Raw genomic sequence first — 216,462 nt, 5'->3', positions numbered from 1 at the left:
GTCCATATAATCAAAGCTATGATTTTTCCAGTAGTCACGTATGGATGCGAGAGTTGGACCATAAAGAAGGCTGGGCACCAAAGAGTTGATGTTTTTGAACTATGGTGTTGGAGAACACTCTTGAGAGTCCCTTGGACTGCAAAGAGATCAAACTAGTCAATCCTAAAGGAAATCAACCCTGAATATTCATTGGAAGGACTGATGCTGAAGCTGAAGCTCTAATCCTTTAGCCACCTGATATGAAGAGCCAACTCATGGGAAAAGACCCTCATGCTGGGGAAGATAGAAGGCAGGAGGAGAAGGAGACGACAGAGGGCAAGATGGTTGGATGGCGTCACCAACTCAATGGACATGAGTTTGGGCAAGCTCCTGAAGATGGTGAAGGGCAGGGAAGCCTGGCGTGCTGCAGTCCATGGGGTTGCAAAGATTTGGACACAATTGAGCAACTGAACAACAATAGACCTGCTGTACTCTGGAAAGACTTTTTGTGAGGGCAGTGGCATTATCAAAAGTTGTGGGGAGTTGTGGGGCATTTGGAAAAGCTCTAAATATCCTAAAATGGAACCTATGAGTGAAGCCACATGACTTTGCTTCAAGCTCTTAAGTTGCTTGATGTTTGCTCTACAAGTTCCTACTAATTTAAACCAAGATGAACTAAAATGCTTACAACTGTTTAGGTGGGGAAATGTATCCCAGTGAATGATCAGGTGAGTTTAGAGTCTGCGATGCTGAAAGAGTTAAAATCTGTTTGGAATTGAAAGAGTGAAAATTAACTTGGACTGAAAAGAGGAGAAAAAAAAAGCCCTGCCACTAATCAGGCTGGGAGGACAGACACAGATGAAGACAGCTGCAACGTTAATAGAAAACACTGTTTCTGCCAAGGTCATGCAGCAGTTAGAAATTACAATAATGACCCTCTCTTTAGGTGGTTACTGACCAGTGATGCCCCAGACCACGTGCTCTTTTCATTTCTTACTAGGGATACCCAATTGCTCAGTCTTCTTGACACCTTCACTTGCTAACAACACCCAATTCCTAGTAAGTTCCTTCTTTTTCAAATCACACCTCAGAAGAGCAACCAGTGGGAAGCTGATCCCTGCTTCCCTCAGACCATCTTCAGAGTCCTTCAGTAAAAGCCCAGTTCACAAAGATGCTTGCTTCCTCCCACCAGCCTAGTGGCAGGCACTCCTCTGATGCGTCCTCCCTTTTCCCAAGGCAATAAATCTGCTTTTGTTATGCTACAGACTTGTTCCTGGTAGTCCTGGGCTGAGTAAGTTTTAAGAGCCCGTTTGATAATGAAAGCCAGATGTTGCCAGGACTCAACAATCACGATTCTTCAGGAAAGAGGTCTCCCTTTTTGTGTCAAAGGCACAGCAAAATACTGCAATCCTCAGCAGGGAGACTCAGCAGTTTCCCACATGGATTCTTCCAACATGGGAGGAAGTGATGCTTTGGGCAGAGCCTGCCCTGAGCCTTTGGAGAAACATGGATTGAAGTAGAAGGCTTTTTATTGCTTTGAAAAACTATTTTTGTGGGTGGTATTTCAGAAAACAGCTTATTCTAAGTAAACAGGATTAACAGAGTTCCAAGACAGAAATAAAATGGGCCTAGAAAGACAATGGCAAGTTCTGCTCTGATTCAATGCAAAGAACATATTAAAAATAGGGCAATTTTGATGATGCTGACCTCTTTGCATGATGGAGAAAGAATTGAGTGAGATGTTCTTTGAGAGATGTTATTATAAATAAAATAGCAAAAAGAGATGGAGATAACTGACAAGACCATAAAAACAGAGATGCAGAATACAAGTCAGAATTGGAAACTTGAACAAAGTGAAGGGCAGGAGCACCAGGAGAATCAAGAGTCCAAATAGGAGGGCTATCTTTACTAGAAAAGAAACAGTTGCTTAATTCTCAGTCAGAAGCAAAGAAAAGCCAAAGGATGAGCAAGCGGGAAATTTTGAAGGGGACAGGAGGAAAACTAAGGGTTAAAACTGAATGGCTTCCATCTTTGTGTAGAAACAGGAACAGGAGGTGCTGAAAGTGAAGTCACTTAGTTGTGTCCATCTCTTTGTGATCCCATGGACTATACAGTCCGTGGAATTCTCCAGGCCAGAACACTGAAGTGGGTAGCCTTTCCCTTCTCCAGGGGATCTTCCCAGCCCAGGTCTCCCGGATTGCAGGCGGATTCTTTACCAGCTGAACCACAAGGGAAGCCCAGGAGATGCTGGGCTCTCTGAAAGGAAGAGAAAACATGAGACTGTTTAGCACCAGGAAAGGTGATGAGGAGACTGAAAGGGACAGCCCATGTGGCTCATGTGGAGGTAATGTTGACGAGGACAAGAACCAGAGAAGGCAATGGCACGCCACTCCAGTACTCTTGCCTGGAGAATCCCATGGACGGAGGAGCCTGGTAGGCTACAGTCCAAGGGGTCGCTAAGAGTCGGACACGACTGAGTGACTTCACTTTCACTTTTCACTTTCATGCATTGGAGAAGGAAATGGCAACCCACTGCAGTGTTCTTGCCTGGAGAATCCTAGGGACAGAGAAGCCTGTTGGACTGCCGTCGATTGGGTCGCACAGAGTCAGACACGACTGACGTGACTTAGCAGCAGCAGGAGAAGAACATCGTTTCTGAGTCCTTCAAAGAAAACCTAGGTGCCAGAGGTAATGAAAATAGTACTTTCAGCTGTTGTGCATAATCATATTTATGGCTGTAAAACACTTTAGAGACTTAACTTTTGTTGGTTTCCGAGCCTACTAACTCAACAGACCTGCTTCGGGTTCGTGGAATCTACATCTAATAGATAAAAAAAAAAAGAGAGAATGCCTGATATTTCACCTTTTGACACTTGCAGTGCCACAGCAGGGAGTCACAGCCTTCAGTGGTAAAAATATAGTTGCCATGGGTGGAATAGTAGAGATGCCCGGGAAAATTCCATAGGCAATGCAGGTTTAGAGTGTTACAGTGGAGATGAGCATGAAGCAAGCAAATGCATAATTGAGGAATTCAGTGCAAGCGATGGTGAAAGATTAATGAACAGCTAGAATACACTGACCACATCTTCAGTTTATTAAATACCTGTGCTGCTTTGGATAGCAATGCCTGCCAGACTGATAGACGTGCATACGAGATACACACACGTCTTTGTTCTTTGCTCTCTTAATCAAGCAGTAACTTTCACTGTGGGCTTCCCTGGTGGCCCAGTGGTAAAGGATCTGCCCGTCAATGGAGATGAGGATTCGATCCCTGGGTCAGGAAGATCCCCTGGAGAAGGAAATGGCAGCCCACTCTGGTATTCTTGCCTGGAAAATTCCATGGGCACAGGAGCCTGGCAGGCTACAGTCCACAGGGTCGCAAAAGAGTCAAACACAACTTAGCAACTAAACAGCAACAAGAAAAAAAAATACTTTCGCTGTAACTGCATCATAAAAACAAAAAGTCTGCCCTAAGTTCATACCTATTCTAGCAAGCGACCCCCTTGTTCCCTTCACCTTTTCCCAGTCCACATCCACTGTCTGGGGAGAACCTAGAGATACGACCCTATAGAACCATGTAGGCAACAATGAAATGGGTCAGCCTTAGGTTTAGAAAGTCCTGCACCCAGATTCATGCTGTGGTCTGGATCTGTGAATACCAGCATTCTGAGAGACTCCTTCCTGAAGCAATCTGATCACCGTTGTGCTATCATTCATTAACTACCACGGAAATCGCCAGCTGTCATCATTGAAGTCTTTTACGGGCATGCCGTAGATATTAAAGGAGCATGTTAATATTACATCATGTGCAGCAACAGCTGACGCTATTTTATGGAGGCAATATTAGAGAGTGTGCAGAAGTATCAAACTCCAACTCCCACCATCTCTGTTTCTCACGGCTCTCCTGAAGCCTGACGCGGGGCCGCAGTGTCAAGCAGCTTTAATCACAGCAAAGATTCATTCAACTGATCATTTCAACGGAAGCCGATCTTATCCCTTAAACTAGGTATGTATTTAATGATTATAGAAGCCTTTCTCTACACTCATCACCCAACTTCTACTGTAGACATGAAGACAGGAGGATTTTCTTTGAAGTTTCCCAGGGCCAGAGAGATCATTTCTCCTTCCTTCTAGTTCAAGCCAGTATGTGGGAGTGTACCCTAGGAGTTGTATGACTGTCTGGCTTCTCTTAGGCCTTGTGTCAAGTGGAATGGGCCTTCTGGCCAGCTGGGACATTACGTTTATATGTGCTCAGTTGTATCTGACCTTTTGCAACCCCATGGACTGTAGCTTACCAGGCTCCTCTGACCATGGAATTTTCCAGGCAAGAATACTGGAGTGGGTTGCCATTTCCTACTCCAGGGGATCGATGTCCTGATTTGTGAAATCTACTCAGAGCAAACTCAAGACTTATTGGGGCTGTCTCATAAGTCCTGCTTGCTCCCCTGAGATCTCCTCCATGAGCCTATCATAAAGTCTGAAATTTCCAGCTCTCTACTTGAGAGAGAGCAAGATCCAGATGGTGACTGTTAAACTGCAAATAACTTGATGACATTTTGGAAATGTTGTTAATTTTCTTAGGGGTGATAATGATATTATTATCCTTAATTGCATAGGAAAATAACCTCATTTTTGGGTGATGCGTATTGGAGAATTAAGGGTGAAATGGCATGATATCTGCAATTTACTCTTGAATGGGCCTACAGTATAAAAATATGTAGTGAACACACATATACACACATTCACACAAATGGAAAGATAAGTCAATATGGCAAACATAACAGTCACTTCAGTTGAAGTGGAGGCTATGGAAGTCTTCTGGGATCTAATTTTTTTCAACTATTTTGTATGTTTGAAAAATCTTCATGATAAAGAAGTGGAAAAAATTTAGATGCCAGAACATATCTCAAACCCAGTGAATCAGATGCCTTGGGTGTGAAACCAAAAAAGCCTTACTTGTGAGCACCTGAAGTAAGTTTGAGGCATGCTAAAATATGAGAGTTAACGAATTATAGAGCTAAATGCTAATAGAGGGGTACATGTAATAGGTGTATAAAAAAAAGAGGTAATGATTTGGGGGAGAAAAAAAAATTCAGTTGAACACCTCTATTTCCTCTGGGCAAAAACTGCAGTTTAGTTAACTGAGCAAGGGAACTGGTATTCATAAGCTGCCTGAAAATGAAATTTGAGGAACTTAGAAGAGAGTTTTGGTGAACAACAGGAGGATCAAGAAGGACCGAGAGAACAGCATGATGTTCTAATTCAAGAAGAAACCTGAGCCAGTGTTCAGAATTCCTGTGACCTGATTCTGCAGTAGCTCCCACCCACTCATCATCTGCCCTGGTGGAAAGATCACCAGCAGAGCTTTAAAAATACATTGGCAATTGTCTGATGTCCCCAACACCTACCTCTAATTATTGGAACAGAACTTCTGTATTTTAAATGCTCATGGACCATTCTAACACACAGCCAAGGTGAAGGAGTAGTTACCTGTATAGGAAATCTGAACTCTCCAGTTGGTAAATTCTGTATCCTCAAGGGCAGGAAGCTGTCATAGCCATCTTGGTACCTCAGTGGGTCAGCTCAGTGCCTGACGTTTAATCCATTCTGAATAGATGTTAACTGGATGAACTACATAGATGAATGCACATGAATTAGGAGCCCTGGGCAACTGTAGACAATTTGAATATCCTAGAATCAAGGTGAGAGAGGGAAGGGAGCTCAAGGGTGAAGCAGAAAGGAGGAAAAGTAGACACCAAAGAAAATTCCACCTGCTTTGAACTATTTTCCTTAGAGCTATGCCTGGACTCATAGTCACCTTTGCAGAGGGCCAGGGGAATTAGGGGGCTTCCCAGGTGGCACTGTTGCTAAAGGACTCGCCTGCCAGTGTAGGAAACATAAGAGACATGGGTTCAATCCCTGGGTCAGGAAGATCCCCCTATGGAGAGCATGGTAACCCACTCCAGTACTCTTGCCTGGAGAATCCCATGGACAGAGGAGCCTGGCGGGCTACAGTCCATGGGTTTGCACAGAGTTGGACATGACTGAAGTGACTCAGCACAGCCATGGCCATAGCACAGGGGGATGAGGGGCGTAAAGCCTCTTTTTTCAATCTCTGCACATGGAGGAGGCCCCTTCAATGATAGTTTCACCCTGTGTTCTCATGGTCCCAAGAAGCTCCAGGACATTATTTTTTTAAATGTTCAAAGATTACTAAATCCCATGGATCCCAGGGACCTTGATGGAGGCATCCTTTTAGTGTTTTATGTGAACAGCCATAAGAGGTAAAATCTGTGCATCCATTTAAATTTTTACCTATTTCTTGTCTGGGGTTTAGGCAGGATGCAGGTTCCCCTCATTACTGGAACTGTGACATAAAGAGGCATGTACTGGAAACTCTTATTCCTGGGATATTGAACATAAATAGGCGTGTTTCCCTCGGCTGGTAGACAAGAGGAAATTGTGACCATTTCCTTGAGAAACATTAACCCAAGTCCACACCCAGAGATGGGTCACTGGTTGTTTCTTTTGGACGAAAGGACGAGGAATGAAACAAACAGGAGGGAGCACGGCGATAAAATGAGAATCTGAGCTCTCTCCCGGAAACGCGGGTGGATGACTAGGGCCTGGCTTTGGAAAACTCGTATTACGGGAAAGTCCATTCCTTTGCTTAAGGTATGATTACTCACCCGTTTCACCATTGCCAACTCCTGAAAGTGAACATTAAACAAGGCGAAGAGGACCCACTGATGTATACTTAAAACTCCTTCTCTGTTCTTGAAATGGAAACTTGACTTTCTTGAGATTAGCTCGGAAGAGGTTTGTGAACATGATTTCCAAGTTTTCTTCCAGCTCTTCTGGCCTCCATGCTTTCTCTCCATTCCAACTGACCAGCTCCACTGTTAAAATGTTTGGCTCATGAAAATCTTGTAGAAGCTCAGGAAAATTCTAGATGATCTCCCCTGAAGTGTGACCATAACCACAACAATTATGCACATTTTGGGGGGGGGGGAGTCATGAGGCCCTCTGAATCTACTGTGTAAATCCATACCATCTAATCTGCTCAGAAATCTTCAAAAACTCTCCACAGTCTATCAAATACATTTTTAAGCCTGTTGGCTGCCATTCCAAGTTCCCCACCCTATGTACCCCACAGACCTTTTCAAGAGTAGTTCCCAAAATTCATTCATTTACCTTTACAAATATTGAGTTTTTATTCCTTACAAAATATTAAAATTATACATTGTAGGCATATATGTATGTTTCTGAATATATGCAAATATATAAAAATATCAAAATATGTAAATAATAATACTATTATATAAGAAATAAAAAGAAATATATCTAATAATATATTATATGTAATATATAAATGTAATGTAAATATATAAAACTTTAGAAATGGGAGACTATATATATAGTAGTAATATATAAATGTAATATATATATTGTAATATATAATATAATATATAAAACTTTAGAAATGGGAGACTAACAAAGATGTATAATATACAGGACTTGCTCACTATTATTGCTTTATAATTTGCATATATTATCTCTGATATTATATTATAAGCTACAGGGTGGGAGGAAATGTGTTTTATCTATGTTTGCTTATCTGAGGGTCCTCAGAATAATGTCATGTATAGCATAAATAATCAGTGAAAATTCAGAGAATACATAACATTCTTAATTAAGAATTAAACTGACAGGTTAAGGAGACTATACACACCAAAAAAATAAATTATCAAAGCTAAGTTAACCACTCCCTGTAAGGAATACTTCATGCTATACTTTCTAATAGAGATAAAATAGTATAGAAAAAACACCTCTAAAAACTGTTGTAAAAACAAGCTGGAATCCTGTATGGAGAAAAGAGTAACCATGGAGCAATTTATATAGAATATCATGTTTGTAGTAATTTAAAACTCAGCTTTATTGTCACATTTTCACAGATTATTCAGTCTAACATAATTAACCTCTGGCACACTTGTCTATTTTATTTTTTATCATTTATAGCCATCTGATATTTTTCCTTTTCAGGTGATTGATTGATGAATTGATTGATTTTCAAGTTGGTTGTCTCCCTGCACTAGAATATGAACTCTGTAGGACCAGGGACCTTGTCTGACTTGTTTCCTTGCTGTGGACACAGCTATAGACCTACAGCTCTGTCTTGCACAGAACTGGTGGACAAATAAATACTTGCTGAGTAAAGGAACATATACACAAAAATAGTATGCATTACTTATGGATGTGTATGTACCTTTACAAAAATATAAAAGGTATTGGAAGTGTAAACAAGACTGGGGGGTGGTAAGTATTGCGTGCTCAGGGACTTGGGGGATAGATCAGCATGGTAGTTAGAGAAGACATATATGTGAAGCGGTTCATACTTTTAAGAAAATAGATAAGAAGCACAAGATGACAAAACGTTAACTATGGAAATTAAGGGTCTGTTGTATTGCTTTTTGCACTTTTCTATGTCCTTTAAATGTCTCAAAACAATTTTTTTTTAAAAGTCTGAATAGAGAAGAGTGAATTTATCCTAGCTTTATAGGATCTAAAGCTCTCTAATGTGCTGTTACCTAAACCTGATCATCACAGTAATTCTGAAGTAATTATTACCAGCCTTATTTTATACAGGAGGAAAATGAGACCAAAATTGAGGAAGGGAGCTTGCCATGACCACCTCTTAAGTCAAGCCAATGCTTGGCTGAGAACTTGACCTAGGGATGACCTATCTTTCAAGAGATAATATCACTGTCCTTCAAACATGAGGGCTAGACCAGAGGTAAAAAATAAATTAGCCTTGAGAGCTATAGGCAAGAGACCTAGAGGAGTTAAATCTAAATTGACAAACAGCAAATCGGCAAACATTTTAATACAAGTAGAAAATATGCTTCACATGATCTTAGTCAAGTTGCATAAAATTTTTAGGCTTATTTTCCTCTCCTCCAAAATAGGGTATTTACATACCTCATGTGATTCTTGTTAGTATTGTACTATTTCTGTATTTACACATGACTTAAATTATACAATTTATTTAAGAGACTCAGGACAGTATCTGCACTTAATAGATTGTTCAACATTTGTGTGTTTCCTCTGTTTCTTATGCTGCCATGTATTATGTCAAACAGTTAGACACTGCCTTTTTTGTAAATAAAACTCATCGAATGTGGGCAATTTCGTGAGTTTCATGCTGCTGCTCTTTGAATGTGACCTCCGCTACAACCATCAGCTATCTCATCTCAAATTCACACATGAACAAGGGCAGAGCAGAATTTGAATAAAATTGATGATTGTTTGGGGCTTGGGCTGGAGAGTCTATTTGCAAGGATAGATAAAAGGGATTTGCAAGTGTGTGAGGAGGAGAAAGATAGTCAATTGGCAGAGATAGGTTTACATAATCAGGGTGAGGAAATTGCAAACTAGACAGCTGCTCAATAGCTTTTGGCACCAAAATATATTGACCAGCTGGGATATCATTAATGCTTAACAGTTTTATCCTTATGACCATATCTTGGCCAATTAGGTTGTCTTTGACCACAGAAGGGTATAATATATTCTAATATAAATGTTGCATGTATATCTCTGTAGCACATATTCTATTGCACTGATGTGTTGTAGAGTATACACTAAATATAAATGCATTTGTTTCTTTAGAACACCAGGTTAGATGGTGTGACTAAAGAGGAACAGAATTAAAATAGACATTAATTTCTTTAAAAAAAATTATTGTTCCAGGATACACATTCTTGGGTACACTGAAAGTAAAGAGGTTCAAATAAAATCATTTTTAAGATGAATTTTTAAAGAATGATTTTAGAAAAAGAAATGTGGCTAAGGAAAGTTAGTTCTGCACGCTTTTCATACAAATAAATACACACAGGAGAAATGACTGACGGACAGTGATTGAAGGACCTTAACAGAAAGCGGTTTGCAGTGTTAAAAGAAACACTTGGGCCAGTGTCATTAGCCTATGAAACCATCTCAGAAATACTCTTACTAGATAATCTCCCAATAGTGCCTTTAAATTAATGGAGAGGTAAAACAAATAAGGGCAAAATATAAGACAAATGAATGCTATAACATTTCCCAGAATGCATCATATGTGAAAATTTAATACATTAAAATATTTGGAATCTTTTCAGAATTTGCAACTGTGGCATTTACAGAATAAAACTTGTAACAGAGTATTTATGAAGTAACACAAACACAGTCATACAAACACAGAACCATTACTAAACTACCTAAACCAAAATGCATGAGAAAACGGATTCCACCTGTAAATTGCTTTTTAAATTTTAAATCATTTGCAGTTTACTTAATTTGACTTCTACAGGAATTCCTTGGTTATTTGCATCAACATCTCTGGATTAACCTTTAAACCTGATACTGATCATATATTTTCCTTCCCCATAATTTAGGTACTGGTTTGTTTACCAATGATTGATTGTTCCTTCTGCCCATGTAAACCACTAAAAGTAACATCTGTGTTCCTTCTTCAAAGCTAGAGACCTGACATTAAGAATTTTATATGGGAAGTATAAAAAGTAATGAGGCAACCAAACACCAAACTCTTTCCACTTATGGACCTACTTAATCATCTGATAGAAGTCAAATAAAACATGGCCTGAGAGCAAAGACAGCTACAAGGATCAGGAATCCTCTCTACAAACACCACATAGATATGTATACATACATGCATACATATATTGCTCAGTCGCCCAGTCGTGTCCAACTCTTTGTGACCCCATGGACTGCAGCCTCCCTGTCCCTCACCATCTGCTGGAGTCTGCCCAAGTTCATGCCCATTGCATCAGTGATGCCATCCAGCCATCTCATCCTCTGATGCCCTTTTCTCCTTCTGCCCTCAATCTTCTCCAGCTTTCCCAAGGCTAACTGAATTCTGCCAAGAGAAAGCCTCTGGTCATAGCAAATACCCCTTTTCAACAACACAAGAGATGACTTTGCACATGGACATCACCAAATGGTCAATACCCAAATCAAATTGATTACATTCTTTGTAGCTGAAGATGAAGAAGCTGTAAACAATCAGCAAAAACAAGACCTGGAGCTGACTGTGGCTCAGATGTATACGTATATATATGTATATATAAATACATATGTATATTTGCTAATGCTTTGACAAGCTATTAAAGAAACCCATTTTATGGTCTAGTTTATTTCTTTTCCATCTTCAGATGGAGGGTTCTTACCAAAACTTGTAGACAATAAATCATGTAATAATAGTAGCAGAAAGGACCTTAGCAATTGTCTAGTTCAAGTCCCTCCTTTATAGATGAAAAACTTCAGGAAAAAGCTGCTGCAGCTCATTAACGTGCTATACCCAGTTAGTGTCAGAGTCGAGACTAGATCCCAAATGTGCACTGATAAATGGATGAATAAATATCATGACCTCTAACTCATTTTCACAACTATTTTGTAAACCATCTTTCTCTTAAAATATTACATACCCATTTAACATTTCAGACTGAGTAACCAGTAATTTTGCTGATAATGGTAAGATAGCTTTTCTTTTTTTTTTTTTTATGTTGAAAATCCTGGGATAAAGGGATCTTGGACATGAAATTCTGCCCGAAAGCCAGCCTGTTCGGGGTAGCCATGCTGATGCTCTGTCTTCCCCATGCACTGACATTCCTCCACCAGCATCACCACCTTGACCACCATAGCCAGGCCGGTGCAGTTGAGCTGTAAGTGCCTCGTGGTGAACTTGGCAGGCAGGCAGTGGGAGCAGAATGTGTGGGGATGCTGCGCAGCTTCAGGAAAAGGCAGGGACCCGCATTTTCCAAAGCAGAGGTTGTTCTGTACAACCACTTCCTCACAGTCTTCATGGGTGATAGTCTAAAAGGCAAACACATCTCCATTAAATTATCTTGAATCATTTCTTTAACATACATGATGCAGAAGCTCTAGACTATTAAGTCTGAGGATGTTAGTTGCTCAGTCATGTCCAACTCTTTGCATCCCCATGGACTGTAGCCCACCAGTCTCCTCTGTCCATGGAATTCTCCAGGCAAAAATTCTGGAGTGGGTTGCCATTCCTTTCTCCAGGAGATCTTCCCAATCCAGGGATTGAACCCAGTTCTCCTCTATTACAGGCAGATTCTTTACCATCTGAGCCACCATGGAGGCCTTTCCAAGCCTGAGGATAACTTAGACTAAAATTTAAAAATCTTTCCAATGTTGGATACATTTTGCAAATATCCAAGTGATGGTATCTTAAGAGCATAGAGCTACCTCAAATAAATTTCTTTTATTGGGTAAATTAATAAATTAACCTGTAGGAAATACCTAAGGTAATATGAAAACGTTTACACTTGAATGCCAAACTCTAAGTTTGATGTTACTGGTCTGAAAAATTCTAATGGCTTGCTTCTTGTCAATAATGTGTCTCACCCTTCTACTCTTCACGGTGCATTGTACATAATAAATTCTCATTACATATTTGTTCAATAGCTCACAGAATAGATCAGAACATCAAGAGTTTAATTCTGTCCTATTTTGCAGTGTTTATAGTACATTCAAATTTATTAAAGTTGCATGGAGCAAAGTTGCAGCACCTACACCTCTAAATCATTTTGTGTGACATCATCTCTGCCTCTCCTGTAACCCCAGACACCTAGCTTTATGTGCCCTTCAAAATATATGAGCCAAACACCTTACTCTTAATTTGATTAGCAATAGAATTCAAAATAAGAGTTCAAAGGAAACTTGATTGCCCAGTTCTTAGGAGCAATTTTCTAATTATACATTGGCCAACAAAGCAGTCATTATTATTTGATCATTGCCTCGTCACTGTACGTATCCTTGCCTTTTCAGAATACTTAACTGCCTTGCACAGTCAATTACCTTATAATACTGCCTGCTTAATTGGGTAGCTTTACTGGACTGTAAAATTTTATTCTACCCTGCATTGCTTTTGGTTCACTATCTCTGTGTTTAAGGACCTGATGCAATTTCTCAATTTTAATCTAACATTTGGAGCATGGGCTTTGCCAGACTGACTGGAGGAAGTAGATAGTAGAATGCTCCCTGGTCTTAATAGTGTGGAATCAATCATCCTAACCACAAATCAGCCAACACCACATGAATTGGGAGACAGGCTTTTCTAAGGGGAGGAAATGTGATTTCATATCAAGATTACTTTTTGAAAGCTTATGAGAAAATCTGCTGTATTAAATCATTTTTGCTATGTAATGCTAGAAATAATCTGGCAACTTTTGCCTGACAACCTGGACATAGGTGATAGACCTATGAAGTAGCTGGGTGTGAAATACAGAGATTAAGACCATCATACATGCATGTTTGGGGAGGAGTCCAGCATATCCCACTTATCTGCAGATGGAACCCACCTGCTCATCCATGTCTAATGGAGTGTAGAGATGCAGCTAGGGAGAAGTTCCAGTGATCACTCTAAGTTCCCAATTTCGTAACTGGGGGTACAATCAATTACTTCTCCAGATAGACCACACCAGTGTAAAAACAAATAAATAACCCCTCCCCAAAAAAAACCACAAAGCTCTGTGTGATCAATATGAATGATTACTAACATTAGCACTACCCTCATACCATCTTTGCAGCATTTCCAAGGTTAGAAACAAATTTAGGGAATATGAGCATACTTTGCCAAATCTCATGATGAAGGTCCAAGGACCAAATCTGGAAATTAGGAGACTCAGACTCCTGGCACATTCATCCCTGCTTTTCACCCACCCCAGCTGTCTACTCCCTCCTGAAAATCTGGATCCCCGCCCCCACCCAGAACAAATACCTGGCTGAAGGGCACTGTCCTACAGGTCTCCTGATGTACTTCATGGCTTTTGATAGGCAGGATGATCCCCTGAGAAGCTGGACTCATTCTGAACATGAAGTGGTGCCAGAATTTCTTGGCTTCTTCCCGGAGAGGAGACTTCTCCATCGGCATCCTATCCTTGGGCTGAGTGAGGCCCCAAGTCCCAGGGAATAACTGCTCACTGACTAAGCCCTGGGATGGGTGCAGCTCTCTCTCCGGCTTCTTCCAGAATCTCCCAAACCTGGACAGCATCTTTTCTCTCTGCCTCTGGCCCTCCTCTGCAGGGCTGGCACCTATCAGATGTGGCATGGCCACAAACAGATCTGGCTTCTCCTCTGCTTCCTCCTGAGTGCCCATGGAGAGCTCTCTGCGATTCCTTTCTAGGAGCACAAGAGAGACAGAACTCTGCCTCTGGCGACCATCCCCGTGCTGCACAGCCTCCCCTAGAGGCAGGAGCACCAGCAGCTGAAGGAAGAGAAGATGCATGCTGTCGGGGCCCGCTTCTTGCAGATTCACAGACTGTGAGGCCCAGAAAGAGGTTCACTCCTTGCAGGAATGTGACCAGGGAGATGCTATATATGGATACCTGCCTTGTGGGATGGGAAGGCAGGTGGTCAGTAGCCAGGCAGAGTAAACACATCTCTTGTTTGCTTGAATTATGGAGTGCTAATAGTGTTCTGCCTTCATTTTGGTTTTGTGTATTTTAGAAGGCTCCAGTGAAAGCCAGGGACCCAGGGGGTAATTAGCTGACACTTTATCGTCTGAGATTTAAGGAGCAGTATTAGTGAAAACAACACTTCTTTGCCTGGATTTCCCATCACTGTTATTAGGGCCAGAGTAAGCTAACATCTGTGGTGCATCTGCTTTGTGCTGAGATCGAACTGACATGTTTTTAAGAGAGAGTTTAGTCTCTCAGTCGTGTCCAACTCTTTGTGACCCCATGGACTGAAGCACGCCAGGCTTCCCTTTCCATCAACCAAACTCCCGAAGCTTGCTCAAACTCATGTCCATCAAGTCAGTGATGCCATCCAGCCATCTCATCCTCTGTTGTCCCCTTCTCCTCCTTCTCCTCTTTAAGAGAGAAGTGTATCAGGTAAAAATTAATGTATACGTTTAACCAAAGTTCAGGCCATTAGGCTCTACACACACACACAGGAACAGCCAAAGAAATATATAAAAGTTGTAAGAAAGAGAAAGGAATAGAGGGATGTTACATTCATTGAGAAGGGGATGCTCCTACTACTGAGATGTGGTTGGGGTTGTTGATTTTTGCGTGGTAACAGTAACGGGAGTATAGTCTCCTTTTCCACACATGGAAACTCACAATTCCCAAATAATCCCCTCACCTTAAGAATCAAATACTGGTGCTAAATTTCACAACTGATTAATCATCAGATAAACTTTTTCAATTGTTCACACAAATCTCTCAACAGGATTCTAAGTAATAGACTGACAGCTCATTAGCCCTCGGTGAGGAGGGGGAAATGTCTTTCCCTCAAGCCACCCTACTGACATTTTTTTTTCTCAAAACAAAGAGCCAGACTTGAAAACGTGGATTCTACAAACCAGGTTTGATAGCTCTGGGGCATGAAGCTGGCTGGCCCACATCATTTTCTTTATTCTGCAATAATTGATGACCAGGTTAAATAAAGATGGAGGCAAACATGAGTATTCAGGGATCAAAGGAAAATTTGTTAGATGACTATCATTTTTAAAACATTATAAATCAGACAAAGGTGTAAGAAAGAAACATTTTCACAAAAATGAATCTCAGAATTCAGTTCCATCAACCCTCTACAATATTTGAATAGTATTTCCATTGGGAATCAGCCTAACACCTGCTTGCCTTTCTCCCCTTTTAATTCAATCATCATATTTCTTGCTTTCAGTAACACACATAATCCTGGAACATAACCCCTTTTTTCAGTAATGATTAATCTTTTTTTCTAAGAAGTGACCCACTGGAATATTTTTTCCAGAACCACTGTTCTTCTTAATAGTTATGCCTGATTTCTAAGAGCTCAGTTCAGTTTAGTTCAGTTGCTCAGTTGTGTCTGACTCTTTGCGACCCCATGAACCGCAGCACGCCAGGCCTCCCTGTCCATCACCAACTCCTGGAGTCTACCCAAACCCATGTCCATTGAGTCGGTGATGCCATCCAACCATCTCATCCTCTGTCATCCCCTTCTCCTCCTGCTCTCAATCTTTCCCAGCATCAGGGTCTTTTCAAATGAGTCAGCTCTTCGCATGAGGTAGCCAAAGTGTTGGAGTTTCAGCTTCAACATCAGTCCTTCCAGTGAACACCCAGGACTGATCTCCTTCAGGATGGACTGGTTGGATCTCCTTGCAGTCCAAGGGACTCTCAAGAGTCTTCTCCAACACCATAGTTCAAAAGCATCAATTCTTCAGCGTTCAGCTTTCTTTATAGTCCAGCTCTCACATCCATACATGACCACTGGAAAAACCATAGCCTTGACTAGACGGACCTTTCTTGGCAAAGTAATGTCTCTGCTTTTTAATACGCTATCTAGGTTGGTCATACCTTTCCTTCCAAGGAGTAAGCATCTTTTAATTTCATGGCTACAGTCACCATCTGCTGTGATTTTGGAGCCCCCAAAAATAAAGTCAGTCACTGTTTCCACTATCTCCCCATCTATTTGCCATGAAGTGATGGGACCGGATGCCATGATCTTAGTTTTCTGAATGTTGAGCTTTAAGCCAACTTTTTCACTCTCCTCTTTCACTTTCATCAAGAGACTCTTTAGTAATTCTTCATTTTCTGCCATAAGTGTGGTGTCATCTGCATATCTGAGGTTATTTATATTTCTCCCGGCAATCTTGATTCCAGCTTGTACTTCCTCCAGCCCAGCGTTTCTCATGATGTACTCTGCATATAAGTTAAATAAGCAGGGTGAAAATATACAGCCTTGACGCACTTTTTTTCCTATTTGGAACCAGTCTGTTGTTCCATGTTCAGTTCTAACTGTTGCTTCCTGACCTGCATACAGGTTTCTCAAGAGGCAGGTCAGGTGCTCTGGTATTCCCATCTCCTTCAGAATTTTCCACAGTTTTCTAAGATACAAAGCCTCAAATAAGTCCTTTTACCTACAATAATGATTTTTTTAAAATGAACCATCATTTTTCCAGAAATCTAATCAGAAGAGATGTATTTTACTTGTACCAAATACCCAGAGAACCGGTGCTAGTATTAATTAAGGTACAGTTGATCCCTACTAAATAAATGTTAGTATTTGTCATTTTTAAGAGTATATTTTAAAAATTGCCTGCTGTTTGAATTTCTTAATTTCCCTCAGCCATACAATGCAATAGACCTCTCAGAACTGGCCACTCTAATTGCATAATTTATATTAACTGGCCACTTAATTATAAATATGGTATGGGAGCTAACTATGATATGTTCCTGGTTCCTTTTATTTTTTTATTTTCAGTTTTTTAAAAAATCTTTATTATTAGAGTATAATTGCTTTACAATGTTGCATTAGCTTCTGTTGTACAAAAAAGTGAATTGGCTACATGTATACATATATTCCCTGCCTTGCCCTTAAGCATCCTTCCCACCCCTCTAGGTTCCTAATTCCTTTTAGACTTTACTCTTCAGTGCCTAAAGTTCCACTGCCATCAATCACAGTGTCCAGCATTTTCCCAGACTGAAGTCTATTCCAGAAATTCTCCTTGGAGTCTCAGGTTGCCTGTCTCTGAACATAGGATACAGTTAAAATAATTTCTTTTGAGTTTAAATTTACAGAAGGGTCACTTGGTGGGCCAGGCATCATATTAGACACTAGAAGATGATTTTTAAAAAATGATGAAAACTTAGTTTCTGCCCTCAAGTAGTCTAATGGTGTCACACATTTTATAACTTTATTATACTAGCTGTAGGAATGTCAGTTATCCATATTTAACCTTTATTTAGTCCTAACTCCTCTTCTTCTGATATTAATTTTGGTATTTATAAATGTCACTTAAAAACTGCTCAGGGAGGATTTGCTTTTGCCGTTCTGTTATTCCTGTTGAGAAATGTGTAAATATCTTGAAGGCAAACCTAGCAAAGTAAAGCCTTCTGTGATGAGTACGATAGTATGGACGTTTGTCTTCAACCCCTGGCTTTTGCAGCTAAGGGCAGGAGACATTCACCGTTCACCTCTGTGTCCTTCCCTCAGTGCTAAAGCTGTGTATGTGATACATTACAGTTTATTCTCCAAAACAGAAACACTGTGGGGTTTTTCAGCAAAAAAATGTGTTGCCTCTGTGGGTCTTTGGTAATATAAGCGTATAGTGATCTCCAATTCGGATGAAACCAAATGGAGGTAGGTGTGGAGGGGGTCTCCAGACACAGCAGGGAGCTGTGGTGTGGAGGCAACACCACAAATTGCTGATGTCCTTGGTAGCAAATGCCAAAGCAGATAATAGTGCTTTGTACTATTATCTTTGCACTAAATAGTGCACTAATAGTGCACTTTGCACTAAACAATGCAACTGTACTATTCTCAATTGACAACTTGTACTAGGCACGACCTGAACTCCGAGTTTAACTTGACCTGTGTGTGTGGGCGCTAGGCTGTCTTCAGGAGCTCCCAGGGTGTCTGTGAGAGAACAGTAACAGACAGGTTTTCTGTCCCTCTTCCAGACTCTCAGAAAGAAGCTAAAAGCAGTATAGTGCTCTCCAAGGGAAAACAGACAGTTCTCTTCTAAAAATCCCAGACCTAAATCAACAAAAGGTGAGAGGCAGTATTGGGGCAGGAGGTAGGCACTAGAGCTAAACAGAGAGACAGAAAGGGGAATCTGGGTGGATGCATTTGTGGAAGAAATCTGTTTAGAGCACATGCCATTGCTTCACAACTATCTCTTTTCAAAATATAGAGTAGCAACAGGATCGTCAGAATTTAGATTATTTAAAAAGAACTCAGAAGAAGGCAGAATCTTTCCTTTACCAAAGGACAAGGAAGGCAGCAAATTTAAGGTTTAAGAGTAAGTGATGTCCCCTTAAACCCTTTATCATCATGATTTAGTTTAGTAAAGTATTTAAAACATAGAATTCTCCCCCTGCACTCTCCTCCCTGCTACTTTCTATAGAAAGAAAACATTAGGAAGTCCTTCTTCTCCAAAGGAGGGACTTTCACTTATTGGACTCATGGATACACTCATTCACACAGAATATATCTGAGTGCCAACTCTGTGCTAGGTCCTGGGGATAAATTAGCGACAGTGTCCTTGTCCAGGCCTAGTGAAATTTGCGATCTAGAGGGAGTTTATTCAAAATGAGTAACACAAGGAAAACCAAGGCAGACACCATTCCTAGTACTGATGGGGGACTTTCAAGTGGATACTAATTAGAAAGGCACAGTGGACTGTGTTTCTGCTCATTTTATTTGATAAATATTTGCAAATAAAAACTGCACAATGTAGTATAGTACATATATGCAAATATTTTATTTTATTTTTAATTAGGTAATACATAGGTATAGTAACAAGATTGAGATCATAAAAAAAATTGTATGATAAAAGGTAAACCTTCCTCTGACCTCCCAGGCTTGCTGTCCTGCCATGTGGCCATCACTGTTGTCAACTTGTTTATAGTCAGTCTTTTAAAATAAAACAAATAAACAAAATTTTAAATTAAAATACTTTAATGTGAAAGAGCCACTGAGGGATGTCAGGGAGAGTGGAAATTTAAGTCAAATTTTAATTAAAAACCTTTGCATAAATGAAAAAAAATTAAGTTATAAAAAAAAAATGTTACCTGTGTCCCCCCTGCTCCATATTCATATGTTGAAGTCATAACCCCCAGTACCTCAGATGTAACTGTTTTTGAAAACAGGGCCTTTAAAGAGGTAATTAAAGTGAGGCCACTATGGTGGGTCCTAAACCGGTAAGATTGATGTCTTCATAAAAAAAAAAGAGAGAGAGAGAGATTGGGACAAAGACACACGGAAGAAAGACCAAAGACAAAAGAAGACGGCTGTCTACATGCCAAGGAAAGAAGGAAACAATCTTAACAAACACAATGACTTCAGACTTCCTGCCTCTAAAACTGTGAAAAAACAAATCTGTACCATTTAAGCCGCCAGGCCTGTGGTACTTTGTGATGGCAGTGATGGCAAACTAATACACCACTTGAAGAAAAAAAATGTAGCCAATAGCAAAGGACAAATATCACATGGTGTACCACATTATAAAACTTCTCTATTTCCATATTTAGGTACGGATTCCAGTATTACCTTTTAAGGTCAGATTATTCAGTTTCAGCGAACTTACTGTTCTATGTCCAAATCACTCCCATACCTTGAGGAAGCATTTTATTTTTTCTGCTGGAGCTATATCTATTACCATGCACAAGTCATGGACAATACCTAAATTTGACAAATAAGCTACCTACCAAGGTAGCAGAGAGGGCTCCTATAAATCTGAAAAGTAGGCCAAGGCAGCCGAGGCAACTTCACCCTGTGCCCCACCCTCCACCATCCATCCATCCCTCACCACCCACAGCCTCTAGTTAGTCAGTCCAAGATGTCTTCACTGATCCTAAACCTCTGTCATCACCTTCTTGCTATTTCTTAAAATTTACCCTGATCAACTTTCACTGCAGAAAGCTGAGAGAGAGTAATATAAGTGGAAGTGGCTTCAGATTTGAAGCCAGAAAAGCTTTATCTGATTCCTGGCTCTGCCTTTACAGTTTATAAGCAACATGATCTCAGGGACTTGACTTCATGTCCCTAAACCTTGCCAGAAACAATACTACCTGCCCTGCCTTCCTCATCTGGCTCATTGCCTTTCTCTTCACCCCAAATCCTACTGTTAGCCTGGGTAACTTCAGGATGAACTTCAGGATCCTGGGTCAATTCAGGACAGGTCTGAACAAATAACCTGCCGTCAGTGTTACATGATGTCCTGTTCAATACCCTGGCTGCAGCCTGGCAACTTCCACTTAACAGGCCGCTCCATCCCCTTTACATTCTGACCCCTGTTATCCCCAGGAATTGTTCCACCTCTAGACTGTGAATGTCACATTCCACTTTCTCAGTGCAACTTTCTGTGGCTTCTATTCTCTCAACTGTCTCCACAGCATTTGTTTTCTGCTTCATCCTTATAATGGTTCCACCAGAATTGCAGTTAAATAATTACTTGTGTGAACATTTAATATTTGTCTCCACTTCGGGGTTTGAAGTCCATGAAAGCAGGGGTTCTGCCTTTCTTAGTCACCATCTCAGGTCTTTTCTTATAGTAGATGTTCAAAAATACTTGTTTAAAATGAATGAATGAATATCTATAATTCTCTGGTCTTCATTTTCTTCCCTATCCAGCTTGGAATGGCCCGTCATTTCAAATTTTTACAGTATTCCCAACTTCCTCGCTCCCCTTTTTCTTGCATGACCTAGTAGAATTCCAAACCTGGAAACACCCCGCTCCCTCTTCCCTGGGCTACTTTGACATAGAATACTGACAGAGATAATGACAAAATGGTGAAAATTGACTCTATATAAATTATCTCCCATTTTAACTGAACTGTCAATTCCACCAGCAATCTTTCTTATTTCTCTAGTCAGCTCTCTCTTCATTTTCCAGGTAGATCATTTAAAAGTCTTCTCTAATAATCTCACAGCTCTGACTTCTCTGCCTTTCATTTTCATTTCTCCTCGACATTTTCAGCAAATGATCTCACCCCCGTCTTCCACAGAGAAAGACAGAAGCAATCAGATGGGAGCATTTTCTTTACTGGACTGTCAGACCACAACAATTCTTTTCTCCTTTCCACTCTGTTCTTGGAATCCATCCTTTCCCACCTCCCTTATTAATAGTCTCTCCCACCCTGTATCATTCAATTCCCTTCACTCCACCGGTTGCCTCCCATCAGCATTTATATAATGTGTGCTTGTTTTGAAGCTTTTAAAATTGCCTCTTTGATTTCACAGCAGTTTCCAGATTCTATTCTTCAGCGGTGTCTTCTGCCTTCCCAGACAAATATTGGGAAAAAATTGTCCAAGCCCAAACTCCACTTTCTCACTTCCACTGACATATCAACCCACTGAAGTCTAGCTTTTTGCTCCAGTACTCCTTTAAATCTTTCTTCCGAGGATCACCCATGACTCTGTGTAGCTACTAGAATGCTCTGCAACATTAAACTCATTTCTTAGGAATTTGATCCTAAATAAAATGGAGAAAGAATGGGAGATCAGAGTGGGCAAAAGAGCTATGAGAAACCTGAAATCTTAACCTCCAGGAGCCAACCTATCATCCAACCAGCTTCCTGGGGAATAGAAGTTTTACAAGGAATCACCTCACCCATAGAGTTTCCCTGGTGCCTCAGACAGAAAAGAATTTGCCTGCAGTGCAGGAGACTCAGGTTTGGTCCCTGGATTGGAAAGATCCCCTGGAAAAGGGAATGGCAATTCACTCCAGTATTTTCACCTAGAGAATCCCATGGACAGAGGAGACTAGTGGACCACAGTCCATGGGGTGGCAAAGAGTGGGACATGACTGAGCAACTAACAAACACTTTCACTTCACTTTCACCTTACCCAGAACACCAGGATTTATTTGCAGCTCCTTCTTTACCCTGCCATTTAGTGACTCCTCAGCGTTGGCTCCATTTGAACGCATGTGTGTCTTCCTAACCAGGAGGAGACTCTCCTCAGAGGCGAGGTCTATGTTTGCTGGAGACCGCACAGTCAGCAACTTGGAGAACAGGAATTTTGCTGAATGCATTTTTCTGCTTCTTTCCCCTTCCTGGCGCCTCACTCTATGCTTAGGTTAATGAATGTTGGCTTCAACACATCAGATCCAGGAAAAATTTTGGATAGCAACTTCTGCCATGGGTCCTTGTCATGCTTTCCTTTCTAAGAGATATCACTTTGTCCTGGAGAACTTATCCTTAATTCTCTGTGTTTAGACTCTATTTTAAAATCAAATTTCCATTAGATCTGGGAAGACTCAAAATAAAACTTTATTTTCCAACCTGGCCATAGTCTCAGAGTAGGTCTTTGAACTTTGTCATACCAGCCGCAGGCCCCAGGCAAATCTCTTCTGAAAGATGATTATACTCCCAGAAAAGGCAACTCAGGCCAGCAAACTCTTGTGTTAGGGAACTTTACACAGCTCATAAATTGCTTTCCTCTAGTTGGAAGATGGGGATGGTGTATCACCAACAGAAATGAGTGTAGGGGGCATCTGTCTGAAAACTGTTCCCCCACTGGCCACCCTGCCAGTTTCTGCTTTTACAATGCAGGCAGATTGAGAGAACCATATTGTCCCTATAAGCTCATAACACATGGACAAATGATTAAAAACACATGGAAAACAGTTCCACGGCTAAGCTAAAATTCAGATGGGATCGGAAAATCAACTTGCAAAGCTTTCAACTGTCTCGAGGCCAAATGTAGGACAGAATGTAAAGAAGAGTTGCCAAAAGGGAGGGAAGTTTGGGGGAAAAAAACGCAAGCCATGGATAGGAAACCTAAAACAATGGCACCTTGTGTTGACAACGCTTCTCTAAACCTCTCCAAGAGTAGGCACCAAAATCAACTCTGGAAATATTAAGACCTTCCTTTCACGAAAGATTTTAGACAGATTTATATTTTCTACCCTCTATAAATAAAGGTTGGCTTTGCCATCTTGGCAACACCTATGCAGAAGCATAATGTTAAGTATCTATAACATAAATATTAAAATATTACACATTTTTCCCTCCAAGGTGTGGGAATTAAGTAATAAGGTGGCATGAGACAAACTGTGAAAAATCATGAGAATAAAGCGCTAAAGCAAAGCAGAACTTTCCAGGAAGGCTTGCCTTCTGTTGTGTCCCTGACCCTGGGCCTGAGTTTGCTATAAAGTTGGGCGGGCCTGAGTTTGCTATAAAGTTGGGCAGGCCTTCGTCACATTTGCAAAAGTGCAACTCTTAATTCAAACTGAAACTCTTAGAGGCCTGCTATTCATGGCTAGTCACCACCATGACCTAAGGATTCTGCTTGGTGGGAAATTTTAGGCAAGAAGGTGATTTACTGGATGTCAGTCTCAGCCGAACTTCTCTGTCCTTCAGCTTCTAGGCGAATCTTTCTTGACTCCCGTACACTTCAAACCACCATCGTCTCCCTTTAGTGGGACATTCCCTGGTGGCTCAGACGGTAAAGAATCCATCTGCCAATGCAGGAGACACGGGTTTGATCCCTGGGCTGGGAAGATCTCCAGAAGGAGGGCATAGCAACACACTCCAGTGTTCTTGCCTGAAGAATCCCCGTGGACAGAGGAGCCTGGTAGGTAGGCAAAGAGTCGGACACGACCGAGTGAGTAAGCACACATGCACGAACAACCCACACACACGTTCTCTCGGGCCCTGATGAATCCTCAATCTATGTAGTGAGTGTATCACTTACTGAATATAAAAGGGAATTTTGAGGACACGGCCTCACTGGGGAACCATTCTTAGAAAATAACTCTCATCCAAGTCCTTACCAGTAAACAATCTTTTAGCAAAACAAACAATCCTTTCTGTGAGTGGAAAAGCTATTTCCTAACTTTTCTTTCTTTATAATAAGATTTGGGTATAACAGATCTGCATTTGTAGAGATGTGGGTGGACGAGGAGGCCGGACACCATCGGGGAAAGTGAAGGGTGGGATGAATTGGAGATCAGGTTTGACATCAATACACTACTGTGTGTACAATAAATAGCAAATGGGAAGCTGCCCTATAGCACAGAGAACTCAGCTTGGGGCTCTGTGATGACCTGGAGGGGTAGGGTTGGGGAGTGGAGGGAGGTCCAGGAGGGAGGGGATATATGTATACATACGGTGATTCACTTCATTGTACAGCAGAAACTAGCAGAACACTGCAAAGCAATTATATTCCAATTTTTTAAAAAAGATCATGCATGAAAGCAAGGCATCCTGGAGTTTTAAAAAGAAAGAAGTCAGTCTTCTAGGTTCTTCCAACAGCTGGAAACACCTCTATGTTCGACCAAATGTCCTAATACATGGGAATGTTCTCACTGGTAATATGAAACTTCAAAACCCCAGCTGTCCCACTCCTGCTCCTCCTCCCCTGTTTACTGGTCAGGACAATACTGTTTGAAATTTTCACCCACTTCCAGGTACTGTACATCACACACACACACACACACACACACATTCTTATAGCTCTTCAACCTTTACAAAGATGTGTTTTATTGAATGCCTACTATGATCCAGGCATATTCTTCATAGTTTCACACTTAATTCATTTAACAATTTCTTTAGAAAGTTATTATTACCTCCACTTTCTAGATGAGAAACCTAAGTTTAGAATACACAGCTAGGCAGAGGTGGGATTGAGATGTAAAACTATATCAAGCTTTTCTCCCTTGTCAGTTTGCCTATTGCAATACGGCTATTAAATTTGTGCACACAGTATTTTTTTTTTTAATTTTTTTATTAGTTGGAGGCTAATTACTTCACAACATTTCAGTGGGTTTTGTCATACATTGATATGAATCAGCCATAGATTTACACTTATTCCCCATCCCGATCCCCCCTCCCACCTCCCTCTCCACCCGATTCCTCTGGGTCTTCCCAGTGTACCAGGCCCGAGCACTTGTCTCATGCATCCCACCTGGGCTGGTGATCTGTTTCACCATAGATAGTATACATGCTGTTCTTTTGAAACATCCCACCCTCACCTTCTCCCACAGAGTTCAAAAGTCTGTTCTGTATTTCTGTGTCTCTTGTTCTGTTTTGCATATAGGGTTATCGTTACCATCTTTCTAAATTCCATATATATGTGTTAGTATGCTGTAATGTTCTTTATCTTTCTGGCTTACTTCACTCTGTATAAGGGGCTCCAGTTTCATCCATCTCATTAGGACTGGTTCAAATGAATTCTTTTTGACGGCTGAGTAATATTCCATGGTGTATATGTACCACAGCTTCCTTATCCATTCATCTGCTGATGGGCATCTAGGTTGCTTCCATGTCCTGGCTATTATAAACAGTGCTGCGATGAACATTGGGGTGCACGTGTCTCTTTCAGATCTGGTTTCCTCAGTAAATTTGTGCACACAGTATTTTAAATTCTGCTATTTAAAATTAACTTTGTACAATAGAATTATCATTTTAAAGGAGGCAACAGAATATTCCATTAAGCATTCTTCTGTTGTTGGACATTTAAGTCATATAAATTTGTTCCAATTTTTATTGCCCTGAAATAGATATCTTTGGGAGATAGTGAAGGACAGGGGAAGCCTGGCATGCTGCAGTTCATGGGGTCACAAAGAGTTGGACACAACTTTGCAACTGAACAACAATTCATATAGCCTTCCTTTTCTTTTGAAACTTTTCCATGATGTTGTAGACATTATTTCATTGTTTTACTTCTCTAAACAGCTTTATTGAAGGATAAATGAGATACAATAAACAAGATATACTTAAAGTGTATGGTTGGACAGATTTAGACACATACACACATAAAAGTGTGGATGCACGTGTGCTAAGTCACTTCAATTGTGTCCAACTCTGTGTGACCCCATGTCACACAGACAAAGGAGTCTACCAGGCTCCTTTGTCCATGGGATTCTCCAGGCAAGAATACTGGAGTGGGTTGCCATTCCCTCTTCCAAGGCATCTTCCTGACCTATGGATCGAACTTGTGTCTCTTATATCTCCTGAATTGGCAGGCTGGATATGTATATATGCGTGTATCTCTGAAACTATCACTACAATCAAAATAGTGTGCACATCCATCCCCTGCTAAACTTTCTTTGTGCCCCTTGGCAATCCTTTCCTCTGTCCTTTCCTGTCCTCCTCGGTCATTTCCAGATAACATCTCACTTACTTTTTGTCAACATAGATTATGTTGCATGTTCCAGAATTTTCTGTTAGTGGAGTACACATACACTGTGTATTTTCTTGTTGTCAGGCTTCTTTCACTCAGCATAAATATTCTAACAATTATCCATGTTGTAGAAAGTTTTCATTTGCTCTACTCCTGCATAGTATTTCATTATAGGGATATGTTATAATTTATTTATCCATTCACATGATAACAGATGGTTGTTGACAATTCTGGCTGTTACAAATAAAGCTACTATGAACATTTATGTACAAGTCTTTCAATGGAGATATGCATTTTTCTCTCTTGGGTAAATACCTAGGAGTGGATTGGTTGGATCATATACATGTTTAACTTTTGAATAAATCACCAAATTTCTTTCCAGTGTTGTTGGGCTACTTTATATTTCCACCAGCAATGTATGAGAGCCCCAGTTCCTTCAACATATAGTACGGTCAGCCTCTTTAATTTTCGCTATTCTAGTAGAGAGTAGTACTATCTTATTGTGACTTTAGTTTATAATTCCTTCAGTCAGTTCAGTTCAGTTCAGTCGCTCAGTTGCTCAGTCGCTCAGACCCTTTGCGACCCCATGAATCGCAGCACGCCAGGCCTCCCTGTCCATCACAAACTCCCGGAGTTTACTCAAACTCATGCCCATCGAGTCGGTGATGCCCTCCAGCCATCTCATTCTCTGTCGTCCCCTTCTCCTCCTGCCCCCAATCCCTCCCAGCATCAGGGTCTTTTTCAGTGAGTCAACTCTTCGCATGAGGTGGTCAAGGTATTGGAGTTTCAGCTTCAGCATCAGTCCTTCCAATGAACACCCAGGACTGATCTCCCCTAGGATGGACTGGTTGGACCTCCTTGCAGTCCAAGGGACTCTCAAGAGCCTTCTCCAACACCACAGTTCAAAAGTATCAATTTTTCGGTGCTCAGCTTTCTTCATAGTCCAACTCTCACATCCATACATGACCACTGGAAAAACCATAGCCTTGACTAGACGGACCTTTGTTGGCAAAGTAATATCTCACTTTTTAATATGCTATCTAGGTTGGTCACACCTTTCCTTCCAAGGAATAAGCGTCTTTTAATTTCATGGCTGCAGTCACCATCTGCAGTGATTTTGGAGCCCCCAAAAATAAAGTCTGACACTGTTTCCCCATCTATTTCCCATGAAGTGACAGAACCAGATGCCATGATCTTAAGTTTTCTGAATGTTGAGCTTTAAGCCAACTTTTTCACTCTCCTCTTTCACTTTCATCAAGAGGCTTTTTAGTTCCTCTTCACTTTCTGCCATGAGAGTGGTGTCATCTGCATATCTGAGGTTATTTATATTTCTCCCAGCCATCTTGATTCCAGCTTGTGCTTCTTCCAGCCCAGTGTTTCTCATGATGTACTCTGCATATAAGTTAAATAAGCTTGGTGACAATATACAGCCTTGACGTACCCCTTTTCCTATTTGGAACCAGTCTGTTGTTCCATTTCCAGTTAATATATGAAAACATATTTTCATGTAATCTTTCATCCATATATTCTCTTTGGTAAAGTATCTGTTCAAATATTCTACCTCTTTAAAAAATTTATTATTGACTTCTTAATAATATGATATAATATATTCTTTTTTTATAATATATTCTTATATTCTATATGCTGGAGTTTAAAAAATAGTTTGCACACAAGTCTTTATCAGATATATGCATAGTAAATATTTTCTCCCAGTCCATAGCCTATCATTTTTTTTAAACAGTGTTTTGGATAGGATGTATTATCCTTTTATAAGTATTGTTGGATTTTAAGTGGCAAATTTTGGGAGAATTTTTCCATCTATATTCATGAGGGATATTGATCTGTAGTTTTCTTTTCTTATAATATTGTTGCATGGTTTACTTGTCACAGTAACACTGGCCTTAGAGAAGGAGTCAGAAAATATTCTTCCCTCTGCAATTTTCTGACTTTTGTAGACTTGGAACTATTTCTTTCTTAAATATTTGTAGAATTCAATAGTAAAGCTATCTGAGCCTGGAATTTTCTTTGTAAGAAACTACAAATTCAGCTTCTGCAATAGTTTTAGAGTTTTCTCAAGTTACCTATTTTTGCTGGATTGAGATTTGAGAGTTTGTGTCTTTCATGGAATTTGACCATTCAAGTTGTCTTTTGATACAAGTTGTTCATGACAGTCCCTTATTTTTCTTTTAGCAGCTACAAAATACGTAGTGTTGTCACCTGATGTTACTTCTCATTCCTGATATTAGCCATCTGTGTCCTCTTCTCATCTTTTTCCTCATCAGTCTGGTTAGAGATTTACCAACTTTATCAATACTCTCAAAAAAGTAGCTTTCGGTTTCACTGATTTTCCCCTACTGATTTTTGTTTTCTATTTCACTGGCTTCTGTTCTGATATTTTTCACTTCCTTACTTATGTCTTCTATCTTCTTGAAGTGGAAGCTGAGGCTAATTCTTTCTTTCTTTCTAATATAGGCATTTAGTGCTATAAAATTCCCCATAAGTACTGCTTTAATAGTATCCTACAAACTTTAATGTGTTTCCATTTTCATTCAGTTTACCATACTTTTTAATTTCCTCTTTGATTTCTTCTTTACTTCCTGCACTAAAGAAGTCTATAATTTAGTTTCCAAACACTTAAGGGTTTTCCAGAGATATTTCTGTTATTGATTTCTCGTTTAATTCCATTGTTGCCAGTGAACATACTTTGTATGACTTGAATTCTTTAAATTTATTTTTTATTGAAGGATAATTGCTTTACAGAATTTTGCTGTTGACTTGAATTTTTTAAAATTTATTGAGACTCATTTTATGTCCCAGAATATGTCCTGCCCTGGTACATGTTCCCTGAGAACGTGAAAAGAACATATATTCTGCTGTTTTGGGGTGGAGTGTTCGATAAATGTCTATGAGGTTAATTTGGTTAACAGTGTCCGTAGTTTTATAACCTTACTGATTTCCTGCCTACTTGTTCTATCGATCCTTGAGAGAGGGGTATTAACATTACTGGCTAGAATTAGAGATTTTGTCTATTCCTCCTTACAGTTCTCTCAGTTTTTGCTTCATGTACTTTTAAACTTAGTTATTAGATGCATAAATGTCTTCTTGATTTATCAACTCCTTCAAATGTTAAGTTTTTATCCTTGATAATATACTTTGCTCTAAAATTTACTCTGATAACATAGCCACTCCAGCTTTCCTTTGACTAGTTTTAGGACAATGTATCTTTTTTCCATTTTTCTTTTGTAGGGTAAGTTGGGATTGATTGCCTTTGGGAAACAAAAATACAGATGGGAATAGAAGTAAAAGGTGAACTCATATACTTCATTGCTCGGAAAAAGGATTGCAGGTTACCATAAGGCCTTTAATGGAAGTGTCAGTTGATTTTTGTTCCTTTCTGTCTTAAGATAAACTAAATTTTATTGCCTAGCAGAATATATAAGACCCATAAAAACTACTCAAAATGAACAGTTATATGTGTAAGTTATGAGGACAGTATATTCATTTCCTGCACGATCCTGTTCTAAAGACTTATAAAATTAATTTTAAGAAAATCAAGGCATTCTGGATATTACAGGCGTCCAGACACATGCCGCCATCAATAACCGTTCTCCCATGATTAATGGGGGGAAAGAGGAGGAAGATCAATAAAGCAGCACTGTAAATTTAAAACTCTGTCACATCAGCATTTTCTTTCCCTTAACCAACTGTATTAACAAATAAACAGAAACCTGAGAGAGACCTGGGGCAAAGACTGGAAAAAGTATCTTGGATGAATTGCATAAACATACAGCTAATACATCAACCCATTTATAGTTTTCTAAAATACATCTTTACATGGTGATTTTTAATAGCATTTTTTATTGAGATATACTTCCTATAACATACAATTCACCATTTTAAAGTGTGCACTTCAGTGGTTTTTAGCATTTTCACTGTGTTGTGCAACCATTGCCACCATCTAATTCCAGAGCACTTCCATTCCCTCAGAAAGAACCCTGTTCCCAAAGCAGTTAGGTCCAATTTCCCCTTCCGCCGATCCTCTGCCTAAACATTTCACATAAAGGCAATCACTCAATATGTGGCCTTTTGTGTCCATCTCCTTTGACTTAGAATAATGTTTTTAGGTATATGGTGAACCTCATAATACTGGAATATAATAAACCATTTGCTCAGAGTGGTAATAAACATATGGAATAATTAGAAGAGACCCAGCCTACAGTTTGGAAGACTGTAGCTCTCTGGCGCTGATTTCTTCTCACTTTAACTTCTGAGGACTTCGGTCCTTTCTGCCGTATGATGTTAGAGGAGATGACATCAAAGATCTCTCTTCCTTATTCCTGTTACTCCAGGGATCTCAAAGACACAGAGACACACACTGCTTGTCTCTTTGGAAAAAATAATTGTTGCAAAATTAATTAGCCAGATTTGAAGTCTTTCATTCCTAACCTGATCTGGAGACAGGAAATTTGAAACAGCTGTTATCAATAACACCTTGACCTGATTATAAATTCAGGAAGTTCACACCAATTTCTTAATCAGTTGAGAAATAAAACAAAAGACAGTCTGAGCTCTTTGTATCAGCGTGGCTTTCCCTTCGATTCTGAAAAGGGATAATGTAATCAATCACTTCTACTGTGACTTTCTCCCTGATATATATATTACAAAAAAAAAAACAGCTCCATGCTTAGAAACAACTATTAGAAATTTACATATACGTACCATGCTTTTATACTTTAACTTCCTATCTCATCCACCACATATATTCAGTATCTACAACAGTATCAGGCACTTCACAGTCAATATTTGTTGAATGGATGGTGGATGGATGACTGGATAGATAGATAAATGGATGGAAGCTGTAAAATGAAAGGCTGATCTAAATAGTAAGGATGAAAAATACATGTTCAATTTTTCTCTCCATTTCTTCTTAAAAGGGTAAAATAAATACAAAATGTTAAACACTAAAGGAATAGTAATTCAGAACTAGAAATAGCTTATTTTATTAATTTTTGTACAACACTAGGTACAGTACAATTAATATGCTGCTTTGTCACAGAAATTAATCAGTACTAGTATATGGTTTAGATTATACAGAACCATAGTATTAAATATGTGCATATTCTTTTTGGCTGTCTTAAAAATAAACCAAAAAAAAAGGTAAATAAACATCACCTAGTTCATTTTTACCACCCCTTGGAAGAAGATGGAATAATTGTCATGTGTTTTTTGAGTTTATATTTAGCAGATATATACTACACATATGTATGTCTTGTTAAACACCAACAGTCACAAGATTCTGAAAGCTACACATTATTGAGCTGGGTTAATGCCCTTGGATTATATGGGACTTTTCCTGAGTCAGTATTCAAGTCTGGAGAGAAGAGCTGGGTGGCATTCAAGTCCTTCTTTCTGATGCTCTCTTTCTTAGCTACCAATCAACTCCCATCTCTTCCTATTCAATCCTTCTCTCCACTCTCCCCTTATCTATAATCTCCCTTTCCCATCTATCAATACCATTACTCCATTTCCTTCCTTCCCACTCCCGCCATAACCTAAAGGATGACAATAACCAATCAAGGTGGAAAGAAACATGATGATCATTTACTACTACTCCCCCATCAGTCAAAGACCAGTCATGAGAAGGAGATGAAGGTCATGCACCCACATATTGCTTAGCATCCACACTTGCTTGAATTTTTATTTGTACCTTCTTCCAATTAGTTGGATTTTACCACTTGATTAATGTTTTCATGACCAGGAATATTTTAAACATTCTTCTAGATTTCTTTCAGTTGCTATAAAAAGCAAAGCATTCTCTCCTTGTGCTAACATTTGCATTACATTTTAATATCACTGACATGGCAGAAATGTATAATAAAACCTACCACACTGACTAGGTTTACGCAATTGCCATGGTTCTGGATTTCCAGTCAATGTAGATCTAGGAATTCCTCATTCCTTGACCATTTACTTTCCATCCTAGGATACAATCCTTCAAGTAAACAACTCCTCATTTCTTTATTCAGCATCCCATCTTTCAACATTGCAGAGGCCCATGGATCAGAAGGGACATCAACTGATACAGAGAATGGGTTTACCCCTTCTGATTCAACACCAGAAGCTGCTTGTGTCATATGGAAGACCTCTATATCAGAGCAATTCAGATTCTACTTGTGATATCTAAGGTAAGGAGCCTCCTGACTCCACACTGATGTTGGAATTTAATAAGAGGTAGAATGTCTAAATCTCATTCCAATCTGTCTTTGTATATATTTCTATTAACCAAAATCTTGATAAACAAGTGCGAATAAAACAAGCTTGTTGTTTCTTACATCCAAAAAATGAGACTGAATTTCTTCAGTCACTTTTAGTTTCTCGCAAGGTATTATTATAATAAAACCTGCACCAAAACTTTGATCTTTGGTAACTGTTTTGATTCTGAAGTGACTCTGGTACTCATAATAGCAAGCTACATGGGGCACAACCATATTTTTCAGGGATTATGAAAAGGAAAATTGTGAGTAAATGTTTCAGAAATAAATTTCTAATTTCCTGTAATTAAGCTTTGATTTCAGAAGGGAGTTCTTGTAAGGCTGCAACATGCTTTACTGCTACAAAAATGTTTCACTCAGCTGCCATTATAAATTAATAAGGTACCTTTTCATTAGAGGATCAGGTTAACATGGCAATTCTACACATATTAAATATTTAAGGGCTCACAATTATATCAAAATCCTTTCTGAGAATATAGGCTTTCAAGGACTCTGTTTTCAGTACTCCTTTTCTTTGTTCATTTGCATAGTTCATTGGGACACTTTTGAAGAAGCCATATTTTTCTTCCATGTGTTAACCATCATCCATATATACTTTTTATTCCAAGTGTCCTTGAGAAACACTACTCAGTGCTACAAGCACGAATGAACAGAGAAGCTCATTGTTGCTTCAAATGTCTCCTGACTCTGTAAAGCCGGGGAAACCCAATTATTTGCTTTAGAATGGCACAACCGTCTTACTGGAAAAGGAACTCTGTTGCGGGAAGTGACGGGTAGACTTCTGAAGGACAGGTAACCCCTGAATTCTTACCTGAACTACAGCTTTGCAGATGACCTTCCATCTGCCAGATTCTTCCACATAAAGCCTTCCTTTTTCACCACAGAGAATTCTCCTTTTTATCCACAGCCTCTCAGCTTTCACATTTGAAAGGACTCCAAAGGGACAAAGCAACCCTTTGCAGTTCAACCTTGATTTAATGAACTGGCAGGGTAAGCCTCATTCAGATGGAAGTGGTGGAAGCACCTGCAATATAGATTTCAGAATGTACTCATTTAAAGTATTGGGGGGAAAAATCTGAGGACCATGAAATTACTGTTGACTGAAATACAAAGTCTCCAGAATAATCAAATTTTGTACCACGTAATACCTTGAGGATTTATTTCAAAATGTACTGAGTTGCAAAAAATTTATCTTTTCCTCTAAGAAACATTCATTTATCGATCTTCCTGGAACTATTGTTTTTCTTTCCTAGATAGAATCCTTCAAACACTTTGATAGAAGAAATGTACCACATCAGTCACGACCCTTTGCTTTCTTTTGAGTAATATGCACAAATCCTGGAAATAAATAGATAAAAACATCCCAAGTGGACACTTGTAGGGCCAGTTAGAGTTTCCTAGAGCACACATAATTGTGAGATTTTCCCTTTCTACAGTCCTTTGTGTGCCATTTTCCTGGCCTTTGAACCAAAACACAGTCTTTGCCACGCTTTGAACGTTGCGGGGGCCCTCTCCTCCAGTTGGTGAAGGTCACAGGTTCGCCGCCAATCCACTCCCAGTGGCCAGCACGCACTTGGTCATTCAAACCTAACATGAATCAAAGAAGGGCGCCAAATGATCGTTACTACATTTACAACTTGATGTCATATCAACCCACTGTTCTAAGCTCAGTAATCACATGCAATTGTGAGCCTACATTCTAAAGCATGCACTAGGATCTGGGAATCCTGTAAGATACCCTGAGACTATGAGGCTTTGGTGTAAGGCCAGGTAGGAATCCAAATCCTAGCTTCACCGCTTGCTAGGTGAACATACCTGGGCAGGTTATTTAACCTCTCTGGGTTCTCCGAGTGTTAGTTTTCTCATCTCAGAAATGTGTATCTAAGAAGAACTAGCTCTATGTTGAAGATTAAATAAGATAAGGCACATAAAGCTCATGACATAGAAGTGTTAATAAATGGCACTTATTACTCATACTTCCTACAGGCAGAGTACCCATCACAGGGAAACAGATACATTCCTGTCTATTTATCTTCCTTGTGATTCTTGGGTATCATATTTGAAAGTAGCTTATTAAGTATTATTTTTAGTCTGGAGCTTAAGATTTTTTTAATCTGCTACAGTTTTAATAAAAAGCAGCTTTTCTCAATTTGCTTCTCTACTCCCACTGGCAATTTTTTTTTTTTTTTTTTTAGTTACACCTCAGTGTTACAAAGCTCTTAAAATTTTTCTTAAGGAAGCATTCCTGGGATGGGTTGAGAGAGTAGCATTCGATGTATATATACTGTGTTGTGTTCTGTGCTGTGCTTAATTGCTCAGTCGTGTCCAACTCTTTGAGACCCTATGGGACTGTAGCCTGCCAGTCTCCTCTGGCTATGGAATTCTCCAGGCAAGAGTACTGGAGTGGGTTGCCATGCCCTCTTCCAGGGGATCGTCCCAACCCAGGGATCGAACCTAGGTCTCCTGCATTACAGGTAAATTCTTTACCACTGAGCTATTAGGGAAGCCCCCATATATATACTACCATGTATAAAATAGCTAGCTAGTATATTTTTGAGATTAATCCTTTGTCTGTTTCTTCATTTGCTATTATTTTCTCCCAATCTGACGGCTGTCTTTTCACCTTACTTATAGTTTCCTTTGTAGTGCAAAAGCTTTTAAGTTTCATTAGATCCCATTTGTTTAGTTTTGCTTTTATTTCCAATATTCTGGGAGGTGGGTCATAGAGGATCTTGCTGTGATTTATGTCGGAGAGTGTTTTGCCTATGTTCTCCTCTAGGAGTTTACAAGCAACTCCTGCAGCTCAATTCCAGAAAAATAAATGACCCAATCAAAAAATGGGCCAGAGAACTAAACAGACATTTCTCCAAAGAAGACATACAGATGGCTAACAAACACATGAAAAGGTGCTCAACATCACTCATTATTAGAGAAATGCAAATCAAAACCACAATGAGGTACCATTACACACCAGTCAGGATGGCTGCTATCCAAAAGTCTACAAGCAATAAATGCTGGAGAGGGTGTGGAGAAAAGGGAACCCTCTTACACTGTTGGTGGGAATGCAAACTAGTACAGCCACTATGGAAAACAGTGTGGAGATTCCTTAAAAAACTGGAAATAGAACTGCCATATGACCCAGCAATACCACTTCTGGGCATACACACGGAGGAAACCAGATCTGAAAGAGACACGTGCACCCCAATGTTCATTGCAGCACTGTTTATAATAGCCAAGACATGGAAGCAACCTAGATGCCCATCAGCAGATGAATGGATAAGGAAGCTGTGGTACATATACACCATGGAATATTACTCAGCTGTCAAAAAGAATTCATTTGAACCAGTCCTAATGAGATGGATGAAACTGGAGCCCCTTATACAGAGTGAAGTAAGCCAGAAAGATAAAGAACATTACAGCATACTAACACATATATATGGAATTTAGAAAGATGGTAACGATAACCCTATATGCAAAACAGAAAAAGAGACACAGAAATACAGAACAGACTTTTGAACTCTGTGGGAGAAGGTGAGGGTGGGATGTTTCAAAAGAACAGCATGTATACTATCTATGGTGAAACAGATCACCAGCCCAGGTGGGATGCATGAGACAAGTGCTCGGGCCTGGTACACTGGGAAGACCCAGAGGAATCGAGAGGAGAGGGAGGTGGGAGGGGGGATCGGGATGGGGAATAAGTGTAAATCTATGGCTGATTCATATCAATGTATGACAAAACCCACTGAAGTGTTGTGAAGTAATTAGCCTCCAACTAATAAAAAAATTAAAAAAAAAAAATAGCTAGCTAGTAGGGAGCTTCTGTAATACTGGGAGTTCAGACCAATGCTCTTGTGATGATCTAGATGGGTGAAATGGGGCGGGGGGGGGCGCCTCAAGAGGGAGGGGATGTATACATACAACTGATTCATGTTGTTGTACAACAGAAACTTACACAAAATTGTAAAACAATTACACTCCAATTTAAAAATACTAAAAAAAAAAAAAAAAACTTTAAAGAATTTCCCCTCCTCACTCTCTTTTAGAATAGAGATAAAAATAAAAGAATAAAAAAAAGAATCTTGTGCAATAGGATTACCTGGCAGCTCACAAACCAAATGTGACTGTGAAAATGGTCTTTGTTATGCAGCATGTAACCTTCTCCCCATTGGTTCTCATTGGATATTTTGGGGGAGAATAAAATGAAGTCCTCTTGGTTGGGAATGACTTGTCTCCTGGATTGTTTCTGTGAATTATTGATCAGGTGATGCTACGTCCCAAAACTTTGTGGAATTAGAAACTTGACATTAGTCATTGTGGACACAGGGAAAATTTATCTTCCAGGCTTCACTTAATACTCTCAGATGGCTTCAGAATTACACACTCACTGAGTATCTCAGAGATTTTTTTTTTTCTCAGAGATTTTTAAGAAGCTGAGTGGGTTTATTATTATTTCCTTAAATACAGTATCTTGAAGAGATGGTGAGAATATTTACTTTAGTATATCCTGAGAACTCTAATTCTAAAGTGGCTTGAAAAGATTTGTGATTACTGTTAAAATTGTAGAAAATATTAAAACTTTAGAAAAAAAGGACACAATTAGGATTAGCTATAATTTTAACTAGAGATAAAAAGTATTTCTCTTTGGCTCATTTCTTTTTATGTCAATACATATAGGTATATATTACATGTGTATACATCACTTGTATATATGCTTTTTTATTCTAAATTATTTCATGCTTCATATGGCTGTAGACTGTTTTTCACTTAGCACCTTGCCACCAATGCAGTACATTACATATTTTATATATAATATGCATCCATTATTGAATGAATCGATAAACATAAGGCAGTCATATCTTTAATATTCTTTCATATGGCTATATTATAATTTATTAAACCATTCCCTATTTACATCTTAAATTCTTTGCCTTTAGAAATAACATTTAAAAAGTTATCTTGCTTTTAAATTGAACCACATTACTTCTTTGAGATAGATGCCTATAAATGAAAGTATTATGTAATTAAAATGAGTTTTAAAAGATAGACTGTCCAACCATCTAACCACTGCTTATTATTGTAGACCACATGTATTTGACCCATGGAAGGGAGACATTCTCTTTATGGTCTTGCCCTCCTCCTCAGGGTAACACCGATACTTGCCTATCCAAAAGGGCTTTCTTCCGCTGATGTCCCAAAGCCATCGCATGTGCTGCCTGGAGATGACAGTTACAAGGCTGCCCTGGTGACTACGTGCAAACAGAAAAATCAGAGCGTCAGTGACGGGGAGTTCAGCATTTCTGCTGATGTGAGATGCAAAACGGAAATCAAAGCTAGTTCAAACTAGAAAACTGGCATATATGTAGAAAGAACTTTCCAAGATTTTAATACTCCATTTTTTTATATTAATGAGTATCTGTGGGGGAGGGGGCGCTTGCATCCGTGCTAGGTCACAGGGTGGGGTAGGTAACAGCAAAGAAGTGATACTGTATTATAATATCTGGGCTTTAAAGCACAAATTCTTTTCAGAAAATCAGCAGCTGTTTCCTTATATAGATTAATTACTTAGTGTCAAAAAATGACCTCTCTCATGGGAAGTTTATCTCTAAATTGCATAAATTTGGCAATTACCTGGTTAATTTGATTAGTAAGGTAACCCAAACTACCAGATAAAATTACTGGAAGCCAACATTTTGAGCTTGATGTGTTTAGTCAAATGCCCAAATATATGTGACTCTTTTTCATTCTACTCAGGGAAAGGAGCTCAGCCTCACCATCAAACCTTTGTATGTTATGACGAAATTAAAGCACCTGTTCTTACGAATACATATAAACATCTTCTCCAAAATATAATTGTATTTTTTATATGTTTAAAGTTTACAGCGTAGTGCCTTGACTTACATAAACTGTGAAATTTGATTACCACAGTAAGTTTAGTTAGTACCTATTACATATAGTCACCAAAAAAAAGAAAAAACGTTTTTTCCTTATGATGAGAATTCTTAGAATTTACTCTTAACACCTTTCACAACTACCACACAATAATCATGTTACACATCACAGCCACATTCTTTATCTTGTAACTGGCAGTTTGTATCTTTTGATTACCTTCATCCAACTCTCCCACCCCAAATTCCTCACTTCTTATAACCACAAATTTGATTCATCTGTTGATGGACACTTACATTGTTTCCATGTCTTCACTTTGTAAAAAAAATAAATGCTGTTATAAACATGGGGGTGCAGATACCTTTTCACCTTTTCAACCTAGTACTTTCATTTACTTTAGACATATTCCCAGAAGTAGAATTGCCAGATCATATCCATATTTCTATTTTTAACTTTTGAGGGGCCTCAGTACTCTTCCATGGTGGCTGTACCATTTTACAATTCTACCAACAGTGCATAAGGGTTTCCTTCTCTCCACATCCTTGCCAGCATTTGTTACATCTTGTCTTTTTTGTGACAGACACTAACAGGGAATTCTTTATGAATTATTTTTGCAGCTAGCTAAGTTATTCCTATAAGTAATGTTTGATCCCAGTTCCCCAATAGTGTTCATTTAAAACTCTTTAAAATGCTCTAAGTAAAAAGCCAATAGATAATTCTTTTTTCTTTTCTTCTTTTTCTGATAAAGTTTCAACAGCAAAAAAGGGTAAAAAATCACCACGATCTTCTTGCCTAGTTAATATCTATTGATGTTTTAAAAATCAAGAAACATAATTAGTAATACATACTTGCCACAAGTTTATGTTGCTGAACTGAATTTTTTTTTTTCATTTTACCTACAACTATCCAAGCTTTAGATTCATTTCTCTGCTTTTCCAGATCATGTATGGTAAACATAATCTAATCTATCTCTTAATGATATTTTTCCTACTAATACAGTACTTTAGTGTGATATAATGCAGTGATGACTCCTAGGCCTCCTGAGATATGTAGGCACTTTTCTACTTCTCTGAATGTCCTCACGGTGCCAGATTCAGGTCGTGTGACTTGGTTCTGACATTTCTATTTACTGTCAGCTTCTGTCTGACAGTTGCAACAGACTTGATAGCCAATTCTCTTCCCTCTCCCTCAGATCCAATATGGCAATTCTGTGTTTAAAACACAGAATATGAAATGTGTATTAAAAATAGCCCAAGGGAGGGTTTGAGGGGCTGCTTCAATTAATGTGACATATTAGAGGGTGGGAGACCTGGGTTCCACTTCCTGCTCGGTCCCCAATTTCCTTATGGATGTAACTTCAGCCTCAGAGTCTTTATCAGGAAGGAATAGATTTTATTCAAGGATATTTAACACCTCCTTCTGCTTTAAGATCCTTGAAACTATCTTTAAAATAAGACTTTGCAAAATCCATTTTAGCTGCTCAAGTACAAGTTTGACTTCTTTATTGATGCTCTGAGAAGAGCAAGAGCAAGAGGAGAAAATAGCTGTGTTTAGAATAGGTAAAATGTTCGGCCACTGTTATTTACAAAAATAAATATTTAGGAATTTTCATTTTATAAAAATGCCAATCATTTCCTTTTATTCCCATATACAAATAAAAGAGAGAATATTAACCATATAGATACATATATACTATAGAGATATAAAAATAAAATATAGAGAAACATACAAATAAAAATCTTTTGACATTTCTGAAATTTGAAGGCATTCAAAGTGTAGAATTAAAAACATAAATCTGAATTTTTCCAGTTATAGAAATAAACATCTACTTCGTTAGAACTTTTTGATTAAATATAGATATATTTTAGACTAACTCTTTAAGGATAGGTCAGCAGGGGTTCCAGACACTCCTGTGGGAAACCAAAATGGTTTCAGAGATAATGATTTATAATAATAGAATTACCAAATGTACAGTGACTGCCTAAGGAAATGAGCAGATGAGATTATGATATGTAAATTCAAGAAATACTTAATCTCGGAGTCTGGTTCCTCTGGGCTAGAAAAATAATAAAACACCAATGGGGAGGAAAGGAGAAAGGAGATAAAGATTGAGTTGAGTTAGCAATCTGATTAGGGGCAACAGATAAAGTAAAATTTGCTGTGTTTCTTAAAATATACATGCTGTAAATGACCATCTGTAAAAGACCATCAGGTAGCAAGGGAGCCTGAGGAAATATAAATCAGAATTGAAAAATGGTCCCTGAGATCTAAAAAACACACTAGATGTGTATTAATTCTAATTATAGACTCTAAAACCATCTCCTAAAATGTATTCATGAGAAAGTAAATAGCCAAGTTATAAAATGTTGCAACTATTAATTTTACATCATAGAAAGAATTGATAATTCCCAGGGGAATATTCATTGTTCAAGGCAAAGAGGTTAGAGAAGAAGAGGTCTAGATGAACCTGAAAAGTAATGGGTGAGGGAAAGCAGAGGCCCATAGAATGAATGAAAACATGTTGAATGACAGAGGAGGTCTTGGGGCTCAGAGGAAAATTATACTGAGGAGGTGGCCTTACCATTCAAAAATGTTCCTTTTAAAGTGACTGATCCAAATCTTTTAGTTTGTTTTTAATCTGCTGCTAGATATTTTCTGAAATGCCTCTAACTATTTTTAAATGTTCTTGGGATAATCACTCTTTGTGTCCTTTTGAAATAAAATGCATATTGAAGATTCATACAAAAGTCAGCAGGTCAAATATTTATACCCATTCTTCACTTAAAATTAGAAAATTTGAAGTATTTTTGTGATATTTAAAAAATCTTATAGCAAATATTTTTTCTTTACCTCTTATACACCTTGGAATACCATCAGAAATGGTATTTGATAGACACCTTAATTTCTGGAGTAATATGGTACATACATAACATACACTTCAAAATACTTTATATTACTGATAGATACATAATGAGTCACTTTCTAAAATATGATGGAAAATCTCCAGTTGCCCCCTAAAAACTTTCTCTTGTTCTGAAAATTTTTTCAGTTTTACATCTAAAAAAATGTCTCAGTACAATAGTTTAAAGCAATTCCCTGAAACCAGTTTACAAGATTAATTTCACAAAGATATGAAAAAATTAATTCTGAAACTGCTTATTACATAATGTTTGATTTGCTGTATATGGTCACCAATCCCTTTAAATTAATAGGGGAAACAGAAAATTTCCATCACTCTTATACTAGATTTTATGTATGTATTTCTTAATATCATTATTCTGAGATTATGATCTTCCAGATTTTGGTGTCAAAAAACATTTGTTATGAAACCATGGCAATTTAAGGTAATCTTATTGATGTCATCATTTTGCTAACCCTGCATTAGTATCCTAATATATTTTTTATTTTATTGATCCACTTAATTGCCCAAATCTGTTATAGTTCTGTACACTAACAACAAAATATCAGAAAGAGAATTTGAGGCAATAATCTCATTTACTATTGCATCAGAAAGAATAAAATACCTAGGGATACTTAATGAAGCAAAAGACCGGTACTTAGAAAACTATAAGGTGTTGATGAAAGAAACTGAAGATGACAAACAGGTAGAAACATATACTGTGTTCTTAGGTTGGAAGAATCAATATTGTTAAAATGACCATACTACCCAAGGCAATCTACAGATTCAGAGCAACCTCTATCAAATTACCAGTGGCATCTTTCATAGAACTGGAACCAAAAAAATTTAAATATGTATGGAGACACAAAAGACTCCAAATAGCGAAAACAAAGAAGAATGAAGTTTGAGGAATGGTACACCCTAACTTCAGACTATAATTTAAAGCTACAGAAATCAAAAGAGTATGGTACTGGCACAAAGACAGATACATAGACAGATGCAACAGGAAATACCCAGAAATAAACCCACACACTTCTGGTCAATTAATCTATGACAAATGAGACAAGAATATACAATGGAGAAAAGATAGTCTCTTCAATAAGTGGTGCTGGGAAAACAGAAAGCTACATGTAAAAGAATGAAAATAGAACATTCTCTAATATCATATACAAAAATAAACTCAAAATGGATTAAAGATCTAAATTTAAGAAGAGATACTATTAAACTCCTGGAGGAAAACATAAGCAGAATACTCTTTGAAATAAATCTCAGCAATATATATTTTTTTAATCTGTATCCTAGAGTAACGGAAACAAAAGCAAAAATAAACAAATGGGACCTAGTTAAATTTAAAAGCCTTTGCACGGCAAAGGAAACCATAAACAAAATGAAAAGACAACCTACAGAATGGGAGAAAATATTTGCAAACAATGCTACTGACAGTGGATTAATTTCCAAAATACATAAACAGCTTATATTGCTCAATATAAAAAACAAGCAACCCAATCAAAAATGAGCAGAAGACCTAAATAGACAATTCTCCAAAGAAGACACACAAATAGCCAACAAGCACATGGAAAGGTACTCAGTGTTGCTATGTGAATGTTACTCAATGAGGTATCACCTCACATGGGTTAGAATGACCAACATCAAAAAGCTTATATTTAATAAATGCTGGAGAGGGTGGGGAGAAAAAGGAACCCCCTTATACTGTTAGTGGGAATGTAAATTGGTGCAGCCACTAGGGAGAACAGTACAGAGGTTTGTTAAAAATTTTAAATTATAGTTACCATGTGACCCAGCAATCCTACTCCTAGGCATATCTGGAAAAGAAGAAAATTCTAATTTGAAAAGATTTTCATACGCCCCAATGTTCATAGCAGCACTATTTACAAAGACAAAGACATGGAAGCAACCTAAATGTACATCAGCTGATGAATCTAAAAAATAAAACAAATGAACTTATTTATAAAACAGAAATAGAGTCACAGACACAGAAAACTCATGGTTATCAAAGCAGCAAAGGGTGAGGGATAAATCAGCAATTTTGGAGTAGCATTAGCATCTATTAAAATCATAATAAAACATCACCTACACCCACTAGAATGGCTAAAATCACAGAGACTGACTATGTTGTAGAGTAAATGGATAAATTTTGTCAATATTTGACCACAAGTCATCTTTCATTGAGTGTTCTGTTATCTAATTACACTTTGTCCAACCTGTCTGGTTTCATAACCATCAATGCCTCTTATATTGTTCTAGGCCTGGTGCTATGAGATCTTCCATTGCTATATATTTCCAAATCAGTGGGCTGGGATTCCTATTTAATCAATAAATGATAGACTCTGCCATGCTGCTGACTCCGAGAATCTTCTGACTTTCTTCAAAAGTTGGAGAGGCTAAAAAAGAAAACTGTGACATTGGCAGAGTTTATCATAAAAGAGCTATGATATATCAGTAAGGTCAGCCCAAATCTGTTCTGAACTACAGAACTCCCTCCAAGCTCCTAAAACAAAGCCAGGTAGATGTTAGACACTCAACACTTGAATGAATGAAGAAACACTAGAGTTCCATGAGAAAACAGAAACATTAACAAAGAAACATCAACCAAATGAGAAATGGGGTTTCTTACTGTTCCCTGCAAGCTTGGGCAGCTGTAGTCCACGTGCCTTTCTGCTCTGTGATCAAGGAGTGGCAATAGCCTGAATGACGGTGCCACCCAGCTGGACAGGATTTATCTTCCACTGCCTGAAAAATAGTTGTCCATGCTCACATCACAATGGTCTTTACAATCTAGAGTCTGTTCTCAACATAGAGAATCCTGTGAGTCCTCTAATGAAAATAATTTTGTCACTAGCAAGAGGTCAGCCCCGATCCCAATTCTCCACTTTGAGAACTGCAATGGCTTCTTATGGGACACACTGGTAAAGTCAGCCATGTTTTAATTTTACACCTTTAACATTAAATAATTGAATAAAATAAGTAAGCCTCTTTTTAAATTGTAGTGCTTAACTACTGTGTTTTGTGATTTTTAAAACATCAACTGGCCATCTTTTCCTCTTCACCTTCAAAGCATAACAGGGCAGGCAGAGGAAACAGTAGTGGACAGGGCACCTCCTCTCCCTCTCTCGGGTTATGATGGGACTTGACTGCTTGGCCTGTCCCACCTTGGTGTGGGGGCTCCAGGATCTCCAGGCAATTCCATCGCACTTGTACAGTTTTTGGAGGCTTTCTTCAAAGTGGAAGAGTCCCTTTAATTCCAGTGTGCAGTTCTTTGGGAATGAAGGCAATGGGTCCTATGGGAAGGAAAGGTAATTTAGATTTGACACCCTGTAAATTGATCACACTGTTACCTCTTTTAGGTCATCATTTGCTGAATAGTGTTTGAATTGAGTAAACTATTCCCAAACTTGAAGGCTGTTTTCGGCTCAGGAAACAGCTTGTTGTAAGGTGAGTAGGAAGTGAAGAGATTTTCATACCTGTCTGGGGAAGTGTGAGCCGGTTGTGGATTCCTCCTTATCGGCTCGAGGCGGTTCTGTCACTTTGGTTGCCTTTTGGGGCTCACTAATAATGGATACGCTGGCCTTCCGTCTGTGAGTTGGGGAGCTGTCATCCTCCAGTTTCAGGGAAATCATCCCATGATACTTGAGGAAATCAGCAAACAACAATGAAGACAAAACAAAACAAGACAGCAAAAACATTTGTTGTGAAAACAGGCAATCCAAAAACTGGATCAAAATAAAGAGATAAAAGGATTTTTTCCTGACCACCGAAGCCTCTAAACAAAATTCAAACAGGATTTTAAGGAAAATATATAAATATAAAAGTTACGAAAGGTAGTTTAGCTAGATATTTTGCATCCATAAATACAAAAAAATTTAGCAATTCTCTCAGACTGGCAGGCCTGGAGGTTGCAAAGAATTGGACATGACTGAGTGACTGAGAACACACATTGCTTACACACATATGCTTACGTTATAGATGCTGTCTGTTCTATTTCTATAAACAGAGGATGGAGGCACCTGAAATCAAGACAGGAAATAAATAGGAACAAAATTGGCTTGAATAATAATTAAGTATAGGGCAAAACCCTTCCAATGAGATTTTTTAGTAACTAAAAATTTCTAAACATATTTTTAAAAGAATTTCCAGGCCCAAATAATTGGAATTTTTAAAAAGTCACTGGACTAACCACAACTTATCAGTGTTGACTCATCTATTCTTAGTCCCAGTTAGAAAAGACATCCTTATTTTTTTTGGTACATCTATAGTGCACAGAGGTCCAAGAAACACACACACACACAAACACACACTTACTCATGAGTATGCCTAGTGAGAATGCTATGCTAGTAAGTTCAAAGCCATGGTTTCCACACCCAAATAATCTCATTCTTTTTCAGGACCACGAGTCATTCCCTATCTGTCTTGACCACAAAAGGAACCAAAGCAGAAATCATATGGATGAGTCAGGTTATCTATCACTTCAGTCAGTACAATTAATGAACTATGTTGATGTTTGTATGTAAAAGCCACTTCGTGATGGGACAAGGAACCATGAGAATCTCTATGGCCCCCATTCACTGTGAGAACCAAAACAGCCTCCTCAGCTGTTTCAGTAATTTCAGATTACTTATTAAGATCCTTTGATCCTTTTCATATGCACTCCACACATCAAAACCCAGGAGGTCCCCATCCTTACTGTTTTGCCATCCCCTTGGGTCCTAAGCTTTGCTGGAGAAAGATCTTCAGAACCAAAGTCCTGCAGGGCATCACCCCTGGTGACTGCTAGCTGCTTAGAAGCTGGAAGGGGTCTTCTTTCCAGATGAAAGGAACCAGAAGTGGTGGGTGAGGAAGCCCCTGGGGAGAGCAGGTGCCAAATGCCCTTCTCCCATGCACGGGGCATGTTTGGATTGAAGGCATATGAAGGATGGCACTGCCCTGGTAGCACACAAAATGGTAGGTCAGTTCATTTTACACAAACAGATAAGTGATCACATCAACGCAGCTTGTCATTAAATTCAGATGGATGATTTTCCCACCAGATGTTGTCTTGCTGCCATTTGCCAGAAACCCCTTTACTCTTCATCAGTTTCCACACAGGAAAGCTATGCCCTTCTGCACATCTACAGGTGATTATGAGTCATGATACTGACTTCACAAACCACAGATGAAAACCATTGTGGTGATTTTATAATCATCCCATCTACTTGGAAAATAGACTGCCTTCATTTCATATCAACAGAACGCCTCCATATTATTGGGTTTATTCCCTGATCAAGTATCATTCCACAGACACTTTTACTTGTTCACCCTCTCCCCAGTCTCCATAGGTAGAAACTGGAATTGTTGGAAGATGTTAGTGAAATCAGATAACAGTTATTCAGATGAGCATTCAACTGTTAGAACAAAGATTCAGTCAATCCTAATGGCTCTCGTTTGAAAAGAAATATTGCCAATTAGTATGAAAAAAGTCTAAACCCAGAAGGCACATTTGGATACCTTATACTTCATGTGTCAAACGTGTACTTCATCTGTTTACGTACTTAATGTGACCAGAAAAGTCTACTGGAAATAAAAAGAATTTGGTGAGGCAAGGTGTTGCGAAGAGATGTGGAAATATGAGTATGGTAAAGGAAAGAGGTAAGTGTCTATATTTATTATAGAATGAGAAAGAGAAGTGGAGATAATTAAGCGAAGAAAAATATATGGCCCATAGGGCATGACTGGTGTAAAAATTGGAGCGTAAGACTAAGCATTGTAACTGGACACTTGTCAAATGCTAAAAAGATGAATAAGTAGAGGTTATTTGGCAGAAAAAAGTCAGTGTACCAAGGACTTTGGCTGATCTTTATTTAGTTCACAGGTTGTTCTTTAGCATATACCATCCAGGACCTGTTTGGCTCTGCAACCCAAGGTTATTCATTAATATTCTCCAGCTGCTCCTGAATCCCCACGCCAGCTGCACCTTTCACATCTATTTTCCTCCCTCAGAATTTTCGTGGTCACACTACAGTGAGGGCTCAGATTTTAGGCATTAAGAGCTCTCTTCCACAGAGGAAGATAATTACAGCCCTACAAACTCGGGGCGGGGAAATAATTGTCGATAGATTCTCACCAACATTGTTTCCCCCTTGGTGAGAACAACAAACGGGTAGGGAAAAAAAACAATGAGGCACTGACTTGTTGCTTTTCTCCAACGATCGTTCTTAGCAGGAGGAAAGCCACATGAAGCAGAAACCAGAATAAAGGGCCTACATCATGACTGAGGTTGCTTTCTTGACAAGAAATTAAGCATTTTGATTTGAAAGCGTTATCCAGCACACTGGCTGTTGAAAGCAAGCAGCTACAGTGCCAAGACTGCTCGTGATTTCAAGATGAGGATCAAAAGAATACCTCCTTTTGAGTCCAAAATTTTCACTGCAGTTTTTGTCTTTGTGCCAAGAACCGCATTCACAGGGGAGTTCAGAATTACTTCAAAGACCTCATCATCTTCCTCTAATCCGTCATAGGTAATTGCTATATTCCACATCTTAGTTGACATTCCTACAAGAAGTAAACATTTTAATTACTCTTTAATTGCTATTTCAATCAACTAGGTGTCAGCGAAATATATTAATTAACATGTCTGCAGCCAGACTGCAGTAGCCTGAGTGAGCCATTGTACTGCAACCAACTTGCTGAAGTCGTGCTGTTCTCCCAAATAATATTAAAAGACCACATTTGTTCCTGGACAATGATGATTCCGTTTAAATGCAAACACTGTAGCAAAAAAAAAGCAAGCTGCATTAGGGAAGGGATGAACAAAAAATGGTGAGCTGTTGAGACCCCAAGACTTAATTTTTTCCTGACCTGCCCCTTCTTATTTTAAGAATAAACAAGTACTGCAATCTTAAAATCTTAATAGTTTGGAAAATCTTAAGATGTTGATGCAGTCAGAAGTGATTATTGGATGGTACTCCACGCTATTCATGGAACCCTTGAAATGATTGATTTCTAACGACAGCTGCTTCCATCGGCTGCCCTATTTCCTGCGATCCTTGTAGCCCGCAACCGCTTTTTCTGATGATGTAATACTCCAGAGTTTGATATCCTCCTATGGAGAATTTATAGGCTGGGGGTGTTCTAGAAATAGACGGAGCCAATTTTTTCTTTTTTCTCACTTTCTGTCTGCCTCTGTTCACGGAGTTACAATCAAGCTTGGATCACAGTAACTTTGCGAACTTAATACAAAACAGTTTTGATGTTACAAGTGTATCTCCAGCCATCCTGTCACCACTCAGATGGGATGCAAAGCAACCCCGGAAGCACAAAATGTTAATGTTGGAAGAAACTTCAGAGATTGTCGAATCCTGACTATTTTCCATGACATGTATAGCAGGACATCCGCCCCAAGGGTTTATTTAGAAGAAAAAGAGTTGGCGGGAGGAAAAGAAAGTATTGTTTAGTGGAGAAAGATGGCTCAATTTTAAGGGGAAAAAATAAACTTATGGTGTAAGATTCAAGAACTAGGTTTTGAAACTTTATTCTGGGTCATTTACTCATCGGCTATTCAAGTGCTTTTATTTCTATGTGCTAAGTTGCTGCAGTTGTGTCTGATTCTTTGCAAACCCCTGGACTGTAGCCCGCCAGGCTCCTTTTTCCATGGGATTCTCTAGGCAAGAATACAGAATTGGGTTGTCATGCCCTCCTCCAGGGGATCTTCCTGACCCAAGGATCAAACCAGCATCTCCTGCATTGGCAGGCAGATTCTTTACCACTCCCATGAACTCATTTATATAAATAGTTAAACATTTTTTTTCCAGCCTTTTCATCTAAAAATCTGAATTCTTTTCTCACTGTTCTCATCTGCCAACAGATACAGAACAGACAGTAAATACTACATGTATGTGGGCTCCAGAGTTGGAAAGACCAGGAGGGAGGAATGGGAAAACAACATGAGCAAAGTCAGAGAGCAAAGCAGAGGCCTTAATCAGGAGGGCTGAGCAGAATAGCTGGCTGGAGTAGAAGGGTCTTGCCAGGGAAGACAGGTATAAGGCAGCAATGACATCTTGTAGCCAGACTGCAGAGAGCCCTGGACCCTAGGTGGTCAGATTCAGGCTTTAAACCCCAGGCAACAAGGAAGGCTCTTGAAAATGGGTGTCTTAGAAAACTGAAACTGAAAAGTATTATGTGGGAAGATTTAGGGGCCCAAGCAGACAAGCAACGAAGCTAGAAGTTGGGAGTCCACATAGGTAGCTGTTGTAATAAAATGGCATGAAGAGAAAAGACTTGACAATGAAGAAAGCATATGAATACTAGAGCTTTTAATAATTAGAGAGCTCTTTTGACTCTCAAAGCCCGTAAAGTTAAGCAGCGGTCAAATAAAAATCCAATACAAAAAATTTTTTTCCAAGTCTCAACCATTTGCCCTCTTAAGGATTTTTTTTTTTTTTAATTATAGTAACTCCATCCTCCCACCTTTAAAGAAAACCCCTTAAAGTTTTTCAAAACCTTATGGAGTAGAACCATATAATTAGAGAAAATCTATTCCAAGTTTCACTGAAGTACTTTTGATTTGTTTGCCTGCATTTCAACTCTGCTTCTATGTTTACCAGGTGTGCACATAAGACCCACTTTTTTTTGGTTAATGGGGTTAGAAATAAGAATTTTCTTAGTCTTTCTTTTTCCTTCCTCTCCCACCTTCAAGGTGCAAAGTATTTGTGAAGTCACAGTGATTATAAACAATTTCAGAAGGCTTGAACTGGCCCCCTGTTCCCATAAACAAAAGGTGCTGAAGAGGAAAGAGAAGTGTCAGGCTATGCAGACAGAGCCCACTTTACAGAGTGAGTTAATTCCTGGATATTTCCCTGCAAAACAGATTTCACTATTGAAAGACATTTTCTCAATGTTTTTTTTGTTTGTTTTTTGTTTTTTTTTTGCAAATGCCACATGAGAGAGCTGTTCCTTTAGAAAACATTTTGACTCTTAGGCATGGTGAAGTCTCAATTAAGAATGTAGCAAAGCCTTCAAGAACACCTATTTTAAAGGAAAACAATCATTTTCTTAAGAATATTTGCACTTTGACTCAAGATTAGACACAATCGCAGGTTGCCAAGTAGTCAGGGTTTGTTTTCGATTTGGCACAAAACTGCCAGGCGAGTACAGATCCCTAGAGCAGAAAGTCCCTCAGTTTCTCTTCAGCTTCTTCCAAGAGCCCTCAAACCTTAAAATATTCTCTCTGGTTTCTCACTCTCTGTTCTTCCCCAATCATGGAAACCGCTGCTTTTAAAGAAACGAGCAGATTACTTTGGGTAAAAGGGGTGGGAATGGGGATGAAGACATCAGATCTAAAAGAGGTAAGGATTAACAAGATGGGAGTAAGTAAGTATTTGCAGGATCAGTGGACAGGGGGAAATGTAACAATTTCCAAAGGAAGATAACAGTTTATGAAAGTTTCTGGCTAATGAGTTCCAAAACAATGACCAACCAAATGCTGTTTCTTTTTCATTTATAAACTATGTTTTCTTATTTTCTTCAAATGTTTAAATAATCTATAAACTCTTAACTTGCATCTGGTCCCATCACTTCATGGAAAATAGGTGGGGAGACAGTGGAAACAGTGTCAGACTTTATTTTTGGGGCTCCAAAATCACTGCAGATGGTGATTGCAGCCATGAAATTAAAATATGCTTACTCCTTGGAAGGAAAGTTATGACCAACCTAGACAGCATATTAAAAAGCAGAGACATTACTTTGCCAACAAAGGTCCATCTGGTCAAGGCTATGGTTTTTCCAGTGGTCATGTATGGATGTGAGAGTTGGACTGTGAGGAAAGCTGAACACCAAAAAATTGATGCTTTTGAACTGTGGTGTTGGAGAAGACTCTTGAGAGTCCCTTGGACTGCAAGGAGATCCAACCAGTTCATCCTAAAAGAGATCAGTCCTGGGTGTTCATTGGAAGGACTGATGCTGAAGCTGAAACTCCAATACTTTGGCCACCTCATGCAAAGAGTTGACTCATTGGAAAAGACCCTGATGCTGGGAGGGACTGGGGGCAGGAGGAGAAGGGGACAACAGAGGATGAGATGGCTGGATGGTAAAACTGACTCAATGGGTATGAGTTTGAGTAAACTCCGGGAGTTGGTAATGGACAGGGAGGTCTGGCGTGCTGCCATTCATGGGGTCGCAAAGAGTCAGACACAACTGAGCGACTGAACTGAACTGAACTGACACTCTTAACTCTTTACAGCCTCCAGAGGTCTTTAATATCTACTCAAAACAGCATGCAAACTCTTCCAGAAAAATAGGCATTTCTCTCACCCAGAGAAACCTGCAAGGGGACTGCTCAAAATCCACCCAAAGCCCAACTCACTCCTGATCTTGTCACAAACAGACCTCAAGTAATAAAGACAATAGACAACAAAGACTCTTGCCTCTCAAAAAGTGTAAAGACCAAACCTGCCTTAATCTGAAGTACATACAGTGCAAGTGCATCAAGTCCTTTCACCTTGAGGTTGATCAGAACCAGTGCCTGTGGCAACCCAAAGGTAAACTTCAATACGTAATAGGAATAGTTCTTCTCACCAAGGGCGGTCAGGCTGAGGAACAAGCTGAGGCAAGTCAGAAACTTAAGCATCATAGGAAGGAGGCCAGTAGCAATATTGGGGTTGCTGTTGTTCAGTCACCCCGTTGTGTCTGACCCTTTGTGACCCCATGGACTGCAGCCCACCAGGCCTCCCTGTCCCACACCTTCTCCCGGAGTTTGCCCAAGTTCATGTCCATTGTATCAGTGATGCCATCCAGCTGTCTCATTCTCTGACACCTTTTTCTCCTTCTACCCTCAATCCTTCCCAGCATCAGCGATTGTGGCATATCAAATGTGAGGCTCTTTTTTATAGGTTGTGTCACTCAGAAATCCCTACGGTGGAGTCCTAAACTTATTTGAAAATAAGGGCATTACAGATGCAATTCACATGAAGTCATAGTAGAGTAGAGTGGACCCCTAATCTATTATGACTAGTGTTGTTATAAAAAGCTGGAATCTGGACACAGACACACACAAGAATGCCTGACTCAGACAAAGGCAGAGATTGGGTGATACAGCAGAAGCCAAGGAAGCCCAAGGATTCCAGCAGAGCATCAAATCACGGAAACGAGGATGGAGCAGATTCCCTCTCAGCCCTCAGAAGGAATCAACCCTGCCCACATTATGATCTTGAATTTCTAGCCTCCAGAACTGTAAGAAAACAAATTCCTGTTTTAAAGCTGCCAGGTTTGTGATACTTTGTTAGGACAGCCCCAGCAAGCAAATACAGTCACCAAACATCATACAACTTGCAGCCACGTCCAACTCTGTGACCCCATGGATTGTAGCCCACCAGGCCCCTCCTTCCATGGAATTCTCCAGGCAAGAATACTGGAGGGGGTGGCCATACCCTTCTCCAGGGAATCTTCCCAACCCCAGAATCAAACCCAGTTCTTCCGCACTGCAGGCAGACTCTTTACTGACTGAGCTACCAGGGAAGCCTGAGCTGCAGAAAGGCATCCTTTTCTATAATAGTAAATTATCAGTTTTGAAGTGGTGATGGTATTCAGGCAATTTTGTTTTGCCTTTGCCAAAACGTCATGGGTCAGTGGCAGACAATGGCCAAAGTTTTGATCAGGTGGCCGGTTCTTAGAGTACAGAACGTGTCCTCTGCAGGAGAGCACAAAGATACAAGCCCTGGCTGCCTCTCAGAGCTTTTCCATTCATCCCTGGGCAGGTGATCGAGGTCTCTCCCACACAGAGGGAAAGAGAGAGAGCCATGCAGTACAGTGAGGGGGAGCTACCAGCCCCCATCTATAGCAGCCAGAGAAAGAGGGGGAAGGGGGCATGGCTTCTGCCTTGGTGCCCCTGCCAGGCACAGCTGCCAAAAGTATGTCTGTCTTTCAGGCTAACTCCCCTTCTGCTGCTGCTATCTCCTCTAGGATGTCTTCCAGGATTTTTCTCAGCCAGCACAGTGGCGAATCCTTGGGGTCCCGATGCACTCTATCAATGAGTTGTTCTCATGTCTGTATTTCCCAAAGGATAGAACATCTGTGGGGTAGTTCCCTAGTAGTTCAGCTGATAAAGAATCCATCTGCTATGCAGGAGTCCCCAGTTCGATTCCCGGGTAGGGAAGTTCCCCTGCTACCCACTCCAGTATTCTCAGGCTTCCCTGGTGGCTCAGATGGTAAAGAATCCACCTGCAATGCAGGAGACATGGATTTAATCCCTGGGTTAGGAAGATCCCCTGAAGAAGGGAATGGCTACCCACTCCAGTATTCTTGCCTGGACAATCTCCATGGACAGAGGAGCTTGGCGGGTTACAGTCCATGGGGTCGCAAACAGTCGGAAGTGAGTGAGCGACAAAACAGCACAGCACAGAACATCTACGAGAGTGGGCCCCATGCTTTTATATTCACTTTTGCACCTAGCAAGTTTTTTTCCAAAGGCCTAAAACAAAATAGGTGTTATCTAATTAAATAATGATTTTCCCTGAAAGCTGCTCATATCAAGCTATTCCAAGACAGATAATTTAGAAATGCCCTTTAGGAATTGGAATCTACGTGACTATAACATTCTGAAGTTTTCCATCAAAATATGAGACAATTACATTATTTCAGCTTTGTGTCAGACCTTTAAATCATTTTCTAAAATGGCATTTCTTCTGGATTTTTGGATGTTTGCTTTAATATTTTATATATTTTATTTGTTATGATCTTTCATCTCATTTAAAATAAAATATCCACTAGTAATAAAATAAAATATGAGGTACAAAACCTCAAGGCCAAACTGATCTCTCTGGAAGCGAGGTGATACTGTTCCCTGAGGAGTTCTAGTTGGCTGAAGTTGCATCAGTCTGTCTTTTCCACAATCTCTAGACTGTCTTACAAAAACATGAAACAAAGTCTAGACACACAGTGTACCTGGGTCAAACTGAACCAGCTTCGATGGAGTCATGGTGAAATCCTTTCCAAGTGTAGCTGACACTTGGTTGACCTTAAGAGGGAAAAAAAAAAGAGAAGACATTCTTTTAACAAAAATATGCTGTGATAGAGAAATACTGAGTCTAATCTCATACTAGACTAACTCATGTTCTTAAATCTGTTTCTAACATAAACTTATGTTTTATTATAATACATCATTTTGGGTCCATTTTCCTTAACGTTAACTTTTTCCCTAGACTAATATCAATGGAAGTAAACATAAAACTTTTTATTTTTTGGCTTCTCCTTTATAAATAATTCAGTTGTTGGAGAGAGTAATGTGAATTTTAAACAATATTTTTCTCTTTGCTACAGATATCATTTTATTCCAGGGCCTTTCCTCTATCCCAACATGGTCCTAAAATCACGCCCTGGAGGAAAGGAAGGGAACAGAGGAGAGAAGGAAAGTGGGCTCTCCTGACAGAGTGCTGCTCTGTCAGCCAGTTGGAGGGATCCCACGAGCTCAGAGTGCAGCCTTCAGACCAGATGAATGAACACAAGTCCGGTCCATTCTCCTGTCTGGATGAAGCCATTCCCCTTCACAGGCAGGAAGGAGGGCTCTGTGGGGATGACGGACCTGGGGAACAGCCACACAGAGGCCACCCACACCCAGAACTCAAGGCTTTAGAAGTTCCTTCAAGTAAGTTGTAAAAAAAAAAAATTTCTCTAGTCTAAAGAGACTACTGGCTGCTCCCCTGTTCCCCTTTCCTGGGGCTGAAGGACAGAGATGATTTAAGGACTCTGACATCGTGCCCTTAACTTCCCCCGAGGAGCCTAAATATATGTGAGGAACCCATATTTAGTTTGAAACATGGTTGAAAAAGAGTTTGAAAAAGAGGCTTCAGCTGGTTTGAAAAAGAGGTCATTGAATGAGATGTTTGGGAAAGTGGGTTACTCATTTGTTCACTTTCTTACAAGGGACGAAGGGCACAATTCAAAATGCACAGATTCCTATTTCTTTGGTCTCAGACATGATCTCCATTTCTACCAAATACCCTAATATCTGCCAGTGGTCGGCAGTAGAAATGCTTTGCTCAAGAAGAGTCCAGCCAGGTGAATAAAGCTACACACATAGAGAACCAATATGTGGACGCAGTGGGCGGAGGAGAGGGTGGGACGAATTGGGAGAGTAGCATTGACCTATATACACTACCAGTGCAAAACAGCTATATATATTGATACATCGACATATATACACCAACATGTGTAAAATAGGTAGCTACCGCGTGGGAAACAGACAGCTGCTGTATAGATAGGGTGCTCAACTTGCTGCCGCGATGACCTAGATGAGTGGGCTGCAGGTGGGAGGGAGGAGATTTAAGAGGGAGGGGATACATGTATACACAGAGTTTATTCACTTTGTTATACAGAAGAAACTAACGCAACATTGTAAAACATTTACACTCCAATAAAAAAAAAAAAAAAGAAGAGTACTGCCTTCTAAGCCCCTATTTGCTCTTTCTCTACGATGCCAAGGCTCCTCCCAAACAACCTTTCCCTGTGGAAAGGCAGCCCATTCTACACCTGTACCCACCATATGCTGGGAGTTACACTTCCCCGTGTGGTTCTTGCACGTGCAATTACCTAGTATTTACCACCACTGAGTTTACAGAATCCTATGTGGGAAAAGAAATGGGCTAGAGTGAGGTCAGTCCAGCTCAGGTTGGTGATTCAAACCAAGGCAACACAGAAGGTAGAAGCGCTTTCTTAAGCAGCCAATCAGCTCCGGTCTAAAGTGGCAGGCTGTGCTGTGGGCAGGGTGGTCCCTGAAAGACTCGGGCTATTTGAGAAAGGCCTGCAGAAACAACCGGCAGCTTGACTGTGCATGCTCAGCTTCAGCAGACAAAAGATTCCCTGCCACACCAGGACTGTTCTTCCTGCCTGGCAAGGTGAACAGTTCTGTGGCCCAAAACTCCAGACTAGAGCATATGGTGCTTTCTCTGGAGGCCCAGAAGATTATTAGGAAACCATCCACGCAGAGTCTTTCTTTTTCCATAACCAATGTACTGGGAAGTTATAGGGGACACCAAGTTTTCTGATCCTTTAACAATCATAAAGCACCCGTAGATCAGGGAAACAGAACCTGTGCCCACTGGAAAGATAAATGCTGAGTCTGGTATATAGTATAATCTATGTGCACAAGGTTCTGAAGGTGATTTGAACTTATTATTGTAATTGAGACTTCACTGAGATGGCATTTCCCCCCAGGACCTAATATCACTGCTTTTTTTTCCCCTTTAGATTAAGGAGGAAGTCTTTACCAGCATTAGTATGTACAGGCTTTTCATGCTCTCATTCTCCCAATGTGCAGTTTTTCTAGTGACTCCTTAAAAACGCTTCCATTTGCTCCATGTTCCACGTCAGCAGAAAGAAATATCAGGTGACTAGTCCAAAATTAATTATTGAAAATTTCTTATATTTCAGGGTGTCTCTATTGCTACATAGCCTCTTAACTTTGCATGACTTGGCTGATGCTTAAGACAGTGTAATCCCTGACTTTTATCATCCACTGAGACCATAGGAAGTGATCTTGGTGCATGCTAAAAGGAAGCCATACAGGGACTGAAATTTGCAGACAACTTTCCTTTCCAAAGTAGAGTTTGGCCCAAGTTCACTAAGTTGGGTAGATCTTATGAAATCAAACTTCAAGAGTTAAAGATCAGATTTAAAAACTAAAGATGGGTTAGAAATAGCATATGTAGGAGCTAATGGACCTTGATAAATGATGGAGGGACAAAGAGGTTTTGTCCTTAGACTCTCCGGAACAGAGTAACACTTCTGCAGTTTGAAGTTTCCTTAGTTACTCTGAATTTCTCTAAGGAAATAGTCAAAGGCACCAACCAGCAACCTAGGCTTTAGCTTGAAAGATGATAGTTCAGAGTTGTTACCTGTACACTCACAAAGGCTGAGTCCATGGAATATCCCCTTCTGGTGATTTCCAAGGGCAACATGCCCATATTCTCACAGACCTCATATTCAGTCCTCGACCATTCAATATGAGACCACTTCAGTTCCAAACTATGTGTGTAAGAAAAGAAAAAAGAAAATCATGAGACATGCAAAGTGGAAGCCTGTGGGGCTCCTCTGCTGGGTATAAAGCAACCACTGGTTCAAACTGGGAGAAAAAAGTGGTTCATCAACCTACACCAGTGCTACAAACTCCTTGCATATGTCTGGTACCTTTTAGTTCACAAAGAACATCTACCAGCATTATCTCATTTGTTACTCTCAATACTGCTATGAGGTAGACAGAGGATGTATTAGAATTCTATTTTATAAATGCAGAAATAAGATTAAAAGCCTATCCAAGCTCCGCAGTTATCAATGATAAAGAAAGGGACTCAAACTTGACAGTGTTTGGAAGGGAAAGGAGCAGGTGGTTAAGTTCAAGGAGACATTCATTTTCAGAAAGGACATAGATATGAAACTTCTCTCCTATATTTTGGCCTCCTTCAGGGGTACAAGATCATTTCTAGGCACAGATCTCCTCTAAACTCAGGTTCAGTTTAATAACAAGATGTCTTTGAGGAGTGTCTAGGAATTAGAATGTGCATGTATGTTACAAGTTTATCCATCTCTCCTCTGTGCATGTGAAAGGAGTGTACTAACATATAGCTTTATTGCAGCTTATACAACTGAATCAACCTAATAAAGAGAGAGAGGTCTTTTTTTCCACTCTGTGTTTAGTGAGTCCAACACTGGATAGACTTTAATCCTCGTAATACAAAGAGGTACTTTTTATTGTCTTTTTCCTTTTCTTCAGAAAAGAACACTGAGCTTAGAGAGGTTAAATAACTAGCTCAAAGGCAAAATGCTATGACCAAGCTAATAGACAGCGGAGATAGAATCCTTAGCATAAACCTGAAACCAAATGTCTTGTTCCTTCTCTACCATTCTTCTTCCCAACTAAAGTTCTTCATGACTCTTGTGGTCTGAGCTCAAGCAGTGGACTACAATTTTATCTTTATCCTGAAATATTTCCCTTTTTGAGGTGAGAAAACTTGAAATGGTTCACCTGAACAGTTCTCTTCAAAGGTTTTCTTCCATTTTTTACCCCCATAACCTTCAGCAACATAAAGACATGAACAATCTTCACTATGATCATTTAAGTCACTTCCATTGTTTTGGTTTTATTCATTTTCCTTTGACTCTCCATTCATAAAACCCTCAGGAGTTTGCCTTACTGTATTCCCAAATGTCCACTTAGATTCAGGTCTTTCCTCTAGACTTTTAAATTTGCTTCTTACAGTGTTTTTCCTTGCAGAGTTAGAAATTCTGGGTGCTACCAAGTAGAGTGTGGAGTTCACAATTTCAAAGAACACGCCACACTTTCCTGGAGATCATTCCTAATAGAGAGTAATACCAGTCAGTCATATGTTACAGTCACATCCTATATATTAAGTTCACTAGCAAAACAAACTCAACAGCACTGTGTTCTCTTCTACCAACCAGCAGCCAGTGAGACAAAGGTAGTGTGGAAACATGGAATTATTCCAGAGGTTCAAGAATTTTTATTAATATATATGTTTATTCAATCAATAGACATGACATTTATTGTTATTGGCATGCTGGGCTTCACAAAACTTTGACATGAAAATAGGTTACTTTTATTAAACAATATTGGGAACCTCATGGGCCTTGAAATTGATTTCAAATCTGACAGGAGACAGATCAAGAAAGAAAGAAATGACAATGCTTAAAGAATCACAAGATAACAAGCAACACGGATGTTATAAACGCCAATAGAAATAACATGTTGCAAAGAATTCCTAAAGGATCCAGCCACATAAGAAAGGGAAACAAAATCAACAAGAATGATTGGAAGAGAAAACAGGAAGATAAAACAGGAAGGAAAAGGGAGCAGTGGGAACCAGTGAAATAGATACACAGGGATGGATTTCAACTAAGTCTGTGTAAGATTCAAATGAGTTTCAAGGTTCAATCTTCTAAGAATCTATGCATTGCTAATGCTAAGCACGACCAGCAAAAATTCATCAATGTCACTCTGCAGGTCCAGATGACCTTGAGGTCTAAAGTGAAGTGTGATTTGATTGCTGATCTAGATCCATAAGTGGATCATGCAGAGTGACATTCAGTTTCAAAGCATTAAGGGTTTTGGTGCTCGGGAACGTGAACACATCACCTGATATATCTTTGGAATGCTGCACAATGCTTAGAGGTTAAGGTTGTAATTACACAATGTTCTATTTTACTTGCTTAAAACTATTCCCTGCAAATAATAAATACTTATTTAAAAGCTACGAAATTTAAACCAGGCTATATATTTTTCAGAAAAATATATAAATCATGAGGCACTTGCATACCTAGAGGATATGTGTGACACATGCTTTGAAAGTGTTTTTTGTTTTCTGCATACTGTATTTAAGAAGGTCTTTCTACACTGAGCCTATAGTTGCTTAAACTCTACACAAACACTTGAAAGAAAAGTAAGAGATGTAGTCAGTCAGCTGGGAATTCTCCCTGCAAGAAGCCACACAGAAGTATGTTTGGTATCATGTAGATAAGCAGGTGCAGAAGCCCATGAGAGAGCTGTGGAAAGCTCTGGACTGGGAGGTGTCAGGCAGACAGGGGTTGGTTCACATCTTCACATTTTAATGACTCCCCTCTTCTCTTCTCATAAAGTTAAGCTTGTTCTGATGTCAGAAATGAAGTTTACAGACACACTTTCTGTGAAACCCACATAGCAATCATTGTAAGTCAGCAGGACACAAGAACTCCTCAAGCCCCGAGGTCAGGATTTCTTGGCCTTGGAACTACTGACATTTGGGACCAGGTCATTCTTTGTGGTGGGAGGCTGTCCTATGCACTGTAGGATGTGTCCCACAGGGGACCTCCTCACTGATCTAGTGGTTAAGACTCTGCCTTCCAATGCAGGGGGCACAGGTTCTATCTCTGGTCAGGGAATCAAGAATCCACATGCTGTGGGGTGCAGGCAAAAAAAAAAAAAAAAAAGTTTAGTAACATCCCTGGTTTCTACTCACTAGATCCATTAGATGCAGCCATGCCATTCCATTCCAGTTACAATAGTCAAAACTGTTTCCGGACATTTCCAAATGTCCCTCATGGGGAAAGTCATCCTCAGGTGAGAAACCTTCCTGAAGTGATTTCACAGACTCATCACAACAGAAAATTCTATTTAATCTATAAGCCAAGTTGTGGTTCTCAACAACTATCATGAATGAAAGACATAGTCTGTGGGGTCTGCCCAGACTATTTAATTTCTATTCCTCTATCCTATGTCTTTCACGATGTAGGGCTGAAACCATCACAATATTGTAAAGTAATTATCCTCTAATTAAAATAAAAATTAAAAACAGTACCTAGCATATGTAATAAAAAGATATAATATCTCACATGAAAAAGAAATTAAATGGGATGAGACTTCCAGTTCTTCTTTCAGTCAAAGACAAGACAAACTGTTTAATTACCCAATTTAGCAATCTACCTCCACAGTCCAACATATGTAATCCCCCTTAATCTGATTAACTCATTTTCCAAAGTACATATAACATACTATTTAATTCACTTAGGTACTAAGGTAGTTAGCTAAGTAAACAGGGGTCTTTAGTTCATTGATGTATCACCAAGTGCCTTGTAGGGTGACTGGGACATAGTAAGTGCTCAATAAATATTTGCTCAAGGAAAAAAATAAAAATAAAAAAAATTAAAAATATTTGCTCAAGGAAATAATGAACTTTGTTTAACCTACTGTTTGAAAAGCTAAATTAACCACTGAAACTTTTTTTCTTCCCAGTCTTATTCACATATTTCACACAGCTTGAAAAGAAAAATTCTAGGCCAGATGACCCTCACATGTTTTTTCTAGCCCTGACTTATTCTGGATTCTTTAGGTCATATTGAATTGTATTAGCTTGAGAGAAAGATGAGATTGGTAAATGAGCATTCTATCATAAAACATGATGTCTTATTTTCTAAGGCACAGGCGTGCTTCTCAACATTTGACAGCATCTAGAAACAGCTTTATTTTTCATAATGGGAGGAAAGTGATACTGGTATTGAGTGAGTGGAGTCCAGGGATATTGCTAAATATCCTTCAATGTACAGGACACCCAATTCACCCTCCACCCAAGCCCCATGACAAAGAATTGTCTGGACCAAATAGTCAAGAGTGTTGAAGCAGAGTCAAAAATATATACTTCCTTATATTCTATTCTGTGGCTGTTGCTGCTCAGTCACTAAGTCATACCTGACTCTTTGTGACGCCATGGACTGCAACACGCCAGCCTCTCCCATCCTTCACCATCTTCCAGAGTTTGCTCAGACTCATGTCCATCGAGTCGGTGATGCTATCTAACCATTTTGTGGCTACTTGGTTCATTTATATGAAGGAACAATGAACCAAAAGAACCATTTGGAATTAAACTCTATTTTGGGATTTGGGACATTAATCTAGGTTAACAAGCAAATGTAAAAAAGGTACTTGGCTGCTCTCTGCCTCAGTTTCCTCACTTCCCCAAGTACAATAATAATGAGTCTGTACTTCAAAGAGCTTGAATGAGCCTTAATGAACACTCGTTAAGTACTCTGAGCGTCTCAGTGAAAGGTTTTATAGTAGCTAAAACTGTGATTAAATTATTCTTATAACTAGATCTTCAGTTATAATCAAGTAGCATATGACTTAAGAAAATCAAAATGTTAAAAAATATTTTCTAAGGATTCAATCCAAGACTTATCAATTCAAAGAGGATGCTATTAAGCTCCATAAAAATGCTATGAACACCTGTGTTTTCCTTTCTGTCTTTCTCTCATGATAATGGAGAAACGGTGTTTAGTTAGGAAGCAGCATAGTGAGTACCCCAAACAAATGCTTTGGAGTAAGATACATCTCATAACCACTTATTAGCGTGTGATTATGGTCAGCTACTCAGTCTCTCTGGACCACAATTTTCATCATCTGTAAAATGAGGGAAATTACATTCATGTCAAATGATGCAAATTAAAATTTGCTAATATGTATAAAGCACCTGTACACAGTGGGTGCTTAATAAGGGCTATTTCCCTTTCCTTCCTCTGTGGTTTCTTAGATCTAATCTAGAGACAAATACTTTAACTTCTGGCTTGCAGATAACATGAAAGCTTTACCTAACCAAGAGTTTCAACCTCTTCCCCTACAATGTGTTTCATAAAAGTTGTTAAAGCATCACTAAATTCGCTTGCTAGGGAGGAGAAGGAGCGAGGTGCTTGGAATCATGGAGCAGCTGGAGAAGCAGTCGCTGAGTTATGAAGAACTTCAGCAGGGGTCAACTTTCGTTCTGAAGTTCACCTTTTCTGCAGTGGGTGCAAGAAAGGTCAACACTGAACGCATGTTAAGAAACTGCCTTGGTCAGACGTCAGCTACATTCTGTGGTCTGCGAAGGTGTTTTTGATGAATGATGAGGTCCTATGTGACAGAGTTTGGGTGGGATGCAGACCATCTTGAGATTCACACTGGATGTGAGAACGGCATGCTAAGGCATGTGCCGAGAAGATGAGCACTCACATTGAGGTCAGGAGGTCATGGTGCACTGTGGGCTCTGCCATTTATTCACTTAGTGGCTGCAGGCCAATTACTTAAATGCTTTGAGCCTGATTTCCTTATCACCCTCAGAGAACTTTTTTGCAGATTAAAATGGAAAACATATGTGAAAGCATCTAGCACAGTGCCTGAAATTTAGGCACTCAACCAAATCTAAATTTTGATGCAAATTCCTGTGGATTTCAATGTTCTATAGTAACTTCTAATTACAAATGTCTCCTAAACATATCACATGAAAAGCTTGTGCCATGAGCTATTCTGGGGCAGGGTGGTCTTGGTTTTATAATCAAATCATATAGAGGTATGTTGCATACTATATCCCTCTCTTGAAGATTCCCGATGCACACATGCATCTTTGTGACTTTGGCAATGTGATGCATTACGCAGCACTCAAGCTAATTAGTGAGTCATAATAACTTGATCACATCAAGATTTCCTAACACTATTTCTAATGGAAAGTCTATTGACCCTTCAGGACTGATGCACAATAGAAATGCTGCCATAGCAAAAACTTATTAGCAATCAAAACTCCGGGACAATTCTCACTGAACATGAGTCCTTCTTATTCTATGAAGAGCCTCCTTTCTGCTCCTGATTGCATCCACCAGTCCCTTTAGCTTCATTGCAGAATGTTTTCACCCCTTGAAATATACAGAATATCAATCTATTAATCCTAAACCAAACAAGAACACAAAGTTCACCACATTTAGATTATTAACAAGAATATGGATTGTTCACTTTGTTAACATCTCAGAGTCCATTTCTAACCCATGATGGACCTTAGCTGGCCACCAAAGGCCTCTGAGATACTTCTTCAGTCAGTCATTGTCCCCTGCATGAATGCACAACAATAGTAATCACCACCACAGGTCCTGTTTGTCAAGGACTTTAAATAGATGCTCCCACATGTTTTACCTCATTTGTTCCTCTAAATAAATTGTAATACTGCCTCCAAATTACAGATGAGATAACTAAGATAACTAAGCACTTGACCTAGGTCAATGGCAAAGTCAAAGCCCAAACCCTGTTTTTGGCTCTGAGTCCAGTGGTTTACTGTATATTATCTATCCCATTACCCCCAGTTTATTATCCATGGAGTACACACTCATATTGAGACCTGTAATTTACACTCAAGCTCCTTGAGGAGTAAGTCTTCTTCCTTTCTTGTTGCTTTTATGGCCAAAGATTGGAGAAAACTCTGGAGCTGAGTCTATGGCTTCTTTCCCCTTAGGCCAGTTGAGCACACACATTAAGAGTAGGCAAGAAGTCCTTTAGTGCAGTGAGGAAAACCACAGATTTGAGAGTCATAATTTCTGTACCAAAATCTCAGCTCCTTCTCTGATGAGCTGTATGAGCTTGGAAAAGTCACTTCCTATCTCCTTGCCTCAGTCTCCTCACCTGTAAATTCTGGATTATGATGGCACCTAACTTAACGGTTGTTGTGATGATTAAATGAAGAGCAATAAAGTGGGAGCAGAAAGCTATAGCATAAATGACTATGATTTATTCTATATAGGCAGCTACGTTCCTGCTAGCTCTGGGAAGACAGATCATTATTCATAACATTGTTTTCTACTGGAAAAATAAAGTTCTTCTTGTTCCAAAAAGTATCTACTTACAACGAGTTTAGAGACAACTATATCCTTCAAAACCTATAAAGATAAGTGCTTAGTAACTTCTATCTGCTTTCCCCTCCACCCACTCTAGAGAAAACCACTTAATATATGTCAGATCAATTCAAAGTTATTTGGGGATTAACTCTCAGTGGACATATTTTGCATTATGTTCCACTGACTCCAATCATCACAAGCTGAATTAGAAACATCTTCAGCATAGGTACCTGAAAATAGGTATCTAGTAGAAGTAGGAGTCTATTTTAAAAGTCTCAAGTAAAGTTCTAAATTCTGAGGTTCTGCAATAAACTTGAAGATTATTCAAAATCATAAATCATCTTCAAAAGCAGTGTCCTTGGTTACAGTGAGGAATTGGGGGTGCAGGGGACAGTATGTAGAAACTTCCCTGGTGATCCAGTGGTTAAATGCTGTGCTCCCAATGCAGGGGGCATAGGTTTGACCCCTGGTTGGGGAACTAAGATTCTACATACTGCAAGATGTGGCCAAGGGTAAAAAGAGGTTTGTGGGTGAAGCAATATCAGTCTAGCTCTATTTCTGTGTTCCCATGTGGAAGACCAATGGTCAGCATTAGATCAGGAGCAAGTCTGATCAATATTTTTATGTTTATATGTTGAACTATTAAAAAGCAAGTGAAATCAAGTTATTAATATTTTTGAGTAGGATTTTTTAAAAAATTCTTGGGAATTGAATACATTTGTCTGAAATTGCAAGTAGGTAACATATTTTCTATAAAGATTATAATCCCAAGGAGCCATTTTTCTGAGGCAAGAGCATTTTAATGGGAAGTGGGCATCTCTTCTAATTTTAAAGTGTCATGATAGAATTTTCATGTCAGGGTCCAGTTCTTCCTTGCCCACACTATTTCCCAGATGCTTATACTGTGCATCTGGCCTATAGTAGCCACTCAATAAAAACCTGGACCAGATTTTCTTTTAATACTACTGGCAATAGAGGTGCAATTCTGAGAGCAGGTTTTGTTCAAGATGCATTTTTCTAACAATGACTACAGAGACCTCTGCTGGCAGATACTGGAACTACAATTCAGGATCAGAAAGAAAAAGCAAAAATGAAGAGATCAGAGGTGAATTTCTCAATTTTCTTGTCTTTCTTTGTCCATACTCTGTCATAAAAGCCCCATAAGAAGCTGTCCTCATTATGGTGTGTGGTTTGATAGAGTCAATACTAAAACTAGAAAAAATGAACAACTTTTCTCTGAGGTGAGTGGGAAGGGTATCAAACTTCGAAAGAAAGAAAACCCACTGTATGTGGAGAACTGGATTGTGATTTCTGGGACCATTTGATAGCTGTTATTCAAGGTGTACCTTAAAAAAAAAATCTAGACTTAGTGACCTGGTAAGTGAAATTACTATGGTCTGTTAATATGGTTAGTTTTGAGGATTTGATACTCTGGATTTTCTGAGGGTCCTATATTTGACATAACTTCAAAGTATTACTTAATACCTCCCCCAAGTCTGTTTTCCTCTTTTACACTGTCTTCACCTTACCCATGTTAGGTTTATTAACTTACAAAAGGAGTCGCTAGTAATTGCTTGGGTTTTGGGGGAAGAGAAGTTGTTTTGCTAAACTTTCCTGACTCCCTCATTCTCTAGATATTTTAGAAATTTAGATTTAGGAAACTGTGGGTCCTAACACAGTCCTAGAGTGACCTCTTGCTGCATGATATGTACATGAGCCTACAAGCCCAGTCCTGGATACCAGTGAATCATCAAGACAGAAACCTCTGTGGGTGTGAAAGGATATACATTTGTAAATGCATGCATAAAATGAATGACCCAGCCCCAAACAACTAAACTTTTTAACACTCCCATATTCTGTGATCATCAAGCAGCAACAGAAGTTTGAACTTCCCCGGTGGCTCAGTGGTAGAGAATCTGCCTGCCAAAGCAGGAGACACAGGTTTGATCCCTGATCCAGGAAGATCCCCTGGAAGAGAAAATGGAAATCCACTCCAGTATTCTTGCCTGGAAATTCCACCGACAAAGGCGCCAGGAGGACTACAGTCCATGGGGAAGCAAAAGAGTCAGACACAACTTAGTGACTAAACAGCAACAATAGAAGTTTCTCTTTCCAAAATAAATTCTATGAGCTTGGGAAGTCACCTATCAATTTGTCCTCTTAGATTCTGTTTAAAAAAGAACATTTTACTTTCCTCATCAGACACATTCTGGACATTATATGCAGGACTATTTAATAAGCAAAAGAATCTACCTTTGGGGAGTGGCAGAGTTCCCTGTGGGATCCATGACTTGAAATTCCATGGTATCTGAATTTACTTCCAAAGATGGGTTTATGATGTAAAGAATGGTCTTACTATTTAAGTCCTTTTGGCTAAATTTCTCATGGATAAATTCACCTACAAAAAAGAAGTAAATGATTTTCATCAGTAATCAAACAAAATATTAGATAAGAGCTGATACAATATTTATGGCTGTTTTATTTTTAAACTCCTCTTTTAAAATATTTAAAGTAAATCTTTTAAAGAAATTAATAAAATGTAACCATCTTAAAACTCAAAGTCAATGAACTTAAATTAGGCTTCAAAATTACTTTGTTTCAAACATTGTACCTTAAATATGAAAACAGAGAGTGAATAGGAAAATCTAGCAATAAAATCTAAAATTCTGTGCCATCCTGTGATCACTATCTTCATAAAGTAGAAATAACATACAATTCAGAGAAAACTTACATCAAAAAACTGTTTTTAATGAACTTACACTGCTCAGAAATTCATGATATAAGAAAATGAGTCACGAATATGAATTTGGTCCTGACAATGTATTCCAATGAATACCTTACAATCTAGCTGTTGAAAAAAAAGTTATACATAAGAAACAGCTGTGTATCAGTATCTAGTTCTCCCTCTCAAGATGAATTTAGGAAAACTCAGCTTTAAATCCTCTTTAGCATGGATACTGACTTATAAACTGCATCTATCAGTAAGGCTTGGGGAGTATTTACCAAATGGGCCTGAACTCAATTACAAATTACCCTCTAGATTGCCAACCACTGAGTATTTTAAAATGAGCAAGGATTAAGGAAGGGAGTACCTGTCATTGAGTTCTCCAGATGCCCATGTTGGGGGCCTCGTAAAATCTTAAAGATGATCTGATTGTCATCAGTGTCAGGGTCTGATGCCTTCAACACGCGGGAAGTGATGTAAATCCCGTAACAACCATTTTTCAGGAGCCCTACTTGAGAAGGGGAATGCAAGTGTGTGATGCGGGGGGCCGCTTTGTCCAACTGGTCCACCTGAATGATCAATAATCACACACAACGTTAAGCAAAGGCTTCTCATTCCCAAGCAACACGGGGGCTTAAATGGTTCAACAATGACAAACTCTCCTGAATTTCAGATTCCTTATCCTCCTCATTGGTTAACCCTTGTTAAAAGCTACCTCATTCACAATATCTTCAACAAATATCATAGTGCCCAGAAGAGAGGTTAACTTCCTGTTATAAGCTTTGACTCAGCTTTCTTTACTTGCCCACTGTCTGACTCCCCCATTAGACCTAAGCTCCCTGAGGGCAGGCACTGTGTCTTTTTTCCCCCTCAACTATTCCCTGCACCTGGCACAATGCCCAACCATTACAGAAGCTCAGGAAATGCTTGTTGGATGAATATATCAAAACTGACCCAGGAACTGTATTGCAAACTTAATATTAGTTCTACAAAAGCATTTCCCCCTTCTCCCAGTGCTTGGTAATTTACAGAAACGATGCTATAAAGGTCTACAAATACACTGAAATTTTCTTTGTCATGTCTTGGTTTAAATAGCAAAAATATTGAGTAGCAATAAAAATACTTCAGTAAAAAAAGTGGAAGGTGCTTAGCTATGGGTGTTGAGTATTTGTTTTATTGATAGAACCAGGTAACCGAACAGGTAGACTCAATTTGTAAAGGCTGTGATGGGCAATTACTCATGAGTGGAAGAGGTACATAAGTCAGACACTACCAAGGACCTCACTTGCATATGGTATGGAATCATCAGAAATAGAAATGACTCTTATCGGTTACAGAGAGAACATTTTTGGAAGAGTTAGCATAATTCATCACTGATACCACAACGAGATACAAGAACACAATCTTTGCTCCCTTCATTTCTAATCACGCAAATCTTAACTTTATCCCCAAATGAAACTATTGTAATTCTAGCAAAGTAAACAATGAGTGTCCACAATAAGACCATATATTTTTTGAGTGCTTATATAATAAACTGTCAGTCAGCTATTGATAAGAAAAAGAGATAGGATAAACTAGTAACAAAAAAAGTCCCACAATTCAGTGTTAACCAATAAAAAATAAAAACCAGAAAGTATCAGAATAGGAGACAACTACCATTTTTGTTCCAAACAAATACATAAATATGTTCACACAGACATAGACAAAATTTTGGGAGCATGTGTACAAACATGTTCATTTGTCTTCAGATGGGAAAAATAACTTCTTTGATTATTTCTATATGGAATTTTTTAACGGTGAAATATTTTTCTGTTAAGTTGGCAATCTGCTTTTTTAAATAAAAAAGTAATCACACCTCACCTTGTTAAATGTTTGAAGAAATAGACATTTTTATATTTTGTTGGAAGGAAAGCAAATTAGTGAAAACCTTTTGGAGATAAATTTGACATATATGTATATTAATAATATGCATATACTGTGATTCAAAATTTCTACTTTTTCAGTATACCCTACAGAAATAGATATGTAGACAAAGAATATATATATGAATATTAATTAAAATATAATTTGTAATAGCAATTAATAAAAAATTCCATAAAACTTGGAAGTCCTACAGGGGAATTGTAAACTATCTCTGCCTGAGATTGAGTGCCATGCAGCCTTTATCAATTATGTTATCAAGGAAGATTTAATGACGTGTGGAAATTTTTATGAGTGGAAACAAGTAATATGCTTAATAGTACATAGAATATCATCTCTTTTTTATTTCAGTAAAAGACTGCAAGCAAGCCACTGATGACAGTGGGATAAGGAAGAATTATTTTCTAGACCTTTTCTGTAGTTTATGAATTTTTTAACAACAGTTATTTTGTAAGCTGAAATAGCAACACACAGTTCCAAAGGTTACAGTCATTCTCCTTTCCTAAAAAAGTGAGGATGGCACCCTCAGAGCTGTGAGGTGGGGAGGCAGTTATCATGGCCTTTTGGGGAAGAAGCTCCAGGGTGACTAGTAGGAAGTACAGTCAATGGCAAGAGAAGAAAAAAAAGATATTTTAAGACATGTGAGTAATCCTCAAAGTTGGTAAATACTTGAATGTCTGGGTTTTTTTTTTAAATTATATTTTCCTTAAAAAATAGAAGTATTATAAAAGGAATAAATGCCTGCTGTGATCCTTTGCTTTTAAAAAGGTTAATATCTACACTTTGGTCTTTGGGCGCCCTGCTGTGTCTTTGGTCCTACTCTGTGTTAAAATCCATCCTAAATTTCTAGTTTCTTCTTCAAAAGCAGGTCTTTTGACTCAGGATATTAGAAGCATTTTAAAATATTAGAGTACAGACATTTTTTTTAAAAAGGCTACATCCTTACAACCATTTGTGTTGGATTTACTAAAACTTATGTCACACTTGCCTAAACCATAGGAAGCAGCGACACTGGTCCTCTGTCCCTCACCCCCACCCCCATCTCCTTCTAAGAAAGATTACAGAAATCATTGCACCAAGACTGCAGAATCTTGGTCAGCAACACAGGAAAACCATAACTCAAAAAGATACATGTGCCCCATGTTCATAGCAGCAGTATTCAAAATAGCCAAGACACGGAAGCAACCTAAATGTCCATTGATAGATAAATGGATAAAGAAGATGTGGTACACAATGGAATATTACTCAGTCATAAAAATGAATGAAATAATGACATTTGCGGCAACATGGGTGGACCTGGAAATCATACTAAGTGAAGTAAGTTAGAAAGAGAAAGACAAATATCATGTACATGTATCATTCTGTGTGGTATCTAAAGATCACACAAATGAACCTATCTATGGAACAGAAACAGAATCACAGACATAGAGAATGGACTGGTGGAGAAGGGGTTGGGGGAGGGATGCAGTGGGAGGTTGGGATTAGCACATGTAAGCTCTAATATATATTAATAGAATGGATAAACAGCAAAGACCTACTATATAGTATAGAGAACTATATTCAACATCCTACAATAAATCGTAACGGGAAAGAATACCTTAAGAAAGAAGGAATGTAAATATATGTACAGCTGAATCATTTTACTGTACAACAGTAAGTAACACATTGTAAATATTCAATTAAAACACAGATGCAGAATCTTAGACAGACAGACGGGATTTCCTACAAAATGAATGTCAGATTGGTGCCTGTTGGTGTCAATAAAAGACAACTGTGTTTTGTGTTTAAGTCCTGTAGCTTTGCCCTAAGTTACTCAGTTTGGGAACATAAGTGGTACACCTATGTTTAGGAGATTCAGTTCAGTTCAGTCGTTCAGTCGTGTCTGACTCTTTGCAACCCCATGGAATGCAGCACGCCAGGTCTTCCTGTCCATCACCAACTCCCGGAGCCTACTCAAACTCATGTCCATTGAGTCGGTGATGCCATCCAACCATCTCATCCTCTGTTGTCCCCTTCTCCTCACGCCTTCAATCTTTCCCAAAATCGGGGTCTTTTCCAATGAGTTAGTTCTTCACATCAGGTGGCCAAAATATCAGAGTTTCAGCTTCAGCATCAGTCCTTTGAATGAACACACAGGACTGATCTCCTTTAGGATGGACTGGTTGGATCTCCTTGCAATCCAAGGGACTCTCAAGAGTCTTCTCCAACACCACAGTTCAAAAGCATCAATTCTTCGGTGCTCAGCTTTCTTTATGGTCCAACTCTCACATCCATACATGACTACTGGAAGAACCACAGCTTTGATTAGCAGACATTTGTTGGCAAAGTAGTGTCTCTCCTTTTTAATATCCTGTCTAGGTTAATAGCTATTCTTTCAAGGAGCAAGCGTCTTCTAATTTCATGGCTACAGTCGCCATCTGCAGTGATTTTGGAGCCCCCCCCCCCCAAAAAAAAAGTCTCTCACTGCTTCCATTGTTTCCCCACCTATTTGCCATGAAGTGATGGGACCAGATGCCATGATCTTAGTTTTCTAAATGCTGAGTTTTAAGCCAACTTTTTCATTCTCCTCTTTCACTTTCATCAGGAGGCTCTTTAGTTCTTCTTCACTTTCTGCCATAAGGGTGGTGTCATCTGCATATCTGAGGTTATTGATATTTCTCCTGACAATCTTGATTCCAGCTTGTGCTTCCTCCAGCCCAGCATTTCTCATGATATACTCTGCATGTAAGTTAAATAAGCAGGGTGACAATATACAGCCTTGATGTACTCATTTCCCAATTTGGAACTAGTTTGTTTTTCCATGTCCAGTTCTAACTGTTGCTTCCTGATCTGCATAAAGATTTCTCAGGAGGCAGGTCAGGTGGTCTGGTATTCCCATCTCTTTCACACAGTTTATTGTGATCTACACAGTCAAAGGCTTTGGTATAGTCAATAAAGCAGAAGTAGATGTTTTTCTGAAACTCTCTTGCTTTTTTGATGATCCAGAGGATGTTGGCAATTTGATCTCCAGTTCCTCTGCCTTTTCTAAATCCAGTTTGAACATCTGGAAGTTCACAGTTCACGTACTGTTGAAGCCTGGCTTGGAGAATTTTGAGCATTACTTTACTAGCGTGTGAGATGAGTGCAACTGTGTGGTAGTTTGAGCATTCTTTGGCATTGCCTTTCTTTGGGATTGGAATGAAATCTGACCTTTTCCAGTCCTGTGGCCACTGCTGAGTTTTCCAAATTTGCTGACATATTGAGTGCAGTACTTTCACAGCATCAGCTTTCAGCATGTGAAATCGCTCAACTGGAATTCCATCACCTCCACTAGCTTTGTTCGTAGTGATGCTTTCTAAGGCCCACTTGACTTCACATTCCAGGATGTCTGGATCCAGGTGAGTGATCACACCACCCTGATTATCTGGGTCATGATGATCTTTTTTGTATAGTTCTGTGTATTCTTGCCACCTCTTCTTAATATCTTCTGCTTCTGTTAGGTCCATACCATTTCTGTCCTTTATTGTGCCCATCTTTGCATGAAATGTTCCCTTGGTATCTCTAATTTTCTTGAAGAGATCTCTAGTCTTTCCCATTCTATTTTTTTCCTTTATTTCTTTGCATTGATCACTGAGGAAGGCTTTCTTACCTCTCCTTGCTATTCTTTGGAACTCTGCATTCAAATGGGTGTATCTTTCCTTTTCTCCTTTGCCTTTTGTGTCTTTTCTGTTCTCAGCTATTTATAAGGCCTCCTCAGATAACAATTTTGCCTTTTTGCATTTGTTTATCTTGGGGATGGTCTTGATCACTGCTTCCTATACAATGTCACAAACCTCCTTCCATAGTTCTTCAGGCACTCTATCAGATCTAGTCCCTTGAATCTATTTGTCACTTCCACTGTATAATCATAAGGGATTTGATTTAGGTTATAACTAAATCAAACGGTCTAGTGGTTTTCCCTACTTTCTTCAATTTAAGTCTGAATTTAGCAATAAGGAGTGCATGATCTGAGCCACAGTCAGCTCCCAGTCTTGTTTTTTCTGACTGTATAGAGTTTCTCCAACTTTGGCTGCAAAGAATATAATCAATCTGATTTCGGTATTGACCATTTTGCCTAACTCATCACTCAGTGGTGGTCAATGTCATATTTTCTTGCCAGAAAGAGCTCTTAAAAGCAAGAGACTGAGGAGATCACCTCTTCTGCATTACAGATGGGTCAGTCAATTCCTGAATTATTTGACTTCTCTGCTCAGAGACATCAGGAAGTTCAGGGGAGTTATGGGAGAAAGTTTGAGGCTTTCCTTCTGAGGTTTTTTTGTTTGTTTTGTTTACACTAAAGGCAAGGAAAACCTTGTACTTTTGATGAAAAACTTTTGCAACATGTATTCAACATTTCCCTATCAGTTAACTCTACAACTTCAAGAGATAAGGCTCTTGCGATAACTACACTCTAAAAGATACTTTTGCTATTAGAAGAAACCTGTTTGAAGTTCTAGTACTCTCTTCAAACTCTAACCCCTTTTCCCTCCCTGTTCTGGAGTGTAGATAGGAACTCTTACACTGGCATCCAGAATTGATAATTTCTACAAAGTTGTAACCAAATAGAAGTGAAGTGAAGTGAAGTGAAGCCACTCAGTCGTGTCCGATTTTTTGCAACCCCATGGACTGTAGCCTACCAGACTCCTCCGTTCATGGGATTTTCCAGGCAAGAGTACTGGAGTGGGTTGCTATTTCCTTCTCCAGATAGACTGGAACATTATTTCAGATTGGGCAGTACTATGACATTTCTCTACATAGCATGGGGGTAGGGGTAGTCAGGAGTCAAGAAAAATATTAACTGACTGAAGACTGGGAGGGAATTAACAACAATTAAGACATGTAATAAAAAAAAATTAACTTTACTATGCACAAGGTATTTCTTACATACTCTACCAATAATATCAACACTTTCTCTCTTCTCCCAGTATATCATAATCTCATTCCACTTTCTGGACCTCCTCATAGTCAAAGATTCATCTTATATCCACTCCATGTTATTATAACTCCCCACTTTCATCCTCAGATCTCACCTTAGATAGAGACTGTGATGGTTATTTCTACATGCCAATTTAGCCAGGATGTTTGGTCAAGCTAGATGTTCCTGTGAAGGTATTTTTTTAGATGTGATGAGTATTTCAATCAATAGACTTTGAGTAAAGCAGATTACCCTCCATAATGTGGGTGGGCCTCATCCATTCATTTAAAGGCCTTAAAAAAAAGACTGAAGTCTCTTGAAGAGGAAGGAATTCTGCCTCCAGACTGCCTTTGGACTCAAGACTGTAATATCAACTCCTTCCGAAATCTTCAGGCTGCTGGCCTGCCTTGTCAGTTTTGGAATGTGTCAGACCCCACAATCGCAAGAGCCAATTCCTAAACAGAAATCAATCTTTCTCTCTTCCTCTCTCTCTTATCATTTATATGCATACAAATTATATAATCCTATTGATTGTTTCTCTGGAGATCCCTAAGACAGAGATGAAAGAGCAAGGGGAAATTATTATTATTTTACATAATCAGAATGTATTCTGCATTAAGACAGATTTACATCTTTTATGTTGTTGGTGGAAGTGTGTAGAACAGGGTGAACTGTATCCAAGGAGAGTGGATTCAAGGCTTTGAGAGCCAGAATATACTTGATGTGTTTTGACTAAAAAAAGAAAAACACGTTATCCCCTCCAAGAATCATCGTAACAGTCATCGTAACTGTGGCAGCGCAGTACCACAGGAAGGACACAGCACTGGGGATGAGGAAGACTGGAGCTCTTTCTGTGTGTTTGACCAAATTGTTTAATTTTTGGACTTCTGAACATCTATAAAATGGAGACAATAAAACTTAGTTCATTGGATTTTTATGAAAATTAAATGAGATTTATATAAAGCAGGTCTGACCTACAGTTAACACTTTAAAATTGAAGCTTCTATAATTATTTTTCTCATCAATACATGGCTAGTACTGATGCAGCTCCATAAGTTTTTGGGTGTTTAATTGAAAACCATTAAAATTACAGTTAACCATTAAGATGCTCTTGGACTGCAAGGAGATCAAACCATTCAATCCTAAAGGAAATCAACCCTGATTATTCACTGGAAGGACAGATGCTGAAGCTGAAGCTCTATACTTTGGTCACCTGATGCAAAGAGCCAACTCATTGGAAAAGACCCTGATGCCGTGAAAGACTGAGGGCAGAAGGAGACGGGGAAGGCAGAAGATGAGATGGTTAGATAACATCATTGACTCAATGGACATGAATTTGAGCAAACTTTGGGAGACAGCGGAGGACAGAGGAGCCTGGCGTGCTGCAATCCATGGGGTCACAAAGAGTCGGACAAGACTTAGCAATTGAACAACAATGTCAGTAGATAACATAGGCCAATAAGCATCATTATAACAGTATAGTTAGATACTATAAAAGCAATTATGAGACTGAATACCTAACATATTTCAGGCAACATGTTAGTACCTTGGATACCTTATCTTATTTAATTCTTACCACAATGCTGTCAGGCATGTTTTTTAAGAAGAAAACCATAGAATTAGAAGAGTCAAAGAACTCTTTTAAGTTCACACAGCTTTGAAAATACTGAAAGCAGAAATTCCAACCTAGGTGTCTGTCTCCAAATGTATTTTGGTCCTTTGTGCATTACCACTGACTCCAAAGGTCAGTCATCACCTTGTACACAGGCAGCACATCTGTTTTGTATTCATATTAACGTGCCTGGCGCCTTGCTTAGTGCCTGGCATGCTATAGACACACATTATACATTTGAATGAAAGAAGGAAGGCAATAGGAAACAGTTCTCCTGGAAGTCGTGTTCTCCTATCTCTGGTCATGAACTGTGTATTTGTTATACTTGCCTGGATGGTGAATGATACAGGTTCTTGCCACACTCTCCCATCCACAAGAAAGCCATTGTTTGTCCCATCTGAGGCCATAAAAGTGAAGCGGTCAGCCCGAGAATCCCCTCCCAAGTGCCGATAGGCCACATGCCCGCTGTCCACGTCCAGCTGAGTGAAATTGTGTGGGATCAGCGCCATCCCCCGCAGGTAGAGCTGGCCATGCCGTGGGAGCTGGACCAGAAGAAAGGTGAGCTTCTCGGCTGGAGTGTCAGGGTCGGTCAGCTGCAGGAGGTCAGGGGAGAGCAGGCCCGTGGCCCCTTCAACCAGTCTCAACCCCTTGTTCCTGGTCACCACAGGTAAGGCAGTGTCCACAGTCTCCAGTGTGATCTCAAAAACCCCAGGCTTGGTCTGAAGTCCATTGCTGACGATGAATCTGGCAAAGAGAGGCAAGGCAGCCTTCAACATGGATTCTTGTGTCACCATCTATTGGAATGAAATGATAACAACACACACCTTTACTCAAGGACATGTTGTGTTGGGATGTGAAGGAAAGCTCAAGAGCAGATCTTTCAAGAGGACACCATTCTGTCCATTAAACCAGTCACTAGACAATGTGTCCACGGACCATTCTAACCCCCCAAGTATTGCTCAGCAGCATGGATGGTGGACTCCTGGGATGGGGCAGGTTAACTGTGCCAATGATCTTTCTCAGGCTTGTCAATACTTAGTGTCATTTCTCGCCCCAAACAGGAATTTCATACACCAGACTCTTTTGCAATTGCATTTTCTTTGTGATATTTTAATAGATTCAGTTCTTAAGGCTGATCATTGGAAGCCCATCCAATAAAGTACTGAGGAGGCTGAATTTGGCTAATTCACTCAATTCATATATTTTTCTGTTTGTTTTTACATTTGCCCATGACAAGATATGGGGGAATTATGTTAGACAAAGATTATTCCCCTGCTTTAAAGAAAAGAAAACTAGAGTGGAAAGATTCAGAAACATGGCAGATCATAAGGCAGGGAGGAGACAGAACTGGGATGGACACCCGGGTCCTCTGACGCCACACCTTCTGTTCTTGCAGTTTTAGTGATTGCTGGTTTAACAGTCCACTAAGAAAGGGTTGTGGTGCCTAAGTGTCACTGCAGACCTAGAAGAGAAAACTGAAATGATACAAATCCAAGCTGAGCAAGATGTTTCTTACACTTGAAGCTCTGTGATACCATGGCAAGCTTCTGATTACATTGATCTCTAAATCACATTCCACCCACACCAACAATCTCAAAGTTAAACTAACCAAAATCATCCTTAGAACATTTCAATGTGTAATTTCTATACAAAGGACAGTGGAGACTATGATGAAATTAAGCCAACAAAATCTGCTCTTGAAACTCCAACAAGTTAGGAAATCACTAACCTCAAATGGAATTGACACATTCACCACTGGCCAAAGAAACGTACTTCAAAACAATCATGGAATTGTGTCTATTTGTTTTTTTCCACGTACCAGTTCTGAAATAGTCATGGAGGATAGAAACACGCTTATGTTCCATGGATGTAAAAATCTCCTAAAACACTGCAGTGCATATAACACTGAATGATAAAAGAATTTTCTTTGGAGGTTCTTTTTTAAAATTAGAGAAGATATGGGGTTTATATTTATTTTATTAATTTGACAAATGTGACTACCAAGTTTTTTATTCTCTACAAAAGCTATCTTATCTTTCAGGGATAGAAGGTTGATGCTTTGCTGTTGAACATGAAGGAATATGAAACCAGGTTGTGTGGGCGTGATGAGTCTGCCAGCCTGCCTGAGGCAAAGGACTCAGGGACAAGAGCAGCTGGACCAGAAGTTACAGGGAGATGAGTTTGGCAGATACAGATTTTGCTTTGAAGGCTAGGCTAACATTTTTGAGCTTTCTAATTATCAAGCTGGTAAGACTGCCTACCAGGAAAATAGGATGCGATGCATGGAAAAGGAATCCTTGTCCAAAAAGTTAAAACTGCTAAGTGAAATACTCCAAATAAAACACATTTTTGGACATTTCACATACCTTGACTTGTAAAGAATACAACCTGTTTTTTTTCCTCCCACAGCTCAAACAAGAATATGGAATCAACTTTAGAATTGTAGATGGAACAAAATCATAGTTTCCTTAAAACAAAACAATATGTTTGGATAAATATACTCTAAGCAAATAGGTAATTTCATTGCTGGATCATGGAGTGTTTGCAAAATCCATTATTTTTTAAAAAGAAAAAAAATCACACCTGAGGAAAAATATTTGTGTATGCTCTTCACCTTTTAAGTTATTAGACACCTTGACAATGTCAAAGATCAGGTGATACACATTTTTAGGTCCAAAAATCATGATCTGTTTTCAGGGGATGCTTTTCATGGACTTATGCCCATATTCCATTGTTTTCTGGTTAACTTTCTTATGTTTCCTCCCTGGAGTCTGTCTGAGCAGAGGTAAAAATTGGAGACTGGGCATCCTCTCAGGGCCTCCATTTTCATGTAACTTCTCCAGAAACACACTTCATGCCTTCAACTTTGCCCTCTTTCACAATAAAGTGGCTATCTATGTAAAAACATGCTCTTTGGAGAGTTTTAAATTAGCAATTTATAGTTGAGCACAGCCTTAAGCCAGAGAACATGTAGGCATGTCAAATACTGGTGGAGAAGGAAGAAAAAGAAAATGGGAGAGAAGGGGAGAGACAGCCATCAGGAGCAAGGAGGCGAAGCAGGAGTCCCAGGGCTGCATCAGAAGTGGCCACTTTTGAGTGTCTGATTCTGACTTTCTCCTCTGGAGACTGAATTCCAAAAAATGCCCCACTGGGTGCCCCAAGTTCAGTCTCAAGGTGGCTGCATTAGCCACATACATGTGACCTGTGTGAGGCCACTCAAGTTTCCTCATGATCCAGGCAGTCCATCTCAGACTCCTCTCTGCCTCTGATGGGCATCTGACCACAGTGAAAATCAGCAGTCTGCCCTCAGTCAGAAGGGAATGAGGGTGAGTGGGTTAGGGACCATTTAAGATAAGAAACATGTTTCCTGAGGCCAGTGTTCCCAGCTGGGATGCTCCGGCAGCTGTCTGCACTGACAGAAAGCTATCAAGCCAGTGGCTAAAAGGATGCAATATCCCAACATGACTGGATCAAGTACATCGCTCCACATTCACAAGTCACAGTGCAAACTATTCACAAGTGGAGAACATTATCAGAGAGAGTGAGAGAAGGGGTGAATTGGTCATGGTTGGCTTCCCAGTCAAAAGAAAAAAAAGCCTAGCAGAACCAGTGTGACAAGGTCAATGCTCTGTGCCTGCAAAAGTTGACCAGATGATCTTGCAAATGGCCCACACCATCCCCCTCAGAAGAAACCTTCCAATTAGATTTTCAAGTTTTAAAACAACAGTGCCATTGCTATTGTGGCATCCAATCAAGCTTACGAAGCCAGTGGTATTGAGGTGGAAGCTCCTTGTGTGGGTCCATTTTGTTTAATTCCCTTTATTATGCCCCCCCCCCCCGAGAAGAAACGCAGCCAAGATGACCACTGTCTCATGAAATTTGGGGAATGACTCTCAGATCTGTGTGGGGTGCCTGCCCAGCCTGATTTCACCATTACCATGGTTCTTTCAAGCTTTCTGCATTTCCTGGCAATAGAGTTGGCTGAAGAATCTGCCATCTGTCATGGCATTTAAAAGATAAAAATGGAATCATAAATAGAGCCAGTTCTTCAGGAAAAAAAAAAAAAAAAAGTCCAACCAGCATGTCAAAATGGAGGACATTAGCATGTTCTTTTAGAACCCGGCTGCCAGCAGCTGAAGTCAGCTTGCTAATCACTTGGTGTCAGCTGTCCCAGAATGTGCTGCCAAATCCTTCTTCCAGGCCAGCAGCACCAAACAATACAGGAGAAATTTATGATTCACAAAATATTTTTGCAGAAGGTAAAATCTGACCATTAAACTCCCCCGTTTAATTAATGCTGCCATAGCTTACATTAAAAGTGAAGGGAGGAGGGAAGCTCTCTGCCACAAATTTATCGCTTCTCCCCAGCCAAATTCCTTGCCAGATTTAACAGCAAGCAACATAAATTTAGGTGATTAGATTGGTTGCATATATTTAATTTTTAAAAAGCACCATGATCACACTTTCATTAAAACAGCCTTTCAGCTTTGGTTGAACGCCACCTGACAACAACACAACGGTTGGGTTAGTGAAATGACAAGATTAAAACAAGAGTCTTCAGCAGATGTGAGGCTCTTGCATTATAAATATGTAAAACTGCTGGCCAAACATCAGAAAGACACACACGGAGAAGGGTCCTTCCCACAAGTAAAGATTCTCCACAAGGTTTTTGGTACAGTCAGGGATAATGGAAAGACCTCTCCACAATGAGCTCTCAGCCCACATTTATCTCTGATACTCAGCTATGTCAGTTTAGGTGACTTTTTGCCTCTTCAAGGCTCACTTTTCTCACCCATAAAATGGGAACAAGACATCTCTCTTAAGGTGGTGGTGTAAGGCTTAAGAGCAATGATACTTGTATAAAAAGGGTCTGGTACACTGCTAGATGGGGCTTCACAGGTGGCACTAGTGGTAAAAAAAAAAACAAAAAAAAACCCACCTGCCAAGGCAGGAGACATAAGAGACAAGGGTTCGATCCCTGAGTAGGGAAGATCCCCTGGAGGAAGGCATGGCAACCCAGTCCAGTATTCTTGCCTGGAGAACCCCATGGACAGAGGAGCCTGGCAGGCTACAGTCCATAGGGTCGCACAGAGTCAGATATGAGTGTAGCGACTTAGCATGCACACACACACTGCTTGATCCATTACAAGTGTATCAAGACTAGCTTTCTTACGCATAAATGAAGGGACTGGATTAAATCAGTGTTTTCCTACCCTTGCTGTTCATTGTCTCGATGAACCTGTTTCCTAATCTTGAGTCATTCAAACACCATCTTCACAATTTTTGCCATTTTCTGGTACTACTTGTACTCTTATTACCTACTATTTTGCTTTATATCAACTCATTGTTCTTCTTAAATAAATGTACTTGAGAAGAAACCTTTTAACGACTAAAAGATCAAAGTTTTCACTCATAAAAACGAAATCACCATAAACACGACAAAAATAAATACAAGAAACCAACTGTCTTTCATTCGCGCTAGACGTTGTTGGCCGATGGCTTGGAGCCTGAGGCCTGTACTCTGTTTGCTAAAAAGGGAAAAACAGTCCATGCTGGAGAGCTGTTAAGGACATATGAGCACAGGCCGCCTGTGACTTCCTTCTAGAAACAGAAGGATTGAGAATATTAAAAAGGAGTTTCTCACTCTTGAATCTCTATGACTTAATGTCTCCTTTCTGGAGACAGCCAGAAAACATCATTTTGCATCTTTGTAGCATTGGTGGTACTAATCACTCATTTTATAAAATTGAGTCACAGAGTTTCTGCTAAATGAAAACCTTGCCCAGAAGCTCTCTGTGCAAAACAAACTAAAAATCAAACCACCAACAAACTAAACAAAACAGAATTATCTCAGTAACTCGAGATGTGAGCTGCAGAACACCAATTCTGCCCCTTCATGTGCTGTCTGGGAGAGGACCTCAGAGACTCCTGTAAATTTTCAGACACCTCAGAACACACTGGGAACAATGGATTGGACCAGACTGGACATGGCTAGCCCCAACGGCATTGGAATCACCTGGAGAGCTTTTAAAAATACAGATTCCTAGGCCTGAAACTGGACTTACTAAGGTTGTCTCTTTGCAGTGAGGCCCAAGAATTTAAATTTTGTAAATCTCTCAGTTAACTCTCTTGAGAATCTAGAAACTTAGAAATTCCTGGGATGAATGATTTTATAAACACCCTCTAGTATGGTTTTTCCAGTAGTCATGTATGGATGTGAGAGTTGGACTGTGAAGAAAGCTGAGCGCCAAAGAATTGATGCTTTTGAACTATGGTGTTGGAGAAGACTCTTGAGAGTCCCTTGGACTGCAAGAAGATCCAACCAGTCCCTCCTAAAGATCAGTCCTGGGTGTTCAATGGAAGGACTGATGCTGAAGCTGAAACTCCAATACTTTGGCCACCTCATGCGAAGAGTTGACTCGTTGGAAAAGACCCTGATGCTGGGAGGGATTGGGGGCAGGAGGAGAAGGGGAAGACAGAGGATGAGATGGCTGGATGGCATCACTGACTCGATGGGCATGACTTTGAGTAAACTCCAGGAGTTTGTGATGGACAGGGAGGCCTGGCGTGCTGAGATTCATGGGTCGCAAAGAGTCAGACACGACTGAGCGACTGAACTGAACTGAACTGAGAAACACTCAAGCACTGAATTGGTAATAAGATAGTGAGCAACAAAATGATTATCTGCTTGTTAAAAACATTTGTCTAAAGAAAAAAGGAGGTATTAGTCTAAACTTCCCTGGATTTTTTTTACCTAACCATACAACTCATCTTTTCAAATCATCATTCCAAATAGCAAAAAGGCAAGCAAAATAATCTTTACTGACATTTAAACATTGTTTATCATAGCAGACATACTGAATTAGATAAGATATATGATAGAGGAGAGTGGCATTTGGACATGGGTTTATCCATGTACCTGATAGTTTATGGGAGCCTGTCAAATAACATAGGAGTCTGCTACAGTTGTGTTATTTTATAGCATTCTTTTGAGGATGTATTCTGACATGATAAAAATCATAGTGGAGGACAGAAGCCTTGTGTGTATGGAAGATGAATCAATGCTCTCAGAGCCTCTTTCTTAATGGGAAAATTCAGGGTTAGATGTGCACCAAGGCCCCCCAAAGGCTAGTCCAGGATTTCTGGGTTCTCAACCCAGCCCTGGGAATCTGTATTTCTATCAAGAACCCCAGGTTCAGCCAGTTTTGATAACTGCTAAATGATAGACCCTCTAGAGTTTTTCTTGCTTTATGTGACTGGAAACAGATTTCAGTATTTTAAATGAATGTAGACTTTCATTAATGTTGTATCTTTGCCTTTTCAACAGATTGTTATTCCTCCCAGTGATTTATTTGATACAGAATCCTTGAACAGGTGCACAGCCCCCATTATAACACTGTTTCTATGGGGAAATATGATCCACTTTATGACAACATGATTTATGATATAGTTACCCGAACACATTGTGTCAAAAGGCACTGTCTGCTTATGCCAAATGTTTACTAGCAAATTTCTTTTCCTTGGATAGAAAAACAGACTCAAATAAAGAGGTAAATTACTTTGCCACATCTCTCATTAGTGGAGATCCTCAGGTCTTCACATGTCTCTTCACTGAACAGCTTGCATGGAGATTTGCTTAGGTGTTTATTTTTAAAAAAACAAGCCCTAATTTCTTGCCTGGCTACTACTGTCAATTTAATTGTGCACCCTTCTCTCTCATCCATCGAGGCAGTGGATGAAGAGCAGATTTATCCCGGAGCTGGAAAAGGACATATTTCCCCCTGCCTTTGTCTTTCTAAGCATTCATTCTGAAAAGTTCCCTCAGGGCTCACCTGAACATGTCTCTGTGGACAGGTGTCGTGCTCTTATCTACATAGCAGACTGTCTGTCCTGCTACATCCATTTGGCTGAAGCTTGTAATGGGGACCCCAGGATAACGGACGTACTCAACCTGGCCAAATTGCGGTGGGGAGGTGATGACGTAGAGAAGTTCCTCAGGCTTGTCTGTTCCATCCACAGCAAGGAGAGTGGTGGTCGTCAGGAAACCTCTGTCACCCTTAGACACCACAAGAGGTTTTGCCAGGATGACAATATCACCTGTGTGGCAGAAGAGATGGTGGTCAACATTTGAAAAATAAAACATCCATGGTGAAGGTAAAAAGCAAAGGCCAAACTGTGCAGAAATCAAAATCTCAACTCTAGGATAAGCATAGAGACACAGATGTAGAGAACGGATGTATTGACATGAGGGGCAGCAGAGACAGGGATGAACTGGCAGATTAGGTTTGCCATACAAACATGCATATGCATGAGTGCTCAGGTGCTCCGCAGTGTCTGACTTTCTGCAACCCCACGGACTGTAGCCTGCCAGGCTCCGCTGTCTATGGGATTCTCCAGGCAAGAATACTGGAGTGGGTTGCCATTTCCTCCTCCAGGGGATCTTCCCAACCCAAGGATTGAACCTGCATCTCCTGTGTCTCCTGCATTGGCAGGTGGATTCTTTACCACTGAGCTACCTGGGAAGCCCATACACTACCATGCGTAAACATAGCTAGTGGGGAAGCTGTTGTATGGCACAGGGCACTTAGCTCGGGGCTCTGTGATGACCTAGATGGGTGGGATGGGGGGTGCTGTTGCTGGGAAGGAGGTCCAAGAGGGACAGGATGTATGAACACATGTACACATAGAGGGGTTCACACTGTTGTATGGCAGAAACTAACACAACATTGAAAAGCAATTATACGCCAATGAAAAAAATATTTAAGAAGCGACAAAAAAAATGCTAATATGATATAGCAAGGTTTCTATGACTGGGATTAATCAAAGAATTTGGCCAAAGATGTGGGCAGATATCACAGAGAAGGGGCAATACATAAGGCCAATAAAGATGCAAGATATGCTCAATCTCAGGAAGAGTCAGGGAACTACAGATCAAGATCACAATAAATTGCCATCTCACATCGCTCTGATAGGCCAAGATGTGGAAGGCTGAAGACAGCAAGTGTGGAAGGGGATGTAGAATCTTGCATACAGTTCTAGTTAGAGTGTAAACTGGTACACAACCTAGAATTATTTTGCAAAGTGTTGGATACTCACATCTGCCTTGACCCAGTGATGCCACTACAGTGGTGTGCTGGAAACATGTGCACTTGTACCCAGGAGGCCTCATCTAGAAAGGTCATGGCAGCGCTGTTTGTAACTGAAAACACTGGAGACAACCCAGATGCCTTTTCAGAAGGTGAATGTATAAACAAGCTGTGGCCTATTCATACAGTTGAATTTTGCAGAGTAGCAAAATGAATGCACTAGAGCTACAGGCAGTCACACAGAGGTAGCTTATTAACATGTATTAGTTGAGCGAGCAAGTCCCAGAGAACTATAAACAAAAGCAAGAAACTTAACACAAAATTCAGGAGGTGGCTTTCTCTGGAGGATGGAACGGGTAGATAGGTAGATTCTGATACTGCAATATTCCAGTTCTTGTATGTATGGTGGCTGCACAGGTGCTATTATATGTATTTAAAAGACTCTATGAGTGAATGTCTGAACGAGTAAAGAAGTTGATCACACACAGACAAAGGATACAGAGCTTCATAAATTAAAGGTTATAGCAAAGTTTGCTCACCTGAGGTTCATCAAAAAATGATCATAATTAAAATACCCTTGAGCTTCAACTTTGTGCTAGGTAAGGGATAAAGACTCTTAAAACTTTACACTAACACTGTGATAGGCCATTGCCAAGTGTCTAGGCTATAAATGAGGAAACTAAGGTATACAAATGTTACCACCGTGGTAATGATTATACAGTTAGGAAACATAGAGTTAAAATTTATACCCAAGCCATCTGACCCAAGAGCACACACTCAAACATGTCACTATTTTGCTTATGCTCTTTAATACTGGAAAAGACCCTGATTCTGGGAAAGATTGAAGGCAGGAGAAGGGGACGACAGAGGATGAGATGGTTGGGTGGCATCACTGACTCGAAAGACATGAGTTTGTGCAAGCCCTGGAAGTTGTTGATGGACAGGGAAGCCTGGCAGGCTGCAGTCCATGGGATCACAAAGAGGTGGACACAACTGAGCAACTGAACTGACTCTTTAATATATATAAGGAATTCTTATAAACCAAAACTAAAAGGACAAATATCCCAAAGGAAATATGTGTGAAATAAATGTCAGGTCATTTCTAATTTAAATATACAGTCAATAAGATTTTGAAAAGATATTTAGTCCTATAAAGAAATACAAAATGAAAAGAAAACATCAAGGAGGTATAATTTTGCTCCAGGAGTTCTCAATGAGGGACAATTTTGCCTCCTCTCCAGGGGACATTTACCAATGTCTGGAGACATTTTGTTTATGCTATCTGAGGGGAACTACTGGCTTCTATAGGTCCATAAAGTCAAAGTTATGGTTTTTCCAGTAGTCATGTACGGACGTGAGAGCTGCACCATAAAGAAGGCTGCTGCTGCTGCTAATAAGTCACTTCAGTCATGTCTGACTCTGTGCAACCCCATAGATGGAAGCCCACCAGGCTCCCCCATCCCTGGGATTCTCCAGGCAAGAGTACTGGAGTTGGGTGTCATTACCTTCTCTGAAAGAAGGCTGAGTGCTGAAGAATTGATGCTTTTGAACTGTGGTTCTGGAGGAGACTCTTGAGAGTCCCTTGGACTGCAAGGAGATCAAACCAGTCAATCTTAAAGGAAATCAGTCCTGAATACTCATTGGAAGGACTGGTGTTAAAGCTAAAGTTCCAACACTTTGACCACCTGATGCAAACAGCCAATCCATGCCTAGCATCCAGACCCTGATGCTGGGAAACATTGAAGGCAGAAGGAGAAGAGGGTGACAGAGGATGAAATGGTTGGATGGCATCACCAACTCAAAGGACATGAACTTGGGCAAATTCTGCGAGATGGCAAGGGACAGGGAAGCCTGGCATGTTGCAGTCCGTGGGGTCACAAAGAGTCAGACACGATTTGGAAACTGAACAATGACTAACATCTAATAGGTAAAGACCAGTTCAGTTCAGTTCAGTCACTCAGTCGTGTCCAATTCTTTGTGACCCCATGGACTGCAGCACTCCAGGCTTCCCTGTCCATCACCAACTCCTGGAGCTTACTCAAACTCATGTCCATTGAGTCGGTGATGCTATCCAACCATCTCATCCTCTGTCATCCCCTTCTCCTCCCGCATTCAATCTTTCCCAGAATCAGGGTCTTTTCCAATGAGTCAGTTCTTCGTGTCATTGGCCAAAGTATTAGAGTTTCAGCTTCAGCATCAATCCTTCCAATGAATATTCAAGACTGATTTCCTTTAGGATGGACTGGTTGGATTTCCTGTAGTCCAAGGGATTCTCAAGAGTCTTCTCCAACACCACAGTTCAAAAGCATCAATTCTTCGGTGCTCAGCTTTCTTCATAGTCCAACTCTCGCATCCATACATGACTACTGGAAAAACCATAGCTTCGATTAGGACTTTTGTTGGCAAACTAATGTCTCTGCTTTTTGATATGCTGTCTAGGTTAGTCATAGTTTTTCTTCCAAGGAGCAAGCATCTTCTAATTTCATGGCTACAGTCACCATCTGCAGTGATTCTGGAGCCCCAAAAAATAAAGTCGGTCACTGTTTCCATTGTTTCCCCATCTATTTGCCATGAAGTGATGGGACCGGATGCCATGATCTTAGTTTTCTGAATGTTGAGTTTTAAGCCAACTTTTTCACTCTCCTCTTTCACTTCCATCAAGAAACTCTAGTTCTTCTTCATTTTCTGCTGCTAAAAATTATATAGTGCATAACAAAGACTTACATATCCCAAAATATTGATATTGCCATGACTGGGAAACCCTGTTTTAGATGATCAAATTAGTCTTTTTCATATATTATGCTTTTTAACTCAAAATGCAACTTAAGTTTAATGTAGAATCAGCAGTCAACCTAATGTTGCACCAAAACCTGAGCTGCAGACGCTTCAGAGGGAGTTAAGATGAATACATCAAAGAATAAAGAAGAATGAACAAAGCCGGGAAACAAAATTCACCCACAAGATGAAGGGCAGAAGATAGAGCTGAGGGGAGGAAAAATATCTAGATATTGCCTGAACCCAGTTTTTCAGCACTGTTTTTCACATTAGTCAGAGTATGGATGAGGGTCAACTATAGGCAATGTCCTTCTAAACTTCTCTCAAAGATGTCCAAGTCATTTTTGCCACCGTGCAAATCAGAAGTCATGGCACTATGGGAAAGCATAAAGTTATTTATAATGGCTCCCAAAAAGTTTTCAAATATGCTAATGTTAGGGTCTAATTTAGTCTAACAATTCAGTATAATTTTATTTAGACATGAACAATTCTGATTATAAAGTTACACTGCAACCTGAGAAAATTTCCACCAAAAGAAGGAAGGAAGGAAAAAAAATCAAAGCTGTGAAGGAGGAGGAGGAAAGAAGGAAGGATAGAATTCTGTACAGAGATAAAAAATACCACCAAATTAAAAAAAAAACTTCTGAACTACTGAAAGTTTCAACAGGTTACTGTGTCTACTTGATTAAGTTTTCACAAATCCTTTTAGAAAATAATCACATGCCTGTTGTAGCAGAGACTAGGGAGGACCTCACCAGCCTCAGTACTTTTTCTTCTGGATGTACTGTTCCAGTTTCCACCGCCCAGCCTCCTTAAGGATTCAGCCACTGGGATGTATAGAGGACAAGTACCCTACTTCCAAGCCTAGCCCATGAAATTCTCCCATTTTCCTCCACATGCCCATGTGTTCATGCACAGCCGTGTACGACTCTTTGCAAGCCCATGGACTGTAGCCCGCCAGGCTCCACTGTCCATGGGATTCTCCAAGCAAGAATACTGGAGTGGGTTGCCATTTCTTCCTCCAAGGGATCTTTCTGATCCAGGGGCCAAACCCATGTCTCCTGTGTTTCCTGCACTGACAGGAGGATTCTTTACAACTGCACCACGTGGGAAGTCCATTGTCATCCACATCTCACTCCCAAAGTGACTCCGAGGCCCAAAGTGACTCCAGGGAATGCACCATGCTAAGAATGACAGGGTAGTCTGCTACCCTAATACATATGTTGTCTGCCCAGATACTTCACTAGTATTGCATTTTGCCTGGACAAGTATTTATGAAGAATGTAGTCTTACTTTTGCAAAGAGAAATAAATGTGTACAGTAACATGAACTTATTATGAATCTTCAAGGAAATAAGCAAATAAAATATATAGTCTTCCCTCTCAAAAAAAAATCAAAATCAATCAATCTGGCATAAAATTTGTTTAAAAAAATTCAGAACAGCTGTAATTTTACCATAAACATGAAGTAAAACTTTTACTGTACCTAAGCATCCAATTTAATTTAGCTCTGAGCTTTCTGGCAGCCAAGGCAAAAAAAAAAGAGCATTCTGTTAATCTGTCAGTCAAACATGTACTAAGGATCTAAGACTTTGCTTGATCCTGAGAATATATAGATCTTGGACTATACAGATGAATGAGACAGGATCCTTACTCTCCTCACACAAGCTCTAAGTGAAAGTATACAGTTGAGAATCAAAGACCTACTGTCTCCCTTGCTGAGCTTTCAGTACTTTTTTTACTCTCCTCCTTCTGACATTTATGTGCTGAGTCCCATCATGCAAATGGTCTGCTTAATTAATTCAAGAGAAGCTTACTATCAGGACTTCCCTGGTGGCCCAGTGGCTAAGATTCTGTCCTCCCAATTCAGGGGACCTGGGTTCAATCCTTAGTCAAGGAACTAGATCCACATACTGCATATGAGAGTTCGCCTGCTGCAACTAAAGATCCTGCGTGTTGCAACAAAGACCCGGTGCAGCCAAATAAATACAAAATAATTTTTTTTTTTAAAAAGAGAAAAACGTTATTATCTTACAACATTCTCCCTCATCCCTAAAGAGTATGTGTTAGCACTTTCAAAGTGAAAAGAGTAACAACTTTCAACCTTTTCAACAACAAAATTCCTTTTTATTATTTTAAATTTTTAAAAAATATGTTCATTTCTATTTCCTTTATCATTAGTGCATTGGAAATCTTTTCCCTTTCAAATTCTGTTTTCAAGTAATCCATTCAATTCCTGAAGATAAAAGTAGAGTTGGCACATTGATTTGTAAAATTTTCCTGAAAGCATAAAACCTTGACAGTTAAAGTAACCTGTGCAGCCATATTGCAGACAAGGCTGGATTTTTCATGGGCTTTTTGAAATACTGAAAATAACACATGAATTGGCTACTCTTGTAAACCAGGCAAAACAAGTGAGGAGCCCAAGGATCAAATCATAACTGATGGAATTTCAAGTCTAAAGGATGGAAGGGAGAAAGGAGAGGGAAGGAGGAAGAGAGGGAGAGAAGATGGGAGAGGTTTACACCAGTGCACTTCTGCTGTGCAAGTCTGTCCCGATAAAGCCCGCTAGAAATGTTTTACCTTTCCCCATATCCTTGATGGTGATGTCACAGTCAAAGGCTGGTGACCTATGGTCACCATCCCAAAGGTGGAAGGTGAAGCTGTCTTGCTTCTTGGAGTCCATGGCCCCGGTGTGTGTATATCTCAGCAAGTTCAAATCCACTTCTTCCTGAGTGCATTTCATGCCAGGGTACAGAGGGACCCAGTCCCTCCCTATCTGAAAGATGCCAGAATTAGTCAGCTATGCAGGTTTTCCCCTCCTCCCAAGGTGTGTTAGTGAACATCTTCCATATCCTCTGAAAACTTCCAGATTCAATTATTTTGCCATTCCACCTCATATTTTCCATTGAAATAAATGTATTGAAATCATTTCAGACCTTGGGGGGAAAAACTAGCTCTAAGCAAAGAATTTTTGGCAAAGTCATGTGGCAATTCAACTGCAGTGCTACTAAGGTATTTATCATAAGCCATCATAGCTGATTAAATATTTCAATTGAGGAGAGCAGGTGGGTAATTGAGCTATTGGAATTGATTCTTTAAAAATTAAACGTGTTTCACTTGGGATTTCCTTTTTTCTTTTTAGTTCATATCATTGTCCAACTAATAAAACCTGTATTTCAAACCAGTTTGTTACTGGAGTTATCTGAAGTAGATAAAACACAAACAGAATGGGTGTATTTACTGTCCCTATGTTTTTCAGATTTCCTAAAGACCAAAGAAAATGATCAAAACTTCTATTATTCCCTACATTTATATCCTGAGTCAGCACAAAAATAACTACAAATATCATATATGTATTGTTAATTATACTCTTCTAAAAATAACCCAGCATTATTTAAGCATATATTCTATACAGAACTCAGTGCAGAAACTGTGGCATTTTCAATGAAAAGAGGTCTTTATGCTGAGGGAGAACTAACAGCTGAGAGTATTAGAAAATGCAGTAATAATAAATGTGTCTCTGATTAATAATTCTGTTGTTATTCTCTTAAGATGTATAGCTTTCCCTAAGAGTAGCTTGTAAAAGTCATCTGACATAATTCAAGAAAAATGTCATCTTAAAAATTTACTATATGATATTATCTCTAGTGCTTTTCCTATGTTTGAAGAGACTGTAACAGAAATTTAAACATTTGTTTTTTATTTCCCTTGACACATTATTTCACATGCCCTCCTCTCACCTCACCATGTTACCACTTCCTTTTGTCACTCTATCTGATAAAGTTCCCTCCTCTTTAATGTTTATGCCCAGCTAATGTTTACACATAGGTATGCTCTGCCCCAGTTCTCACTGGGTGAAAGTTAATTATATTCTAATAATTAAGTTCATTGTTTGTTTGCATTATAAGGTCTATTTGAAAATTTAATTTTTAAAGCAGACACTCTTCAGGTTTTAAACCAGACAGCCTGTAATCTATTTAACTTTTTTCTTTAAAGTCTTTTCCCAGAAAGTAAATACAGAAGAAGATACATTTTGCTTTCCCTCATCTCCATCTAATTCCCTACTTGCATCCCCAAGTGTGAGCTTTGACTTGACAAAATCCATCTGCAAGTCCCCAAAGAGGAAAAAAATAAGAGTTGGACTCAAGGTGGGTAAAATGCAAGATAGTCAACAAGAAAACAAACATGCACAAGAAAGTCCAGGAGGCCTGGTCCCTGGTTTGGAGAGACTTGAAGAACCCCTAGGGAGCTGGGAGAGACCCCTATGGCGCCACATTGGGAACCTGGACCCATCTGGATTTTTACATAACCAAAAACACTTTTGCTCCCATGCCACCCAAATGTGTGAGCTCTCACTGCATTTCTGCTTCATTACTCTCTGAAATGAAATAAGGCCACAGCTGCACCTCAGTTTAAATCAGTGATTTCTCTTCACTTCGATTCTCTGTGGTGCCCACAATCTAAGACAATCAAGCTGTTCCACACAGAATACGTCCTTGCTGCTATTATCAGGCTGTGTCTACATTTTATTAAAAGTTAAGCATTCAAATAATCACATAGACATTTTGATGAGTTACCCGAGTGACCTTCTCAAGTGACAGATCTGTAACTGGTATTGAGTTGATCCTTGGGCATCACATACAAAGTCTGAACTAGTCTTGTGAGCACCATTTGCTAACAGACTATCTTTTATCCACTGCTTGGTCAAAAATCGATTTGCCACACTGGTGTGGGTCTATTTCTGAGCTCTCAGAAATAGAGATTTCTGATTCCTTGGTGGCTCAGACAGTAAAGAGTCTGCCTACAGTGTGGGAGATGGAGTTCGATCCCTGGGTCGCAAAGGTCCCCTGGAGAAGGAAATGGCAACCCAGGCCAATATTCTTGCCTGGAGAATTCCATGAATGGAGTAGCCTGGCAGGCTACATGTAGTTCATAGGGTCACAAAGAGTCAGACACAACTGAGCGATTTCACTTTTACTTTTGTTCTGTTGCATTGATCTATTTGTTTATTCCTGTACCAAACGTACACTGTCTGGATTACTATAGTTATACAGTCAGTCTTGAAGTCCGGTAGTGTCAGTCCTTGAATTTCATTCTTCTATGTTGTGTTAGCTATTCTGGGTATTTTGCCTCTCCAGAGAAGCTTTAGAATCAGTTTGTTGATATTCAAAACTGCTCTAAAGAATAAAGCCCATTTTTTAAAATAAAAATATGATGGAAACAAAGATATCTCAAAGTATGCCTGATTCTCATCAGAAACTAGACAACTTGCTTTCCCCCGTAACTTCCTATCCTCCAATTTAGGTACAATCCTAAGGAAAAATGAGCAGTGAAAAACCGTGATTTTGGTTGAATTTACCCTGAAATGAGTAAGTAAATTTAGAATAGTGTGAGCTCACTCCAAAGTAGGAAAATTAAAATTTCTACTTTTGGGCCAAATATGATTACGACAGAATAAATTCAGTTATGCAAATCTGTGCATTGAAAAAATTTAAACCTGTTACAGTCAGTCTGAAAAATAAAAGTAAAAAGGCGACCAACCTTAAGTTGAAGTTGCCCATTTTGGGGAAGTCTTTCAAATAAATAGTAAATCTTCTCCCTGGGTGAGTCTTCATCTATGGCTGAGAGAACAGCACTAGAAATAATACGAGTTTCACCCATGTTCATTGTAATTTCAGCCTTCCTGTAAAAAAGATACCTGGGTTGATACCGAAACAGAAGACATTGCTTTAACAGGGGGCAGTCATAATGATTATTACAGTGCTCAAGCTTCAAAAATTAGGGAATGATTTTCAGTCTCCAAAGTGCTAAACATGATGAGTCAGTCTTGTGAAACCAGCTCTCATTTCACCTTACCTGTGAAAGTGCTGAAAACATTTAGCCAGGATTGATGAGTATGGCATGAGGTAATTACCTACTCCTGTTTACATGTATAGACTTTATAATTTTATATTAAAACTTATTTTATAAACTGATATTTTTCCAAAATTTTATTTGATACAAATACAACAACAGCTCCATGAAGTAAGTGGGCTAGGTATCCTCCTTCTAATTTTATAGACAGAAACTTAAAAAGCTGAAATGGCTAGACCATTATGAATTTGGTGATATTCAGGCAATCTGTAGCCCTCTACATTACTCTCTCTCCTTGATAATCTTCTGGATAACTAGCATTCTAGCATTGTTTTCACAGCAATTCATCTTTTCCAAGTGCCACAGCTGCCCGGCCAACTCCTGGCATCTTGAAGAGAAGGCTGGGGCAGGGAGCAGCTGCTCCTTCTGCCATAGAAGCTGCTTCTGTGGTTTCATGTGTCCTGTAAAGGGTGACCGCCTTCATAGCCAATATTGCCATTTTCCCTGGTCTCACCAAACTAAAGAGGGGATTTCTTTCCAGCTGTTGTTTTTTGTTCTTGGTTTTGGTCATCACACATGAACTAACTGTGACACTTTGTTTCTGAGAAAAACTGGGAAGTTTCCTTGGGATTAAGATCAAGGACATTTTTGTAGCAAACTGACCATTCTCAACAGCCTTCCAATCCTCTGCTGAGAAGTCAAAGCCCAAACACCTCAGTTCTAACCTTACTAGGTTTCTCTTGCCTCCTCAGAACTGACACCTTCCCTGGTAGTAGGAGGCAACTTTTGCTCTCCTCTTTACAAGAGACTATAGTACCATTGAGGTAGGAGATAGATGGGCCCCTGGGCTGAACAGCTGGTGTTTGTCAAGTGGAGTAAAATTGCAGCTTTGTTCTCACCCAGACACTCCAAGGACAAAGCTAGTGGCAGAAGCTGGGCGCTGCTGAAGTAAAGAGACAAGAGGACCAATCCTGAGGTCAAGGAAAACTTCTCTGTCTGCACAGATGCAGGAAGACTCCTTGGTGGTCAAAAGGCAGGAGGCGCCACCTGTGTGGACATGTACCCACAAGCGTCTGCAGTGGAATCCATCTTAGTAAAAAGGTGCGCACACATGTTGGGGAGACTCCTTGAATAGGTCACATATGGGAAAAGAAACAAGACAGTTGGCCAAAGGTAAACATAGATCTGGAAGTATTGTCCTATGTAAGTGATTTAAATCACCTCTTTACTGCACTCCTCCTCATTAGGGTGGACACACATACCCTTTCTCTCCAGGTGTGTATTTCTCCCTTGCTTCACTCTTAAACACACAAAACGATTCTCTATGTGCTCTCCCATATGCTATGCTGTGTCTCTGATAATAAACTTTGTACCTGTTGTTACAGTTTTGGCCTCCTTGAGAAACGCATTTTTCAATAAGGATAAGAGCCAGAGTCACTTTGCTTCTAGCCTTCAGATCCTTGTTGTCTAGTGGCGAGGATTCCTCATTTTCATCCAGGCTACCCAGGTTCATTTCTGGGGCAAGAGACTAAGATCTTTCTTCAGGAACACTCATTGCTGTCTCTCCAAGATCAACATCATTCTAGGAGGCTAGAATGATGGTTTGGGGCTATGGAGATTAGTGGTGATTTTATTTATTTATTTTTTGGGCCTCACGTCTTGTGGGTCTTAGTTCCCAGACCAGGTATTGAATTCCAGCCTCTGGCAATGAGTGCATGGAGCCCCAACCATTGGACCACCAGGGAATTCCCAGAGTGCTTCTAACAGAAATAGATGAACTGAAACAGGAAGCCAATACAATGAAGATGATAAGGAGTCTGGTAGAAAGAAATGGTCAGAAATAAATGTCAGAGGGTTCAAGAGAGAAGAAAGTGTGTCACCGTGTGTTACCCTGAAAGGGACAAAGGCTTAGTGTAGGTAATTTATTTGGGAAGTGACCTCAGGAACAAGTGAGAGGGAGGGGCACTAACAACGTCCGGCCAGATGAGAAAAACCATTAGATTTGGTGGGAAAGCCATTAGATTTGGAGACAGTTGGCAGAAATGGAAGAAGCAAGCACAAGCTATTTCTTCAAACAGTTTGGCACTGAAATGAATGAAGGCCTGGGTCACCATTGCAATCTAAAATGAAGATATCTGCTAGCAATAATGATAATAACTAACATTTATGAGAACTTATTATGTACTAACCAGTATTTCAAATACTTTTACATATTTTAATTCATTGAGCCTTTTCAATAACCACATGAAAAGGATATGTCATTACCCTCATTTACAAAGACGTTGACAAAGAGGTAGCAAGAGGTTAAGTAATACATTCAATATCAAATCAGGGCTTGCCTAGTGGCTTAAATAGTAAAGAATCTGCCTGTAGTATGGGAGACCTGAGCTTGATCACTGGGTCAGGAAGATCCCCTGGAGATGAGAATGGCTACCCACTCTAGTATTCTTGCCTGGAGAGTTCCATGAACAGAAGATCCGGGTGGGCTACAGTCCATAGAGTCACAAAGAGTTGAACATGACTGAAGAACTAGAACTTTCACTTTCTTTTTCCCCCAAGATCACACTACCCACAAATGGCTGAATCAAGACAGTTTGGTTCCAGAGTTTGTTCCCTTCACTATTAACTATATCCCTGTGTCTTGTTAGCAGAAGGAATGAAAAGGGAAGAGACGGAAGATGCAGTTGAGAAAAAATAATGGAGCATGTTCTGAGAGAAGGCAAGAGGTGATATGCTCAAGGACACATATGGAAGGGAAAAGAAGAGAAGGGGAAAAAGGAGAGATTTCAAAGCTGGGCTGAGGGAACTTTGGTGATTCTGTAGATGAAGCTATGCCAGGAAGTTTAATGGCAAGAACCTAGCAAGAAATAGTAAATCAGATAAGACTGAATGAGTGCCTTAAGTCATTTTACCTTTCTGGTCTCAGCTGTCTTAGTGAAGAAAACAATAGCTAATTCACACAATTTTGGTGAGGATTTAAATAAATATATGTGAACAAATCCAGCACACTGTTGTATAGAAAGTATTTAATAAACATCATTTTTCACCTCTCTCCCTCTTTTGTAGATAAAGTGAGGTCATCAGAAAGAAGGCTTTTTACTGCCAAAATATCTTTCAGATTTTCAATTTTATAAATTAAGATGATACTAATCCAACATTCCAGCTAGAAAGTAAGGAAATAGTATGTATATCGCTGATTCATTTTGCCGTACAGTAGAAAGTGGTTTTAGTCACTCAGTCATGTTTGACTCTTTGCGATCCCACTCTTTGCGATCCCATGGACTATAGACTGACAGGCTCCTTTGTCCATGGTATTCTCCAGGTAAGAATATTGGAGTGAGTAGTCATTCCCTTCTCCAAGGGATCTTCCCAACCCAGGAATCAAACCTGGGTCTCCTGTAGGCAGATTTTTTACCATCTGAGCCACCAGGAAACACAACATTGTAAAGGAACTATAATCCAATAAAAATAAATTTAAACAAATAATTATTCCTTAAATAAGGAAAAACGTTTCTAAAGAAAGATGAGTTATAAGCCCAGAAATCAATACAATTTGAAAAAATTTTTATAAATACACAAATCCTAAGGACACACACACAAAAATTTCCTATTGAATACTCTTAGTCAAACTGATGTCTGAGATGCAACACTCCAAAAAATTATCTCCAGCATCCAAGGAACTCAGTGGCCATAAGGAAACAGCAAGATAAGGAAGGGATTTGTTTCTTTTCTGTAAAGTGGAGGAGATTTTGGGAGTTTACACACTTTCAAGAAGTTGTTCACTTCCTAATAAAAACTTAGACTGTCTACTCAATGCCCATCATGCTACACCATTGACATGGTCAGAGAGGTACCAAGAAGCACACAGCTCCCTCGATCTAGGACATTAGAAGAGATGGGCTTCCTAAAGTTTTAACCTTTAGTTAACCTTTTAGTTCTCTACAGTTGCCAATGATAAGAGAAATGGCTGGAACTAAAGAAATATAACTGATGAAGACTCTGTATCTACGATCAAACTGACCAGGTACTGAGAAAGTTCGCAATGTATAATATCAGTACAGAATTTTTAAAAGGTGGTCATCTTAACCTCAGGTGGCAACAGGATATTGATCCTTGTTAAAGACTTCTCTCTGGAGGAAATACATTACACTTGCATCTAGTATTCCAGACCTTAGAACTTCATATAGAATCTCAAATGGACTCTTTTCGGGTAACTTACTTGCTCAGCATTGGTTTTTCATCATTAACTGGGGTGACCTCTACAAAAATGGTTTTAAGTATTTTATGTTTCCCATCTGACACCTGGATTGTAAAGTCATCAGCAAGACTCTCTGAATCATCATGCATGTACATCAACCTCATTCCTGGACAAAGGGAAGAAAGAGAGAAAGTAAATCTTTCTTATGATTAAACCATTTCAAAACCTGTCACAAATAATTTGTTTTAATTTCCAAGGCATTGTTATTAGCATGAGCTCATTAATCAGCACAATAAGGTAAAATCAAATTATTTTATAAAGTAAGAGTACCCTCTAGTTCATTAAAAGCTCCTATTTAAATAAGTTAGTATTTGATAAGGGTCTTACTTAAAGTCATTGAGGAAAAATATATTATTCAATAAACCAAAAGAGAACAATAGTGACAGGGTATTTAAATGAAACAAAAAATTAGTTCATTACTTAGGGGAATTTGTATTTAGATCCCTACCTCAAGCCAACAATCAAAATCAATCTTAGGTGAATCAAAACTTAAATAAAAAACTATTTTTAAAGCCTATATAACATTCACATGGAAAAAATGGAACTTTCATATGTAGCTGGTAGAAAAGTAAAATGATGCAGCTATTTTGGAAAACAGTTTGACAGAGTTTTAGGTTTGATCCCTGACTCAGGAAGATCCCCTGGAGAAGGAAACAGCAATACACTCCAGTATTCTTTCCTGAAAAATCACATGGACTGAGGAGCCTGGCAGGCTACACTTCATAGGGTCACAAAGAGTTGGACACATCTGAGCACATGAGCATATGGGATAAGATCAATTTTTCAAAAACAGTAATGAAAAAATACTTTAGGCTGCTATTTCAATGTGTCATTTCCTTAAAGAGCAAATTAGCACCTCAGAGAATAATGAATTATTATAGGTTGTTCTATATTTGTTTCAAATGTGGAGGTTTTGACAGACATATCTCTTTAAATTTAGTTCCATAATCTCAATAGTTTTAAAAAGGAATTTTTTTATTATGTGATTAAAACCTTGGGGTAAAATACCAAAATTCAAAAATATCACTTTTACTGATGCTCTTAAGGTGAAAGAAAAGATACTATTTCTTTTTCAATTACCCACTCTGTCTAGCTGAGACTTTATGCTCTGCATTAATCCAGAGCCCAGAGAAAACCCTTGAGAGATAAATGAATATAGGCAAAGGTCATTTCTTCAATTCCTCTTTCTGTGGTTTATTACTATCTTTTCTGGGTTAAATTATTAAATCAACAACAGCAAACAAATTGAAATGAAACATGATATACCATTCTTGAGAAGTTCCATGGAAAAGTTGTAGACAAGTTCATACTTCTGGTCAGGGTTGGCTGATTGCTTATATTGAAAAAAGTTTCTGCTAAATGCCCTGTTGATGAGGAGGCCATGATGTGGTTTGTGAGTGATACTGAAGAGCAAGGGGTTCTTGGGAATGTCCCGGTCAGTAGCACTGATGATGGAAGAATCCAGCTCTCTCATCTGACCCTCACACACCTAAACAAAGACAAGAGAAGTCAGCCACATGTGAAATGAAACCTGTCTTTCTTTTGGCAAAAAGCTCAAAAAATAATTTTAAGAGATCCCCACAAATTTTCCATGAGGTTTGTGTGTAATGAGTCCTAAAAAGAAATTGCTAGTTTAACATGACCTTAGAAGACAATAAGAAATCTATTCATCTTTCTCATGTGTTTTTCTGAAGATTTCAAAGCACTTTATTCATTTCCATGAAGGACTAAGGATATAAATAAATAAATAAGGATATAAATAAATATAAATATATATATATACACATAATCTCATATATATGATTCATAATTCAAAGATCAGGGACTAAAGCAACCAAAAGGATGCTTGCTTTCTGGAAGTCACAGAGTTCAGTTGTAAAACTGGGTGTAGACCCTGGCTGTCCTAACCTGCCATTTTAACCTCTGCACCTTGCTGCTCTCATAGTTCTTTTTTTCTGCTTTACAAATGGCATAGATATCTGCTACACACACTGGGGGGTGTTAGGTGTATTTAATTTTTGTCATTGCAGCAAACACTGCTATATCTCAATTACAGTCAACCACAGTTGAGAGGATGCTCCTGGATACACAACAGTATATATTTTAATGCTGGGTCCCTGATCTCTTCTCTGTCCTCACACCACTAATTTGCCTGAACAACCCCATATCCCACTTCAAGTTTCATAATCCTTTAAGCATAAAGAGACCTGAATGTTTTTCATTTCATGTAGGATCTAGTTATTTGAAACATTTGTACCATTAACATGGTGCTTAGTCATCTTCATCTTCTTTTCTCACAGCAAGGGAACAAAAAAAGTATTTCTGCTTCCTACTGTGAAATACAGCAAGATCTAAATAATATGAGTATATAAGTTTAGTATGTGTTTATTGGGCACATACAGAATCACTGTAAGAATATGAATATTCTAAAGAATCAAAGTCCAGATGAGACTGTGATGTCCTGTTCATCATTAATTATAAGACAAGGAAGAAAATATCTAGCTTTACTAAATACAGATAAACAAGAAGTAGGAGAGGGTGGAGGAATCCAGGAATGTCTTTGTGGCTGAGTGGACATTTTAGGTTTGAAGAAGACATGGGCTTTAGACTTGTGAAAATACTCTCTCTTCAGCCTCTCTTGAGGACTTTGAAAAGAGCCTTCCTACAACTACTTGCATGTACATAACAAGAATCATAATATCTGACATTTAGGCTAAAATTGTGCTGGTTCCCTTTTATCTGGCCTACATTCTAAAAACTGAGATGGCAAAAAAATAAGAAAAAAAAAAACAACAAGCTGGCATAATAATTTAATGCACGGTGATAGAAGTAGGGAATCATCTTTGATAGTAACTTGCATTTTTCTCCAAAAACTTAAATAAAGCAACCCAAAAAAGATGTTCTAATCATCTTTCTTTATAAAGCTTGGGACTCCTGGACTCATTGTATGGCAACCTTTCCCATTTACAAAATGGTAAATTCATTCACAAGATGACTGGGAAATTTTATCAAAAAAATGTGAGATTCTTCTTTGCACATTCAATAATTTATTGAGATTATAAATAAAAGGTTTAGATAAATAGACATAAAACACAGAAACTAGTAGACAGCTTTGAAATGGATTATAATAACTTAAAATCTCAATTTTTTTGTGCTGCAAGTTGCAGCACAACTTGATGGAAGCCCAGCTAGCTATAAAATAAATACACTTTTCCACAAGAAAGCAAAATACATATGACTATTTTAAAAAATCACTGGAAGCTTAAAGCCAGCTCTGCCAATAACACATGGGGCTCCATATTTGTTACTCTTCAACAGCCTCTGTAAGCAATTCACAGGGGAGAAAAAAGGCATGATTACTTTCAGAGAAGAGCAAGAGACAAATTCCCAGTGGCCTAATTATTTCAGAAACTCCAACCCTAGATAGATACAAGACAATAGAGGTAGGTATAGAAGGAGTCATTTGTAATTTCTTCTCTCTCTCATAATTACTGAAGTGCTCTCTGGAGAAATCCATGTGCCAACAGAAGAGGAATGGCAGGCGCTGGCTTTTAAGTCTCATTCTGAGACTTTTAAGTCTCATCCTTTTAAGTCTTATATACCATTAAGACTTGGCAGAAAATTAAAATCAAATAAAGACTTTTGCATTTAGAATTTGATGATTTTTAGTGAAAAATAAGACAAAATAATGGTTTCAAAGCAACTTTGATCAATGTCTGATAAAAGACGACAGACGTAACAAGACTAATATGAATGACACCTATTTAATAAGGGTTTCTAAGGAGATGGTCAGATAGTGTCACCAACTCAATGGACATGAATTTAAGCAAACTCCAGGAGACAGTGGAGGACAGAGGAGCCTGGGGTGCTACAGTCCATGGGGTTGCAAAGAGTAAGACATGACTTAGCAACTGAACAACAGCAAAATGTGCCTGACCATCATGATAGTCATGGCCACCCTAAAGGAAGATCTGATACACATTTTGCAGATGAGGAAACAAAAACACAGAGAGAAATAACTAAACAGGACACTACAACTAGTAAACAGCAACACCAAGTCCCTCATATTCCAAAGCCAGTACTCATTCATTTAATCAGAATATGCTATGAGTATGTCTAGATTAAATAATTGCATAAAAATTAGGATTGTGTAAAAAGAATTATATGCTCATATGAAAATATTAAAATATAGCAATCAAAGGCTTTTTAAAGCAGAAAGCAGGGTATATTAATGATCTCTGATTTGTAGGTGAAAACATACAGAAAAGTCATATACATACATACATATCATTAGCATGGGCACAAATTACTTCTGTGGAAATTAATTACTAAAAACTCAACTGATGGGGAGTGACCATGCAGAGGGACTGTTAAAGAGGGAGAATTTCATAGTTCACTGTGTAAGTTTCACAACATTCTAACTTGTTTAACCACATATTTATTATTTTTTTTAAGACAACAATTATCTCAGCAGTGATAATGCTGGGCCATTTTAACTATGTCTAAATTTTTAAATAAAACTAACAAATATTATTATATAATATAATGGCATTTTAAAACTGCACAAAAATAATGGTCCAAATTGTATTTTTTCCAGTCATATATCTTTATAAACAGCTATATAAAAAGAGATGCCTGTAGTTTGTGAATTAAGAGTCCTTGCTATTGTAACACTGTTTAAGGTAGCATGCTATGGAATCAGAGCACCTGGGTGCAAATCTCCTGCTTCCCCTGCTTTTTACTTACTGCCAAGCTCTGTGATCTGGGGACACTAACTTAACCTTTTTAGTCTCATTTATTGCAGTTATTACATGGCAATAATAATGCCATCACTTTAAAAGCCTATTATGAGGATTCAATATGAACACATGTAAAGGGTTTGCAACAGGACCTACTAGCAAGTACTGCATTCTATATACAGACAACTATAATTTAAACTATGCAATTGCTACCTGTTAGCAATTATTATTATCATGACCATCATCATTACTATTAGAAAAATATTTATCAAGTGATTGCATTACATAGCATAGGTTACTGCCCTCTTTACTCACTAACTTGATGTGTTAAGTGCACATAGACCAATGTAAATAGATTAGGTGAAAACAAAAACTAGAAAATGATAAAGAGAGGCTAAAAATTCAAATTATCTTTCTTACAGTAATATTCTGCACTATAAAATCAGGAGCTTCATCATTTGTAGCGTTGATTATAATGTAAAATGGTATCTCCATGGAGTGTCGCTTCCCATCAGTGACATACAACATAAACTTGTCAGCCGTTGGTTCCATCCCCAGATGCCTGGACTGCACATAGTTAATATGTAAAGCCTTCATGTCTTTCCACTGAAACGAAGCTAGAGCACAACAAAATGGAGTAGGTAAATAAGAAAAATAGATTTTCCCAAGCTACTGGTCCTTAGTCCTTAACCCAATAGCCTACTTCTCAGCAGAGCAAATAAGAGATCACAGCAGTTGACCTAAGGATCAGTTATCACAAACTTCTATAATGACTATACCCATCAACATAAAAACATATCCATAAATTATCAGGAAGAATTAAAAGTTGCATGGAGAACAGAAGGGCTGTAACTGCTAACTAGGACATAGGGACTTTGTGACCATCATTCACATACTTGGAGTGAATGTCAGAGAGACCTTCCCTTGATTAAAACCACTACTCCGGAGTGAGCAGTTCTTGTCATATTTGAACAAGAAAGGAACCATCTCTTTCATATAAAGGCAAATCAAGAGTTCATCAATCATCTGCCTGTTAGTCGCTAAGTTGTCTCCAGCTCTTTGCAACCCCATGAGCTGTAGCCCGCCAGGTTCCTCTATCCATGGAATTCTTCAGGCAAGAATACTGGAGTGGGTTGCCATTTTTCTCCAGGGGATCTTCCCCATCTAGAGATCTAACTCCAGTCTCCTGCATGGCAGGCAGATTCTTTACCATTTGAGCCACCAGGATGGTAGCCTATTGTCAGCTTACTTGATTGCATATCAAGCAACTGGCAGGAATGAGTGAAATTAACTGACCTGCTATTATGGTATTCTGATATTGACTTAAATCAAAAGATAAAAACACTCTGTGTTGTGTATTAAGTCACAGGCGGCAGTTTAATCGCTAAGTCGTGTCCGACTCTTGCAACCCCATGGGCTGTAGTCTGCCAGGCTCCTCTGTCCATGGAATTTTCCAGGCAAGAATACTGGAGTGGGTTGCCATGTCCTCCTCTGAGGGAATCTTCCTGACCCAGGGACTGAACCCGGTCTCCTGCATTGCAGGCGGATTCTTTACTGAACTGAGCTAGCTAAAGCCCCCACCCTAAGTCACAGGAGAAATTGCAATTAATGCAATTAATCTTTAATGCATTAATCTTTCTTCCAACTCCATTGAGACATAATTCACATATCACTGTATGAGTTTAAGGTGTAAGACATGTTGATTTGATACAAGCATGTATGTCTTCTCTGAAGAAATGTCTATTCAAGTCCTCTGCTCATTTTTTAATCAGATTGTTTAGCTTTCTGTATTGAGTTGTATGAGTAATTTATATATTTTAGATTTTATCTCCTAACAGATAGGTGGTTTGCAGATACTTTCTCCCATTCTAAAGATACTCTTTTCATTTTACTGATTGTTTCTCTTCCTCTGAAGAAGTATTTTAATGTAATCCCACTTCTTGATATTTTGCTTTTTTACCTTTGCTTTTGGTGTCAAATTAAAAAAATTGTCACCAGACCCACATTAGGGAACTTACTGCCTATGTTTTCTTCTAGGAGCTTTATGGTTTCACGTCTCACATGTAAGATCTTAATCCATTTTGAGTTATTTATTTTTGTGTTGTAAGATAATGGTCCGGTTTCATTCTTTTGAATGTGGCTGCCCATTTTTCCCAACACCACTTCTTTTTTGTTTTTTTTAATTAATTAATTTATTTATTTTTTCAGTGGGTTTTATCATACATTGACATGAATCAGCAATAGATTTACATGTATTCCCCATCCCGATCCCCCCTCCCACCTCCCTCTCCACCCGATTCCTCTGGGTCTTCCCAGTGTACCAGGCCCGAGCACTTGTCTCATGCATCCCACCTGGGCTGGTGACCTGTTTCACCATAGATAATATACATGCTGTTCTTTCGAAACATCCCACCCTTGCCTTCTCCCATAGAGTTCAAAAGTCTGTTCTGTACTTCTGTGTCTCTTTTTCTGTTTTGCATATAGGGTTGTTGTTACCATCTTTCTAAATTCCATATATATGTGTTAGTATGCTATAATGTTCTTTATCTTTCTGGCTTACTTCACTCTGTATAATGGGCTCCAGTTTCATCCATCTCATTAGAACTGGTTCAAATGAATTCTTTTTAACGGCTGAGTAATATTCCATGGTGTATATGTACCACAGCTTCCTTATCCATTCATCTGCTGATGGGCATCTAGGTTGCTTCCATGTCCTGGCTATTATAAACAGTGCTGCGATGAACATTGGGGTGCACGTGTCTCTTTCAGTTCTGGTTTCCTCGGTGTGATGCCCAGGAGTGGGATTGCTGGGTCATATGCCAGTTCTATTTCCAGTTTTTTAAGAAATCTCCACACTGTTCTCCATAGCGGCTGTACTAGTTTGCATTCCCACCAACAGTGTAAGAGGGTTCCCTTTTCTCCACACCCTCTCCAGCATTTATTGCTTGTAGACTTTTGGATAGCAGCCATCCTGACTGGCGTGTAATGGTACCTCATTGTGGTTTTGATTTGCATTTCTCTGATAATGAGTGATGTTGAGCATCTTTTCATGTGTTTGTTAGCCATCTGTATGTCTTCTTTGGAGAAATGTCTGTTTAGTTCTTGGGCCCATTTTTTGATTGGGTCATTTATTTTTCTGGAATTGAGCTTCAAGAGTTGCTTGTATATTTTTGAGATTAATCCTTTGTCTGTTTCTTCATTTGCTATTATTTTCTCCCAATCTGAGGGCTGTCTTTTCACCTTACTTATAGTTTCCTTTGTTGTGCAAAAGCTTTTAAGTTTCATTAGGTCCCATTTGTTTAGTTTTGCTTTTATTTCCAATATTCTAGGAGGTGGGTCATAGAGGATCTTGCTGTGATTTATGTCGGAGAGTGTTTTGCCTATGTTCTTCTCTAGGAGTTTTATAGTTTCTGGTCTTACATTTAGATCTTTAATCCATTTTGAGTTTATTTTTGTGTATGGTGTTAGAAAGTGTTCTAGTTTCATTCTTTTACAAGTAGTTGACCAGCTTTCCCAGCACCACTTGTTAAAGAGGCCAACACCACTTCTTAAAGAATGCTTTGCCCATTGTATTCTCTTGGTTCCTTCATTAAAAATTAATTGACCATATATGTATGGCTTTATTTCTGGGCTCTCTATTCTGTTATGTTGATCCATGTGCTTGTTATTTTTTTTTCTGCTTTGATTATGATGGCTTTGCAATAATAGTTTGAAATTAGCAGGTATGATACTTCCAACTTTGCTCTTTTTTCTCAAGATTTCTTTGGCTATCTGAAGTCTTTTGCGGTTCCATACAAATGTTAGGATTATCTGTTCTATTTCTATAAGAAAAAAAAGTCATTGGAATTTTGATAGGGATTGCACTGAATCTACAGATAGCTTTGGGCAGTAAGGACATTTTAACTATATTAGCACTTTCAACCCATGAACATGGGATGTCTTTCCATTTGTTTGTGTCCTCTTCAATTTCTTTCATCAAGACACTAATTTTATGTCTTACAGTTGGTATATAAATTTTTCACTACCTTGGTTAAAATTACTCCTATATATTTTACTGTTTTTTATGCTATTATAAATGAGATTGCTTTCTCTGTTTCTTCTTCAGAAAGTTTATTGTCCATGTACAGGAATACAACTGAGTTTTGTATGTTGATTTTGTACCATGAAACTACTGAATCTGTTCATTAGTTCTAATGGTTTTTGGTGAAGTCATTAAGAATTTCCATATATAATATCACATCATCTGCAAATAGAAACATTTTACTTCTTCCTTTCTGATTTGAATACCCTTTATTTCCATCTCTGGCTATGATTTTCAGTACTACATTGAATAGGGGTGATGCAGGTGGGAATTTTTGTCTTGTTCCTGATCCTAGAGGGAAATTTTTCAAACTTTCACTGTTAAGTCTAGCTACAAGTTTGCCAATTTCCTTTACCTTTTAAAAATATCAACTCAGTTTCATTAACCTTCCCCATTGTTTATCTGTTCTTTGTTTGTTTCTCCTCTGGTCTTTATTATATCCTTCCTTCTGCTAAATATGGGCCTAATTTGTTCTTGCTTTTCTAATTATAGGTTATTTACTTTTTTAATGCAGCACTTATCATTATAAAACTTTCCTCAGCACTGCTTTTGCTGCATTCCATGTATTTTGCTGTATTGTATTTCTATTTTTATTTAAGATTTTTAAATTTCTTTCTTATATTTAGTCTTTGATCCATTGGTTATTCAGGAATGTGTTAATTTTCACATATTTGGGAACTTTCTAGTTAACTCTAGTTATTGACTTTAACTTCATGCCATTGTGGTTAAAAAAAAAGATACTTGGTACAATTTCAATCTTTTTAAATTGTTAAGACTTGCTTAGTGACTCATTCGTTATATGATCTATCCCAGAGACTGTTTCCTATGCATTTGAGAAGGATGTGCATTTTACTTTTGTTGAATGGAATATATGTATATCTGTTGGGTTCATTTGGTCTAATATATAGTTCAAGTCTAATGTTTTCTTACTGATTTTCCATCCGAATGATTCATCCACTGTTGAAAATGGGACACTGAAGTCCCTACAATTATTGTATTATTGAGTATTACCCTCTTCAGTTCTTCTAGTATTTGCTTAATATATTTAAGTGTTCCAATATTGTATGCATATACATTTACCACTATTATATCCTCTCAATGAATTAATACTTTATCATTATATAATGACCTTTTTGTGTCTTGTTATAGGTTTGACTTAAAAGACTATTTTGTCTAGTTTATGTATATCTACCGTTGCTCTCTTTCGGTTTCCATTTGCAAGGAATATCTTTTACCATCCTAACATTTTAAGCCTGTGTCTGTCCTTGAAGCTGAAGTGAGTTCCCTATAGGCAGCATTTAGAGGTGTCTTGTTTTTCCTATTCATTATACTAACACAACTAATTGTAAACCCAGCTACTCTCGTATTTAAAATGGATATGCCCCAAAAGATGCTTACAGAATAATTTACTTCTGAAGTGTTGCTTTTGAATGATTTTGGTTTTGGCGTTTGTTTTTGCTTTGGTTGTTTTCTTTTCAACTGAAACACCAGAGCTATTCAAGTTTCCAAGACACACTTTGTTTTTAAAATTAATGTCATTACCTTCAGTATTTCCATGATATATTTCCTACTCTTTTCTGCCTGTATCTTTTAAAAGTGAGAATAAGACTGTGAGTTCCATCAGATTTATTCTATCACAGTATTCTGTGTTGCTATGAGGGCCTTTTAAAATGTTATTTCTTCAATATTTATCCTTAAATTTTCCATAAGTGTAATTTCCATTTATTTTGAAGTAAACTCCCATACATGGGAAATTTTAAATGAAAAATTAGAATGAAAAACAATAGTATTTGAAAGTATCAGTGATAATAATAATTCCTCAAGTGTAGTACTTTGAACATTGTTTAAGTCCTAACCCAGTTATTACACATAACCTAATCAATGAGAGTCTCAAACAAAGGCTGATTATTGCTGGACATGAAACCATGACTTACCTATGCTGATGCCCATATTGCTCTTTTCAAAACCTGCAGAAGGGAGTGTGTTTTCAAGGTAGCCAAACTGGGGAGGAGAAACCAAAACAAACTCCAAGTCATCTGCTGCAGTGTCAGGGTCAGCGGCAGACAAATGGTTAACGGTAAGGGCTGCTGAGAAACCCTCATCTACAACGAATATGGTACCTGCATACAAATAATAACACAATTATGACTTACTGTGAAATCCTCTAATCAGAATAGTGAGGACAAAAGGGAGTGATTGAAATTCCAATTCAGAGATGCCTCCTATAAGCAAATGTACTTCCATGGGAGATGTTCATTTCCTTTGGCATAATTCTCCTTATGGTGAAAATATTCAGGGGTAATGGGTGGAATTTAATTTGACTTATGGAATTATATTTTTTCTTGTCTAAGAAAGCCAGACTATTATGGAAAGATAGAAGAAATACTAAATGCTCCAGTACAGCCCTTTAGTCATTCTCAAGGAACTCTGATTTCCCATGTGTCTCTATAGAAGTGACAAATGAAAATAAGAATTGCCAAAATGTTTTAATGATAAGCCACTGAATGTGGTTTATATACTATTCAAGATCAGTTGTTACCTCTGTTTGTCAGAGCGTTAATTGCCTGAGAACTATTATGAATTGCTCATAACGAGCATTTTTTTTCATGCCGTAGTGCTTAATTATTCTGCAGGGATAATGCTTCCTTTCCAGAACACTGCTTGGGAGACAGTTTGCAAATTACAATAACATTCATACATATGCTTGCATTTCTTTTCTGAGAGTCAGAACATATACATAGTGCCTACAAAGAGATGATTTCCTAAAAAGCAAACAAGGTTAAATATATATAAATAGTCCCACTGGTATACTCATTCTATTCTAACAGAAATTATTATGGATAAAATAAATTACTGTCTCTACCAGGTAAATGATACTTTCCCATGTGAAATAAAACCAGAATATCTAAGTAGTACAATGTTGTCTTCATTTTAAAACACACACAGACACACACACACAAACACATTTGCATTCTCTCTCCATATGGATTTATCTAAATTTTTAAACAAGTTATTTCTTTTGCCCTGTAATCTTTCACAGATCTGAGGTTTCCACAAATCTGTATTGAGACAATTATTAGAGGCAATTTTGTATGGTGGTTTTCTATTTTGACTCTAATAAAGGGCATTATTTCACAGGACCACTAGGTGAGATAACAGAAGCTTAAGAGAAAAAACATGGCCACCTATTGCAATTGAAGGTGGTTGGTTGTCCACTGGATACACTGTGATGTTGAGATCATACACTGGAAAGGACTCATGAAGAGGAACAGATGGATGAGGTCCATTGTAACAGCAGCCATTCACAAAAGGACCAGCTTCTCTGTCCGAAACCACCAATGTAATGGTGTCGAAACAAGGCATCAGGCCAATCTCACCACCTGGAAGACACAACTACAGCTGAAAGATGACTTTTAAAAAATGCAGAATACCAAGATGAAATTGCCTTAGACTTCCTCTACAAGTATAGAAAGGAACTTACGTGGTTAAAATGTGAAACTCAATTTTATTACTACGAAATTAAATAGAGTCATGAAAATAATGCAGAAATGCTTGCCCATCTGTTGCCTCTGGTGAAAGCCCTGCCAGCCATCTATCACCATATGGAGGGGCAAAACAGGGCTAACAAGGGCCTGACAGTTCACAAATGAACAAGGGAGACACAGAGCTGGACTCGGGATGGCTTCCCTCTTCTCCCATAATTATTAGTGTTAGGACCAACCGCAGGGAAAACAGAAGGCACCCTGTCCCTCTGGTAATTGTCCTCCCATCTGCATTAACCACCTTAATTGAACAACCACTCACTGCAGAAGAAGCTGGATAGGTGAAATACAAAGATAACCCACATCTTTGTCATTTGTTTCAGTATTTTCCTCATTACGTATAGTCAAGATGTTAGCAAAATAGCAACAGCACCTGGATAAGAAGAGACCCTAATTTTCATCTTCTTTTTACTCTTGAGAGCTTCCATCTATGGGATTCAAAATGGTCCCAACTTAAGTTGTGAGAGGAAGGAGGAAAAAAATATCAGGACTAGATACTTTATCAGTAAATAGGACAATCTATTCTTAGATTACTAATGAACAGCACAGAAGTAGGAAGGAGTGCTTACTATCCAGGGGGCAGAAAAGTTCTGTAGATGTGCTTTTGATAATTCTCATACATTACTCTAAAAGTGCCAAGAGGAAAGCAATTATGTTTGAAGTTTCAATGAGACTAGGGCACAAAAGATCAGGAGCAACATCTCTTTTCACAAGACACATTGGTCAAATCTACAGAGCATTGTACTTGGAATTATTACACCTGTTTTAAAAAATGACATGGAACTTAAAAAGGAACAAAACTGGGTCACCTGTACAGATGTAGATGAACCTAGAGTCTGTCATACAAAGTGAAGTAAGTCACAAAGAAAAAAAAACAAATATTAATGCATATATCTCCCATGTAAGTAAGGTCATACTAAAAATCTTGCATGCCAGGCTTCAGCATTACATGAACCAAGAACTTCCAGACATCCAAGCTGGGTTTAGAAAAGGAAGAGGAACCAGAAATCAAATTGTCAACATTCAAACTGGATCATAGAGAAAGCAAGGGAATTCCAGAAAAACATCTACCTCTGTTTCATTGACTACGCCAAAGCCTTTGACTGTGTGGATCATAACAAACTGTGGAAAGCTCTTAAAGAGATGGGAGTACCAGACCATCTTACCTGTCTCCTGAGAAACCTGTATGCAGGTCAAAAAGAAAGTTAGAACTCTGTATGAAAAACTGAGTGGTTCAGGATTGAGAAAGCAGTACAACAGGGCTGTCTGCTGTCACCCTGTTTGTTTAACCTATATGCTGAGCACATCATAAGAAATTCCAGGCTGATTGAGTTATATGCTGGAACCAAGATAGGTAGGAGAAACATCAACAAACTCAGATATACAAATGATACCACTCTAATGGCAGAAAGCAAAGAGGAAGTAAAGAGCCTTTTGATGAGGGTAATCAAGAACCTTTTGATGAGATCAAACCAGTCAATCTTAAGGGAAATCAACCCTGAATACTCATTGAATTTTGCTGAAGCTGAAGCTCCAATATTTTGGTCACCTGACATGAACAGCTGACTCACTGGAAAAGTCCCTGATGCTGGGAAACACTGAGGGCAGAAGAAGAGGGAGTTAGAGGATAAGCTGGCTGCATGACATCACCGATGCAACAGACATGAACTTAGGCAAACTTCAGGAGATGGTGAGGGACAGGGAGGCCTGGCATGCTGCAGTCCATGGAGTTGCAAAGAGCCAGACATGACTGGGCAATTGAACAACACCACTAATGCATATATAGGGAATCTTAAAAAATGGTACTTATGAACCTGTTTGCAGGGCAGGAAAAGAAATGCAGATGTACAGAACAGACTTGTGGACACAGAAGGGGAAAGAGAGGGTGGGACCAATTGAGAATGTAGCATTGACATACAAACACTACATGTGTAAAACAGGTAGCTAGTAGGAAGCTTCTGGAGGGCATAGAGATCCCAGCTTGGTGCTCTGCGATGAGCTAGGAGGGTGGGATGGGGTCTGGGGTGGGAGGGAAGCTCAAGAGGGAGGGGATTTAAGTATACATATAGCTGATTCACTTCACTGTACAGCAGAGATTAACAAACACTATAAAGCAATTATACTCCAATAAAAAAATGGCAGACAAGGAAATATTCAAGATGATATTATTGAGTAACCATATGACTAAAGAATGAGAAGACTGGGCTTATTTTTTTTTAAAGAATAAAGTTGAGACATTAAAATTAAAAAATCAGCCTCCTACTTTAGGAAAAGTGGGGGAAGACACCACTCATCTATGCATATTTATAAAAAAAGTTAATTGGCATAAAGCTTTTTTATTCAATACTCACTTGATAAATACTTATTTAATGCTTGTTGTGTGAAAATTAGTGTTCTGCGTGCTCCAGAGGAGGGAAAGACTGACATGTTGAAAATGTCAAGACAGTTCAAAAAAATATCAAATGTTCAAAGACCTACTATATGTCAGGAGGGGACACAGTCTAATGGGAGGGAAAGAAATGCAATCCGGTTAAAATATCACAGATGTGTGTATATATTAAGTGGAACCATATAAAATTGCTACTCTTAGCCATTTTTAACCTATTAAATGGAATATTCATCTATCTCAGCCTGATTATTATGCATTAGGTGCTGAGGGTGAAGGAGGATGAGAACATAGGCTGATGATGGCATGGGAACAGAATGCACATGCCAGGGAAAGTCAGAGAAATCTTTTCAGATGGCCTTGCTCACTTTGTACTGAACATTAACTAATGAGTGGTTTATAAGGCAGATAAGGCAGAGAACTGGGAGATGGGAGAGAAGATGTGTAGGAAGAGGGAGTGGGGAAGAGAAATGGAAAAATAATTCTAGGAAATGAAAACAGGTGACTCAGCAGTAAAGAATGTACCTGCAATGCATTGAGGAGATGTAGGTTCAATCCCTAGCCAGGAAGATCCCCTAGAGAACCAAAAAACTGAATATAGTACATTCAGTAACTGTAATTTCAATATTAGAAAAGCATGTGAGACATTCGTAGAAAGAGCTGGAAAAGTTGGCTGAGTGTTAAGCCACAAAAAAACAGCTACAACATGGGTCGAAGAATTCTTTACCTTGAAATGAGATACAGTCTAAAGATACAATTTATATTGAAAACAGTTAACTGGACTGCTATTTATTAAATAATTTTTGAATGGCCTCGTATTTAATGTTTGGAGAATAGCAAATTAGTAATAATTTTATATCATAAAATATTATTCAATGATTAAAACATGGTTACAATAATTTTGTAATAATATTTAAAGGAACTGCAGATACAACATGATTGCAACTATATTAAAAATTATAATTAGAAAAAGGAAAAGAAAACATTGTAATACTGAAATGTTAACAGTGATTATCTTTCAGAGGTAAATAAGTTGATTTTTCAAAATTTTATCATAATTTTCTAAGCTTTCTGTAATGAGTATATATTATTTTCATAATCACAAAAATAAATAAATAAACAAACAAAATAATGGTGATACAATTGATATCAGGTTTCCCTGGTGACTCACCAGTAGAGCATTCACCTGCAATGCAGGAGATGCAGGTTCAATCCCTAGCCAGGAAGATCCAGAGTAGGAAGGGCAACCCACTCCAGTGTTCTTGCCTGGAGAATCCCATGGACAAGAGGAGCATGGCAGGCTACAGTCCACGGGATTGCAAAAGAGTTGGACACAACTAAGCAACTAAAGCTACAACAACAATTGTTCTTTGGTAATCTTGACAACCAATGTATGAAGGTTAGCACAGGGCCACTGAAATTTTAGCTCCTATTCTGAGTTTCTCTTTACTCATTCTAAACAGCGCTAATCACTACCGAGTAACTGAGTGAACATTACAAGCAAAAGTATCATTCAAATAAAATATTTTTTGAATACAGTATTTCTGTTATTTATTAACATAACAAAAATGTCTATCTGAAAGAATTTGTACCAGTGTCCTACTAGGTCTTTGAAGGAAAAAAAAAAATGTGTTAACACTCCCTTGTATGGCCGTCACACTAAACGAGAGTTATATGTATGTCTACTTGTTGTTTAGTACCTGGAACAAGGCACAGGCTTAAAGAGAAGACAGTTTCATCTCACCCATAATGTATCTATGCCAAATGAGCCTTTCAAAGATGTTAAAATTATGTAACAAACCATAATATTGGTCTCTAGATCACTTTTCTGATAGTCTGGGCAAATCAAAAAGAAGCACCTATTTGTGAACTCTGACATTGAGAGACATTGAGTAAGTGGACTATACTTCTCAGGACAAGGAAAGAGCCAACAAAACCTTTTCCAAGTCACGTACAGATGTGAGAGTTGGACCACAAAAAAGGCTGAGCATGGAAGAATTGATGCTTTCCAACCATGGTGCTGGAGAAGGCTCTTGAGAGTCCCTTAGACAGCAAGGAGATCAACTAGTCGATCCTAAAGGAAATCAACCCTGAATATTCACTGGAAGGACTGATGCTGAAGCTCCAATACTTTGGCCACCTGATGCAAAGAGCCAACTTATTGGAAAAGACCCTGATGCTGGGAAAGATTGAAGGCAGGAGGAGAAGGCGACGACAGAGGATGAGATGGTTGGATGGTATCACCAACTCAATGGACAGGAATTAGTGCAAACTATGGGAGAAAGTGAAGGATACAGAAGCCTGGCATACTGCAGTTGATGGGGTCGCAAAGAGTCAGACATGACTTACCAATTGAACAACAATAACAGAGACTTAACAGAGCGAGGATAAAGAGATATTATTTCAAGAAAAAAGATGTCTAGTGGAGTGATTAAAGTATGCCATACTAATTGGCCTTGAGGCAACTGATATCCTAATAAATTGTCTTTTTCCAAAGTACATTTAAAAATATTATTTCAAAATGTTTTCCCCCATGTCCAAATTAAACTTGAGCTATCTCAGTTCCCCTCCTTGAATTCCCTCCCACATCACTGCTTGTATTCTCTTTCTCTGCCTTTTCAAATAAAAAGATTTGAGTTCTGATACCTCTTCTTTCCTGTACCACTCACCTGGCCTGGCACACTCAGTCATAATTCCCCCTGGAATCTAGGTTAGTGAGGCATACAGATGAGTAAACATGAAACAGTAATGGAGTGTGATAAAAGTTAGTTAGAGGAAGTCCATGGCATTATTACTGAGGAAATGCCCCCAACCCAGAAATCAGCTGTGGCAGGGGTAGTGATGTCATGAAGGACAGAGGTGTTACTATCATCTTTCCATGGGAATGGGGTTCATCTTCAGGTCTGGATTATACTCCTTTGAGCATACTATGCCTACTACTGTGATTTATAGATTTCAGATGTTGACAACATTTTTTATATGAATATTTTACATAAGGAACAAATGCCACCTAAATAGCAATATAATGCAATGCCAGAAATGTAACTACAATGCTAACAAGCATTTACTGTATTTCCAATCTGTGTTCACAACTGTCAGGTGCTGTGGGCAAGTTACGCAAAGCATAAAACATCATCTTTGCTCCTCAAGAACTCAAAGGGCAAACCAGTTACTTCTTAGGAACTAGCTGATAATCAGAAAACTTCTCAAGTTAATAATATAATTGCCTTAGGGAGCCTACTTCAGGCATTTTTGGTATGATATATGGAACCAAAGTGGGATGGCCAAATAGCCTTCTTCAAATTGACCAAAATAGGGATGGGGAGGAGCCAGAGTGAATTGAAAGTCTGTGTGGAAGCATGAGGAACATAGCAGCAATAACATTTGCTCTTTCTGTGAAATTCACTGTATTACTGAGAGATCTAAAAACACTGCTGAATATGGTGATCATATTTGAAAAATAGGATTGAGACTGAGATTATCAGAGCCCACAGCAAGACGTGAGCTAAGACTCTGTAATGCTATCGCATCCCCGCGCCCAGACTCATCACAATGCTGTCACCTACCTGTGTGTTTGTACGTCACAGCCCCTGCGACAACATCTTCCTGAGAGAATTGATGAACTGTGACCCCAGCTCGCCTCACAGTCCCATGCTGAGGTTCTCCAACAATCACGAACATCAGCTTCAAATCATCGCTGTCCACATCAGTAGCAAAAATGTATTCAGAAGTGATGACCACCTCTTCACCCTCGGAGCAACGCATCATGGGAATGAGGTCCGCCTTTAGCACTGGTAGCTCATCATTTACAGGGAACACCTAAGCAGGGGGGGAAAATGCATGTTTTCGAGAAAAAGAAAGCAATGACAAACTGTCCAACTGGTAACTCATTGCTCATAATTGGAATGACAGACTTTTTCAGTCTTCCAGACACGCAAAACAATAGCTATGGAATTTGGCCAAGCAGTTTGTATCTTTTAACTTTCCCCATACGAACCATCTTGGAAGAAATGACCCATATGAGAGACAGTTAAGGTAGGAATGGGGGAGTATGGTTATGATTTGGGACCCAAAGCTCTCATTTGTTTCTAGACAGACAAAATGTAATATAAAGCGTCTGTCACCTAAGCCCCTATCCTCCTTCGTCCAATCCATGCATATTCTGGAGGAAACCTAGTCCTTGTGGTCTGAGCATTTACATTTACCACATCAAAGTTATTTATATTTCAAATTACTTGGTGATTACAAAACTCTCCTCCCCTTTCAACTTCCTGCCACCCAGGAAGTTTCTCTGGACATATAATAAGTAGCAGCTGCATTTCAAACATTTTGAGTTAAATTCTGAAGCTCCCTAACTGTTAAATCAGTGCTAGTTTTCAACGTGGTAATACATTTTTCTCTCACTGTCATTAAAATAAAACTCTTAAGGAGAAAGGAAAGAAAAGCAACATGAGATTGCAGTGACTATCCATAATGTTAAAAGATTTTGTATAAATTTGAAAAAGTATGTTTTCTAAATAGGAATAAAGGACAGTCCTCCTCTGAGTTCACAACCACAACTTGGTGTGTGATGCACATTTATTTATGAAGTGTGGCCTGTGAATACCCTCAACCCTGTATTTCCTTCCCTGACACTTCAACCAATATGATCTTTTTAAAAAAAATATTATTTTTTATTTCGGCTATGCTGGGTCTTTGCTGCAGCACATGGGCTTCAGGAGTTGCAGCGTGAGAGCTTAGTTGCCCCATTGCATGTGGGATCTTTTCACTCTTGTCTTTCACTTTTATCAAAAGGCTCTTTAGTTCTTCACTTTCTGCCATAAGGGTGGTGTCATTTGCATATCTGAGGTTATTGATACTTCTCCAGCAATCTTCTTTCCAGCTTGTGTTTCATCCAGCCCAGCATTTCACATGATGTACTCTGCATATAAGTTAAGTTTCACATGATGTACTCTGCATTAAAGTTAAATAAGCAGGGTGACAATATACAACCTTGACGTACTTTTTTCCCAGTTTGGAACCAGTCCGTTTTTCCATGTCCGGTTTTAACTATTGCTTCCTGACCTGCATATAGATTTCTCAGGAGGCAGGTAAGGTGGTCTATTATTCCCGTCTCTTTAAGAATTTTCCACAGTGTGTTGTGATCCACACAGTCAAAGACTTTGGCATAGTCAATAAAGCCAAAAGGAACAGACCAACTAAATGGCTATCCAAAGGTGGCATACAGGTATTGTATATGAGAATCTGGCAGATCATGGAGGACTTCTCCGAGAGCCATTAGGTCCCAACTTTTTCGGACTAGAGATATGATGTTATTCATTTCTATATGCCCAGGCTGAGCACAGTGCCTATGATATATAGCTTATTCAATGACTTTCTTCTGCTGACACACAGTAAGGAAGGAAGACAGGAAAAGAAGCATAGTCCAAGTTCAAAGTAAGAAAATCTGAGTTGATGGGTGAATCACAAGACAAAGCTAGAGTGAAAACATTTTTAAGTTCAGAGGTATATTGGAACATTTAGAGGCTAAAGTCATGATATTTGGGGCTTAAATTAAAATAATTAAGGAAAGAGAAAATAAATGAAGGAAATATGGTAAAACAATAGCAATTATTAAGATGAGGTGATCGGTATATGAGACTTTATTATGATATTCTCTCTACTTTGACACCACCCTTATGGAAAAAGTGAAGAAGAACTAAAGAGCCTCTTGATGAAAGTGAAAGAGGAGAGTGAAAAAGTTGGCTTTAAACTAAAAATTCAGAAAACTAAGATCATGGCATCCAGTCCCATCACTTCATGGCAAATAGATGGGCAAACAATGGAAACAGTGAGAGACTTTATTTTGGGGGGCTCCAAAATCACTGAAGATGGTGACTTGTAGCCATGAAATTAAAAGACCCTTGCTCCTTGGAAGGAAAGTTATGACCAACCTAGACAGCATATCAAAAAGCAGAGACATTACTTTGCTGACAAAGGTCCATCTAGTCAAAGCTATGGTTTTTCCAGTAGTCATGTATGGATGTGAGAGTTGGACTATAAAGAGAGCTGAGCGCTGAAGAATTGATGCTTTTGAACTGTGGTATTGGAGAAGACTCTTGAGAGTCCCTTGGACAGCAAGGAGATCTAACCAGTCAATCCTAAAGGAAATCAGTCCTGAATATTCATTGGAAGGGCTGATGCTGAAGCTGAAAATCCAATACTTTGGCCACCTGATGCGAAGAACTGACTCATTTGAAAAGACCCTGATGCTGGGAAAGATTAAGGGCAGGAGGAGAAGGGGACAACAGAGGATGAGATGGTTGGATAGCATCACTGACTAGATGGACATGAGTTTGAGTAAGCTCTGGGAGTTGGTGATGGACAGGGAAGCCTGGAGTGCTGCAGTTCATGGGGTCACAAAGAGTTGAACACTATTGAGGGACTGAACTAAACTGAACTGATGTGGGATCTTAGATCCCTAACCATGTCCCCTGCATTGCAAGGCAGATTCTTAACCACTGGACTACCAGGGAAGTCCCCAGTGTGATCTTTTTAAAATGTGGCTTTCATCAAGTCACCATTCTGTGCATGGGTGCATGTGCAAGGTTAGTCATGTCTGACTCTTTAGGACCCCGTGGACTGTCACCCACCAGGCTCCTCTGTCCATGGAATTTTCTAGGCAAAAATACTAGAGTGGGTTGACATTTCTTACTCCAGGGTATCTTCCTGATCCAGGGATAGAACCTGAGTCTCCTGCATTGCAGATAGATTTTCTCTCTCTCTTTTTTAAGTCTTTATTGAATTTGTTACAATATTGCTTCTGTTTTATGTTTTGTTATTTTGGCCAGGAGGCATATGGGATCTCAGCACCCTGACCAGGAATTGAACTCATGCCCCCTGCATTGGAAGGCAACAACTTAACCACTAGACCACCAGAGATGTCCCCAGGCAGATTCTTTATCACTGAAGTTTCACTAGCTTCTCAGGGACTTTCCTAGGGTCTCTGGCCTCATCTCATGCAATGGGGTGCCTTTGACAATCTGTTCCACTCCACTGTTATCCCCAAGACACTGTGTTCCACACACATCAGGTCTTTGTACCATCTTTGCATCCTCGCCCTGTCCCTTGCCTGCTATGTTCTCCCCTAGCTTTTTATTTGACTTTCTCCACGTTTAGGTTACATATGGATTCCTCCAGGAAAACTTCTTGACAACTGAGACTCACTTAGAAACTTTCTTCATTTACCCTCTTTTAGTACCCTGTTGACTTGTAGAACACATCCATATTTTAACTAATTATTTCAGTGATAATCTGTTTAAAGCCCACCTCCTCCCTTGCCCATAAGCTCCACAAGAAGAGGAAGTATATTTGTCTTGTTCATCATCATAGCCCAAGCATTTAGCATAGGACCTGGCATATACAAAGCACTTATTAAGCATCAATGGGATAAATGAATGGATGAATATAACTATGTATATATGCCCTGGTCACTCTGCTATTTAAACAGGCTAACAACTCTACAACAAATATACATGAAATCACGTTGACACTTTCCTTTAACAGGTAGAGAATAGAGTGATAAGCCCAGGCTTATTTCTTTAATTAAAGGTAGAAAAAGCATGCAATACTCTATCGCATTTTCTATTGGCTTATTAAGGGACAATATCTCTGTTCAAGTCCTCAAAGTAGATTGAGTGAAGACCCTCTTCATTATTGCTCTTGACCCCATCTGATTCTAACACATTCATGATAATCACCACGCAGCAGTTCACAAAATAGCCTCAGCTTTCAAATGCATAAAAGTCCAAAGGTGATAGAATTAAAAACATTTCTCCTGGATGAAAAAAAAAATCATACATAATTGTCCCCAAACTGCCTAAACTTCTGATTGGCTTTCAAAGGACATGCTCTTTTGTCTAAAAAGTAACAGGGATTCTTTTCCTCAAAGGCACAGCTTATTGTCATTGATAAAAGATAGTCACAGACAGAAGATAGAGTTGGGATTTTCACCGGAAATTTTCTTTTCAGGAAAAAAATGTAACTCGGAAAAGCTTTCTTGATATGTAAAAGTCCACCGATAAAGAAAACTCACCTTTATGAAGCTGAAATGACATACTTCTTTTCATCTAGGTATAAGACCATCATGAGAACTAAGTGGGAAAATGATAGGAAGGGACTCTGCATTGAACCTGGCATGCGTAAGTGCTCCTGAATTACAATCACCTGTTAATTGAGCTCTGTGGCAGTGGTGAAGAAGAAAGAACGCTGGCCTGATGACCAGAGTAGAGATGTCAGCCCAGGTCTACATGGTCAAGTTCATGGCTTTAGACAAGTCATTGAACTTTCTCAGACCTTTGCTATAAAATAAAGATAATTCCTTTCCTGTGTACTTTCAAAAACACTAGATGGGTGTGATCATTCTAAATTAATTATTAACTGTAAAATATCTTGCAAACACATTATTATGATTTTTAACAATAATTTCATACCATGAAGATCTGACCAACTGTAACAGAAATAGAATTTGGTACAGTAAGAGTAATTAGAGGGTCTTTAAGAAGCATGGTAAGTCTTCTGCAGACTTTCCTTTGTCACTAAATATAAATAACTGCAAATCCTGTGAGTTATGCTTGTGGACATGGATAGTCACTCAACAAAGAAACCTGAGGATTCCCATCAAGCCTTTGAGCATGTACTCAACCTTTATGTGCAGATTTTCCTTCATTTGTCAAAAGGGGGAAATTAATCATCTCAAACAGGCCAGGGGAATGTACACTACAGGAATTCACAAAAACTTACATTGTGCATACAGATATGCCTCCTTGCACACAACAGGAAAAACCCCTATGATGCTAGCCTAACCCATCCAACTACTAGATAAATATTTTTGAATGTTACTGCTCAAAATATTGGAAATAATTTATATGAGGAACCAATTGCTTCTTCAGTTAAGTCTCTGAGTTTGAGGGCAGAGCATTCCTATCTTTAAATGGACTGGAATGAGAAACCAGTATGCCCATTTCACCAATATATTTTTTCCCTCTATTGCCTGTCCTGACACATTCCAAGACATAAACAGGCACTTTCTTGCTTTGGCGTCCATGTATCTTCATTTCTATCAGAGACCCTAAGAAGATTCCAAATCCAAAACTTTGTTTCTATATGAACCAAGGAGGAAACTTACTACATACCTCAATGTGTAGAACATATTCAGCTGCATTTGTGCCATCTGTGACCTGCAGTACTATGTCATCCTGAAGGTCCTCAGATCCATCATGCTGATATCTGTGGGGATGATAGTTGTCACTAATCTCTCAAGGCCACAGTGAGAGTGCGCTGAGATTCCTGTCACAAGAGCTTTTCCATGGTTTTGGCCCTATGTTCAATCAAATAAACATATAACCAAAATCCCAGTATAATCTTAAAGTCACTTACATAACCATTCAAGCATCCTTGATGGTAAAATTGCTCCGCCTGGGAAAAAAATGTATTCTGTGCATTCTTCTTTTTTTTTTTTTTTCCATTTATTTTTATTAGTTGGAGGCTAATCACTTTACAATATTGTAGTGGTTTTTGTCATACATTGGCATGAATCAGCCATGGATTTACATGTATTCCCCATCCCGATCCCCCCTCCCACCTCCCTCTCCACCCGATTCCTCTGAGTCTTCCCAGTGCACCAGGCCCGTAACTTGTCCCCAAATCAAAAAGCAGCCCTTTAAGTTGTCACTGTAAAAATGGGAAGCAGTGGATGTAGCTCTGCTTACATACAGAAAACACTGCCTGGGGCCAAGGGGACCCTAAGACTGAGTAGTGACAGACAGAAGTGGGACAATGAGAGGATTTTGGTGATTCTCCCTCCTCTCCCACTTTTAGGGCTAATCCTTCTGTGCTCTGAATCAGTTTAGCTCTGCCCTGAAACCTCATCTATGGATTACTCTCTACCTCTCTCCTGCCATTTCCCTCTTGCCAATGACTAGGTCTTTTCCTCTCAACCTAAGAAGATTCTTGAATCTCTTCAGACTTAAAAATATTTTTTTTTTATCTATTCTTGACACTATTATCTTTTCTTCCTCCAATCAAGTTTCTTAAAGGAATTGTCTAATTCTAGACTTTCCATTCACTCTCTTGTCTACTGTAGTGATACACTGTAAGTTTTAAATAATTGTTGAACTGAGCCAAATGTTTAGCTTATTGATGATATTGACTCATTCATGCACTAGTTAGGGATTCAATTTCAGTGGTGGAAAAAGCCCACCTCCAACCTCCAGTTTCCCTCCCAACATTCCAAATGTGCCTCCTATGCTTTATTTTGTCATGCTCCCTGATCAAAAGTAGACTGATATGTGATAATGTGCTAATTCAAATAAATTTTACCATGCTATTATCCTTAAAAGGGCCAAATAGATCTAGGAGTACACATTTCAAGCTATGACAATGGAATCAAACAGAACTTCTTTTAAAACCAGACTCATTCACAAACTTGCTAAGTGATGTTAGTTAACCTCTTTGTGCCTTAGTTAACTCAACTATAATATGAGAACAGAACCATCTGCCTTATCAGGTTTGGTTGCTATGAAGTTTAATGAACGAAACATAATTGCAAGTTTCTAGAAGAATGCTTGAACTATAGCTCAAGAATGCTTGAACTATGTGCTGGCAAAATTGGTACCTTTTTTCTATCAATTACTCATTCCCTAGAAAGAACTGCCTAAACAGAGCTCTCTTTCTGAAGGGTAGGAAAGAGCTGAGATCCTGGGGTTGGGGGAGAAAATTTTAATGAAAATAAAAGTAGTGAAAAGAGCTTAAGATATTGGAAGCTATAAATAAAACAGTGTAACTAAACTTCTGGATGAAAATGTTCTTCCTGTACACAAATCCCCCTTCTTTATCAATTTCCAAATGCAAAACTAAGCATTTGAGGCCTATACTTTATCAAAAAGACCAAAATTCTAGTTTGTAACTTGAATTTGCACAAGTGAGAAGTTAACCAGTATGTCTGTCTACCTGACAACTGCTTTTGAGTATCTTGCATTATTTTACAGAGAAAGGGTTTTACTAGATATTTTTTTAAGTGTCTTACATAATGACATTAGGCAGAGGAAAGGAACATCCTCAAGGTGAAGGGAACTATTAATACTATAGGCCCACTACAGAACTATGAAGCAGGGATTACTCCATCCCTGACTATAAGAGACCCAAGTACTAGTCTGTGTCCTACCTACCTAACCTACCCTACTTATTCACCTGCAAATCACCTCCCCAGTAGAATGGATTAAAAAGTCACACTAAAGACATCAATCAACAGAATCCTATCCCAGAATTTCCCAGGTTATGAAGTTGGCTTTTCTGAAAGCCAAATTCAATTATGTAGATTAGCCTTATAGATTAGCTCAGACTCAATTCATCTAGTTTGACTGCTACCCTTTGTGATATGTGCTGTTGCAGCGAATTTAATATTCATGGCAATTCCATTTTTGTTGTTCAAATATTCATAATATCATTCCCATCAGTACAGCAAGCCAAAGGGGAAGAAAATGTCTGGAGGGAAAACTATAGGGTTGTTATTTCTAATGTTCCACTGCCCCTTGAAAGTATTAGGTGGCATGTTGCTACTCCTGCAAGAATTGAATAAACTTCTTACACTGCCTCACAATTGATTCAAATGGGAGCCAAAGCGTGTAAAACAAAGAATCTAGGAAATGTTCTAACCTAAGTTTTAAGGCCTGGAGGTCTCCCCAGGAAAACGTAGCCCCCGTGTTTAGCGGGAATCCATTTAGCTCCACCATTCCATGCTGAGGCGGACTCTGCAAGGAGAGGTGGATGTTGTCCAGTTTGGTGTCCTCGTCAGAAACCAGGACATGCTCTGTGCTGAGGACCCACTGACCTCCCTCAGCCACTCTCAGAGGTTTGGTCAACACCTGGAAGGAAGGAGGAAACATTTAAAGCCTTGTCCATGAGGTGTACCTGAAAACATAACTCATGAAAGCAACAGAAAACTTCCAGCATTATCTTTACATGTCAATCCAACTTTCAAGAATGTTCTAAAGGGGACAAATTCATAGTTGAACATCTTGGCTAACAAATATTTTTTGCTAAATGCTTTCAGTTTTAAGCATTGATGGACCCAAAGAAACAAGGCAGATCTAGAAACCTGAAAGCATCTACATTTCATTGACCTCAGATCCTAAATCAGTTCAGTTCAGTTCAGTTACTCAGTCATGTCTGACTCTTTGTGACCCCATGAATCACAGAGCGCCAGGCCTCCCTGTCCATCACCAACTCCTGGAGTTTATTCAAACTCATGCCCATCGAGTCGGTGATGCCATCCAGCCATCTCATCCTCTGAGCAATTAGATCTATCAGCAGCAATCAGATTTATCATCAGAGTATAATATCTAAACTATGTATCTAAACTAAGAAAATAACATTCCTCATTATGTCTGTATCTATCATTGCTTGGCACATATGTACCTTAATTTACAAAATGAACAAAACCTATATTAAATTTCCTGAGGGAAAGAATCCATGTTTTCTTACACCCTAAAAATTCTTAAAGACTGGAGTGACTGATTGGAGCATTTAAGGGTTAGGGTAGTGAGCATTTTAGAGATGGAAGTAGAACAGGGAAACTGAAGACTGGAAATTGAAGAATTCACAGGAAATAGATTTATTCAAACATTAGACTGAAATATTAAAGCCATAAAGATAATTTTCTATAATAGAAAAGACCCACTGCTCAATAAAAATTCATTTGAAAGTAAAAAGCAAGTCTGAACAACTTGGGATATTTATCATTACTTTGGGAGTTAGCAAGAAGTGTTCCATGGTCAAACACAACCTGAAAATAGTCACATATTAATACAATATCTTCACCTTGGAGGTTTATAAGACTCATAATCATCTTCATGCTCTGAGATCCTAGAGTAGGAAAATCTGTTGACTTTATTTAACCTACTATTTTCTCAAATTTGTATTACTACACAGAATCAAAAACAAGTTGATACAGCAGGGCCACAAGTCATGGGCTTTGAAGGCTCCTCACCAACGGTCTGGGGTGACGCTCTGCTAATGTGAGGACACAATGTTCTCCAAGGAAGCAGCTACTCTCTTCAGAGCAGCTGCCACTCCTAGAAAGGAGAAGTTTCCCCAACGAAAGATCTTGAAAAGGGGGTTGGGAGTGAGGGGGAAAGAAATGGGCAGAGGAAAGGGAAGTGAGCAAGAAATCACAGCATCCACTTACATCTCTGCTCCATCCTCCCTCCCACCCACCCACAGCTGCCCCAAGGGCAGCCCGTGGGCCATAGAAATGATGACACCAAGCTCCCTGGGACAGCTGCCTTGTATTCTTTAGTAGACGACTTCTTTCAGCAAAGCAAAACATAAAGAGCCTTTTCTCCCTACAACCACTCACTCCTACCTTTCCCAAGAGGCTTACTCTCATTTGCCACACCTACATTTCACTGACTGTAGGAGAAAGAAAGAAAGGGAGCTCACATTTAAAGATTATTATCACTGAAACATGGTCCACGTGTGCCAGCCTCGTTTTGTCCTGAGTTACATCAATTAAGATCCCAAGATGCTAAGTTTCAAGGAATATACTTTGCCTCATTCAATGACTTTTAAATATATATGGTCTTAGAACAACTTTTGAAGACTAAAAGCATAAGGCTAACTTACTCCCACTTTTTCGTCATTCACCTTCCAGTCCCTCCCTGAACCCAGTGCTTAGGTTTCTGGAACTTCAGGTCAGTATGGCATCAAGATTCATGGTTTCACTCAACCTAGTGGTCTGTGGATTTTTAACATCAGGGAACAGCTCCCACAACCATTTTCACACAGGAGATTCATTTAATTTGACTTCTGTTGTATTATTCTCAGTTCTCTATGGTACTATTTCATTTGTCTCATACACTGTAGAAAAAAATACAGAAGCCCCTATGCCTCTCGAGCCCCAAGTCCTCGTAACTTCCATTTACCTTCAAACGACAGAGGTAACTATTCACTTCACTCTTTCTGTTGGTTCCCACCTCCCCACCCCACAGATCATCTTTCTCTAGCAAAAGGTTTGGATATTTTACATAAAAAAAAAAAAAACAGCTTCTCTGTGATTGTTCTGGAAAACACGGTAGCGTCTTTGGATGCTGAGCTATTTAAGTGCATGCATCTCATACAAAGGATGATCTGAATAATATCTAATCAAATTCACAGACATTCAAAACTGTATTTTCAACATGGAACATGATCTGGTCCCCAGCAGGGAAGGAGACAAAGAATCCAGTTTAGGTTATTTTGTGTGACCTCTTGGGGGGCCCATCTTCTACCAAAACTTGCATGCTCAGAGGCCTGAGGGGTCAGGCCAATGAGGTAAATGAGTGTCCTGAGCTGCATGGATACTTTGGTGACTGGGGAACATGCCCTGTCCAACTGCTACAGAGTGGGGGTGGGGAAGCTGCAGAAGCCAGAAATCCAGAAACAAACACAGAATGATATCATTGAGATAATTCACACACCATACAATCTACCCCTTGAAGGTGTAAAAGACAATGTCTTTTAGTATTCTTCTTTTAGTATTTTCACACATTCAAAGTTATGTAACCATTATGATCAAGTTTAGAATATTTTCACACACAAAAAAAACCCTGTCTTTGTTAGCAATTACTCCTTATTTCCCTACAATCCTTCCCTCTCCCACCCTCCCATTCCCCCAGCTTGCAGTCCTATGCTGTGCTGTGCCTCTGCCCATGGGATTCTCCAGGCAAGAATGGTAGAGTGGGTTGCCATGCCCTCCTCCAGGGAATCTTCCCAACCCAAGGATCAAACCCAGGTCTCCTAAATTATAGGAAGATTCTTCACCGTCTGAGCCACCAGGGAAACCCAAGAATAATGGAGTGGGTAGCCTATCCCTTCTCCAGGGGAACTTACCAACATAGGAATCGAACCAGGGTCTCCTGCATTACAGGTGGATTCTTTACCAGCTGAGCTACCCGGAAAGCCCCCTTGCAGTCCTAAGCAACCACTAATCTACTTTCTTCTCCTATAGACTTGCCTACCCTGGATCTTTCATATAGATGGATTTGTATAACATGTGGTCTTCTGTGACTGGGTACTTGTCTTTGAAATAATGTTTTCCAAGTTAAGCTAATTGGTAGCACATATTAGTACTTTATTCCTTTATAGTTGAGGATTGATATTCCAATGTGTGGATTGCCACATTTCATTGATCCATTCAGCAGCTAACAGAAATTTGGGCAATCCATTCCTTTCAAGTAACATTTAGACTCATCAGAACAGTTGTGCAGGTTGGATAAGTGCCTCGGTCCCTCAGCGTGAGACCTCTGCCCCACAACTTTGGGTGGATGCAGAGATGGTGAGGAAAGCACAGGAAAGGGAGCATCCAAGCTTTCCTGGTTTCATTTCAGGTGGGGGCCTGGGAAGGTGGCCTCTCTCCCTAGGGATATGACATGGATGGGTTCTAGTCCCCGCTGGTTCCTAATGAATGGGTAATCACACTTTGTCTTTCCACTTATGAGGGAAGAAAAACAAGCCTAGGAATAGCCACACTCATTAACCCTAGCACTCTGATGGGGAGGAGGCAGGCGGGGAACAAACTCTCATGATGAATCCTAGCCCTGAAGATAAGATGTGCAAGGTAGCATCGCCTTGATAGTCTGGTTTTAATGAGAGACCCGAGTGCTTTAAAGCTGACACAAACATGAGGGAGTGGAACAGGATAGGATGCAAGGGTCCATCTTAATTCATTTTGGAAAATTAAAGCGCTTATTTAGATGACAGAGCAGCATAGCTAGTCTGTGGGGAGAGCAAATAAGCCTGTCTGGTTGCTAAGAGACTCCTAATTTAATCTCCTTCCCCTGATCAACACATGAAACTCAGTAAAAAGGAAAGGAAATGAAAGAGATTTTGATAAAGCTTTGAAAATCATGCCAAATGATTTTCATGCCAAATAAAGCAACTGGAAAATCTCACCTTTTAGATAGAAAGTCCCATAGGAGGTGAAGGACTCCCCTCCCCACGCTCGTGTTCCCTACACTGTCGTTGGAAAATAGAAAAGTCCTTAGAAACAGCCTAAGGAGAAGTGAGTATTTCGAGTAAGTCTTTAAAAACCTTTTTCTCCTTAGGTCCTCCCTCCTCTTCATCCTTCGTATCAAGCATGATACCTACCTTTGGGGCCTGATTGTCCACCGGAAGAATCGTGATGTTAAAGCAGATCCCATATAGCGTCCCACCGTGCTGGTTACTGACAGAAAAGGCAAACTGGACGTGTCTTGGATGGGGACCTACATCTTGCATGGGTGGCATATAGGCCACTTTCATATGGTTCACAGCATGCTGCAAAGCAAATCAAGATGGACTTGTGGGTACTGACTGCCAGGATCAGAGACATTTAAAGACCTGGGGCTAAGAGACCCTTCGGGTTAACTTAATATGGAACATCGCAAGCACTCCCATCATCAATCTGAAGATTCTACAAGGCTCTATCTTACAAATCACTTTTAAAAATGGGAGGAAAAAGAACAAAGAAATTAAGAAACTATGCCAAGTGTTTAAAGTCATGCAACTCTATAAAAGACAGGGAACTTGAATTTCAACTCTACTTCACCATGAAGGAGCTGTGTGATATTGGTCAAGCTACTTAAACTTGTGAGGCCCAGGCACCCTGGAGCCCAAGTTCCACAACAAGAGAAGCCGCTGCAATGAGAAGCCTAAGCACCGCAACCAGAGAGTAGCCCCTGCTCACCACAACTAGAGAAAAGCCTGTGCACCAACGAAGTTCCACCACAGCCAAGAGTAAATAATTAAATAATATAATTATGAGGCCCCTGTTTCCTTATCTATAAAATAAGGTAATAAAATAATAGTACTTATCATGAGGGTTGGCATGTTCATTTACCACGTCTAACTACCACGGGGTCACAAAGAGTTGGACATGACTTAGAGATTGAACAACAAACTACAGTGAGATTCGACACAATGAACCTTAAACCTGAGGCGGCGCTCCTGCCTAAGCACTCATTATTTCTGTGACCTCACTCAGGCCTTCAGAATAGAGACCCATAGGAGTAGGGAGAAGGTTAAGGAAGGATTTTGGAAAGCAGTAGATATTAAGTACATACATTGAATTATGTACCCCATACACACAAAAAAGATACGCTGATGTCCTAAACCCCAGCACCTCAGCATATGACCTTGTTTAGAAACGGGCGTGGCAAAACTCACAATTAGTTAAGGTAAGGCTGTACTGGAATAAAGTGGCCCTTAATCCTACGTAACTTGTGTCCTCATAAGAAGAGAGAGACATAGGGAGAACACAGCCGTGGGGTGACCAAAGCAGAGAGTGGAGTGATCATCTACAAGCCAAGGAATGTAAGATTCCCAGCAAACCACTAGTTGCTGGGAAGAAAAAAGGTAAGACACCCCCCACCCCACCCATGAACAAGGTTTTGGAGGATGGTATCCCTGCTGACACCCTGACTTCAGACATCTCACCTACAGAACTATAAGCCTACACACTCAGTCCTTCAAAGCCACCTAGTTTGTGGCAGTTTCCATAGCAGCCCTAGGAAACTAACATATAGGTTATTAGATGAACTGAAATTGATGGAATAAAACATATGCATCAGGTCCCTAAATCAGAGCCCTAAACCAGGAACCTAAGTTGATGCAAAAGTCTGTATTGAATTATAATGAGATTTTATTATACAAATATATTCAGCTGGCTCAAGCATTTTCAAATACATGTCACTTGCTTAATGGAAATGTGCAAGCAGAAAGAATATAGACATCAGGTATTTGTTGCTTGTGGTGGATGTCAAAGACCAAAATTCTCAAGTAAAATGCTAGGAGCACCAGACCTTCTCAGAGGACACTTTCATGTGTTTGTCAACATTTGAGCATAGCATCATACCTGAGTAAAATATTTTAACCCTGGAGCTGCAGGAGTCTTGGTTAGCCTTGGTATGCTGTCCACCATGAATAATTTCCCAGCATCTAAGTGTCTAAAGAAAAATAAAAGAGAGCACATCAGCTACTTTTCCAGGTAAAAATTAAGTCACACATTACCTGTAACCACATTTTCTAAAGCTAAAAGTGCTCATTGTCAGAATAAATCAAATGTTCCATCTTTATATTCTCTCTTTATATCAGGGGCAGGGACTTAGACTTACTAGCCTTAAGTCTAATATCATGAATGCCATTCTCATCATAACTGTAAAAAGTATGTACAAAATTTCTACTCTGACAAGATGAAAGGGAATCTAACTACAATGAGATACAGTTAGATACTCATCCTAAAAACATTTACTCACTATCATTTAGTACATAATTCAAGCCTAAGGGATATTCATGGCACTTTCTGGATTGGAATCATAGAATATGACCATTTTTATAGCCTGAGATATCTAAAAATAAAGCTATGAAGACTCAATAAATTGTACCTAAAAGAAAAAAGTGTTCTCTTTAGAAAAAGGGATTAAAGACTGTTTTCAGCCTACTTAAGCTAAAGACACTACAAGTTGCAGGCCATTTACCTATTAACATAGCCTTTGAAGGAAGGCATGAGACAAGCTTGAGATTAGAATAAATGCTGAATTGAAGTTTATGTCTGACTAACAAAACAAGCGAACCAAGGACTACACAGTGACACTTTCAACTCAATCCTAGAACACAACCTTCAACTAATAGCCCAAGTGATGACTTTTCATAGAGATACCTGTGGCTGGAGGAGAAAAATGGAGGAGCGGTTATTGTGTAGAGCAGCTCCCGGTCATGTGATTCTGTATCTATAAAATGTAGATGTTTCTTAGTGATGTAGGCCACCTCCGTTTCCTTGACAACTAAATGCCGAGAAACTCCAGGAGCCTCTTTTGGAAGCTGATCATCTACTGGGGTGATATGGATTGTCACCACCTGGAAAGAAATTATCTGTGTCATTCATTTGAAATACCAAAAAGACATCAGAAAAAAGACACTCCACTATCATTCAATCAACTATGATTTTCAAAAACTGCCATTTAATAATACACTTCCAGTGAAAAAGTTCAGGAGCTATTAAGAGCATGAGCTAAAAATGGATCATTCTCCATCCATTTTTCACTGTATCTTAAGAATACAATTATCAAAAAAAATTAAAAAAAAAATTAAAAAAAAAAGAATACAATTATCACAATTACATTTAATGCAGTCCTGAGTGCTATCAAATGGGCACCCAACACACAAAATATATTCCTGGTTTTATTTGTTGTTGTTGTTGTTCAGCCACTAAGTCTTTTCTAATTCTTTGTGACCCAATGACTGTAGCATGCCAGGCTCCTCTGTCCTCCACTATCTCCAGGAATTTGCTCAGATTCATGTCCATTGCGTCGGTGATGCCACCTAACCATCTCATCCTATGCCACCCCCTTTTCCTTTTGCCTTCAGTCTTTCCCAGCATCAGGGTCTTTTCCAATGAGTCAGTTCTTCTCATCAGGTGGCCAGAGTATTGGGCCTTCACATAGAGCAAGAATTATGACGGAGTGGAAGGAGGAAGAGAAAGCCCAGGCTGTTGGTAAAGAGATGTAAAAGTAAAACCTGACGCTTTCAAACTGTGGTGCTGGAGGAGACTCTTCCTCCTTCCACTCTGTCATAATTCCTTGACATAACTTTTGGTTCCTCTTTTTCTACCCACATAGAACACATCACTGAGTCCTAGAGTATGCATTTATAAATTTTTCCAAACAGTGACCACACCCTCCTCCCCAGCTGTCAGCCCCGCTATTCCTGATCTTGCTCCAGCTTGCATAATTTCTTCCTTGTATCATCGTAACAGCTTTCCATCATCCCTAATTTCAATAACTAATCTTGAATTTTCATACCTCTGGTCTTATCTTTTAAAAAACACAAGTAAAATCAGGTTATTCACTTCCTCAAAGATCTAAAAAAGTTACAAATGAAGTTATCTACAAAACAGAAATAGACCCACAGACATAGAAAACAAATTTATGGTTACCAAAGGGGAAAGGCAAGGGAGGGATAAATTAGGAGGCTGGGATGAACACATATACACTACGATATGTAAAATAGATAACCACCAAGGACCTACTGCATAGCACAGGGAAATATTCTCACTAGTTTTTAATCTATACAAGAAAAGAATCTGAAAAAGAATGCATGTCTGTGTTCAGTCATGTCCAACTGTGTGTGACCCTATGGACTATAGCCTGCCAGAATCCTCTGTCCATGGGTTTCTCCTGGCAAGGATACTGGAGTGGGTTGCAATTTCCTCCACCAAAGGGTCTTCCCGACCCAGGGACTGAACCCACATCTCCTGTATCTTGTGCTTTGGCAGGTGGATTCTTTACCCCTGAGCCACCTGGGAAGCCCCTGAAAAAGAATATATATACATAAATGTGTGTAACTGAATCACTTGTTGTATACCTGAAATTAACACAACACTTTAACTATACTTCAGTAAAATTTTTTAAAACAAGAAAGTAAAAAGGAAATCTTAAACAACCACCCAGGAGGGATAGAATTATTCAAACTCCCTAGCATGGTATTCAAGACCCTTCACGGTTTAGACACACTCTTTAACTTTGTCTTTTGCCACCTTTTAACATTAATCTAGCACCCTGCTTGCACAAAGCAGATCCAGTCCTAGTCCCCAAACATGCCTCTCTGCTCTGGACCACGTTGTTTCTTCAGTCTGGAATGCTCTTCTCCTGTTTTCTCTAGCAACTCAATTCTTTCGTACTCTTGAAGGCTCTTCTTGAAACGTTTTCCAGTCTCTCAGTTGGATTTCATTTTTCTTGAATTTTCATTATCCCTTGACAAACACTATAATTGCATTGTCTTGCATTATTAGTTTGTAGTTTACATGTCATCTCTCCTAGACTGTAAGTTCCACAAGAGGAAGATCACAGTATAGTTCCACATGGAATGTGCCAGTGAATGGACAGTCCTGAGTATACCACTTGGTAATTACCTATCTTGAACAAGTCATTCATCTTTTTCGAGTGTCCATTTTCTTATCTGTAAATTTAGGCATAATATCAGCTCCACCACATCTAGCATGATATTTTGTAGGTAGGAGGCACTTTATCATGTTTTCTCACTGAATGAGTCTACATGTCCTGTTGTGATGTTAAGAATTTTCTCAAACATTCACAGGTTTAGATCTTGCAAGGAGGGCAAGGAGATTTTGCCAAACAGTTTTTAGCATCACTTTTTTTCTTTTTTTAAAGAATAATCCATGCCTGGTTGGAAGAAAGCAATTACTCTCTCTTGAAATGGTACATTTGCTTGGCATCATGAAAGCCTGATGCATTCAGTTCAATTCAGTTCAGTCACTCAGCTGTGTCTGACTCTTTGCGACCGCATGAATCGCAGCACACCAGGCCTCCCTGTCCATCACCAACTCCCAGAGTTTACTAAACTCATGTCCATCAAGTCGGTGTTGCCATCTAGCCATCTCATCCTCTGTCGTCCCCTTCTCTTCCTGCCCCTAATCCCTCCCAGCATCAGGGTCTTTTCCAATGAATCAACTCTTCGCATGAGGTGGCCAAAGTACTGGCACATTAAAGTATTAATATTCTTCTCCTGGTTTTGATTTATTTAATATTGTCACTGAAACACAGATCAACAATGCCAGTTTTTTCTAAGAAAGTGGTGTTCACAATAACCAGTTTGAAAATGAAGAGAATTCCTTTTTAATATTAACCTACAAAGCAAAAATTAAAACATAGTTAAGCTTTTGCTATAATATATGGAACATCAGCTCAGCCACCTACAAACTTTTGCTGCCTGGGGCAAATCATTTGACCCTTTTGGGGCTCAGTTTTTCTTCCTGTACATTGGGAATAATAAGAATGGCCATTACAGTGAAGTGTTGTTAGGATCAAACAAGATATCTGACATCACACAGAGTACCTGATAGTAGGTGCTCAATAAATCAATTCCCTATCTCCATTCTTCATCACTTTTAGAAAAGTATATAGCATATTTACTACTCCATTATGAAGTATTTCAATAATTAAAAACTAAGCCCAGTTATCAAAATAATGGAACACAATGACAGTCATTTCTTTAGTTTCCTGGAATCTATGTCATGATTTTTTTTTTTCCCAATTACAGTTTTTTGCTAATCTACAAAGTTCAGAAATTCTCTATGGGACCTCCCAGTCATGGTGTGGATCAGTGAGGCTCCACTTAATTGAAAAACTGGATTTAATAAGGAAACAATACTTATTGTGCATTCAAAGAGACCATTTTCTATGCAAATTTATTCTCTAGAGTGCTCTTTGTAGAAAAAGAATGTACAAGCAATGCTTTTTTATACCCCAGTAGTAATTCTTGGTGGGCCCATTTTTCAACATGCTTTATGATTGCTTAAGTTGATGTATCTTTACATATTTATGCATGTCCAAATAATTACTGTGTGTGTGTATTCTGTGGGTGAGAAAAATCCAATTTTAACAAACTCCATAGAGAAATAAACTGTTCCCATTCTTACTGAAATTTGGTTGTAAAAAGGACCTAATTAAATACCCATTCCCACACAGTGGAAAACTAGTGCCCATACCAGTCACTGGGCTCTTGCCTGCTGCCTTCCCCTACATGCCTCCAGTCCACTTAAGGCCACAGGCACCCACAGACAGACTGGCGGGAAATCAGTACATAAAGAAATAAATCAGTATATAAAATGACAATGACTGACCTTGACCCTCACAATACAGGTAACAATAGGACACTCCACCAGATAGTATCTACCTTTCTTGTGGACCTGAATTCTTGATCCCTTCTCTGCTCTGAGGTTTGATTCCTATCTGATTCCTTCTTTTTCATCTTCCTTTGAGATTGTGTGTGTGCATGCTAAGTTACTTCAGTTGTGTCTGACTCCTTGAGAAACTATGGACTAGAGCCCTCCAGGCTCCTCTGTCCATGGGATTCTCTAGGCAAGAATACTGGGGTAGGATGCCACGCCCTCCCCTCCAGGGGAAGTTCCTGACCCAGGGATCAAATCTGCATCTCTATGTCTCCTGCTTTGGCAGGAGAGTTCTTTAACACTAGCACCACCTGTGAAGCTGATCCTTTGAGATTTTCAAAGCTATTTTTCACCCACAGGAATTATCACTTCAGTTCAGTTCAGTTCAGTCACTCAGTTGTGTCTGACTCTTTGCAACCCCATGGACCATAGCATGCCGGGCTTCATTATACATCACCAACTCTCAGAGCTTGCTCAAACTCATGTCCATCGCATTGGTGATGCCATCCAACCATCTCATCCTCTGTCGTCCAGTTCTCCTCCTGCCCTCAATCTTTCCCAGCATCAGGGTCTTATCAAATGAGTTATTTCTTCGCATCAGATGGCCATAGTACTGGAGTTTCAGCTTCAGCATCAGTCCTTCCAATGAATATTCAGGACTGATTTCCCTTAGGATTGACTGATTGGATCTTCTTGCTGTCCAAGGGACTCTCAAGAGTCTTCTCCAACACCACAGTTCAAAGCATCAATTCTTTGGCACTCAGTTTTCCTTATAGTCCAACTCTCACATCCGTACATGACTACTGGAAAAACCATAGTTTTGACTAGATGGACCTTTCTCAGCAAAGCAATGTCTCTGCCTTTTAATATGCTGTCTAGGTTGGTCATAGCTTTTCTTCAAAGGAGAAAGCATCTTCTAATTTCATGGCTGCAGTCACCATCCACAGTGATTTTGGAGCCCAAGAAAATAAAGTCTCTAACTGTTTCCATTGTTTGCCCATCTATTTGCCATGAAGTCATGGGACCAGATGCCATGATCTTTGTTTTTTGAATGTTGAGTTTTAAACCAACTTTTTCACCCTCCTCGTTCACTTTTATCAAGAGGCTCTTTAGTTCTTCTTCGTTTTCTGCCATAAGGGCGGTGTCATCTGCGTATCTGAGGTTATTGATATTTCCCCCAGCAATCTTGATTCCAGCAGACCTGGGTCACAGAGCATGTGGCATAAGCCCTCTTGGAGGAGGTCACCATTAACCTCACCATAGAGCCACCGAGCAGACAACCCACAACTGCAGAACAATTATACCAAATAAATTCTTGCACTGGAATTATACCCAAAGCTAGTTTTGCGCACTCCACTCTCCAGTCTGACTTCTGATAAATGCCCATCCCAGCTGCCTGTTCTCTCCACTGGTCACATTACATTTCCTTCCTCCCACTTCACACACAGGCCTTTGTGGCATCTGCTTCCTTTTTTTCAGTTTCTTAGTTCTCTTTCTTCTCTTCTTATGTTTGTCTCTCTATTTTACTGCTAACATTACGCTCTCCTAGACTAAGACCTCAAGTGTAAGCTTTATAAAGTTCTCTACTGAGAAGAATAAAGAAGAAATATTTTCTTTTTATGGTCAGCTTTATTGAGGACTATGCTACATACAATGAACTGCATTCAATTTAAGTCTATAACTTGATGAGTTTTGACAATTACATATATCTATGAAGACACCACCGCAATTAAGATACATAATATCTCCCATGGGTTTGCTCTTTTTTTTGGTTGGTTGGTTGGTTTGATAGTATTTTATCATATAGAAAGAAAGAAAGTGAAGTCACTCAGTCATGTCTGATTCTTTGTGACCGCATGGACTGTAGCCTACCAGGCTCCTCCATCCATGGGATTCTCCAGGCAAGAACACTGGAGTGGGTTGCCTTTTCCTTCTCCAGGGGATTTCATTGTATAGATATACCATATTTTTTTAAAACCAGTCTTCTGCTGATGAGTATTGTGGGTGCTGATACAAACAATTATACACTTAATAATCTAAGAAAATATTTTTCAAAAGCAAATTGAGTAAGTGCGGCTTTATTTGGCAACAGTCATGATAACCAAGATGGAACGAGACGGGCTTCTGGCTAACACTTTGTTGATGGATAGGTAGGTTGCTCAGTAGGAATATCCAGATGGGAAGGATGAGAGGAAGTAAGTGGCATCTCCACTTATGCAACTTCCTCCCTGCTTTGACCAGACACTCACGTGAGAAAATCTTTGGTCCCTGTCCCTATGGAAGGAAGTATTCTAACAGTATGGCTGAAAAAAATCCAGGGTTTGAGTTTAATCTTCAGTGACCCAGGAACCTTCTGATCACAAAAGCTCCAATCAAGTAACCATTTCATCTGGTCTTATAGTTGAACAGTTGAAAGTTACATTTTGTTGAATATTTTAAATACATTTTTATCTGTTGGACATGACTAGATACTTGTACAAATTGAAGATGCAATCATCAAATAGACCAGGTAATCATTTGTATTCCTTAAGAATCAGTTTCAGTGATAATTATAACATAGAAACTCTTACCAGCACACACGTATACACAATAATTGTTTTGTTTTTATACACCACACTAATTCCTGAAAACTCTGAAAACTAAAGCTTTACACTTAGTACCTCCCTATCTCACTTCTTTCCCAGTCCCTGCCAAATGGTTGGGTCTTCTTATTTCCTCCCAGTTTCATTACAAGTTGAAAGAAGCAGAGTTCGTTTTAGAACCAACATACAATTCTTGGGGTTCTACTCTGAGGCAGGTACCAAGATCTGAAGATACAGAGATAAATATATCAGGATCCCTGTCATTAACAAGCCCACCACTGATCCAATAAAATAAATAATGGCCTCACATTATAGTAACTTGGTATCAGATCATGTAAAAGGACCAGATAGCCAAACCTGGAGAAATGGGAATAAGAGGATCAGAGAAGGATTCCTAGAGCAGATGATGTTATAGCTGAGAGCTGGTCCATATCTAGAGATGCTAAAGCTGCTAAAGACCAGAAGAGGGAGAGTTGCGGGAAAAAAAACAACTAGATGAATTCTACTCAACATATTGCTTCTGGATCAATGAATTTATTTTTGTTGTTTAATCACTTAGTTGTGTTCCACTCTTTGTGACCCCATGGACAGCAGCCCACTAGTCTCCTCTTGTCCATGGAATTTCCCAAACAAGAATACTGGGGTGGGTTATCATTTCCTTCTCCAGGGGATCCTTCTGACCCAAGGATCAAACCCATGTCTCCTGCATTGGCAGGCAGATTCTTTACTACTGGCTACCAGGGAAGTCTATCAGTGAATTTTATTTGTCCTCAAATAATTGTCCTCAAAGGATGAAGTTAATTGCTTCTTTTCTTAAGAGACCATGTGAGAGATTCGGAGAATAATCTAGTTCAAAAAAGATGAAGGTTGAAACAAAAGCAATGACAGTGGGGTGGGGTAAGTAGAGATAGATGAGAGAAATTTCTCAAGTAGATTTAGTAATACTTGCTGACTGATTGGTTATACAGATAACTCAGCAGAAAGAGGGTAGTGGTGACTACAGAAATTCCATTTACAATGGCTTTGCACAGTTTTAGCGAAATAGGCTAAATGTCTTGTGAACATGTTGAGTTTAAAATAAATGTAGAGATGTCAGGTAAAGACGTAGGTACAGAAGTCTGAGCTGGAGGATATTTAGGAGTCAGAAAATAGGTGGTACATGAAAACAGAGCAAAATTCTTTTTCTCCCCATTTCTCTCTCTCTTTCTCCCTCCCTCCTTCCTCATCCCTCTCTTTCTTTCTCTCTTTTTCCAACCCTTCCTTTTTTTTCTTCTCTCCCTCCCCATTCAACATAGATTAAGAAGATAAATAAAAGCAGAGAAAAATATGATATGATTTCCTTAGAAGCACAACCATAATGGGAAATAAACATAACTGGATCTGACTTATTTAATCTGACTTATTTGTCAAGATTTACAAATAATTTTAGTTCAGTAAAGTTTTCATTACTGCTGTCTTTACTAGAGAAAACTGATGTCTATACTTGTGAGTATCAAAAATATGATCTATAAAATATACAATAGCAGAAAAGTAAAAAGTAGTCCTGAATTTCCTATTTTCAAAAAGGCCCGTAGTTTGCTAAAAGTGATATGGTATTCTAGTCAGAAACATAGCATAGTTAATGGATACAACAGAAGATGTAGAAGTAAATCCTACTAATAGTTTTCATTTTGGACTATCAGATCAACTAAGATTTCAAGAAAAAAAAGAATCAATAAATGGCACAATTATATACATTGATGAAAAGAGGAGGCTGTTCTACGTAAAGGAATTTTTTTTTAGTCAATAAGCAGATGAATTGAGAATTTCCTCATTCATTTTTCCATTACTTCTTTTAGCAAGGAGCATCTACCTCCTTCAGTTTCTGAGCCATCCCTATCATTCCTCCTGATCATCCCCTTTTGTTACTTTTATCCTGGCAAACAGATAAATAACCCAATCATCTATGTCTTGGCTAATGTCAATGACGGTGACACTATGAGATGATATTATATAACCAATAGGGATCAGGTTCAAAATTTGTTTAGACCCCTATATATGCTAACTTCTGAAATAAGAGGTATAAAATGCCTAGCAAAAAGAACTATATATAGTGTGTGTCACTTATATATAAGTGTCACCACCAACTGCCCTCTCCTCACAAGAAATTTACCCCTTTATAGCTATCCAGACCCTTTTTTTTCTGTAGGATGATGGATCCTTAAGCCTATTTTTATATTCTGTATATTTAAATAAAATCCTTGAATGTTAATAAAACTCTTAGTTCTTCAAAAGCAATAATAAATAAAAGCAAATATATTCATTGAGTACTTACTAGGTGCCAGAAGGTTCACCATAGTCATATGTATTATGTCATAAGGAAGTTCTTTTATCTGTTTTACAGATAAGGAAACTGAGACACAGGTCAGTTAATGCCAAGAACAGGAGAAAAAGACAGTCTAACTACAGAGCCTATATTTTAACCACCACACACAAAATAAATCAGCGTTGTTGTTTTTTTTTAATGTTATGAAGCAAGCAAATCTCATAAGATACTCTTCATAAAAGGGTCCCATAGTTAACTAACTTTGGAAACACTGCCTACATGGAAATGTACATAACCCACTTTAGTATTCTTGGGCTTCCCTTATGGCTCAGCTGGTAAAGAATCCACCTGTAATAAGGGAGACATGGGTTTGATCCCTGGGTTGGGAAGATCCCCTGGAGAAGGAAACAGCTACTCACTCCAATATTCTGGCCTGGAGAATTCCATGGGGTCGCAAAGAGTCGGACGTGACTGAGTGACTTTCACTTTCACGTAAGTTTGAACAATGTGAACATAAGCTGTTCACGTAAATTTGGGGGAAAGTAAATTTTAAAAAGCAGTTATGTTGCAAGGATATTGACTTAATTTTGCTTCTTCCATTGCTCCTCAAACTTTGGAATCTGTTTTCACAGAGTTTCTAATAATATCTTCCAGAACTGATATCTGTGGACAAGATTTTGGGAAAGTGTTCAGAGATGGACTCTTACCTGTGGCACTGAGAGATTTGGAGGTTCGTGGCTGTCCCACAGGACAAATTCAAATGAATCTTCAAAGATTTCTCCACCAAAGTGACGATAGTAAATGACGCCATTGAATAGATCCCTCTGAATGAAGCCAGGGACTGGATAGCCTATAGAGTCCACAAAATACCACATACCTTTGTAACCATCTGTCAGGTGCTGGGGTAAAATAATTTTGGATTTATTTACAAGTTTTTTCTGCCTAGTAAGTTGGATGTACCCAAGGAGTATTTTTTTAAAAGTATAGCTGATTTACAATATTGTGTTAGCTTCAGGTATATAGCAAAGTAATTTATATTTTTTTCCAGATTCTTTTCTGTTATAGATTATTAGAAGATTCTGAATATAGTTCCCCGTGCTATACAGCAAATCCTTATTGCTTATCAATTTTGTGTATAGTAGTTTGTTTGAGTGATTATTATTAAATGCTCTATCAAAGCAGGAGGAGAAGGAGGTGACAGCTTAGATGATTAAATGGCATCACTGACTCAATGGACATTAGTTTGAGCAAACTCTGGGAGATAGAGAAGGAAGGGAAGCCTGACGTGATGCAGTTCATGGGGTCAGTCTCAAAGAGTCAGACACAACTTAGTGACTGAAAAACAAAAATCACAACTTATAAATAATAAAGCATAAAAATTAAAGTTACTACCTCTGCCTTAGGGTATATAGAAAAATTAGCATGAGAAAAATATTTTCAAGAAACAGTCTTAAAGTCAGACAAGATGGCAGAGGAGAGAAAGACCCTGAGCTCACATCCTCTCGTGGGCATACCAAAATTACAACTATCTTCAGAATACCCATCCATGAAAAAGTCCAGAACATACCAGAGGAGATCTTCTATAATTAAAGTTATAAAGAAGAAACCACAATAAGGTTGGTAGGAGGAGTAAAGTCACAATATAGTCAAGTTTCATACCCCAGGGTGGGCAATACACATAGAGGAGAATAATTACAAGTGCAGAGTTTCTCTCAAAGGATTAAGAGCTCCAAGTCTAAGCCCAGGGATCCTGCACTTGGGAAGATGAGTCTCCAGGGCATTTGACTTTGAGGACCTATAGGGTTACTTTTGATAGACCCAGACAGCTGGGGGAAATAGAGTGTGTGCATGCATACTCAGTCACGTTTGACTCTTTGCAAGCCCCTGAACTGTAGCCCGCCAGGCTCCTCTGTCCATGGGATTCTCCAGGCAAAACTACTGGAGTGGGTTGCCGTTTCCTCTTCCAGGGGATCTTCCTGACCCATGATCCATGGGTCTCCTGCATCTCCTGCACTGGCAGGCAGATTCTTTAGCACTGTGCCACCTGGGACATGGGGAAAATACAGACTTCACTCTTAAAAGTCACACAAGGAATCTCACATGCCTCAGGACACAGGGAAGAAGCAGTAATTTGACAGAAGTCTAGGTCAGAAATTAAAAGATGCTTGCTCCTTGGAGGAAAATTTATGACAAACCTAGACAGCATGTTAAAAAGCAGGGACATTACTTTGCTGACAAAAGTCCATCTAGTCAAAGCTATGGTTTTTCCAGTAGTTATGTATGAATGTGAGAGTTGGACCATGAAGAAAGCTGAGCGCCAAAGAACTGATGCTTTTGAATTGTGGTGTTGGAGAAGACTCTTGAGAGTCCCTTGGCCAGCAGGGAGATGAAACCAGTCAATCCTAAAGGAAATCAGTCCTGAATATTCATTAGAAGGACTGATGCTGAAGCTCCAATACTTTGGCCATGTGATACAAAGAGCCAACTCATTGGAAAAGACCCTGATCCTGGGAAAGACTGAAGGCAGAAGGAGAAGAGGATGCCAGAGGATGAGATGGATGGATGGCATCACCAATATGATGAACAAGTTTGAGCAAGCTCTGGGAGTTGGTGATGGACAGGGAAGCCTGGTGTGCTACAGTCCATAGGGTCACAAAGAGTTGGCCATGACTGAGAGATTGAACTGAACTGAACTGGATTGAACTGAACTGAACTGAACTATGCTGGACTGAACTGAACTGGACTGAACTGGGTCAGAACAACTTGCTTATCTAGGAGAACCTTCTGGAGAGACATGAGGCAACCACAGTTCACTCTGGGGACACAGATACTGGCAGCAGTCATTTTTGGGAACCTGTTCTACCACACAGACACTGGCTCTAGCAAACACCATTGTGGAATCCTCCCTCTATTTTATTAGGGCCAAGACCCAGCCCCGATCCAGCCCACAGGCCTAGGGGTTCCAGTGCTGGGATGCCTCAAGCCAAGCAACTAACTGGGTAGGGACACAACCTTACTCAGGCCGTCTTAAGACCTCCTGAGCCAACAGTTGCCTCTGGACACAGCCCTGCCCACCAGAGAGTGCAGGACCCAGCTCCAGCCATCTCTGGGTAGACACCAACTCCAGAATAGCCTGGACCCCAGACATACTCTCCAGGGAGCCTACTCTAGCCCCTGAACTAGTTGTATCCACCAGGGAGCAGGTACTAACTGCATAAAATCAGATATGCAGCCTGCAAACACATCCTGACCAACTGGACCATGGTCCTGCCCACTACCAAACCAACACAAGCTTCAGGACAACCCAGACCCTGCACTCAACAGTGTCAAGAAGTAGTCCCACGCACCAGTGATGCAAAACCAGCTCTAGTACCCTTAGGTCCTGTAACTAGACTCGAGTATCTGACTCTGCCTGCCAGTGGGCCACACTAGCCCTAGGACCTGGTTCTACCCACCATTGGGTAGTAACAGCCCCAGAGTCTCCTGGATCTTGACCCAACCCAAGAATAAGCCAGCACTAATGCCACCTTGTGACCCGGTCCCACCAACCAGCAGCCAGCAACCTCCACACAACCCAGGGCCTGGTAACCAACCAGACAGGGAGTAAACCAAGCATATAAGACTGCCTACACAGTCAGCCCAGCACAATAGGAAGACACACACATCCCCTAGAACATATCACTCGGGTGATGAGAGCAGGACGTGTTGCTAGGACACATATGATGTCTCCTACAAAAGGCTGCTTCTCCAAGGTCAGAAAGCATAACTAGCCTACCAGATACATAAAAATAAAAACAGCAACCTAGGTAAAAGGAGGCAACAAAGGAACATGTTTCAAACAAATAAGATAAAACCCCATAAGAATAACTAAGCAAAGTAGAGATAGGCAATCTACTTAAGAGCTCAAGGTAGTGATTACAAAGATGATCAAATAACCCAAGAGAAAAATGGATGCACAGAATGAGAAGTTTTTTTTTTTTTTTTTAATGAAAAGTTAAAAAATATGAAGGACAACCAGACAGAGATGAAGAGTACAGTAACTGAAGTGAAAAATACCCTAGAAGGAATCAAGAGTAGACTAAATGATACAGAGGAACTGATCAGCATGCTGGAAGACAGAGTAGTAGAAATCACTGATGCGAAGTAGACAAAAGAAAAAAGAATGAAGAGAAAATGAGGACAGTTTGAGAGACCTCTGGGACAACATCAACCACCCTAATATTCACATTATAGGAGTCACAGAAGGAGAAGAGAGAGAGAACCTATCAGCATATTTGAAGACATAAGTCAAAAACTTCCCTAACCTGGTAAAGAAAACAGCTATCTAAGTTTAGGGAGTACAGGGAGTCCTATACAGGATTTACTCAAAGAGGAACACACCAAGACACATTATAATGATAATGGCAAAATTAAATATAAAGACAGAATATTAAAAACAGCAAAAGAAAAGCAACAAATAATGTATAAAGGAACCCCACATAAATCTATCAGGTGAATTTCAACAAAAATCCTGCAGACCAGAAGAGAGAGGCACAATATATTTTAAGTGACGAAAAGGAAAAACCTACAACCAAGAATATTCTACCCAGCAAGACTCTTGTTCAGATTTGATGGAGAGATCAAAAATTTTACAGGCAAACAAAAGATAAGAGTTCAACACCACCAAAACAGCTTAACAAGAAATGTTGAAGGAATTTTAAGAGAAAAATAAAATACCACAACTAGAAACATGAAAATTGCAAAAGGAAAATTAGTAAAGGCAAACATATAGCACAAAGTTAGTAAGTCATTCACACACAAAGATATGAGGAAGATTAAAAACCAAAAGTGGTTAAATCATCTATATCCACAATAAGCAGTTAAGGGGTTCATAAAACAATTAGATGTAATATATGACATCAGAAGGGCTTCCCTGGTGGCTTAGCAGTAAAGAATCTGCCTGCCAACACAGGAGACACAGGTCCAATCCCTGGGTCAGGACCTCCTCTGGAGAAGGAAATGGAAACCCACTCCAGTATTCTTGCCTTGGAAATCCCATGGACAGAGGAGTCCATGGGGTTGCAAGGGCTGGATGCAACTTAGCAACTAAACCACCACCACCATGACATCAAAAGCAGTGAGGAGAGAAGAGTACAGGGTTATTAAAATGTATCTGAAATTAAGACACTGATGAAAGAAACTGAAGACAACATAAACAGATGAAAAGATATACCATGTTCATGTACTGGAAGAATTAAAATTGTTAAAGTGACCATATTACCCAAGGCAATCTACAGGTTCAATGTAATCCCTATCAATATATCAAGGGCACTTTTCACATAACTAGAACAAATAACTTTAAAATTTGTATGGAAACACCAAACTCCAGATTGTCAAAGCAATCTTGAGAAAGAAGAACAGAGCTGGAGGAAACACACACTGCCTTCAGACTGTCCTACAAAGCTACAGTAATCAAAACAGTATGATACTTGCACACAGCAGACACACAGATCAATGGAACAAAATAGAGAACCCAGAGATAAACCCATGCACTTATACTCAATTAATCTACAACAAAGGAGCCAACACTATACAATGGAGAAAAGACAGTCTCTTCAATAAGTGGTGCTGGGAAAACTGGACAGTTACATGTAAAACAATGAAATTAGACCATTCTCTAACACCATATGGCTTTCCTGGGAGAACTGGGTTCGATCCCTGGTTCAGGAAAATCCCCTAGAGAATTCTTGCCTGGAAAATTCCATGGACAGAGGAACCTGGTGGGCTACAGTTCATGGGGTCACAAAGAGTTGGACACAACGGAGCTTTGAACTAATACCACAGACAAAAATAAGTTCAAAAATGGATTATAGACCTAAATGTAAGACCTGAAACCATAAAACTCCTGGAAGAAAACTAAGGCAGAACACTCTGACATAAACTACACTGAGTTTTTGTTTTGTTTTGTTTGTTTTTGGATCTGTCTCCTAAAGCAAAAATAAACAAATGGGACCTAGTTCAACTTAAAAGTGCAGTGAAAGAAACTATCACCACAACAAAAAGACAATCTACTGAATGGGAGAAAATATTTGCAAATAATATGACAAATAAGGGGTTAAAATCCAAAATACACAAACGGCTCATATAACTCAACAGCAAAGTAACAAAAAAACCCAACTAAAAAATGGCAGAAGACTGGAATAGACATTTTTCCACAGAAGACTTACAGATTGCCAACAAGCAGATGAAAAGATGGCTCAATATCACTAATCATCAAAGAAATGCAAATGAGATATCATTTCACACCTATCAGAATGGCCATCACAAGTAAGAAATGGCTAACACAAATAACAAATGCTGGCAAGCATGTGGAGAAAAGGAAACCTTGTACACTGTTGGTGGGATGTAAATTGATATAACTACTGTGGAAAGCAGTATGAAAGTTTCTTTAAAAACTAGACATAGAATTTACCATATATCCCAGCAACTCCACTCCTAGATATACACTTGAAAAAAATGAAAACACTAATTTGAAAAGATATGCGCACCCCAGTGTATATTGCAACAGTATTTACAATTGCCTCGATATGGAAGCAACCTAAGTGGACGTTAATAAATGAATGGGCAAAGAAGATGTGCCATTCACACGCACAAACACACATAATGGAATACCACTCAGCTATTAAAAAGAATGAAATTATGCCACTTGAAACAACATAGATGAACTTGCAAGGTATTATGATAAATGAAATGTCAACCAGAAAAAGACAAATACTACATATCACTTACATGTGGAATCTAAAAACTAAAACAAACTAGGGAATGTAACAAAAAAAGAAACAGACTCACAGATATAGAGAACAAATGAGTGACTACCTGTGGGGAGAGTGAAGAAAGAGGGGCAATATAGGGGTATGGGATTAAGAGGTACCAACTGCTATGTCAACTACTATGCATAAAATACATTATACAACACAGGGAATATAACCATATTTTATAATAACAATAAATGGAGTATAGCATTCAAAAATTGTGCATCACTATGCTGTATACCTAAAACTTATATAATATTGTGCATCAACTATACCTCAATTTTTAAATAATCTATTAAAAATAAAACAAAATATGCTTGAAAAACAACTAGTCTTAGGTAAAACTGCTTGATGCCTATTTTATCAAGCTCCTTACCTATCTACTTCAAAAAGTAGTTGTGAAATTATTCTAACAAAATGTAAATAAAAGTTATTCATGAAATTTTTTATCAATAATCTAGAATAGGTCAAAATATTTCTTCAACATTATTTGTCCTATCACCTCGCATGGCAGACTTAATTTTTCATAGTGTAATGGTTACCTTGAGGCCCAGTTCTGGAACTTTCTAGATTCCAGATGGATAGATCAACTAACCTCTCTAAGTCTCAGTCTTCCCATCTGTGAAATGGGAATAATAATAATAGAATCTTACCTCATAAACTTGATGTCTCTCTTAGCACAAATTCTAACACAAATGATCTTAACTGCCCAGCACTCACCTATCAGCCCTGGCGCTGGTTTCTTCATGATCTCTCCAGCTTGTGGGGGTTTTGTGATATTAAAGAAGATGTAGTCATCACTGGAGTCCATGTCTGAAGCTCTCAGCATGGAACCCTGGATTAGTATGGTCTGCCCCTCCTCCAGTTCAATCACAACATTTGTTATGAGGAATGGCGGACTGTCATCTTTGGGCAAGATGTTGATGGGAAACTTATGCTGGATGCTGTGTTGGCTGTCAAATATCCTGAAGACCACAAAGTCTTTGGTGGAGTCACTGTCATCATGATGATATCGAACGACTCCAGCCTGAAGGTCAGCCACAGTGAAGAGAAATCCCTTCCCCCCTGATGGAAAGAACAGAGATGAGGCAGAATGAGAAAGATACGGAGGTAGCAGGTTAGTAAAAGCAGCACTACAGGAGTGGGTGTGAAATGGAAAGTAGGGCAGGCAATACTTTCCTTACCTGGAAAAACCATAGATTGTTTAGTGGGCTCTGGGGCTCCAAAGACCCAGTTTGAATACTAGCTAGTTGTAATACTTATTAGCAGGGTGGACTTAGGCAAGGTATTTAATTTATTTGAGACCCATATATAAAACAGCAATAATAATACCTACCTAATATTCCCTCTTAAGAATGAGAGCGCTCAAACATAGCGTATCTACAATAAGTATTAATTGTTCTTCAATTCATTGTTATCAGCCGACAGCACTTCTTAGAGTAGTGGCTTCGAACTAGCAACATCAGAACCATTTGGGAAGTCATTATAAATGCAAGTTCTCAGGCCCTACCATAGACCGACCGAATCAGAAATTCTGCGACTGGAACTCAGCAATGCATGTTTTATCAAGCCCTCCAGGAGCCTAATGCGTGCTAACGTTTGCGAAGCACTGGCTTAACGACCAAGAGCTTGAGCTGTGGTAGCAAATGGCTTGAGTTCACATACCAGCTCAGCCACTTTCTAGACCTTAGACAAGTCAATTTCTCTTAGTCTCAGGTTCTCATTTGCAAAGTAAAAATAATAGTACCTTGCTTCATAAAGTTAATGTGAGATAAAGTATGCAGAATGCTTTGTACAACTGGGCACAAAGTAAATGTTTAATAAATGTTTGTACTATTTTCTGCCGCCTCTGAGCTGGAATATCACTATGGGGTATGACTCTCCGCTTCATTTCTATAGTAGTGATAAACATTGCTTCACTCTGCACAAACTACTAATATTTCAATTCTTTCTGCAGATGGCCCATAGCTTTTCCCACTCCAGATGGTTTTATAGATTAAACATGAGTATAGTGAACACTGTGGGTTACTTGCCCATCCGCCACTTTCTCCTCTTTCTCAGTACCAGAATCCTAGTCTTATTTGGAATGGCGATATAACCATTTAAAAATACTCAGGTTCCCAGACTCTGTTGCACCTAGGGGATAGTATGCAACTAGGTAAGACATGTAATTAGACTTCATTTCTTCAGGCTCCTGGGAAAAGTTGTTAAACAAAGCAAACTTAGATGGCATAGCTTTTTTTTTATTGTTCCTTTTCTTTCTTCCTTCCCCTAATGCTCATTAGAAGCTTAGATGTGTAGGTACCATTCTGTGACCACTGACAGGGCAGAATATAGCTGCTGGCATCATAAATACAGAATATCCACCTCTATGTAACTTGTCACAAAGAGAAAGTAACTCTTGAAAGTTTAAGTTGCTGTAGTTGGATTTTTCTTACATGCAACTGAACACTCATCTGAATTTATACAACCAGCCTTGAGCTAAGCTCCCATTGTCCTAGGATTAGGCAAGAGAATTTATCATTTTTATTTTTATTTGTTTCAGAATTCCTAATCACACATAATGATAAACAAGAGTTCTCTTTCTGCTTTACAAATAGGTAAACTAAGACGATAATGGAATTAATTCCTCTGAACTCATTACAAGGAAAAGACTATATTATTATTAACTATGGATATTTTTATTAGGGCCATTACTTTGTTAACTACCACCCTTATAATTATAAACCCATTTCTTTTAAACTATGGTAGCTGCTACTAATAACATGAGCATAATTATTACTAAAGTATTAACAACATGTTTTTCTGTTTTTCATCACATTTCTCTGAACCAGAGAAATGAAAAGGAAATATTTTGTCTTTAAACCAGGTTAAAATAATCAGTTAAAGAGTAAATTTAGAAGGAGCCCTACGTGGGTTCAAAAAGCAAATCTGAGATTTAAATTATGGCTCAAATATAAAATATCATTCATAAATGTTCATCCATTGATTTGAGCATCTACTACAAAAGTCAATGGTTTCAAGATCTCTGGACTGAGGGAATATGATAATTCACTGAGAAATGGAGCCCAAGAAATAACACATATACCCTGTTAAATATGGTTTGCTTTTGGAGAAAATAATTGTTGGGTTTGATTCTAAGTGACAAAGTTTGTTCCTTCACCTCTCAGAGTAAGCCGTCCGCGCTGTAAGCCATCCACGGTGACTACCTGCACAGCATGAATGTCATCATTGTCCACAATCTGAAACTGTTCCCACGTGATGGCCCTAGACTGTCCCTCCAGGAGATTCAGACCTACAAGAGAAAACAAACAAACAAACAAAATGTCCTGAAAAGTTCTACAGCATGCCAGATGGCTACTTTCAGACAAGAGTAATAAATTTTCACTCACAAAACTAGATAAAAATTGTATCTTCAAAAACTTCTCAAGAAACTGTAATTTAGCTTTTAAGTAACTTTTTTACTTTTAGTACTATTAACTCCAACCTGATGACTGGTTCCTTATGATCTATTCTTTAGAGGCACAATGGTGCCAAAAATAAACACTAGAAAGAAATAACAGATGTTATGTTCACAGGGGTCTCTAGTCCAAAAATGTACACAAGGAATATTTCAAAGGCTGTGTTCACATATTTTAAGTGGGCAAGAGTCAGAAGCGCTTTCACACATAAATTCTAAGAGCATAAGTAGCCCACAGGATAGAGTATTAAAGTGGTTAAATATTCATTAAATGTACAAATACAGAGCTACTGTGCTAGGGGAGCATTTAATGGTGTTAGACAGGAAGAGTCTGACACTTTGTAAGAGAGTTGTGTTTTAGTCTAGACACTAATAAGGAAGGGACTTTTGCAACTAAAGGAATTTAACAATAAAAGCTTATCCTTGGACTCAGCATGCTGAAGGGAATCTGGGGAGAAACGGAAGTGCTGCTCAGAGCCAAGAAGACAGAATCCAGACTGAATACTGTGGTTAGAGATAGGGAACTGTAGTACCATCAACCATTCCCATCACCCAGTAGAGCTGCTGGGTCAACAGACTGAAGAGAATTTTGAAAGGGGGCAAAGCCTTTCAAAGAAACAAGTGTCTTTATGAATTATGGATTTCTCATGGTATAAGCCCAGTAGTGGGATTGTTGGGTCATATGGTAGTTTTACTCCTAGTTTTTTAAGGAATCTCCATTCTGTTCTCCACAGTGGCTATAACCATTTTCCTTAATGTTCACTGCAGCACTATTTACAATAGCTAGGACATGGAAGCAACCAAAATGTCCATCAACCAGTAAATGGATAAAGAAGTTGTGGTACATATATTCAATGGAATATTACTCAGCCATAAAAAGGAATGGATTTGAGTCAGTTGAACTGAGGTAGATGAACCTAGAGCCTGTTATACAGAGTGAAGTAAGTCAGAAAGAGAAAAACAAATATCATATACTAACACACATATACAAACCTACTAAAAAATGGTACTGATGAACCAATTTGCAGGGCAGGAATAGAGATACAGATGTAGAGAATGAACTTGTGGACACAGCAGGGGACGGAGAGGGTGGGATGAATTGAGAGAGTGCACTGAAGTACATACATTACTATGTGTAAAATAAATAGCTAGTGGGAAGTTTCTGTGTAACACAAGGAGCTCAGCCTGGTGCTCTGTCATAACCTAGGTGGGTGGGATGTGGAGGGTGGGATGGGAGGGATTAAGAGGGAGGGTATATATGTATACTGTATATAGACTATATATACCATATATTATATATTACTATATATATACTTAAGGCTGATTCACATTGTTGTACTGCAGAAACCACCACAACCTTGGAAAGTAATTTTCCTCCAATTGAAAAAAAAAAGAAACAAGTGGATGAAATTTAAAGACGGTGTACTGGTAGACACAGCGAATGCATTAATGCTTCCCCTCAAATCTGCCTGGCTTCCCCTGCCCCCGATGTTGACCAACTGCCTGCTTTCTAGCCTGGCAGCTCCAACAAATTTCCCACAATCCCCACACAGTACAGCCCTGGCCGCCATCATTGCTTCATCTTCTGATGTCGCTGCCCTCAACTGCCCACCAGACCAAGTTTTGGCATGACCTTCCCTGTGACCATGGCCAGGTCTCACACCATGGGACTCAAGGAATTTGCACAGTGACTGCTAAGAAGAGCCAAGTGACACAACCCCGGGCATGTGGGAAGTTAACCCCAGTGAGGCAAACTGACTGAGGTGAGATGAGATGGAAGATGCCGACATGGGGTTGCTCACCCCTTCCCAGCCGCACCCCTGACTCTTCCCACACAGGATGTTTCCATCTCCTCCTGCAGACATCAGCACTATTGAGCAATAAGCTTTATTTTCTTGTAAAGCTATGACCAGCTCAGTCAAACCACCCTTCTATTTGCTACCCTTCAAACTCCCAACTTCCCTTCCCCTTACTCCAGATTTCAGTACAGGGTTAGTCTGCCTCAGGGGCTCTTTGCTAGGGAACCTGAGTTAAGACATAAAGGAATACTGAAAGAAACAAAAAGAGAGAGAGGGGGAAAGGAAAGAGAGAGAAGTGGGGGAGAAGAGAGTAGAAGGAAAGAAGGCAGGGAAGGAGGGATGAAGGGAGGACAAGCACATGTAAAGAATCTCTGTGGCTGGTAATAAGGATTTTGAAGTCAAGAGTGCACAGTACAGCTCAGAACAAGGCATCATGGGATGCACAGAGGAGCAAGCAAGAACACTAGAAATTTCTGTAGCAAGATATTAATGGTGATTATGTTTTGTGGTAGAGTAGTGAATAATGTTATTCAACTATTATTATTTCATTCAGTTATTCATTATTATTAACTCTATTTATTTGCTTTCCAAGTTTTCAATGATCTTATATTAAGTTCATAATAAATAAAATTTGATTTTAAAAATAATTCAGATGTCCAAAGTAGTGAAAACCAGATCCAGACCTCTTAATAAGCCTAGGTTTCACAGATCACACTTACACATGCAGACCATTAAGTCTCTATGCTGTATACTAAACTTTGCTGTTATTCAGTTGCTAAGTCATGTCCAGCTCTTTGCAACCCATGAACTATAGCACACCAAGTTTCCTTGTCCTTCATTATCTCCTGGAGTCTGCTCAAACTCATATTTATTGAGTATTGAGTCAGTGACGTCATCCAACCATCTCATCCTCCCTCACCCCCTTCCCCTCCTCCCCTCAATCTTTCCCCCCATTAGGGTCTTTTCCAGTTCTTCACATCAGGTGGCCAAAGTATTGGAGTTTCAGCATCGGTCCTTCCAATGAATAGTCAGGGTTGATTTCCTTTAAGATTGACTGGTTTGATCTCCTTGCAGTCTAAGGGACTCTCAAGAGTCTTCTCCAACACCACAATTCGAAAGCATCAAACTTTAGATCACTAATTCCTTCTTTTCTCTCATTATCCCTCAAATAGAGGTAGAGCAGGACAAAAAACCAGATTGTAAATCAAGGATGCCCAACTGACATTGTTCGTCCCTACTGAAACTCACATATATAAACACACACAATGGTGTGTTACCCATGTGCAAGCACACACATACACACATGTGCACAAAAGACAATCCATATAAGCTGCCACCTGAGGATTTAAATCAGACAGAGATATTTTCTGTGTTAAATGAACCTACCAACACTGCTTATAAGTATATTTTGAATGCCATTGATGGTAATGGTGGGGAAGGAAAAAATCTTCACTTACATTTCACATTTACATCTGATCTAAATATATACACTGCATTGTAAGTCTTCTTAGAAATGAGAAACAGTACAAAGCCTTCTTTTAAAAGAAGTAAAGCAAGAGGAAATTGACATGGCAGAGTAGGAGGATGCAGAATTTACCTCTCCTCTCCCTCCTACCTTATGAACACATCAAAAATATATCTATACATGGAGCAATTCTCACTGGAAAGGGACTGAAGACTGACAGAAAGACCCTTATGCAACCAAGGCTAAAACAAAGTTGTGCAGGAAGGGAATAGTAGCAATCACGTAGGGGCCTGCTCCCCTAGGAGGGGCCACAGGACAGGAGGGGCGTTACAAGGATGAAGATACCCCTGCAGAGTGAGTGGCTTGAACCACACACTGGGTGCACCAGCCCTGGGGTCAAACGGTGGGAAGACCATTGGGTGGTTTGAAAATCAGTAGGACTAACAACAGGGCTGTAAGAGATCTAAACTCTACTCATGAAGCACACACACATTCTTGTTTACTCCCAATTCAAGATAGAGAAAGCAGATTGAAATTGCTCAGGACACTGGCTGGCTTCTCACAACTGCCTCAATGCAGGTCCTGGCCCATGCTGAGTGCCCTTCCCAGCCCCACTTGCTCAGAGGCACAGTTCCCCACTAGAATGAGGCTGCCAGAGCTGAGGAGAGCACCCAGTTGCGGGGGATGGAGCTGGCTTGGGCCCAACCCTCACGGCTATTGCTCCAGTACCTTGGGGCATGGCCCTGCCCCAGTAGGGTGGTGGTGTTGGCAATTGAGTAGAGAAGCCCTGGTTCACTCCTGGCTCTGGCTCTAGCTCCTCCGTCTCCTGCCCCAACACCTACCAAGTCAATAGAGGCCACTATACTCTGAGGAAAGACGTGAGTTGTGTTCATGTCAGATCCAGCACTCCCATGAAATCCATGGGGAACATGCTCAGACTGTACAGGGATGTTCCCACGCAAGGACATACATTTAAGACCATGACGGGTAACTTTTACCTCGTTTTATAGAGACAGAAAAAGTTAACCAAAGCAGGAAGATGGAGGATTTTATTTCAAATGAAAGAAATTAAAAAAAAGAAACCTGTAAAACCATACAGTGAAACAGAGATGAATGAATTACCAGACAAAGAATTTAAAGATTAGTAATAAGAATGCTAACTGAGGGGAAAGAATAGATGAACTAGAGAATTTGAAAAAGTCAAAACTGAAGTATACAATAACTAAAATGAAAAAAACACTAGGAATAATTAACAGACTAAGTGACGCAGAGAACATATAGTGCTCTGGAAGATAGAATAATGGAAAATATCCAGTCAGAACAACAAAAAGAGAAACAAATTTTAAAAACTGAAAACAGTTTAAGGGACCTCTGGAACAATATCAAGCATAATAACATTTACATTACAGAGGTCCTAAGAGGAGAAGAGTGAACAAAAGAGGTCAAAGGATATTTGATGAAATTATGGCTGAAAACTTCCTGAACCTGAATAAGGAAACAGATTTCTGGGTACAGAAAGCGTAGAGGGTCCAAAACAAGATGAAACCAAAGAGAACCACACTAAAACGTATCATAATTAAAATGGCAAAAGTTAAAGAGAGAATTCTAAAGGCAGAAGGAGAAAAACAAAGAATCACATACAAGGGAACCCTCCTCCCCCAAGGCTATTAGTGGATTTTTCTGCAGAAACTTTGCAGGTCAAAAGGGAATAGCATGATATATTTAAAGTGCTAAACGGGAAAAAACTACAACCTAGGATATTCTATCCAGCAAGATTATTATTCAGAATTAAAGGAGAGATAAAGAACTTATAAGCAAAAACTGAAAGAGTATGTCAACATTACACCAATTCTTAAAGAAATGTTAAAGGCTCTTCTCTAAGTGGAAAAGAAACGAATGGGCCCCAACAAGAAATAAGAATCTATAGCAAAAGAAAAATCCACTAGTAAAGGTAAATATATAGTAAAAGAAACTTGCACAGTAAAAGACACCATAAACAAAATGAAAAGACAACTTAGTGAATATACAACATATAAACAACTCACACAACTCAACAGCAAATAATAATAATCCAATTTAAAAATGGTCAGAAGATTTGAATAGACATTTTCCCAAAGAAGATACATAGATGGCAAACAGGCACATGAAAAGATGCTCAACATCACTAGCCATCAGAAAAATGCAAATCAAGAAAGAGCACAGTGAGATATTACTTCACACCTCTCAGAATGACTGTCATCAAAAAAACACAAATAACAAATGTTGGCAAGGATATAGAGAAAAGGGAACCTCATACACTGACCCTAATGCTGGGAAAGATTAAGGACAGGAGAAGAGGGCGACAGAGGATGAGATGGTTGGATGGCAGCATCAAATCAATGGACATGAGTTTGAGCACACTCCAGGAGATAGTGAAGGACAGAGAAGCCTGGCGTACTGCAGTCCATGGGGTCACAAAGAGACAGACACAACTGAGCAACTGAACAACAAAAACAAAATTGATTAGCCACTGTGGAAAATAGTAGAGAGGTTTCTCAAAAAATAGAAATAAAACTGCCATATGACCCAGCAATTACACTGCTGAGTACACCGGAATAAAACAAAAACACTAATTTGAAAAGATACATGCACTCCAATGTCCATAGCAGTATTATTTACCATAGCCACCATATGAAAACAACCCAAGTGTCCGTTAACAGATGGAAGGATAAAGAAGATTTATGGCTTATTTATACGACGGACTATTACTCAGCCATAATAAAGAATGAAATTTTGCCATTTGCAGCAATGTGGATGCACATAGAGCATATTGGGCTTAGTGAAATAAATCAGAGAGAGACAAACACTCTATTTTATCACTTATGTGTGGAGTCTGAAAAATAAAACAAATGAATATGAGAAAACAGAAACAGGCTCACAGATACAGAAAACTAGTGGTTACCAGTGGGAAAAAGGAAGGGGGGAAGTGCAATATAGGGAGAAGGAATTAAGAAGTACAAACTACTAAATATAAAATAAATAAGCCACAAGGATATATTGTACAATACTGAGAATATAGCCACTATTTTATAACTTTAAATGGAGTATAATATATAAAAATATTGAATCACTATATTGTATACATATAACTAATGTAAGATTATAAGTCAGTTATATATTAAAAATAAGAAGACAAAGCAGTTTAAACTCTTAATTATGTATTTTCATGTCCATGCAACCCAACTTAAAAATAAGATAATGGATTATAGTCTGTGTCTTTCTTTGATTCCTTTGAACAAGTTTGAGTTGGAGACCTTTTCTCTCTCAGTCCAACTATGCTCAGTATCACCAACAGTCACTTTTTTGTCTCAATCAGCTGAAAGAGACCTTTTGGCTTATTTCCTGCAGAGGAAAGAACTTAGTTTCAGGACACGAGAATCCTCAATTTAAATTTCTCACCCTGACAGTAGGAAAAACAAAACCAAAAAACCAACTAGATACCCATAGCCTGTCTGGTTTCGGTTGCTTTGTGTGTAAAATGGGAATAAAGCTACCTTTTTTCACTGACCAGTGTACTTTCTTCCCTTCCCTATTTCGTTTGACTCCTATATTGCACTTCACCTGTGTTCCAGGACACTCGTGGGGCATTTGTATCTGCTGGTCTGATGGAGATATGGACGGTAATAGGTGCACTCTTCTCAAAGAAGAAGTCATAGACCTCCAACTCCACCTGTAAACAAAGAGTTGAATATGAACTACATATTGACAATTTATAATATAAAATACCATTAATTCTGGGATATATACCGCAGATGGAGGCAAAACTAATTCAGGTTTCTGCTCTTGCCTGACCTCATTTTTGACAATGTAATCTCACTTTTTCCATCTCTATGTCTCATTCCTTAATTTATCAGTGTTTTCAAATTTTCTTCTCTATGAATGAAGTTCTTAACCTGAAATAAGCAAGTGTGCTAGCAATGTGTCCCTGCATTTGTTCAGGAGACTACATGAGTCCAGCATCAGACCACTTCAGCTTCTCGCAAAGGTGTAGGATCTAGAGCAGTGGTTCTCGACTGTGATTTCACCCCCAGGGGACATTTGGGAATATCTGAAAACATTTTCGGTCTCACAAATAGGTATGCCCATGGAGGTGCTACAGGCATCTAATGGATAGAAGCCAAGGAGGCTACTATTAATAACATACCACCATGACCAGGTCAGTCCTTACAACAAAGAATTAGCCAATTCAAAATGCCAACAATGTTGCAGAGATCCTGATCTACAGGCAGCTATCCCACTAGATATATTATTAAATATCTATATTTATTTGCTCCCTTGAATTCCATAGCTAATAAACAGGCTTATACATTTTGAGCTTTATTACATGCTATGTGTGTATTACATCAGGTGCTGACAGAGAAGGATGAGGTATAACACTGTAAAGGAAGGCAGGCTACCTACTTTTGAAGAATGTGTGGTCCATTTGAGAGGATAAAAGAAACAATCAGATAATACCATATCAGCAAATACTACATAAAAAAAGAAAGAGATTCCAGAGTGACAAATAAACACATTGAAAATGAAACTATACTGATGTGGGGGATATCATTTTGGCGGTCTAATATAAATATATATTAGGTTGAGCCCTATCACTAAGGAACTTTCCTCTAAGATAAATGTAGTACCTACTAGAGTGAAGTTGAATTTTCATGCCTACAAGAACAGACTACCAGGTATAACAGCCAAGGGAAGGATCAGCTAGCTTAAAGTGCACTGGCCACGGCTCTGCTCTCAGAAATCCCACCCCAGGTGGCTTCCGGCCAAAATAACTGAACAGTGCAAAATCTCCACTGAGAAAGTTGAAAGTCACCTTCTAACAAAACAAACCAAAAAAGGACACATTTGGACAGGTTCTTCTTTAGTATTACATTGTACAGTGCCATACATAACACATGCAAAGCAGACAGAGTCGCAATGCTTTATTTGTGAACGTGAGATAAAACCGGACATCTAAAGAGAAATTACCTCATGCTATGGAAGAAATGAGAAGTGAAGACAGGAAAGAAAAAACCAGTTGCCACTTACTATCATGAAGTGAAGGAAATACAAGTAAAGGACAAAGCATGGCATTTACAGTCCGCCCTTGAGACTAAAGGCTAAAAATGCCTAAACTAGATAGAGGGCAATTTGGTAACCCCAGGGACACGTATTTTCCTTAATAGACCTGAACTCAAGTCTGTGTTAACCTGCTTATTTAAATTTTCCATCATTTTTTAATCAACTTGCTGGTAGGTCTACAAGTTTGTGAAGGGTTATTATGCACAAGTCTGTAACCAGCTGTTCTCTACTCTCATTGAATACAAAACAAGAGGAAAGAGGCAGAAATAGCAGAAACGATTAAGATTAGATAGAAAGAGGACTTTCCTGATGGAAAGTGATAGTGAAATGAGTCATTTTAATGAGAATATGGAATCTCCTACCCTAAGTAAGCATTATTACTTAAACTTAAGGATTCCAGTAGAAAACCTTGATGGAAAATAATATAAAATAATTTATTATTGAAAGAATTATAAACAAATAGAAGTTAGACCATCTCTAACTTCAATGGTCTATGTAATGCAAGAAGGCTGTTGGAGGCACCAGAGTCTCAACCTGGTGAACCTGGGGCCAAATGTGGCCTCAGAAATGTTTTGCAGCTGGTATTTTATGTTTTAAATTTACAATGTCTTCTATGTTTAAAAGTTGAAACATTTTAACTGAAGTATAGTTGATTAACAATGTTATATTAGTTTCAGGTATAGCATGGTGATTCAGTATTTTTGCAGGTGATACTTCATTAAAAATTATTACAAGAAAAGGGCTACAATTCCCTATACTATCCAGTATATCTTTGTTGCTTAACATAGTAGTTTTTATCTATTAATCCCATATCCCTACTTTGTCCCTCCCCCTCCCCTATTCCCTTTAGTAACTACACATTTGTTTTCTAGGTCTGTAAGTCTGTTTCAGTTTTGCATAAACATTCACTTGTATTATGAAACTCTAAATATTTTTACCCAAAAAAAAGTAGAGTTTTCCACTTTTCTTGAAAAAGGAAAGTTACAGCAACACTGGGTACATCCATATTCTCACGTGCAGCAGTCAGCTGGAGCTGAGTTACCTCTGCTCCCTAAATTGCCAGCTCCTTCCTCACTTCCCCCCAGTCTCCCTCCAGATGGGTTTGTTCATTTGCATAACCTGCCTGGTTTGCAACCTGATTTGCAGTGACTGATTCTCTTCTGAGGCAATGACCATACAAGGTAACCTGCAGGCTAAAGAGAAGTGGCTTTTTCAGTGACTCTCTGATTACCAAAGAGTCTAGCAGCTCTGTCTCTCTTCCCTCTCACCTCATAAAGTCTCCTCTCAGAATGGCTGCTGTTTGGAGGCTGATAGGCAATCTGCATATCTCTTAGATCCTTCCAGGTGAAGGAGGACACTGGTCTGGTGTGATCCCACAGGTGAGTCACATAGCCCTGGAGCGGGGCTTTAGTAATGTTGAACACCAGCAAGGGTTTGGGGGTCTCATCCTCTTCACAGTCCAGAACCGATGTAGTCAATGAGGTCAGGATGAACTGATCCACTTCCAGAATAAACATGGCCATGAATGCAGCTCTTGGCATCTGATTAGGAATTCCAGGTCTGATATAAACAGGCAGCCACGCGCGCTCTGACTTTGGAAGGAGAAAGAAAAGATAAAGGGGAAAACTATAAACGAAGCTATTGATATAATAGCAGGGTAAATCGCACGATATTTAACACAAAGCCACAGTCTAGTGGGTGCATCCAGCAGTGATCTGAATCATTTAGAGAGATTTTAATCACATACTGATGCCCAAATTCCATTTCCAGATGTTCTAATTTAACTTTCCTAAGGAGGAGATTAAAAAAAACAACTTGATATTCTTAAAGTTCTCTGGTGACTCCAATATTTAGCCAGGGTTGAGGTGGAGCACCAATTTTGTTATTAGATGGAACTGTTCTTTTGATTCCATGTCCAGCACATATGGTTTATATGACTTTGGACAAGTTACTTAACTTCTAAATCTTGATTTCCCCCACCTATAACATGGACGTCCTAGAGGTCCTAAGTACTGAGTGAGGACTACAAGAGATAGCCGAAGTAAAGCACAAGAACTTGTCTAGCAGTTCAGTGGCTAAGACACTGCACTCTCAATGCAAAAGGCCAAGGTTCAATCCCTGGCTGAGGAACTAGATCCCACATGCCACAACTAAGAGCTTGCATGCCACAACTAAGATCTGGCAGAACCAAATAAATAAATAATTTTTTTTTTTAATCTTAAGAAAAAACAAAGCACTAGCAGTGTCTGGCACACACAACAAACCTCCCCTGCCCACCCCATCCACCTCTTATAGGTTTCAAAGGTGACAATGGCAGGATGAAGGAACCTGTCCTTAAAATAGCTGCTCATGAAACTGAAGGACGTTTGCTCAGTCGTGTATTAGTTAGGACCCTGGGTCTCTAAGTGAGGAGTAGGTCTTCAAAATTGCAAGTAACTCTTCAGGCTAGAAATATACCTTCCCCAAGTAAGAGAGCTATGAGGAAGAGGTTCTCATTGTGGGGATCTCCAGGGAAATCATGAACGTGCATCCTGGGATCTGAGGTCCCAACAAGAGCTATGGGCAGAAAGGATCCTCAGCAGAAGATAACTGGTCTGTGATGACAGAATTTGATGTCCCCCATTATTGGGAGACCAGGCTTAATGATCAGAGCCACACGAGTGCAGTACTGCTGAACACTGGATACTTATATAATGGAATGTTTAAAAGGAAGTTCTTGACTTAGTCTCAACTGAAGGTCCAAGAGAGAGCATTTCAAAGACAATGTAAGACACGTACTGTAGGCAGAATTTACAAAACAAATTGTCTGGAACCAGTTCCAGACTCTAGAACCTTCTCACCCACTCTAAGAATATAAAAGGGCTGAGAGAAGTAAGAGAAAGAGATTTCTTTACCGACAGAAGTTGCTCTGTGTTGGGCTGAGTCACCGCCTTGATGCCTCACACTGTACGCCCTCTGTGAAGAGGAGGGGAGGGGGGGAATGCTGCATCCCTCGTTTCAGGTGTCAGCTTCTAACACACCAGCCTTAAATGTGTCTTTTACCAGTGGAGCACAGAGGGGATTGATGCTGGGCTCATCCCTGAGAAGGCTACATGGCCAGAGGCAGAAGAAATATGGTATCTGTGCTGGGATCAGTCTCTAGGCCTTGTTTGCAGCAGGAAGGAATATGTGAGTGCTCTCAGATACGGAGCAAGTGGGACAGAGGGCTGGTCTAGGGTCATCTGGGTTCCTGACCTGTAGGTGCATCTGTGAGAAGACAAAAATCTCCGCAGAAAGAAGCTGGAGGTGGAGGTCATATCCTAGAAGCACTGGGAGGAACTGCAATTGACTAGAAAAGATGAGAGGCCTTTGCAGAGGGGAATCTCCAGGAGAACAATGAAACTGCCCCGAGATTAAGAAGCTTGAAACATCCACCCAAAGCAGAGAGCACAAAGCCATATTCCATCGATGCCTGGTCAAATAAGACCTCTCTCTCCAACATTCCTCCAAAATCACCCACTCCTCAGCCTGGAATTTCAGAAACTTGCTAGCAAGGCTCAGAGAAAGAGAGAAAAGCAAGAGAAACAGAAGGTGACAACTCCTCTCCCTCCCACACTGTGGTTTATAAAAACAAAAGAGTGATAATGCTGAGTTTAGACTGTGTAGTCCTAATGTGCCACTGAAAAGCATTTGAAGATTTATAATTAAACAAGAATGAGGAAATCATAGTATAAAAGGATTGGTGCTGAACAATAAGAAGTATTAAACCTAGAGGTTAAGCCTGAACAAATATTACTTGAAACACTAACAAAATGGATACAAATTTCAAAAGAGTATACTTGAAATAAAAGATGAAATAAGTATCATAAGGTATAAAGATGATATGCTAGAATTAAAGTTGCAGATTATGTTAACCAAGCCTGGTGGTGGGTAATTGCAGTGAGAAAGGATAAATAGGATCAGACCTCATAACATATATGAAGGAAGCAAAAGACTTCACTGTATTTTTTACTTAATATGTTAAAAATAAAGGTTAAAGAATTTTTTCAATTTAGAACTAAATTTTAAAGTGGGATATTAAATAAATAAAGACAAAGGCAAATAAAATATAACCTAGAGTGCAAGATGATTTTATTAATTAGCAAGAAAACATAAAACAAGATGATAGGAAAAAAAACAGATATCCATTATTATAGAAATATTTTCCATATTCTCTTGTTTAAAACAAATATTCTGAAATTAAATATCCAATTATATCTGCCTCACTGGAGAGGCATTTAAAATTATATACAAAGGTTAAACGTAAAAGGATGACCCAAAAAAGTCTGCAGATGTGACTGTAAGAATTTCAAAGAGAGATGAATTCAAGGCAAGAAGAACTAAAAAGGACAGTGTGTGCAGTTAATAGTGATAAAATGTACAAGACAATGATTCTGATAAGCATCACTGTATTTAATGTTATTCTGACCAAACTAGTGGGGAATACAGCAGAAAAAAGAGGAATAATTACTGAAAAAGAAAGGAAAAATTATTATCATCGGTGGAAGATGTAATTAGCACAGCCTTTAAAAACCTATAGAATTGAAAATATTTTAGAATAATTGAATTCAAGAAAGAAGCCAGACAAAAGAAAATTAGACCAAGAAATAGCTTTGCTGTTTATCATCACTAACCAACAAGAAGAAATAGTGGAGGAAAAGAAGACTAGTCAGAATAATTTCATGAAAACAAACTGCCTAGGATTGGACTTAGTAAGTGTCTGCAAGTGACATGAAGAAAACTGCAAACTTAAGAGAAACATATCAAAGATGATTTGCCTCAATGAAGTGAATAACCTTTGCCTGGAAAAGATGACTCAATATGGTAAATGTTCCAATATTCCAATTTTTCTCAAAATAATTTGAAATTTTAATCCAATCCTGATAAAAAATAATTAGGCGCTTAAAAAAAACTAACATAAATATTAATTATTTGTCTAGAACTAAGAATAGATAAGAAAATTTTGAAGAGGACCATGAGGAGAAACTTGCCTATAAAATATTAAAGTCCATTTTAGACCTTTTATTTTGGAATAGTAAGGTACTGGCACAAGAATAAGTGGGCAAATCTAAAGAATAAGAGAACTAGCCTTGAAACAGACATATAATGTCTTTCTATACAACAGAACAATCAAAAAATCAATGGCAAACAGGTTTATTATTCACCAAATAGTGTTGAAAATTTTGACCACTTGGAAAAAAACTGTTCTGCTGTTTTACAATAAGATAAAATTTATTTCAGGCAGATTAAAAAGGCAAACATAAACAAGAAAATATTTTTAAATCTATAAGAAACTATGGGTGAATAATAAGTTAGTCTCTTGATGAGGATGGATTATACCAGCATAAAAATGATAAAATAACAAAATTCAAAACTTCAAATATAATATAAATTCAATTCCATAAACTGACTCTGGCATGCATGTCTCCACCTCTGTGTGTCTGTGTGTAAGTATGCGTATATATACACATACATTTATATACATATAAATATTAGAAATACCCTAGTTCCATTTTCTTATTTTTTCTTTCTGTGCTTTTTTTTTTAAAAAAAAGCCTCTGCCATTGAGCATATTACTATAACCATAAAAGAATCTGTTTATGACATGCCAAACTGACTATGGTATAAGTTAATTCTAAATAATACAGGAAGGTCATTTGAGAGAGGAAACTTCTAATAAAATTAATCTGAAAATATCAACAAAGAAAGCCCTATATCAATATACGAGGAAAAAGAAGAAAAATCAATTAGGAAGAAAAATGTCTCTAAATTTTGTTTTTTATGGAGATAAGAAAGCATTAAAAGTCAAAGATGTTTCATGTCAAAACAAACAGAAAGCATGTACTAATCGTTAGGAGACTGAGAATTTAGTCTTGATTCAGCCATGCATGTATGGTCAAGATATGCAGTTTTTGTGGCCCCAGTATAAAATAAGGGGCTTGCTCTAAACCAATTGTTTCCAAAAACATCAGTTTTTTCACTAGCAAAAAATATGTGTAGAGCTTACTATGTGTTCAGCTTTGTGCCAAGCTTTGTAAGCATCACCTCATTAAATCCTCTCAATAAGAAATACTACTATGTCCATTGCAAGATCTTAAAAATGAGGCATAAAGTACAAAATCACACAGTTAGTTAAGTAAACATTTGAACCCAGGCAACCCAGGCCCAAGGGCAGGCTCACTATTATTGTCAGACTTAAATCTCTTCTTTCAAAGTTCCCCAAGTGATTTACCGGATCAAATTGACCAGACCACCTCACAATTTTTCCAGTTCTCAATTATAAAATACTACAAGCCTGTTTAATCATTTCTTTATCATTCTTTGTTTTATTAACTCCTGTGGTAATAATGTTCAACATTCAACTGGGTCTCTTAGGAGAAATGGTACCAAGAAGTGAGACTGAAAGATGGAGGTCTTCCACAAATGTCATCTCTTATCATCTTAAATGAGCACAAAATCTGAACTGTTTCAGCAGGTTCATAGTCACTCCAGCTTCCCAAATAAACACATTACAGAGTACATGAGTTAGTAGAGAAGCATGCCAATCTTTCATTTAGATTGACTTCACTTTCTGTCATGTTTCAATAAGAAGAAATCAAGAGGAAGAAAGAGAAGGAGAATTTAAAAGAGACTGGCAGATGGAGATGGCCCTGCTATAGCCCTAGCAGTGAGATGAGGACCCCCTCTCTCCCAGTTTCCTATGGCCTTGCTGAATGGGTGTGTGGACCCTTTGATTTCTTCCAACAGAGGGTCTAATAAAGGGGTAAATGAAGCATCAAAGAGTAGGAGTTACAAAAGCAAAAATGAGAAGTTGAAGAATAGTGAAGGGCAAGGGAGAGAAAGGTTAGCACGTAACCTGATTCTGGTCCTTTCTAAGTTGCAATGGTAGAGCTACAAGATTGCCGGAAAAGGGAAATTATACATGGATATTATGTGCAAAATCAATCCTGTTTTAAGCACTCACTGGCAGTACAAGCCTGCAGTTACAGTGAGTCATTAGGCTGGTCCACCCACAAGCATACAGGAACCCTCACTGACACAGGAGCCAACACAAGTGCCCCCAGGGAACCAGCTCCTAGCTGGGGACCCAGACACGTAAGCCCATAGACTCTACCTTGTATGTGATTTCACTCCTGCTATCTGTGAGGTCCAGTTGGATGGAGATGTAATCAATGTTGGGAGAAGGGGAACTCAGGTGCTGGTATCGAAGCCCCATCAGCAGGAACTCCTCACAGCTCGCTTTGAGACTTCCGACTTTCTTCAGTCCCAGGGTACACCTGCCCCCTGGACACTTCAGCTCTGTTCCCAATTCTAGAACGTATAGCAGGGAATTAAGAGAGGCACTTGTACCTTAGTGATTATCTTTAAAAACCTACCCTCCCTCCCACGGACACTTATTCCCTCTCACTGACCAAAGAACACTCATGTGTACCCGCCAATCGTTCACTGAGTGCGTGGTCATTATTCTGAAAATCTGCCATTTCCTTACTGTAAAAACAATCAACCGATTCTCTAACAAGGTCCTTACCCACCAAAAGTGCTTGAGAGAAAAAATAAAATGCATTTTCTGGTGGTGGACCGTCTCTGACGAATAGGCTCACTGTAGGCCTTCTACAATCCTGCTCTTGTCTGTATTTATAGCATCCAGTTCTATAACCCCACCATGCAATCTCTGCTAGAATATTCTATTCACTGAAATTCAACCCCCACTTAAACACATCTGAATTCTGCATATTTTCCAGGTCCACTTAGTCTTTTCACTAAAGCTTTCTTCAAATATTCATTGACCACTTGAACCAACCTAATCTCCTCCACTAAAAACTGCAGTCATCTCTCCAGTACATAGCCTTTTTGTCTCTGCCAACTGTATTTTTCACTCTTGCACGTCTATGATATGCACAGGCCACTTATGTTAGTGGCCTTTTGCACACTTCCCTGATGTAAAAACTGGGTATTCTATTCTTACCCAGAAGGCTGCGAAGACTAAATGAGATGACATATGTGCAAACATGTCTTTAGTTATAACTTACTGTCCAAATTCCAGTATGACTACAACCATGATTTTCCCTTATATTTCCTGGTCTTTCCACAGTGCCTACAACACTACTATGTGTCTAGGAGGTGCCCAAAATGTGATAACTAAATGAATAACAAGAGGAACATTATCCATCAACTCTTCCTGATTTAAACCATATCTCCTGCCTACCAGCTTTACCCCAAACCTGCTTCAAGTCTAATAACACCTAATAAATTCCCCAGTTACTCTAGCTATCACTGCTATTGCTACTTACTATTAATAATAAGAGCTGACAGTTACTGAGCACTTGCTAGGAGCCAGACACTGTGCTAATTGCTTTGTGTGTGTGTGATCTCATTCACTGTCACCTTTATACAACCCTATGGAACAGCCACTATCCTTGCCCTTTTTTCAGAGACTTAGGTTAAGAAACTGACCTAACATCACACAGGAAATAAATAGCAGAGGCAGTTTTCAAGCCCAAGTTTTTCTGTTTCCAAAGTCTGCACTCTTAGCCACTAACCTACATTTTCAACCAGCTACAAATTCTATTAAGTAAAACTCTTTGTCACGGTGGAAGATGACCATTTAAGATCTGGCAGATTTAGTAACATCCAGATAAGTATTAAAACATATCATACGAGACTCAGGAAAGAAACTGTGTGGCTGATCTCCACGAGGTTCCTCCAGCTGGGGCTCCACCAGAACCAGCTGGCCGTGGGCTGGCAGCTGAGTTCCCACAGGGTCCAGTCTGACTGTGCATTCCAGGCTGGCCATCCTCTCGTAATCAAATCTGAGCAGGTTCTTATCAATGACTCGGGACAGGCCATAGAACTCAGACACCTCCAGTGCATTATCACTCATGCGGATGATATTACAGTCTGGTTCCAGGAGGTAGACCCGCAGGATAAAGGTTTCCGTGAAGGTGTCTGTCTCAGTAAACCTGAGGGCAGAACAGAGCAAAGGCAACATTATCGGTGAGCAGGTTCTTCTGATACTTGTGCACTAAGTTGACTTGAAGCTTAAAGATTGCCTTTCACACAATCTGTGTATCAGGTAGAGCTTGGATTTTACTTTATACTCTACACCCCACCTCCCCATCCTTTTCCCTGCTCCTTAAATTGGTGTCAACTCCTTTTTATGATACTTCCCTTTCCAATGACCCTCCTTTTAATACCTTCTCTCAAATCTATCATCAATACGGGTATTTAATGACTGCTCTGAGCTCAGAGTCTCATCTCGAGCATGTGTGCAATTTAAGAGTATCCTGCATATCTAGTTTATGCACTGACTTTTAATTCAGGAGTGAAGGGATGAGGGGTTTCTGAAGCATCATGCCCGTTTCACTTTTCACAAATGCCACAAGAGGAGTTATTTGCAGTCTAGCTGGGGAAGCTCAGCTCAGTGGGTGGCATGTAAAGGGTGATCAGTGACTGTAACCTCCAATCCCTTCATTCGCTTAGGAACTACGTTCTCTGGATATTTGCAGAACCTAATAGGGATGGATTGTCATTCTTTTTTTAATTAAATTTATTTATTTTTAATTGAAGGATAATTGCTTTACAGTACTGTGTTAGTTTCTGCCAAACATCAACACGAATCAGCCATAGGTATACCTAGATCCCTTCCCTCTTGAACATCCCTCCCACCTCATCCCCATCTCACCCCTCTAGGTTGTTACAGAGTCCTGCTTGGAGTTCCCTGAATCATACAGCAAACTGATGGGCTGTCATTCTTTATTGAAGGGAGAAAATTAAAGTGATGGTCGTGCATCAATAATAGATTCTCCATTGATGTGCTTTATAATGGCCCAAGCACATGCTAGACTCCTTACAAAGAGTTTATCATTCAGTCTTCACAGGAATCTATGGCAGTGTTGTTGACTCCATTTTACAGATGAGGAAACTGAGACTTAGAAAGGTCAAGTAGCTTACCAAAAGGGCCAGAGATGAGGTAAGAGTGTAAAAAACATGCTGTCTGCTTTTCTGCCTCCACCTCCTCTGAATGTTCGACTTTAAATCCTCAAGACCAAGAAGATTGACAGGTCCTCTAACTCTGCACTTCAAGGGTGTTGCTCCACCCGCCTCATCCTTTAGAAACTCAAAGAAATGGGAACAGCCAGAATTCATCAGCAAGCTTTCTGAAGCCAATTAGTTTGTTACCTTTAAAGTCTTAGGAAGATCAAACAGCCCTGTATGCTGATTGCCTAGTTCAAGGAATCCTTGGGTGCCATCTCATTTTCTGAGCACGGCATTTGCTTCATGCCTCTCTTCTGGCTTGTCATTCTGCATCACAATTATCTAGCCATCTTTTGCATCAGGCCATGAAAACCAGTCCATTTATCCTCTTGCTTTTGTTTCCTAAGCCTACCTAGCACAAGCCTGACCTATAATAGGTGATCAGGATAATTCACTGTCTGCTACAAAACTCCAGACTAGTATTCCTCTGGTACTTATGGGAAACTCATGCTGCTGTATTTTAGTCAAATACTCTTAAAAGTGACAAAAACCAAGTAAAAAACTATATAAGGCCTACTCCACCTACACTGAATTTTCAGTTGCTTCTATGAAGTGAGCAATAACATAACCATGAGCTTAATTTTTCAATTAACTTTTTATTTAGATATAATTCACATAATCCTAAAATATACCTTTTTAAAGTTTACAACTCAGTGTTTCTAGTATTTTCAGAAGGCTATGCAACCATCCTGCTCTCTAATTCCAAACACTTTTATCACCTCCCCCCATAAAAATCTACACCCATGAGCAGTCACTCCCCCTTCACCCCACTCCCAAAAGCTGGCAACTGCAATCTACTTTCTGCCTTTCTGAATTTGCCTTTTCTGGACATATCATATAAATGAAATTAAACAATGTGTAACCTTTTATGTCTGACTTCTTTCATTTAGCATATTTTCAAGGCTCAGCTGTGCTATAGCATGTAACAGTACTTCATCCCTTTTGTGGCTGAATAATATTCCATTGTATAAATATACCACATCTTGTTTACTCATTCATCAGACTGATTATTTCAACTTTTTGACATGTACAAAAAATGCTGCAGTGAACATTTGTGTAAATTTTTGTGTGAATATGCGTTTTAATTTCTCTTGTACATATGTGTATCTAGGAGTAGAACTGCTGGGTCATAATGTCACTTTGTCCAACTGCATAATTGATCATTTTAAACCTTTTTAAAATATAATATGTTTAAAAATAGAAGATATTGCCCTTCTTAAAACTAAGCAGTTGATAATCAAAATGAAGAATTTCACTCACTTTTGGAATATATTTTCTTCCTAATTCTCATTAAAAATTTGTAGATTGTAACCTCCATTTTTAATCATAAATGGAGAGTTGAATGACCAGAGATACCTGTACAAGAACTATAAAGGGAAACAGGAGAAAGCTAATAATTTGCCATAGAAAAGCCCCAAGGAAGAGGATATAAATAAAAGTAACTGAAAGGTTGCTACAATTCTTGCCTCATCCATTCAGGTCTCCAGTTCCTACTACTAATTACTTACTTGTTTGAAATCTAGTAACTCCCACCATAGCAATACTTAACCAAAGAAACAGAATCACACAGAATGGTTATCTGACAAAGAATGAAGAACGCTCCTGTGCCACTTACCTGTAAAGTCTAAGCTTCACTGTGTCTTCATCGAGAATTGGGCAACCGTTATGAGTATATTTTACTTCATTGGGAAGGAAATGGCAGTCAAAGACCTAGTTCATGAGAAGAAAGGGATACATATGTGAAAATCATTGGTACACTTTTTAGTTTTTCCAGCAGATAAGTACGGCCTGGAGAAATTATGTTCTCTTAGCATTATGTATGCGTATGTATGTTTAGTTGTGTAGGATCTTAATTCCCTGAACAGGGATAGAACCTCTACCCCTAGCAGTGGAAGTGGAGTCCTAACCACTAGACCACCCAAGAATTCCCTGTATGTGTGTGTTTTAACCACCAGCACCTCTACCCAGCCCCATGTCCATGCTGCTGCTGCTGCTGCTAAGTCACTTCAGTCATGTCCGACCCTGTGCAACCCCATAGACGGTAGCCCACCAGGCTCCCCCGTCCCTGGGGTTCTCCAGGCAAGAAGACTGGAGTGGGTTGCCATTTCCTTCTCCAACGCATGAAAGTGAAAAGTGAAAGTGAATTCGCTCAGTCATGCCCGACTCTTAGCAACCCCATGGCCTGCAGCCTACCAGGCTCCTCCGTCCACGGGATTTTCTAGGCAAGAGCACTGGAGTGGGGTGCCATTGCCTTCTCCGCCATGTCCATGACCATCCTGCTTATACAGCTGTTGCCTGTTTTGAGAATGTCTACATTATGAAAGTCCAAGCAGATGAAGCAGATAAATTAAACAGTGATGATCTCTAAATAATTATCTTTTTATATTATATTTAAAATATGGTCCCATTTTTCAAAACATTATTTACCAACACCTTTCAGGGGTTTACAGCAATTAAGGAGGTATACCTGTATGTACACAGGAAAAGACATGTCTTACCCCACATACCAACATGCTATATTAGCTCTGTGTGTATTTTTTCTTCTCCTTTTATTGCTTTCCTTTCCAAATAGTGTTTTTATATTTAAAGATGAAGCTGCTTAATATGGACACTATTGTGTTTGATCAAAGACAAACAAGACCCACAGTAGTTTCTCAGTTATTTGCAAAAGACTGTGTTTAATAGTCATGTAATAACAGAAATGACTTATGAGACAAACAGCAACATCAAGGCAATTTTCTCTCTTCAAGCAGAATTATAATTAACTGTACCACCTAACTCAGAACTATTAAGGAAATTTCTAATTGTTATATTCTGGGGTCATATTTTTTAAAAAAATTTTCTCTTCCAGTCATACCATTCTGTACAATCTGACCTGGTAGAGTACTAAGAAATACTCTCGAGGTATTTACATGTCATCACTGCTGAATTCATGCTTCTTAGCCTGTACCTAAGTACAGCCTCACACATTTACCAAAAACATAATCCTTTCTGACTCTACTCTAGTCAGAAGGTCTCTTCTTTATCTCCTTCCTTACTGTCAGAAAGAGGGAGCAAAGACGTCTGTAGAAGAGGAGATCATTTATTTGTATTCCTGTTCTACACACATCTTCGCTTCCTCTTTTTAATTGACAACAAGGAAGGAGATAAAGGAAAGACCTTCCCCATATCATTGACAAATAGTCATGGTAATAAAGAGACAATCTGCTTTGTTAAAAGAAACATCTGTTTTATGTTTTGTAATATGTTTTCCTTTTATAAAAGGCGACAACCATAATTGTCCATAAATTTACTAAGCAAAACAAAGGAGAGCTAAATCCTTTTCTAATTACTGTCTAGCTTTGTTTTTTTCCACTCCAACTGCTTTTCAATTACAATTTATAATTAAATTGTCACACATTCCTAACTCATTACTCACTTTAATGACAGTAAACTGGTTCAAACGAGAGATATTTTCTTACCGCTGTATTTCCTATTCAAAAGAGCAAGCTCAGCTCTAAACCGTGGTGCTTTTCCACCCAGGAAATTTCTTGCTTTGGGACAGGTGTGAGCAATACTGTGTGGGGGTAAGTCTTGTCCTAAAACATGAGGAAAACATATCGCCATCGACCTTCTCTAATTGACTATGTCAAGAGGGTTCTCTAGACAGAAGGTACTGGTGTGCGCCAAGCGCATCCGTTTCCAAGTATCCAATAGGAAAATGAACCTGTTGGTCCTAACACAAACTTCAGTAATGAAATGAAAACACTAATTGAACAGATGTTAAACAAAACATTTTCTGTGCAAATCACATGAAATTGTTCATTACACAGCAGGGTGTTGTTAATACAGTCATCTCACTAGGAATGGGCTCACATAAGCTTGCTTTCACCTTCCTAGTAAGCTCTATTGAAGAGTAATGCTTACACTGTGTGTTTGTGTGTGCGTGCACTTGCGTGCATGCATGCACATGGTTATGCTTAATTTCAAAAACTCCAAAAGACATAAATCCCTAGGGAGAACTGCATCTTCCTGTATTAAAAACAGGCACATATTCCTCAAAAAAGCACTTTTCACTTAGGAATCTTGGTTTTGTTGAAATTATCACAATAAGAAAATAGGAAGATCACCTGGTGATCTGAGAAACAAAGTTTTTCCGTATATACAGATTTCTTGGTAGTACAAAGCTCCAATATTTGTCCAGAAGGTAATGAAACTCCACATTTTAAGAAAATAAATATATTTACTTCATGTGTGTATGTTCAATCGTGTCTGAGTCTTTGTGACCCCATGGACTGTGGCCCAATAGGCTCCTCTGTCCATGGAATTTTCCAAGTTAAGAATACTGGAGTGGGTTGCCATTTCCTACTCCAGGGAATCTTCCTGATTCAAGGATCAAATATACATCTCTTGAGTCTTGAATTTTACATTGGCAGGTGGATTCTTAGATGAGAAAAATTCATTTGAGATGTCAGAGGTACCTCTGGCTATGCATACACTGAAGCATGATCCTTTAATGAACCACAGCACACTAGGGGACCCTCTGTGGATGTTTGGAGCCATGTCCCTTTGACTTACAATGCTGACTTTCCTAAACCAGACAGGTACATTGTTTTTGTTCCACATCATCTTTCTAGTAATAGATTTTTTCCCTAAGATCAGAGAAAGTTTGAAAAGGAGGTGACTTAGAGATCTCCTACAATCCTTGATTCTTGTGACCAAATAAGTGTTCTGCTTACATCTGGTCACAGGGATCCCTTTTTGCTCTCCAGGGCCTCAGAACTGGCCAAGTGATGAGGACCATTAAAGTATCACTAAAAATGATGACATTTTCATTATTCTCATAGAAAGTGCTATATGTGTTTAGAAGTCATAGGCTATTCGTAATGGAGAGAGGGACAGGATATCCCCAGAGGTTTAAGTCACAGTAGATTCTCCCCAAAATGCTTTCCAAGGAGGGAGAATCTGGGGAATAAGAGGGTGTTGTTTTTGCATGCTTGAGGCCAGAGTTTAATATCTCTGCACTACAGGGGGAATTTTCCCTCTCTTCTTCCCTCACAAAATAGTCAACTTTACTTCTAAATAAATGTTGAACAATTTTTTTTGATATATTGATTGGAAGCATTATCAAATTCAGTCTTTATAAGGCATCCACTTTTTTCCATACAGCCCTGAGTCCCCACTCTATCAAGGACTCCAGTCATGTAGGATTAGGGTTCTATTTTGCTGCTCCCCAAAACCCCAAGGTTTTACTTTTGACCCCAGTGCCTGTAGTGAGGGCTCCACTGACGCTACTATCACATTTAGTGCATCAGGGCTTGAGGCGTGAGCCATCCCAGGCCTCTACCTTTCCCCTAACTTATAGACGTCAATCAAACACACCTTCCAGCAGAAGTTACATGTTGGAAGAAAGTGGGGAGATATTGCAATCACTACACACTTGGGAATACAAGTGTGACCTGGGGCCATTAGCACAAACTAACACTGTTTAGATGCCCATCTGAAGATCATTGACTGATAAAAGAAAAAGCTCATGGGAAACTGGAAGGAGACATTTAGTTACAATATCATAAGCAATACTCCCAACATGAGAGCCCTCCATAGAATTCTGATGTGTTTCATAATCAGATATAACCATAGGGAGGTAAGTGGAATATCTAGAGATTTCAATTTGAGCTATCAGTCTCTTTTTTTAAGATTTTTGGGGGGAATGTGAACCACTTTTAAAGTCTTTATTGAATTTGTTGCAATATTGCTTCTGTTTTTTATGTTTTAGTTTTTTGGGCATGAGGCCTGTGGGATGTGGGATCTTAGCTCACTGACTGGAAATCAAACTCATATTTCTTTTTTTTTATTTTAATTGGGGGCTGATTACTTTACAATATTGTAGTGGTTTTTTGCCATACATTGACATGAATCAGCCATGGGTATACATGTGTTCCCCATCCTGAACCCCCCTCCCACCTCCCTCCCCATCCCATCCCTCAGGGTCATCCCAGTGCACCAGCCCTGAGCACCCTGTCTCATGCATCAAACCTGGACTGGTGATCTATTTCATATATGATAATATACATGTTTCAATGCTATTCTCACAAATCATCCCACCCTTACCTTCTCCCACAGAGTCCAAAAGACTGTTCTTTACATCTGTGTCTCTTTTGCTGTCTTGCATATAGGGTTATTGTTACTATCTTTCTAAATTCCATATATATGCATTAATATACTGTATTGGTGTTTTTCTTTCTGACTTACTTCACTCTGTATAATAGGCTCCAGTTTCATCCACGTCATTAGAACTGATTCAAATGCATTCTTTTTAATGGCTGAGTAATATTCCATTGTGTATATGTACCACAGCTTTCTTATCCATCTGTTTGCTGATGGACATCTAGGTTGCTTTCATGTCCTGGCTATTGTAAACAGTGCTACGATGAACATTGGGGTGCATGTGTCTCTTTCAGATCTGGTTTCTTTGGTGTGTATGCCCAGCAGTGGGATTGCTGGGTTGTATGGCAGTTCTATTTCCAGTTTTTAAGGAATCTCCACACTGTTCTCCATAGTGGCTGTACTAGTTTGCATTCTCATCAACAGTGTAAGAGGGTTCCCTTTTCTCCACACCCTCTCCAGCATTTACTGCTTGTAGACTTCTGGATGGCAGCCATTTTGACCAGCATGAGATGGTACCTCATTGTGGTTTTGATTTGCATTTCTCTGATAATGAGTGATATTGAGCATCTTTTCGTGTGTTTGTTAGCCATCTGTATGTCTTCTTTGGAGAAATGTCTGTTTAGCTCTTTGGCCATTTTTTGATTGGGTCATTTATTTTTCTGGAGTTGAGTTGCAGGAGTTGCTTGTATATATTTGAGATTCTTTGTTGCTTTGTTTGCTATTATTTTCTCCCACTCTGAAGGCTGTCTTTTCACCTTATAGTTTCCTTCATTGTGCAAAAGCTTTTAAATTTAATTAGGTCCCATTTGTTTATTTTTGCTTTTATTTCCATTACTCTGGGAGGTGGGTCAAAGAGAATCCTACTGTGATTTATGTCAGAGAGTGTTTTTGCCTATGTTTTCCTCTAGGAGTTTTATAGTTTCTGGTCTTACATTTAGATCTTTAATCCATTTTGAGTTTATTTTTGTGTGTGGTGTTAGAAAGTGTTCTAATTTTAGAAAGTGGTTGACCAGTTTTCCCAGCACCACTTCTTAAAGAGATTGTCTTTTCTCCACTGTATATTCTTGCCTCCTTTGTCAAAGATAAGGTATCCATAGGTGTGTGGATTTATCTCTGGGCTTTCTATTTTGTTCCATTGATCTATATTTCTGTCTTTGTGCCAGTACCATACTGTCTTGATGACTATAGCTTTGTGGTATAGTTTGAAGTCAGGCAGGTTGATTCCTCCAGTTCCATTCTTCTTTCTCAAGATTGCTTTGGCTATTCGAGGTTTTTGTATTTCCATACAAATTGTGAAATTATTTGTTCTAGTTCTCTGAAAAATACTGTTGGTAGCTTGATAGGGATTGCATTGAATCTATAGACTGCTTTGGGTCGTATACTCATTCTCACTATATTGATTCTTCTGACCCCGCACAAGATATATTTCTCCATCTATTTGTGTCATCTTTGATTTCTTTCATCAGTCAAACCCACACTATTTGCACTGGAAGCAAAGTCTTAACCACTGGGCTGCCAAGGAAGTCCCCTATCTCTGTCTCTTTAGTTCTTCTTTACAACATCTATTATCACTTTTGAATAAGCTGATGGATTTTTTTATTTTCGGCTAAATAGACAGAAAGAACACTGATGCTCACAGTTCAGCAAATAGAAATGATGTATTTTGCCAGAAGAAGTAGTCACATCCAGTGTTGAATATTATCAAAACTGTTTGCATTGAGAGGAAAGTTAAACTACAGTAAGAAGAAGTAATAATACCAGAAGTAATATTCTACTGTGTATAGAGAAAAACTTTTACTTTAAACAAATATTTGATAATTCAGGCTTTCCTAAACCCAGTGAATTAGAGGATAACTCTTTATCCTACAAAAGGATTGAGCACAGAATACCCTTAAATGACAAGGTCTCCAAGGCCATGATTAAAAGGAAAAAAATGTACGTGAGCATTTTTGAAGAACAGTGACTATTTAAAGTATCTTCATATCTCTTTTCCAGATCTCTTCCATTACTCAAGGGACTGTTTGAATGATGGTAATAGATGAAAATGTCTTCACATTTTATTTTTGCTATTCTGTGGTACAAGTGTGTCCTAAAATTGTCCCGGAACCCTGACATCTTATCCAAAGGCACCTTGACTGGCCAGGGTGAGATAATCTGGGGCAGTTATAGCCCCATAAAGACTGTCCATATCACCCTACACAGGAGACTGCCCACTCCAACCCTTGGAAGGCTGGCCCTGTTTTCATTTTGTCTCTCTCTGTCCCCATTTTCCTCTCTCTGTTTCCCCGCTAAGTTTCTCAGAGAGCGCTGATGTACCTAAAATGAGTGGTATTTGATTCCCTGATCTTAGTAAGCTTTACATGCATTCTCTTCAATAAAGAGGATAAATTGGAAAGACTTGTCAATTTATGTATTTTTCATTTAAAAATCCATCCATCCATTAGTTTGAACCAGCCTTCCACCACAGGTATTAACATAAACAGGAGTAACTCCTGTTGGTTTTGTAATTCACAGTCAGCCAAGAACATTCAAAAATAGTTTTGACCAATATCAAATCATTACCTGGTACACCTGAAACCAATGTTGTATGTCAATTATACCTCAAAAAAAATTTAACAGGTTTCACCTTGCATAGAAAAAACAACACATTATTATGCCAACCAATTGCAGCTCCACCATTTCAAATCTGAACTTCTTAACATCACTCACCTCTGGTAGCTTGAAAGAAGACCTTTTATCTTTCTCTCTCTCTCCTCTCCCCCCTCCCTCCCTAACATTCTCACACACTCAGATTCATACACACTACTAAATAGCAAATCTCAGATATGACCTACCTGTGGAGTGAGTTTCCCAACCCTCTGGGTTATTGGCTCATTCATCACAACTTCCACTTTGCAGGCATCTTTCTCTTTGGGGATGGTGAACTTCAGGTCATCTTGAGACAGGAAGGCAGAACTGCCCTTCATCACCCTGACCCCTTGGTTAACACGGACAAAGGTGGAGCTGGCCCAGCCTGAGAGCAGCAGCAGCAGGAGCAGGGCACCAAGCCCAGCCCAGCTCAGAGAGCTCATGCTGACGGGGGCCAAGTCGTTTCCGTTCACCAGGGAAATCCCTTCAACAAAGGAGGGCTTCTTGGCTTCCTCCAGGGGTGTCAGCTCATAGTCCAAGAGGCAGGGAGAAGGGTCCTGACAATGTGCCCCAAGATCTTAACATGTCCCTTTCATTTCAAACTCAGACAAGGAGGTCTTTCAGGCAGTCCCAGAGCTTTTAATAAAACTCGCTGATCACTCCTGACAACGCCAGCAAGATTAATGTATACCTCCCAAGTGCTTTTTTAATCCTGCAAATGGGACAAGGGGTTGGAGGAAAGTGAGAGAGAAACCAAAAGTTTATGTGACTCATTCAAAAGACCCCCACCACCAAAGGAATCTTTCAACTAGCCTATAATTTCAGCTAAATTAAAAACAAATAAACTAACTTGACCTCCAGGCCCATGTGAAAAGCAATGCAGTCATTTCATTCCCCTGAGGTAACTCCTGCTTCCGGACTCCACGGGTCCCCACCAGGATGTCAGCTGTGTGGTCTTACAGGAGCCAGCCCGCCTCACTGCCAAGGGCAGGGTTTGCTCCCCTGCCTTCAGAGAAAGTTGTTGAACTGTGCTTCTGTTTCCTCACTTGATAAATGAGGACTGTAACCAAATTTGTGCAAGAGAACTGATAGAATTATTTGCCCACTGTTTGAAAACATGATTAATTCTGAATCAGTGCTACCCACTTTTTTTAAAAAGGCTTAATAATTTGTCACCTGTGCACACTTTGCCAGGCAATGAAGACACCTAAGAAATGCTTGAGTGGAAATTGGCGAAAAGATATTTTTTTCTAAGTGAACATTTGGGGTTTTGTTTTAGGTGTAACAAGCACTAGGAATTGAGTAACATAGCTTCAACATACACAGCTAATGACATGGCAGATGTACATGCATTTATACATCATCTACAATGCTAATTACATAGAAAGTACTGAATTTGCCCAAGTGGAGTACTTTTTTCTATTTTAACCACTTAGAATTTCATGATTTTTTTTCTGTGTCCTGTGAGAACAGAAATGATTTTAACCCAAAGTAAATGGTATTGAAACATATCTTTAACTCCAACATATGATTAGGTGAACAAAGCATAGTTCATTATGCCCATGGAAAGGTCTTACACTTTCATACTTTTAATGATTTCTATACATGAAAATAAATGTCGGAAGGTGTAGACAGAAAGGCCCGTCTCATCCACTTCTAGGACATTAGTGGAAGGCTTATTCTCTTGTCACTGTTTGAAGCCTTTGCTTTTGAGGTAGTGCCTGATCTGTGTCACCTGACACCAGGGGTTACATGCTTCACAGAGCAGCCTGTTTTCTATTCAGTCAGTCCCAAAATAAAACAGTACCACCCTCCCACTGACCATGTTACACACTCTCAGGCTGAATTAGGTTGGCTTGTTTGGGCAAGAATGCAAACTGTTTGTTGAACTTTCACAACTTGTTTCTATTAACCTCTGACATCTAAGGGCATTCAAAAAAGCAGTGCTTTCAGAGAGAAAGAGCCAGCAGGGTGGGTAGGTGTCTCCCCAAACTGAGAGATCAAAGAAAAAAACTTGGCTTTCTGAGATTGAAATGAATTAAATCAACCTATAAAGGATACTACAAGGACTCTATACTCTCAGACACTCATCTCCCTTCTTTCCTGCTTCTCCACAGACTCTCTGGCTTTTTCATGTTGGGGACCTCCAGGTCTAGAACTGTTTTCTGTCTACTCTCAACTCCCTAGCAACCTCATTCCTTGGTTTTAAATACCAGTTACTTTAAATGTGGCTAATGAGTCCTACATTTATATCTCTCACCTTCTCCCTTAATTCTAAATCATACATGCAACTATTTGATATCTCCCTGTGGGTGCACGTGAACACACCCCAGGGGACACTAGTGGTGAAGAATCTGCCTGCCAATGCAGGAGACCTAAGAGAAACAGGTTTGATCTCTGGGTCAAGAAGATCCCTCGGAGAAGGACACAGCAACCTGTGGGTGTGTAACAGGCAGCTCAGTTTTTTGTTTTTGTTGCTGTAGCCAAAATTGAGCTCTTGATCTCCCCTCCCTGGGTCTTCTTTATCTCAGTAAATGGAACTCCAGGTTTTCATTTGTTCTCTTCTTTGTTTCACACATCTAAGTAAACAAACAAATAAAACTGTTTGTTCATTGTGGTGGACAGAACCTTAGGGTGACCTCCAATAAATTCCAGTCTCCTAGTACACAGAAGTTCCCTCCCTTTAAGTGATAACAGAACTAATGATATGTCCAACCAACCGAATAAAACAAAGGTGATGGGATGTCATTCTCATGACTACGACTCTCTTAGCCAGTGGGCTAGAGGCTCTCCTGATGAACTTAAAGAAGCTTGCCCCTAGGAGTTCTGCTGTCACAAGGCAATGACCTCTGCCAACCTAAATGAGCTTGGGAGAAGGTTCTTCCTGACTCAAGCCTCCGAATAAGAAGGGACACCCATGGACACCTTGATTTCAGGGTGATGACAACCTGAAGCAGAGAACCAGGATAAGCCATGCCTGGACTCTGACCAGTGAAAACTGTGAGATAATCAATTGTGTTGTTTTCAACCACTGTTTGTAGTAATGCGTTAGTACAGCAATGTAAAACACCACTTTTTTTCAAAACATATCAAGAATCCAAATACTTCTCACTGTTTCCATTGGTACCACACTGGTCCAAGCCACCACCAATTCCACTGGACTACAGGAGCATCCTACTGGACCTCCCTACTTCTCCTCTTGCCTCCCCTTTAGGCATTTCTCAGCACGGCAGCCAAGGTTCCTATTTGATTTTACTTATATCACATCCCTTCTCTGCCCTAGGCCTCCAACAGCTTCTCATCTTAGTGTGGAAGCTGAAGGCCTTGTGATGGCCTGTAAGGTATTTTACCACGTAATCTGTTTTCCCCCTTACCTCTCTCATCTCCTGTTTGTCTTCCCTTTGCTCACCCTTCTCCAGCCACACTAGCATCTTTGCTTTTTTTTTTTTTTTTCAAACAAACCAAAATCGACCTTCCCGTTTGTGGCTCCCTCTGGCATAAACATTCTTCCCCTAGACATCCCTCTTTCTACCTCACCCCTTTCAAATTTTCCATCAAATGTGACCTTGATGCTGTGGCCACACCTAGCTATCTCATTAAAACTATGATAATCTCATCCCCAGGTCCTTTTCCTGAGCAGTGATAACCACCTAACATAATACATTTGCTTATTTATATTGTTCATGTCTACTTCTCTCATGAAAGTAAGAACTTCCTTTTTATTCATGGGTTTATCTTTCCCTTTTGTTGCCCAGATTGAGAAGGCTGCCTTACACTAAGAAAGAGAACCACACTTCAGGCTACCAGAGCAGTGAGCCCGAGGGAGCGTGGGTGTTCGGGGCATTTGCAAGGCAAAGTCAGCATACCAGCCTGTTCTTCCAGAATTTTACTTGGCAGGGAATGTAAACTGCTTTCCAGTTTAAGCCACTGTTGAGTGAGTGAGTGGAAGTTGCTCGGTCATGTCCAACTCTTTGTGAACCCATGGATAGTCCATGGAATTCTCCAGCCCAGAATACTGGAGTGGGAAACCGTTCCCTTCTCAGGGGATCTTCCCAATCCAGGGATTGAGCCCAGGTCTCCTGCACTGCAGGCAGATTTTCTACCAGCTAAGCCACCAGGGAAGCCCAAGAATACTGGAGTGGGTAGACTATCCCTTCTCTAATGGATCTCCCTGACCCAGGAATTGAACCAGGGTCTCCTGCATTGCATGTGGATTCTTTACCAGCTGAGCTACCCACTTTTATTTGGGGTTTATTTCATTATTTGTGACTGAACTTTTACACTGTTAATAACCACCTTATTCTTCAAGTTTTTTTATTATAATAATTTCATTTAGTCACTAATCAGCTAAGTATTGTAACTTCTTACCTAATAGCATATGGGGCAATAGCTCTTTCTCTATCATAGTAAGTCCTTTATCAGAAAATAAGGTCAAAAACTAAGATTCTAATGTTCATCTACCAGGAAGAGAAAGGGGAGAAAGAAAAGTAAATCTGTTTCTGTGGCTCCTTGTGCCACAGTGATGTAGGAAGGGTAGACATGAATCTGAAGATCTGGATTCTAACCTTGGTTTTTACGAACATCTGTTTCCTCTTTCAAAAATGGGGCCATCCATCTTGCCTCTTCCAGTGTCCCAGAGAGGCCAAATGAAATAGTCCATGTGGAAATATTTTCTTAATTGCAAAGCCCCATGTAAATGTAACACTACTATTACAAAATATGTCAAAGGAATAAGACAGCAAAGCTTGTCTCAAGAAAAACAGAATGGCAGAACTTGGTCCTGGATGCAGGCAGCAGGCAGCAGAATAAAGTTCAGTATAAGTCAAATAAAATATATTCTATTGACATTCAGATTTTCTCTTTTTCTTCCCCAGTGTCCTAAGACAGAGATAGTAGTAAAACACTGAATCCTAATATTTCAGAAACAACCTGAAGCAACACAATTAGGGAGTGAGGAAGAGAACAAGAGTAATAATTTCCAAGTTCAAAAATCAAGCAAAATTCATCCTTCAGTCAACTGGTCTACCAAATTAGGTGCACTACAGATCAGAAAGAGTATGCTATATTTGTGTGTTACTCATATTCTAATTTTGCTCTTATATTTTTCTCTTGGTGTTGAGAAAACCGAGTATGTAGATATTACATGGAAAGTATTTTTCTGAATTTTTACTTGAAGAAGGTGGCAGGGGAGGGGAAAGAGAGAAAGATTTGGATGAACAGAGAAGAAAAGGGCCAAAAAAAAAGTAAATAACAAAAAAAAAAAAAACCCACAGAACAATAGTAAAGGAAATTAGGATTCTGAATCAAACAAGATTTCAGAGATGATAATTCATTTTATCTCCACCAAATAAAATGATAGAATTGTTTTATCTCTGATACAAAATTGCAATGTCCAGGGGCAGCCAATATTTACTGGACAACACCCCAGTGGGAAACCTAACAACACATCTTGAGAACTCCATTTCTTGACCCCAACACAGGGCCAAGTCAGAGCCTTAGAATCCATCTGTCCCCAGCTTGCTCTGATCACTGATATGGGCAACCTCAGGGTCAGCCGAATGACTGGTAGCATTTTTGCAAGGGGAAGCAAAAAGGTGGTCAGATTCCATAAGGACTCTTATAAACTGACTTTTCGCCAGAGGGACTTAATTTGATGCTGCAATAGAAACAAATTCTGTCTGCTTGCTTGTACAGTTCAGCTGCTCCTCAGTATTTCACAACCCTCATGTTAACCCTGTAAATCAATGATGCTCTTACAAGCCATTTCCCACTCTTGCCTTTTTTCCTTCATGTGGAAATCATGTATTCTAAAGATACCTGTACAAGCCAACAAAAATGTTCAAAGATGTTTGCAAAGTGGAAAAACCACCCTGCTCTGAATTCTTCCTTAAAAAATTTCAGAAAGGTTTCTCTACCCAAACTTTCTTAGTAAATTTCCTGAACAGAAGAAAATGATTTAGTAACATTTAATTTGGTAGAGAGGAATTGGAAAGACTGATGCTGGGAAATATTGCAAGCAAAAAGAGAAGGGGCATAGAGGATGAGCTAGTTAGATAGTGTCACCGACTCAGTGGATGTGAATTTGAAGAAACTCTGAGAGACAGTGGAGGACAGTGGAGCCTAGCATGCTACAGTCCATGGGGTCACAAAGAATCAGACACAATTTAGCAACTGAACAACCAACAGTTTATTTCATAATTACACATTCAGTTTAATCAGAGGAGAATGTACGCTCCATGTTGATATAAATATGCTGATATCATATGTTGGCATCATATGTATCTGAGATAACATCATATGTATCTGAGATAATCTGTGCACAGCAAGGAAAAAAACTGGATCCCAGCTATCCTTTCTCTCTGCAATGGAAATTCTTGATGGACAATGATAATAATGTGCCTTGAAGAGATTCATATTTACTATTGCTCTTCTGAATAATTTTACAATGATACCTACACAATACAAGCACCTTCCCCATATCTGCCCAACACAGAAACATCATCCATAGTCTATCATAGCTTTTGCTGGCTTGCTGTGCTATTTGCAGAGCCCCTACTGGCCTGATATCCTTCTCGGCACTCTGGATAGTTATCACCAATCAACCAAAGATGCTATAAACAACAAAATCTTTTATCTTCCCTATACTTGAAGTTATTACCTCATGACTCACAGCTTCAGATCCTACAAGTACCCTAAAGTGTTTAAGAAAGAAAATAAACTAATAGAGAAGTAACATTTTGAGTAAAAAATGGCCAACTCATGATCAATCCATTCCCACTCACTAAAACCTAGAGAGATTTTGAGATCTTTGACTAGAATGAAGATTTTCTGACTTGTACTCTACATTAAAATCTGTGAGACGTCAGTGAGAAGGAACATAGAAGCCATCATGGAATGACTTACAATGAATTTTTGAAACCATGATTTTACTCAAGTTAATTTTCAAAGTAATTTATATGAATCAAGGATAAAAGTTTTAAACACAAACTCGTAGCTGAATATAATTATCCATAGAACAGCTGAAATGATTCCGAATCAAATGTGACATAAATTGATTCACCCAGGAACAATGAACTGGAAATCAGGAGAACTGCCCCCAGGGAAAAACTTAACTATCCAAACTCAGAGAAAGTGGTTCTCTTCTTTTGCATTGTAGTTGAGAAAATTAAGAATTAGACAGACTTTACCAAGGACTTCAGATCCACCACCTGCTTTGACCTTCTTTCCCTGAGAGAGATAAAGAAGTCTAATTGCTCCTTTTACAAGCAATAAGGAGTCAATCTAAGGCTGGCCTGAGGTCATAGCCAGAGGCAGCAGAGCCTGGGAGAATCAGGGCTCTGGCAACCTGGGAAAGCGCTCTGTCCTCTATCCTGACAATCTTGCTCCATTTCCTCCATCATAGAGCTGCTTTTGAGCCACTACAAAATCAGCCCTGTGCTCAGTGGTGTCCAGCTCTTTGCGACCCCATGGACTGTAGCCCACCAGTCTCCTCTGTCCGTGGAATTTTCCAGGCAAGAATACTGGAGTGGGGTGCCATTTTCTCTTCCAGAGGATCTTCCTGACCCCAGGGATCAAACCTGAGTCCCTGTGTCTCCTGCATTGGCAGGTGGATTCTTTACTAAAAGCACCACCTGGGAAGCCCAAAAAAACAGTCCTGAGAATACACAAATACAAAGCTGGTTCTTCTCTTTCAAGAAGCTCATCACCTCAGATGGAGTTTTAATTGTTCAATGATCCCACAAGGGTAGAGGATCCTCAGCGATCTTACCCTCCATGGCTTTTCCAGAGAGAATTCTCTCAGAAAGGGAGAATAGAATACTGGAGAAGAAAGAAATAGACTGCGACTTCTAACATTTTTTCTTAACAATTTTTAGTACAGTTGTCCTCTGTGTCCACGGAGGTTGGTTCCAGGCCCCACCCCCACTCCCCCAGACACCAAACTGCAGGATGATGCTCAAGTCCTGAGTGACACTGTTGCACTGAAAAGGAAAAAAGAGGAACGAGTTTTTCTTTCTTTTCTCTCCTGAGAACAAAGAAGATAAAGAGAACAGTGAGCAGGACTGATCACTCTTAATTTTTACTTTAAGTGTTCCTAATCTGTAGTCTACAACAAGGCTTACTATTCTCCAAACTAAGCTGACCCTGAAGTTAAAGTTCCAATACTTTGGCCACCTGATGCGAAGAGCTAACTCACTGGAAAAGACCTTGATGCTGGAAAAGACTGAAGACAGCAGGAGAAGGGGACGACAGAGGATGAGATGGTTGGACGGCATCACTGATTCAATGGACATGAGTTTGAACAAACTCTGGGAGATAATGAAGGACAGAGAAACCTGGTGTGCTGCAGTCCATGGAGTCTCAAAGAGTCAGACATGATTGAACAACTGAACAACAAATCTGACCCCGTGTAAACTACATCCTGCACCTATTGGCCCCCTAACTCCATAGGAGCTACATTCTGCACCTATCATTCTTTAATTCTGTGCTAATTATATCCTGCACCTGGTGCTTACCTTTACCACAGACCATCCCTAGTAGTTTTCTTTCTTTCTACATTTCAGAAAGAAGGCCGCAGCACAATAGACCAGAGACAAAGGGACCCAATTACCTGGCTACCTGTTGCCAGCTATGATGGCTTTGAAACAAAGCAAGAAGGATAATGCAAGACTTTATCCCTGGGTTGGGAAGATCCCCTGGAGAAGGGAAAGGCTACTCACTCCAGTATTCTGGCCTGGAGAATTCCATGGACTGTATAGTCCATGGGGTTGCAAAGAGTCAGACAAGACTTAGCAACTTTCACTTTCACTTTATTAGTCTGAGTCTTATCATTTACCCTAAAACCAGGAGACCCAGGCTATATGAAGTCTCTCAGTTCCACAAGGAAGAGAGGCACCGTCCTGAGGTACTAGCCTGCTGTGTTCTCTGTTGGCAGAGGATTTATTCAGGTTCAGTGGGCAGAGAAAGTCAATATTTTGGCAGTAATAGCATAGTATTTACATATAACCCATGCAACATCCTCCCATATATTTTAAATCATCTTTAGATTACTTATCATACCTTAATACAATGTAAATGCTGTGTAAATAGTTGCTAGTACACAGCAAATTCAAAGTTTGCTTTTTGGAAACTTCTGGAATTTTTTTTCAAATATTTTCAGTCATTGGCTACATACATACGAAATGCACAGATATGGAAGGCTGAATGTCTTTTCTCATTTTTTGACAACTAGTACTTTTTGCTTACTATGTGTGTGTGTGTGTATATATATATATATATATATATACAGCACTGAGACATATTCTTTATATGTTTATTTTCATTTATTTCTCACAACAAACCTACAAAGCAGTTACTATTATCATGCTGATTTTATAGATAAATAAACCATGAGTTAAGGACGTGACATCATAATCATGTAAAAAACACAATATATTAAGTGCTTACTATGGATTAGGCATTGTTCAAAGGACTTTGTATACGATATCTCAACTCCGACAGTGGTTTTCAAAAGCAATGATTTTACAGATTGGGAAAATAAAGTAAAAGAGGTTAAGTTACTGGCCCAACGTGTTGAGCTTGACTCAAGTCTGTGTCCTTGCAATTATAACCCATATTTACTGACCCCAGGACCTGTGCACTTAACTGCTGTATTATACCACTTCGCATTACAACAAAATCTTAAACTCTGCTATTGCTTCACTATCCCTGGGGCCTTTTTCCTACAGTATGCAAACCCTAAACAATTTCCTATATGGTCCCAGACAGTAATGGTTGGCTATTGCAGGAGTTAAAGTTTCACTGGAGGCAATGTTCTTTCAAGGAAGTAGCTGTTACTTTAAGATCATTTAATTAACGCAGAAATCCTGCCTATCCATATCTGAGTGTTCCAACTCCTTACACTACAAGCACAGTTTAAAGGCCTCAAGGCAAGCAAGCCAGTTCCAAATTCCACTCTATTAAATCAATAAAATATGTATTGATTTTGTTTATAACGTTTTGCTTCCTTCATTCTGCCAATTTTTTTCTAAAATGGAATCTAAATCACAGATGTGTGGTTTATAAGAACACTCAGAAATCAATCAGTTTTTATCCTTCATTTCATTTATCAATTTAGCTTTTTCTGAAAATAACTTCCTTTTGTGTGTATAAAAGAAATGCACGCTCATTAACTAAAGGACAAAAATATAAAAACATAATGAAAAGGAAAAAATACACTTTCCCAATACCCAAAGAAAACACCCTTAGGTTTTCTTAAGTATGTATATGTACACAGTTTTTAAATTTAATTAGAACTACACTATAAAAAGAATTGCATATAATTCTTTTTCAGTAATATAACATTCTTTTCTAAGCATTTTCCATATTATTAAACATTCCTTGTGATCTTTACTTTTCATTTGTGCACTGCCTCCTCTACATGGACATCTATAGTCATTTCATTGTTACATTGAGCTAGTTACTAGGTTAATAGATTGTGTTGAAAAATCTTTAATTAAATCAGCTTGTTTTTCTAGTTCTTTCCTTTTGATGGTTGTTTGGAAGTGGGATTATAAGATCAAAGGATGCACAACTTATTTAGAGTTTCTTTAGTTCAGTTCAGTTGCTCAGTCATGTCTGACTCTGTGAAACCCCATGGACTGCAGCACACCAGGTTCTTGATGTGATACTATATGGAAAGATGGCACTAATCTACCCCCTTACCAGCCTTGGTCCCACTGATATTCAATATCATCCCCTTTAATTGTTCCTCACTTTCCAAGTGAAATGTAGCCTGTCACTATTTTAACTTGCATTCCTTTATTTACTTGAGATTTGGCTTATTTTTTTTTTTTTTATGTCCATGAACACTGGATTTCCTCATGTAGAAGCCCATTTATTTTACAGAAGAAAGGAAGCCCTATGGCAATTAAGTGATTTTACCCAATGTTGAAATAACTGTTAAGGCCCAAGACGGAGCCACTCCCTCCCAGGATGCCATGTCAGCCAACCAAACCTTCATGTCCCTGTAAATGTTCTGCTTGACCAGAAACACGGTGTATTTAGTCAGCCAATCCCCAAACACCAATTCTGGGCCTTCTTACCCTAAAGAAGGTTGACTTTGTCAACCCAGCCCCAGCTAATCAGATGTTTTCTTTTTATTCATTATCTTATAAAAGCTTCTCGCCTTTTGCCCATTTGCAGTTCTCTCAAAGGAGACTATTCACTCCATGAAGTGTTAAGTTTGTGTGTATCACCTAAATTGTCATCTTTAATTGTCTTTAAACACCAAGATTATCCATAATCTGGAAATGAGCCTGCATTGGAACCTAAGGTCTCCTGACATCCAGACCCATGCAATGTCTCCTAACCCATGCAGCTCACCCTAAATCACAGGTGCTTAGTCCAATAATATTCCTTTCAGTTAGAACTAGACATGAAACAACAGACTGATTCCAAATAGGGAAAGGAGTATGTCAAGGCTGTATATTGTCACCCTGCTTATTTAACTTATATGCAGAGTACATCATGAGAAATGCTGGGCTGGAAGAAGCACAAGCTGGAATCAAGATTGCCGGGAGAAATATCGATAACCTCAGATATGCAGATAACAGCACCCTTATGGCAGAAAGTGAAGAACTAAAAAGCTTCTTAATGAAAGTGAAAGAGGAGAGTGAAAAGTTGGCTTAAAGCTCAACATTCAGAAAACTAAGATCATGGCATCTGATCCCATCACTTCATGGCAAATAGATGGGGAAACAGTGGAAACAGTGACAGACTTTGTTTTTGGGAGCTCCAAAATCACTGCAGATGATAACTGCAGCCATGAAATTAGAAGACACTTGCTCCTTGGAAGAGCTATGACCAACCTGCATATTAAAATGCAGAGACATTACTTTGCCAACAAAGGTCCGTCTAGTCAAGGCTATGGTTTTTCCAGGAGTCATGTATGGATGTGAGAGTTGGACTATAAAGAAAGCTGAGCACCAAAGAATTGATGCTTTTGAACTATGGTGTTGGAGAAGATTCTTGAGAGTCCCTTGGACTGAAAGGAGATCAAACCAGTCAATCCTAAGGGAAATCAGTCCTGAATATTCACTGGAAGGACTGATGTTAAAGCTGAAACTCCAATACTTTGGCCACCTGATGTGAAGAACTGACTCATTGGAAAAGACCCTTATGCTGGGAAAAATTGAAGGCAGGAGGAAAAGGGGATGACAGAGGATGAGATGGTTGGATGGCCTCACCAACTCAATGGACATGAGTTTGGGTAAACTCTGGAGTGGATGATGGACAGGGAGGCCTGGCGTGCCACAGTCCATGAGGTGACAAAGAATTGGACATGACTGAGCGACTGAACTGAACTGACTCTAGATCATGAAATTAAGCTGGACCTTGTGGAGCCACCAAACATAAAAATCTTTCTTTGTCCCCCATTTCTTGATTACAGGAAATAGGCTTCATTCAGCCACCGTGACCTTCCTTGAGTTTCCACTGGCAGGTTCAAATAGTCACTAATTAGGGAAGCGAGAGGATGCAGAGACAAGGGAAGAACAGTTAAGAAATAATAGTGCAGCTTTGGGGTAGGGTCCTGGTTCCCCCTCATGGGACATACATGACAATATCTTTGAGCTGTTTTGCAGACACTGAAACTCTCACCAGGTGGGAGAAGTTAACCATAAACTGCCCACAAGCACTTAGACCCAAGATCAGTTGGACCCAGAAGGTTGAGGATGCTGACTCCCACTACCTCACCACTAACCAATGAGAAGAATGCCCTGAGCTGTCACACTCTCTTTGAACCATTACTATAAAACTTCTCACTGCCTACTCCAGGTTGGAACACTTAGTTTTGAGGGCCTTAGCCGACTGTGGCCCCTTTGCCTGCCAAAGCAATTAAGCTATTCTTTTCTACTCCACCCAAAAGTCTACCTCTGAGATTTAATTTGGTGTCAGGGTACAGAGGCCACATTTGGCTTCAGTCAAAGGAAGCACAGACTCAGAAAACTATGGAAAGAAAGACCCCTTGGGTTGTACCATCAAGCACAGGGTTGCCAATACGGATCTTTGACTATCACAAAAACTCATTAGAAGGTTTCCTTTCTTAGATTTTTCAACACTTCAGTGTCTATCTTGCTGAAAAGGGCCATAGTTTGCAAGCTGTGTTTTTTTTTAATGCACATGTTGGAGATGTTAAAAAGTTTTCCACAAGTCTTCTATATCCAAATATACATGAAGTACAGAATGCCAAAAACTCCTTTTAGAGATTTACAGTATAATATGAGCTTATTAAAGGCTCTAAGAATTCCTGCAGAAAGAAATCATTAAGTCCAAAGTTTGCAAACTTATAGAAAACCATTTTTAATTTAAAAATCCAGGTTCTTTGAAAAATCATTCAAGAGACATTAGTCATAGAATTAAAATGATTAAAATACAGGATGGCCACATGGTATCTACAAAGTTTCTGCTCACACTTGATAAATCCACAGTTAATGAATCTACATCAGAAATCCAAATTCCAGGGCACTCTTTGGAAACCAGACATTCAACCTTTCTTTACGAAGACTTTCTACTAAAACTACCTTCAAAGATAGAAAAAACTGATCACAGAGGGAAAAGACTTTGTGCCTCGATTTATAGTTTTATTCTTAATGACTATTAAAGTTTCTTAAGTTATCAGAGGTATTTACCTGAACATTAGGAAATGGCCATAATTTATTTTCATTTTGCTTTTAGTCAGAGGGTTGTATCATACAAATTTTCACAACAGCTTGTTTTAATTGAATAACTTAGGATAGAAAACACTCATATTCGCTATAACTAACTATATCCATTGACAGAATTACAGAACTGGAAGGAGCTTCTCCTCCAAATTGTACATGTTATCTTCAGCAACAGCAGCATCATGTGTTATGTATTTACTTCACCTCTGGTACTGTTTTAACTCATTTAATCTTCACAACAAGTTATGGAATAGATCCTATACCAAAGACTCTAAGAAAACAGATAAATAACTTGTTCAAGGCAAATGTTAATAAACCATGGAGGTGGAATTCAATCGCAGCAGACAAGCTGGAGAGCCCAGATTCACCCTGTTCGCTGTAGCACCCAAGGTCAAGGTGAGGAAATAGGGGCCTAAGAGGCTGTGATTTGCCAAAGGTTGAAAAAAATTGCTTGGGCCTGCTGCTTTATTCATTAACATAAGCAGAGTGTGGCAAGTAAACCACAGTATTATATACTGAGATGCAGTAAACTATTGTGATACTTAAACTTAACAGTTCACTTTTTTTTTAAACAAATACTTGTTTGTTTACAAATAACTCTGTAAACAACTTTCTGATTTATCAGTACTATACAAAGAAGGATAGAGGGCTTAATTCTCTGATGCAGGATTGGAGCTGAAGTGAAAGAAAATATAGTGGTAATCAGCACAGATTCTCAATCAACTCTACCAGACTGGTATATCTTTCCTGGTTCAATCATTTCCCTGAACAAGGTTCTCATTCTTCCCTGGGCTCCGTTTCCTCATCTATGCAATAACTGACACATTTCAGGGTTGCCAAATAGTTAAATGTACTATTATATATAAATAAATCGTGGCTCAACTGAGGTCCCCAAGACACACACAAGGCTCAACCAAAGCCAGTTTCCTCTCCTCCCCTTTCTACCCCAGGCGAATCAAAGTTTTGTTGTTTTTTTTTCTAAAACACACTGAAAATGTTACCACTGTAATAGTGGATGCATGTCACTAAACATTTGTCAACACACACAGAAGGGACAACACAAATAAACCCTAATATAAACCCTAAATGAACCCTAATATAAACTATGGGCTTTAGATAAACGTTATTGGCTCATCAGTTGTAGCAAACATACCAGACTAAACCAAGATGTTAATAACTGGGGAAACTGAAGGGAGGGAATGTGAGAACTCTCTGCACTTTCTGCTCAGTCTTCCTATAAACCTAAATCTGCTCAAAAACTAAAGTTTATTAATTTTCTAAAAGTTATTAGTTGAGCCATCCTTGGACATGCTCCACAATTGAGGTTGAACTGACCCTCCAGTAACATCCAGACAGAGGTAGAAAATTTTGCATAAAGCTGTGTAGAGCCACCAGCAGCCAAAAGCAAACAAGACAAACCACAGCGACTTCTCACTTGCACCACTTCTAAAGCCTGGAAATGAGTGTGACTTTCTCCAGGCAGCCTAGCTCTGTCCTCTCTGGGGTCTGTGTGTCCCCTGCTCCTCAAGGGCCACTCAGACACCATCAAGTCTCCCTGGTTCCTAAGACACGCTCCCACATTGAGACTCCACATGTGAACACATAACCCAGCGCCAGGGTTAGTTCTGCACACGCAGGAGTCCCTGATACCTCTGTGACCCACTGAGCTTAACTGCTTTAAGATTCTTAACTGCATGAACAAAAGCCAACCTTGATCTGCTTCCTTTGGCAGAACTTGGGGTGGGCTATGGAAAGTGCGAAGATGCGCTCAGCCAGCCAGACTAAAAACGCTTCAAGTACTGGTTCAAAAATGAAATCTCCATAAACATCACAGGCTGTAAATAAAGTATCTGAAAGTCTGATTAGATGACTTACTGTTGAGCAAATCTGTGGTGGAGAATAAAGCAATGTACAATATAAGAACAGCAGTATAAAACAATACCAAACACCAATAAGTTAGAGAAGTATTTTAAAGGAAAAAAACACAGAGCACAAAAGTACTCTTGGCTAAAGTACTTCCTTAGAGTCTCCAAGACACAAATAAGCTATTTTTTTAAAGTTGGTTTTCAAATAATTTGTCTAGAAGTAAAATGGCAACCCACTCCAGTATTCTTGCCTGGAGAATTCCATGGACAGAAGAGCCTGGCGGGCTACAGTCCATACGGTCGCAGAAAGTCAGAGACGACTGAAGAGACTTAGCATGCATGCACACACAAGAAGACGTTTACCATAGGCATGGGTGTCCAGACTAACTGGCAAGTGCAATTCGAAATGTGATGCCACTCAGCACTACATAAACTCATCATGGTGGAAGAATTTTTCGTGGGAAACCAAATTAATGTTTACAGTGTTGACCAGAGGCGTTGGGAGTCCTTCCCTTAGTTTCACTCAGGTCAGTACACCAAATTCCAGGGCAATGTCTGTGTCGTAACTGTGCCCCAAGGGGGCCAAAGGTGCTGTTTTCACAGCCCCCAAAGTGAATGGCGCCCCCTAGAGGTATGCAATGTGGCGGTTGATCCAGGTCTCCCAGGACCTGAGGATACGAACTGGCTGCAGGGGAGACTTCACCCTCCTGGTTTTAGCCCCACTCCACTGGCCCAGAAGGAAGCAGCAATCTCCGTGAAGGTTCAAGGTGGTCTGCCCTAGTGTTGACAACGGGAAACACCAAGTGAAAGAGCTGGCTCTGGCATCACCCCTACACTAGTGAGGCCCATCACTGACTTCCCTTCCCCATCATTCAAGCACCTCTCCCAGAGTTTGAGATTTAATTTATATTGGTGGGGGTCCAGGCACGTGAACTCAAAACTTTTTTAATGAGCGACCAGAATTGAGAATTGCTGCTGGAAACAACTGCACTTTTCTTTCCTTCTCCTATAAGTATAAGAGGTCAAAGGAACTTTGGTGCCCAGACTGAAGCTAGGTTCTTTGACATGTCTGAAAACCACCTCAGTAGAGTGAAGTAGTAAGACTAGGGCTGGGGAGCCACCTCCAAGGCCCCTGGAAGAGGAAACGGCAACCCACTCCAGTATTCTTGCCTAGAGAATCCCACGGACAGAGGAGCCTGGTGGGGTCGCAAAGAGTTGGACATGACTGAGCATGCACATCAAAGGTACATGTTCTCCTTACCATGTTATTATGTTAAAGTCTTGAGTCTAAGTCTTAAAAATTCTGAAAAATCTTAATTTTGAAAGGCTGAAGTCTTAAGTTTTAGGTTTTAAAGTCCTCATGTCAGAATTCTCTGGCCACAGAGCTAGCAATTCAGATGTGGGGCCTGTAAGCACGGAGCTGTCTTTGACAGTTAGGCTGCTATGCAATGCCATGTGATCTCTGGCCGTGTCTGTGTCAGCTCACACAGTTACCATCAATTGGCATTCTTAATGTAGGCAAACTGTGGTGCAGAAAGAGATACTTGAGGACCTCCAGAGTCATCCTACCACTGTATCCCATAGCGTGTGATGTACATGCACCATAAGGGCCTGGCATCAAAGCAACTTATAAAGCCACAGACCAGGGAATTCCACTTCATGAGAAGTAAATAAAGACTAGTAGTTCCCAATAAAGCGATTCAGCAACAATTAATGACTGAAGTGACATAGCCTCTGTAATACAAAATGGTGCACAGGGCAGACTGCTCATTCCTAACACAAACAGGTCAGCACCGTGTGGGCTTTATGGCCAAATAAGAAAAGGCAAAATGGGTGCCATCTGAGATTTTCGAAAATGCAAAGGGAGTCCTGCTTGAGGAATTTTCCCCGTCACCTCATCCTGAAGCAAACTCTAAATCCAGAGTGCAATAGAAACTATTTTTAAATGTGGGTTTATGAGACCACAGGTTTTATTCTATTTTCTTTGGCTGCAGTAATATCTAAAGAATTTGGAAGATCAGCTAACTACTGCAAGATGATATGGTGGTAATGTGTTATGGGCTGAATTTCATTCATCCAAAATTCATATACTGAAATCCTAATGCCCAGGACCTCAGTATGTGACTGTATTTAGAGAAAGAGTCTATAAGGAGGTAATAAAATGAGGTCATTATGGTGAGCACACCTAAGTACAGAGTGGGTGTTCAATAAATGTTAGTGCTTTTTACTACCACTACTGTTATTATGACTATTGCTATAATAGTCACCAAACATTTACTTTTACCCTTTCCCATTATATATCTCAATATGACCAACAATACTGTCTCCTTGGAACATTGTCTCAGGACTTCCATGGTGGTCCAGTGGCTAAGACTCTGCACTCCCAATGCAGGGGGCCAAGGTTTGATCCCTGGTCAAGGAACTAGATTCCACATGCTGCGACTGAAAGGGCCTATGTGTTGCAACAAAGACTGAAGATTCCACGTGCCTTAACTAAGACCTGGCACAGCCAAATAAACATATCTCTACCCACTCCTTCACCAGCCTTGTATTTCCTAAAAGGAAATTACTACCAGTCCACTGAAATGGCTGTCTCAAAGGCTGCCAGTGACTGCCTAATGGAGACAGCAAACTGGACTTTTCTCTGAACAGTTCTTTCTGATGATCAGTCCATTCTGATCTCTGAACAGTCCATTCTGATCTCAATAGTGCCCAACAATGCCCTCCACCCACACTGTCTGCACAATCGCTTCTGTGACTCAATACACTTCCCGTTTCCCTTTCTATCTCACAAATGCTTCTTTCTCCTTTATCTTCTCTTCCTTTTCTTTCCATCCTCTGTTTTGTTCTCTCTTGGTCATATAGTATCATTGAAAATACAGTATTCTTTAAAATCTGACCTCACCTGGCTTCCCACTACATAGCTGCTTCCATGGTCTTTGGCCATCACCTCTGGGTTTCTGTATCCCCAAACCACAGGCGTCCCCCTCCTGCAACCTCAGGTACTACATCACTGGGTCTTGATGGACATTCTCACCTGTATGCCCTTCCTCATGTCTGCCCTACCTGGAATGTCTTTGCTTCCATTCTTATTAAAATCCTTCTCACATGTTAATGCCTTGTGAACTGCCTCCTTCAAGATGTCCTAAGACCTCATCATTCCATTTGGAAAGATTTTCTTCCTGCTATTGCAAAGAAGTCACACTTTACTTAAACCCACCATGGGGCATGTGTCACATCCTACACAATTGCGTGACTCTGTTTTTCAAAGCTGGAGGACAGAACTCTCTGCTGTGTGTGATATGCACTCAACACATGTATTGACAGATGAAATCAGTGATGAGTTGAACTGTACATTTAGCATTCTTGTCAAATCAAGAATATCAGCCCACATTGACACTGTTGAGTTCTTCTCATTTATACTTGGACCTTTCTGTGAGAAACAGCTTGGGTGGTGCCCAGAGCTCCACTTTTGGCACCCTCTGGCTCAACAATTTTCCAAATTCCTAAACAAAGATAAAGAGATTAGCTTATCCAGTTCACAGACAGCCAAAATCCAGCAAGGTTAACTGTTATCACTGAGGACATAGTCAGGATGTATATCTTAGATAATGGAGGCTGGAATGATGAATGGAAGCCACCAAGTTCACTTTCAACAAACACAAACATATAAATTTACATTCCAAAACATCAACTGCATGTGTATGGGACAGAGATTTACTTGAGCAATAATTGATGAAAAAAAATTGTCTTATTCTGTGGTTCCCATACACAGAACCAGGAGGATGGGTTCCTCTGAGAAAGAACTTTCCTTCAAAGCCATCCAGTAACAGAAAGGGCTGAGGTATAGACGTCAGCAGGGTTCTTTGTCTCAGGGAGTGAGTGTAGGTCAGGTACTTCCTGGGGTCCCTTTAACTGCGGGACTGGATTTTCCTGTGTAGTTGTCCCCTGACATCTCTCCAGCCTCTTTCTCACACAACTCTCCTCCTCGCCACTAACAAGCTAGTCACTCGGGTTTTCATTTCTTTCCTAAACTTGTGGCATTTCCCCATTCCAGGCCTTTACATGGTTTGTTCATGCTGTCCCCTCTGCTAAGAATGCCCTTTCCCCTCTCCTGCCTACCCCTACATTTGGCTAAATTCTACCCCTCCTCCAGGTCTCAACCTCCCAGACTAGGTTAACTGCTGGCATAGAACCCTGCAATACCCTTACCACACGATGCCCACCTGCAGTCATTGAAAACATGTCTGCCTTTGACCTTAGTCTGAAAGCTTTTTGAAGATAACAACCATGATTGTTCTGCTCACTCAAATTATCTCCAGTTTTGGTCACTGGACTTGGTGCAGAGGAGGTCCATAGATGTAAGTTGAGAGACTGACTTACTCCAGTTTAAACTTCGGCCTTAAAACTGGTTAGAAGAGTGAGAAAGACAGAGAGAGATAGAGTACTCACACCACATGTCTGAATGGCTGTGTCTTTCCATTTGGTGACAGCTCCTAGGCTGACCACAGGGCAACTGGAGAGTTTCAAAATCACAAACAAATACTCCCCCTTGAGGCTGGGCTGCCTGCTACAGTAGAGCAAAATCCCAAGAGAAACAAGTTGATTCCTCTCCTTATATATGCATCTGAAACGGCTGTACAAGTCTCTAATTCAGAAGGGTCAGGTAGAAGAGGACAGAATGATTTTCACACTGCCTTTGTTCTCTCCCTATGAATCCCTCTGGCGATCTCTGAGCTTATGAATCTGTTTCATGCTTCTTCTTAACCTGGAAGAAGGAATCAAGGTAAAGCTGAGGAAGTGGTGGACAGATATCCGTTCTGCCCAGTCTATGAGGCCTGGAAGAAAGCTCTATTTCCCATTTCGCCTTTGACCTATAAATTGAGTGGCTTGTCACACATTCAACTCTTTCCAGCCTTCATACCTGTTAGTCCTCTTCTAAAGAAGAAATGTTTACTGAGAACCAGTCGTATGTCATATACCATCCTGGGTGCTTTCCAAATGTCATTTAGCCCTTCTAAATACCTGGGAAGGTAAGCATCAACACATTTATTTTACTCCCAAGGAAACTGGTAAGTAACTTGGCCAACATCATAAAACCAAAGAACATTACAGCCTAGGATGGGAACCCAATTGAAATTTATCCAAAGGCCATTCTTTTTTTTCTACTATACCACTCTGATTTAATATTGAAGAGGGCTGTCTACAAACACTACCTTTTGTTTTCACAACAGGCACTAATGCCTACTGACAACAATATTTCATCCTACCACGTGATAGCAAAAGAGAAGATTTATATAAAACAGAACTAAGGCACTGCTCTTGGATGTTATTGTGTTTTTTTTTTTCAAGAAGAATCACTTTTACGGAAACAAAAACAAATCTAGGCAATAAACAGGATTTGATAGGAAACACTCAACAACATTTGAACATTTGGATGAATCTTCATCTGGGAATTCTGATCCCCTCTGGAATTCTCATAACTACTCAATGATTTTGGCTTATAATTTACAAAATGAAAAAAAAAAAAATTGTGCTAACAAGAAATTTAGACCTGGGATAGAAAATACTGTGGTATTGAGTGCAACCTCATAAGATAAAGTCCTGGTTTGTTTATGGTAAGAGAAGAATTCAAGGAGCATCTGTAAATACTGAGCAGATGGTAACACTTGATAGGATGCAGAGATGGATCCCAGGGAGGTGGGCCATGTCAATGGAAGGACTTGGAGCTCAGCTGAGTCCTGGAGCATTATCTGCTTCTCTCTCTAAGGAAGCCAGATACGAAGGTTTCAGGGACAAAGTTGAGAGCAAAGAATGACAATCTTAGCAGCCGCTGACGATGCACTAAAGGAGTCTTCTGACATCCTATCAACAACTCAGAAAAAGAGAGGGGTGAAAGTGAAACCAAAGCCTATTTTGCCCTCCCCATTAAACTTACCAACAAGAGAGAAGATTTTTTGTCAAAAATATCTTAACTTTGCAAGATCCCTATACTCTGTCCTCCAGTGAGCACTTCCCCATCCTAATGCAGTGTCTTCAGACAGCTGGAGGCTTCATTTTGTCAGAAAAACACATAGATCATGCCTATATTTTGATCTTCTTATCTTGATGGTCAAGTTTTAGAACCCTTTGAAATGTTGCCCCATTCACTGCAGTAAAAGAAACTACAGTATACAAAAAATGTAAGATTTCATTAGGGACTTGTTTTGTTTTGTTTTTTCCTCCAGCCCCTCTAAGGTCTCTGTTTGAGCCTCACCCAGCAGCACAAAAGCTATCAAACCACTTGAATGAAAGGGTCAAGGAGCAAGCTGTGCAAGTATGGAAGCCGGCAAGCCCTGTTCAGACCACCCAGCTCTCCAAAGGCTGAGCAACACCAGATTCAGACAAGATAAGAGGCTGCTGGCCCATGTAACCCAGCCCAGGGAACAGCTTTTCCAGAGAGTTACAGGCTTCCATTGTGAGCATGACTGTGTGCTCTGAAAAGGTGGCGTTTGTCTATAACTCACTAGATCAGCAGTCTTGATTCTTCATGAAAGAAAACTTCAATGGTACTTTTTTTAAATTTTTAAGAAAAGCAATAAGCCAAATCTTTGGGCCTGTGGTCAAAGCAAACACTGAAAAGCTCTTACCCCTCTATATCTATGTTTAGAAGACTGAGGCATACCCATCAATGTCAGAATATCAGAGTTAGAAAGATACCGGAAGCGCATTTAATTCAACACTTTTGTTTTATTGATGGCAGAAGTGAAAGTTAGCAAGAATAGGTGACTCATATAAGATCGGTTAGCGACACCTAAGACATGAAACACCATGAAGACAAAGTGTCTATCCATATTATATACACTGATCTTTCTGAATCCTTGGCACCAGCCCAGAGCCTGGCATGTAGCAGGCACCTACAAATATCTGGAATGAAGAGAGGAAAAAAAGAAAAGGGCACTGATGACCATATCCTATTTTCTTTTTACTGTAAATATATTATGTCATTCATTGTCACTGGTGACAGGGATGGAAGCTGAGTTCTTCCTTTCATATGCTGTCTAATGAGAACCTCAACATGATGGAGGAATCATTTCCTATTTCTCCCAATCCTGGTGAGTTTGTCCAATCAAAACAGATTTCTAGGAATTATACTTCTACTGAACAGGTCCCAAGAAATAATCCAACTCAGTTCAACCCACTCAGCCTAATCTGTCCCCAAGAGCAGACCATTCCCAGCAGGTTGATAAAGAACTAAGAATAGCCTTGGGCTTAAAGTTTCCAAGACAAACATAACTTGGCCATGCAGAGCAGGTCAGACCACACAGTCCAACACAAGGAATCGGGGCACATTTCCCTGACTGCTTTTCTTACTCATGGCAGGAGAGCTGGTTAAAAGTTCTAGTTTGTCAGTCAAGCATGCAAAACCATGCTTCATGTAACTTGTGTTCAACATCAGCTCACACTCAAGCTTATTACTTAGGTGTGAGGTTTAACATTAACTGAGCACATGACAAGAATTTAATTTGCCAAGAACGATGTAAAGCACTACTCATCCAAGTGTGATCTTGCCTGCATGAGAATCACCGGGGAAATTCCTGCCCCCTCCACCCCCCACCCCCTCAGCCCCCCACCCCCGGCCCACCAAGTCTAAACTCCTCTGGGGGTGCGGCCTAGGTGCCTGCCTTACCCCAAGTGGTTCTTAGGGACATTGGGTTTTGAGGATCTTTGATGAAGAGAAAGAGGGAAAGTATTTAACACTTTCCTAGTGTTATTTCTGAAGGCAATTTTATCAAAGAAAAGCAGAGGACTAAGAAGCAAAGCTTCAAGCTTTAAGCAGTGCTGAATATGGTGGCATCACTTTTCTGGAGCAGAAACCTGTAAAACATTAGGATCTCCTGCTTAGGTCTGTAAAATAGTCCTGAAGAGGTTAATCTCTCCAGCAAGATTCCCAGGCCATAAACTCCAACCAGCCCCCGAAATGCTCTTTTTAAGCTTTGTAATTCATACCACACAACAAGACTGCACACAAGCATTGAAAAAAACAGAAACAAAACTTAAATGCCTTGAAAATTATTTCTGGGATCCAGATGACAACTAAAAAAAATCATTTACTACAGCACAAAAGTCTCTAGGCCAAATCCAGATACATGAAAGAGATTAAAAATCAGTCAGAAACTTCAGAACAATATGATTTCTTTGCCTCTCCAACACTGGCTTTCAACTCCATAAAAAAAGAAACCATACTTTAAATATGTATGTACATATATAACTAAACTAAAGCAAAGCTATCCAAAAATCATCTCATCCAAACTTTTGTATCTTTATACCATGAGGATATTATCTGTTTTGTTAATTTTTGCATTTTTTCTCTTTGCCATTTTGTTTAGCTGAAAAGAAATATTCTGATTTGGGGGGGCAGGGAAAAGGGACAATTCAGAATGTAAAAATGTTTTTTCACTGGTGAATGCTATTGGGGATAGATTGAGAAGAGAATTATAAATTTGTATTATGTAATAAAGAGCCTCCCATTTGGGACATAAGGCTCTTTAACACTCCAATTTGCCACCTTGTGAGTTTACATTAGAATTAAACTTTTGCAAGCAGACTTGATCTACTTCTTGTATCATTACTCGGAGTTAATGCTACCACACAAATAACCTCTGGGGCATTCTAGCAGAATGTTCACAGTCAAGAGGAGAGGAAATACATAAAGCAGATACTTACAGGTAGTGGTTTTCCTTGCCAAGTCAAAAGCTAGAAACCCTTGGCGCAGGCAGGCGGGATAAGAGTCACTGACCCGGTAATCTCTGATTTAAAGGGCTTTGAGAGGAAAGGGGGAGGAAAAACAGCCCAGGGAGGGGAAGAGCTGAAATTCCAGTCTTTCAGGTCAGCTGAGTTTCAGCTCTCTTTGTACTAAAAATCCATTAACCCACCCCATAAGAAAATACAGAACTGAAGTTCACATACACACTCCACAGTCTTTGCTGGTCTTCTCCAAGGCTGCAGTCGCTGCTGAAGCTTTGAAAACTTCCCGATTGCCAAGCTCAGGACTCCCAGGGAAAAGGGATGATCAGGGATGCCCGCAACGGTTTGCAGCGAGCCGACCTCCCTGGCAGAGCGCCCCAGCTCTCCAGTCCCTTCTGCCGGCTGGGTCCGCAGGGACAAAACTGAGCTTTTGTTAAAGGTCGGTGGCGTCTCTTCTAGTCTCTCCCCAGCTCCCTTTCTCACTATTAGTTCTGTACTAACTGCTCCGCCACTGGCTGATCCCAAGCTGCCTCTCCCGTCACAGCGCACAGGCACACACACTCACAGACACACACATGGCACACACCCACACCCCATCCACACAATCACCCCACACACCACACACAGGCACCCACACATGTGCATGCACCCACACCTACACACAGACACATGCATTCACAGGCAAGCACACACATTTACACACCCTCATACCCATGTGTGTGCAAACACACATATGCATAGGTACACACACATGCGTAGGTACACACACAGACATGCTCATACCCACCCACACTCATACTCACACAAGTTTTTTCCTAAACCTTCAAACTCTTCAAACATTTTTTTCCCTAAGCCTCTCCTGAAATAAATTCCCAGCCTGAAAGGTTTTTATTCAGATTCAGAAAAGATGTCCTGCATTCAGAAGGGAGGAGGGAGAGGGAGGGGACCTGGCCTCTTTGAACTTTAGTCACAGCCTTTAAAGGAAAAGAGGAGATTCTAGGGGTTGGTTTTAAGTACCACTTTAGTTCTTCAGTTTATAAGGCTTTTCATGTGTCTGGTTCTTTTTTAAAAACCCAGAAAAATTCTGTAAATCTCATCTCATTTGCATATAGTTTATGACCCCACTGATTCCACCCTATCACAGGTCAAGAAACGTGCTCTCAACAGAGATTCATTCAGTTAAACTGGGCGGGATTCAGTGGGTGGGTAAACGCTTTGTTCCTTAACAACTGCAAGATAAAATGCTTTCCTGTGTTTCATCCCCACCAGAAAAAAATAAAACAGTGGCATTAGTATCTGGGCTAACTTTTAAATTGACCATAAATAGAGAAGTTGGAGTGTTATCTTGCTTTGGGGGAAATGTTTACATTGAGACATGTCTGGTTATTCTAAACCTTTGCCTAAAGAACAAGGCACTGTAAATCCAGTTCAGACAAGACTTGTTTTCCTGAACAAGGTCACCACATAAGACCCTCTCTCTGGGAAGCAATGAGAGGGAGAAAGAAGAAAATGGAGAAGAAAGGGAAGAAAATTATGTGAAGAAGGAATAAAGCAAATAAAAAATGAAAAAGAATTCAAAGGGCAAGAGAGAAACAATTATTTCATTCTAAAACATGCCTTATGGATGCTTTAGCAATGAAAGGTACGTGTACACTTACTCGGAGTCAGCAGAAATTTAAAATCTTCAAGAATCTCTTGATCCTTCCTCTTGCTCTGAGAATAAATGGATGAAAATGTCTCCAAGAACCACTAAGCTCTCTATAAGTAAAGTGTTCACTACACAAAAGTATTAGTAAACAAAATATAGTGGCAATGTATGATTCATGTACTAATCTTTAAAAAAACAAAAACAAGAAATAACCCCTTAATGATGACAGGAAACACAGTGTGATAGACAATCCTGTTCTCAGACTACATTTAAAACCTTCCCAGCTTATGAAAATCTCACCTGCAAAGAAATGAAGATGATTTTAGATGCTATTAGTTGAGAAAGGAATGATAGTAGGTAGTTGCATTGATGTGCTTCTCCTAACATCTGGGCTAAATAAAGCTTGTGGATTCATATGGAAACAGAAATAAATGTTTTATACTACTTCTGTAGGGGAAAAAAATCCCTTCAGCATTCTAAGCAAAAAACAACAAAAACTTATATATTGCAACATATTTCAGGAAATGTAATTTTCATTAAGTTAATTATACACATGCTGGTTGGCCTAACTTTGTGCTGAACATACACTAGAATAAACAGAACTAGAGTTAGTTTAGCCAAAATATCTTGAAATCTGAGGTACCCACTTATACAAATAAGTGAGTCTTTCTCATATCTTTCACCAGTGGATAGCGGCTGTTGAAATAATATAGTTATCAACTTTAATAAAGTGTTCTTTGAACGAGTTGAAATGCAAAGTCAGAATGTTTTAAAAGAACTTAGCCAAAGAAACAACGAAGAATTCTCCCACTAAAAGCGTGTGTTGTTGAACTTAGTACTGAAACAAAATGCATTTTAAAGAAGTCATTCTATTTCTAACCCTAGGGTTAGATGTGATGTGAAAAATACAGAATGCCATGTGTTGGAAATGACCATACCTTTTTGGATTGTAAACATGTACAATTTTGTTAAACTGCCGTAGAATATAGCATTCTCTAAGGAGCACAGCCAACACTTTCACCAAAAGCCTATGTTAAAAAAAATAGGAGTGTGCCTTTTAAGTGTTGCTGATGACACCTAGCACAGAAGTGTTATCCATCGTACTGTGAAGATGGTTTTCCACTGAATTCTTTTTTTTCGTATTTATTTTATTTATCTGTCTGCATTGGGTCTTAGTTTCGACATGAGGGATCTCTGATCTTCATTGCAGCATGCAGGATCTTTAGTTGCAGCAGGCAGGATCTAGTTCCCTGACCAGGGATTGAACCCTGGCCCCCTGCACTGGGAGCATGGAGTCTTAGCCACTAAACCACCAAGGAAGTCCCTCCACTGAATTTGTAAAACTCAGTGGCTATGGGAAACAATGCTGCAAAAAAGACTATTGGCTAGGAGTGGAAGGGTCCACTTTAAATAGATCAAATTAAAGCAAATAAGTAAGTAAAATGAAAGCAAGATTAACACCCTTATGTACAAGAAAAGAACAGAAACACAACCTAGTGGGAGTGTGTAGAGGCAGAGACTTGCCGTCCTCAGAGTTTGGGATGGCTAGAGAATAACAGGGAATGAAATAAACCCAGCAAGGCGGAAAAAAGAGCCATGTGCTCTGCTTGAAATTCTAAAAGTGTAGACCAAGATCACTTTTTTACACAGAAGTGCAAAATTCTAAACAACACACCTTCAAATCTAACCTTTCTATGTATTTTTAAAGATATTATACCCAAATAGGGTTTATTTCAGGATTAAAATGACAGTTCAAAATAAAAACAACATTAATACGTTGAAGGAGGAAAAAAGCCATGCGATCATCTCAATAAATGCCAAAAAGTGGTATTCAGTAAAATTCAACACTCATTCACTAAATAAACAAACAAAAAACACTATTAGCCAGCTAAGACCAGAATGGAAATCTTTTTACCCAAAGACCTCTGTGAGAAATCTTATCCTTAATGGCAAAATTTTAGTAACCACTAAAAAGAAAATGCCTGCTACAATCACCACAATTCAACATTGTAGAAGTTGTAGCCAATACAGTAAAAATAATAACAATAATGAAGCATGAGGATTGGAAAGGAAGAAAATATAACTTTTACTTCTAAAAGTTTTTTTTTAAGATTTTGTTTTAAAAAATCTAAAAGATATTCAATATTTCTAAAAGATGTCTAAAAGTCTCCCTGTAAAATATCTTAAAGGTCTTCCAAATAAGGGTGCCAGAAGAGGGTGTCCTGACAGGAGAGACATTGAAAGAGCAGCCTTTTCTAAATAGACACATGTACACACCCAGCAAGACAGCTGTTAATAAAAAAAAATCCTTCTCCCAGCGCTTTGTTTTATGTTTGAAGCCAGTGGTCCAGCTGGAGAAATGAAAGATTCAAGTTCTCTCATTTTATGAGGACGGATGCTCAAGTCACATGTTCTTCACAGAATCTATTTGAGAAAATGGTTCCCCTCCTCCATACTCAAAGCTATTGGTTGTGGAAGTGGAAACTCCTAGGATTATCATTTCCATATTTGTCCACCACACTGAGGTAGGAAATCAGAATAAACTGACTCATTTCGTTCCACTGCACAGTACTTTTCTCATTAGCAATTAACACAGCTTCAAACACTAGCATTAAAGTAAACAGACATTAGGATTTCCATGTACATATTAAAAGCATGAAAAAAATCAAGAATACTTTTTATCTTCTTCTTTTACAGGAAAAGGGAAATGTACCAAAGGCAACATAAGCAATTTAGTTTTGAGTTGTTTTACATTTCAACTATCTTTGTGAGAGATTTGGTCTTTCAAAGCTTAGCACCAGGACAGTTTTATCTTTCTAAGCCTAATACAAGGAGTTAGGAGTCTTGGCTTATTGATTTAAAGAAAAAAAAAAAAAAAAAAATCCAACTCTCTCAAAAGATAATGTATTTTGCATCATAAAAAAAAAAACAAAGTAAAAATAGTTGCTATATTAAAAAAAAATCATGGTAGGTTAGTCCAAGAGGTGAACACTGAAAGTAACAGAATACACCCATAGGCAAAAGATGTTTTTCTCAGGAGTAAATGGCACAAATCTATTAAAAAATCCCCCCGGACTTGTTTAGAAGCTGAGGCTGAAGTCACACAATGAGTGTGCCTAGCAGAAACCAGAACAGGCTGATCTATTAAATTATCTTCAATGGGGTTATTGAACCTTAGTATATGCCAGGCACTGTGCTAATCCTAGGAAAGACAGAGATGAGTAAGTAAGACCTAGTGCCTGCTCTCAAAATCCTTACAATTCACTAGAAGAAGACAAGACAACAGAAATAACTTGTACACTGAGATATGATTAAAGATCACTAACAATTATTGAACATGTACCACCTAATGTACATTTTTACTTACATGCATTTATTAGCTCATTGGACCTAAACAATTCTAATACCTTGAATGGATCTTGGGATTCATTAACTCAAATCCAGCATTAGCTCTCTGTCTCTCTATTGATAAACTTTGTCTCTGCTTTAATTTGCATATTAACCTTATTTTCTCCTGGTACATAGAGGCTTTTTTGTGATAAAGAAAACCACCAGCAGCCCAGGTCTAGTTCCTATGGCTTACTATCCGGAAGGAAGAGAGTCATCTTCCATACTAGTTTTAGCAGGAGATAGAAGCCCAGGGCAACTAAGAAAGAAGAGGGAGCCATGAATGTTGACACAACAGGACAATGTAGAGGGGGGAAGATTTTCTGAATGGGAACAGGGAAGAAGGATGGGAAAGCAGCTGGGCAGGACCGCCAGGCACCATGAGAGATGTCAGTTTCAATCTTGAAGGCAATGGGAACCCTTTCTTATTGAAATATATTTGACATAAAATGCAGTGTCAATTCAAGGTGTACAACATGTTAACTCGATAGATTTATATACTGTAATTTAATTGCCATTGTGGTGATAATTAGCACTGCTATCATGTCACATAATCATCTTTTCCTGTTAGTGGTTGGAATAATTAAGTTTGAGTCTCTTAGCAAGTTATGATACAAAATTATTTTCTATTTTGACTACATGGTGCATTAATTCTCAAGCACTTAAAAGAGAAGGGCGCAATCAAGCCATGAAAAGAGATGGAGGAAATTTAAGTGCATACTTCTAAATGAAAGAAACCATTCTGAAAGGATACATACTGGGTTATTCTGACTATATGACTTCTGGGAAAGGCCAAACTATGGAGACAATAAAAAAGAATAAGGGAATAAGGGATAGGAAGGATAAATAGAGCACAGAAAAGCTTTAGGACAATGAAACTACTCTGTATGGTAGATAGATGTCTCACAAATTTGTCCAAACCCAAATCACATACAATACCAAGAGTGAACCTTAATATAGACTATATAATCTAGATGGTACTGATACCCCTCTGGTGGGAGATATGAGAATGGGGGAGGCTGTGCATGTATTGGGGTAGTGAGTATAAGAAAAATTTCTGTATCTTTCACTTTGAGTGATACATTCCATTCAATATTTCTGTAAACTTAAAATTTCTCTGAAAAATTATATCTAATAAGTATATTTTTAACATTCAAAAGTGTAAAAAAAGGGTAGTTCTGGTCACAATTCCCAGAGAATTTCTCAAAGAGGAAAGATGGTCTTTAAGAATTCCACATGGAGGAATTGGACCCCTTGTGCACTGCTGATGTGATTATAAAATGGTGGAACCACTATAGAAAACAGTATGGAAGTTATTAAAAAAAAAAAAATAGACTTACATAATCCCACAATCCTATTTCTAGATCTCTACCCCTCCCAAAAATGAAAGCAGGATCTCAAAGAGATAGTTGCACAGACACATTTATACCAGCACTACTCACAGTTGCCAAGGAGTGGAAAGAACCAGAATGCCCATCCATATATAGAAGTATATATAAGTACATTCATCTTAAGTATAGAGCATGATGAATGTGCCTGCTCACATCCACTCATATAAGTACAACCCAGATCAAGTCAGAGAGTATTTTCACCACCCTCAATGATTCCCTCATTTCCCTGCCCAGTCAACACCCTCCTCCTCACTCAGTGAAACTCAAAGGTGACCACTATTCTGGTCTCAATAACTATAGATGGGTTTTAACAGTTCTTGAACTTAATATACATAGAGTCATACAGTATATATTATCTTGTATCTTTCACTCAACGTAAGTTTTGTGAGATACATCCATGCTTTTCACCAACAGTTTCTCTCTTTTTTATTATAGTGTAATATACCATTTGTATGAATACTCAATAATTTACTTACCTATGTCTCTTTTGGGGGTTTTTCTGGATTGGGACCAATCTGAATGAAGTTGCTGTGAACATTCTTGTATTTGCCTTTGGGTGGACCTATGTACTATTTTCTCCTGGGTATATTTCAGGTCTGAGATTGCTATGTTATAAAGTATATTTTAGCTATAGCATTTTAAAGCAGGATTTTAAATAATTACATTAACTTCCAAGTCTAGTCAAACCTAGCCTGACTCTTAATTCTACAACATTATTCACTGCAGAATTCATTGCAACACTATTCACTCCATAAAAACCTGTCCAGAGTCTGCTATGTATCAGGAACAAACCAGTGAACAAGGCAGGTGTGAGTTCTGCCTGCATTAAGCTTACCATCTGGTGGCTGATGAACAGTGAGCTAGAAATTAGAATGCGATGAGTACTAAGAGGGGAAAGTGTGGGCATCATAGGAGTTTACAATAAGGGACCTGAGTGGTCTGAAAGTGGAGGCATTTCCTGGCTTCTACTAAAAGTAAAGAGTTCCAATAAAGTAAAGAACTAGTTGTGATATAAGCACTATATAAGGAGTCAGAAGATCAGATTCTATTTGCTGTTTTCCCATCAGGCAGCTGTGTGACTTGAGGTGATTCTCTTACTTTACTGGGTCTCACTCACAATAATAATACCATTTTACATTTGTGTCAAAGTAAAGCATTCCTCTTAAATTGGTTGAATAAATAAGTCTGTAATCTTATTTTACCAATTATACAAAAAACCATTGTCAGAGAAGTACTAATAAGTCTCTGACAATAAAAAAGGTACTTTTAGTCCCTTTATATACAAGTGAAGTACAGAAAACTCAGTTTCCTGAAAACAAATTAGTATATTTAGCCATAAGAATAACTGTTAAGGGATTAGCTAACACTACCTTGGTAATCACTTCACAAAATACAAATATATCAAGTCAACACATTGTATACAAACTTACACAGTGTTATATCTCAACTACCTCTCAATTTTTAAAAAAATGGTTAAATTCTTCGGAGATTATCAGTAACAGGTTTTTAAACACTTTTGGTTTAGAAAAAAACACTTTTGGTTACTAAATCAGATTACGGTATCATTCTAATAGGCTTTACCCTCATCAAAATGCAGGATGAATGTATGTTTTAAGTACCTTCTAAGCCAAAACTTCTCAAAAGTAGCCAGGAATACCTGGGGGTTCCCAAGATTGTTTCAGGACTTCCATGAGATCAAAATTATTTTTACAATATTAAGATATTCTCTTCCTTATTCTCTCATGGGTATAAAACTTAGTTTTCTAGAGGCTATGTGATGTTACAAGAGATTGAATGCAAAAGCAGCTGTGAAAATCCAGCTGTTTTGTACTGCTAGACATTAAAGTGATTTGCAAAAAAATATAAAACAACACCACTTTCTCATGGGTTTTTTTTTTTTTTTTGCTTTCAAAATTATAGTTATTTTCCACCAGAATATTTATGGTAACATAATAAATTTACTTTTGTTCCTTTAAATAGTTAAATATTTCTCAGTTTTAATTTCTAATATGCTAAATAGAGGTGTAACTCAAATAAATGAAAGCTCTGTAGCGATGTTCAATAAGACTTTGAGAGTACAAAGAAACCCTGAGACCAAAAGTTTGAGAACTACTGATCTTGCAAACATTCCCAATATCCTTATGTAACAATTTCTGGATCAACAGTCTGGCTTTAGCTGTGGTTATATTAGCCAAGATTGAATCAAAGGAAACAGGGCTTCTGGAAAGCAAGGAATAAATTAAAGATTACAGAGCTTACACTTTCTCCTCAAAGAATATTTTTCCTATCTCCACAAATAGTGTTATGATTCATGATTCCATATTTGCATTCATGATTTTACTTAATCCTAAAAATTTTGAGGTGAATAGAGAAGGCATTATCCTTCCGATTTTACTGATGAGCAAAGTGACCTAGAGAAATTCATGTCCAACTGGCTGGACTGGGATTGTAATAGAGATGTTTATGATACCCTACCTAATGTGCTTTCCATGAAGCAGAAGGAAGGAATCATATCTAAATACTCTCTAAATAACCAAGATTATCTTCTCTCTAAAACATACTTTCACCAAACCTGAAAGGCTCTTCAGTTCAGTTCAGTTACTCAGTCATGTCCAACTCTTTGCGACCCCATGAATCACAGCATGCCAGGCCTCCCTGTCCATCACCAACTCCCAGAGTTTACTCAAACTCATGTCCATCGAGTTGGTGATGCCATCCAGCCAACTCATCCTCTGTCGCCCCCTTCTCCTCCTGCCCCCAATCCCTCTCAGCATCAGGGTTTTTTCCAATGAGTCAACTCTTTGCATGAGGTGGCCAAAGTATTGGAGTTTCAGTTTCAGCATCAGTCCTTCCAATGGCTCTTAAGAGAAGCTAATTATCTGGAAGTATCTTTGTCCTTCAAGGGTAAAAAGAAAAGTCAGATGTCTATTTTGTCTTTGCATTTACTGAAAGTAAGCATGGTCTAATGTGGATTAGAAGCAAACATATATCCTCTGAGGCAGAACTATATGTTAAGCTTATATATTGGATAAAAAGAATAGAAGCCATCTCTGACACAGCAAACTGGTAGCAGTTAATGAGACCCAAGTGAGTTTTTAAATTCCAAAAGTTAGATTTTACAATCATTTTCTGAGATCAACCATTGGTTGTTTTGTGATATACTGATAATTTTACTTTTTTCTCTAATGCTCTGCACAGTTTGATGAATTTTCCCCTATAATATGATTAATTTCTTAAATGGATGATTAATGACTGACACTTCTATTTCTGCTTGAGATTAATGGCATGCCATGATTTAAAATGGCATATAAATACAAAATTGAATCCTCTTTGCTGACTAAGGTGATCTGACTTTAAGCAGACAAGGATCTTAGCTTCAATTTGGGGTTAGTTGGAATAAGAGATACAAACAATAAAGACAAGTTTTATTATTTCTATATTCACAGAAATATCAATAAATTGAAAACACTGGACTAGGTGGATCAAGGAGAATCTTTAACATAGGTAAACAATAAGGTTGCTAGAAAGACTTCAAATATTCCTAAATATAAAATAATTTTAACACTTATTAATTAATTATCCATCATTGTTAAGATATGTCAATGCCTTGAACTAACAGAGCATTTTAGACTTCTCCCAATAAATGTCAAACGTGAAGTATACATTTCCAACTTTTATATTTGAAAATATTCAGATGTACTTGTCGTTTTGGTAGCATAATTAAAATTGGAGTTAGGGAGAAGTAGTGAAATTTGGAGAGGGAAATGACAACCCACTCCAATATTCTTGCCTAGAGAATCCTATGGACAGAGGAGCCTGGTGGCCTGCTGTCCATGGGGTCTCACAGAGTCAGACACGACTGAAGCGACTTAGCATGCATGCATGCATTGGAGAAGGAAATGGCAACCCACTCCAGTATTCTTTCCTGGAGAATCCCAGGGACAGAGGAGCCTGGTGGGCTGCCGTCTATGGGGTCGCAAAGAGTTGGACAAGACTGAAGCGACTTAGCAGCAGGGAAGTTTGAGGGCTGCAGTGGAGAGTGATGTAAGAATTTCTGTTTTGAAACAATCTTCTTATATTCAATTACAGTAATCTCAAACCATCCCCATCATGATTACAACGGAAGGTGACAAATTTGCCAAATTTTGGTGCTTTGGAGCTATTTTTATAACAGAATGCTGCAACACTCTACTTGCCAAGAACAAAAGAGTAGAAAGGGAGAAATCCCTCAGTCTCCTAATGAAGCGCCCTTAGATTGCATGGGAATGACCAGTCAACAGCAAGTGGTACTCTGTTCCATGCAAGTCACAGCATTTCAGCAGTAATTCAGTTTTCACAAAAACAATCATAAATTCCCTCTTGAAAGGCCAGTCACCACAGCCACAGGTTGAGCCATTTGATCATTGAAGAATCTGAAGATAAAGCAAGATTTGAAAATGTGACCTGCACCACTTTAGCATATTCCCTCAACTACCACCACAGGAAGCACTTCTGGACCGCAAGTTAGGGAGGCCATTTACCAGCATAGCTGAAGAAATTTCCCATCTCTTTCCATAAGCTCCCAGAAAGAAAGACCCTTCACCTTGATATCTTCAGGTATAATTGAATTTATCTCAACTTTTAAAAGGAGTTATCATCAATGTAGATTAATGGAACCCTATTCCACAGATTGAAAAGGGAATTCAGAAAAAAAAAAAAAAACACTATCCAAAGAGAAATGGAATTTCTTTTTCAAAACAAGCTCCATTTCTATGCCTATGCATCAATGCATATTTTTGGCACATTGTCTCACCACTCTACCCTAGAAATTCATAGCATATGTTTTCAAATTATTCACGAGTATGCATAAATATTAATCAAATAGATTATTTCCTTTAAGATGAGACTTGATTTCAATGTGTAACATAAATCTTGGCCAAGTAAATATCCTCAGACATTTGTGGCAGATCCTACTTCATAGGCTAAGGCTCTGGGGGCATATTTTGTGGGGGTGTAGTAGCATCTGCTAACTATCAAGAGGCAAGGGAATGCATTTTATGATGACTGCTTCCTGGAAAGATAAATAGAAACTTAATTTTTCAACATCCATTCCCTTTAAACCTTCAATTAAGAGCATTTTTACAACTGATAATCCAGTTTCACAGTGATAACCTAGCAGTGGAGGAAATATATTTTCTTTCCAGTCACTTAAAAACAGACAATTGCCCTGTGAAGAGGTCTTTTGGTGGTAGAATATATTGCACATTTTTTCCATTCTAACCCCAAGTCAAAATTGATTTAAAGAAACTGGAAATAGCCATATCTTTTCCAACATGTCTGATTCCTAAGTAATCTAAGTACCGTTTGACAGCATTTTTAGATACAAACAAAACTGTTAGTTTTGTTACTTTCAGAATCAAACCAAATAAAGGTTCCCCTTTCTAAAAGTCTTAGGTCAGCATCAAATTAGCAAAAGTTGTTCTTTGGTGGTCTCTCTCCTGGGCAAGCGCAAAGAGTCGGACACAACTGAGCGACTAAACTCAACTGAACTGAACTCCTGGGCAAGTGCAGGAACATAATCAAGTATTTAGGATGTGGTCATCTGACCTGCAGACCTTTGGTTCAATGTATTATTAAACTAAGATCACTGGAGTCATGGATCCAAATCCTAGGACAACTTTTAACCTCACAGAAAATTCACTTTCTTAGGTACACTCTGGTAATATTCTCCTGGCTTAGATTAAGAGAAACTACCTATAAGCTTGCAGCACCCACTGCTTCACTTCCTATAAGATTACTGAAAACACTGTCAATTGCATGACAATTTTTTAAACTGATATTTATAAAGCATTTAGTAAGTTACAGGCATGGTGTCTGTATTACCTTTCTTAAACCTCCCAAAAACACCATAAAGAAGGTGGTTTTATTTTTACTTTGCCAGTAGAAAACAAAAACTTAGAAAAGTCCAATAATTTGCCCAAAGCCAGGAGCTAGTAGATGAAAGAACCAAGATTTGAATCCATATCTATCTGTCCTCCTGGGAAATCTATCTGAGGTCCAAACACTTGTGAAACTAATTTTCCTGGGTGACAGAATGATTTTCCTAGTGAATATAGAAACCATACAGTCTACACTGGTTCCACTATTACTTTGACCAACTAAGCTCATCTTTTTTTTAAAGAATTATTTCATTGGGATATTTTTGATAATTCTTCTTAGGGAAACCCCAAGCCATAAACAAAAGTATAAAGTGGAAAATTTTAAAAACTAACAAAATTCTACCACTCAGAAACAGTTTAATTCCTAAGAATCAGCTCCTTCTAAAAAGTAAAATAACTGATAACATGCAATGTTGATGAGGACAGATAAAACAGACACATTTATAGCTTGCCAGTACAAGAGGAAAAGGGGACGATCGTTCTGGAAAACTACTAGCAGCTAACCAAAGAGCTTTTAAAATGTTTGTCCCTTTGACTTTGCAATATTACTCCTTGTCCTATACAATCAGGAAAAGGTACAGAAATTTATAGTTTTTATAAGTTACTTTATAAACTTAGAAGTAAGATGTTACTTATAAAAGAATTAAAAAATAAAAGTAGAAATAAACACTCAAAATTAGAAAAGATTTTCATTGTGAAATGTACAAACAATATCACATATCATTAAAAATTACTCATGATATAATTTAAGTGAAAAAGTATGATTTTTGTATAATATTATTTTAATAAAATCATTTATTATAACAATAAATATTTATATATTGATAGTAGTAATTAATATTAAAGTACAAATGCTATTATCGATAAATGATATATCAATCAAATATTAATATAATATTGATAACAAGTGTTTTAATATTATGTTTTAATAATATATATTGATAGTGACTATTAATTTCTATAGTAATAAAATATTACTATAGTGATTTATTCATTTTAGTTCAATAATATCTAGCAATTAGTTGAGTGTTCCCCTCTATGCCAGGCCCTGTGTTAAAATATTTTTTAGATTATTCAATTTAGTCCTTATACCAATACCCTAAGTACTCCTATTGTGTCTTTATTTTAACTTCAATAACTCTTTTAAAATAACTTCTCACTCAAAGAAAACTTACAGGAATACTACAAAGAACACCTCTGTACCCTTCACTTGTATTTACCAATTAATATTTTGCCATGTTTCTCTTTTTTTGTGTATCTCTCTCCACAAACACACATGTACAAATCATTTTCTGAACAAGCTGAATAACTTGTATAAATCATGTCCCTTTACTCCTAAGCACTTCATTGTGTATTTCCTTAGAACAGGCATTTTCTTTCACACCCACAGTAGAGTGATCATGTCAGGAAATTACACACTCACACAATACAAGATCTTCTCCCCATAATGTCTTATATATCAATATTTTTCAAATCCAGGATCCAATCCAGGATCACTCACTGCATTCAGATGTTGTGTCTCTTCAGTCATCTCTGATCTGAAGCATTTCCTCAACTTTTGCTTTTCATGGCATGGACATGTTTTAAGTGCATGAGCCATGTGCATTGTAAATTTCCCTAAAAATTTCCTTTCCTGTTTGACAGGAGTGCCATGTATGTGATATTCTGTCCTCAGTGCATCATATCAAGAGGTACATGATGTCAGTTTACCGCATAACTGGAGATGTTAAGGCTGAAGCCATCAGGTAGTATCAGCCAGATCTGTCCACTGATGTTACCTTTTCTTGATTCTTTGAGAGTATGTATAAATGCATCATTCATCAAACTTTCACCTACTATTGTAACATCTATAGATAATTGTCTATATCCCTTTTCCCCAACTGTGAGAATTCTGGCTGCCAGCAAAATCAGTATCTTAATATTTACTCATCTGTTCAGTGCTACCATATATAGAGAGTAATTTCATAATTGCTAAATTCATATAATGCAAAAAAGCTAACCTAGTACAAATAGTTC

At 39.1% G+C, this 216,462-nt stretch overlaps 2 protein-coding genes across 8 annotated transcripts; both read right to left on the bottom strand.

Annotated features, from left to right (window-relative positions):
* Positions 1-11,532: 11,532 nt before the first annotated feature.
* CER1 (cerberus 1, DAN family BMP antagonist) lies at positions 11,533-14,284 on the bottom strand. Its single transcript, XM_043890945.1, has 2 exons — positions 13,778-14,284; positions 11,533-11,847 (listed from the first exon to the last, which is right to left on the bottom strand). The coding sequence occupies exons 1-2, from the start codon at positions 14,282-14,284 to the stop codon at positions 11,533-11,535; spliced, it is 822 nt and encodes a 273-aa protein (XP_043746880.1).
* Positions 14,285-31,600: 17,316 nt separating this feature from the next.
* Positions 31,601-202,723, bottom strand: FREM1 (FRAS1 related extracellular matrix 1). 7 transcript variants are annotated; one of them, XM_043891226.1, is made up of 37 exons: positions 202,082-202,723; positions 178,017-178,522; positions 170,651-170,745; positions 167,659-167,960; positions 166,115-166,311; positions 160,251-160,574; positions 157,486-157,594; positions 150,325-150,456; positions 147,882-148,226; positions 141,078-141,220; positions 131,455-131,651; positions 130,651-130,741; positions 128,907-129,074; positions 124,437-124,645; positions 121,916-122,009; positions 116,309-116,561; positions 110,000-110,194; positions 108,749-108,934; positions 103,154-103,350; positions 99,261-99,483; positions 97,956-98,100; positions 93,425-93,566; positions 90,464-90,659; positions 83,853-84,117; positions 76,350-76,764; positions 67,923-68,124; positions 67,084-67,228; positions 57,552-57,681; positions 54,604-54,676; positions 48,070-48,219; positions 46,376-46,614; positions 45,651-45,698; positions 45,156-45,320; positions 44,844-44,972; positions 44,309-44,424; positions 38,049-38,134; positions 31,601-34,475 (listed from the first exon to the last, which is right to left on the bottom strand). In XM_043891226.1, the coding sequence occupies exons 2-37, from the start codon at positions 178,251-178,253 to the stop codon at positions 34,276-34,278; spliced, it is 6,543 nt and encodes a 2,180-aa protein (XP_043747161.1). In that variant the 5' UTR covers positions 178,254-178,522; positions 202,082-202,723; the 3' UTR covers positions 31,601-34,275. The 7 variants fall into 7 exon arrangements, with proteins under 7 accessions (XP_043747161.1, XP_043747162.1, XP_043747163.1 ...); XM_043891227.1 differs by having other exon boundaries at positions 202,325-202,723; XM_043891228.1 differs by lacking the exons at positions 170,651-170,745; positions 178,017-178,522; positions 202,082-202,723 and adding an exon at positions 168,952-169,069.
* Between the last annotated feature and the right edge of the window lie 13,739 nt (positions 202,724-216,462).

The sequence above is a fragment of the Cervus elaphus genome, chromosome 29 (genome assembly GCF_910594005.1).
Source record: "Cervus elaphus chromosome 29, mCerEla1.1, whole genome shotgun sequence".
NCBI lineage: Eukaryota > Metazoa > Chordata > Mammalia > Artiodactyla > Cervidae > Cervus > Cervus elaphus.
The sequence above is the reverse complement of the archived record's forward strand: the minus strand, read 5'-3'. Positions and strand labels throughout refer to the sequence as shown.

Coding starts and splice junctions, on each gene's coding strand:
- CER1 (XM_043890945.1), bottom strand. CDS start 14,284: ATGCATCTTCTCTTCCTTCAGCTGCTGGTGCTCCTGCCTCTAGGGGAG. Junction 11,848..13,777: donor GGACAGTGCCCTTCAGCCAG/GTATTTGTTCTG, acceptor TTTGCCTTTTAG/ACTATCACCCATGAAGACTG.
- FREM1 (XM_043891226.1), bottom strand. CDS start 178,253: ATGAGCTCTCTGAGCTGGGCTGGGCTTGGTGCCCTGCTCCTGCTGCTG. Junction 157,595..160,250: donor CTGAGAGGAGACTTTATGAG/GTGAGAGGGAAG, acceptor CTTTGTTTACAG/GTGGAGTTGGAGGTCTATGA. Junction 130,742..131,454: donor TTTTTCTCCTCCAGCCACAG/GTATCTCTATGA, acceptor ATTTTTCTTTAG/ACACTTAGATGCTGGGAAAT.